The sequence below is a fragment of the Girardinichthys multiradiatus genome, chromosome 2 (genome assembly GCF_021462225.1).
Source record: "Girardinichthys multiradiatus isolate DD_20200921_A chromosome 2, DD_fGirMul_XY1, whole genome shotgun sequence".
Lineage (NCBI taxonomy): Eukaryota > Metazoa > Chordata > Actinopteri > Cyprinodontiformes > Goodeidae > Girardinichthys > Girardinichthys multiradiatus.
In genome coordinates, this window is record NC_061795.1 from 46,790,623 (window position 1) to 47,032,250 (window position 241,628).

The 241,628-nt window shown below is 39.8% G+C and overlaps 2 protein-coding genes and 1 long non-coding RNA gene across 3 annotated transcripts; all 3 read right to left on the minus strand.

Annotated features, from left to right (window-relative positions):
* Positions 1–30,492: 30,492 nt before the first annotated feature.
* On the minus strand, positions 30,493–163,602 carry gnao1a (guanine nucleotide binding protein (G protein), alpha activating activity polypeptide O, a). The gene is made up of 8 exons (XM_047351824.1): positions 162,913–163,602; positions 162,229–162,271; positions 132,541–132,682; positions 69,118–69,278; positions 52,646–52,774; positions 50,419–50,548; positions 40,507–40,660; positions 30,493–37,439 (listed from the first exon to the last, which is right to left on the minus strand). The coding sequence occupies exons 1-8, from the start codon at positions 163,028–163,030 to the stop codon at positions 37,252–37,254; spliced, it is 1,065 nt and encodes a 354-aa protein (XP_047207780.1). The 5' UTR covers positions 163,031–163,602; the 3' UTR covers positions 30,493–37,251.
* Positions 163,603–191,640: 28,038 nt separating this feature from the next.
* On the minus strand, positions 191,641–224,684 carry hsf4 (heat shock transcription factor 4). Its single transcript, XM_047384143.1, has 13 exons — positions 224,111–224,684; positions 219,882–219,990; positions 219,672–219,799; positions 215,217–215,341; positions 212,957–213,032; positions 211,849–211,916; positions 207,687–207,786; positions 205,759–205,871; positions 205,402–205,632; positions 205,209–205,326; positions 203,337–203,402; positions 196,848–196,942; positions 191,641–194,732 (listed from the first exon to the last, which is right to left on the minus strand). Exons 1-12 carry the CDS (start codon positions 224,234–224,236, stop codon positions 196,883–196,885), a joined length of 1,320 nt encoding a protein of 439 aa, XP_047240099.1. The 5' UTR covers positions 224,237–224,684; the 3' UTR covers positions 191,641–194,732; positions 196,848–196,882.
* Positions 224,685–236,409: 11,725 nt separating this feature from the next.
* LOC124879762 lies at positions 236,410–236,864 on the minus strand. Its single transcript, XR_007041115.1, has 3 exons — positions 236,852–236,864; positions 236,673–236,723; positions 236,410–236,589 (listed from the first exon to the last, which is right to left on the minus strand). It is a non-coding gene; the product is annotated as an uncharacterized LOC124879762 (long non-coding RNA).
* Positions 236,865–241,628: the final 4,764 nt, after the last annotated feature.

A 241,628-nucleotide genomic window follows, 5' to 3' on the forward strand; every position in this document is an offset into this window, starting at 1 on the left:
ATGACCTGCACACTGCGTGTTCACTGTGGCTCAACTTAACCATCTGCTTACATCAGTGACTGAGAATCAGCCTTAACATCCATGCTTGCTCGCTGTGATCGTCTTCACACAAACACACACTTACACCGATGGATGTACAGTACGGTGGCATGCAGACGCTTCTGCATGCATGTGTGCGTGTTTATTCCTGGGCAGACGATGGGATCCCGTGGCTTAAGGACAAATTTGGAACGGCACAGGGTCCAGTATAGAGTTATAGAGTTACGGTCAGCCAGTCTGTCTGTCTTTCTGTCTGTGTGTCTGTTTGTCTGTCTGCAGGGGAGACGGCTACAGGGTCTACAGAGGACTGCTGCTGAAGGCAGAAAATAACAAACATTGTGCCACAAGTAGCTGTGGTGAACAATTCCATCTGTTTGTACTTTGGACATCAGTGGACGAGTTAAGCTCTTATTTAGAATCTGAATAAAGAATGTGGAAATAAATGAAAGAACAATCTGTTTTGGTGCCCCCTAGTGGAATAAAACAGAAAATGTTGGTTTTCACTCTTCCTTAAAACGATTTGCTGCTCCAGACATTGAGGTGTTAAAAACAGACTCAAAATGTACCTTTCAAGAGCCCTTTTAGATCTTCTATCCTTTTGTGCTTTTGATGACTTTGCTTGTTTTGTCAACATATATATATATATATATATTTTATCTTTGTCATGGCTTGTATTGCAGCACTTTGAGATCACCCCAACTATATCTTATTCAACTTGCCTTCTTTTGAGCTGTACCATTTTTAACACCAAAGTCCAAGAAACAGTTTTTAACAACACTCATGGATGTAACATGTTGATTTAATTAATGACAAAAATATTTCAAATGAAAAACTTCCACAATAAAATCCCTCTACGATTTTATTGCATAAAAGTTCTGGGAGTGATGTGGGAATACAGTTTTAGTTGCGACAGTTCACATTGTTTTCAGATTGTTGTGAAGAGTGATGATATGTATTTTAAGTATTGTGACAACATTTGCTGATTTAAAACATTTACCTTTTGTCCGAAAACAATTGTTACTGTACATTTAACCTAGATGAACGACTGACTTCCTTTGAGTGCATCTATATGTAATCGGTATAGATGAAGCTGTGAAACAATCTAGCTGAACTCACCTTGATCTGCAATCTAAAGGGGCCATATCATGTAAAATCCACTATTTTAGCTTTTAAATACATTTTGTCGTGTACTTGGAGTCTGTAGGAGTGCAGAAAGGTTGAATTTAGTCTCTCCAGGTGTTGCAGAGATATCTTTATATTCAGTTTGGGTCATATTTTTCAGTCCATTCAGTTTTTCTAACATCTGATAGGTGTTTCCAACTGTTACGTCACAGTATTTGCTGGTAAATACAGGTAAATACGGTCATGGACTTTCCGCTGATCAATTTCGCGTATTCACCATATTTATTTCTAGCGGTGATTTTGTAGTCCAAGCTCAAGTATGACGTTACAAGAAGATAAGTTTGATTTGGTTGTTGGGTGTATTAACATACACAATTTATTACACTGTCCCCCTGAACCTCATCAAAGTGCCCGGTTAAATTATATTTTTCAGGGAAATGTTCCCACATCAATGGAGAAATTCCTCATCGCCTGCTTGAAACACTTCAAGGACGAGTTCTTCAGCAACCTCGGCCAGTATCAAGAAGGATTTGCTGAAAGACTTCATCTGATTAAGGGGTCAGTACCTCCTGTCTTTGGAAACGACGACACAGCAAAGTGGTAAGCTGCAAATAACGCTAAAATTACAACAAACTTTACTTTTGACTTAAATTTATTGCGTTGATATGATGTCTTGGCCATTGTTCTGATAGCAGTAGCATCTGATAGCAGTAGCGCTATGTGCAGTTTTTAGCTCCTTGAGGACAGAACCATCCTGCATGTTTGAACATTATTATTACAAAAACAGTTGATTTTGATGTTCTTGTCTTGTTTCTGCGGCGCTAAATAATTGTTATCAAACTACAAAAATGGCCGAACGGGTTAAAGTTCAGCGCTCTTTGACCTGGAGGGAGGCGGGATGGAAAGCGCCTCAACAGCGTTTAAAGAGACAGGATAAAAAAAGTTGCTCTCAGACGCACCTCAGAACAGGTCAAAGAGGAGCTACAAGAAAAAGGAGTTCAGACCAAAGCATTGCAGGTCCACTTTATATAGACCACAACTGGATGATGAAAAGGAAGGATTTTAAAGCATGAGACGTTCCCTTTAACATAATTATAATGAAGGTGATTTTTTTTCCCCCCGATTTTGAGTCGCCCCCTGGAGGCCACGGCACCATTAGCATTTGCCTATATTCTCTAATGGGTCAGCCAGCTCTGATCAACAGTTACCTCCATAGAAAAGCATGAAGCCATCATCTATTTGCACCCAAACAGCCTCAAATGCAGGAAACTGCTGCTGAGAATACTACAACTCAAAGAATAGTTTTCTGGAGGTTCAGCTACAGAGGAGAAGGCTTCAGGATGTCCAAGAAGATCCAGCAAGTTGCCAGGCTTACTCCTTTTAAAGTAGTTGCCATTGTGTCATGTTGCCACCAGTGCAGAGCTTGTTCATTGGTGGGCGTGACTGTATGTACAGCTGTATGTACGTCAAAGGGACTGTTTTGGCAAGAAGACCAGACAAGAAGCCAATTCCATCCAAGAAAACCAATAACAAAGAAGGAATAAGAAAAGAAGAGAGTGGGAATGTGTCTTACGTGATGGCAACAGTAAAGCATCTTGATTCAATCAATGTGTGGGGTTGATTCACACCCAGGGGAGTTAAGGGGGGTTCCAGATTTTTGTGGAGTTGGAAGATCTTGAACCTGACTTCCATCAAGCTTAAGATTCCTTGGGGTCATTAGCTAAAATGCAGTACAATCATTTGATTCGCTTTAAACTAAAACACTAATTTCCATCACAAAATAGTCCTTATTTCAAGTAAAGCTTTTGATCTTGATATCAGTGTTTTTCACTATATCGCTTAGAATAAAGGATGCAGTTCAAAATGTCAACCAGCAGAGCTGTGTGGAGGGAGAGCTGCAGATTGCATCACCATCCCATGTTAGAGTGGAGTCGGGGATCCTGCCAGGAGGCCAAGCCAGTTGCCATAGATACTAGAGACTGTCAGTGCAGGAAACAAACATTGCCAGACTAAAATCTATCTATCTATCTATCTATCTATCTATCTATCTATCTATCTATCTATCTATCTATCTATCTATCTATCTATCTATCTATCTATCTATCTATCTATCTATCTATCTATCTATCTATCTATCTATCTATCTATCTATCTATCTATCTATCTATCTATCTATCTATCTATCTATCTATCTATCTAACGTCTAGTTATGCAGTGACTCCATCCCACCACTAGGTGGCTCACCCGTTCCACTTCCAAAGAGCAAATCTTCAGAAGGTCTCTCAGTCTCTGTAACACCTGAATCTCACCATAGACATACTGTCATTGTGGGCAACAAGTACAGCTATAGTGTTATAATCCTTTGACTCACCCACAAAATATTCCGGGCTTTAAGCAAAACTGAGCTTCTGAACTTCCTCTTCTGATATCCTGTCAGTTTGCATATGGTGCTTGAAATCTTTAAACAGAAAGAGTTGCCCTCTTTAATATTAAAAACATTTCTCCATCTAAGACAATTTTATAGTCATTAAAACCTTTTTCTCCCACTGATGGTTTCATAGATGTTTCATCAATGGATGCGCACATGCATGATGGTGCAGTGCAGTGCCATCTCTGCATGAAGGTTCAGGGTTTGAGCCTTCTGCTCTATTGATCCAGTTGCCTCATCTACAATCATCTCATTTGTTTTGCAAAACATTTTAAGTATGACAGTAAAGCTGTGGGTCAAAGAAGGGCGGGATGTCTGTTTGTCGAGTTCGTTTCTGAATTGAACCAACTGAAGAATGTGTTCAAGTCATTGGATCTGTCCAGACTTCCATCTATCTGATCTTCTTTCCTTCTGTCTGAAGCCAGTGATGAGGTTGCACTTCAGCTTCTACCCTTATGTCTCATTGCTGTCTTTAATCTCTACATCTTAAATTGCTTTTGTATACTTCTCAGTAATGTAGTCTTTTGCAGCCTCTATCAGGTTTTATGCCAGGATTGCCCTATATCTAGCTCCATTCATCTTTCCGTCAACTCCCCATCTGTGGTCAAGAAAAACATCCCTACAGTATGTTGCTGCCACTACAATGTTTAATGGTGTGTTCAGGGCGATGTGCAGTATTAGTATTCCTCACACAGCATTTTGCATGTAAGCCATAAACTACAGTTCAGACTAATAAAAAATTGCATTTTACACAATTGCTGGTGAAATAAATAATAAAATGTATCACATTCCATTAAGTTATTTTTCTATAGAAGTGGAGGATTGTTTTATTCTAAACTACAGGTTATAAAACTGCAATGTATTGTATAGAAATGCATGAAATTGAATAAAGGTTTAGCTTTATTCATGAGAATTTTACAAAAAAAAAGAAAACCCTGTGAGACCCTGTAAGCCTAGAAAACCAATTTTTTAGCAAAGCAGCATTTAAAAAGTGCCCTATTTTTCTTTGTGAAGCATATGTTCCACTTCAAACAGAAACATTAAACATAAAAAGCATTCTGGGCTTTTGTTGTTTTTTACCCACTTTTTACCCAATTTACCCACTTTTCAGAGCTGAGTACAAGCCTCGTGAGCTGACATGTTGCCTAGCTGGTGGGGATCATGTTCGCTGGCACATAGTGGGTCAGATGGGCAGTCAGGTGATGTGCACTAGGTGGAGGCTTGCTGAGAACAACTTCTAGGGTGGAATATAAATTCAAGAGTCTCGCATAGAAACCACAAGCTGGAACTGAGGGTGATGGTGAAGGAGGAGTTTGCGTGTTGAACCGTGGAGGCAGACAGATGCTCAGTGATAGGTGATGACATCCAGGTGTGCACTCTCAGTGGCAGGAGGAGGGAAAAATTATGATTAGTATGACACTTTTGTCACAGGATAGTCTGGACATCTGGGTTTGTGCCAACAGCCTCATCATAATTTAGAATCACTGTTTGGTTCTCAGACATTTTAATTTTTACCCACTGTGTCCGCTCTGCATACTAATTCTTGCACTGATGTATATGCAAAGAAAGTCACCTGCTATCAATCTGACATGATCCTGCTGGCTTCTGAATCCCACCTGAAGGTCAGACCTGAAGAGGAAAAACAGTTGGTTTAATTCAGGAAAACAGTGAGTTTGTGTCCTGAAAGGCTGAAGCTTGTGACACATTCATAACATAAAAATGTATGACAATATTAACTTACTAATAACTGAAAATCACAACCATTTTTACATCATAGACATATGAAACAACCATGACTGTTTCATATTTACTTCAGAAAGTTGTGTTTTTGGTTGTATTGCTCAATAACGGATCATTTTCTTTTGATTTCCTACATTTTGCTCTTGATAAATTTGCAATAATAATCTGTAACTTCTCAAACACAAATGTCCTCGTGTAAATATAGTATCTCACAAAAGTGTGTACACCCCTCACATTTTGGTAAATATTTTTTCGTTTCTTTTCATGGAACAACACTGAAAAAAAGACACTTTGATACAGTGTAAAGTACTCATTGTACAGCTTGTAAAACGTGTAAATTTGCTGTCTCATCAAAACAACTCAACAAACAGCCATTATTATCTAAACCGCTGGGAACAAAAATGAGTACACCCCTAAGCGAAAATGCCCGTTACAGTATTGGATGCATAGAAGTGATTCTGGATTATTTTTTACTCAAAGCCATATATCTTCATGTGCCGTAAAAAAGCAAGAATGATACACAGTGTGGTTTATTAAATGTCCAAAATAACAGTACAGACATCTTTCCTTTACACAAGCAAGCCGTCTTCATGGACTTCATTTCAGTCCGAATTCCAGACTTTTCATGCGTTATGACCACAATATTAAAAGTGTATGTTAATGCAAAATACTTTATTGTGAATTTAACTATAATAAAACACAAGCAGAAGATGAGTGAGGAGTAAACATGAGTAAATAAACCAGGTGCTATTTTATGATGCAGTTAATATACTAAATATCAATGAATCTGCCAAAAATTACCAACGTATTGTATAAAACGTTTTTACAAAACTGTTTCTATAAATGTGAAATGTCTGTAAGGCTGATCTGACAAGGGTGTACCTTGCCTCTCACCCAATGATTGCTGAAGATACGCTCTATGGATGGAGGGAAGGATGGATAATGGATGGATGACAAGCTGCTTCTGTTTTCAGGCTTTTAGTAACCTTGAACATAATTAGTTTACCTAAAAAGTTGTTTGTGCTTCAACTCTGTTTACATTTATTAAGTCAGTTTAAAGATTTTTTCACTAATAACAACATATGAAAGGGTCTAAAAAAAGACACAGTTACTCGTGCAAAAACGACACCAACAAATACTTTAACTTTAAAAGCGTTGGAAACAATGTCCACAACAGCTGAAAACACATATTTTTCAATTAGTAGTTGTATGCTATGCATCTTCACTCAGAGTCGCTGCTTCTTAAGTCCGAACTGTGTTCTAGGTCTTTTTGTAGATTAACGTTGGTGGTGGGTCGTGCTCATGAAATCACCAGCCCTCTGGCTAAACATCTCAAGGTGAATAACAATTACTTATTCTGCTTGATCTCAGGACACCCCCCACCCTTCAAAAAGATGTACCCTCCTTCTTTTTGCTTCTTCACTTCCTAACAGTTCTCTTTAAACTTTCATTCAAACCCACATAACATTTCTGCTGAGGAGCCTTTCTTGCAGGACTCAAGCAGAAGCTTGTCGGTTTCTTGTATAATTTATGATGATGTATTTCTTTATGATGTGCTATTTTAAATTTGAGGGAGAAAAACTCCAGCGCAAAGTCTTCATGCTTCAAAAGAAGTTATAGTATGACATTTTTAAAATAATAAATGGTATATTTATATCTGATTGACCAAATTTCCTTTTTCAGTACTAAAGGGGAAACAACAATATAACCTCCAAAACAGGAATGGTTTTGCAAGGGGAGGCAGACATTTTTCCCTACTTGCTTTTTTTAAACTGCTTTTCAGTATTTTTGCATTTGACCAGGGTCAGTGTCACTACTGGTAGAATTAGGCGATACCTGGACCACCATGTGCCATCACCACATTGGACTGCTCTCCAACCCCACCAGGATGGCAGATCAATATGTATCGTTGCCCGAAGGTTTGCTGCGTCTTCCAGCACAGTCTCAAGAGCATGAAGTCCATGGTGAAGGCCGTCTGAGGTCCTTAACCCATTAGCAGGACTGGTATCTGTTCTTTGGTGTAAGGAAAGGGTCTGGAGAAGCTGTGGTGAATATAAAGCTGCTTGCAAAATTGTTCGTCTCGATTGCTTTGGTGTTGGGTCATTGTTGGTCTGGGGAGGCATATCTATGGATGGATGCAGAGACCTGTACAGGATAAACAATGGCATCCTGACTGGGATTAGATATCTGGAAGAAATCTTTGGACCCATTGTTAGACCCTTCACCGGTGCAGTGGGCCTATATATTATATCCAGAATTCATAATTCTGGATATAATATTACTCAAATTTAACAACATAAAAACTAAAGTTAAATCTCTGAATTGAAGCAAATAAAAAGAAAGAAAAGAATTTCACTGAAAACCTGGAAATGTGGTTCACTTGTTAAAGGTGAGAAGCTGTCCAAGTAAATATACCTAGAAGTGTCCAAATGGGGTTGTTAATGTTGGTTAGCCAAGCTCACATTCAGTTGTCTTTATTAAGGCTCAATTTAAACGGGTCATATGGGCTGAAGGTATTATGATTTCATCATGTTTTTTTATGGGCTGTAAAGGGACAATCTGTATGTGTAACATAAGTAAATCAAAAAGCAGAAGTACTGAGCAGTATATCAACTGCTCAGTACTGCTTCATTTGAAATTATTGGGGTAAGTTTCAGCTAGGTGCTGGTATGATCAAATGCACTGATGAAGTGATCTTCAGCAAGTTTCCTCTTCTCCAAAAGTAGCAGTTCTGTCAATGTGCTGCTTTAGAGCATGCAGATGTATGTTAACATGTCAGGGCGGAAGGACTTTAATGACCTGAGAGAAGCAGCTGCAGCTCTGCAACTCCAGAAAGGGTTAGAAAGCCATTTCCAAACTGCTTTCCATCATTCTACACAACTAAAGATTATTTCCAATTAGAAAAATATTTAAGACAACTGTTAATCTCTCCAGTGGACTTATCAGCAAATGTACCCAAAGCATGCCGTCCTCAGAAAAATACACAAAAACCCCTCAGAGCAACACCTCTGACTCCACGGGCATCAGCTAACTTGTTCAATATTAACATTAAAAACCAGACAGTCCGAAAATAGACTTTATGACTTGTGGTTAAGACTTTAGGGCAAAAACCTCTTTTACCTACAAACACATGGCAGAATGATGTGCAGAAATACATTTCTGCAAAGAAATGAAGCAACGTTTGTTAACAAAGATTCTTCTGAATGAAGCACAAGCCTGTCTCTAGGACAAATGAGACCAAACTTGAGATGCTTGGCTATAATTCATGGAATCATGTTTGGAGACAAAAACAGTAAATCAGCACAAATACTTTATACCAAGCATGGTGGTGGAGGGCTGATGATTGGGGCTTGTTTTGCAGTCACAAGAATGGGTACATTTCAGTCCTTTCTTCAAACATAGGGTTCTCTGTGCAGTTAAGAACACTAAGATCAAAAAAGAAAATATTACATATTTCATGGAGTCAGTAAATACAAATTTTCCTTTAAGACATTTTTATGACAAACATCACTATGATGATAGAAGTAAGTTCTTGGAGGTGCTGATTAAACATCAGAAAAGTCCTGGTTAACATCTAATATACAGGCAAACAGAACTAACTCAACATGTCTTAATCCGCTTTGTTCTTGTAAGGCCCATCAAATGCTGTTTCTCTTTGTGAGTTTTGTTGTCAGCAACGACCTGGAAAGTCTTTCAGAACACGAGAGAAAAGCTTGACATGTCCAGAGTGAATGGATTAATAAATCATCTCAAAGTACGCTGAATTAAATCCCACACTGAGTCCATTTCCTTTTAAACTCCGCCCGTCTTTACTGGTTATAATGACTTTAGGGTTACCATGAACATTTTACTTTGTAGCCTTTGCTATCAAATCTCTACTGATCTAAACAAACTAATAACAAGGTGTTATACAGCTGTCAGTGGGGATTGTTTTGGCTGCAATCAACACATAAAAAAAGAAAGCGGTTCATGTCTAAAACTAAATTCTAAACCTAAGAAAAAAAAAAATAAGATTCAGCAGTTCTCCTCAAATTAGACTGTTAGCTGATACATGACTGCTTCTTTCCTCTTTTCACTTGATTTGAAAAAGTTTCCCTCCAGCATTTATAAACACCTCACAGGCAGAAAGGAGCTGAAGTAACCCCTCAGCTAAGATTTAGGTTTCTTTAGCCCCAGATGTGTTTATGGAGCTGACAGTCTGCTCATCCCCACCATGTTAAATCAGAAAATCAATTGCTGCTTCTCTCCTCTGCTGCAGAGTTTATAACTGCAACATCCTGTTGTAGTTTCATTGGCATCCTCGTCCCGTTCATCCTTTTCTTTTTCTGGGTGAAATCCCTCTGAATGAAGCATATCTTGTAATGTGAAGACTAAAGCAACACTGAGAAACTAACTTTATGAAAAAACCAATGCACTTTGGATGTGGCCTTCAGCTGGGTCATGCTGGGAATATCAGAAAGTTTCCATTTAAATAGAAAAGGTAAGAGAATCAAAACAGCCAACAAGTTGACTAATAAGCACTTAAAGCTGTTGAGTCACATGGTTAAAGCAGAGTCTAAATCTCTGGGCTGAATCATTTTAATGTGTATGAAAACTGAATATGAACTGTGGCGCCATGTGGTAATCGGCAGAGCAGGCACCCCATGTTAGGTGGTTATCAGTCCGCGGTTCAACTAGCAACCTCAGAACCTTTTTGTGCATGTCTTCTCTCTTCTCTTTCTGCTACTTTTCTGTCTTCAACACTGTAAATAAAAGGACACTAGGGCGGCCAATTGCTATAGTTCACAGGAAGTGCAAGCATAATCATATTAAACAGTACATTTATAAAAAAAGGAAAACAGTAAATAAACTCACTAAATGTCAGTGATCAACATTATTATTTGAATACTTTTATCTTAATTTGTTAACCATTCTGTTACTGACACAATTACTGATCTAAAATTTTGTATCACCTATAAATCTAAGAATGTGATCTTCTCAATACAACGTCCATTTAATTTATTTTATTTAGGAGAAACATCTCGCCCTCTTAAAGACAAAATGAATGAAGTAGGGAGATTTAACAGAAATGATTCAACCTATCGTGTTACAGGTCACTTTAGAAAATGTACAAATCCAATAATTTATTTTAAAAAATTGTATTCCTCCTGAGTGGCAGCCTGTCCTGATGTATTCTGCCTCTGACCTACTGAATGCTGGAGAGAGGCACCAGCCCTGGACCCCGTAAAGATATGTGGGTATAAAAAATGGATGTTTTAACTTCGTGTAGTAGTTAGCTGTGCTGCAGTGCTAATACTAGAATTTAGGTAAATGAAATGTGGAGAGTCACTTTAAGGGTTAGAGGTCAACTTGTTCCTTTACCAGTTTGCACTTCATCACTTCCACCGAACAAGCTTCATACCCAGGGACTTTAAATCATTGCTTTTCAGTTAGCTTCTCTTGGTAGTAGTATTTTCACAAATTATGGAGATGTTACAAACAATGCTCAAACCTTACATATAAGTTAATTAATTATTATTTACTGAGGATATTTAGTAACACCCTTTTTCCATTTATTTTGGGTCTGATCTTTTTTTAGGGCAATTGGCTCTTTGATTATTACCCCTGATCAAACCAGAATAAAGTTAAACAATCTCCTTCTGGAAGATATAATTTATTGGACTCACATAACACTCCCTTACAGTAGACCATTAGTAGAATACAGGGAACTACTTTTAATCGTTGGTTGTTAAAGTGAGTAAAAACTGATGTTTGGTTTTATGAAACATTCTGTGGCAGATGGCTTTGTTGTAACCAAAAAAGGTTTGATAGAAAAAGAACAAAACTGCAAAGTGGCAAAATGAACACCACCCCTCTTTTACTCCACTGTTTTATTTTTTTCTGTTCTCATCTCATCTGATGGAAAAAGTGCAAAATTCTTTGCTGTGGCTGGAGTAAGGCCACTTCTGAGTTGGGCTGCAAAATCCTACAGTGCCATAGGTCTCACACTAATGAATTTTCTACACTAAATCCATATATCATTGCTCTGAAATGTGCATTTATATGTACATATAAATAGCTAGAATGTTCCCATCCATTTATTTAGGGTAACTACTGACTTTTTTCATGAAGCAATGAGAAAAACAAAATCAAAATAAAACTCGTCATAAAAAAAAAACAAGACAATGCAGAAATCTCAAGTGGATGTGAGAAGAGCTGAAATGTAGATTCTGTTCTGAGGTTGAGCCTCAGTTTATTGCTCTCAACTCCTCTCTGTCATTAAGCCTGAACTCAGCAAACCAGCCTGATCCTTGCAGCAACAGCCACTGCAGTGAGCATGAAAGCATTCACACTCTGCCTCAAAACTGCACTTACATTGACTCTTTCATCTACTGTGACAAGCATGCTTTGTGTTATGCTTCATGTCAGGAGAAGACCTGCAGTACTGCATGTTCAGGACTTCATCTCCTGTTACTTATCTGAGGAAATCTAGCCATGGTATGGCACCATTTGTGTATTCATGTTGCAGAATTACAGATGTATCATTATATTAGAGCATTGTGTTCCCAACATGCAATAAATCCCAATGCAAAAGGGTAAGTGTACCTAGCAGAACATTCCTGTAAATGCACCAACAGAGAAGTAAGGGAATCCAATTTCCTGTTGACAGTAAGTGTGTGGAGAACAAGAAGCACTTTGGGAATTTGCATGTAGAAGGCTAGGAGATGTAAGGATAAAATTACAAATTCTCTTCCAGTAAACTGAGTGTTAGACGTGTCAGATGTTCCTAAGTTAGTGACAACCACAAAGCAAGTAATAATTCACCTATTAATCCCCAAACTAGTCAGTGTTTAAGTAATGAGATATTACAATTGACCGGAAAAATGTCATCCCTCAACGTATGAAACTACTGTACTGATGAAAATGATGAACCATAGGCAGAGTCCACAGACCAAACCAAATCCCTCTTTAGCAAAATATGCCAAGCTGGGACTTAGATGCCTTCTATGTTTTCTGAAAGGATAAAGACAGGGGGGTTAAAGTCAACCTACACTGTTACACTTCTGAGCCTCCAGAAGTGTAACAGAAGTTCATTCACATTGTTTCTTACCAATAAATCTAAAATGTAGGGCTGTGGGAAAGCTGAATTAAAACTGCAGAGGCCCCCCATCCCTCCCACTAATCACAACTAGAATATTGTTCACGATGCCAGATTTACCCCACATTATTATCAACTACCTTTCTCAGCCAGCGGAAACAACATTAAGACACAACACGTTATGGTTCAACTCAAAGCCTTATGTAAATAAATGCTGCTTCGCCTCACCTCCATCAGTGGACATTCGGATTCTTCCATAAATCACTGACAAGTTAAGTGCTGGTAGGGGTGGGCAGGTTATTATGGTTTTCATAACTGCACCTGAACAATTATATAATTCTTTTAGGAAAAAAAAAAAATCATTATGTCCAGATGCTCCTTATTGTTTATCTTTGGCTCGTCTAAAACTTAAGCTCCAAGTTTCTTTCTTAAACTATTTACAGAGGCTAATGTACATTTTGTGTCGAACCAATGTTCTTGTCAAGACTTTCTTCTTCCCGAGCTTTTATGCAGAGTTTTTGGGCTGTTTTAACTCCAAGTCAAATCGTACACTAGACTATGTGTGTTGAAATATCTCCAAATGAGTAAATTAGTATTTTCTATTATCAAATTTCTTATGGGATCATTGAAAGCTGATGAGATGTAGAACAGATTCATAGGATTGTGCACTTTCTGCAAGCAGCATTGTTACAGGTGTTGCATCCATCGCTAAAGCTACAGAGAATCTTGTGATCATAGCAGCCTAAGCTGTTCCTTGGCAGATATTCAGCAGCAACAATTAACAGGAGTTTTAAAGAGACAGCATTGTATGTACATCCTGTTAGCTGAATCAGAGGCTCCATTCATAGAATCCCTCATAAGAACCAACAACGGTAGTCTGGAACAGTAAAAACTTCCAGTTTCTACCTTTAGCTGAAACTGTCCTGAAATGATCCATATTTTTTTGTTTTATTTTTGGGTAAAAGCTGATTAGGAAAAAAGCTGTAAACTAGTGGTTCGCTGTGTGAATCAGATGTGGGCATTAAATGAAGTGACCCTTGACTCAAGCCACATGACTCTGTCAGCCAGAACTTTTCTTGAATCACTGTTGATGTTGATAGGCTGTTCAGACACAATGATGCATTCACTGACTGAATGTGGCTATGGAATTATTACTTTACCTTTTGTTTCATTCTCCCATCTTTTTTCACACAACATCATAAATACGTAGGGCCCGGGCCCCATGTGGGAGTCGGAACCGGGCCCCATGCCCAGAATGCACATCGGATAACCCGGTCTTGTCTACTCTCCCAACTCACCTGAGGTTTCCAGCTGCATGTTCCCTCACGACAATTCCAGCCATAATAGCAAGGTACATCCACAGATCATGAGGCTGGTTAGATGCCTCTTGAGATAATTTTCACAAACAGGTGAGTGCTTCCACACCTCAAAATCTAACACATCCTGTGCATGTCTCAAACAAATATAATTATTACATCCGATGGCCTGTCTGCTTTCAGAGTCTCCTGTGTATAAAGTCGTGGGTGGTGGATAAAGTAACAAAAATGTCTGAACACAAAGCATTTGACTACTTGCTGACCACATGTGCTGAACACTTGCGAAGTGGTTGTTTGCTCGACTCCGGCATGAGATTTTCTCTGGGATTCTGTAAATTGAGATCACCATGACCTGTTGTCTACAAGTAAGATACTGACTGCTCAGAAGAGATGGGTTGCTCTACAGTAACCCATTACCATTTCTTTGTGGGCAACACAAACCTGGATATTTCTCTCAATTTCTCCAAATAGTAATTATTAAGACCCTGGTGATGCGGGAACCTAAAAAGCCAACAACAACAATTTGTACAGTGATACTACTTTTAATGAAAAAAACAACTAAAACTAGCAATAAAGATGTTTGAATATTATATACAACCATGATAAACCAGGTTTTCTATATGTCATAAAGCAACAACACCAGACCTGTTGTTGGTCTCCTTGGATTCTAACCTCTGCTGTCTATAAGTGTGAATAACAGATTATTTTTCTGGAATACTCAGTCGTACTTATAGGAAACTGGTCATGTAATATGATAGGCTAAGGTAATGATGTCAAATTAAATGGAAGAGATGAACATTTATTTGATTTAAACAAAATACAGTTTTAAATGCACCGCAGGGTTAAAGTAATTGATCATTATGTGACAGCAAGTAAAAGGTTGCTCAGATACCCTCTGTCCCATCCCCAGTCCTTCAACAGAAAGCTTGCTGCCTTGCTGTGAATGTAGATACAATATTTAACATTATTAAATTTAATAGTAGCAGCCAAGCTGCTTGAACCATAATGTACAAAAAGAAAAGAAACGGTAAAAATGTCAGACTTGTAAAAAAATTGAAGCCTGGTTTAAAAATGTCTTTTCAAACTTTGTCTAGTTCTAAGAGGATAATCACATTTCCTTCTAACATTTATAAACACTGGGGAGACTTCTAATAATGAAACGAAGGGCAGAGGAACATTGAATTACAGTAACCCTGTTGCCAGCAGTACTGTCAATCTTGACATTTATTGCCCTTCATCTGACACAGAAATTAAATCAACACTGTTGCTGGAGCTTGGTGGTGCTGGACGCTTCCTCTGCAGAGACAAAGCCACATTCCCCTGATTTACTGCAGTGCTTCCTGGGTAAAACATTTGTTTTACTCACTTGCAGCTTGGGATTGGAGACAAATTTAAATGCTGTGTTACCCGAGTTAACCGTTAGAGACAAATGTTAAAAGTTACAATCTTTGCTGTGCAGCTTTTATTCACAAATCCTGAGGTAACGAGTCAAACATTTAACTTTATCCACAACGCAGACCAAGTATGTTTTAAAACTGACTCATGCTTATCCTGCGATATTAAGCTACGTTAAATTACATCAATCTTTATAAACCAAACCAAAACCAATTTATCAAAGGTTGTCTGAAGGATGATATTTTTTTACCTGTCCACTGAGCAACTTCTACTTCACATTTAAAGAACCAGGGTATTTATTATTTATTCAGATTGAACCCAAATATTTTTCAACTCCTCTACAGAAGATAAAAGAAAAATTGAGATCTAATTATGAATAAAAGAATTTACTCGTACTCGTCATCTTCCGCTTTATCCGGGACTGGGTTGCGGGGGCAGCAGACTCAACAGAGACGCCCAGACGCCCCCTCCCCAGACACCTCTTCCAGCTCCTCCGGATGGAGCCCAAGGCGTTCCCAGGCCAGCCGAGAGACATAGTCCCTCCAGCGTGTCCTGGGTTGTCCCCTGGGCCTCCTCCCGGTGGGACGTGCCTGGAACACCTCCCGAGGAAGGTGTCCAGGAGGCATCCGTTATAGATGCCAGAGCCACCTCAACTGGCTCCTCTCGATGTGGAAGAGCAGCGGCTCTACTCCGAGCTCCCCCCGGATGGCCGAGCTCCTCACCCTATCTCTAAGGGAGTGCCCGGCCACCCTACGAAGGAAGCTCATTTCAGCCGCTTGTATCCGGGATCTTGTTCTTTCGGTCATGACCCAAAGTTCATGGCCATAAGTGAGGGTAGGAACATAGACCAACCGGTAAATCGAGAGCTTCGCTTTTCGGCTCAGCTCTCTCTTCACCACAACGGACCGGCACAGCGCCCCCATTACTGTGGCAGCCACACCGATTCGTCTGTCGATCACCCGCTCCATTCTTCCCTAACTCATGAACAAGACCCCGAGATACTTAAACTCCTCCACTTGAGGCAGGAACTCCCCTCCAACCTGAAGAGGACAAGCCACCCTTTTCCGGACGAGAACCATGGCCTCGGACTTGAAGGAGCTGATCTTCATCCCAGCCGCTTCACACTCGGCTGCGAGCTGCCCCAGTGCATGCTGTAGGTCTTGGCTAGAGGGGGCCAGCAGGACCACGTCATCTGCAAAAAGAAGAGACGAAATCCTCTGGTCCCCAAACCAAACCCCCTCCGGCCCTTGGCTGCGCCTAGAAATCCTGTCCATAAAAGTTATGAACAGGACCGGTGACAAAGGGCAGCCCTGCCGGAGTCCAACATGCACCGGGAACAGGTCCGACTTAGTGCCGGCAATGTGAACCAAACTCCTGCCCCGCTTGTACAGGGACCGGATGGCTCCTATTAAAGGGCCCCCAATTCCATACTCCTGGAGCACCCCCCACAGGGCATCACGAGGGACACAGTCGAATGCTTTCTCCAGGTCCACAAAACACATGTGGACCGGTTGGGCAAACTCCCATGAACCCTCGAGTACCCTGTAGAGGGTATAGAGCTGGTCCAGTGTTCCACGGCCGGGACGAAAACCACACTGCTCCTCCTGAAGCCGAGGTTCAACTATCGGCCGGACTCTCCTCTCCAATACCCTGGCGTAGGCCTTACCAGGGAGGCTGAGGAGTGTGATCCCCTGTAGTGTCAACCATGACAGCCCCACAACATCCAAAGACTTGAGGTACTCAGGGCGGATCTCATCCACCCCCAAAGCCCTGACACCGCGGAGCTTTTTAACCACCTCGGTGACTTCCGCCTGGGTGATGAAAGAGTCCAACCCCGAATCCCCAGCCTCTGTTTCCACCACGGAATGCGTGATGGTAGGATTGAGGAGGTCCTCGAAGTACTCCTTCCACCGCCCGATAATGTCCCCAGTCGAGGTCAGCAGCTCCCCACCCCCACTGTAAACAGTGTTGGTGAAGCACTGCTTCCCCCTCCTGAGGCGCCGGATGGTTTGCCAGAATCGCTTTGGGGCAACCGGTAGTCCTTCTCCATGACCTCACCGAACTCCTCCCAGGTCCAAGTTTTTGCCTCTGCCACCGCCCGGGTCGCGGCACGCTTGGCCCCACAGTACCCATCAGCCGCCTCGGGAGTCCCACAAGCCAACCACAGCCGATAGGACTCCTTCTTCAGCTTGACAGCATCCCTTACTGCTGGTGTCCACCACCGGGTTCAGGGATTGCCGCCGCGACAGGCACCGCAGACCTTACGGCCGCAGCTACGGGCGGCAGCATCGACAATAGATGCGGAGAACATGGTCCATTCGGACTCTATGTCTCCAACATCCCTCGGAATCTGGTCAAAGCTCTCCCGGAGGTGAGAGTTGAATACATCCCTGGCCGAGGGCTCCGCCAGACATTCGCAGCAGACCCTCACTATGCGCTTGGGCCTGCCAAGTCTGTCCGGCTTTCTCCTCCCCCAACGGATCCAACTCACCACCAGGTGGTGATCAGTGGACAGCTCAGCCCCTCTCTTTACCCGAGTGTCCAAAACATGCGGCCGGAGGTCTGATGATACGATAACAAAGTGGATCATCGACCTCCTGCCTAGGGTGTCCTGGTGCCAAGTGCACTGATGGACACCCTTATGTTTAAACATGGTGTTCATTATGGACAATCTGTGACTAGCACAGAAGTCCAATAACAAAGCACCACTCGGGTTCAGATCGGGGAGGCCATTCCTCCCGATCAATCCTCTCCAGGTGTCCCTGTCGTTTCCCACGTGGGCGTTGAAGTCCCCCAGCAGAATAATGGAGTCCCCTGGAGGGGCACTATCCAGCACCCCCGACAGGGACACCAAGAAGGCCGGGTACTCCGCACTACCGCTCGGCCCGTAGGCCGAAACGACAGTCAGACCCCTGTCCCCAACCCGAAGGCGCAGGGATGCGACCTCCGTGGGATGGACAATCCGTGACTAGCACAGAAGTCCAATAACAAAACACCACTCGGATTCAGATCGGGGAGGCCATTCCTCCCGATCACGCCTCTCCAGGTGTCACTGTCCAAGTGTAATTAAAATAATTTAATTAGTTCATATTTAGTAATGAGTAACTGAGCAAAGAAGCACAAAAGCAATTAATGAGCACACATTAAGCTACAAACGACCACTGAAGGGAAATAAAACCTTTCAATGAATCAATTACAGCCTAATTCTGATTAAAACTCTCTAACTTTAAACTAAAAACGGTGGAAAAAATAAATTGGAGATGAAACAAAGATTTGGAACTACACTTGATTCGTTTCCTGTCAGAACCAGAAATATCAGAATAGTACCTAAAGAGTGCCCAACTTTGGTCTCACACGAGCAGTTGGCTCAGCTCCAGTTATTGCTAATGCTAACAATGACCTGTAGCCTGGAGTCCATTTGAGACCCCGACTGCAATTTACAATGTAACAAAGCAAAAACATAAGAGACAGACAGCTTGTGTTATTCTTATGGTAATTATTATTATTGAAATAAGGTGGTTTTCCTTTTTATCTGTTTTAAATTTGATAAATCAAAAATGAAACTAACATCCCGTGTTTAGTCATTTTTGTTACATTAACGTTATTTGCAAATGACCATTTCTGATCTTGGATTCGAGTTGTATTTTTGAAATCCAACCATTTGTTCTGACCCCATTTAATTTTTTTTAAAGTTTTGAAAAACCAGCCAGTAATTTTTTTTGCACTGCAACTCTCCTCTCATTCAGTTCTCTGTGGTTTCAAGCAGCTCACACCGGCCACAGTCACTGGCGGGGATTGTTTTTGCCATCTACTGGGGCGTGTTTATTCACATTTAATGGGGCGATGGTGGCAACAGTGGTAGGGGTTCGTCCTGTAACTGGTGGGTTGCCGGTTTGAACCCCCCCCCCCCCTTCTGTCTGTGGCAGTTGTTGTGTCCTTGGACAAAACACTTCACCTGCCTTGCCTGCTGATGGTGGTCAAAGGGCTCGGTGGCTCCGATTGTATGGCAGCCTCACCTCTGTCAGTCTGCCCCAGGTCAGCTGTGGCTACAATGTAGCTCAACCGCTGTCAGTGGGTGGATGACTGACTGACTGTAGTGTAAAGCATTTTGGGGTCTCTGGGGACTTGATAAAGCACTATATAGGTGCAGGCCATTTACCATTTAATGAATAACAACTTAAAGTGTTACTAGAGTTTCAATACAGAGTTTAGTAAGTAACACTGGACATCAAAAAAGCTCCAACACTAAAATTTGTTTTGGGGAGTAACTGATTAAATCAAATTGACTACATAGGTCTAAAATAGTTAAAATTCTTAAACTTATGCTTTGAGGTAAAAGATGGACAAGTTCCCCCTGCGTATCTTCAGCTGTAGGAGTGAGGACTTAAAATAAATTATAGGAGCTCATCAGTCCTGTACCCTGAAGGTTTACAGTCTGTGCCAACAATAATCCTGTAGATTGGGTATCATGCCTGGAACAAATCAAACATTTCATTCCCAATCGGGGAAGATATCTCATCTACACTAATCTCAGAGGTGTTATTACACTTTTGGTGGCACACTTTTACCCCAGCATTTATGGCAACCGTCAATATGATATTCTGTTTGATTAAATGCAGCTGCAGTCAGATGTTTCCATCTACTCCTTATGGGCATGAATGTCACCTTAATTTTGGGCTTTTAATGATTTATTTAAACCTTTTTCCAGAGAGAAATGCGTTCTGTAATATTAAATTGCAAATATTTTTAGGAACAAGATGTGGGTGCATAGTTTGAATTTATTATTGATTTTCTCTGATCCACTCAGGCTCATAATTATGCATAAAGTCTCAAAAATGTGAATGCTATGTCTAAATATTTCATAGCTTTTTGTTTCTCTTTGGGAGCATAAAGAGGATTAGTCTGACAGAAGCCATTTCACAGAATAAGAACAATAGGGAAGAAAAATAACAGATAAAAAATAACAGATTTACAAAATATAGCAAAAACTCTTCTAATATACGGAGCAATTTCTAGACAGCTTCAGATTCTAAGACCATCAGGCCAAAGAAATGTACAGAAGTAAAAGTTATTCAGATTTGTCACCACTTTGCCAAAGTCTTGAGAAAGATGTAGACCATCCCGCTCTAACTGAAGAATGCTGGAACATCGGCGTGAAGCCACGGTTACACCTTCGCTCAGCAACTGCATCGACAGAATCCAAACACAATGAACGTCTCTTTGGCTTTGATACCTTTGGCATAGTTGAGACAACGCAGATTTTTTTTATTTCAAACAGTAGATGTTGCTGCAGATATAATCTGTCTGTATTCAACAACTGACAGCAGAAGAAGAACAAATAGATGTACTGCTTTTCTAATACAACACTAACTACAGCTGTTGGCCTCATAATTGTTCCTTTTTAGCCATCTAGCCAGTCTAAGAAACATTTTTAATGTTTATTCACTGTTAATGCATTAAAAAAACACGTGCATGTGTGTTCTATCGTGAGGCAGTGTGGACGAGTTTAAACCAATTTAATGTGACCACAGCAACTGAGAGGATGCAAAACAAGAGGAAAGCCCTTGTTGCAAAGTCTGGTCCAATTTTATGGTCAAAAGAGAAAGACTGAATTATTTCAGAAGTCTTTGTGAGGCTTCCAAACCTAAGAACACTGTACCAGCTGTCAAGCATGTTGGGGGTAGCATCATATAATGGGGTAGTGTTTTTTGTTAATGGTAAAGTAGAACTTGTGTCTCAATAAAACAAGCAGTATAATTTAATTAATTTAATAATTTAGTTTAATAATAATAAGAATTAACAGCTAGATGGTAAGAACTTGGACAGAGTTGGGTGTTCCAACAGAACATTGATCCAAAACACACATCCAATCAGGTTGTGGAATGGATAAAGCTCGCTAACATTAAGCGTCTGGAACATGATTCCCAAAGCCCCAACTTCAACCTTACAGCAGATATAAGGTCCAAGCTTAAAATGCTGGGCGTGCAGAAGGAAACCAAACAATTTAACTGAAAAACAATCCTGTCAAGAACAGTGTTCAAGTATCCAGTCAGAAATTTGGCAACAGAGATGGTTGATCTTTAAAAAAAGCCTCACACTGACTTAGCCAAATTTACTGCTTGGCATTGTGTCCAAACAGCTGCAAATTTGTCCCATCTGACCACAACACTTTCAAGAATTTATCTTGACCATGTGGGCATCGGTGCAGCAGTGGGTCCTTTCCTGGTTGGTCCCATCTCAACCCATGGCGATGTAAGACTGTCTACTGTGGAAAATGGTACCTGTTGGAACTTTGCTGGTTTCCTGAACAACCTAACATATTTTGTTCGTTCGCAGCTCAGGTCAGATGGTTGAAACATGGACACAATCAGATGTTCAAACAGGAAAAATGCCGACAAAATCACCTCAGCACTTATTACGGAATGGAGAAAGCAGTGCAACATTAAACTTCTGCAATGGTCTTTGCGAAGCTAGGACCACAGCCCTGGTTGAAGGGTCAAAAATCGGGTCAAAGACAGGAAACTAACTCATATAACGGAAGTCTACCCATTGTGTCAAGAAGAAGAATGTTAAAATATCCATCCAGAACGATATTGATTTTTTTTCCCCTTTTTGTGAAAATTTTTAAAAACTGAAAAAAAGAACAAAGGAAAACAAAAAAAATATAAATTTTGTTTTTTTAAATGATTGTTGTTGCACCTTCTTTAATTATCTATACGGAAAAAAGAAAAGTTAAAACTAATCATTAAAGGCCAAATATGAACATATCAGTCATTGTGTATGAGTGGATGGAAGCGTTTGATCACAACTTCACAAGCTTGAGTCTGAAACAAATACTGATTAGTACAAACAATTTCTTACTGCTGAAAGTCAGAAAATGAGAGACAAAGTCTATTTTTTTCTGTAGTCATGAAAACAGTGGCTTTTTAATGTAAACACTACATTCGATTGGTTTTTCCAGCACGGACATCCCACATGAAATAACAACCATTCACTAAAGAAGAGTAGAGGGAGAGAAAGAGAGAAAAAAGCTTCACAGAAAGAAAGCATTCACTGGGTAAAGAACAGAACAGAGGTAAGAAAACAAAATCATGAAGATAACAGGAACAGAATGCCAAAAAAACAGCTTCATCGCATCAGTATACATAGTTTTCTTTTTTTTTTTAAACTAGAAATCAAGAGGAAAGAGGTTTCTATAGATAGATTGATGGAGGGGAAACATAGATCAGGTATGAATAAATAAATTTCCAAATCTACTCATTGTGTCTGTGTGAGTGTGAGCAAGTGTGTATGTGTGAGGTGAGAACTGTGCTTTTCATTATAGACCTGGAAGGTGTGCACTAAACTGAAAAGAGATAAAGAAGGAGCATGACTTTATACAGCGGTGATGGGTTAACATGCGGCATCCCTAACTAGCGGATGCAGCCAGAAACGTGCTCTCCCCCCCAAAAAAGAGTGTTTTTATTTTTTCCCCCCAAGAAATAATAAAAAATAGATATTGTTATAATATTATATTTATCGTTCTGAGTCAGGCTAAAGTGAGGAGACGGTTCTAATGCAGGGAAACAGGCAGAACGATAAAAGGAGGCGGGGCCGGGGCCGGGGCGGGGAACAGCTCAGAGCGTTACAACACCGGGTTTTTTCTGGTTCCTCGTCAACTCGCCATCCAACCAGAACCCTCTGCAAAACATTGGTTCATGTAAAAGGGAAAGAAGAGGGAAAGAAACGTTCTGTAGCTACAAATCACGAGAAAGATGATCTTTGATATCATCATAATGTTTGTTGGTATTGTGGTGAAGGCGGTGTTTTCTGGTTTCTGTTGGTTTTGTGTCAAACGTGTAGATATTTGCCCTTTATGTCGCTGGAGGAATCCTAAAGTCGACACTTCAAAGCTTCATGTGTGAGCTGTTCCTGCTCGGAAACTTTGACTCACATTTTTAATCTACCATATTATTCTTATAATCCCACCCCATTCAGAAACCAATCAGCTTTCCCCTTCAGTTGCTGCTCTCACATAATTTTTTTTTTGTTTTTCCATTTAATGTTTTGCACTTTTTATGAAGCATTTTTTTTCTCCATCATAAAGCAGCTTTATATTATAAGTTTCAACAATTAACAGTTTTTTCTATACAAAGCGGAGTATGTCATGCTATCTGTGGTGGAAATGGAGGAGAACAGCATGAAGCAGGGGGTGTGAGGGTCAGCAGAGCAAAGAGGGTGCCTTTTGACCCTGAAATCCCGACGCCTGGGCACCATGCAAGAGTCGGCAGCGAGGACAGATGGATGGGTGGAGGTGTGACATGTGGAAGGAGAAAGGACGGCAGGTGACTGGTAAATAAATAAATTAATAAATTAATTTGTTTTCTTAAATGGAGAAAGTTATGAGGTTATCATGGGGAGGAAGGTATAGTTTTAATGTATTCGCTATTAGAAGCGCAGCTATCAACAGCACAGTGTCTCTGTTACACGGCACTGACGTTTCAATCAGTTAGCACGTTTCCTATTGGCTCCTGAGCCCGGCTGTGGTCGGCGGCTGGCCAATGACAAAGGCCAGGTTATGAAAACAGGAAACCTGGATTCCTGTCGATGGAATCTGGGTCTTGAATGTGAAAATGTTAAAAGTTACTCAAAAACAAAACAGAGATTAACAGCCTAAAATATCTTCTCAAATGTAAACAGAAAAAAAAATAAAAAATTAACCCACCAGTTTTATCAGATGTTTTTTAAGGTTCTGAACCATCCTGTCAGGTGCGTTTTAGTGCTGTTCACATTTTCACATCCTATTGCAAATAAAAAAGGTGATTAATAATCCCTAAAATTACCTAGACTGAAAAGAATTACAGGTGTCAGGTGAGAAATGTGTGAGAAAAATGTGAGAAAAATCCGTGTACAGACTCAATAAATATACACAAAATCATCAAAGAAATAAAACAGCATCATCATTTTAAAGTAACAATACATAAAAAAGTATGCAAGAACAAAAGTACAGGCTTCGGTTTTGTTAACAACAAAAATACAGTCGACCACGTGAAAGAGCAGAAACAAAGGCTTTCCTCAACTTTGTTCAAGATGGTTTCAAGGCTGCAGGGTTTTGGGTTTTTTTCTACTAAAACTAATTTTGTTTGCTTGGCAACAGACCCAAAAAACATCAGGGGAGAATCAGAGCAGAGAGGACACAAGAACTAAAAACATTAGATAGATTTATATATATATATATATATTTATATGCATGTATGCCTATTTTTTTTAAATCATCCTCATTATTAATATGTACCTAGTTGGATTTTTTTGTTGTTGTTTTTCTTTAGAGAATCATCATCGCCATTATCATTTCCACAGCAGTGCCAAAGGAACAAGACAGAGGAAGAAGGAGGAGGAGGAGGAGAAGAGGAAGGATGGGAGAAAAGTGGGGTGTGGTGGTGGGGGATTTACAGGGTGTGTGGGTACGCTCAGTACAAGCCACACCCTCGGAGGTTGTTGGCAATGATGATATCGGTCACAGCGTCAAACACAACCTGGATGTTTCCTGTATCTGTGGCACAGGTCATGTGACAGTAGATTTCCTTATTTGGGGAGCGATTCTTGCTCTCGAACTGTGCTTGGATGTAAGCTGCTGCGTCCTCATAGGTGTTGGGTCCTGCACAGGTGGGAAAGAAAAATTCCATTTATATTTGATTCTACAGGATTTTAGATTTTAATCTGCTTGTTTTTGTAAAAACCGTTTTCAGTGCCGTTGCATGTCGGGGATTTAGTTAACTCATGGTAGAAGTGATCAGCAACAGCAAAAACTGCATCGACAACCTTCTAAAACTGATCTGAATTGTTTGGCAAGGTCTGAAACCGTTTCACATTTTGTCCTGTTACAATCACAAACTTTAAAGGATTTTATGTGATAGTTCAACACAAAGTTGCACATAATTGTGAAAAGGAAGGAAAACAATTCCGGTATCCACTGTTTTACAAATAAAAATCTAAAAAGTGTGGTATGCATTTGTCTTCAGCCCTCTTTACTCTGATACCACTAAACAACACCCAGTGAAAATAAATCAGAAGTCTCCTGATCACTCCACCTGTTTGTAATTTAATCTCAGTATAAATGCAGATGTCCTGTTTCTGGCCTCTAAGGTTTACTAGAGAACAAGCAGCATCATGGAGACCAAGGAACACAGCAGACAGGTCAGGCAGAACGTTGTGGAGAGGTTTAGCACAGGGCACAGGGTAGCATTAACTGCTACCAAGACAAAAAAGAGTTGAAGAAGAGTTTAAACAGAACTGAAACGGGTAAATATAAAAATATCATCTCCCAAACAGGTCCTTTTTCTGGGGTAACTTTCTATGGTAATTCACTTTCATCCGAGTAAATGCTATGGGAGTAAATAATGGCCTAAGAAGAAGCAAACAGATGTGAAGACTCGACACAGAATGCAAATATGATGCAGAGAAGTCATTAAAATGCCAGTTAGATTATAAGCTGATGTAGCAAACTACTAGAAGACTGTAGCACCATTCCTCCATCTGCTGAGTATCTGACAAGAATGCTGGGTTGCTGAGACTTTCAGGAAGGGGCAAAGTGCTCTAACGGAAGCTTGGCCTAACTATCACTTAAAATCAAATCAGATAACAGAAAATATATCCTGAAACATGTTTCGAATGATCCGAATGAGTCCTTCTCCAGCACAGACAGACAGACAGACAGACAGACAGACAGACAGACAGACAGACAGACAGACAGACAGACAGACAGACAGACAGACAGACAGACAGACAGACAGACTGACAGACAGGAGTCTTTAAACCAATGGTTACAGAGGGAGAACGTGACGCAGCAAAAAGAAAAGGTGGAACATGTCATAAGGACTCAGTGTGACGATCAGAGCAGTATAAGAGATGGGAACGAGAAGGATCGGCTCTGAGAGCAACGTCTATGTATCTGTGTGTGTGTGTGTGTGTGTGTGTGAAGAGGGCTTATCATAGCGCACCAGGCGTGGCTCCCTCCAGCTCTATTACTGACGGTCCTTATATCCATCACAGCTACATCTGGTTCTCACTTCCATGTCAAGAAGTCATTTTGCTTCCCTCTGCTGTTAACGCTGTTGTTTCTGCAGCATCTCACTGCCAATCCCAATTTTTCCTCCTCAGAGTGCTCGCTATCATTTCTGCCCTGTTCTTCTACAAATGCAGAAAGAAAATCTCTTCTGAAAATGAGGTTTTATGCTTTCCCAACATTTCGCTGCCCCTTTCTGCTGCAAATTAAATGTAATCACCCTAAGAATTAAAACAGCCCATTTCTCAGATGGTATATAACTCAGACACTAACTCCACCTGCAGAGGTCCCAACAGCTAATGCAATCAATCAGGCAGCTGTTAATCAGCATCAAGAACAGACCTGAGATTTTAAAATGACATTTAATTTCCAGGACCTTTCACTCAGCCAATACAGATCATTAATTCATGCTTTTATCAGGACAGTTCCTGCATCCCCACCAACTCTGTGACAGTTTGCATGAGTAATTTTAAGGTTAGTTTAAGCTTTTAAGTCAAGAGTTTGATGTCCAACATAAGGCTTACTTATAAGTAGCAACTTGAGGGAATGAGCTTGTTTGCTTCTTAGCCAAGAACTGTCAGGGAAAAATGATTTTCTGTCAGAACAGGAAATATTTGAACTGCTGAATCATAAAAGCAGAGGAGCAGGACAGCAATTTGAATTCTCTCCAAAGGTGATAAATTATGAGAACTGAACCTTTCTGAACCATCTTAGTCAGGATTGTTTTACAATAGTTTTCTTACTTTTATGGTACACCAAAAAAAAAAAAAACGATGATTTCTTAAGTGAGAATGATTAATGATTGAAAACTCTTAAATGTTGGTAACTTGGCCACAAATTATAACTGCAGTTGATATAAATGCTGCAGATACAAGGTGCATATTTCATTTTTACTAATATTCTTCAGCTAAATTTGAGAGATAGAAGGTTTATAATTAGCAGGTTTTTCTATTGTAGAATGGCAATGTTGGCCTAATTGCTGTATTCCCATTGAAAAATAGCAGGAATTAATTAGCATCCGTTTACATTTCATTTTCACCCCTTCTTTGCTAAACTGGAACGAGTCTTCCTTAGCAACAGTCCTGAGGTTAGTTACAATCAGAACACATTTGACCCCTGATGTTTCTCCTGAAAATTCTTATAATATGGAAAAATATGGAACTGGCTTGTCCAAGATTGAATAAGCATGAAAAAATCTAATTGAATATGGAAAAATGCTTGTACCTTAAGACTCATATCCATGTTCTATTATATATAAGAGGTGTATGGAAACAAAAAAACAGCTGTGATTTATTTCAATGAGATTAATTTTAGAATCAAGTGCCACCTATCTTAATGTTTCCAAAAACAAAACTATTTTTGGGGGGATAAGAAGGTGATTATGTTGCAGAAACAAAAAGCTCTTGTTCACCAACCCCATCAGGACATTTGAGGATAATTTGTGGAAGTGAAGCCTTAGTGTTTTCAGCTTGAACCTGCTGGCAGTATCGCCGTCATAATTTAGGCTTGAAAAAATCATTTTAATGCCACAAAAGTTCAAGCTTTGCTATCTCCATATCATGAGATAAATACATATCTCAACAAGGTCTCATTATTTCAAGCAATTTATGGGATAGTTAAGCTGCTGCCACAAGAAAAAAAAAAAAAAAAACACGTGAGATGTTTTCTCTAATGAGACTATGACAAATCCAAGTATGACATTTTATTTTCTCAAGATAAAGAGGCAAACCTCTCATCACAGCAAACAGTCAGTCAGTCAGTCATTTTCTACCGCTTATTCCATAGTGGGTCACGGGGGAGCTGGTGCCTATCTCCAGCAGTCTATGGGCGAGAGGCGGAGTACACCCTGGACAGTTCGCCAGTCCATCGCAGGGCAACACACAAACAACCATGCACACACTCATTCATACACCTAAGGTCAATTTAGAGAGACCAATTAACCTAACAGGCATGTCTTTGGACTGTGGGAGGAAGCCGGAGTACCCGGTGAGAACCCACGCATGCATGAGGAGAACATGCAAACTCCATGCAGAAAGACCCCAGGCTGGGAATTGAACCCAGGACCTTCTTGCTGCAAGGCAACAGTGCTACCAACTGCACCACCGTGCAGCCCACATTTAACATTTATATGTTAAAATGAGCTTGTTAATGCCATATTACAAGCTAATAAAATATTTTGAAAGAATGAACTCATGATCTCTTATCTGAGCACAAAATCTGGGTTATATATATATATATATATATATATATATATATATATATACACAGATCAGTGAGAAAGGGTTAGCCCCCTTACAGATCTCTTGATTTTGAAAAATGTTAAAATCAGACAAAGATAATCTGAGTAAATGCAAAAGGCAGGTTTCAAATAACAATTTTATTGATTAAGGTAATAAAAGCTATCTAAACCAACCTGTCCTGATGTGAAAACATTTTGCCCCTATCATAATAACTCGTGCCTCACTTGGCAGCAACGACTGCCATCAAGGCTTTGTGATAACTGGCAGTAAGGCTTTACATTAAATAGTTTTCATTCAGCCACATCCGAGGTTTTTCTAGCATCAACAATCTGTTGAAGGTCATGTTGCAGCATCCAAAGGTCATAAACTGACAGCTGAAAATTGTCATTCAGGATTTTCTGGAAAGCAGAATTCCTGGTGCTACAAGTCATCCAGGTCCTGAAGCAGTCCCAGACCATCACACTGCCACCACCATGTTTGACACGGAGGTATGATGTTCTTTTTCTGAAATGCTGTAGTTTTACACCAGATACACAGGACACACACCTTGGTCAATGTGAGATGGCTCCTGGTGTTTATTTTGGTCAGCAGTGATTCAGGCCTTGGAACTCTCCCATGACTGACCAAAATGTGCCCAGTCACTCCTACCGTTTACTCATGAACTCTGACCTTAACTAAGGGAAGTAAGGCCTGCAGTGTTTTCAGTGTTGTTCTGGGTACTTTTGTGACCCCCTGGATGAGTCATCAGTGACCTCTTAGAGATAATGGATAATGATTCTCACTGTTTTTCACTGAGGTCCCACAGTCTTACAAATGCCTTTGTAACCATTTATGGAGCAAAAAATGTCAGTGACTTTCTAGTCTGGTCTTGATTTTTTGTTTAGATTGGGGATGATGTGTTGCATTTTGAGATCTTTCAGTGTAGACAGGTTCCATTTAAATAATCAGCTAATTTTAAGTGTGGTAGTATTCATCCTGTGCGTGACTACTCACATTGAACTAAAAATGTGGTTCATTACAGTTAATTCATGGGTTAATAAGGGTAGGATCTTACTCTTCCATGTAGGGCTAGGTTACTTTTTCCCTAATAAATGTAATCATCACTTGAAAATCTATTTCTGAATTCATTATCTTATTCTAAAAATAATGTTTGTTTCAATATTTAATACATTTAAATGTGACAACTAAGCAAAGTAAAAATGTGCAAGTGGACAAATGCTTTTTCACAGCACTTCATATAAAGGCACAATAAGATATAGCTGGTTTAAAAGGAGAAAGAATTCTAAACTTCATCTTCATGACAATGAACAGAAAATATATATTAACTGTAAACAAAGCTTTCAGGTCCTGTTTGCTTGGAGTTCTTCATCTGCCACCTGCTGCTCATCATTTGAAATGTGTTTTTCAAATCTCTCACCTGTGTACTCTGGGAAACAGATGCTGAGCGCAGACTTCTTAATCTTCTCTGCAAACAGATCCTTCTTGTTGAGGAAGAGGATGATGGAGGTGTCGATGAAGAACTTGTTGTTGCAGATGGAGTCGAACAGCATCAAAGATTCGTGCATGCGATTCTGTGGAGGAGGAAGGAAAAGACCGGGCAAACAATGAGAGAAAGGAGTGGGAATAAAGAGATAAACAAAATGGGATTAGGTGTAATTAGGTGAACAGATGAAAAGAGGAAGAATAAACAGATTAAGAAAGAGAAGGATGAGAAAAATGGAGAAATTTTCATGTTAACAGCAAGTAAACAAAAGTGCAAAGATTTACACAATAACATATTTCCTGTTAAAAGTTCAGCGAAAGAGTGACCAGAGAACACAGAGGGAAACTTTTTTCTGCAGAATTAATGCTTCAACATTTTTCGCAATGTTTTTTGCATTCATTGGTCTCACACTCAAACAGTGTCCATTTTACTTGTTTACGGAAATCCTTTGCAATAAATAATTACGACGGAGGAAAAAAATCCAAAAAGAAGCAAGAGGAAGAGTAGAAGCAAAGAACAAAACCAACAATAATAAACTTCCTCTTTCTAATAAACTTTTCAATATTCTGGAAAAACATTTTAGGTGGACAAATAATCACACATGTGCGGTTGCTTACGTGGTGCTTTATTATCATTGTCTCATGTATAAATACAATGTTCAATAAATTATCAACACAGAGAAGAAGTCACAGCACTGTTTAGCACTTGCACACATACAGTATATACACATCCACATACAGTTTGTGCAGGTTTTGCAGTACCTGGACAGTGTTTACAGTGTTGATTGATTTAGACACAGAGTTAACTTGTGGTAACAGGAGGGTTGGATGCCAATTCAGTGTGAGCATGATGAGAAAAGGCACATTCGACGTACCAAGAGAGTTAAATGTGCCTCCTGGAGTAGCCTACTTCCCTGCAGCCGGGTGCTCTGCAGCTCCACGGCTTCTCTTCGCTTCCTGCAGCAGAGCGAGCTTCTACTCGGCTCAGCAAAGTTCTAATGACGGCAAAGTGGCAACTGAAAATCATGAGATTGCTCATAAGGGCATGCAAGCAAAATCAGAATGGAAGGTTGTCTCAATCCAACAATCAACAATTGACACTTTGTTTTAGTGCTTCATCTGGCAACCACTGTGGCATCTCAGCAGCTTGTTATGCCACTGTTGGTGGACAAAAACCGAAATATGGGACAAGGTTTACACAGAACAAATACAAAGATCCTTGCTTGTACAGCCTCAGACTACATTGCCCACAAACCCCTCTTTATCTGTAGCCTACACAGACCAGATATTTACAATCAAAGATCAAGCTAAAGTTTTTTGGCCATATTATTGGGTCTTGGCTGATAGACCCCAACACACCTGTCTATGCAGGCTCATTATTCTTCTGGCATCAGTCCTGTCTTCATCCTACAAACTCCTAATTGCTTTAGTGCTACAGTGAGACACTTCATTTTAAAGAAACAATTGAAAGTTCTGGGAGGTCAAGCTGAATGAACAACCCACACTGTCAAGCACCCTGGGCCCTTAAGAAATGTTGGCTCTTCTCTGTAAATTAAACACTTTCTATTATGTACAGATTAGCTAAACTCAAACCTTGCATTAATTTTAAAGATGTAAATTGAAGTTGTTTTTGGAGGAAAAACCAAGCTCTAAAAAGAAAACCTAAAAAAAAGGTTTTCACTAAAAGATTCTTAATTTGAAACAATGGGTTTTTGGTCTATTTCCACATGCAATGTAGCCTTTTGTAACAATAAGTGGCTTTATCTGTTATTGCTAAAGACAGCATAAGAAGTCTTTGTGTTTGTGTGTCAGTTCTTGACTTGTCCTTCAGGTTTGGTATTTCAAGTTAAAACTTCTGAAAGACAGAATTTTATTTTATTAAAAATAGGCATAATTACTGAACTTGGCTAAAGACACAAAATCAAAAAGGAAAACGTAAGAACTTTTGTGAATCCTGACAGGTCATATTCAACTTGCATTTAACTAAAACATACTGTCCGGGCTAAACTAGATATTGAAGTTCTTGTTCTCCTTGAAATTCAGCAATCAGTGACTACAGTCGAGTATGATATCTTTGGCAGAAAACCAGCAGCATTTTTAGAATGCCAGTGCACCAAATAAATATCTATATAGTGAAAAGAAAAACTAATGCTGCACTCCAATCCTACGTCTACCCCCATCACACTAATGCATATCTGGCTTTGATTTATTGGTATATGAAGCCGTGAGGCCATAGGAAAATAACACTACAACATTGCCTTCCTATGCATTCCTACACTGCAGCACACACAATTCAATCACCAGCTAAACCAGGACTATGCCACATGTATTTCAGCCATGCAACATGGGCATTGGAGCTCAAATACACCATGTATACCACAAATGTGTGCCATTGCTACAGAATCAACACAACTATGACTCAAGCGCAGCAACAATGACTCAGTAATAATAGTTAATAATCTCACGACACACTACCCAGATGCTTCACTCACCTTGGCATGCTTTATGTTTGAAACTAAAAGTGAAAAAAGAACGAAAATGACCACCAGAAGGTGTATTTCTGGTTAAAAAAAGTAATTGCTTTCTCACTAACCCTGCTTTCAAATTACAACAATGCTGAACCATGTATAGAACATAGCAACACCAGCGATCGTAACCCTCCTAAAGGTTTTACTCTCAGTAAAACGTGTTGTTTTTGAACAAGATCATTTAGTGTTTGAATACAGAAAATCTGTTACTAATAGTAGTAGTTAAACTAGTCACTGACCACAACATGTTGAAATTCCCTCTAAATTTCTGAACTGCATCTGAAACTAGTTTAATTTGGTTGTAACATAACTTACAGGTTTGGATTCTGGCAGTTGGAGTGCAGCATAAGAGCCACGTTTCCCTGTAATATAAGGTCAATATAGGATGTATTTTAAAAAAAGGATATCTGTATTTGGTGCCTTGTGACAGACCAGCAGTCTGGGTGTACCTGGCCTCTCATCTACTGACCGTCTGAGACAGATACTAGCCCTTCTATGACCCTGCATAGATTAAATATAAAAAGGATGTATGGACAGATGTTTGGCTCAGAGATTTACTTTCAGTTTCTCTATTTAAGCAGAAAAAAGCACTAAGAGAACCTAGCTGATAAAAGTTGGATGGAAACAACAAGGTTTGCATCAGACTGATTGTATAAAATGTTTATTAGTTAACATTATTGCAGCTTAGACCAAAGAGAGCACAATGATCCTTATTAGCCAAGCTTAGCTTTAAGTTTAAAAGCTAAATATTGCTTCTAAAGTTTAGTTTATATGGCAACAACTGTGCTTGTTAGCTTGTGTTGTTAGCTGCTTTTTAGCCATCTTTCATAACTTTCACAGCTATAACCAGACTCCAATTCCGAAATGAGCTTTAGAACATTCTGACACGTGTATCTTTATGAATTCTGCTTCAACGACATGTTGGTCCTGTGCTTGATGTCGTAATGTTTTAGACATTGGCTTTACATTGAGAGAGCGTCCCACTGAGTAGCAAAAAGAGCCCTGGCAATGATCATGAATGGTATAAACGGCTTAAATACATAGATATAATTCAGCCAATAATTCAACATTCAAGGCTCTCAAGGCACAATTTTTGAAGAAAACAAAAAGCAAATAAATTGCTGCAATTTATGAAGCCAATTAAAATCCAGGATGAGAAATGTCCATTAGTTTTCTAGATAAAAAGTGCTTTTTTACAATATTCTGCCAAAGTAGAGACCAGCCCTTTATCAGCTCTTATTTATGGTCATCCTCAAATACCTCAGGATAAAATTAACAACAGAAAGTCACTTCACTTAAAACATCTGCTTTAAATATTTAGCTGTGCTTTCAGCCTAACTGTGCTCACATTGTATATGCTATGGTGGGCTGAATTATAGATGTGAATACATAATTTCCTCTGTGGTTAAAATATCATGAACTGGTGAACTGTTGTTGTGGAAACTTGGTTCTTGTAGGTTCCTGCAGTAATCCCTCAATTTATCCAGGTTATAAGACCAACCATCCAAAGCTTTTAAATGCCTTTAGGCTTTGATTTGGGAATCAAAGGGATCAGCGGGAGCGATGCTAAGAGTTTACCACTCAGAGGAGCAGGGACAATAAAAGCTACACTAAAGTGACTTAACTGCATGACGTCTTGGTAACAGCAATAACACAATGTTCACAATACATTAGATATTCTAAGATATCTGCAAAGACATTTCAGTACTGCAAAACAATTAACTTAAACCAAAGATAAACAAAATGCTTTAAACTGCAGATCACAAACTGTTACCCTTTTACAGTAACTGATTTGGACGTACAAAACAACCCATTAGGTAATTATGGTTATGTGAATGTTATGAAAAAACTGAGGGGTAAACTATTAATACGGTTGAAGAACAGTTGAAAAATATCTCATTTTAAGCGCCGCCTAAAGCAAACTGAGGGGATAGAGCTCAAACAGTGTGTTGTCACTGTCTGCCCTGAGGCAAATAAAAATGTAGACTGCATTTATCATCATCAGTGTGAACTGGAGCTTACAGAACTCCATGTGCATAGAACATTTAGCGGGACATTTTTCTCCAACCGTCTACCGCTGGCTGCTCCTTTGTGCTAGAATGAGAGGCAGCATAAGCAGGTAGCAGCAACTGCAGCAACTGCAGCAGCAGCAGCAACCAAAACAGCAACGGCAGCAGCAGCTACACAAAAGATAACAATTCAAGCTGTCTTAAACGAAAAAAATAAAACATGCTGCAGCTGGACTGTTTAAACTGGAGAAAAAAAATAAAAACAGATAGCTGAATGAAAAATATTACTTGGGTACCTAAACAAAAACAAACAAAAAAACAACAAACTGTGTTCATAGACTGCCATCCTGTTTTCCAGACTTTTCTGGGTAATTTTAGTAAAATTAAAAGAAAATAACGTTTTTTAAGCAAAGTTTAATATGATAAGATTTTTAAATGAACAATACTAATACTGTAATAACTAACTACTTTTTAATACATTATGTATTTGTATTAGTAAGCAGTTTTTTTTATTTTGAGCCCATAGTGGCTCAAATGGCTACAAAAACAACCCATCTTCATAGAGAAGAAGAGATATCCTGCTTTAAAGTCTGAATTCAGCTTTCATTTGAAAAACATACAATTATCCCCCGATTCCCCAGGTCCAGACTACTTTCTGTAAGGTAAAAAAAAAAAACAATTACTAAATAGTAAATAGTTTTTCTATTTAATGTACAGAACCACCAAATAAAAAACATATCAAGAATAAAATTATTATTATCCATTCTACCAAGAGATGATCCTCAAAAATGATACATCCTTCAAAACTATTCAAACAGCAAATCATGATTCTTTCGCACAAACAGCAGATTTTCTGGTTGCCCAAACAACCACAATCCATCTGATGCTTTTAGCTGCAAATGATGGTAACATTTGGCAAAGGAAGGTGTTGTGACATTTAAAAAACCCAAGGGCCTTCAGTACATGTGTGTGCACTTGCTTGTGCTGGTGTGTGTGTGTTAGTTTAAAAGGGTAGACAGGTGCCTTGTGGGTAATTAATCCACAGATACTGACTCCACCACTGCACCCGTGAGCTGATGTTGTCTCTAACACAACACATACACAAATGCAGGCAAGTTTGCACGCTGACCTTTCCTGCTCTGTTACATGACACACACACACACACACTGGTAACTGTATGCAATATGCAAACACACAGACACAGAAAATCCACATGCAGACTCATGAGCAGCCTCGGGGAGCTCTCCGTCTCTAATTAGGAAATTTGGCAAACATGCGGAAAGACAAGCTGATGATGTCATCATACATTTTTAAAAGATGCACCCTCACTGTCTGAGTGTTGCAGGATGGAGTGGAGAACAATGTGTCATGTGCAATGAAATAAAATTTAACAAGGAGGGCTGAATGCAGTAAATCTGCTCAAATCAGACAGTTCAAACCGAGTCAACTTTCAAGATGATTCCGCTAAACCTTCCAAAACATAATCTTTTTAATAATTGTTTTCATTCAGACCCCACAATGCACCAACCCTTCAATCTGAAACCAAATCACAACCATCTACACTCTCCAGGATAAAATCTTTTAAAACTCACCTCTGGTCTTTTACAGTGGACAGTAGGAATATAACAGAGAGCAGCCACAGATAATGGCTGTGGTATTGGGGCTGGATGAAATCGATGCTTCCATCCAGCCACTACCTTAGAACTGTCTGGCTGAGTCAGCACAACAATTTGTAGCACTTTGTTTTAAGTGGTTTTATAATGGATCTGTGCACACTGCAACATGAATCCTGTGGAGAAGAGACCATGATGGGAACGTCCTCCCAGCACAGATCCTGTTTTCCTCTCTTTACATTATCATTTTTTTTATAAATTAAACAACACAAAAAGACATAAGATGATTATGCAATTAGGAATATTAGAGCTAAAAATATTTATTTTCAATCAGAAAAGCACCTTATGTCAACACAGTGAGATTTTTAATAATAATGCCTATTTTCTTCAATTATTGTTGGTTTTCAATTACCTTCCAAAGTACCATCTCTCATATCAGGCAAAAGTGCTTTAATCCTTATAAATATAGTGACTAATTTATATTCTATGTCCAAATAATACATCTGTTCTCCCCATGCAATTTAGATTTTCTGTAATTCATTGGCAGCTGTTTTATCCACCAATGACTTCACACTGAGTTAACAATGTGGAGAGTATTTAGATCCCAGTAACCATGGATGTTAAACTATATAGAGATATGATAGCTAAAGTAACAGAGTTCCAATTATAAGATGGAAAACCACAAAGATATTCCCAATGTTGTCTCCAGAGACCAGGCTAACTGCTGTTACAAAATAAGACCAGCTCTCAATCACTGTAGTAATGACATGCAAACTCTTAGTAGTGCAAATAATCTGTCTATCATAGGAGCTATGTTACACATACAGCTTCCATGTTGGATTTTGACCTCTGGATTGGTGAGGAACCTGGTAGAATGCAGCATTATCAGAAGCAATGTAAACTGCTTCTCCAGCAAGTTTGTTTCAAGGCCAGAAAGCCCTTCTCACTAGTCATCTGGGATCAGAAACAACACAGTATGCAAGGAAAGAGGTCAAGAACTAAACAAGGCAAAGATATAAGCAGAAGTTTCAACCAACCAAAGAGTTAAATCAAGCTGGACCAATGGTCTGCTCTGTAGTAAAGGAGGACATCATGAACACAGCTCAGGCACCACCATTTGACCAACTGTCACAGGATGACACCAACTGAATCGGTCCCACATGGCAACATAACAAGGTACCACAGAAATAAAAGCATCCGCCACTCCTTCAGCAGCATCAGTACAAGCCGCAGCCCCTCAGGTTGGTGGCTATGATGACGTCTGTGACAGAATCAAAGACAAACTGGATGTTGTTGGTGTCTGTGGCGCAGGTCACGTGCGAGTACACCTCCTTGCTGGGGGACTTATTCTTGCCTTCATACTGAGACTTGATGTAGGCGATTCCTTCTTCGTAATTGTCCGGACCTGCAGTTGGGACACACACACAGACACAGGACATTAACCTTTTAGATCTGTGGGCCGTCCCCCGTTTTTCCTCCATCAGCACTATTTTGTGATCTTTTCTGAAAACAGAACCTTTGGATCTCGAGCTCAGCAAACAATCTGCTGAGGTGTGCTGAGCTCACCGCCAGCCAGGCTTTAATAAATATGATGCATGCCCAACTTTCTGAGACAAACTGGAACTATGAGTTTGGTCCAATAAATGGAAAGTGATGGACAGTAATATGTCCTGTTATTGTTGCTGCAGTGTGCTGGTTTTTCTGTATTACTAATATAATCCAGTCAGCAGCTACAGTTTGACACTCTGACAGTTCTGACAACCTGAAGCTGAAAACGCTGGAACCATTATGTTTACAGTCAGTGTGATGATCAGTTTAACACCAGAGCCAAATCCACTGTGTATCCTTTCAGTTCCACTTCATAATTAGCTGTTAGTGTGAGTGCTGCCTTCTGCCAGCTCTTGGCTTGCTTTCCTTTGTTCTCATGCTTTTCAGATGAGTCTGATCTCAGTGACTGGAGTCCTTTTTGGTCCAAGCATCGCTAACGTCTCAGTGGCTCTCGGCCATTAGCAGCACTGTCTGTCTGCTTCAGCAGGAACTTGGTCGGAGTCCGGTTAGTGGGAAGATATGAAGAGGAAGGGAAGGGACAGCTTTAGAATTCCAATCCCTTCTTTCTCATAGTCTTGCTGCTTTTTGTCTTTCTGTACCCTTCTTTCCCACAGTCAGTTTTTTCCCCCAGATTTCCTCTCCCTGGACCCAGGAAAAACTGATTCCGTTTTTGGGTGCTAATTTTCCAACCTCTGTAACTCTCGTCCTTGGTTAGTTTCATACTTTGAGTTGATCTGTTTTGCCACTTAGTTATTCATTACTTTGGAGCTAACACCAGCCTTCAGCTCAGTTGTCTAAAATTGTGCAGAACTTTTACTCCCTTTTGGTCTAAATCAGCGACTGTAAATGCTCTAGATGTGCAGATCTTTGTTAGCTGTAGAAAAGTAACCTGCTGAACCTTTTATGGGTGACATGGCTGGATTAACTGCTGCATGAAAGTCTCAAGACTGTTATGCATTTGGGGTCTTTGTGCTTTTTGAGCCTTGATTAAGATTAAATGTAACACTATATTTGTGCTTGTAAAGCAGTAATGAAGACAGGTGAAGGAACCATATATTAGCATCTAGACAGCACTGAAAAATAAAGTGTGGACCAACTGTTAAAAATTTTAATCTTTTTGGGGGGTTGGTGCTGCGGTTCAGCATCCCTAAAGCCCACTTTTTCAAGTATCTGCAACTTTGACATATTTTGGGGGTTTGTTGGGTTGTTGGGGTTGGGTCCGCTACCTCGGTTCCCCAAAGCGCAGAGCCATTAGAAAAACATATGGGAAAAAGAGTTATGGGAAAGGACATGAAGTACCTCTGAAGTAGCTTATTCTATGTTGATTCAGACTCTTGGTAATGGGTCCATTGTAGCTCTAAAAAAGACATGAGAAGGGGATCTGAACTTGACACTTATTGAGGATTGGAACAGAATTTGTAGGTTCAGGTAGTTTCAAGGGATGTTAGAGTACGCCTTATTCAATTCAAAATTATGCATCGTTTTTACTGGACTCCTAGATTATCAAGATTAGGATTATCGTCCACTCCACACTGTTGCCAATGTAACTCTGAGGAAGGTACCTTAATTCTTGTTTTATGGTCATGTCACACAGTCCAACAATTCTGGACCAATGTTTTCGATAATCTATGTGAGATTACTGAATTTCAAATTTCATTTATTCCTAGATTGTTTGTTTCGAAAGTTCATTCAGTTCTGACAGGACAGGATTAGCATTTGAAAAAATGTCATAAACGACTGGGTAGACTGGATATATATGAAGCAAAATGGTGTAAATATTTGGCTTTATTAGAAGGTCACTAAAAGGTGTTGGGTGGTGAAAGACGCCTTGGTTTCAGTAAATTGTGTATAAATATATAACTGTGCTTCTTCTTATTTTTACATGCAGGTCATGTTTTTATTATTATTTTGATCGTGGTGTCTGTTAACAGAATATCTCTTTAATGCATTTACTTTTTTGTACTGACTGTTTCTTGAATTATTTTCCGCGTCTTTTTGTTTTTCTTGCATTATGTCTTCATTGAAATGGTTAGTGTTGCTATGGTAGTTACGAGAAAGAGCAAAGGGGGTAGATGTTGGTAACACAGATTAACCCAACAAATTAACCCAAAAATTAAAATAAAATCCACAAGGAAATTAAAGGTCCCATTTCTAGGATGGAGAGCCATCTAGTGGTTTAAAGTGCAAAATGTAGGTAATTTAACACTTATTAAAGTGTTATTATTTTCCTGGTAATGTACTCCACAAAAATTCACAGCCTACTGAGCAACGGGTGCAGTTGTGGCTTTAATTCTAACTAAGCTGGTGGTTTAGATCAGTAGAATATAAAACATGCAACACAACAAAAAACATCCATAACATTTTAAAACTGGGATGTTTGTTCTCTGCTTGCAGCCCCAGATCAGACACTTCTGCCTGCTGTGTTTTTGGATATATTTTCTTTTAGGTGTACTTTATTAATACATACGATACACATGGTAATACAATGAGATAAACTAGAGTAGTCAAGCAGTGATAGTGGAGCTGCGGTTGTTTCAGTTCTTTATATCTGAAAAAAGTTGCAGTCATCTTTGGACAGTTAGCGGATGATAGTTAACACTGATTTGGTTATAGGTCAGGGGAATTGTACCGTTTTCCTGAAGATTTTGAGGGATTGGCATCATCTTAGTAGAGGATTGTGGAAATTGTACTTCAAAATCTGCTCAGCAGCTCTATCATTGTACAATGAATAACCTACACAACATGCATGTTTATTTTGTCTGAGATCAGTTAAGAAGCTCAATGATTTTGGAAAGTATTAAGCTTTAAATACAAGCTTTAAGACTAGGATTATCTGCTTTTTCTATAGGTTAGAAAAGTGGGCGACCTCCTAATGTTCAAACTAGGACCCAACATAAAATGAACATTCACTGCAAAGGATGTACCAGTGTATTCAGGGAAGCAGATGATCAGCGGAGACTTGACGATTTTGTTTTCGAACAGGTCCTTCTTGTTGAGGAAGAGGATGATGGAGGTGTCCTTAAACCACTTGTTGTTACAAATCGAGTCAAAGAGCTTCAGAGACTCGTGCATGCGGTTCTACGAGAGAGAGATCAAAGGTCAAATAGGACAGAATAAAATAAGAAGACAGAAGAAACTCCAAACACCCAATGATAAGCAGCAGAACATTAGAACATAATAATAAGCTTACAAAGGTCACATAATCTGAACTGAAGGGGGAACTGTGATGAAAGTTAAACCAAAAAGCAGAACAGAAGTTTCGAGGACTTCCTCTCACAATCGCCGCCACAGTCTGTGCTCTGCATTTGTGTGTGTTTATATTTGTATCAGCATGCAACATACAGAAGTTATTAGTAACACTTACTGCCAGTGAGCTTAACAAAGCCATGCATATGTTGTGCTTGTGTGCTAGAGTCTGCTCTAACTGGATCTTGTTAAATTAAAAGATCACTTATTGAAAAAACCCTGTGAAGTTTTTGACCTTTAGAGGCGCTGCAGAGCCAGATTTTCTTATGCAACAACTGTTTGTTTAAAACTGACTACAGAAGATGAATCAGTCCAGTACTCCAGAACACAGAAATGTCATGAAGAGCTTTCAAACACAGGTTTTTGGAAATGTTTTGGGAGTAGAAATGGAAAGAAATTAATTCTTGGGACCAAATCCCTCCCATATTGAATAATTCAGCAGCAGCTGAGGCAAGTGGTGTGCTGGCACCATAGAAAACTAAACGAAAACAAACAAAGTGATAACGATTAATTAAAAAATAGTATTAATAATTAAAGACAGGTTACAATTATTCAATAACAAACCAGTATTTTACACAAAAACAGTGACATTTGCACCCACTCATCAAGTCATCACTTACTATAATTTCAAATTAGTTTGACGCTCCAATGATTTCTTTGAACCTTTGTTATTGGTTTGGATGGCATGAACAGATACATCTTCAATTTAATTTCAGGTTAAAGCGTTGAAAAAATTGGGAGTAATCTTATTTGTTCTTCATTATGTCCACTTTGGCAATGCACCTGTACCTCTGACAATGCAGTTCAATTAAATTCAATTCAATTCAGTGTATTCACATTGCGACGATTCACAACAAATGTGTCAAGCCATTCTACAGATAAATTCAGTTTATATCAAACTTATATACAGAAATATACTGCATATCCATTTCAATGCATCCAAACCCTTCTTCAGAACTTGGATTGCCCATGTGGGCACCTGCAAAGTTCATTTAAGCTTGAAGGTGTTGATTTTGGAGCAGAAGCTTCTTTGCTTCTATCATTACTGCAAAACTGGCTATACCATGGACAGCGATACTGGTGATCCACTGGTTTGCAGGTCAAGGCAGGTTGGAGCCTTGGTGATTCCTGGGTGTTACTGAAACATCCTAACTATTTTCTATCATCTGAGGATGGCATTTTGGTTCAGATGGTTCAAATTTGGACACATTAAGGAGATCTAATCTCAATGTTCCCAAACACAAATCGAAACTGGTTAAGATATGGATAAACCAGGATAACTTTATGCTTCTGTAATGGCCTTTTCCCAAAGCTTCAACCTAAACCTTTTTGATAGTTTGTGGAATATGCTTAAATGCTGGATCTAGGGCAGGAAACCAATCAACAGCCCCTTTTTCATTGCAGGGACTTAGAGCCAGCATCTGGGAGTTTGAAAGCCCTTTGCGCATTTCGACACAATGTTAGCCGAGTAATTTTATTTTCCTGGGTCCATACTTTCACAGATAAAAGGTCCTGGTCTAGGGTTAGGACTTTACAGATTATGCTGGGACTGTTAAAGGAGCGGGTTTCTGTGCAGTAAGATATCCTACAATGTATTGGCCAAAAGGAGCGCTAAATGACAAAGGTGAGTGTAGTAATGTATTACTTTCATACCATTAATCTGCCAAAAAAGTAGTTTTAAGATATTTTTAAACAAACTACACCAATTCTGGAAAAAAGGCTGGTGAAATATCCACCGAGAATGATGCCACAAGCTTCTTCATGGCTATAAAATGCTGTGGTTTCAACTTCATAAGAGGCATTTAACAAATATTAATGAGTCTGTAGGTGTAGTTTTGACCTTGTGTGGGTTACAGAAATTCCATAATAAATTAAAACAAACTTGTTTTTACAAATTATTGCAGTTTTATGTTGTATAGTCACCTCACACTGGAAAAGAATAATTCAGTAAATCAAAGTTCATAATAAAATGACAATGACGTCCATCATGAGTGGGTGAAAACATCTGACCAGAACTACTATACTATTAAATGTACTGATCACAACGATAAAACAACTCCACAGGGTCCTAATATAGCAATACATTGAAACATTAATAGCAGATGTAAATGCTGCTAAATTAATGTTGTGGCTGGTTTGGAGATAAAGTATGAAAACCTGTTTATTACATAAAACCAATATATGTCAGGATAATTTTTACTAGATTTTTTCTTTTACCAACTTTTCATGCTGAATTTATGTTTGCTATCTATTGTTGTCATTCTTGATTATTCTCATTGCATTAAAAGAAATCATGAGATAAGGAAACTAGCTGTTTCAGTGATTTTTCAATGTAATATTTAAATGTAAAGAACCTGATAAGGAAAACAGACAGATTCCTTCAAACAGTGAGCTGAAAGCAGTTTCTCTCTGGTTCTGATCCAACACACTGCCTCGCTCCTAAAGAGGGAATGTGGGATTCATCAACCAGTCAGATTAGTGAGAAATGACGAAGTTTCACATACGGAGAGAAGGAAGAAGAGTGGAGCTATAAAACAGAGGAAACAGCTAAGCTTCACAAACACAGAGAGGACCTGCTTTCAGCTGCTGAGGTGAGTGTGTAAACCTATTTGGAAGTTTTCATACCTGTCTGTGGGTGGAGCATCTGCAGAAGATCTGACAGCTGATTGGTTAGAGAGGACAGTCGGTGGCAACAGTGACAGGAGGAGTAGAAGGAGCCAGAGATGCTGCAGGGCGGAGCTTAAAGAAGGAACAGAAAACGCAAGGGACCCGCCCACCCACGTCCAGATGCACCCTACCCTCAACTCGATACACTAACACTAACACACATCCAGTGCTGCAAAGAAGGTGTTCACAGGGCAGGAAGACGGCGTACACAATGAGCAGTCACTTCAGAGAGCACGATGAAGAGGAGCAACGACCAAACACAGTACATGCGGATTTTAAGAAGAAAGAAGGGAGTAACAGAGAATAAGTAGTGCTGAGTGTGTTTGTTCTATCAGACAACACCTAGGAGTCAGACGCTTTTTTACCAGCAGAGCTATTGGAACCTCTCCCAGCAAACTTTCACAGAATGATTTGTTAGATGAATATGCTGTTCAGGACATTTTTAGCTTTTATGTCTCAGTCAAAAACTGATGTGAACATTTTTAAACACCTTATTTTCATTTAACTTGTAGCTATAATTTCTTAAGAACATTTGGGACTTTTGTTGTTCAGATGGACTTCATTGGTTCTGCTAAAACATGGACACAGAGATCTTTAGTATTTGCAGAAAGAAATTCTGGAGCTGGGTGTGCTTTTCAAATTTAAATCGTCCTTACCTATTTGGAAAACAGCAAACACTTCTGGGAAAAACTATTTGCCACCTTAGAGATTTCTTGCTTTTTTATAGCCCTTAAATGTTTCAGATCATCAAACTCATTTTGATATCAGACAAATATAACCCAATAAAAACAAAAAGCAGTTTCAATTAATGACTTCATTTATAATGATATTTTTATTAAAATCGAGGTGGCCCAATTTGAAAAAAATAATTGCTACCCTCGTTTAATCATGAATTAACTGTGATTAATCACCTTCATTGGACAACTGGCTCTTATTTCAATAGCCATGCTCTGACCTGTGGAGTTAAGAAATCCCTTTAAGAGAACCTGTATGTCAACATGAAGTAGGCTAAGGCAACACATCATGCCACAATCTAAACAAAAATTAAAGAACAAGTGAAAAATTCTTTAACATCTATCAGTCTAGAAATGGTTGCAGGCCATTTTTAAGGGTTAGAGACTCGTGGAGACCCCAGTGAGAGCCATTATGCACAGATGGAGAAAACAAGGAACAGTGGGGAACCTTCCCAGAAATGGCCACCCTAAAGAAATCCCTTCAAGAGAGTCAATGACTCATCCACGAGGTCACAAAATTAACCTAACAAAATATAAAGCTCTGCAGGTGTCACTTGGCTGAGCTAAGCTCACAGTTCATGATTCAACAATAAGAAAGAGACTGACCTAAAAAGAGATCGATGGTAGATTTCCAAGGCCAAAACCACTGCTAAGCAAAAAGAACACAAAGGCCCGTCTCACATTTGGTAAAAAAAAAGAACATCCTTATGATCTTAAAGACTTCTGGGAAAATGTTCTGTGAACTGATTGAACAAAATTAGACCTTTTTAAAAGGTGTGTGTCCCGTTACACCCAGGGGAAAACTAACACAACATTTCAGTAGAAAAAGGCATAATACTGACAGTTAAACATGGTGTTGGTGGTGTGATGGTATGGGCTGCTGTGCTTCTTCAGGACTTGGATGACTTGCTATGACTGATGGAACCATGAATTCTGCTGTCTACCATAAAAATCTGAAGGAAAACTTTGAGCCACCAGTTTGTGAACTTGAGCACAAATGCACTGGAGTTGTACAGAAGGACAATAATCCAAAGCAAACCAGTAAGTCCACCTCTGAATGGCCTACCCAAAGTCTGGACTCATATCTGCCCTTAAACAACAATACTATCTTCCAGTGTAGCTAGTTCAAAACAATTCTGCAAAGAACAGTGGGTCCAAAATCAGCAAAGTAAAAGACTAAGTCCCAGTTATCACTAACACTGGATGTCAATTGTTGCTGTCAAGCGAGGCACGAACAACTAATAGGTTTAACAGGGCAATTACATAGAGGAATTTATGGTTAGGGTAGCTTTCCTTGAATAAATGAAATCCTAATTTGAAACTAGCCTTTTGTATTCACCCTGGCTATCTTTGTTTGATGATCTGAAACTCTCCAGTGTGACAAAAAAAGGCAAAAAGAAAAGAAATACAAGGGGGCAAATACTTTTGCACATTGCAGCATATGACTAATGCACTCTGTTAATGTTTAGCTTGATTGTCAAATGAGAAGCTCTTCAGCTTGCAGCATTAGTTTGTTTTCCAACACTGTGGCACATATCTTGTTTCAGCTCCATTATTTACCTACAGGTCCTTTCTCAGGTGTTTTGACAAAATAAAACTATAGACACTTTGCCTAGAGTTCAGCGTGTTGGCATGAAAATGTTGCTTTTATGAATGTAATTACTGGATTATAAAGACAGGAGGCTGAGCAGTATAATAGGAGCACATTGCAGCTCCTTCTTCTACAGCAGGTTATAAATACTTCATGAGATGGTGTTAAAATGTAACATTGTAGTTAAAGATTTAAAGTCTTTCTGTGCTTTTGTTGGTATATGTACTGTGAAAGTCTTGAGATATCTCTTTCACAAAAAGGGTAATAGGGAGCACTCTCTTATTAAACTGACCTTTAAATCCGTTTTGGCAAAGAGAGCTACATAGCTATATAGCTAAAGCTTTAGATTATAGACTGAGACAAAGTAATGAATACATTTTGAAGTGGACGAAATACATTTCATGGTTTTCAACAATTGTTAAAAATAAAAATCTGAAAAGTGTGCATTTGCATTCAGCTGCTTTTACACTGATAAATAAAACATTGCAAATTATTGGTAAATAACGTCCAACTGTGTGCAATTTAATCTCAGTATAAAGCTGTTCTGTTATGGCTTCAAAGGTTTTTCAAGAGAACAAACAGCATCATGAAGACCAAGGAACACAGGAGACGAGGAGAAACTATAAAGCAGGGTTAGCTTCTAAACAAGTATCCCTTTGAACATCTCACAGAGCTCTGTTCTCTGAACTTGGAAAGAGGGTGGGACCAACTGCAGCCTACCAAGACGTGGACATCCACCTAAACTGACAGCTTGAGCAAGGAGAGCATAAATCAGAGAAGCAATGGCAACTCTGGAGGAGTTGCAGAAATCCACAGTTTATGTTGCAGAATCTGCTGACAGGACATCTGTTAGTCGAGCACTCCCCAAATCCAGCCTTAATGGAAGAATGTGGAGGAGAACATCACTGTTGAAAAAAAAAAGCCACGACAGTACAGGACACAGTAAATGTGTGTTCTGGTTGGCCCTCGTGTCAGATGAGACCAAACACTAACCTTTTGGCCTACATGCAATGTTGTGGAGTACGCCACACGCCACCCTGATCATGCTATCCCAGTGGTGAAATATTGTGGTGGCAGAATTAAGCTGTTTGATGCTTTTGTTCAGCAAAACCAGGGAAACAGGTCAGAGTTGATGGGGGGGATGGATAGAGCTAAATCCAGGACAATCCTGAAAGAAAAGCTATCGAGAGGCTGCAGAAGACTTGAGACTAGTGTGGAGGTTCACTTGCTAGAAGAACAATGACCTTAAACATACAGCCAGAGCTACAATAGAAGGGTTTTGATCAAAAATGGTACAAAGTCCAGCCAGAAATACAATTGAGAATCTGTGGCAAAACTTGAAAACTGATGTTCAAAGACGTTCTCCATCCAATCAGTCTCCAGACTAAGAAAGGTGGTGGACATACCCCAAAATACTTAAAGTTGCAATTTCAGTGAAAGGTGGTTCTCAGGGAAAATAAATACAAATGCAGGCTGAACTTTACACATTTTATTTGTAAGAAAGTTTTGCAGCTTACTGTAAATCTAATATCACCATCATTTTTTGGTTTTCTGTCCCATGGAAAGATGATTAAATCAGAGTTTGTCATTAAAAAGTAGCCAGGATCGGAATTGGATTTTCTTACTTTGGAAGAGAAACAATCCAATGCATCCTTCTCTTCCTGACCCTTAAAGCAGATTAGTATTATAAGACAAGTTGCTTTCCAATTAAAACCCTAGCAGAGCAGTGACTTTAAAGAGCTGCCGGATCACGAGATGTGTTGCTTTATCGGTCTCATTACTGGGAGGTCCTTAGCTTTTCTTCCCAATTGTGAAATATTTTTGCTGAACTGTAGGCTGTTGATAGTAAAACAGAGAGAATGTGGGAGCCAAGAGAAAAAACATTTGTCTTCTAATTTGAACTCCTACACCTTCACTTCCAGCTTGCTGAAGATAGAAATGGATAACGTTAAACTGACAACAGATCAGATCTGTAAAGTTTTTCAGTAAAAACCTTCCATTTTTGTCTCATTCAGCTGTGGGTGCTTCACTTTACAGACATCTAAAGATTACAGTTACGGTCGTATTAAATTAGTCAGTTCTCTAATTAGTTCCTCCATGACTGGTTGCCTCTTCATGTGTGGTTAAGAAATATTCCTGGGAATTCTACTTAATGCTGACTGCAGGCACTGATCCTCTCTGTTATGGCTGCAGAAAAGGAATAATTTGTTCTTTCTGTAAAAAGGTAGCTGTGTTAAAAAATGTCACTGTGACCTTCCTCTGTAAATGGGTCACAACATCAAAATAACCCAGACTAAATTAATGAATATTAACAGAAGCTGCTGGAAACATGTTTAACAGTTATTGTACTTTCCTCATCTGGTGGTGTTCTGATGGTCCAGGATGCTCCATCAGCACAAATAGAGCAGCTTTCAAACCCAATTTTCCTGATTCAGAATGCTTAGAGGAAAAGCTTCGGTTTAAATATATTAATGAACACAGAGCATTCAAATCAGATCATTTGTTTTGGTTTACATGGAGGGCTGGTCTTGGCAAATGAGGCAAAAAATTGTCTTCCAAGTTATCTTTTAATTTAATGAACATGCAGCTTCTGACTGGAAGGAATGTTCATTTTTTGAAGTGGTTCATCCAAAGTCTCGACTTGAATCTGTGGAGAAAGCTAAAGACTAGGGTGATGGCCAGGACGCCTTCTAAGCTCAAGGACTTTGAGCTCATTAAAAATGATAAATTGTGAAAATATCAGTGAAAACATGCAAAAAGCTGGTCAGCAATTATAAGAAAGATTTGAAGGCTTTTCTATAAATTATTGAGAAGGGGAAAATAATAGCTCTGGTCCATTGTCATTTTATCTTTTAGTTGTTGCCTGTGAGATTTTTCAATCAGAAATCAAATTTCAATCTGCCAGGGCTATGAATATTTTTTGTATTTGTTTTTATTTTCACATGATTTTGCATAATTTCAGACATTCCACATGGGTCAGCTGGTTGCCCACATGTCCCAGGGCAGCTAAGCTCTTCAAAAAGGACAACTAGAGATGGTTTCCTAATTGCTTAATTGACTTTATTAAATCAGGGTTGCATCTGGCATCAAATTAGACAGGTTGCATTAATAAAATATAAATCTGTGTTTGCATGATCTCAGCTACTTGAGTTATTTGTATGGGTGCGGGTATGAATACATTTGGCCTTAACCAGGTGTGTTTAGCTTTTATGAGAATTTTAATTTATTTGTTTCGTTTCTAAAATATCGTCACACATGCATTGCTTCAGATTGTACACATATACTTCACAGATTGCTCAATTTGTTTTTACTTTTTAATCAGATCTTAGAAAATATTTCAACTGTATTACTATTTTTTTTATAAATAGAATTCACAGAAAAGTAAAAGTATCTGGAAAATGTGGGTTGGGTTTAGGAATGAAGAATTCAGTTAGCTTGCCATGTCAGAGTGTGCAAGGATGGTTTACACTAAGACAACCAATCCTTTTTGTAGTGTTCTTCCCTGACTTATATGGGTATGAAAAGGGTCCCTCTGCTCCATGTACAAACTGCACTGTTTGAAAGGTTAGGAAAGCATTGCAGGGGTGGTTGATTTGAGATTTGGGAATTAGTGCAAAATGGGGCTAAAAACTGGCGAATGGCTGAATAAATCCTGAAACAAATAGAAAAACAATGTTTGGGGTTTGTATTAAGCACTATTTATTTTAAATGTGGACTTTGATGCTTTCTCATATTTGACTTGTTCTTCGTTTAAGATCATAAAAAGTAAATCATCAACAAGGCAAAAGAAATTTCAGTAAAATTGACTTTGTGATGAGATTGTTTGTTACAGGTCATTTTTAAAAGGATTCTCTGGAACATTGAGACATTTATCCCTGCCTGTCTGAAGCATTCTCACAGGCTGTCTGTTTACTTTCCGCTTACTCAATGCATTCTGCGTTTCAAACAAACATCCCTTCTACTTTCATACTTTCAGCAGGTTCTGGAATAACTGAAAAGCAGAGACACATTTATATATTTTGATACTCAATATGAGCGTCTGAATGATTTCTGTCAGTATTCAGATAAAATAATTATACAATTGAGATGTTAATGTTAAGAATTCTAATTTCAAAAATCCATAAAATGCTTTAACATTTATACAAAACATTTTTTGATCCTTAATATTGTTTTAGCATATAGTATAAAGGGTATTTATGAGAATTTCCTCACAAGCCTTTTTAGTTACCAATAATATTTACCTTTATTAGTTTTGTCACAGATAAATAGGAGGCCACATGCCACAAATGTAAAAAATGTCAGCTTGTCTGTTTTAGTAATACTATATGAAGTAATAATAATAATAATATAAGAAAGCTCTGACTTGTTAGGAGAATAGTGTTGAAACTGGTTCAGTCCTGTTGAACAACTACATTAGCGTGCTGTAAGTTCTAGTCAACCATGTTGTTCAAAGAGATTTATTTTACTAAAAAACACTCTTACAAGTGCGAAAGTAGCTTTCATTAAATCTCCATGAAATCTAATATCTCTAATCTACTGTTGGAGATTTTCTAAAGGCCAAGCAGTGAGTCTAACACACAGGCAGGTTGGGTCCTTACTGTGGTCTCGTCCTCATGCAGCACCTGGTCGTATCCGCTCAGAGCCACGCAAAAAATAATGGCCGTCACATCCTCAAAACAATGGATCCACTTCTTCCTCTCCGACCTCTGACCTCCCACATCGAACAGCCTGACAAACACAAGAGGCACACAAATACATCCAAATAAAAGGTTTTGTAGCAACACCTACTGTCCCATTTAAACATCTCAAACACAGTTTTCATCCTGGACACTATTTATACTCTGATTTCCTGTGCTGTTATATGCAGCCATCAGGTGTTAAACTGTTGCTATTTTAATGTGAGTGGAATGACAAACACCTGAAGAGACCGGTCTGGCAGCTCTGTTTGGTTTAAATCTGTCACGTGTACAGTACACACAAGGGTATAATTACACACACAGGCTCCAATATGTGCATACAGTGTCAATAATATGTGGTTAACTGTCCATCAGCAAGTTGCACCTTAACCATAAATTTTTGTAGCTTCTGGTACCATTCTGGCTGGATATTTCTCTGCTCTTCTTGGCAGAATGGTTGGGGTGCATTCAGATAGCTTCCTGGTACTGTCCACGCTTTAAGCAAGGTCCTTGTATTTGTCAACAACGTTGAAGTTGGAGATTAAGCTTCTGGAATGGCCCAAACCTGATTCTTGTTAAAGATTTCTGGACTATACTAAAAATGTGGGGGGCGACAGAGGCGGTCGTAGTAGGGGTTAGTCCTGTCCCTGGTGGGTTGCCGGATCAAAACCCCGCTCTGTCTATTGCAGTTGAAGTGTCCGTGGGCTGGACACATCACCCGCCTTTCCTGCTGATGGTGGTCAGAGGGCACGGTGGTGCCGATTGTATGGCAGGCCTGCTTCTGTCAGTCTGCCCCAGGGTGGCTTACCACCGTCAGTGTGTGAATGTGCGTATGAATGGGTGGATGACTGATTGTAGTGTAAAGCGCTTTGGGGTCCTCGGACTAGATAAAGCACTATACAATCTATACAATACATCTGCCATTTACCATTTAAAAAGCCGGGTCTGTACCAGGAAACCAGCCAATTTAAGTGAGCTCCCCCAATTCTGCCAAGAACAGTGGTCAAACATCCAGCCAGATTAATGCCAGAAGATGACTACAAGACACGGGTGGCCGAGGTGCAACTTCTAAGAGTTATTTAACCCTTATAGTACTGGTTGTGTATGTATATCTTTGAGCCTGGATATATAAATTTGACCCTATAGGGTTTAGAAAAAATTACCAATGAATTCAAAGTTGGGCACATAACCTCTGTTTAAAAAAAAAATATTGCTATGATTTCTTTAACCATTTCAGCCTGTAAAAAAGAACTAAATTATAGTGCAACTATAATCCATTTTGTTTATTTTCTAGTTTCTAGTTTTGCCTTTGCTTCTTACAACCCTTTCCAGATATGATCCATTTTTATAGTGCAGGGAGTTTAGCAGAGCATGATTACATATCCTGCAACGTTTGCCTGGAAAGACAAAAACCTAATTGAATTGCAGAGGAATACGGTCAGGCTGAAACTATTAAGTGTTTGAACCTGGAGGAAAATGTGTAAACAACAGATGGCAAACAGTTACATCATATCGCCTGAGCAGGAAAGAACCCCATTCTGACTCTGTTGTGTTTTTGTGGTGTTCAGAATGAGAGGCCTGAGTCCAGAGCGAAACGAAGCCAGCCGTGTGTGTGATGGGTATAATGGCAGGCAGGCTGATGGGTTCCACCCAGTACAGGAACAGAGAAGCCTCCCACACTCTGCATGACTGCCAATAATAGCAGACCAGCTGGAAATCTGCAGGATGTGCCTCTCAAAGACTTACAGAGAAAGGACATCAGCTAGGACAGAACCGTCCCAGTGAAAAGCATCAATCAGCAAACCGACCTACAATCAAGAAACATGGATGTGCATCCAATAAAATAAATGTTTAAAGGTTAACCCACTCTATGGGTATGACCTGCTTTATAAATGAGCATAAGTGCAGCAGATTTATGACAGAGAAAGTCTCATCCACTCCATTTCTTACCACACCGCCTCCCCTCTCAGTCATCGTTCCCTCTGCTCCGTGGTCTAATTGAATCCGACCTCATTAAAGAGCCAGAGAATCATAAATATAGATACTTGTTTAAACCTTTGGATTGAATTAATTACAGAGGAGTTCCTACCGTATGAGTGGAATAAGGAGCAGGTGGACAAACTCAAAGGTTTGTTGGGGTTATCCAAACCTGAAGTGAAGGTTTTTGAAGGTGAAGTGTGTCTCGACGATGCCCGTGGTCTTCACTCGGGTTCGGAGGATGTCCTGCTCTGTCGGCTGGTAGTCTGTCGCACCGATCCGATCTAGGCTGTCGAGGTAGCTGCACACAGACATACAGAGAGGAAATAAAATGTTAAACAGTAACAGGAAATTTGTCACACTGCTCAGCTGTTCGAGTCATGGTTGGATAAAAACTACACTGCACACAAACCTTCCCCGGCTTAGCCCCTGCATGTCAGAGCCAACATGTTAGACTTTCATGAGCACTGAGGCAGATTTAGCATTTGTTCTCATTCCTTTTAACATCTTCTTGTCTGATGTATGATGATGTCCAAACAATTTTTGTTTGAAAATAAAGAAACCTTTTCACCAGGTTTTACATAAATCTGAATATTGATATCCTCTGTGAACAACCCACTTCTTTTGATGTTTTTTTTTTACTTATTCGTAAAATTCATGTGTACCTAATATTTATTTTGTATTTTATCACATTTGTATAGCTTCAGCTTTTCCGCTCTGTTCTGACCTGATATTATATCTATGTTCTCTGCCAAGGTATTTAATATTTTTATTATTTCCACTTCAGTCAGACTTCTCTGTAATGTTTCTAGGTGTTCTTGATTATTATGTGTTCACACTTCCTGAAAACCTATCAATTTTCTCTTTTTAACAGATTTTTCAGTCCAGTCAAGGCCTGCATGATTATAGAAAAAAATAATATTCACAATTTCTTTAAATGTTTATTCACTTTCATTTATTTACAGGTTTGAAAAAACAAGAGATTAAGTGCACACAAAGTAAATTTTCTCTTGATATCCCTGTGTTAAATCTTCCCTTGAAAATTATTTTAAAACTTATTGAAAATTAACATATTTAATAAAATCCACTTTTAGAAATTAGGTAAATTCAGGTGTTTGCACATTTTTCCCACATTACCAGCTGGTGCAGATGCCGCTAAGCAGCAAGTTTTACACATCATTGTTTTTTAATCCATGTCTGTGTCCTCACAGTGACTCATCTGACTTTACCTTCCTTTTAACTAAACACTGCTGCTGTCGCCATGGGTACTGTTCTCATCTCCCCTTTGCCATTTCATACTCTGTCTATAGTTTTAATAACTGTACCATCTACTGCGCTTTAGACACTCCATTCTAATCAATAGTCAGTTACTATTTGTTAGTTTTGTGGTCATCTAGAGTTAAAATTTTAAATTGAACAATAAATTTGACAGCTCGAATCTGGACTTCAATTATTCTCAGATGATTGATTTTTTTCTTTGCTTGTTAATCTACCTAACTCTTATCTATGGCTCATAAATATGATCTCAGTGTTGTGTCAACAACTTGCCAAAGGACCAGTTTTATTAGATCTTTAGGCGCTTTGTTTGCAATTTGACTAACCGAAAATGTGATTTTAGAACCAACAAAGCCCTCCCTAAAGAGCTATTAGACAAAAACAAGCCACATGAGGATTATAAAGTAGAAAATGCATCTATGAGGTATTTTTCCTCTTGTAAGGATTATGTCAAAAACATAATATGGCACTGAACATTCAACCTTTATTTTGAGCACATTAATCCAGTAGGGAAGCATTCACACGTTAAGAAATGACTGTGGTTTTTGAAAGAGAAACAAGCAAACGCCATGACAGCTCCTCCACCATGCCTCTCAGTGGGCATCGGGTGCTTTCACACATATTCCATATGTTTATGTTTGTGATGGTGGTACAGAAAATGATTTTTCTTGCCATTCTTTCCAAACAACCAGCTGATATGTAGGTAGTACCAGCATGTCAATAATATATACAATAAATAATTAAAATCTCACTTGGTAGTTCCTATGCAGGAAAGGAGTGTTCTGCTGAGCAACAAAGCCACCATGATAATGATAAGTGCTGACAAAGTGGAAATAGTTAAACCTGTGGATTCTGCGAAGCTATAGAGAGAGGTGAAAGGTTATTTTTTCTTTTACCCGGATGATAGTTTTGGGATGTCTTACCTATACCTTTAAATCTGCCTACCTGTTTATAATCTCCCGTAAACATGGGAGAGTAACATCTGACCTCTTATCTTGTTTTTAAACATCTCAAAAATGTCATAACTGATGTTAGACTAACCTTTTAGTTTACTGTTGATGTTTCAAATTTCAATGTTGTAGTGGCATTGTCTTGGATTCCTGACTAGTGTAACAGTACCAGTTAACACTTTGCCAGCTGATCATTTAGGGTCTTTATTTCTGTTTTCTTTTACCCTCAGTTAAATGGATTGTCTATTAGCATCTGCTGGAAAGGAGAATTACAAATGAAGAATGAAATTGCTGATATCTTCCCCAAATCCCTGAGAAGCTTGTGGATCTCATGCAGTGGAGGACGGAGGGGCAGGGTTTGCTAATAAAACAGAGAAAATGATGCTGGGTGGCCTAACCTACTTTACATTACCTCCAGATGCCAGTGATGAATCTTATGGCTCAGGTTGTTCATAGGTAACATTACATAACAGTGACAAATCCCACCGACTACATTACTGTCACTACAACTGTAGATGATGTGCACTGAAACAAGCAGGGAAGATAGGCTCAGCGGTAAATTACAATGACTGATATTCCCAGAACTGCTTCAACATCAGTGTCTGTTTCTTGGAAAATAGAAGATATCCAATGAGAATTGGGGTTCATGTTTTTTGGTACGGGATAATCGCAGTACATGTTTTTACTTTTATTTACCTTTCCTGTACGTGTCAAATTACTGATGGACATCGGAACCAGATAATTTCCAAATTACATCCCAGCTAAGTTAGCACAGTGAGTGGCTGCCTGTTTGGAAGAAGGGAAGAAACAGGGGGAGGATGAGATGATTCTGGTTATGTAATGGAATATCCCTGGAAGTGCACCTTTATTTTTAATGTAGTGGTGTAAATTAAATGATCCTGAACAGTACAGTGCAGAGATGCATTCTGCCAGTTTTAAAAGTGCAGCTCTCTGAATGGGAACTGATCACTTTCAACCACTGTAGTAATCTATCCCTGCAAGCAGTGGTTTCAGGTCATATCATGCTCAAAAACAGGCTTGTACTGTATGTGCACTGCATTGTAGTTGGTTCTGATTTGAAAGCCTGTTTTCTGCTGGACTGTTTGGCCTCAGTTCCAGTCTCTGTTCTGTCTACCAGACTAACAGATCGCACCAGAAAGAGACAAACAGTATCACTTCTGTGTTTAGAATGTCTTTGCTGGCTCCCTTATGAATGTTGAACTGATTTTAAATGTAATATTAGATTATTTGGGTTTTAAGGCTTTGCACACACTTCTTATCCCATAGTGTAAATCTAGATCTCTTAGATTCACAAACTAGTTGAGTCAAGAATTTTCTAACTTTGCAGGGATAAACTCAAATCCCTGCAACACCATTCTACTGTCCAATGTTGTCCCCATCTATTGACACTTTTAGCCAAACCTAAAGTCATATATGTGACCCTAATTTTAATTTAACACCTTATGTGTAAACTTGTCATTTACATTTTATAGTAAAGTATTTCATTGCAAGAATATTTGTTCTCTTTTTCTGCTTTTACTTGATGTGATGTGTTTATGGAATTCAGCTTACTGGTTGTTTTTAAATAAATATGATTTGATCTGACCATGCAAGGCTTTCTCATCATCAGATAAAGACCGCCTTCAAGACTTCAAAACATCCATGAACAATTGCCCATGGCTGGATTGCAGCAACTTTGAAAGTCTTCTTCAGTGTGTAGACAATCATGATCTTTTTTGCACCTTAATGCTTTTCACTGATCACAGTAACCCCGCACACAAAGGCTCTAAAGCCTGAAGGTTTGCAATTAAACTGTATCCTGAAAAGTCACAACTTCCCTCAGTCTCCCAGCAACCAGCACAGCTGAATCTGGCTACAATTTGGAGGTGTGTGTGCGCTCCTCCCAAGCTGGGAGCTCTATTCCAGTGTGGAGCCCAGTGCAAACTGATTCCCATGTGTAAGTAGTCTGAATAGCATATTATTTATTGGTATGCAGAGTGTGGATTTGTCCATGTCGTTGCTTGGTGAGATCCTTAGACTGAATTCAGAGCAGTGATCTGACATGATGTGCATAGCAAATATGGTGCTTTTAACGGTGAACTTATGACAGTCTGTTGTTGACACGATGCGGTTGTGGTCCTAGTTTGCGGACAAACTGTTGTGACAGAAGACATCTCCATGACCCTGCAAAGACTATCAATAGCCTGGCAGATTTTTAACATCGTACTCTGGCCTTAAATTTGTATGAAGGCAGCCTGAGGCATTTATACAGGTCTTTCTCAAAATATTAGCATATTGTGATAAAGTTAATTATTTTCCATAATGTCATGATGAAAATTTAACATTAATATATTTTAGATTCATTGCACACTAACTGAAATATTTCACGTCTTTTATTGTCTTAATACGGATGATTTTGGCATACAGCTCATGAAAACCCAAAATTCCTATCTCACAAAATTAGCATATCATTAAAAGGGTCTCTAAACGAGCTATGAACCTAATCATCTGAATCAACGAGTTAACTCTAAACACCTACAAAAGATTCCTGAGGCCTTTAAAGCTCCCAGCCTGGTTCATCACTCAAAACCCCAATCATGGGTAAGACTGCCGACCTGACTGCTGTCCAGAAGGCCACTATTGACACCCTCAAGCAAGAGGGTAAGACACAGAAAGAAATTTCTGAACGAATAGGCTGTTCCCAGAGTGCTGTATCAAGGCACCTCAGTGGAAAGTCTGTGGGAAGGAAAAAGTGTGGCAGAAAACGCTGCACAACGAGAAGAGGTGACCGGACCCTGAGGAAGATTGTGGAGAAGGGCCGATTCCAGACCTTGGGGGACCTGCGGAAGCAGTGGACTGAGTCTGGAGTCAGAAACATCCAGAGCCACCGTGCACAGGCGTGTGCAGGAAATGGGCTACAGGTGCCACATTCCCCAGGTCAAGCCACTTTTGAACCAGAAACAGCGGCAGAAGCGCCTGACCTGGGCTACAGAGAAGCAGCACTGGACTGTTGCTCAGTGGTCCAAAGTACTTTTTTAGGATGAAAGCAAATTCTGCATGTCATTCGGAAATCAAGGTGCCAGAGTCTGGAGGAAGACTGGGGAGAAGGAGATGCCAAAATGCCAGAAGTCCAGTGTCAAGTACCCACAGTCAGTGATGGTCAGCTGCTGGTGTTGGTCCACTGTGTTTTATCAAGGGCAGGGTCAATGCAGCTAGCTATCAGGAGATTTTGGAGCACTTCATGCTTCCATCTGCTGAAAAGCTTTATGGAGATAAGATTTCAGTTTTTCAGCACGACCTGGCACCTGCTCACAGTGCCAAAACCACTGGTAAATGGTTTACTGACCATGGTTTCACTGTGCTCAATTGGCCTGCCAACTCTCCTGACCTGAACCCCATAGAGAATCTGTGGGATATTGTGAAGAGAACGTTGAGAGACTCAAGACCCAACACTCTGGATGAGCTACAGGCCGCTATCGAAGCATCCTGGGCCTCCATAAGACCTCAGCAGTGCCACAGGCTGATTGCCTCCATGCCACGCCGCATTGAAGCAGTCATTTCTGCAAAAGGATTCCCGACCAAGTATTGAGTGCATAACTGTACATGATTATTTGAAGGTTGACGTTTATTGTATTAAAAACACTTTTCTATTATTGGTCGGATGAAATATGCTAATTTTGTGAGATAGGAATTTTGGGTTTTCATGAGCTGTATGCCAAAATCATCCGTATTAAGACAATAAAAGACCTGAAATATTTCAGTTAGTGTGCAATGAATCTAAAATATATGAATGTTAAATTTTCATCATTACATTATGGAAAATAATGAACTTTATCACAATATGGTAATATTTTGAGAAGGACCTGTAATTCCTCCAGAAAAACTCACACCAAGGATTCTTGAGACTTAAATTGCTCAGTGCAGAAAAATGCTATGAAAATTATTTTTAACTAATAGTTTTTTCCACTTTCAGAAGATACATCTTTTACTCAGCCTCATGCCTAATCAGGACTAGACATTTTTAAAAAAATATCTCAAATATTGTTTAGATTTTTATTCTATTTTGTATTTAATAGCACTCCATATTTCATCTAGAAAAATACAAATAATGAATTATAAAGTGCAGAGTGTGTTCTCAACATGCAGATAGTGGTGGATGTATGAATATCTTTCTCTTGTAAAAAAGGAGCCGACTTTCAACATAAACACTCACTCATAAACACCAAATAATTTCCCAAGCTCACTCACAGCACACCTGTATGAAGCTACCATCTCATCCAGAGTGGTTTTATTGTGGCTCTATTTCTGTGCAATAATATAACAAAGCAGCTCTATGTGGGCTCTGCTGCCAAGTAGTGGTTAAATAATTAATTTAATGGAAAAAGGTACAAAAAATCAACATTAAACCCTGAAGCTCAGATTGAAAAGCTAGCAACAGGTCTGTTTACAAAATTAACTTTTGGAAAATTCACACCATTACAACTAACAAGCAAAAACTCTTAGTCCTAAAAGGTAAATAGTAGCTAAAACGACCCAGTTGGATCCCATGGTCCCTGGAGGGGAACTGCAAACCTTGCAGCCAATCAAACTTCAGGTTTTGTCCAATCACAACAAATCACTTCTCACAAGTAACCAAACATTATTGCTGCTCTCCATCAGCAGAGGTGAACCCCTTTTCAGGCTAAAGCACAGACAGAGAGAAAAGATGAACACGGTATGCACTCAAACATCCTGCCAACGTAATGGAGATAATGTTTTTTTATTTTTAGATGGGTGATGTTCTTTCAGAGCTAACATACGCTCAGTTAATTCAAAGAGAAACAGATAAATGCTCGAGGGAGAAGATATGTTGAGAGGAAGAAAAAGTAGACGAAATACACACACGAGCACACACAGCTTCACTGATGAGGACTATTGATTTCACAGAGAGAAATGTTGGTTAGATTGTGGTTTGGAAAGGAAGAAGATATGAGCTGGTCAGGAGGAGATGAAGAAAATGAGAAGAAGAAAGCACGTTTTACCTCCTGAGCCAAAACCAGGCACTAATCTGTAACCACAATGTGTTTTATGGAATGAAAATAAATGCAATCACGTACCACATCCTACCCATGCTTGTTTGCTTCAAGAGAGTGTAAGTAGACAGGATTAATGATGACTTGATGCTGAGACAGGTTTCAATTTCCAAAGTGAAAGAGCAATGATTAGATTACAAGGCAATCAAATAACCCACACATTCTTAGCATTAAGGCAACAAAAGGAAGAGGAGTTCAACTGAAGAGAATCAAAAATAAATTAAAGCTGCAAGTAGTGAAACTGGTCTTTTTGAGGCCATTCTGAGTATACCTGTAAACTCACAGTTCCCGTCCTGAGCTACAGCATTTAACACATCCTTTAGATTTATGGAAGGATGCTAAGAGATTTATGAATTCATGACTAACAGTTGTCCTGGCAGCAGATTCTCCCACCTGAGCTGTGTACCCCACAGCTCCTCCAGAGTCACCATGGACCTCTTGGCTGGTTCTCTGATTACTGCTCTCCTTGCCTACCCTGCAGTCTAGGTAGACGTCCATGTCTTGGTAGGTCTGCAGGTGGCCCATCCTCTCTCCATGTTCAGATAATGGATTGAACAGAGCTCTGTGAGATGTTCTAAGCTTGGGATATTGTTTTAGGACCTAACCCTGCTTTAAACTTCTCCACAACGTCCTTCCTGACTCTGCTTCCTGCTGTGTTCCTTGGTCTTCATAAGGTTTCTCCTCTAATGTTCTCTAACAAGCCTCTGAGGCCTTTACAGAATAGCTGCATTCATACTGAGATTACATTACACACAGGCAGAGTCTGTTCAGCAATCAGGTGACCCCTGGGTGCTACTGGTTGTACAGGAATTTACTTGAATTTACTAAATCTGAAAAAGATCAAAGTATCTATGTAATTTTACAAGGAATTATATGCCATGTGGAGCACCCCTGCAGTTTCAATAATAGATGTAATAAATGCTTCCTCTCACCTTCCACTGCAGTGACAAGAATAACTATAAGGCCTACCGGTATATTTCTGAGACCTCAGTTGCTTGATAATTTAGTTAGGAAGGTCAGTCAAAGTTTAGTAATTGTTTCGACTTATCCATTTGTCTTTCACGACCTTTTCTTCCACACAAGGCTGACCCCTCTCTGCTCCTTCAGCTTGCCGTTCATCCTGGAGCCACTTTTCACCAAGTTGAACTTGCATTAACACACGTCAACATTATTTTGTGTACAGAACTGTGGTTCGCCTGCAAGACTCTCTGACAGATAGCAAAGTAAATTACACTTACGCCAGTCTGGAGAATCTGATACGTTTTCTGCATGTGCATGTATCTGCAGAGCTTCTGCAGTAGTCTTTTCCCTCAGACTGATATTTCACTACATTGCACATTAAGTTGATTAACTCCAGACCCCTGAGTATGCTTGCCTCATTTCACTGGTGATGTGCAGAATTATAGAAGAGTGGTGGATTTAAAGACCAGAGAGACTGTTGTTTGTCCAAGATGAGAGGCGTTTTGATTAAAAAGCCAATACATTTTCATTTGGAACAACAAAGGTTCATTCTCTGTAAGCATTAAAAGTCCATATGACAACCTCTGACCTGGGGGAGTCTAATATGTATGCCATAGGAACAATTTTGACACTTTGTATTAAGGACTAATTGTATTTTCTGCATCCGCATAATCTCCCTTTGAAAGAAATTACACAAATCTTAATTTAATTTAAAAAACATTCATTGAATGGAAAAAAAGAATGTTCTTTCCAGATGTAACTGTTTTTATTAAAGTCACTAGTGAGACAGTTATTGGTACTCCACTGTCAATACTTCTACAACCTCTTTAAGCCAATCACTTCTTCTCGTCTAACACAGTTGAAGCATGCAGAGAAAGAGAGAGATCTTTGACCATTCCACTTTACACCGTCTCTTTTTGATGGAACAGTCCTTGGTCCTCTCTGATCTTCAGCTCACCCCAAAGATGTCCATAGCATTTTTGTCTGTGGACTTAGAAGGCCATGGAAGAAGGTTGACTTTGTGTCTGAACCAATTTCCTGTTTATTTGGTAATATGTTTTGCATATTGTGTTGGATTGCCCCTTGCTATGATCCTGTTTCTCATGGACAGGATGTCAAGGCGTAGATGTGAAGAAGAGGGTGTCTGGTTTGGGAACCTCAGGATCTCATCATTACTTATCTCAGGTGATGTGGTTCTGTGGGTTCTTCAGGTCATTAGCTCCAGCAGGCACTAGAGCAGTTCCCTGCTGAATGTGAAGCGGCGGGGATGACCCATGCCCAAATGGAGGAATTTAAGTCTTCCTCATGAGTGATGGTAGGATGGAACGAGGGATGAACATACAGATTGGGGGTTTGTCCACAGTACTTCGGCCATTTTTCTGGTCTGGGTTGTGAAGAGTTGAGCCAAAAAGCAAAGCTCTCGAATTACCGGTAAGTCTACATTCAAACCCTCAGCTATGGTCAAAGCATATGGATCATGACAAGATCCTGGATACAAGCAAAATAATTAATTTTCCTCTGGGGGGTGGCTGGGCTCAGCCTTAGAGATTGTATGAAGAGCTCCATCATCCCGGGGATCTCAAAGTAGAGACTCTGCCTCTCCGCATCAAAAGCAGTCAGTTGAGGTGATTTAGGCATCTGATCATCATCCTGGGTATCTTCCTTTGGAGGTTTTCTGGGCATTTTCCCCTTGGAGTACACCCCAGGGAAGACACAGAACTCAATGGAGGAACCATATATCCTGTCAGGCCTGGGAGCACCTTGGGATCCCCCAGAAAGAGCTGGAGGATCTCGCTGGAAAGACAGATGTCTGGGGGTCCATCCCTGACCTGTTGCCCCCGTGACTCACTCTCGGATAAGCAAGGACAATGGTTGAATGCGATGGATGTTTTGCATGAATATCCTGCTAAAAGTCCCAATAACAACCTATTTTCAGGTTGTTGGCTGGAGCCACCAGATTTGTATTTAAATTTTAATTGTTTAAAACTTTAATTAAAAAAACTTTAATTGTTGTTTTATATTTTATTTGCCAGATTTCTTTTTCTGACTTTCTGTTTTAATAATGTTATAAAAGTCGTCAAACAGATCATTAATTAGTTCAGGTGAGCTGATGCCAGTTAATAACAGAACCTTGCAGATCACCTACTTCAAAATTACATTTTGCATTGAGTGTACTGTTAAAACATTTTATATTCACTTTAAAAGTAATTCAGTCAGTCCTTTCATGTGTGGATTTTGTGAAGCAATGGTTTTATGAGGAAAAAGCAGATTAAATAACTTAAAACTTGTCTACAGTGCTATAGAAATATACACTGCTCAAAAAAATAAAGGGAACACTAAAACAACACATCCTAGATCTGAATGAATTAAATATTATCATTGAATACTTTGTTCTGTACAAAGTTGAATGTGCTGACAACAAAATCACACAAAAATCATCAATGGAAATCAAATTTATTAACCAATGGAGGCCTGGATTTGGAGCCACACACAAAATTAAAGTGGAAAAACACTACAGGCTGATCCAACTTTGATGTAATGTCCTTAAAACAAGTCAAAATGAGGCTCAGTATTGTGTGTGACCTCCACGTGTCTGTATGACCTCCCTACAATGCCTGGAGATGCTCCTGATGAGACGGTGGATGGTCTCCTGAGGGATCTCCTCCCAGACCTGGACTAAAGCATCTGCCAACTCCTGGACAGTCTGTGGTGCAACGTGACGTTGGTGGATGGAGCGAGACATGATGTCCTAGATGTGCTCAATCGGATTCAGGTCTCGGGAACGGGCGGGCCAGTCCATAGCTTCAATGTCTTCATCTTGCAGGAACTGCTGACACACTCCAGCCACATGAGGTCTAGCATTGTCCTGCATTAGGAGGAACCCAGGGCCAACCGCACCAGCATATGGTCTCACAAGGGGTCTGAGGATCTCAGTACCTAATGGCAGTCAGGCTACCTCTGGCGAGCACATGGAGGGCCATGTGGCCCTCCAAAGAAATGTCACCCCTTTATTATCAGAGGTCAATTTAATGCCATCCAGGTTAAGTGATTGACTAAGCAGTTTCCTTTTTTAAGACTCCGGTCCAAAGACGACAACTTCTGTCTTGTCTGAATTTAGAAGCAAAAGATTTAAAGTCATCCAAGTTTTTATGTCTTCAAGACATGCTTGTAGTCTATCTAACTGGTTGGGCTCATCAGGATTTATGGATAAGTAAACCTGAGTATCATCAGCGTAACAGTGAAAATTTATTCTATGCTGCCTGATAATTTTACCTATTGGAAGCATATATATAGTAAAGAGAATTGGTCCAAGTACTGAATCCTGTGGTACTCCACAATTAACCCTGGAGTTTAAAGATGATTTATCATTTACATGAACAAACTGGAATCTGTCAGACAGATAAGATTTAAACCAGCCTAGCGCTGTTTCTCTGATCCCTACAGCATATTCCAGTCTTTTTAAGAGAATATTATGGTCAACTGGATCAAATGCAGCACTGAGATTTAACAGAACCAGTACAGACACAAGTCCATTATCTGAGGCCATAAGAATATCATTAATGACTTTCAGCAGAGCTGTTTTAGTGCTATGATGAGCTCTGAAACCTGACTGAAACTCTTCAAACAGGTCATTGCTGTATAAATGTTCACACATTTGATTAGCAACTGTTTTCTCAAGAAGTTTAGATAAGAATGGAAGATTGGATGTAGGGTTAATGTAGGGTTGTAATTTTTCAAGTCATCTCGATCAAGAGAAGGTTTCTTAAGTAAAGGTTTAATTACAGCTAACTTAAAAGCTTGTGGTTCTGATCCATTTACTAAAGATAGATTAATCATATCTAAAATGGGGCTGGTAATCAGAGGGAACACTTCCTTAAATAATGTGGTTGGGATTGGGTCTAACATACAAGTTGAAGGTTTAGATGAAGCTAATATTTCTGATAACTCAATGTGGCTGATCAAAGTTAAATCATGATGTAACAAGGAGGCAAATATATTTTCACAAAGGACAAGCTTCCTCTTCTTTTAACAAATTAAATTACCATCTGAAAACTCTATTCTGCGTTTATTCAGATTATTTTTTTGTAAAACAAACAAAAAAAAAACATTTCATGAGTTGAAAGAACAAATCTGTGAGAATAAAAAAGTAATACTTTTTCAGGGCATTGTATGTGACAATTCTAACATAATTGTTTAAAAAAAGGTAATCACAGCTGACTGAATTCATTGCTGTTACTTGGTAACCAGTGTGGGGATGGTTAGATACCACCCTCTGGTGTGATATACTGACACAAATGTATTTATGACTTCTTAGGAAGCAGGAACAACACATTGCAACATTATGAAGCCAAGCAGCAGAATACAGAAGAACGGTTCCTGTTATTACTGAGCAGAGATAAGTAGAATGAGTACCTGACTAAAGCTAATTTCCATAAGAAGATATGGACACATAATGACGCTAAAAAAAACCTAAAAGTTCATTACACTGATTTACTGCTGCAATATAATCAACTTCAGAGGTACTGCATCCTTTCAGGTGGATCTTTTGTTGTGTTTAACACCAAAATGCAACAGAATGTACAGTCCAATTTAAAATCTGTTGCAAAAAACAGTTGCATGCGTTAATCTGGGTTTAAAACAGAAAACTGCGTGTTATTACCTTCATATGCACTCAATCTGTTTAATATTGACAACACACAGTGAAATAAACCAACTCACTGTTGCCACAGAATTAAAGTACCTGATGTCTAATTTCTTTGTTCCCTGTGTGGGTACGTGCATGTTATGCGATTGCAGTTCTAAATTATGGCCAGGTCGCAAAGGCAGGAATGCAAATCGCACACAGAGTGTACAGTATGTGCATTGTGGTAAATAGGTCAGAACACTCAGGGCCTATGCACACAAACAGAGAGAGATGGCTTCAGCCGGGAGTTACTTCTCACACAGCACAGCTTTCTGCTTTCTCCAGGGGAAGAACATGTGTATTACATGCATGTGTAGCATGCACAATGCACAAAGAACGCCGGTTTACTTCTCCAACAGTCATATGAGCAGAAAGCTTTGAGTCACAAACCAAAAGCCTGCATCACAAATGAACTTTGCTTTGCAGAAATATCATCAGATTTTGAGGTTTTGCCGTTAAGAAGCACAAACACACAGATCAACAGTTTGTGTGGTCTAATCATGTGATGTTTGTCCTATTGTGTCATTGGCTGGGCACTCTTTTGTACTGCACTGGCCACAACATAATAGGAAGTGTGCATCAATCTTTTATGTGACATTTAAAACAGACACACACACTGACAAATAAGCTGGGACTAAAAGGATCCTGTTCGAGTTCATCACATCCACTCTGCTTCGATTTAGACACTAATCTGACTTTTTCTTCACCTTTCATTGGCTTTTACCCAAATGCTGCTTACTCTCCTCTGTGCCATTATCTCTACTTAATACAACAATGTTACCAATTTCAAAGAGACATTTCTGCTCTTCATCTCTTCCCTGCTTGCATTCCTGGAAAAATTAATATGTATTTTTCTTTATGTTACACAACAACAAAAAGCCTTAAAAGTTCCTTTTAAGAATTTTACAATTTTCGTCAAAACTAACGAAACAACAAAGATAACTTTTTGATTTAATTTGGTTTACCTTTGTCACCTATGGTAGCTGTCATTCTGTTTCCCATCTTGCCATGTGGGCTGATGTACGTATAAATCACACGTCATGTGGGTCTAAATGTGAGGAAGTGAAGGGGACCTTGTGGAACATAAAGAGTCCTGAAACTTTTTTTAAGTATGTGGTTTTGATGTTGTCTTGTTCTGAATGGCGTAAATATGTAGTGGGATCAAGGGTGTAGAATCCACAGTGTTCCGCTGAATGCCCCCAAGTGGTCAGATAATTGTTAGCCAAATCAGAATAATGGGCAAGCTGTCATTTTCACTTTCAAACATCCTGATTGCTGACATAAGTGTATCTTTTACCAGTGCAGATGACGTAGCCAAGCATGAGATTGTGTAATATTATAATTGGGACATTCTTTTGATATCTGAGTTGCAGCTGCATCAGTTCTGCCGCACATGTCCAGTATACATTCACTTGAGACTAAAGTAACCAACAGACTTCTCCTGCTTAGATGAAAAATGTCTTTCTCAAACAGCACAATAAAGCTGTAACTAATAATGTGGGCAAAAGAAACAGCAAACTTTTCTGATTTTGGAGAAAGCAATTTAACAAAATTTATTCATAGTCTGAGTTATTAATGATTCAGTCACCGAAAGCCTTTCTCCTTTGACTTCTACACTGGTTGCTAAACTGAGCACCTGAGAGCCTTTTCTGGTTGGAGAGTTTTTTTATTAGAAAATACCATTTTGGTTTGACTAGTGTTTTTTAAACCAACATGTATTTGGTAACACAGCAAAAGCTTTTCTAAACTTTCCCAGCAGAAATAATTCACTCGCTGTAAAAGTCCCTGCTGTTACTTAGTTAATAGTCTGGTGTTGCTTTTACTGTACGAACTTACATGCATGTTTTGTGCATTTTTTAAAATTGCCCTACTCAGTGTCACATTTCTTTTAATCCGAGTATGCTATGATTAATAACTGTGCAGTATAATTTTTTATGTTCCAAATTATCCATTTTGTTTTAATACTTTTTACCTTTGTATGTATTTGCATGCTTCAATTTGCCTTTCACTTTGCAGCTAATACACGAAAATCCCCTCACTGTGGGACAATAAAGGATATTTCTATTCTACTTATATTTTCCCAGCCCAGGTGCTTGCGATATGTCTTTCAGCATTTGTAGCAGCACATTCATGTTGAGGCAGAAATGACAAATTCATGTTTCATTTATGGGAAAGGTAATCTTGAATGATTTCTGTTCTGAACTACATTATTTAAAAAACAAATCTGATATAATTAATAACTTGACCATCTAGGAGGGGGCAGAGGGTGTTATAGGAGGGGTGTGCAGCCCCTCCAATATAAAAACAGGGGAACACTGCCATTACAAAATAAAACCACAGGCTAATGACATGCTAAACAGCTCTATATATTTGTATGAACATTAAATTAATCACTATTAAAGCAGAAGGACCTCCGTTACAAGTGTTCTTTCAAGAACTATAAAGTCCAAAGTTTCAACTGAAGCGGGTGTCAAGCACAGTCATGTGGTCACAGATGAAGACAAAACAGGCACAGAGCTAGCATATGTTTTAAATAAACCCATCGAATAAATCTAGAAACGTGGATAATGAATGTCAGACAGCAAGAGGGCAGAAATAAGACAAATAAGTTGGTAAAACAAAGTCTAACTAGTCCAGGAGGTGTGATGAATTCACTGATCTGAGGCGTGCAACCAGGTGTTGAAAGAAAAGAAGATGTAACCTAAGAGAGATATGCTTCGTTCAGGTTATCTTCGTTGGCATATTTGAACTTTGAATTTTTGTGTATGGAAATCTGATGTGTTACTTAAACAGAATGTCCACAAACAATTCCTCTCCTCCATGAGCACCCACACAGATGATGAATCAGGTTCAGGGACGGTGATTGTCATATATTGATCATATGCTGTGAAAGCTGCAGTGTGACAGCATTTAAACGATTCGAAATAAGCAGCAGTGTGTATCTGTGTGTGTTTGACTGCATGGTTTTTAGTGTTAGGTGGCCACTAATGAGTCATGTATTGATCTGGAATTAGACAATCTGAACTTGGAGGAAATGTACACACTTATACAGATTCATATTATGCTAGCTTTGTAAAACTGTATATCTGTGCTTTTGCCACAAAGTAACAGTTAGTGACTAATAAAACACTCAGGTCAAAACTTTTTAAATTTGATCGTCTGTTAATATATTTTACTCCTGGCAGGATAAACTATGTATTTAGTTATTTTCTGTCCTTAGTTTTTTTATGCTACCACAAAGCAGTAAAATGTCTCATATAATCAGAAGGGTTTTTGTCCTTTTCTAGATTTCTAGACTCTTCCTCCTATTGGTGCCCATTAAATGATACTCTTCTGTGAGAAGTCACTGTAATTTATACAATTTGCCTTTATCCTTTGACTACTGTTTGATACTACATAATAAAACTGCATTAAAACTCAGTTGACTAACCATCTCAACAGTAATGGTGATGTTACTGTTTTAAGGCCCAAGGCAGGTATTACAGGCCAATAACTCTCAAGGACCACTTTAGTGTGACGATGGTTTAACCAATCAAAAATGATTATTTCAGGAAGAGGACACAATTAAGCAAGGAAAATGTCATCAAAAAAGTCGTCTAAATTACAGCAGAAACTCATACAAACAAACCTTGCACCAAAGCCCGAAGCTTCTGATGCCTGTTTTGTAGAACTACACAAAACCGATGTAAAAACATGGACGTACTACTGTGCTGAGTCGTTGAGCTGGTACTCTCGGGCACGGCTGAAGCACTCCTGGATGCCCGAGTCGGCCCACAGACGTATCATGGCGGCCAGCAGCTCTGCGGAGTATGGCTCCGTGTCCTCCATGCGACTAACGACGTCACACACCATCTTTGCGTCCGCCTGTGAGATGAACAAACAAGGAATCAAGAGGTTAGCATTCAAAAACCCCACATCAAACTATTCCTGAGGTACTAATTAAAATGCTGCAAGAGAAACAGACCACTGCAGGAAGCTTACCTGTTCACCAAGAGTAATAATAACTGATGTGTTAAATATAGCAGAGAACAAGGTCAAAGTTCAAATAGAGAAGAAGACATGACAAAACCCTAAAAACTGTGGAGGAACAGAAAACGTGCAGATACAGATCTAAAATACCCAACAGAGCAGCTCTCAGAGAGGCGTCACTTCAATTCTATTTTTAATCACACTTCATATTGTGGGTAAAACCTTCAAAATAAAGAAAAACAACCACTGGACATTCAGACAGAAGTGGCTGTTTAAAAGCTGCACACAGAAGATCCACAGGGCTGGAAATAGACGACCATTCTGGCATCTCATTCAGTCTGATGGAGGTTTGTTTTTAGGTTGTTGTCAGGCAGCTGCACGCTGGTTGTGCTTCGCTTCAGGGCCAGAGGCTCCTGATCAGCTCCAAGCTCCTTCCAGACAAAGACGCTCTGCTCTGCAGCAGCTCTAACCGAGTCACAGCCTCATAAACAGCTCATATGATCAAAAACACCCATCAACAGAGTGTTAATCTGCAACACTCACAAGCAACACATGTTTATGTCTTTATGATTTAGAAGTAAAACATCATAGAAAAGAAAAACATTGAAACACATTTAAAACCACCGATTATATCTTGTATTTGGATGGATGAGCAAAAAAAACATCCAAAAAAACCTCTTAAGATCTTCTCAGGACCTGAGAGAGTTAAGTCTGAAAGATTCAAACCACTTCACTTTGTTGTGTTTGGAGTAGGATCAGTGGCCTGCAAAGACCATTTTAGTAGGTCATTATACTTTAGGTTGCCTACAATTGAATTCTACAAGCCAATAATATGACAGGCCAGGTTTGGACCCGTGATGCAAACACTTTGGGACGGACTGTAGTGACCGAGGTGCTAACACATAGAAATTATGCAAAAGAATTAGAATTGTGGGTAAAATGTAGAGTAATAGAAATCAAAATCAGCATCACAGTTATTAGGCATAAAATCCCGGCAGCATGTTTTTCCAACATCTTGCAGCCCTTGTGGAGATGCACTGCAGACATCCATCTCGGGGGGTGGGGGAAGAGGCAGCACTATTCCCCCAAGATGAAGGTGCTCCTCCATTTCGGGGCTTCTCCACGTCTCGAGTGGATTGATTCGGGTTCGGGCATCTGATCAGAATGCCTTCCCTTTTGAGTTTTTTTTGGCCAGATCCCACTGGGTACAATCCCTTCTGGCCTGGGAGCGTAACTGTGGAGAGAAATGTCTGATTTTCCCTCGCAGACCTGTTACCCTCTCCACCTTTACTTAGATGAAAATAAGACATCCAATGACCAAATGGATCAACTAAAAAATGGGGAATAAAATGTATCAATCAAATTGGTTTTCTGTCACGTTTATGAGTTAGGAAACCTTTTGATTCCTGAATGAAAAACAAAAGCATTTTAAAAGCAGTCAAATTCCAAAAAATCCCAGATTGATTAGATTAAACACTGCTTACTTGGAAGGAAAATATGACTCAAGACTTTCACACAGTAGCATACTGTATAAGACTTCGTTCTGTTTATACTAAATCTTACTGAGCCCTGATGGACTGGCGACCTGTCCAGGGTGTACTCTCGCCCTCGCCCGTAGACCGCTGGAGATAGGCACCAGCTTCCCTGCGACTGACTATAGTAGAAAATGACTGACACCTGCTAAGATCATTCCAGCTGACAGAAATCCTGACATATCTTATTAGCACACAAAGCCCCCTCCGTAACAGAACCACTCATTGTTTACAAAAGCAATGTGATAGTTGCTCCAAAATACTCCCATGTAGTAACAAGTAATAAATGTCTTTTGACCTATTCTTATCCTCTCTCTGCTTCTTGGAAAATAAAAAGTTCAGATGAATCAGTTCTTCCCCAACGAAACTTACATATCTCAGCAATACAGGCTATCAGATATACACGGCTGCAGTTATCTGAGTCAACAAAGCTTAAGATTTACACCACAAAGTGAAAAACAAACAAAATGTACAACACAGCAGGATATACTGTGTACTATAAATGTGATATAGGAAACCCTGAGGCCTCAGCAGCAAAATAAAGAAATAACACAGTGACAAGACATAAATATTAATCAAGGATGCATTAAAATCCACATTAAACCCAATGACTGCTGTCACTAGAACAATACATCATTAAATTTTATATCAGAGACTCCAGCATGAAACCAGTGGAGCAGTATTGTGTGTCAGATTCAGAGCTGATGTTCATCGAAATGTAATTATAGCCAGACATTATAATTAGATTGTGCAGCACTCAGGCTGAAATTACACTACCTGTAGTCGTGGTCTATTTGAAGTTCGACATTCTACAAACTTTAACAGCAATCGGACTGAAATGATCAACTCAAGCACCGAGCAGATTTGAACACGGCCGCTCTGATGAATTTATGGATCAGAGCTGCTTGTTGTGGTCAGCTTAGCTTCAAACCAGACCTTAAAAATTGTTAAAAAAAAATAAAAAATTTGCTTGTTTGGCATGTTTTTCCCCCTCAGTTGCACCACTTCATTTGCTGCCACTAGATCCTTTATGAAAGTTTGCATCATCATAACACTTGCTCCAAGTGCTGAAACTCAATACCCAGTTGGCATAATTGAACAATTCATGTATTGCTGAAGCTGCTGCAGAGAAAACTAGTTAATGTAAGTGAAACTTTAAGACAGAGTGTTTTCAGGTTTGATCCAACTCTACTGGCCCAAAAAGAAGGTCAAGCACTTGAACATTGAGTGGAACCACCTTCAGCTTCAATTACAGCACAAATGCATTATTATGAGGTGCTTACAGTATGCAGTGTCTGATCTTTCATCGACTCCCAGCAAACTGGTGAGTGATGTCCTTTACAGAACATCCCTTAGATTCCCAGGGGGTTTATATTCTGGACCACACGTTAGCCAGTCCATTTCTAAAAACAACATGCCTTGCTCTTTGAACCAGGTTCTTGGCCCCTTCACAGGTCAGCAGCTCATGACTCAGCCAGCAATGGATTTCAACAAAGAAGTGATGACTTCATTCACCAAATGAAAAAACAAAATCGCTGACATCAACTTCTGGCATATCCCGAGCCTTGGAACTCCTCAGAATCAGCAGATTTTCTCACATGGTAAAATGGTAAATGGACTGAACTTATATAGCGCCTTTCCAGTCATACAGCCCACTCAAAGCGCTTTACACTAGAGCCACTTTCACCCAATTGCACTCACTATCGCTCACACATTCATACACCGATATGCAGATCGATAGGCAACTTGAGGTTAAGTGCCTTGCCCAGGTGCACATCGACATATGGCAGGAGGAAGCTGTAAACGAACCCACAACCTTCTGATTGCAAGACGACTACTCTTCCTACGAAGCCAAAAGTCGCCTCACATCATTTATTCATTTTAGATATTTTGATCTTAAGCTTGAAACCACACAGCTATGTACTATTTATTGTATGTTACCAGTTCTCTTGTTACTTGGTGTGCCAGTATGGAAATGATGCAGATCCATGCTTCAACAATTTTAACTTTAAAAAGCCTTGCATCTCACATTGTTCTTAAAGAAGCAATAAGCTACTTCCTGCATCAGTCTGTGCTGAATAACGGCCAGCTGAAACCTCAACAACAAAAGCAGCATTCTCGATTTAACCAAGTCAGAATCAGAAGACTCTGAATCAGCTTTATAGCCAAGTTTGTACAAACAAACAAGAACTCCAGTGAGGATTTATTTTTATTTATTTATTAAATTTGTTGGTACATATAATAGTGGACATAACAAATATCTTTTTAAATGTAGACATATACACAATTGACTTTACAAAAGTCATTGGTTTGTAGGATCCAACTAGAGCTGTCACTCATTTTTCTCCTTCTCCTTCTGTCGACTGACAGTTCCTGTGGATCACTCTTCATCTAAACTGCAAACACCTCACCTATCTGCTCCCTGCAGTCAGGGCCCTCTCATCCCTCATTAGTAGTCTCCATGGAGTCATCTCTTTGTCCCTCTCTCCTGACCTCCGTCTGCACTCGTCTCTCTGTATCTTTGCTCTGTCCTTCATCTCTCTTTCCATCTGAGCTAACGGCCATATTTGTTTTGTTCTCTGATGTTCCTCCCTCTGCATCATGTTACCCACCCTCCCTTATTCTTTTCAGAGTTTCTCTCATTCCTCTGGCCATTTTCTGACTTTTCTTGCCTGTTTCGCCGACCTGTGTTCTCTGTTTCTATTTTTGAACACCATCCACCTCACAATGACTATCCCATCTCCTCTCAATCAAATATGTCCCTTCAGTGCTCGTCCTTCCCATCTTCCCTGTCAGCTCCACTACTTTAGCCATCATGGCAGAGAGATGAGCTGAATCATCGTCTGTTGATGTGTCAAACCATTTTTAACTCTGACACCAGATGCTGCACAACAGTCTATTCTTTTAATGTCAGTTATTTACATTAAATGCCTAAAATGCTATATCTAATTGTGACTATAAACGTTTAAAGTAAGATGTTGTACAGCTCTCTAACATGCCCGGACAATGAATAGCCAAACACTGCAGCCCTCATCATCATCATCATCTATCCAACTTTGTCTGAAGCCCTTCTGCACTGTAGTGGGAGAATTTTATGCAATAGTCACTGATGTGTAACCAGTCATCTTTGCATCATGGTGATTATTAAGCAATTATCTTTCTAAAACACTAGACACACATTCACCTACCTGTTTAACGACAAGAACAAACACACAGACAGCAGCTCAAAGAACTGACAAAAGACAACTGAACTTTATAAATTATTCATACTTGGGAATGTTTTAAGCATTGCATGTGTGGAGTTTAGTAAACTACCTGTTTCTCTGGTGTGGAAAGTGGTGGACTGCAGTCTCAGCAGGCCAAATATGAATAATGTACAAATCTTTACATACAGACTAGAAAGATTCACAAATCAGATTTACAAAACTTACAAAATCAAACCCAGAAAGGTAATGAAAAAACAACAAAAGCAATAAAGAAAAAAAGAACAAAATCGGGACTAAGAAAGCAATAAGACACAAAAACCCTACAGTACCATTTCATTACTTATAAGCCAATATTAGCCAGGTGACAGGGATGTTGGTAACAGTACTTCTCAGATATCTTTTTGTAAAGCGAATCTACTCTCCAGCTCCATAGGAATATACAACAATCAGTCACTATGACCAGGGCAGCCTGGTTGCTGTGCAGCCACATACACAACACTGTGAATTCCATCATTTTATCAGAACCAGCATCAACTTCTTCACACTAAACTTCAGCAGCTCACCTGTCGGATCCTAAAACACGGGACACTACCTCAGATGGGCATCAATTATGACCCTGTTGCTGGTTAACCACTGACCACTACAGATTTGAAAAACTCCAAAAGGGCAACTAATTTGGAGATACTATGACCCAGTAATCTAGCCATTGTAATTTTCCCCTTATGTTTGCCCATTTTTCCTGCTTGCAACATATCAATTTCAAGAACTAAGTGTTCACTTGATGCTTATTATATCCTACCCACTAACAGGTTCCATAAAGAGGAGATAATCAGTGTTGTTCCATTCACGTGTAGGCGGTCATAATGTATTGCCTAGTTGTTGCATATGTTTTTGTTTGAACAGCTTTAAAAAATGATCTCTTGTTTAGACAATGTTTTATCAGCCTTACCGACTGAAGGTTCCGCCTCTGCACCTTTCAAATCTGGGCTTAGAGGACAGGCACACACTATACCATCAGATCCTGTTTCATTCAAAATGTCCACAGAATAATAAACACAGGACAGCTAGAATGTGACTCTGCCTCTTTCAGTGAAGTCATTTCTTTCCCAGAGAGACTGCAGTGGTGAAAATGTCCCTGAGCCACATTTAAACCACAGTTCGTGGTCTCCCCTTTGACCAGAGTGACGAAGTGATGTGCCAAATAGTCACACAATACCAGATATGGATTGAACGTTGTGTGCTTAAGGGGGTATGAATGAAGGATGACACCGGAAGAAACAAAGCATCAGCTGCCTGTGTGCACGTCCAGCTTTACTTTAAAGAACTGAGCAGGGGTCCATGGACACATTGAATATCTAGAGCCAAAGCCCAGGATACTGTCTGAACATATTAGAAAGGTATGGCTGTTTATTTTCCAATTAAGTCATGTACAAATTGCATTACTGAGAATAAATATCTTTTAACACGTTTTTTAATTTACAAGTTGAGTTGAGAATTAAAAGGCATGAAGGCACAACATGTAATTTCCTGTCCACACGACACATAAATTCAGAAAAACAAGCGTTTTTTGCTGTGTTTTCACCAGCCATTTAGATCCTAGCTAACGTTGTTGGTGAGAGAAATCTTTGTGAAATTATTTTCAATTTCTATTAAGCCTCTTCTGGAGACAAGATACTAAAGCCTATAATAAAGTGGAACCTCTAAATACAAACACATTTCCACCAAATCTGAATGTCTAGGATGTAGCCAGCAGGTGCTTGATCCAGATCGCGACCCAGTCCCCTGTCCGCCTGTTGTGACCCTGGCTTTGTTGGGTAAGTATACTGTGTGCTCAACATGCTGCGGTTGCATGTGTGCTCTTTCTCCTTTGTTGCTTTGCCTGCTTCTTCTGTTTCGGCTCTCATAGCAGACGACGGTAGGGATCCTCACTTCCATCAGGCATCAAAAAGGCGGGTGCAATATTAGAAAAAGTGCAATGTTTCCTTTCGCACCATCACCCAACGAAGCTGTCCCACACAGCATAACGCTGTACAGAAACAATGCTATAGAAATTATCCTAGCATTTTGAAAAACAGGCAGAACTAAGCATCAATCAACTGATTTTTTTAGGGCGGAAAAAAATTATCCGATAAATCGTGATTAATCGATTAGTGAACTAATGGTCAACTAATTTAGTAACTGAATAATTGTTAACTGGAGTATACATACTCTAAAACATATAATTTGCTAAAAGAACAACCCACTCAGAGCAGTAATTAGGCCAAAATTGTACCAAAAATATGTACATTTTTGCATATAAAATGAAAAACCTTCTTTGTCTGTAAATGATCTGTTCTCAAATGGTTTTAGCTTAATCTGGCTTAAATTATTTAATACATCTATTAAAAAAAGAAAAACATTGAGATTGAGAAGCTTTGGGTCATTTAACATTCATCCCCTACCCGTGTCTCAACACTCCCTCTCATGACCTGATCTACATGATAAACCTGAGCATAGCTGTGTGCCCACTGTGTCAGAGGCCTGTTTCAGCTGCGGTCAGGAGTCAGTTGCTGTCGTCCCCAAGGATAACATGAGTTTGTGCACAGATGAACTGTCAGAAACCTGACCCAATGATGTTCTTCTGACCCTGTTGTTTTAACAGAGACATGGTTTGTATCAGTTCCTGCCTTCCTCAGTTGGATTTTATTTAGGTTCTTCACACATCATGTTTTGGTTTATTAAATATAATACTGAACCAGCCAGCACTTTGGGTCAGTCATTTGGTTTTTACGTGGGCAAAGAAACTGTAAATATGGTTCGGCGTACGGTCGTAGTCAGCTTACTTTAGAGCACTAGGCTTGCAGGTACAGTTAAAACTAGATATTATGATTTACAGTGGAAAAGACAACCTTTCTTTCCCTCATTTTCTGGCAATAAATCAGAATCAGAATCAGAATCAAGAATCAAGAATAAATCAAACTGTTTAAGATCTTTTGGGATTACCAAAATTATTTCTACTTACTAAATGTCCAAATAATTACTGAGAGAATGTTTTAGAATTTTTTTTATACTTTTTTCCAATTATGAAGTTTACATACATACAGGTCCTTCTCAAAAAATTAGCATATTGTGATAAAGTTCATTATTTTCTATAATGTAATGATGAAAATTTAATATTCATATATTTTAGATTCATTGCACACTAACTGAAATATTTCAGGTCTTTTATTGTCTTAATACAGATGATTTTGGCATACAGCTCATGAAAACCCAAAATTCCTATCTCACAAAATTAGCATATTTCATCCAACCAATAAAAGAAAAGTGTTTTTAATACAAAAAACGTCAACCTTCAAATAATCATGTACAGTTATGCACTCAATACTTGGTCGGGAATCCTTTGGCAGAAATGACTGCTTCAATGCGGCGTGGCATGGAGGCAATCAGCCTGTGGCACTGCTGAGGTCTTATGGAGGCCCAGGATGCTTCGATAGCGGCCTTTAGCTCATCCAGAGTGTTGGGTCTTGAGTCTCTCAACGTTCTCTTCACAATATCCCACAGATTCTCTATGGGGTTCAGGTCAGGAGAGTTGGCAGGCCAATTGAGCACAGTGATACCATGGTCAGCAAACCATTTACCAGTGGTTTTGGCACTGTGAGCAGGTGCCAGGTCGTGCTGAAAAATGAAATCTTCATCTCCGTAAAGCTTTTCAGCAGATGGAAGCATGAAGTGCTCCAAAATCTCCTGATAGCTAGCTGCATTGACCCTGCCCTTGATAAAACACAGTGGACCAACACCAGCAGCTGACACGGCACCCCAGACCATCACTGACTGTGGGTACTTGACACTGGACTTCTGGCATTTTGGCATTTCCTTCTCCCCAGTCTTCCTCCAGACTCTGGCACCTTGATTTCTGAATGACATGCAGAATTTGCTTTCATCCGAAAAAAGTACTTTGGACCACTGAGCAACAGTCCAGTGCTGCTTCTCTGTAGCCCAGGTCTGGGGAATGCGGCACCTGTAGCCCATTTCCTGCACACGCTTGTGCACGGTGGCTCTGGATGTTTCTACTCCAGACTCAGTCCACTGCTTCCGCAGGTCCCCCAAGGTCTGGAATCGGCCCTTCTCCACAATCTTCCTCAGGGTCCGATCACCTCTTCTCGTTGTGCAGCGTTTTCTGTCACACCTTTTCCTTCCTACAGACTTCCCACTGAGGTGCCTTGATACAGCACTCTGGGAACAGCCTATTCGTTCAGAAATTTCTTTCTGTGTCTTACCCTCTTGCTTGAGGGTGTCAATAGTGGCCTTCTGGACAGCAGTCAGGTCGGCAGTCTTACCCATGATTGGGGTTTTGAGTGATGAACCAGGCTGGGAGTTTTAAAGGCCTCAGGAATCTTTTGCAGTGGTTAGAGTTAACTCGTTGATTCAGATGATTAGGTTCATAGCTCGTTTAGAGACCCTTTTAATGATATGCTAATTTTGTGAGATAGGAATTTTGGGTTTTCATGAGCTGTATGCCAAAATCATCCGTATTAAGACAATAAAAGACCTGAAATATTTCAGTTAGTGTGCAATGAATCTAAAATATATGAATGTTAAATTTTCATCATGACATTATGGAAAATAATGAACTTTATCACAATATGCTAATTTTTTGAGAAGGACCTGTATGAACACTAGAATTTAGGAAAGCCAAGATGATGATGCTTTGTAACTTTCTGATGAAGGCTAACTCACAACATCTGAGTTAAATAGAGGCACACCTGTGGGTGTATTTTAAAGAAGCACCTCAAACTCACTGCCTCCTTGTGTGACATCATAGGAAAATGAAATGAAATCAGACAAAATATCAGGACGTCTAGTTCATCCTTGGGTGCCGGGGGACCATACCGTGCACCCTGAGCACAGCCAGTTTCTGTCCTGACATCAGATTTCTATCCTCATTTTATTGACTGTTTTGTATGCAGTGTCCCTGTATGAATAGAACAATATTAATGTGTTTCTAACATGTCAGATTTTGCCTTGCCTGGTGTGTTTTACTGCATACTGTTTACATACACAATGCTGGCCTGACAGAGTACGCTGTAAAGGAAAGTTAAAAAAGACAAAACCAGGTCAATCAAGCCCAGTAAACTACACAAATAAATGTGTTTTACTGGGTTTGTTACTGATGTCATAGAATGCATCATCCAATCAGATGTTTCTGAAAATAAAGCATGACTGGAGCTGTCTGATCTGTGACTTATACCTCCTTTCTCTTTTCTTTTCTGACTCTTATGGCCGTGTTTTATCAGGTCATTGAGATCAAGAGACGTGCAGAAAAATCCTACACATTCGGTTTACCTTCCGCAATTTTTACATCCATTCTTCTCCCCACTTTATTCTTCCCTCCTCTGCTGTCTGCCGGCAGAGCGAAACACCCCACCCTTTTGCTTTGTCTCTCCCTCCCTTCTCTGCATCATGTGCTTCTTAGATGCAGTTGCCATGGTAATCGTCTTCCTTTCCCGGGATTGCGATCTAGCATGATTTTCCTCCTCTTTTCTCTCGTTCTTCCTATCCATTCTGCTGCACCCTCCTTCTCCTCCCTCACATCCATCCCTCTGTCTTTTCCCTCTCCTCAAGTCTTTCCTCCTCTTGCTTTGTGTTCCAGTCCTAGGATGAAATGAAGAACAGTAATTTTCCACACTATCTCTAGAATCTGTTCGACTTATATCAGACATGGAGATGTCAGAGAAGATGTTGAAGCATCTGAAAGTCGGTGCACGACCTCCTTCATCTGTCGTCTCCCACAATCTCCTCCATGAGCTCGTTCTCTCAGGCAGTTTCTGAATAATGAAAGAGATTAAATATTTCATCGGTGTTCAGCCCCCCTGCAGACTGCCCCAGCGGAGCTCTTACACACACACACACACCCACACCCCCACCCCCTACACACACACACACACACACGTCTATCAGCATGTGTGCCATAATTTACCCGAGCAGAGCTTCTGTTGCCACCCTTGCTGAGCTTCCTGCAGCCACACCCATTACAGACGATGGAGGCAGCAGACGTTGGGTATGTACAGTATGTGCTGTTAAAGAGTTAAAATCCACTCAGGGAGGGGAAGACAGTGAGTGGAGGAAAATCAATTTTGCTGTTCAGCTTCACTCTCACCAGAGAGGAGAGACTGTGCATGTAATTATAATCATGCACACAAAACGTGGAGAACAAGAAGGACGCATTCACAGGATGCAGATCAGTGTTGCAGGGGAGGTTTGCCCTGCTCGAGTCTCCATTACAGTTAATGATTCTGATTTCTGTTGGGCGTTACTACCCCGCACTAAACCGTTTAAATCTCTGCTGGAAGTTTTCCTCAGCTGCGTGGATCAGCCCCAAAAGTATCTTAATTGTGTTTCTTACATCCATCTTTTATTCATTTAGGAGAGTGGTTCGACAGATTTTTAGCTTCTGACGTACAATATAACAGAGGCACATTGCTTGACGGTTTAAGAATTGTGGCAATAACATGGTGTTGGCAGTCATTTTTATATTTAAATTTCATTTCTGGAGATAATCTCAGCACCCCCCCACTTAAGGCACCTTTTCAAGAAATCATTTTTTAACCCTTTGAGTTTCCACTACCTACCAGGATAAAAACAAGAAACTTACTCCAGAGAAACAGGCCTGGTAGGGAGGTTGTACTTTTCTATGTACCACAAACTATTGGTTGGAGTTTTAAAGAGGGAGACTGTTAAACATTTCCAATTACCTGAATTTTATGCTTTCATAAGATTTTAAGCTGTCTGTGGAGATGGAGGGAGAACATCCTCCAGTCAAAGTAATATTTTGGGTCTGACCATTTTCATTTTCCTGAGGAACTAGAACCTTTTTTTTTTTTTTTTAGAAAGATAACCCTTCCGGTTCTAGATCACAGTATGAGGGAAAGACTAGAGCACCCTATCACAGCATTTAACAGCTGTTAAATCTTTACAAAATGGCAGGTCCGGACGGTTTTCCATCCCAGTTTTACAAAACATTTTGGAAGCAGCTAGTTCCATATTTAATAGAAATTTTTACTGAATGTGGCTCCTATCGCCTTATGAGTTTGTTAAATGCAGATTTTACACTATTATCTAAACTTCTAGCTCTTTGCTTAGAGGTTATCCTACCACCAAATATTTCACCAGATCAGACTGGGTTTATTCTTAATAAACACTTCTTTTCTAATCTTAGAAAGGTGTTTAATGTGTTATATAACCCTGCCTCAAAAACTCTTCCTGAAGCCTTGATGCCAAAAAGGCTTACGATAGAGTAGAATGGGATTACCTGTTCTTTAGTTTGGAAAAATCTGTCTTGGGGACGCGCTTTGTTTCTTGGGTTAAGTTACTGTACATATCTCAAGCCTCCGTCAGAACAAATAACAAATCACTTCCTCTTTCTTTTTTCAAAACAGTAGTAAGCCTTATAGATTTTTCTGGAACAAACAAAATGCGGGCTGCACGGTGGCGCAGTTGGTAGCACTGTTTCCTTGCAGCAAGAAGGTCCTGGGTTGGATTCCCAGCCGGGGGTCTTTCTGCATGGAGTTTGCATGTTCTCCCTGTGCATGTTTGGGTTCTCACCGGGTACTCCAGCTTCCTCCCACAGTCCAAAGACATGCCTGTTAGGTAAATTGGTCTCTCTAAATTGCCCTTAGGTGTGTGAATGTGCATGGTTGTTTGTGTGTTGCCCTGCGATGGACTGGCGACCTGTCCAGGGTGAACCCTGCCTCTCGCCCATAGACTGCTGGAGATAGGCACCAGCTTCCCCGCGACCCACTATGGAATAAGCGGTAGAAAACGACTGACTGACAAACAAATAATCTAGACTGTGATATCAGATTTTACAACAACCTAAGGAGCTAGGGGGAATGGCTCTACCAAACATTTTATTCTATTACTAGGCAACAACATAACAAATTTAAACTTTTGGCTTCAATACAAAAATATTGCATGTCCATTGTGGCTGTTTGTCAAATCAAATTCTACTCATCTGGCGATTCTGAAATCCTCATTGTGTTCACCTCTTTCGTCCTCCACTTCTTATTCACTTTCTTATTGAAACATTTTTATTGTTGCCTCCCGTCTCAAAATGATCGTCCTCTTTGAGCTGCAAACTCTTTCTGTACTGGTTCCAATTTCAGCAAATCATGCCTTTCTTCCACCTTTATTAGACATTACTTTTTTCATGTGGGCTAAGCTGGGCCTAAAAACCTTTAAAGATCCGTGTACAGATTTAACATTTGCATCTTTTCAGCAGTTGGTAGAAAAGTTTTCTTTGCCTCAACCACAATTTTAGGTATCTCCAAATCTGTAATTTTGTCCCACCGTTGAGTTTAATTTTTCCTACCATCCCTTCCGCCTCAGATTTAGATATCTTTCTGGAGCCTCTCCTATCAGTGAAAGGTGCAATATCTGTTATTTATTCTAACATCGACAAAATTATCTCAAACTCTTCTCTAAATACACTTAAAACTCTTTGGGGGACTGATTTGGGACAAAAGATAGACTGTATTTGGGAGGGAATTCTACAGAGAGAATAGAAATGGTCATACGTTATGTTCTTAGAACACTTGACTATAATCCCAGAGGAAACAGGGAGATTCCACCAAAAAATTGGTACAGTCACGACTTTCCGTGGACTTTGTAGTGATTTTATATCCATTATTAGGTGTAATCTCTTTGACAAAATCATTGTTTGTAGTTTTACTGTTAAAAATCACAGAGTTTATTCATACATTAAAACAAAAACAAGTTATTTTTGACAATTCTGTTCCTATGCATTTTGAAGGCCTTAAGTGTCACTATGGAGCCTGAATAAACCACAGCAGCTCCTAAACTGAAAGGTTTCATTTGTGTACATCCCGTCTTTAGACAAGACAGACACGTCTGAGTGTGCATCAGAGTGTGTGTTCCCCCCACAAACTTAGATCAGACCCACTTCCACCGTACCAGACATACGCCATCACATCCCAGAAAAATTAACAAACCATTCACCTTCAGCTGTCATGACGCCGGCACCACTGCCTCACTGACTGACAGTGAAAAATGGTTTGCATACAAAGTGTATTGGTTCAGGACAACTGCCTGGAATAAATCCACTCCTTAAACACACACACACACACACACACACACACACACACACACGCACACACACACGCGCACACACACACACACACACACACACACACACACACACACACACACACACAGAGCAGCACCTTCATGTGTCTTTGTCAACAATCTGTCATGAAAACAGTCCAACAGCAGCCATTTCTCTCTTTCTAACCACCGTCTGCTCCATCTCATTCTGGCCTGATATTTTCCTATTAAAGATCTCGAGCTGTGCGATATTATATCACTTCCAGGTGCTTCATCTTTGGTTGGATTCTGCAGCTGAGCGAACCACTGTGTTTCTTCAGAGAGAGACACTATGGCTGGTGACCTATCACATCTAAAAAGTTGATCTCAGTCTTTGGCTTATATATTTTTAGAGGTGGTTTTGTTCTGTGGTTTTGGAAATGTGGCATTTTGCAAAGTGGTGCACACAAAATGCAACATAAATATATGCTAGCAGATAAAAAAAAATGAGCTCCAATACATGCGGACAATTTTCATGTTATTTTCACCAAAGGTTTCAGCAAATATCAGCAAAGTTCTAATGCAAGAGAGAGATAAATTTAGAGAAGTACAATTGATGAAGCATCCATCCATCCATCCATCCATCTTATAGTATAAATGATCTACTCTTCATCAGTTTCAAAAATATCTACATCTAACCTCAGGTGTGAAAAAACCAGATACATTCCACACTGTCCTTATCTACTCAACAATGACGAGGTGAAATTAAAACGTTTGTTTGCAACTAACTAACAAGTCAGATTACTTTCTAAATATAGTGAAACAAATTCATTCTAATACAACTGACTCATACAGTCAGATTCATTGTTCTGTATTTCTCTTCACCATATTAACTGTTATAAAGCAAAAAAACATTAAAGAAAGAACAAAACATAGCAGCTGGTAATAATCAAAATGATCTAAAAAGGCCCAGCATTATCCTCGAAAAATTGTCCAAAACCAATGACAACTTTAGTATTTTCAAACTTCATTAAAAGTACCAATTTGAACTGATGAGGGAAAATAATGACATCTAAATAAATATCAATGTTCGTCTGTATCGGACCACTCTTGGACACTGGCAAAGAAAAACTTTTTAATCCAAGTTGAATAAATAACTGAATATGACTGCACTGTTCAATGGTTAGGATTAATTGGAATGCATGTACCTGACTTTTGTGAAGTACCTTGAGACAACATGTGTTGTGAATTGGTGCTATATAAATAAACTGAATTGAATTGAAACTGAATTCAAATTAAAGAAGGACATGGTGCTCTTCTCCAGTACAGGCCTAAATTCATGTTGTACAAATACCATTTTATCCGTCTCCTTCTCTGTGTCCACAGTCCGATGACTCGAAGTCAGTAATGTTTGTCTTTGGCCCTGAATTAGATGCTACAAATATTTTTTACATTTAAATTAAAATAAAAGAAAGATAATGCCAGTGCATGCAAATGAATTCCACATACATCATATATAATTTGATCACCACATAGGCCAGGATGGCACAAATTTTCAGGAAACATCAAAATATTTTACTACATGAGTGCCACAGCTCTCATTCAGCATCAGATAATGTCTGGTTAATTTAGGTAACAATTATCTGACCACCTGGGAACACTCAGAGTATTAAAATTTGATTCTTAAATGGTCAGCTGATTCTGAAAAATAAAATCAGACTGTGACGTCATGGAAAAATAACACTTTGAAAATCACACATTTGATCCCAGTGTACGCACTATTCAGAAAGGCAGCGCACCGATGCTATGGATCCAGAAAAGCAGCGACTCTCCTCTGATTAAGCCAGTTCCTCATTCTTTCCTAAATGGTGAGTCCAAGCACCCAAAGAAGGAAGCTGTATTGGCCACTTGAATTTAGGATTTCATGCTTCATGTTTTTACACAAAGTTCATTACTACAGGGTTTGAACATAGATTGACAGCTTCACCTTTAGGCTCAGTTCACACTTTACCATGACAGACAGGTGTAGCATTTCCAGTGAGGCCAATGATGTCCCAATCTGAGAATATATCTCCATTCTGCTCTAGCTTAACTCAGCTCAGATATTCAAACTCCATCTATGGCAGTAACTCCTAACCCATTGTGACAATCCAAAGAATCATTCCTTGTATGATCCTTAAAATGTAACTTCAAAATAAACTTTCTTTCTTTATAAATGTACTAAATTGAGAAATCATTTTTCTTCAAGTTTTTTTGGTTTTCTTTTTTCATTAGTGTAACCCAGCATCCCTGTTTCTGCCATTTTCCTTCCTGATAACAGTATCAGGCTCTCATTCAATCTGCTCCTCTGTCACTCACTGTCACTTTCCTCTCCAACTTCCTCTATACTTAGATCCAGCTGTCACCTCGCTCTGAAAATCATATCTGTAGGTCCACATGAACCCGACACATCTGAGTTTTACTCAATGAGCAGTTTATGTGTTTATATGGTGGTCGATGGTAGCTGTTACACCTGTATAGTAGTTATTTTTAACTGTGTTGACAGACTAATAACACAATTGGGAGGTGTATTTATACATGGCTGACATCCATGCATTCGAATGCATGATTAGCTTTTAAATTTTAATGTTCATTACTTCAATGCATGAGATTACTTTAAAGGAACAATGTTTGCATTCAGCAGGCATTAAACAGTCACTGGGAAGTGCCTGCAGGTGATATTAAAGGACAGGATGTCATGAAAACGCCTGGTTTTCTCGGGAGTGCAGTTTGCTGACATTAACCAGACATCTCTGCTGTTTGATAACGTCCTTCTGGCTATTGTCATCAAATGGTGATCTCCACTGTCTGTACTGTAGAAGCTAAGTTGAGAAGTAGAACGTGAGAGCTTGAAGGCTTTATAAAGGTAGGCTGGTAAGCAGGGTGAGCAGCTGTGTTCAGATGTGGATATAGTTTTATAATGAACACAGTGTAGAAGCTAGTGCTAAGTCCTACAGATGTAGCTGCAAGTATACGACTTACCACCTCAGGCAACTGTAAAAGATCAGGAAGTGGATAAGGATACTGAAACCAGTTAGAAGGCAGAGTTGAACACTCACAGAAGCAGCTGTGAAGGCCTCCACACCTACAACTGCATCTGATGTGCTCCTTCTGCTATTGTCAATGTGAACAGAGAATGAAACAGAGCAATAATCCTGATGATGAAAAAGATGATCAACAGCACCAAGCAGTAACAGTGAGGATACATTCATGTCCAGTCTGCAGAATAAATGCTAATCCAGATCTATTTTGGTTTGCTTTCTGGCCACTTCCACGGCTGCGTTCTGTGACTACTGAGTACCAGCTTTTCTGATTTCCAGGACTCTGAGTACTGCTGTTCCTTTGAAGCCCAGTTGTGTTTGTAAAACACTGAAAGTACCACAGCTAAAGTGGTAGTTGTAGCAAAAATCCACAAAAAGGCTACAGCGGTCAGTATTCCACTAATGCTTTATTTATTGCCCCAAGGTGATGCTTCAAGCCACCAACTCCTCATCAGACACAGTCACTGAGTAGAGCACCATCTTACATAAAGGTACCAAGAACATCGAGTCCCATGAGAAAGATGTATAATGAGAAACAAACTTCAACAGTACATCAGATAATGATCACTATCTGTAAATAGTGCAGTTGGTTTTGGGTTGGTTTAAAAGTTTCCTGTCAGACAGAAAACCTTTTTTTTTTCCCCAGACAGATATACAGCAAAGCGCAAAATTAGTCATACCTCTGGAAGATTTAGACTTAAAACTGGTTTTAATGGACCAAGTGTGTTTCTGGTACAAAATCAAACAGACATCTCCCCAAAGATAGCAAAACAATGTAAAAGGAATGCCAGATCTGAAAAATAATAGTTATTTTCATATATAAAATGGCATGTAAAAAATTATTTTTACCCCTCCTGGTATTACAACTATCAAACCCTTTCTTGTTATTGCTGACCAACTCTTTACGTTGCCAATGTTAAAATGTTTCTTTGTTGATGAGCTCCAAGAGTTTGAGGTTTCAAGGTCTCCTTGCCACCACCTGCCTTGTAGCTCCCTCCTCTCTATCACTTCCATGTTGGGACTGTGGCTGGGCCACTGGGAAATTACTTTCAGTAAGAAAAAACATGTTTGTCATATCAATAAATGGCTTTAATTTAAATCTTATATGTAAGTCCAGCTTTCTGTGGATTTTAAAAAGGTGTCTCCCAAAGACTATGTCTTAGGCTCTGTTTCACTACATATACTGCTAGATAGACTTTCGTGCAGATTATCCCACACTTTTTTTTAGCTATTTTTATATTAGCTAGAATAATATTAGCTATATATTTAGCTAGTTATATAGCTGTTTGTGAGCTTCAAACTGCCTTTTCTGCTACTGTAGATATCACTGTGTCCCTTAAAGTTGGATCTTAGGAGGTTTTCACACCAGGTCGGTCCTGATCACATATGTTTGTCCATAAATCATAAATGTCAGAGACATCCATTCCTTTCCTTGGTTCGCCTTTTGGACAACATTTCTTTCAGGGTGCAAATGAGAATTTAGCTGTAGCAAGCTGTGCTCTGCTTCTCACCAGCACCACCACTATCACAACCACAGCAAGCAGTTGTAAATGCAGATGTTTTTAAGCTCTAACTACAGAAGCACTCTTTGGTGGTTAACTTTACTTAGACAACCACTTAGTTTGCAGAGTATGTGTGGTAAACTGTCAGCAGAACCACAGTCAGCTAACTCATACGTCAACTCCAACAACTCACGAAACAATTGCACCCAAACAGACCAACTAGAGTTCTTCTAATTTAAATAAATTACAGGAGCACAATGTTCAGTTCAATCATAGCAGACCAAGTTTAAAGACAAGAATTGTTGAATCACCATGAAAGCCAACTGAAGACGAGCTTTGGAAATGGAAATTCGGTTCACCAAGACAGACTACACATCTTAGCAAAATGACTGCAACAAAAACAACAAGACCACAAAAAAGGATTTAAAAAAACTAGAAAGATAGTTACTTCTCGGTCCAGAGAACCTCCTGAACCAAACCCGAGTCCATCCTTTGAAGCTGCTATCTCCCACAACAACAAACTAATCCAGGACTGAAAAATGTAATATACTGTTAATATATTTTTACATCTCTTTATTGTTTAACAGTATTGAAGTGGGGAGAAATAACAATCTGCCTTAATTTCGTAACCCTTGATGGCATTTTCTGTCTCCAAGAGATTCTATCATCAGGGACTGAAAAAATGTGAGTCAGCCAAACTATGCTGGAATTGACAGGAATTCCTCATTGTAAATTATTATGGACATTATTCCTGGGAGCACTTAGGGGGTTCTCTGACTACCTTGAAGGCCCTGATGGCTCACCACTAGCAATTAGTAAAAAGGTTAGAGGCAGTTTTTTATTATCTAAACAGTGCCAGACGTCTTCAGGAAGGTTTTGGCAAAAAATTGTTCCAGCTATGTTAATAGTTCTCAACTATGGTGAATATATTTTTATGTATGTTAATTTCTCTGCAAATCGTTTTTTAGATTGTTTTAAAATAAAGACAAACAATATTCACAAATTTATTGTACAGAGTGAATCACTGTTTACTTATATATATAAACTGGTTTCTTTGCCTTTATTAAAGGGGTCATATCGTGCTTTTAAATCCTTCCTTTTCCTATTTAAATCATTCAGATGTGGTCTGTATAAATTGGAACTTCAATGCTTTGGTTTGAATTTGTCGTTATTTTTGCTCCTCTGGCATTTATTTTACAAATCTTTTTAAGTTTCCTTTTGACCGTTTCGTTTTTCTGTGGTGTCTTTAAATGCAAATGAGGCACTTAATACCCCGCGCCTCTCCAGGCTGCCGAGCCTTCCACTCCACCCCGTTCAGCCTGTGCTGGTAAATGATGGCTCCTGCCTCATTGTTTTAGACCTCTGAATAAAACAAGATTCCATTACTTTACTTGCCCTCAATAAATATCAACAAACGTCTAAAAAACTAGAAGTATATACCAAATCATTGCACCAACAATGTGCTATGTTTACTAATGCATGAGAACAACAGCACTAAAACTAACAGTGAAGCTGTAAGCTACCAAATCCACAAACAACAGCGATGGTTGATTAACAGGCTTTTTCTGTGCTACAGTCATCTAAATCAGGTGTGTTAAAGCAGGGAAACGTCAGGACCTCGGGAGGACTGACTTGGGAGAACACCCCTGCCATAGTAGCATCAAGAACATCACGTAATGCATTTGGACCCTAACCCAAGGCAAAAAAAAAAAAAACAACTACAGATTGCAAAACTGTTTGTGTTCAAAACACACAATAAGATGATGTCCTTAAGGAGCTAAAAGCGAGCGCACAGCGCTAACATTAGCAGGAGGCACAAAGCTGTGCTATCAAAACAACACCCAGTAAGTTATATCAACACCTCAACAATCAAGCTTGCTGTCATTTTACCATTACCTGCAGCTAACCTCTTTGCTCTGTCCGTCGCTTCCATAGACAGAAGGAACTGATCCCTCAGACAGACAGTCTTTCGGCTAATCCTCCTTCATACTGGCTTAGGTTGCTGAAACACTCATCACAGAGTGCTTTAAATGCCTTTCAAATGTTTAAACTGGGTCTGTTCAGATATTTTCTGAAAATTACCTCTATTGTTGGAGAGAGAACTTGCAGGTATTTGGAATGAGACGAGCCAAATAAACTACATCTTCCAATGATGCTAACATGAGTCCTCACGCTGTACCAAACCAGTTATTATAATGTCTGAGAGCTCTTCTGTTAAGGACAAAAAGTAAAATGTGCTCAGGAATAACACTAACTATTCCAGTTACTTCCAAGAATTCAGGACAATGGATTGTGTTTGAAAAAATATGCAAATAACTAATGCCAGAATGACTAATTTTATGGCCCATTTATGTACAATCGAGGTATTTGGTCATAGTGTGAGTGCAGCTCATTAGTGAAACGTCACTGTACTGCTAACTGTAATTCTAGTAGAAATCTTCCCACTTATTAGAGCTATAGCTGAGATGGGAGGTTAAACATATTCTGTAAGCACCTCCACACATATTTCTGAGTATGATTGACTCGAACAAAGACACACTGTTAGAGGGCTACATCTGCCAGCAAGCCTTGGAGAACTTCAGGATTATGCTGACCAGGACAATGTTATATTTCTGCTACCACACACTGGTTACAATGTAGTGACAAATCTACATTTAACTCTACTTTTCTACTACACAAATTAAACTATTAGCAGACTGGCAAAGGTGAAAACATTATTATGACAATAAATTTCAAGTGAACCCATTATTTTATTATTTCCAAGTAAAACTGTATAACACCAGTGCAATAACAGTTCCTAAAATGAAGACTTTCAAATTTTACTGACTTTATGCTGGTAATACTGCCGAAGTACGTATGCAAAGTTATAATTTTAAAAGCCCTTACTTTATCTTTAAGACTTGTTTATTTTGTCATTCTGAACCGAGGGCTGTATGATGCCATAAGTCCTGGGTGTGAACTTGGGCCAGGTGCCTTACTGTATGGAGTATGCATTTTCTCTCTGTGCATACATGGGTTACTCTGGGGAGCCCAGCTTCTTCCCACAGTCTAAAAACATGAATGTCAGGTTAGCTCGGTTCAAACAAAAACAAGGAACACAGTTTGTGAACCATTGTTCTGTGATGTATGCCATAATTTTACATAAACGGCATAATTACTGAAGAAAAAATTTATAGTGTGCCCCTGCATTTGGACTGCCACATTGCTGTAGAATAACTGTGTGGTTTTTTCGTCTGTGCAGACAAAATGTTTGCATGATGTGCCATAAAACATTGGCAACTTCTCTTAAGGTTCTTCGTGTAGTAAGTCAGTTGAGAATCTCCAGGTGGGCCTGGGGTCACACTGACAGTTATTGTGGAAAAGTGAGTGTACATCTGCATGTACAAGCTTGGGCCTAAACGAAGGCAGTGCAGGTGCAAGAGTTAGTGAATCTGCATTAGCTTGCTGACCTGATTATTAGCAGTATATCAGTCACTGCTGAAGGAACATTTGTCATCATGATGCAACATATTCAGCACCACCAAATACAGTAATAGTTGGCACAAAGGAAACAAACTTAAAAAAACACAGCAAAATTATGGAGAGCTAATGCTAGCTTATACATACACAAGTGGCGGAAATTTGGTTTACTCTGTTACTTTTATTTACTTTTCACACAAAAGGTAATGAAAACATTTTATCAGTATCTTCAATGGGAAAACAGAAAGTTTTATGTGGCTGATGTAACTGGGTTTCCTGCTTAATCATTTATTGAAATATTAGCTGCTGTTGCTGTTAAAACTAATAAAGTAGGCAACAATGTACAATAAATGTGCTCATTTAATGCTTCTTATAAACTTTAATAATTGTATTTTCAGATGTACTAAAATAGGTTAGTAAATGACACTATTTACTATGCTGCACAATGCAGGCCAATATATTCAACATATTGTCTGTAAAGTATAGCACATATATGTTCAAGACTGGTAATCTAAAAGTTCCAGTGAGCCATCTGAATATATATCTGAATATAAATATTTTGAAAAGACGGTTTATGATCAAATGAAGGAAAAAAGAAAGAACTAAGTGGACTTTAAACATGGAGTTTAAATCTGTTAAGGGGAGTTTTGTCTTAAAGCACTTAAAAAAAGCTATCAAACAAACTAAGGATAAAGGCAAAAATCCAGAAAGTATTATAAGACTCTAGTAAATGTTTGATTGAAAATATCAAGAAAACTGATAATTACACCAGCTTTTAGTTCCAGTCTTACACAAGCAAACAACTGTGCACAAATCAAAGCTGCAGCGATCTGCATCCTTTTTTAAATAAAAATACTCAATTTCAACCTGCAAGTTAAACGGCAGGGAGTCATAAGATCACATCTGTGGTGGGGTTGACAGGACCAAAGAAGGAAAATCCACTTAAAGGTATGAAAATGAGATGGGAAAGAAAAATAATTGGGGGCCCTCCGTAAAATGATGAGGCCAAAATACAGCGTCCAATTGCACAGAAGACAGCTGGTCAGGTGACCGCCAGGCTGAGAGCTCTATAGAGGCGGCCACAAGCCCGGTTGCTATGGTAACTGGTTGGTATCCTAGAGACTGGCATAGGGGCTTATAGGAAAGTGAATGGTAAGACACCCAGAAGAGAGAAAGAGATGAAGCAACAGCCGCGTCCCATATTTCACAGCCAAGAAAATACACAAGCAATTCAAATCTTATAGCGGCATGTGATTCTGGGTTGCAGAAAAGTGCTGTCAAATTAGATTATCTTATTCTTACAGGAGACTGTCCCACTACATTTAGGTCTGATGCTTCATTGAACTAAAAATAATGGCAGTACACACACACACACACACACACACAGGGGCTCAATCACAACAAGGGACACAGGACGCTCAACAAGCCCTGCCTGGATATGCCTGGGTGGGTGCCAACTCATTCTGAGAACACGTACTGAATCTCATATCTGCTGATTCTGCCTTTGAAAAACAAACACAAAAAAAAAACATCACCTAGTTGACATTATCTTTGTTTATTTTTATTTATTCATTTGGTAATTTGGTTAAACACGATATTTTACCAGCTGAAGTCATATTTAGTGACATTTCAGAAAGCAGAGCAGTTATTTACTCTGGTGATGTAATTGTTGGTATCTGATGGGCTCAGATTGTAAATGTAGGTGTGTCACATTACTTCCACAGAATGAGGGATAATAGGCTTTAAAATGTAAGAAGGTTGAACAACAAAAATATCTGCATGTTTTTCAAAATTATGATGCAGCCTTGGTGACAGATTGAATTGACAGAGACTTGTTAATACAAGAAAACTGTAAGTTTTCTCCATCACCCTTGATGTAAAACGGCTACAAAGCCAACAAACGGAAACTATGTATTTGACAAAAAGGGTATTTATGTCCTCCTTAAGCAAAGGCATATCTGCCCTGTGTATCAGTGGCACATGAAGATCCGCAACTTTCTAAAGCATTGTATTTCTATGCTTCCGATATTGTTGCATATGTAATTTGATCTCAAGCTATACATGAAGCTGACACGAACACTTTGAAGACCCGTAAAATTCCATAGCATGACTGCTGCAACTCAGAGATGGCACTGACAAAATGCATGTAAATGTATGTAAATAAATAGCACTAATGACCTAATAAAAATTACTAAATCTAATGCTGCACTATGCAGGCGTTTTGTCTGCACCGAGGAAGATTCACTTGCCTCTACACGCTGAATTCTTGGAGTAGCTGCCATGGAAGTGGAGTTGGGCCTTTTTTCTGTTAATAAGCTAAAAGGAGTCAAACTGTGCATAAAGTGTATTGAAAATTTAGCCCAAGACAGCCAAGTGACCATTACCCCTTAACATTCACCCCAAAATGTCTCATTTAATAATCCGGCTTTGCCACACCTGACACAAACATGAGAGGTTTTACTCAGGAAGCTACCTAATGGAGAATGGAGACCTAATGCAGGGCCAATACAGAGAGACATACAACAAACAACCCTTCACACAACACATACTGTGCCTTGTGAAAGTACTCGGCCCCCTTGAACTGGTCAACCTCTTGCCACATTTCAGGCTTCAAACATAAAGATATAAAATTCTAATTTTTTGTGAAGAATCAACAACAAGTGGGACACAATCGTGAAGTGGAATGAAATTTATTGGATATGTCAAACTTTTTTAACAAATAAACTGAAAAGTGGGGCGTCCAATATTATTCGGCCCCCTTGCATTAATACTTTGTAGCGCCACCCTTTGCTGCAATTACAGCTGCAAGTCTCTTGGGGTTTGTCTCTATCAGTTTTGCACATCGAGAGACTGAAATTCTTGCCCATTCTTCCTTGCAAAACAGCTGGAGCTCAGCGAGGTTGGATGGAGAGCGTTTGTGAACAGCAGTCTTCAGCTCTTTCCACAGATTCTCGATTGGATTCAGGTCTGGACTTTGACTTGGCCATTCCAACACCTGGATAAATTTATTTGTGAACCATTCCATTGTAGATTTGGTTTTATGTTTTGGATCATTGTCTTGTTGGAAGATAAATCTCTGTCCCAGTCTCAGGTCTCTTGCAGACTCCAACAGGTTTTCTTCCAGAATGGTCCTGTATTTAGTCCCATCCATCTTCCCATCAATTTTGACCATTGTCCCTGGTGATGAAAAGCAGGCCCAAACCATGATGCAGCCACCACCATGTTTGACAATGGGGATGGTGTGTTCAGGGTGATGAGCTGTGTTGTTTTTACGCCAAACATATCGTTTTGCTTTGTGGCCAAACAGTTTGATTTTGGTTTCATCTGACCAGAGCACCTTCTTCCACATGTTTGGTGTGTCTCCCAGGTGGCTTGTGGCAAACTTTAAACGAGACTTTTTATGGATATCTTTGAGTAATGGCTTTCTTCTTGCCACTCTTCCATAAAGGCCAGATTTGTGCAGTGTACGACTGATTGTTGTCCTATGGACAGACTCTCCCACCTCAGCTGTAGATCTCTGCAGTTCATCCAGAGTGATCATGGGCCTCTTGGCTGCATCTCTGATCAGTCTTCTCCTTGTTCGAGATGAAAGTTTAGAGGGACGGCCGGGTCTTGGTAGATTTGCAGTGGTCTGATACTCCTTCCATTTCAATATGATTACTTGCACAGTGCTCCTTGGGATGTTTAAAGCTTGGGAAATCTTTTTGTATCCAAATCCGGCTTTAAACTTCTCCACAACAGTATCTCAGACCTGCCTGGTGTGTTCCTTGGTCTTCATGATGCTCTCTGCGCTTTAAACAGAACCCTGAGACTATCACAGAGCAGGTGCATTTATACGGAGACTTGATGACACACAGGTGGATTCTATTTATCATCATCAGTCATTTGAGACAACATTGGATCATTCAGAGATCCTCACTGAACTTCTGGAGTGAGTTTGCTGCACTGACAGTAAAGGAGCCGAATAATATTGCATGCCCCACTTTTCAGTTTTTTATTTGTTACAAACGTTTGACACATCCAATAAATTTCATTCCACTTCACGATTGTGTCCCACTTGTTGTTGATTCTTCACAAAAAACTAGAATTTTATATCTTTATGTTTGAAGCCTGAAATGTGGCAAAAAGTTGAAAAGTTCAAGGCGGCCGAGTACTTTCGCAAGGCACTGTATATAAGAGAAATTAAGAATCTCCAATGAGCCTATCATGCATGGTTAAGGACTGTGGGAGAAAAGTTGAGTACCTGGAGAAAACTCACATACACTGCAAGAACATGCAAACTCCAGCCAGTTCGGCCCCTTCCCGGCCGGTATCAGAACCCAGGAAATGCTGCCTTTAACACTCATCGTACCGCGATAAAGCTGTTTACTGCAGTGTGTATGTGTGTGCGTGAGTGCTTGTGTCATCACCCTGTGGGTTTGACTAACTGCAGCACAAGACTAGAAAGCTGCAGTGATGAACTTGCTGCTCGACTGAGTAGGCGCTTTAACAGCATACATCTTCCATCTTTTTTTTCCTTTCCATTTTCCTCCATCTCTTTCTCACCACTCTGCCCATTACTCAAGCAGCTCCTCCCTCCCTCCCCTGCGTCTCTCCCCCCTTCCTCTCTCTGTGTTTGAGGGGTGAAGAGTGTTGAAGTGAAGCAGCTATGGGCAGAGAGCAGCACCAGCACAGCCTCAGTCAGAAGGAACGTGAGTGCTGAGTGCTATTACTGTATGCCTGACAGCACACATACAGGCTGCACTATAGCTGTGAAATCAAAAAGTAAAACATGCAGACATAAGGTCCTGTTCACTTGTTCTATCTAGCAGCACTTCCTCTGTGTGTCAACCGCAACATCACAGCAACACCAGCTCAGGCTTTACAGCGGGATCTCCTGCTGGTCTATTTTAGTAGATTCTCATTCATACTTTGTGAATAAAACATAGCAGGTAAAAAAGAATAACCAGAATAACAGCAAAGGGGTTAAAATATACATTTAAAATGAAGTAAAAAATAAACTACAAAGCTGCTGACTAAAAAGTGTTTTATTGCTTAAAAACAAAATGGCAGGTTTAGTGGATCAGCAACATGAGAAATGAGTAAAATGACACATGGTTTAAACAGTAAGAGTGGTATTGGACCCTGTCAGGCATACTCAGAAAACAGTGATATCTGATTGGCAGAAACATCCCTTTCTGATCTTTATGAAGTAGCAATATTACAAAAAAACCTAAATGATGATGCCGATGCCCACACTCGTTTGCATATAGGTATGACTTTAGACTGGTTTGATTCATAAGAATTAAATAGTGATTCTTTATTACTTAGTAGAGTAAATTTTGGTGTTCCCAGTGCTGATTTTGTTCTTTTTATATTTGCTTTTCTTGAGCTAAAAAACAAATGTTATGGAGACTTGTTGACACCTATATTATTATCTTTCTTGCAGTTCTCTAACTTTGAGCTCTGGAAATGTTTTTATGTTCATCACCATCCTTCTCACTGTGAATGGTGGCATAATAAATTTGGGTTTGAGATACGAGAATCAGACTCCTCCTATACTCCCATAAAGATTTTCTGCTCTTTTTGAGGTTTGATATGACTATTGCAATGTTTTATTCAAAGTACTACCACATATAAAGAAGAAAATGTGCTGCATGTTGTTTGACAGATGCAGAAGATTTAAATCAAAAAGAAAATGAAGAAATAAGATTATTCCCACTTATGCGTAGTGCATTATTTATCTCTGCTTTATCTCCCCTTTAGCTGAAATGTATTAAACTCAAAATAAACTGCATTAAAACATATGCTGTTGGTTGATGTGTTAAAGGACCAGAAATACTTGGTGTTTGTAGTTCTGATGAATTAAATGAAAGAGTAAGAAATGGTCCAGTAATTTTGGCACAAGTGGTTTTGTTAAAAACTATTAGTCCTTCATTTGGGATTTTTTCCCCTTCTGAGTAAATGTACATTAAATGAATGTTTGATTTTTCAATTTTTTCAGTGTGGGATTATGCTGCTGCAATAAAAGATGAATTTATTTAGTCAGTCAGTCAGTAGTTTTCTACCGCTTATTCCATAGTGGGTCGCGGGGAAGCTGGTGCCTATCTCCAGCAGTCTATTGGCGAGAGGCGGGGTACACCCTGGACAGGTCGCCAATCCATCACAGGGCAACACACAAACAACAACACACACACACTCATTCATACACCTATGGGCAATTTAGAGTGACCAATTAACCTAACAGGCATGTCTTTGGACTGTGGGAGGAAGCTGGAGTACCCGGTGAGAACCCACGCATGCACGGGGAGAACATGCAAACTCCATGCAGAAAGACCCCCAGCCGGGACCTTCTTGCTGCAAGGCAACAGTGCTACCAACTGCGCCACCGTGCAGCCCAACAGTGAATTTATTTATGTTAATTTTATTTATTTTAATATTAAATCTAATCTATTTTAGGCTGTTTAAACGTTTTTAACTGTGGAGGGCTTTGTTAATTAGCAGAAAAGAACATATTGCCTTTCTCATCAACTGCTTAGGTTGTAGACCTCTGTTCAGGACATAAATATTTGAAGGACCACTAATTTTCTTCTTCTTCTTTCTTCTAAAACAGTTTCCTTTACATTCATAAAATCACTGCCTTTCATGATGATCCTGGTCTAAGCCTTTAACACGTGTAGGCTTGATGCTTTGTTCCAGAAATATCTAAAAGAATATTGCAGGTGCTACTGTTAGAGATCACATTACTTCGCTTCTGGCTTTTGATTATTCTTTTACTTTATCATATCAGACCACTTTCTGTAGGTATGCTCCTCTCTGGGATGAAAATCCTGTCTGGTTGCACCTAAAGGCCCAGAAGCTGTGGTTTCTGATAAAATTTGTCAGGCAGTATCATAACCTCAAGCAAAAGGTGAACCTACATATATTTTCTTTTGGACAGTAATAGAGCAAAACTCACATTATAGAAACATCTGTTTGATTATTCAGATGAAAACATTGTGCCATATTTTTGTTTAGAAAATAAATATTTTGTCCCGGTGTAACTTGTAGTATATTTGTGTGTATAGACAATTTCCTTGGATAAATGTTATTCTTTCTTCAGCATCTGGTTTAGACACAGAAGAGAAGGACGAGTTAAAGAAGGATGAAAGGAGGGTAGAAGAGAAGACAGAATTGGCGACCGTTAAAGGGAGACGTGAAGGAGAGGGAGCTGAAGAATACTTGCTTGATAAGAGGAGAGAGAGCCTCCAACAAGCCTCTCATTAAAAGTCCAAACACATCGGGGTCCATGTTATGTCATCACACACACAAACACGCACGCACACACACACACACACACACACACACACACACACACACACACTTGAGTCTTTTCTCTATGAGCTTATCAAAAGAAGCACTTGAGAGTCAAACACAGAAGTGGAGCAGTAGGGCGAGGAAGAATTAGGACATATCAAACGCCTCCTTGTTGGGTTTGGACCCTGAAGCTAAACTCACCCTAACGGTCATTATGGCGAAACGCGTGGAAATAACACTGTTGTGCTGATGGGCTGCACTCCAACAGCAAAGAAATGGGTGTGCATTAAGGACAACTCGTTTTGCAAGAATGGGTTCATGCTAATGAAAAACAAACCTCTATGGTTTATGTAGAGATTTCACAAACTGCGTTTTAAAGCAATTGTTATCACAATGGAATATTACTGATTTAAGGTTTGATCCGTGTAAATGTCTTTTTTAAACGTACCTAAATCTAAGGCTACGTTCACACTGCAGCTTGAAGTGATCCAAATCCGATTTCTTTGCCCGTATGCGACCTGTATCCAAACTTTTCATGACAGTCTGAACGACACAGATCCGATTTTTTCAAATGCAACCCAGGCCACATGGATATGTGGTCCTAAATCCGATACGTATCTGATCTTTTCAAATGCGACCTGTGTCTGTACGGCTAGGTCTGTACGTCATCGATACTCGACAAAAGTCACTATTCTGGGTCCTGCTATGCGGAAGCGGGAAGAAAAATATGCACACAAAGGTTGCCTTTGCCATTCGAAAATTATGAATGAAGTCTGTATAATTAAAGCTGCTCACATCACACGTTTCTCTGTACTGACGACGCTGCCACTGCCCCACAAAATGACATGGCCAAAAACCTGGCTTTCTTTCTTTTCGATTTTCTGAAAAATACTGTGTATTCGCTAAATACAGGCCAACATTTCCATCCATATTTACTTCCGCAAACTTTTAAGCACGCTCGCTACATGTGACGTCATTGTGTCGTCTACTGCGCATGCGGGACACTTGAGTTGTATGAATGTGTTCGCATAAGAGATCACTACAAGTCACACATATTTGGAAATGTGAACGACCACGCAAAAAAATCGGATTTCACCAAAAAATCGGAATTGAGCATTAAGACCTGCAGTGTGAACGTAGCCTTAGTGGTCTTATTAGCAATTACACATTGGAAAAACAGTTTTTTGTGTTGTTACAAATATAAAAGAGGAAAAATTAATCTGAAAAAGTATTTTAAGGAATGCTCTTTAAAAAATACATCCTCCACTGACAACAAAATGGTCGCAGTTAAAGTTTTCCTCACAGTTTTAAACAGACAGTTGTTCTGAGAGGCTATGAGGCTTGTAAAATCCAGGCAAATGTGTGGATAAATCGGTCGACGGGAAACGGAACCAGGTTAGATTTGGAAATAAGAAAATAACAGGAAGAAGTTGAGAAAAATGGCCTACAAATGTAAAATAAGGATAATAACGTGAATATTTCTTCCTCTCATGTATGTAACTCTTTCTGCCCAAACTCCACCTTGAAGGCACATACAGGGGAGACCCCATAAGATACATTATTAATGCACAGACAGATGCAGGCTTTTATGGAGTTAATAATTGAAGAAAGATTAATTAGTTGGGGGTGGGTGGGTGAGTGGGGGTCACAGGAGGAAAAAGAGAGCGACCAGGAGTGGGTTAAAGGCAGTCTCTTTATTTTTTTCTCTAACAAACTCAAAATGGAGGACTGGGCTCCCTGCCCTCCTTTCTGTCAGCTGCTTCATCAATTCTTCCCTTCCCATCCTTCTGTCCATCTCTCCCACTTCTCTCCCTTATCTTTATTTTCCACATCAGCACCGGTCATTCTCAACTCTCCCACTCCTTCCCTCTCATCTCTCAGGTGTCCTTGTTACCATAGCAACAACAGACCAAAGAATTAATCAGCTATCATTTGAGTGTGCTGTTTTCATACAGGTATGTCACACATACACCCACACACAAAGTCAGGGTGACATGACACCAATTTTGCAGCAGAGAAGGTTCCTCTCTGCTGCAACTTAGCTTCATATCCCAGAAATACACACACACACACACACACACACACACACACACACACACATCTTAGTGTTGTGGGTGATATTAAACTGCAAACAAGCAAGTGAAAACTTAAAACTTCGGTCTAACCATAAAGCCAACATTGCTGCTCATCCAGTGTTTGTGGAACTGGAAAAACTGGTGGAAATAAACTTCCTCGCTCACTGAACAGATGATGTGAAGCTGTCATGTTTAACTGACTTGTGTAGGTTCTGCAGTGTCGTTAGTGGCAGTATATGCTACTTTTGCCCTAAATAAAATACTTTTATTGTAACAAAATTAATGAGTGGTTGTTTATGTGATCAGTCTTTGTGGACAGCCAGAATCAGTGGGACGTTCAGACTCAGTTTATGACTTGAATATGGACCCGATTTGGCAACAATTTAGCTGCACTAACATTGCATCAAAATAAAAATGCAATAAAATAAGATGTATGTATATGATAAAATTAATCAAAGCAAAATACATTAAAATAAATTTTAATTAAATCAAATAACAAAACACAAAGTTTAATACAAACTAAAACTAAATAATGTAAAATTAAGTTAAATTAAACAAATGTATTTGTTACATTTTCTAATTGCAGAAAAATTAGCTTTCTGATTTTTTTACTGATTGGCAATTTACAATTACGGTAAGTAAATCTTTCTTTATTGCATCATAACTGGATTAAATCTGCTGCATCTAATGGCAAACTGTATAAATGGAACCTGTAACTTATGTAAAGTGCCTCAAGATGATATTTACTGTAACTGCAGCTATAAATGAATTAATTTAATAAAATGTAACAAATAAACAAGCCTTCTATTTCCTTACCTCACAACTCAACAAAATATGAAGACTGACCACTTAATTCATAAAACTAAGTAGTTTAATTTTATGCTTGGCATAAATTGTAAGACAGGCAGAATAAACTAATCATGGTGAGCTGCAGGAGAAAGATTAATAAATGTTGAGCAAGTCGGCCTTTCATTTAGACTGGCACAGAAGTTTGTGGCATTCACAGTTTCAATGTATTTTGTGTATTTCAGAAAGCTAAATACAACATGCATGCTAAAGAACACACAGGATATATTGAAAAGCAATGTATAGGTAATTAGAATATTCGAAAATGAACTTTGTCAGTTTACTGTAATTTACAGATAATCTGAACTGTGCGAGATTTTAGAAAGTCAGGTGTGCTCCATTTGATTTCTCTCTTGTTTTCATGCATCATTCATTCGCCTCACTGGATCCAGCCGGAGCATCAGGTGATAAAAGAATATCATACACTAACAGGTGAAACGTTCATTTTCTGAAAACTACACACAAAGTTTGCATCATCTTTAGGAAACAGTGCAACAAACAATGCCACTCAAAACAAAATATTTAGCATATTTACAGTCATATTCATTAAATTAGAATATGGGTTTAGATGAGGCTCGTTTGTCAGATTAAAAGCACCCTTTCAAAACAACAATCATTAAGCAGGTATTATACATATTCTTCATTCAGGCCATGTTTCTGTCATCAGTCTGTGTGGAAATAATCTCTGTGTTTTACTTAGTGAATTCAGTTACTGAAATTAATGAACTTTTCAATTATTTTCTAATGTATTAAATATGACAGTAAGTAATGAAAAGCAAGAGAAAAGCAGCGAAGACAAAAATGATGTTGTGCATCTGGATCCTGCAGATCTTAGGGTTGACAAAAATGCAGCTCTATCGACCAAATACAGGAAGACAGAAGGGTAAAGAGAGGGGGATAAAGACAGAAAGAAAGAGAAGAGACCCATGCTGATGCTATCTTCTAACCTTCAATTAGCAGCGGTAGTCAGCAGGGCATTGATTTCCCTCGAAATGCCAAAGTGGTGTGCAAACACTCCATACACACACACACACATACACACACACACACACACACACACACACACACACACACACACACACACACACACACAGAACTAGGTAATATCACCACGAGTTATTTCATAGTGATTGGTAATGAGTAAAACGATGATAATGAGTAAATGTTGATGAAGCATCTGTAATATCACAGGCCCCCACAGCTGTACTGATGGTGCATTAGAGACACAGTCTGTTTTATCCAGTCAGAAATTATTTTTAGTGACTCCAACCAACTTTACACAATTATAATACGAATTAAAGGAGGAAAAGATGGGGTTCGATCCACTTATTAAAGCTTGGACTAAACTAAAGTAGGCTAGGTATTTGTAAGGCGTTCTAGGTATTCAGAGAAGTTTATAGAGTTTTTAATTTCAATTATTATAAAATGAACTGAATATAACTAATGGGATGTGAAATAAACTCTCACTGGCCACTTTATTAGGAACCCCTTCTTTGCCTTCAGAACTAATTTAATTCTTTGTATCCCTGATATTGATATCAGGGATTTTGGTCCATTTTAACATGATAGCATCATACAGGTGCTGCAGATATGTCGATTCGTTGATGTTAACCTCCTGCTCCACCACAAGATGCTCTGTTGCATGGATATCTGGTGACTGTCGGGGCCATTGGAGGAGAATAAACTCACTGTCATGTTCAGGAAACCAGTTTGAGATGAGGGTTGTTACTTGGTGCATCATCCTGCTGGAAGCAGCCATCCGAATATGGTACACGGTGGTCATAAAGAGATGGACATGGTGTGCAACAATACTCAGGTAGGCTGTAGGGTTTAAATGATGCTCAACTGGCACTAAAGGTGTCAAGAAAATATTCCCCACACCATCATACAACTACCACAGCTTGACGCGTTGTTACATGGCAGAAAGGATCCAAGTTTTCAGATGGTTTATGCCAAACTCTTACCTGACCATCTGTATGCTGAAGCTGAAACTGAGACACAGACCTGGCAACATTTTTTGCTTAGTGATGTGTGGAAACTTGCACTGATTTGCACACTGTGCTGCTGATGTTACACAACTGATTGGTACCCAGTATACTTTTATCTTACTATTATTGCTATTAATAAAGTTTTCTGAGCTGTACTTCAACAGACGCCGGTATTCAAGGGGTACAAACAAGTAGTAAGAAAGCAAGTGCTTTAGTAAATATTCTAATTTATCAACATTTCTTTTTTGAATAGAATTGTTGAAAGTACCAGCTGATCAAAGCTAACCTTCATAAACTGCTGTTTAGTTGGCTGTTGCCCCAGTGTTTTTAGTCCTAGCATTCATGAACTGACATTAGCACTCTATCTTTAGAGGTTTACCAGCTTCGGAGGTTGTTCACCATTGTTAAATGGTAAATGGAGTGAACTTATATAGCGCTTTTCCAGTCATACAGACTGCTCAAAGCGCTTCACACTAGAGCCACATTCATCCAATTGCACTCACTAACGCTCACACATTCATACACCGATATGCAGATCGGTAGGCAACTTGAGGTTAAGTGCCTTGCCCAGGGGCACATCGACATATGGCAGAAGGTCACTCACAATTACATGGCAAATTGCAAGGAGAGCAACTGACAGGACCAAGACAGATACAATTTCTTTTAAAAATACCCAATTAGCACCAAAAGTATCCTCACTTTAGACTGCTGGCGCTAAGTAAAATATGTTCATGTTTTATTCTTTTAGAACCTTATGAAGAAACCAGCAGAGAAATAAAAATTGTATTAACCTTTACTGATAGTGAGGAACAGACCTACAGTTAGAGCTGTAATGTTGCAGCATCCCCATGTTTGTCATGTTGACCCTTGGATGTAGCATATATGCTCTCGTATGTTGAGCGTCGTCCTTGATGATAGTCGAGAACGTTCCTCTGCCTAGGAACAATTTTGTTTCATATGTGCTCTATGAAGTTTTATTATACCTTAAACTTTTCACATTTTGTCACATTACAGACATAAACCTCAATGATTTCTAGGACTCTATAGACCAACAGGGAGTAGTGCTAATTATGAAAAGGAAGAAAAATTATGTATGGTTTTTCGGAATGTTTTATAAGTACATTACAAATTTGAAAAGTGTGGCAGCATTTTTCATTAGTGCCCCCAGAACCAGCACTTCATAAAATCACCTTTACTGTTGTTACAGCAGCAAGAATTGTTTTATTATAAGTATGTTTCTATACAATAAGTATGTTTCAAACAGCTTTGCACATGTACATACTGAAACGTTTGCCCATTTTTGTTTTCAAAAAAGCTCAAGCTCAGTGAGATTGGATGGAGCATTTCCACAGATTCCTTTTTTTATTTAGGTCTGGATTTTGAACATTCTATTATAAGACATAAATGAAGGAAACATAAGAACCTTTCCATTGTAGCTCTGGTTGAGTATTTAGGGTCATTGTCCTGTTGGAAGGTGAAAATCCATCCTAGTTAGATATTTTTGCTGCCCTTACACAGTTTTTGTTGAGGATTGCCCTAACTTTAGCTTTATCATCCTATCAGCTCATGTTTGTATCATCACTGGCCCTGCTAAGAATAACATCTCCACAGAATGATGCTGCCACCACCCAGTTTCATAGCTATGGTATTTTCAGGGACACTTGTAACCTGTAACTCTATGCGTTAAATTAACGCTCAGCTTGGACTCCTGCTTTACTTGCACTGCCATACTTGCACAATGATCACCTGCACTGTTGTATTGCTCTTGCATCTTATACTGCTCTATACTTACTCTCACTCACTTAAAACTGTGCACATATATTTATATTATATTGTAGATATGTTTATACTGTTTAATTTGTATTGTATTGCACCGACTACGCCAAAACAAATTCCTTGTATGTCAAAAAACGTACTTGGCAATAAAGCTTTTCTGATTCTGATTCTGATGTGTAGAATTAGTTTCCACAGAAGGGCACTGCCTGTAGGCCTAAAAGTTTAAATTTAATCTAATCTTACCAGATCACCCTCTTTTACATGCTTGCTGAGTCTTGGACCAAACTGCAAACAGCGTTTGCATTTTTCTTTCACATTTGCTTTTTTATTGTCCCTCTTATATAAACGGTCGGATTTGTTGAGGGGAGGACTAAAATGTTTTTCTATAGATTGCCCCACTTTAGCTGTGAATCTCTGCAACTCCTCCAGAGTTACCATAGACCTCTTGGCTGCTTCTCTGACTAATGCTCTCCTTGTCCAGCCTGTCAGTTTAGGTGGACATTCATATCTTCGCAGGTCTGCAGATGGTCCATCCTCTCTCCACGTTCTGATAAACAGAGCTGTGTGAGATGTTCAGAGCTTGGGATGTTGTTGTAGAACCTAACCCTGCTTTAAACATCTCCATGGCTTTCTCCTTGACCTTTCTGCTGTGGTGCTTGGTCTTCATGATGCTGTTTGTTCTTTAGTGTTCTCTAACAAAGCTCTGAGGGCAGAAACAGAACAGCTTGATTTATTCTGAGAATAAATAGGTGGACTATGTTTACTAATTATCTGACCTCTGACACTGGATTTTATTTAGTGGCATAAGAGTAAAAGGGAATGAACAATCCCATCCCACACTTGAGATTCTTAAACATTTAAAAACCATGTCTCCTCCTATTTTCAGTTATGTTTTGTTTTGTGTCGGTCTATCTAAAAAGAACACTTCATGTGATGAAATGTTGAAAAAGTTCAAGGGGTATGAATGCTTTCGCAAAGCAGTTTACAGGTTAGTTTAAGCCTCCAAGTTGTTGCTGTCATTTTCGTGCTGTGACTATAGTTTTATGGATGTGCTAAATTAAATCTGACTATTATTGCATAAACAAGCTATAAATGTTTCATGTTGATAAAGACATATTTATGCAGTTTGGGACTGTAATGGTCTAAAACTACAACAGCTCTGGATTTTCTGAAACTCTTTGCCAGCCTGTTTCTCCTTAATGTTATTACATTCTAGACAGCATTATTTATAAGAATGAGGAAACTAAGCGCTGCAGAGCAACAGCCACTTCTCTAAAAGAATGCCCACAACTCATCTCCTCACAAAGCTGGAATCCTTCAGAAATAACCAATCAAAGATAGTTTTGATCATTAATCTTAATGGCCAGTTGCTCAGAAATCAGCTTTAGTTTTAATACCATTCTAACCTGGTTTTACTTTGAAAAGTTGCAACAGTCTAAACAGCCCATCTGATCATACGCACAAATATTACATTTAGTCTGATTTCAAAGATCATCGTATTCAGCTGATTCTTGGATTTAATCAAAAATGATGTACATGTGATGCAGCGGATACACAGCTGTTATGCAGTAACTGAATTGGACAAACACAAAAACAGCGCAGAAGGAAAGATAGAATGAGAGAAAGTAGAACTTCACAATAATTTCATTAACTTCTTTCCCTTCCAGGAAGGAAACACAAAAAGGTTCTCTGTTGCATAGAATGGAGTTTGTGCATCTATTAAATGCCGCTTGTGCTGGTATTTATCGCTCTGCTTGGACAGTTTTTGTGTTATTGCTTTTTTTCCAGCCTTCCTCTGTTTCTCTGGGTGATATTTGTTCTCACTCTCCATCTGTGCAGCTTCTTCTGCAGATGAACAAAAATGCACCTTTCAACAAACAGTAATAGCAGCGGTGACCATATTGCTGTTTGTGTGCATGACTGAGGGGCACACTGTGTGCAGCTTCCTGCACATGTAAACTCATCCATATTGTCAACATATGTTTTCATGTCCACTTGTACATAGTGTGTTTGACATTTTTGAAGACTTCTGCAGAAACAGAGTCATTCTCATGAAAACAACTTGATCATTGTAACAATTCTGACATCGTTCGGCATCATCTCATCTACCTTTAATCTAAGATGACCCAAAAGCTCTGAATCGACTGGACCGGCTGTCCTGAGTCTTGTGACTTTCAGGGATGATCAGCGAAGCACATCAACATAATCAAAATAATAACTCGGATAATGTGATGGAGATCCAGCAAGGATTTCATCCACAGATGATGTTTTTGTTTTGATAAGTCTTGTTGTTTACATCAGGAGGAGCTGCAGCAATGAGTGGATAATTCTGCCTGCGGTGACTCATTTTAAGTACATGAGTGTGTGAGAATTTCCAATTTAGATAATGAGTCAGCACTGATGGACACAAAAATAATAAGAGACATTTGTGTTTTTTGAAAAACTACAAAAAAATCCAAACTATGACTAATATTAGTAAATCTGCATGTTTCATTTGAAAGGTGTCCTACAGCGGACTGGGACTTTAACACAATAATTTTGAATAAATAATTACAGAAACAATAAACATGAATGATCACACTGAGGGTGGGGCCTTTTACAGATGTTATCATGTGATCCCATGGAGGGCGGGGCCTTTTACAGATGTGATCATGTGATCGAACTGCGGGCGGGGTCTTTTACAGATGTTATCAGGTGATCCCATTAAGGACGGGCCTGATACAGATGTTATCATGTGATCACACGGAAGGCGGGGCCTGATACATATGTGATCATGTGAACAGACTGAGGGCGGGGCCTTTTACAGATGTTATCATGTGATCCCATGGAGGGCGGGGCCTTTTACAGATGTTATCACATGATCCCATTGAGGGCGGGCCTGATACAGATGTTATCATGTGATCACACGGAGGGCGGGGCCTGATACAGATGTGATCATGTGATCACGCGGAGGGCGAGCCTGATACAGATGTGATCATGTGAACAGACTGAGGGCGGGGCCTTTTACAGATGTTATCATGTGATCCCACTGAGGGCAGGCCTGATACAGATGTGATCATGTGATCACACGGAGGGTGGGGCCTGATACAGATGTGATCATGTAATCACACGGAGGGTGGGGCCTGATACAGATGTGATCATGTAATCACACGGAGGGCGGGGCCTGATACAGATGTGATCATGTGATCACACTGAGGGTGGGGCCTGATACAGATGTGATCATGTAATCACATGGAGGGTGGGGCCTGATACAGATGTGATCATGTAATCACACGGAGGGCGGGGCCTGATACAGATGTGATCATGTGATCACACGGAGGGCGGGGCCTGATACAGATATGATCATGTGATCACACGGAGGGCGGGGCCTGATACAGATGTGATCATGTGATCACACGGAGGGCGGGGCCTGATACAGATGTGATCATGTGATCACACGGAGGGCGGGGCCTGATACAGATGTGATCATGTGATCACACGGAGGGCGGGGCCTGATACAGATGTGATCATGTGATCACACGGAGGGCGGGGCCTGATACAGATGTGATCATGTGATCACACGGAGGGCGGGGCCTGATACAGATGTGATCATGTGATCACACGGAGGGCGGGGCCTGATACAGATGTGATCATGTGATCTCACGGAGGGCGGGGCCTGATACAGATGTGATCATGTGATCCCACTGAGGGTGGGGCCTGATACAGATGTGATCATGTGATCACACGGAGGGTGGGGCCTGATACAGATGTGATCATGTGATCACACGGAGGGCGGGGCCTGATACAGATGTGATCATGTGATCCCACTGAGGGTGGGGCCTGATGCAGATGTGATCATGTGATCATACGGAGGGCGGAGGGCGGGGCCTGATACAGATGTGATCATGTGATCATACGGAGGGCGGAGGGCGGGGCCTGATACAGATGTGATCATGTGATCACACGGAGGGCGGGGCCTGATACAGATGTGATCATGTGATCCCACTGAGGGTGGGGCCTGATACAGATGTGATCATGTGATCACACGGAGGGCGGGGCCTGATACAGATGTGATCATAGGATCACACGGAGAGCGGGGCCTGATATAGATGTGATCATGTGATCCCACTGAGGGTGGGGCCTGATACAGATGTGATCATGTGATCACACGGAGGGTGGGGCCTGATACAGATGTGATCATGTGATCACACGGAGGGTGGGGCCTGATACAGATGTGATCATGTGATCACACGGAGGGCGGGGCCTGATACAGATGTGATCATGTGATCCCACTGAGGGTGGGCCTGATACAGATATACTTTCAATCAATCAGTTTTTACTTTATTTCTCAGTGCAAGCCAGTAGAAATCTGGGAAGGAAAACATCACAAAAATCCCAGATTCCTTATTCGATATGATAGTTAAACACAAGCAGAACCAAGTAGGGGAGGTCAGAACAGTAATATCTTCATCCATAAACGGTTCTGCCGTGCAAGGTGTGCGGGAGAATCTAAGAGTGACACAGAGATACGATGAACATTTCTACGTGGCAGCCTCCCCGTTCTGTAAAGTATAGTAATTTGGAGCATTTTTTCCAACATTGTTGCATGATTTTGAAGAGAATGACAGGTAAAGCTGCTGGTTTAATAGTAATAAAACATTATGAATGTAACTGCATCTGGATCTGTATGATTGACGGAAACACCATGAAAGCAAAGCCACAACAATAAAGTCGCCACTAATTCAAGACAGAAATTGCTGTAAATCGTCATAATCCAAATTGTATGTAAACTTATAGTTAGTTATCAAACAAAATCCAGTTGAATAAAAAACCTTGATCATTGTTTTAAATACTTGCTTTCTTAATCACATTTTGATCAAAATGTGACTAATTGGTGCGCCGCTGGTGGCGTAGGGGGTTAAGCGAACGACCCATGTATGGAGGCCTCAGTCCTCAACACAAGCTGTCGCGGGATCGAATCCTGGCCCGTTGACGCTTTCCACACTCCCTTTACCCCACTCATTGCACACCATTTCATGTCTACTAACTGTCAATAAATACTCTGGAAAATAATAAAGGCCACTAGAGCCAAAGAATAACTTAAAATGTAAATAATTGTGACTAGTTAATGATGGAGCCCATAATTAATAAGTTGAATTATCTCATTGCATTGGACCACTAAATACTGTTGTTTGTTTAGCTTCTGCTGTTCTCTGTTGTCGTTTATACACAATATTTGTCCAGTTATTTGCATTTATTTACATTTTTAACATTACTGTTAAAATACATATACCCTCTTGTATCTCCCCCTCTCTATCTTCTTTAATTAGCATTCAAGTCATTGTACATTTAATCTTTTAGTTTTATTTCGATTTTGTGGTGTTTTATATTGTTCTGATTTAATTGTTTTTCTTTTCTCCTTTTAAGGTTCTACGCCCATTTAATTTTCTTTTTGATATCCTGATGTCCTGAAGTAAATTTGTCATGACTTTCATTTACAGTGTTTTCAGGTTCTGCCTCATCAGAGCTGGTTCATTGAACAAGTAGAGCAACTGGTCCACCCAACAAGGTCTGATGTTAAACAGACAGGACTACATATCATTTCCTTTTTAATAAACATAATACTACATTTAGTCTCCTGTAATAGTTTTTTTTTTTAATCATTACAAAAACATGTGGTTCTTCAAACTTAAAGTACCTCCTGTTTTATTCATTCAGAAATTTGACATTAACAGGTACTAACCTTTTTAAATTGCAGCAATATTATAGTAAAATATGGAAATGCTGATATTGGTTATGATTAACCCACATTTTGCTCATCTGTCTTTGCCATTTTTATCATCAAGTTTTCCCCACCACTGTCTGTAAGTTTTAGCATGCTGGTCACTAGCATCTCTAATTAGGTGGGAGAATCAAGGGCAGTGAAAGTCAATCCAACTAGCCAGAATCAGAATCAGAAAAGCTTTATTGCCAAGTACGTTTTTGGACATACAAGGAATTTGTGTTGGCGTAGTCGGTGCAATACAATACAAATTAAACAGTATAAACATATCTACAATATAATATAAATATATGTGCACAGTTTTAAGTGAGTGAGAGTAAATGTAGAGCAGTATTGGGTGCGAGAGCAGTACAACAGTGCAGGTGATCAGTGTGCAATTATGGTAGTGCAAGTAAAGCAGGAGTCCAAACTGAGCGTTAATGTAACGCATAGAGTAGCAGGTTACAGGTGTCCTGTCAGCAAAAAAGGGGGGTGTTGGGGAAAGGGAGAATGTCAGGGTGGTTTCCGTGCTTTGTTAACAAGGCTGGTGGCAGATGGGAAAAAACTGTTCTTGTGGGGTGAGGTTTTGGTCCGGATGGACCGCAGCCTCCTGCCAGAGGGGAGAGTCTCAAAGAGTCTATGACCGGGGTGGGAGGGATCAGCCAGAATCTTCCCTGCCCGCTTCAGGGTCCTGGAGGTGTACAGTTCCTGGAGCGACAGTAGACTGCAGCCAATCACCTTCTCAGCAGACTGAATGACACGCTGCAGCCTGCCCTTATCCTTGGCTGTAGCAGCGGCGTACCAGATGGTGATGGAGGAGGTGAGGATGGACTCAATGATGGCTGTGTAGAAGTGCACCATCATAGTCTTTGGCAGGTTGAATTTCTTCAGCTGCCACAGGAAGAACATCCTCTGCTGGGCTTTCTTGATGAGGGAGCTGATGTTTGGCTCCCATTTGAGATCCTGGGAGATGATGGTTCCCAGGAAGCGGAAAGATTCCACAGTGTCAATTGTGGAGTCACAGAGGGTGATGGGGGCAGGTGGGGCTGGGTTCTGCCTGAAGTCCACAACCATCTCCACTGTCTTTAGAGTGTTGAGCTCAAGGTTGTTATGGCTGCACCAGCCCAACAGATGGTCCACCTCCCATCTGTACGCGGACTCGTCACCATCAGAGATGAGTCCGATCAGGGTGGTGTCGTCCGCAAAGATCAGAAGCTTGACAGACTGGTGACTGGAGGTGCAGCTGTTGGTGTACAGGGAGAAGAGCAGAGGAGAGAGAACACAGCCTTGGGGGGAACCGGTGCTGATGGTCAGGGAGTCAGAGACGTGCTTCCCCAGCCTCACGCACTGCTTCCTGTCAGACAGGAAGTCAGTGATCCACCTGCAGGTGGAGTCGGGCACACTCAGCTGGGAGAGCTTCTCCTGGAGTGGAGCTGGGACGATGGTGTTGAAGGCAGAGCTGAAATCCACAAACAGGATCCTGGTGTAGGTTCCTGTGGAGTCCAGGTGCCGGAGGATGAAGTGAAGGGCTAGGTTGACTGCATCATCTACAGACCTGTTGGCTCTGTAGGCAAACTGCAGGGGGTCCAGGAGGGGGTCGGTGATGTCTTTTAGGTGTGAGAGCACAAGGCGCTCAAAGGACTTCATCACCACAGAGGTCAGGGCGACGGGTCTGAAGTCATTAAGTCCTGTGGTCATTGGCTTCTTGGGAACAGGGACGATGGTGGAGGACTTGAAGCAGGCAGTGAGGTGTTAAAAATGTCTGTGAAGACTGGAGACAACTGATCAGCACAGTGCTTCAGGCTGGCTGGTGAGACAGAATCCAGTCCAGCAGCTTTCCCTGGGTTCTGTCTCCTGAAGAGTTTGTTGACGTCCCTCTCCTGGATGGAAAGAACCGTCCCCGGCGTGGGTAGGGGGCTGGTGGGGGGGAAGGCCCCTCTTGAGGTTGGGGAGGTGGTGGTGGTGAATTGTGGCTGCAGTTGTTGGGGGGTGTCGTGGGGGATGGTTGCAGGACTGTCCCTTTGTCTTTCAAAGCGGCAGTATAACTCGTTCAGGTCGTTGGTGAGGCGTCGGTCGTTGATGGAGTGGGGGTCTTTCGGCTTGTTGTTGGTGATCTGCCTAAGCCCTTTCCACACAGATGCAGAGTCGTTGGCTGAGAACTGGTTTTGGAGCTTCTCAGAGTACAGTCGTTTGGCCTCTTTCACTGCCTTGCCAAACTTGTACTTTGCCTCTCTGTATATGTCTTTGTCCCCACTCCTGAAGGCCTCTTCCTTATCCAGTCTTAACCTTCTGAGTTTGGCTGTGAACCAGGGTTTGTCATTGTTGTAACTCACCCTGGTGCATGATGGTACACAGCTGTCCTCACAGAAGCTGATGTAGGAAGTCACAACCTCTGTGTTCTCGTCCAGACTGTTGGTAGTGGTCCTGAACACATCCCAGTCTGTACAGCCTAAACACGCCTGGAGATTCTCCACAGCCTCACTGCTCCACTTCCTTGTCGTCCTCACAACAGGTTTTGCAGAGCTTTAGTTTCTGCCTGTATGCAGGAATCAGGTGGACCATGATGTGGTCGGATTGGCCCAGTGCAGCAGGTGGGACGGCGTGATAAGCGTCTCTGATGGTGGTGTAACAGTGTCAATGCAAGGCACTTTAAATATATTAACCTTCTAAAAATAGCATCCAAGCTGTCTTTTGCTATTGTGGATTTTTGTCACATTCTGATGACGAAAATTATTTGATGCATTGTGCAAATGTAGTTGAACATAAATGCATATTAATAATTCTATTGAGGTCAATACTACACCCTAATATTTATTTCCCAACAGCTCCTAGCTGTTTATAGATGTGCTGAAGTAAATGGTTTGAATAAAGAGGATAGTTTATGTGTAAATTAAGCTGAAGGATGAAACGGTGCATTATTGCAATTCACACCTACATCAATGTGGTGTTATAGGAAGACTAAATGGCTGGCATCAAATTACAGTCTAGAGACCTGCATCTTCCCTCAAACTCAGAAAACAGTGACAGTAACAACTGTGGTTTCTATTAAAGCCTTAAAAGACATTCACTGAGTCAATAGAAAAGACATTTAACAATGTTTCTCGCTAGCAATCTGATCAGTTATTATCCATCTGTATATATTACATATTTAGTGGTGAGAAGAGAACCTGCCGCGAACTTTCCAAACTGATCTCACAACATAAAAATACATGCTAACAATGTCTGAGAAATTCAATGGCTGAACCCTTTCATCCCTTCACATGTGATAAATGGATGCATACTGCACGTATGCGTCCATTTACACACACCAAAAACCAAAAAAACAATAACTCTGACCTGTCTTAGTGTGTGTGTGCGTGTAAAACTGAAAGTTCATGGAAATGTTTATGTAAGCCAGCAGGAAAATTACAGTAAGAGAAGAAAAAGAAATAGAAATGCAGGAAATGAAAGGGTTTTTTTCACTCTGCAATCATCCTGCACACACACTGTATGAGGGCTAAACATAACCCTCGACAACACTCCTCCAGACATATCTTAAACAGATATGTTCCCTCTGATCAGAAAAGAATGCTGCTGTCCAGCATGAGTTGAAAAACAGAATGAAGCTTTAAGAGGCCCAGTTCTTGATACAGCAGAGGCCACTCTGCTGCCACCGAGACACTTTAATCATCTTCATTTCTATTTTGAGGCCATTATAATCGAGTCTGAACAGCATGCAGTATTTACATAACAGAAACCAGTCCGATACACCTTCATTAAATGGTACTGAAACTATAAAGATAACATGGGTGTGACAGTAACTGTTCCAATACTGGATAATTTCTACAAGCCACTCATTTTACAGGCAGCTGGAGGAATTCCTTTCTTAGAGTTATGAGGAATATGTGGCATGGCATGGCTGCAGATGGGCATGGGGGGGGGGTGTTTGTTATGAAAATTCCCTATCAGTGGTTTGTCTTGGAAGCAAGCCCAGAGGAACACTACAGTTACCATTCACCGTTTATCAGAGCTCATCTGACAACCCACTGGCATGAGCTGCCGGAAAACTGATATGGTTAGTTTGGACGTTTTCTCCTAGGTACACATCGGGATGTGACAGAAGGAGAAGTAACTTACACCTCTAACCTTACAGAAGGGCCTCCGCCATGAAATCACACTTCATAAAGACCTTTATATGAACTAATAAATAAAACAGTGTTTAACTTTTAAAGCCTTTTTAAAAAAATGGCTGTATTGTTTAGTTGTAGAAATGGTTCTCTGAAATTTAGTTAGAACATTAAGACTTCTGCCAATGAAAAGTGATGTTCCTCAATAGCAGCTGAGAAAGTGCTTCATATATTAGTTGAGAAAATGAGAAAATGGAAGCATCTGAGTGATGTTTACGAATTGAAGTTGGTTATGGTTGAAGCATACTATCAGCAGCACCTCTGGTTAGGACCTTTCTGGTTATGACTTTCCCAAAGCGGTCCAAGGAAGGAAGTAAACAGCCAACAGGATCATTATCAGGCTGCTGCATGTGGAGCCCATTTGATGCAGGAGAAAGTCTTTTAATTTAACAACTACAGAGTGCTTTAAAGGCAATTTGTTATCATGAGATGTTAGATTTGGCATGCCATAGCACATGTGCACTCACTTATTTAGGTACTGAATATTTGTTCAACTGCCTGTTAGCACAAGTAACAAACCTGCCAATCACATGGCAGCAACTCTATGCATTCACCTAGAAGTGATGAAGACGAGTTGGTGCGGTTAAAATTGAACATCGTAAAAAGAAAGGGGATTTAAGGGACTTTGAACCTTTGATTGTTACCGGTATCAAATGTGATGAACTGAGTATTTCAGAAACTAAACATTTTTATGCACAGCCATCTTTCGGGTTAACAGAAAGTGAAAAAGAGAAAATTTAAAGTGAGTGGGAGTTGTGTGGACAAAAGTGATTTATTCCCCTCAGAGCTCAAAGGAGGAGAGGCAAACTGGTTCAAGATTATACAAACACAACAGTAGCTTAAATAAAAACAACCAATTTATGCAGAATACTAACTGAACTAATATCATTTGAAACCTTGGAGCAGGGGCTACAGCAGCAGAAGGCTACACCGCGGGCATTTCCTGTCAGCTTTGAAAGGGAGGCTAAGGCTACAATTTGAACAGGCAAATAAAAGATAAAACAGATTGGAAAGAACAGTGCCTTGACTAATTTCATCTGTGACATATAGATGATAGGATCAGGATTCGGTATCAAGAATGTGAAACCATACTACATCCATCCTGTATAATGGTGTGGAGGACATTTTATCTGCACATATTGGGCCCAATTGTCCCAGCTGAGTATTTTGGCTTACCATGGCCATTACTTTATGAAGACAGCATCTACTCATCTTCTGATGGCCATTTTCAGCAGATTAATGCATTATTTCATAAAGCCCAAATGATCTCAAGCTGGTTTCTGGAATAGGACAGGGAATTAACAGAAGTCCAGTGGCCTCTAGGGTGACCAGATCTCAATACAACAGGTCAACTTTGGGATGTGGTAGAACAACAGCTTCACATCATCACATCTGCAGCAACTCTGTGATGCTGTCATTACAATATGGACCAAAATCTCTGAGGAATATTTCACACATTGTTGACACCTCTATGCATAAGAATGAAAGTAGTTATGAAAGCAAATATGGGTCCTACCCATGACCCTGAGCAACTGAACTGGACCACGGAGCAGAGACGTTAACAAGTCATTTTGTCCAAGTCTTGAGTCTCTAATGACATTCGTTTTCTAATTTAGCCCACTCTACTCTGCATTACTGTGTGTCATGATTTATTATTGTGGATTATTTTGATATCATTAACCTCATGATTTAACAATCAGTATCTGTTTTTGAACATTTTATCACATGGGCTTAGCATATAACTCAGCAGCTCTGCATCAGGTATTTTAGCTGGTTTTTATTTTTAAATATTGTTTTTTATGGCGCTAGTGGCCTATATTTTTCATTTTTTTCTGCAATGGCATGGAGAGAGGGGGAAGACATGCTGCAAATGCCACCGGGCTGGAACCTGAACCCGGGACAGTCAAGTCAAGTACTAAGGCCTCCGTACATGTGCTGTGTGCTCTACTGCTGCGCCACGAGCCAAACCCATTTTAGCGGTTCATAATGGTATCTGTCCATGCCCCTTGATCCCCACGGTGGGTAGCAAATGCATTTAATGTTTCAGATACAAGGAAGGTTTTTGTGAGTCATCCTCGATGCCTCATCAGCTGCATCAGATTTTTCTGATCAACGCATTTTTTTTACTGGAGATAGACACTGAAATATCCAGCTGTGCTGCTCTCCTTGCATCTTCTGACAGTGCTGCAGCTGTCTCTGCTTTGTACTACATCACTCTGTTGACACCTCTGAGTTGATTGTCAGGCGTAAAGAACACAAAGATCCCAGATTCAAGTCTCCGGCCTGAATTCCCATCTCTTTTACAAGGAAACAGTGGAAGGTTGCCCAGTCTGAAATATGTCATATTTCCTTTTATAATGTAAATGGTTGTTCCAAATGTGCTGTTTAACTCTGACAGATTTGGAACCAGGATGCAAAATGGGAGAACAACAAGCTAGATGGAGCAGTGTGATGGGTTGGTCAATGGTTTGATGGGAAATCTTATTCCCTGGCTATTATTTGAGGAAGATGAGTTTGAGGTAACAACAGGGCGTCTAAAGTCTCAAGATCAACCAATTAAGCATTTAGCAGATGCAATGGTCTAGCAAATCTACTTCAGAAAGGTTCTAACACGTGTCTTTCTTAACTTTGTGGTTTGGTCCACCTTGGTACCAGACACAAACCTTCAGAGGTGTAGCTGTGGGTCAACATGGTTCTGATGGAACCATACTAGGTTATTTGATCACCATGGCTAAATGATATACCAATGAAACCTTGTTGTTGTAGCTTCACTCATTGTAGGCTTGATATGATGAAAATCCTGGATGTATCTTACATGAATGCGACCATTTTTAGCCTGCCCTAATTATCCCAAACAGCAGCCGGCTGACAGATTGAATTCCAAACAATAGTGCAGGAATATCAGTCCTTTCTGAATGCTACAAATAGGTTATATTTGTATTCCAGTGGTATCAGTAAAACCTTGGGTGCAGACCTTACTAATTATTAGCAGGCTGCTCCAAGGCAGCAACAGATAAACTTAATCCTGCAGCTTCGGTCATATTTTACTATTTTTTACATGAATGTCTGCATGGAATGGAGCTTAATGTAACACAAACGGTTCAAGGCTTGGATTATGTATCGCTGCACCTTACGTGTGTGTGCATCTGCAAACAGCGTCATAATAAGAAAAAAGCAGAAGGCAATGACATTGTGCTGTTCTGCAGAAAAAAGGAAATGTGACAACGTTAATTCAGACTCTCTTATCAACCTGATCCTTTTCCTACAAACACCCACAGGGATGTAGCGGCATAACGAGGTGTCAAGCAAAGTAACCCCAGAAGACCATCTCCTTGGTCTTTTCTTCTTTCCATCCCTTATTTCATCATTTTCCACCTCAGGGAGAATAATTCGTGTTTCTGTCCTCTCCACTGCTCCCTCTACCTTCTCTTGGGAGACTGAAGTCTGTGTTCTCTCTCTGCCTCTGAGCACCTGAGAAGAAAGTCCCGGAGGTATGCATGGACCCTTCAAAAAAAAGTTCCTCGCTTAGAGACATAAATGCCAGTAGACTTCGTGACTGATTGCATGCCTGTTTGAGACCCGCTGGAATTAAACCAGCTTTTTCACAATGAGGAATGTTTTCTTAAACTTTCATTTGGTTCTTTTGTTTCTGGGTTCTAGAGATGAGGAAAATACATAAAACTGACCACAAAAACCAAAGATGTATGCAAAAAGTCTTTGAGTCACTCCTCTATGTCTTCACCCTTGCCAATTTCAAGGGTGTTTCAAAGCAGTGGCTAAAATAGGGTGCCCTGATTTCAAAAATATTTTATATCAATTACAGTTATCCCTCGTTTTATGGACACTTTGTCTTTCTTTATGATTACATAGTTTAGCAACCACTATCAATAAACTTCAGCATCTTGGCCACTAAGAAAATGTAAACCAGGTGTGGCCACTGAGGGCCACTGAGGGAAGTTAGAGTCTGTGGGACAGGCCAAAATGTGTTGGAAATATGCAGAGCATAAATGCATGACACTTGAATAATTATTTCCTACCATATAGTGCATCCAAGCAGTCCGGATATTGCGATGATGATTTCGATCAGATATATTGTATATTTTATCGCAGCTCTAGATTAAAATATTCCATTGCAAACTTGGATACCCCTTCTTATGCCTATTTCTCACTGAGATGCCATTTTAATGCAGCCTCCTTCCACTTCAAACCCATAAACAAACCAGAGTGTACAACAGATGTACTAAACCTTCAAGTATCAAATTGGCAGTTATGTATTTTGATGAATGAAGGTTTAATAATCATGAAAAATGCCCAAATGTTACAGATAACATGTATGATCTGTATATTATTTTCTGTGGGTTTTTAGCGACTGTGGTTTTCATTGATGTTTGAGCCTGTTGGCTCTTGTAATATAAGAGATAATGACCCCTTATCCACACAAAATAACGGAGTTACCACCTGCTAATGGATTGGTTTATTGGAGTTGCATAACAATTGCCGACAATAGAGAACAAGCACTTTACATACAAACTACAAAAAAGTACAGATATATGCAATTGGGTGAATATTTCTTTGTTGTAATAATGCTTCATGGCAAAAAATCTTATAAAGTTGGAGGGCCTATTTATTTCCCTTTTTGGGAATTTGTAAGTAAAATGCATTTGTGGGTTGAGTAGTAGAGTTGTCTGTTTGGTTGTGCCCAATAAAAAATTGAGATTGGATGGTTCAAATTTGAAGGAACAAGACATTGGAAATATAACAAATCACTCATTTAACAAACAGGGTCCTCCAAAGTGTGTGGGAGAAGGGTACAAAACCACAACAGTATGTTGGTCACCAGTATATATCACAAATTAGCCAATGTGATTGTATTGGTCACTCTGACCCTAAAAGCACCCCCATCCCAAAAGTGTTCAAAATCATAGACCAAAAAGCACCTGAAAAATCTCTGTTTTAAGAGTTTAACAAAGCTACCTGAAACCACTACATCATCTGACAAAGACAACCTGGAGACCCTCTCAACCTTTGGTGTGAATGCACACAACCACTGTGCTTATATGCGTTTAAACCCTTTATTTTGGAATAATCTGTGGTTAATCACATTTTTTCTAGTCTTCTTCAGTGGACATTTATTCTTTGTACCGTCATGAAAGCTAAATGTTGTATTTTGAAAAGGGCAAAAACTGCTGCTTTCCAAATGGAACAGGGTGCCTTGAGCCCCGCAGGGAAATGGATTACTAAGTGAGATGCTACAAAGATATGTTGTCCATAATAGGTACGAAACATACAAACAAATATAGCACAGTGATTGTTGATTCTGTGTCGTCATCATGCTGTTCTTTAATAGCTTTATTAACGATATTTGTACCCATAAATCAGTTGTAGCTTAAGTCTCTGTCGCTGGCATTTTGTGGGTTGGGAGCTAAGAAAAACCACTGGCATGAATAAAAAAATGTCACAAAACAAGAAATGCCAAGAAATTTACAATCTGCTCTTGTTGTGACCAAAGATTTTGAGGAAAAAAAAAAACAACTTTAATTGCCCTTTTCCCCACAGGGTATCTGATTCTGAGTCTGACTGTACTGGACCGTGCTGCAAATGGACAGAACTGAAAGAAACTGTATTGAACTCACTGAACTGTGAATTGAATAACATGACTGTAATTAAACTGGACCAGTTTGTTTCTTGGGATTACTTTTGTTAGAACCATCTAAATAAACACTGTTGAAGTGTTTTTAAATATAAGACTCACACTCTATGATTAGAGACGGTTACTGGGATGATTCAACGTAAGCCTGAGAAGTTCCTTGTGCACAACTGGTCAACATCTGATTTATCCTGACTTAACTTCCAAAATGCTTGTATGCTTGCCAGATTTATATTGATAAAACACTATTTTTCTTTGCAGTCTTATTTTGCCACATAATATATTTTGGGATGCAAGTATCAATATTCCCTTACATTTACCGAGATTTACTAATTAATTGCATTACCAAGGATGTTTATTCAATTACATTTTCTTCTGTCTTTGCATGTGTTTCTTGTGAGATTTGTTTTCATTACTCAGAAATTTGTTTTTTGCAAAACGGCATCAGTGGTTGTCAGGCATGAGGAATTATGGTTCTGTTCATAGCGGTGCAGTGTTGTGGGTCGGAGTGGCGAGACTGGTCCATGTGCCTGTCATATTATGCTGGCAACTCCAGTCTGGTAAACGCATCGAGAAGCTAGTGAGGGAGTCAGGCTCTAAGTAACACATGTGTGTGTGTGTGTGTGTGTGTGTGTGAGAGAGACGCTTCAAGCGGTTTTTAGAACTAGAGAACCCAGGGTGTGAGAGTGTGTTTTCTTCCCTTACGCCTTCCCTTAAGGCTCTACTCTGAGCCCTCCTGATGTTATGCAGTTTGACAGGCTTTACTGTTTAAAATGCACTGCTGGTTCACAGTCGCACACACACATAGGGGAAGCAGAAAGACAAAGTACAAAAATGGAGGGCTGCAGAAGACTATATTTATAAACACTGTGTGGATCTCAGACTGACTCTGACCTCCGTTTCAGATGCAGAAATAATCCTGTCGCCACGCCAAAACAAATTCCTTGTATGTCCAAAAACGTACTTGGCAATAAAGCTTTTCTGATTCTGATTCTGATTATCTCACAATTTTAGACTCTTTCACTCAAATGAACAACTTAATGACTAATTCAGTTATACTGTCATATATATACACACACACGTTATGTCAGAATTTATTTAGTCCCCAGTGTGAAGAAAGTGTTTCCTAAATATTTTAATGAAACTTTAAATTTAAATCTCAAAATATTGTGTCAACTAGTAAATGAAGAAAATACAGTATTATGATCTGTTTACTATTTCATTTGTATTGTTCTTATTTTTAAAGGTAACTAATAATTTAGCTGCCTGACAGGGCTGTTCCTGCTATTGTTGCCTTGCAGCAACAAGGTTCTGGGTTGGGGATCCCTGCTGGGGTTTGTTGCTTTGGACCAGCTACCTTCCTCAGTCCAAAAACATGCATGTAAAGTTATTTGCAACATTTAAATTGCCAGTAAATGTTTATCTACTGAAATTATGTATTTTAGATTTTTAGTTCTCAAATTGAGCTCCTCAAGTTTTTTTAGTAGCCTAATGTTAGTTTCTTGGGGTTTCTAAAAATGTGATGTGATAAGAATTCAACTGAAGAACAAAGTGTAATAGGTGATATTATGGGAAGAAACTTGTGGCATCAGAAACTGAATCTGTATTTGTGTAATTTGAAATTAAATGCATTGGTTTGAAAATGAATTTTACTAAACTGAAACTGAATTTAATGGTTTAAAACTGAATTCATTTGCTATTAAAATGTATTTCATTGTATTAAAAATTCAGTTTGACTACTTTCACTTTCAGGTCTATAGTTCAATTTCAGTTCCAAAATTTAGGCATTGTCCCAATACCCACACTACACCCTACGCCCCTCTATGAAGTGTGTACTTTGTACAAGTGCATGTAAGGGTTGAAGTGCGCAGGTTACAAGCTGCAAAATTGGAGAATTGGGACAGTAGGGGTTACGTCATCGACTTGCACCTGTGCACCGTAACTGCAACATCAAAAAGGGCGAGAACCAGCGCTGTTTTCACATCTTGCTGCTAAAAAAACTATTTAAAACTGCAACAAGCAATTGTTTTGAGGAACAAAGTTTAAATCAGTTTATTTGCAAAGCATAATAATAATAATAATTATTATAATAAATAAACCAAAGATTAATATTAGATTTCATCTGACTGAATTATATCTGTTTAACTTCCACCCATAGAGGAAACCCAGCGAGATTTTGAAAACAATGTGCCGGGAGTCAGCTGCTCTCTCTGGGTTTAGCGCAACTCAACCACCCGGTCAGCTGACAGCTGGTGAGGCAAGCGGCTGCTGGGGCAACGGACAAACACATCGGCGCATATGTGTAATTAAGCGATATCCTGATAAACTGATCAGATATTTTAGGTTTACACAACTACATTCTGGTCTAAAAACATTGTAAAAGTTCAGTTGTTTCACAGAATGCCCAATATATCCGATTTTATTCACATATTTTCTCTCTCCTCCAGCCTTTGCTACTTCTGTTTGAACAATCTACTTCGACCCTCAATGAATCATGGGATAGGGTGGGACACGGAGGATACACCAGACCTATCCTTCAAATCTAGGGATAGGAAGGAGGCATTTGTTGGAACCTTGGAGATTGGACAGCAGTCGTCGCCTCATCCAGGATGTAATCGGCCTACAAATGCGTCCTTCAAAAGAATCCAGTCCTGAATTTGGACCCAGCAATAGTGAATGACATCCTTGAATCAGTAAATCTGTGTTTGATTAATCTGTGGCTTCAAGGACCTGGATGTGTGACACAAAAAACTGAATTTTGGAACTGAAATTGAATTATAGAACTGAAAGTGAAAGTAATCAAACTGAATTTTCAATACAAAGCAAAGCAATTTTCAAAGCAAACAAATTCAGTTTTAAACCATTACATTCAGTGTCAGTTTATTGAAATTAATTTCCAAAGCAATGCATTTAATTTCAAATTACACAAATACAAATTCAGTCTGAGCAATTCAAATTTAGTTTCTGATGCCACAAATTTCTTCCCATATGATATTCAGTAACCTAAATCCAGAGGTCAAACTTCAATGTTTTCAGCTTGCTAACAACAATAAAGCTAAACTGTGAGATTGTCAAAATTCACCTGAGAAAAACTCAAAGTTCTTAAATTTGATTTAGTTGATTTTATTGTCTCAAATTTCCCTGCAAAGTTGTGACCTTCTGCAAGGAGCAACATGATTCACACACATTCACACCTGCAGGCAATCCAGATCACCAGACTGAAGGAGATCAGTATGAACATGCCGGCGACTCGCAGGGAAGTAGGATTCACACCAAAAGGACAGAGTGAGCCAATTAAGCTGAGAAGAGGTGATCATAAATGGGGAACAGCGGACCCTGAAGTGAGAAGCCTTCATCAGAGAGATATTTCAGTACAAATAGGAAAATAAGCATTTTTTTTAGACCCTGAGCAACAATGAGGGAACAAAGATGACACTGATGAAACCAGCATCCCTGATCTCAGGTGTGGGATCCTTTCCATTTCTGTGCTCTGACATCTTCTTTTGACGATGCTGACACTTTCTCTCTGTTCTTGCTCTCTAGTTTACCATTTTTTATCTCTGAACGCATTCAGAACAGTTACCCTAAACCCCATGATTTATGTATGTTTCAGCTGGGCAGCCGCAGTAGATCACACCTCTATGATCACTCAGGGGATTCAAACTGAGGTTGTTCATTCTAACCTGTTAAGTTCTTCTGTCTACGGATCCATTACAATTAAAGTACTAAAGATGAATGTTGGAATTCGGAGGAAATAACTTTAAGCTGCACCAACCTGCCAAAGGACTATACACTAAATGACAGTTCAGACAAAGGTAAGCCAGAAAAAGACAAAACTAAAAGTCAAAGGCGAAAAAAGACAAGAAACATGATAAAGGAGGAAAGAAAAGATGACGAGATTATGCTGAAAATGAAGGTGTGAAGTAGGGGGCAGCATCAAAGAGAGCACAAGACTTCAAACACCAACACACACTCCAAAAACACACAAACAACCTTCAAATAGCAGATTGTAAGTGTGTGTGTGCATAGTAGGCTCAGCCAACATGGTGACCTTCTTAACCTGGTGGGAAGGGATATATGACACACACACACACACACACACACACACACACACACACACACACACACACACACACACACACACCAGGTGTAGTGACCTATGACCTAAAAGGTCTTTTTGACAGCCACCTTACAGCTCATTTCAACCCCAGCTTCTATTTAACATTAGGCGTCAGTTTAAGTTGACTCCCGGAATATTGTTGTGGAAAATGTGTCAAACAAAATTTTCAAGTCATTTTAAACCAAAGCATTTAAAATTGTGAATTCAAAATTTTCAATTCTTCGGTATTCAGTGAATTTGTTTTTGTTGTTACATCTGGAACAGATTTAAACAGCATTAACAGGGATAAATCAACAAATGGTTACTTATCCAAGAATATGTGACAACAGAAAGCAGGCCAACCGGTTGGTGCCTGTTGTTGTGGAAACGGGTCCTTATTCTCAGGATTCATAAATGTGTGTCTGAATAAGTTTTTTGTGCTACACCCTTATTCTGATAATAAAAGCCAGTCTGTTCTTAAAAGTACAACATCCTGCACATGAGCACCACGGCACCTCAATGAGGTTAAGTTATGTGCTCTGTCCCCAATCGTGGTTCCTAAATACTCATCTACAGCCACAGCATCTCTAGTTAAACTGAAATAACAAAACTGAAAAGAGGGTGAAAATACATCTCAGATTTCTATACTAGTTCTGATCTTATCTCCAACAGCCATCGCAGGGACTGACAATGACATTGAGGACAGACAACCATGCCCACACACACACACACACACACACACACACACACACACCTAAAGGCAATTAGAGTAACCCATGCAGAAAGACCCAAGGCTGGGATTTGAACCCAAGACCATCTTGCTACAAGGCAAAAGTACCAGCACCTGCTCCACCATGCAGCTACCTACTGATGGAAACAACCATTCCTCTAGCTGTGAACCAGACATTTGAGCACGAGTAAAGGCCTTTTGGTCAAAGGACAGACCAGAACATGACATTATAAACATTTGGCTCAAATGGTATATGAAGAAAGCTCTTCACATCATTGGGAAATGTATTCATAAACAACTAAAATCCAAATAAACATATCAGGTTACTTCAATAATGTCCTTAGAGATATCTTGAGGCCCGAGTGAAAAGTGCTCAAAGCTTCATAGTGGCAGCAGTGTCTATTTCGAGCCTGCTGTCATTGTGTGAGCCTGCACCGTGCGTGTGTGTGTGTGTGTGTGTCACAACGCCCTTGGACACAAGCTTGCGGAATGTGTTGAGAGCGAGGCAAAACACCAGGTTGCCACAGCAACCAGCGAAGGCCACAGGACCAGATGGGGTGGGTAGGTGTGGTGTTAACAGAAGACAAGGTGAGAGCGGGACCAAAGGTAGGAGTTGGTGCTGTCCTGATAAACTGTCGGGCCGAAGGATTTAGCAGGAAAAAACTGATGTGAGGCGTTATTATATTAATGTAAGTAAAGGTGTGTTTACATACACACACACCCGCACACTCCTGATGCTTTATGGGAGTCAGTCGGATGTCTGGTTACTTAGCGGGGAAGTGAGGTGTATTCTGTAGTTTAAACAAAGCTCACTGTGTCACTCTGTCTGTCCAATGTCCACTGCCTCTTTAACAGCTTCTACTTTCAGATTATCTGCCTTCAACCTCTTATGCATTTTACAATAATATGGTTTCATATAGCTGCAACATACTGCTGCATTTCTCTGCTTTAGACCTTTGTCTTATTTTCCATCGTCTCTTTTTGGTCATCAGTCAGTCACATAACCCTTCTTGCTTTTAATATTTGCACATCAAGTAGTGTTGACAATCAGGTGCAAGAAAGCATGCAAGTTTCTTTTTTTAGAGCAATTTAACACATTTCTATCTCCATGCACAGGGATCCTGAAACAAAGCTCTTTGCTGTGCAACAGGGAGACCCCCAAACCAAGCACCCTCCATCCCTGGTTCAACCAGCTGCTGACCAAAGGCTACTCTTCAGCTGCAAGTCTCCTCCTGTCGTCAGCACTCTGAAAACATTATCTAACACCTTGTAAAGACCACCCAGAAAGAAAATAGTTTCATTTCTAAAGAACTGCACAAGGTCACTAAGATCAAATCTTTGCAGTGTTTGAAAATTAACCAATGAGTAATAAATAGAAAATGTTTTTTCTCTTCTATAAAAAAACAATACTTGCCCCAGCATCAATTTTATAAAGGTTAGTTGAAAACATGTGCATTGACTGATCATCCACATATTACCTTGACGATTTAGGTTTTTCCCAACAAAGCCCACCTAAGATGTCGAGGCCTGGGGCCTCAAGTAAGAACCGTGCGTATGCACAAAAACTTTGCAGCGCAAGTTAGGGGCACTTTCATTCTCACTGAAAAAGAAAACGGTGTCTGATCAGCAGATTGATTCCTAACAAGTCAGATATGATGAGTACTAAGGTGGACAAGCTAGAGACAATCACACACGTCCATAAATAGCTGCATAAAGTTGCGCATAATTGTGGAATGATGGCAGCTTTGGCTCAGCTGTAGAACATCGCGAATGGAAGAAGGCAGAAGATTTTCAGAGATTGTACTGACCTGCTGGCACATGATGATGCATGGCCAATTAGATGGTTTAGACTGCCCAGGGCAATTATTTTGTAACTCTGCATGGAGCTGGCGCTGGAGCTGAGGGAAAGCAGGAGGGACCGAATGTCGCCGGTATCAGTTCAAGTTCTCGCTACCCTGCGGTCCTTTCAACTAGAGCTTTTCAGAAGGAGCTGACTGACATGTCGGGTATTTAACAGTCATCCCTGAGCCGGGCCATGCCGGCCATATGGGACGACCATATGGGCCATATGGGACGGCCTCATCCGTATGTTGCTCATATATACATATATGAGCTTAAAACAACCACCCCCCTACCTTCAGATCCTCTACTTGAACAACTTGAACTCAACCCACTCAAGACTGTGGAAATTGTGGTGGACTTTCAGAGAACACTACCCCCATACACCCCCCTCACCATCCTCAACAACACCGTGTTGGCTGTGGACCACTTCAGGTTCCATCTCTGAGGACCTGAGATGGTCTTCACACATAGACACTGTTTGAAAGAAGGCCCAGCAGAGACTGTACTTCCTGAGGCAACTCAAGAAGTTCAACCTTCCACAGGAGCTGCTGGTCATCTTCTCCGCTGCCATCATTCAGTCTGTCCTGTCTTCATCCATCTCAGTGTGGTTTGGCTCATCCACAAAACAGGACAGGTCCAGACTGCAACGAATAATCAGGACTGCAGAGATAATAATCAGGGCTGACCTTCCCTCCATATGTGTAATCCATGCAATAATTATTAAAACAGTTGAAGCAGTAGGGAGTGAAACAAGCATGTTCTCATATTCTGGAGCTGAGAGACTGGAGAGGTCTGTGTGGAGCCACATTTTATCTGCCACATATTATCTGTCTTATCTTTTGCAAAAATATAAACAAGTATAGCCAAAGAAATGATGTATGATGATTTTATATTCTTTCACATGTATTGAATAAAATTAGTAGTCTTTGATTAACAAGTTAAAAGATGTATGATTGAAATGTTTTTAAGAACTGAGAATTAGAGGAAAAACATTAAGGTTTGACATTCTCAATCAGCTATATATGAAAGAGATATAGTCCCATCTGGGGTGCCACCTTTCGTTGTCCGATGAGCTAACCCCTCCCTCCTACTTCCCCATGTCTAAAGGGATTACTCAATCCAGCTCTCCATCCAATGGGTCCGGTCTTCCCTAAACCTGAAAGTTCTGTTTAAGCTGGTGTCGGGAAATGACTCGCCTAGCCTCTGACAGCCTTCATCCAAAAGTCTCGCCCTTCTTCAACTGGAGGTCTAGATGACTGAGTAGCCTCTCACAGTCATCCACACTTTCAACAACACTTTTGTTCACGGCTGCTCATTCCCTAATATTACAATATTTCTTTCATATATAGCTGATTGAGAATGTCAAACCTTAATGTTTTTCCTCTAATTCTCAGTTCTTAAAAACATTTCAATCATACATCTTTTAACTTGTTAATCAAAGACTACTAATTTTATTCAATACATGTGAAAGAATATAAAATCATCATACATCATTTCTTTGGATATACTTGTTTATATTTTTGCAAAAGATAAGACAGATAATATGTGGCAGATAATATGTGGCTCCACACAGGCCTCTCCAGTCTCTCAGCTCCAGAATATGAGAACATGCTTGTTTCACTCCCTACTGCTTCAACTGTGTGTTTTAATAATTATTGCATGGATTACACATAAGGATATAAGGATATTTATTGTAACTCTTATGGAGTTAACTGTGAGCAGTTACTAGATGTTGCATGGATTACATGGAAATATCTCACCTTATTTTGACAATATGTATTTAAGGACATAAAGATATATGCAGAATATATCTTATAACGCAAAAAACAAAAACAACCCAGAAAGCAAAGTGTACCGGAGTCAAATTCCTTGTTTGTTGTATGTACAAACTTGGCAATAAAACTGATTCTGATTCTAATAGTCTTCGCCATTCAACAGATACTCAACCAAACTGGGGCCAAATAAAAACACATAATCATCAGCAGCTGACTATTCTTTTGCTCATATTTACATTCCATCAAATGAGCCAGCGTAACAAGAAAATCAAAGTAACTGTCTTCCCTAGTCAGAGGTCAAGTCTTATAACCATTTAGAGTAAGTCTCAATATAACAGTTTACAATCCAATATTTTCAAATGTCAGGATTTAACAACATAATGCAGGCCCACTCACACACTCACACACACACATCAGCAACACTCCATTAGGGTTAAAGCTGATGCCATCGCCGCTAGCTGGAAATGCCAATGTGCTCTAAACATCCCAACACACATGGATACATTACCTTGATCAATAGCCGTATTGTTATTTCATCTCTCCACAGTGAACATCAATAGCTTGGCTGTGATTAAAAAAATTCTGTGCCTCTTAAAGAGGCTTAAGCCAAAAAAACACCTATTGTTCATTGTGTGATATTAGGCTGGAGAAAAAGAACCCAAATGCGGAACCAAGTATAATAATAAAGTGCAGTCATCAGCTTTACTGATGTAGGCTGATTGTGGAACAGGACCTCAGATAGGCACTGATCTGGCAGGGAACAGAAAGGAACTGAGGAACCTACTTTCAGGGTAATCAGCAGACAAAAGAAGGGTGCTATCAAGAACCTAAAGACAGATAAGGAGGCAGAATGGGATGCAAAAACAAAGAGCAATGGTGTACAAGGACACATAATTGTTTCTGATGGTTTTGAAATGTTTTTACCTAATTTTAGTGCAGTGAATGTGGTCCACAGCAGGTTTTATGGAGCAGTTCAAAATAATTCATACCTCTGGCAGATTTAGATTTAAACTAAGCTTTTGATTTCACCAACTTGTTTCTTTTGACTAAAAGCATTAACATTATGGAGCAGTCCAGTCTGAGTCCCAACTTGAATCTAATAGATAATCTGTGGAAGGAGCTACAGATAAGGGTGATGGCAAGGAGGCCTTCCATCCTCAAAGACCAAAGATTAACCATGAAATTATGAGTGGAAACATGAAAAAAAGATGGTCGGAAATTATAAGAAGGGTTGGATTGCTTTAATGCCAATGAAGATTTTTCAATTATTCAGTTACTGATAAAATTATAAATCATTTTAACATGCCATTTCTTATTAAATGTGCAATATACCGATTGAATATAATCTGTTTACAGTTGATACTGATTTTACATTATTTGATTGTCTTTTGACAGTTGGCTGTCTGATCTTCTTTTCTTCAACTTTGACACCAATCATGGTTAATATGTCCTCCGCATGGTATCTGTCTATGTTATATGTTATATGAAATTTAAGGTTAGGAACGGTTTTTTTTTGTCACTTGTTAGTCGAATGCTATCAGCACGTCTGAAGATGTGATAAACTGGAAACACCCTTTCAGGGTGGTCACGGGTACATAATTGTTGTGGTTTCTTTGGGATGTGACAGAAATCTTCCTTATTTTATAATATTTTTGATAACATTTCTATGCAGAGAAACTGGACGTTTTATGGTGTTGCACATTTTGTCTCAAGATGAAGTTAAGAAGCAGGTTAAGGTTTTCTCAGGAATGAAATAGAGCTTCTAGTGCAGGAGGTTTTTGGTCACACCGCTCCTCCTCATATCTTTACTTCACGTTTTAAAACAATACCGCATGAAGCAAATGGCTTCAGAGACATTACAAACAAAAAAATATAAGCATCCTTGTATAGCAGAATATTCCAAAATAATCATCAAAAAAGAGGTAAGAATACTGCGTTGTTGCATCCGTTTGAAGCCCAAATCAAAGGTGAAGGATAAATTTGACTAACAGCACAGCATAATATCAGCTAAACCATACATATGCAAAGTCTCCCACAAAGATGCGTCTTTCACATCTAAAAAGGGATCAAACTCAAAGCTTATTTTTTTTTATAAGGTTTTAGAGGTGACCCTCCCTACACCTTTCAAGAACTCATGTGTGGGCTAGCCCAACCTAATTCTTAAAATACATGGAATGCACACAAACATTAATTATGGTGTACAATATGTTGACAACTCTAAACTTATTATTTAAAAGAATTTTAGCACCAAAGTTGCAGCAAAACACAGATAAGATGTTGGCTGTGGCGCTCCATCAAGGTTGGTCCCTGTTAATTAACCTCACACAGTTGCTCTAAATCCAGAGAGAACTGGTGTTATTCTTTGGATTAGACACATAATCCCCAATTAGCGTATTATATATTGAACTTGCCTGCTGTGGGGACTTAGAAAACGCAGAAACAGGACCGATGTATACTGACATTATGAATTTTTGTATGACAGAGTTCGCTGGCAGCCTTTTAATTCAGCCTTTATATATAAGGACATGAACTGTATCTCTATATCCAAACTGTATTTGCTGGTATACGAACATGGGAAAGAAAAACAATATGATCACCCTTAAAAAAGAATTAACAAAATGTTGCTGCTGTGGATTAAAAGACGAAGCTGCAAATATCACACATCTTGAAAGAAAAGCATACATAGTAAGGATAGCCATAAGCAGTGAGGACTGAATTGCATTTGCAAGATGTGAAGCATTAACATGACCTTGTTAAACAACTTGAATCATGTGCTCTTTGTTGTCTGATTGATCATTAATCTCACCATGTTGAACAAAGCTCCATCTCTGCAGTTTTATGGAGGTTTAACATTAACAAACCCCTCCAGCACTAGTTGATGGCTGAGTTCTCAACCAGGTATTCCATGAATATAGTTATTACATACAGGGGTGAGTTAATATGTGTATTAATTATAGCATTCTCCAACGCTGACCATGACCGATTTGAGGTAATTACAGTATAACCATTATATCTGCAGAGATGTAATAAGAGGTCAAAGACAAGTGGGTAAAGATGAGTGTGGTGTTCTGATACACGAGCTGGATTCAAGGTGGCTGAAAGACGGTAAGTGTGTAATGTAGACAGTTTGCTGTGTTGGGAACCGGAGGCTAAACTCATTGGGTCATATTGATCCTAAATTAGCTTCTGAGTTTGGGACTCAAGGCTCTTCCATCTGCGAGAGGTTCTGTCTGTGAAGCGCTTTAGTTTACACTTCAGATCCCGTCATCAAGTTTTCAAAGTCATGCATATATTTTGCAGTGTGTGCGTATGAGGAAGTATTTTTGAAGCATTTATCTGACCTTGCGCTCCTTGTCTCCGTACTCCAGACCCAGTGTATCCATTGCACGAACGATAGCAGCCAGAGATTGGATGGTGTTGCTGTAAACGACAGGCTTGTACTGCTTTACGTCATCACCAGAGAAACCGTCCTCATGAATGATCCTGGAGAGAGACACACAAGAGTTAGTCAGTCTTTTTTTTTCATTTTAGGAAAGGTTTTTTTACAGGCTAGGGCAAGAGGGATATAAAAGAAACACAGCTGATTGGTGGAAGACTATAACAAAAATTAAAAAAAAACAGAGACACTAGGACATAAGCGAGGGTTTATTACCAGTGGGCTTAGCTGACATTTAGACACACTGTGCATCCTGCTGTTTCAAATGCCATGATGTGTTTCACTGCAGTGAACACACAGGCAGCCCGGCTGACACACGCTTAGCCAGGCGGACAGACAATCAGACAAAGTCAAACACAGCGAGCAATGATTAGGAGATGGGCAGCAGAGAACAAAACATGGGACACCAGGAAATGTCCCCCTGATGTAAAGAGACAGAAGCATGTTGGCCGAACGCTGTGAGCCAATTAGGACAGACAGCGTCCCTACACATGAAAGAGGAAACAGACTCCTGCACTGCAATCATCAAACTTAGATGCATTTCTTCAGTCAGCCAGACCCATCTCTCCAGAACTGACACTGGGTCGGTCTTCATGTGGACCGCATGAATGATCCTTCTCAATCTTTATGTATCACTACGGAGTTTTTATTATACCACAGACATTCTGTAGAAATCAGCAGGTGGGTTAACAAACTACAAATCAACGTAAATTAACCAATCATTAATCATTACCCAAACAGGATAACCAATGTGCCATGTTGGTAAATGATCTGTCCTTGCATGTCAGACTGGTCTCTTTTTGAGTTTAAGAATCTTCATAAAACACATTTATTTACTGAAGCATTTTGCAGACCCTGAGAGGTTGACTCTATTTAACAATATTTTACTTGTCTGGAAAGTCCTTTAGTCCACTTGTTTGGTCCGAACCAAAAGCGGAATTTATTTTTACATTTTTTTTGTTGCGGTTGCTTTCAAATTTCACTTTGTACAAGTGAACTTTACTGTAAACAAAGCCACGAGAAAAACTATCATAGAAGTAATGCTTGTTGCATTTCTCTTTTGCATATTTGTACAGTTATTACAGCTGCAAAATCATTTGAGTGTCAAGAGCAGCTCATTCAAAGCAGGTTTCGCATCGTTCTACATCTAATTTTGGAACGATGTCGGCAAATGTGTGTTGCAAGCTGCAGGAGACGATGTGCTCTCCGTGCCCTGACCCACAGCATGCCGGCAGCAGAGTTGCTAAGCAAAAGATGGCGGATCAGGTATGATTTCAGTAGAACATTCACTATTCACAACATTCACTACGGCGGCTCGTTAAATCCAAAATGCCTATTCTTACAACCACCATTCTTGTTCACATCAGCAGTGAAGTGTACCCTCTGTTCATTTTCAAATGAACTCTGAACAGCTTCCTGACCCCTTCTTGAAAAAAAGCCCAGTTCCCACAGAATGATTGCGCCACCACCATTTTTCACTGCTAAAATGATATTTTCAAGATGATGAGCAATCACCACCATCTACAATGTTCTGCATGTATTCCAAAAGATTCAGATTTTCTCATCTGACCAGAGCACCTTTTTACACACTTTTACTGTAACCACTCACATGGCTGGTGGTAAACTGCAAATTAAACTGCTTATGGATTTCTTCAATTGCTTTCTTCTTACCATTTTACTATCACGGTCATCAAAGCACATGACTGATAACTGTACTGCCAACAAAATCTCCCACTTCACGGTCTTCATCATCAAGAAAAGAAACAAAAAAAAAACATCCCAAAAATCACCACCGCTTCTCTGAGAGGAAAGGTTGGCTGTCTAATTTTACCTTTTACATGATTAAAGTAGGAAAAGGAAATACATTCTTTACCTGTAAATGATCATCAGCCTAAAGATAATCCACAGAGTTCAACAGTTTATTCTACATTTTCTTCAACATTATAGCAGCAAGCAACATTATTAAAATTTACTTTGGTTTTCTAATCAGGCTATAAAAAGGGTTACCTCTGTAGATGCATCATGCACACAAAAAAAACATGCATTCGGCAAACTCAACATTAATCTGGAGCCATGTAGTGTGCAGTGCTGTGGACAGCAGTGTCCGAGTGCCGTCCTATGGCAGCATAATGTTTCAGATCAATCAGGCAGCCTGCCTGTCAGAACATACCTCCCTTCCACTTACATCGTACCCTAGTCTTAAGCCACCAGGTGGAAGCACTATATATATATATATATATATGCTCAAAGAAATAAAGGTAACACTTAAACAACACAATATAACTTCAAGTAAATCAAACTTCTGTGAAATCAAACTGTCCACTTAGGAAGCAACACTGATTGACAATCAATTTCACATGATGTTGTTCAAATGGAAAAGACAACAGGGGGAAATCTTTGGTGATTAGCAAGACACTCAATAAAGGAGTGGTTCTGCAGGTGGGGACCACAGACCACTTCTCAGTACCTATGCTTTCTGGCTGATGTTTTGGTCACTTTTGAATGTTGGTGGTGCTTTCACACTCGTGGTAGCATGAGACGGATTCTACAACTCACACAAGTGGCTCAGGTAGTGCAGCTCATCCAGGATGGCACATCAATGTGAGCTGTGGCAAGAAGGTTTGCTGTGTCTGTCAGCGTAGTGTCCAGAGCCTAGAGGTGCTACCAGGAGACAGGCCAGTACACCAGGAGACATGGAGGAGGCCATAGGAGGACAACAACCCAGCAGCAGGACCGCTACCCTAACGGTTAGGGTTAACCCTACCCCCTAACCCTATCCTAACCCTAACCCTATACCGTGCAGGATGCTTGGTATTTGCCAGAGAACACCAGGATTGGCAAATTCGCCACTGGCGCCCTGTGCTCTTCACAGATGAAAGCAGGTTCACACTGAGCACATGTGACAGACGTGACAGAGTCTGGAGACACCGTGGAGAGAGATCTGCTGCCTGCAACATCCTTCAGCATGACGGGTTTAGCAGTGGGTTAGTAATAGTGCGGGGTGGCATTTCTTTGGAGGGCAGCATGACCCTCAATGTGCTCGCTAGAGGTAGCCTGACTGCCATTAGGTACCGAGATGAGATCCTCAGACCCCTTGTGAGACCATATGCTGGTGCTGTTGGCCCTGGGTTCCTCCTAATGCAGGACAACGCTAGACCTCATGTGGCTGGAGTGTGTCAGCAGTTCCTGCAAGATGAAGACATTGAAGCTATGGACTGACCCACCCGTTCCCCAGACCTGAATCCGATTGAGCACATCTGGGACATCATGTCTCGCTCCATCAGACTGTCCAGGAATTGGCGGATGCTTTAGTCCAGGTCTGGAAGGAGATCCCTCAGGAGACCATCCGCCGTCTCATCAGGAGCATGTCCAGACGTTGTAGGGAGGTCATACAGACACGTGGAGGTCACACACAATACTGAGCCTCATTTTGACTTGTTTTAAGGACATTACATCAAAGTTGGATCAGCCTCTAGTGTGTTTTTCCACTTTAATTTTGTGTGTGACTCCAAATCCAGGCCTCCATTGGTTAATAAATTTGATTTCCATTGATGATTTTTGTGGGATTTTGTTGTCAGCACATTCAACTTTGTACAGAACAAAGTATTCAATGAGATTATTTCATTCATTCAGATCTAGGATGTGTTATTTGAGTGTTCATCAGCTACTTTAACCAACTAAATAAAATGTCAAGCCTCAGTGTGCACATGCATTAATATAATGTACCATGATAACAGCTTTTTTCCAACTTTCTAGGTGCTCCTACTTGATTTTTTGTCTTCTCAATCATGTCTCCACCAGCAACTTAATCTGAAATATTGCCTTTCACCTTCCCTTTCACCAGGGAGGTGAAACAAGGACAAACTCCTAATTAGATGCCGCAGTCTAAGAGGTAATGACATATAGAGCTGAAAATGCCAAGAGAGACGCTGATTTGTTTCAAAAGCCACAAATGAAAAAGAAGCAAAAGAAATTAAAAATAAAAACAAACATTCTAAAGTAGATAATATTTAAGACCGTGTACAAAGTAATTGTAAATTTCAGGGATGACGAATAATACAAAGACCTAAACATGTAACAGCAAAAGCCTCATACTCAACTCTCCTTAATTATCAAGCACAGTAGTGGAGGACTACTGATTTAGGCTGATTTTGCAGACAGCCTCTAGCCACCTTGCAGTCACTGACTCATTATAAATTCCTCTGTATGCCAAAGAATTGTCTAGTCAAATGCAAAGCCAACTGAGAGCTCAGGCTCGGCCCAAGCTGGTTCAGTAGCAGGACAATGATCCCAAACACAGCAGCAAATCCACAACAGAATGACAGAAATAATCAAGGTGCTGCAATGGTCCACTCAATCTCCATACTTGGAGGGACCGTAAAAGAGCTATGCAGAAATGAAAGTCTGCAAGTCTCAAAGAAACAAAGCAACACTGGAAAGTAGAGTGGGTCAAAGAAACAATGACTCGTTTAAAATATCCTGACACAAAAAGCTTAGTAACAAAAAAAGGAAACATTTTACAGTGACAGCACAATCAAGGGAATTTTTTCAATGCAAAGTTGAACTGCACTGACCACAAATTAAACAGTTAATCAGGTGACAATGATTAGCTAAGAGAGCAAGAAAGCACAGCCACACAAGGTGAAAAGATAGCTGGACAATGATTTAATATTTATGAAGGTCTGACTGACTTGCTTAATGTGAGCAAGTGTGTGTGTGTGCGTGCATGTGTGTGTTGTCAATCTGGCATGCTGAGGTGAGCTTTCATGCACAAGGACATTTTCTCATTATCCACTCGCAGTGCCCTTCTGGCAGCAGACTGGGGTGTGTGTGTGTGTGTGTGTGTGTGTGTGTGTGTGTGTGTGTGTGTGTGTGTGTGTGTGTGCGCGTGTGTGTGTTTGTGATTTCACGTGGCTTTGGCACAATCTGCACAGTGACCTGAAACATAGTTTAGTTTCATACTGAGCCAGACAGATGGATGGAGAGACAGACATATGGATAATTTACCCACTACTTTATTCCATGATATCATTATGATATCCCGCTTCGGAGGATGGAATAGCAGGTGTCTGGTTTAAAGAAAACTGGCTGTCAGTGATTGATAATCACATTTAACAAATATCATGCAGTATTTTACTTTTTCATGCAACATTGAAATTAACCTGTACCTGTGACTACAAACTTAAATTAATGATTCTTCAGCTACTGCATCTCCCAAATGTACCAATTAATTGCATTCATCCAATGTTTTATCACAGTAAATTCAGAGAAAACGCTGTCATTCCTAAACCTAGAGGTGGCCATCTTGGTTTTTTGGAACCAAAATTCACCATGTTTGGAAAAAATTAACAAATAGAAAACATATCTTGTTTTTGGGGATTTCATTAATAACTGAAGTGTATTCAGAAGGATCACAATCACACAACTCAAAAAGAGTCAATTACAGTGATGTAAAAACACATAAATCACAGGAAAAGGTTAATGGAAAATGTTCTTTGTTTTGACAGAAAATCTTTTGGACCCACTGGTTTCTAAAGTGAGGGTCAGGATCTTACTTTGGCTCATAAGACTCTTAGAATCTGAAGCTGATGTTGTGAATTCATAGCCTGAGAATAATTTCCTCAAGGTAAACAGAACTTTTGTTCTGTGATATGGACTTTTAATGCAGAACTACTTCCTCTCAAATAGCCACAACTTGAAATGTCTGCTTTAAATGAAGCTTAGCAAGGAGGATCAACATCCCCTTCCTATTGCTTCTCTTCCTGGGATATACCCTGGCTCCAGATGCTTCCATGGTTCAGTGCCTTTCAAGAAGCCATTGTAGTCCCTTAAAAGGTTCTAACTAACAAATGGCTTCCTGCAGCAGAGCACCCAACTCTTAGAAATATTTTCTACATTATAAAAACATCTGACTTTTTATTGAAATGAAGGAAAAGTAAACTCGAGGAAAATGTGATTTAATTAACATGTTTTAAACACAGATTCCAAACTGATTTTCAATCCTCTAAAAATTGGCTGGGTTGCTCCATGGGCTTTTGTGTGGAGTAAAGATCCTACAGGTTTGTTGTTTTTCAGGAAAGTCCAAAGTTCTAAAACTGTTTCTGTTTCACTGCAGAATCAGCTGATAAGAGAAACCACGTGTCTCGTTACCTCACGTGGTGTACTGAAGCCCACTGAAACAGAATCGGCTATTGGGCTTGAGTCTTGGACGGTTTTATCAGGGAAGTTAATGCTTCAGAATAGCACAGTTTTGAAAAGGATCCCTGGGCAACGAGCCACGAAATGTTGGCCCCCAACCAGACACTAAAGCTGTGAGGAGCTTGAGAAAGTAATTCAGAAAAGTTTTTTTTTTCTTAAGATTTTTCTTGTGGCCCTAGTGGCCTTTATTTTTCCAGTATTTTTTGACAGTAGATAGACAGGAAGTGGGAATGAAGAGGGAGGGGAAGACATGCGGCAAATGTCGGCAGGTTCAGGACTCGAACCCTGGACCGCCACGTCGAGGACTAAGGCCTCTGTATATGGTTCGCACGCTTAACCCCCTACACCACCAGCGCATTCGGAAAGGTTTTTGATGAGAGACTGCTCGAGGCAAACATTTTTCCTCTCAGGGGTTCCGATGAAGCAAAAGGTGTGGCACGTAAAACTCCTCAATAGTAGCAGCTTGATCATTGGTGGATCTTTCAAAGAAAAAACAACAAATGTATGAGAAAATATAAATAATCCACCATTTTTAATGATAAAACATTCATGTGAGGGACTAAGTATTAAAATGATAAATTAGTTATTGAAGATAAACATGTTTTAGCACCATCATATCTATCAACAGGGCTGAACAACGGTTTTTGAGTGTTTCAATAATCCTTAAAGTATCGAGATTTTTCAGACTTCTAAATGAATCACAGGAATCCGATCATAACGCAGTGCAAACATTACCACAAGGTGGCAGTAATGCACCAAGTTATTTAACATTAGAACAACATTTGAAGAGTAACACAAAAAAACTATCAAAAAGCTTAAATAGATCCTGCATCTGTTTCTGGGTCATCTGTATTCCCATGTCTTTACTATGGCAACCTAAGTTGCCATTTTGTTCTTTCCTATTTCCTACTCTCGTTTCATACACATGTAAATAAACCACCAGTTTAGTTCTCCTTAACTATGGAGATAATAAGCAAAAAAAGTATTATGTTAAATTTAGCTGTACATTATTTTTTCAAAATAAAAAGTATTACACCCTGGTTCCACTTGTTGCCGTTCTGTCCTGTGCACAGTCCAGTTGACCCTTATGAAGTACGACAGATGCTGACTCCTGATCAAACTAAAATTACCCTGAGCCACCTCCTGCTGACAGATATTTATTAGAGTCACAGAAATTCATTACCTCTCAGTAGACTGTGGAAAGGATAGAAATTGACTGTACCGAAATATGGAGGCAAGCTAATCATTTCTGTAAGGAACAAGGAAACATCAACAAACCCAAAGCTACATACAACACAAAGGGCATGAAGAACAAAGCATCAAGCTCTCTGCTCTGCGTCTCTCATTATCCTCCACACACTCGTATTTTTATCTTCACACCTACTCATGTGAACACACAAATACACAGCTCACACACCTCCCTGCGCAATTAGGTCTTTATCTCAGCCCCTGCTAGCTAGACACTGTTTGTCTTGACAAAACCACACACAAACACACACACAGAGAGTGGCACAAAACCCTGTGATTTGCTTCTTTATCTCTAAGCTGTGCTTTCGCTCACTCTGCGCTGTATGTCGACAGCTCTTGGTCATGACAAAGTGCACGCTGACCGACTGCTGTCAACGCTGCTGGGATAGAGTTACTTACGCAACAACCGGTGTTTGTTGAGGGAAACATTAAAGCAGGTGAAAAGAGTGAAATAAAGAGTTAGGGTAAAATGTACCATGTGATAACAGACATAAAAAAGCATGAAATAAGATGGAGATGATCAGAAAGAAGGGATTTATTAATAGCCGAGGGCATCAGTGGTGCAGCTCCCACCTCCACACTGACTATCCCACACAAACAGCAGAAGAAGCATCAGCTGCTGTAATTTGGCTCCATTCTCGTCTTCACACCTTGAGGTCAAGCAGCAACATCCTGCACACACACACACACACACTCACGTCTTCAGCTCTGGATCTTTCAGCTCAAAAGAAGTGCAATATGCTACCTCATGTGCAATACTGGAACAACCTGTAAATATTCTTGTATATATATTTTTTTCCACCTGCACAGTCCTTTTTTTTAATAACTTTTTTATAACTTTTTATAACTTTATAACTGTTAAACTTTTTAATATTTGTTTTCTTTAATTTGCACTACTTGCCTGCACTGTTTTGTTTTGTTCTGAAAATTTCGTTGCACCCATGTGGAGCAATGACAAATAAAGAATTCTGATTTTGACGTCTGATGTCTGACTGACTTCCTGAGCCCTGCATCAGCAGGTTTCCAAGAATGGCAAATCAATGCAGATTTAGAAGACACGTATTAGATGTTAATTCTCTGCATGTTTGTTTTGGTTTGTAACAGGAAAACTCCAGTGATGACATCACACCTGTTCAAGCCTTCCTAAACTGGCTTCCTGTCCATTTCAAGTTCCAGGTTCAAATGTCACCTAGAGTCCTAATGCAGCCATCCATAGGCATCTGATGATGTTGGGGTGGAAATGGGTAAGTAGTCAGTAAAATGGGCTTGAATTTAATTGTGAAGTGGGAAAAAATTTTGCACAGTTTGGAAAGTTTTTTTTACAAGTAAAAAACTGCCAAGTATGATGTGCATTTGTAGCCACTGCCCCCGAGTCAATGCCTTGTTGAACCACCTTTTGCTGCTTCCCTTTTCCTTTGTATCGAACTGCGAGAAAGACTTATGGTTTCTTTCAACGATAGTTGTCTTTTTGCCTCTAACAGTTGTCCTGTCGACAGAATCTCTAACCTAAGCTGTGGATCTCTGGACCTCCTCCTTAGTTACTAGACTTTTCAGCTGCTTCTCTGATTAATGCCCTTCTTACACACCCTGTCAGTTTAGGGGGACGTTCATGTCTTGGTATGTCTGCAGTTGGTCCATCCTCTCTCCGTGTTAAGATGATGGGATTGAACAGTGCTTTGTGAGATGTTCAAAGCTTGGGATATTGTTATACAACCTAACCCTGATTTGACTTATCCACAACTTTCTCCCTGACCTGTCTGGGAAGAGAAGGTTGCATTGAATTAAATAAGCTATGTTGTGGTAAAGGTTGCTGCTAACAAATGCATGCCATACTTTGAAAATCATGTATACATTTCCTTCCACTTCACAGTTATACACTATTACCAACAATCCTGCTGTTAGTCTAAGGTAAGACAATTAGAGTTGAAGGTTATTCTCTCTCTTCATAATGTGACCACTCTTGTCCAAACCTCCTAACATCCCATCTTTCAGATGACGTTGGAGTGGCTAGGAGCTAGTTGCTCATTGGGAACATCTGGGCCAAATGTTCCCAATCCATGTAAACCTGGCTGTTTTCTCTCTTGCCCAAGACACCAGGCAGCTTGGAGATTCTGGCTTTACTTTTGGTTTGGCTCAGTTTGGTATCCAACCGTCCTAATTGGTGTGCAATTGCAGAGGAGGCTAATGCCTAAATCTGGTCAATGGATATCCCCCGAACAATTCACCAGTCCACCACAGGACAACACAGGGACATACAGGACAGACAACCATGCAGACACACACTCAAACCTAAAGGCAATTTAGAGAGACCAATTGACCTATCATGAATGGTTTTGAACTGTGGGAGGAAGCCAGAGCACCTGGAGAGAACCCACACATGAATGAATGACAGAACATGTTGAACATGCAGAAGGACCCCGGCCAACATTCAAATGGGCCGTTCGTGCTGCAAGTCAACAGTGTTAACAGTTGTGCCACTGTGCTTTTGGCATGTCTTCACACCAAACAACACTTGCACCTTTACTCTTTCATCCTTACAACCACCCTACACCAGATATTTACTCATGATCACGTGTTTCTATTTTGGTGTTAAACATTAGTTAACCTTTAAGGCAAGACTACAAACATCCTGATAACTCATTAAGGTGACTGTTTGGTCCTGGAGTACCTGATGTAGAAATAATAAATGACCGAACTGACTTTAGATGGCGGGGTAGAATATGCATGCATATGTGAGCCTGCACAGCTCTTATTATTATTGTAAGTGAGGAGCTTAAACGGTTGGAAACACCTGCTGTGGTGCAAATATACTCGATTAATGCGATCTTTGATCAAGTACTTAATTACTAAAATATGTGATTGCTACAGCTCTAGATTTAACAGTAGGATGAAGAGGCAAAGCAGTTGAGCTAGAGGACACTTCAGTGGACTGACACTTCTATCCCAACTAAGCTGTGGCTGGGAACTGAGGCTGACTGAAAAAACACAAAGGTAAAAGACAAATTCAATATTACTCTTTTCGTTTGTTAACAAAAACTAAAACATAATTTCATTATGACTGTATTAACTGGTCTCATTGCAGAGAATGATGACGTCAGAAATAGGGATGTTGTTGCACCGTGTATAGTTATGCATCAGTATGCTAGGCCCGTTTAAAACAGCGAAACAGTAAAACAAATAAAACTGTGAAACATTTCTTTTTAAACAGTTAATGTAAAAATGTTATTTTAATTTCAGCTTTTACACTCAGCCGCAGTTTATCCATTTTTATCTGAATCAACAGTTATACTCAGATATGTTACACACTGGTGGAAAATGTCACTTTTTCTTGGTTCAGGTCATTGGTCTGAACCTACAGATGTTTCATTTAAAGTCTCTTCTTTGCCCTAGTATTCAATAAGAATGGCGAAGCTGTCATCTTATTTTCCACAGAGTTAAATGCTACACCAAATCTGTTCATTCATCTTGTTAAAATGTGATCCACTCACAGCTTAATTGAGTTTCTGACCCTTTCTGTTCTGTTTTACGAACCTACTGGGCCTTACTCGACTATAAATGTCCATTCCAACTGTTTGAGCTATTTATCGTTCTCTAAAGGTTGCAGGGGACAATAAATGATTCCATTATAAAGAAAGCGACATCATGTCGTACCATACTAAGATTCTGATCCAACAGAAGATACACAAACATATAAATGTCTGTACAACTGTATGAATGTAAAGAATAACTCAGTATGTATATGGTTCAGTTCAGAAACAAGTTCAGCATCCTCCTCTCCTGCTCACAGCCAAACAGACATTCCACCCTCCTTTGACCCACAGAACCCACAGCTGTCCAATAATACCTCAAATTTTTTATCTTCCACCTCAGCCCTAGACCCTTCTGCTTCTACAAGTTTGCCTTCAACCATATAAGAAGATGCTGATGCTTCCTTTGCCTCCCCCTTCCACCTGTGTGCCTCAAGAAGTCAGGTGAAGATGCAACTGGAGAGACTGAATTGGAATAAGGCTGCAGGTCCAGATCATGTCAGCCCTAGAGTCCTGAGGACCTGTGCAGAGCAGCTCTGTGGGATTCTGCAGCACCTCTTTAACCTTAGCCTGGCCCAGAAGAAGGTTCCGGTGTTGTGGAAGACCTCCTGTCTTGTTCCGGTACCAAAAAAAACTCACCCATCAGTCCTCAATGACTATAGACCTGTTGTCCTGACATCTCACATCATGAAAGTCCTAGAGAGACTCCTGTTGGCCCACCTGAGTAAGCAAACAGTAAACCATCAGGACCCCCTTCAGTTTGCTTATCGCTGTGGAGTTGGAGTTGAAGATGCAATCATACACCTGCTTCAACAAACCCACTGTCATCTGGACAAAGCCAGCTGCACTGTGAGGATCATGTTCTTTGATTTCTCCAGTGCATTTAATACAATCCAACCTGATTTGCTTTGTCAGAAACCCCAGAAGACTCAGGTGGAGGCCTCAACAATCTCCTGGATCAAAGACTACCTGACAAACAGATCACAGTTTGTGAGACTGAAGGGTTGTGAGTCTAACCAGGTAGTCAGCAGCACAGGAGCACCACAGGGGACTGTACTCTCACCATTCCTCTTCACTCTGTACACCTCAGACTTCCAGTACAAGACAGACTCCTGTCATCTGCAGAAATACTCGGATGATTCTGCAGTTGTGGGGTGGATCAGAGATGGACAAGAAGCTGAGTACAGGAAGGTGGTGGATCTCTTTGTGGCATGTTGTGGAAACAATCATCTCATTTTGAACGTGAATAAAACAAAGGAGATGATTGTAGATTTTAAGATAAACAGGAATAAGTCCAACACTATTTCTATCATGGAAGAAGAAGTGGAGGTGGTGGAGGAGTATAAATACCTTGGAGTTCACCTGGACAACAGACTAGAGTGGAGATGCAACTGTGAAGCCATCTACAAGAAGGGACAGAGCAGATTGTACTTCTTGAGGAAGCTTAGGTCCTTTGGTTTTTGCAGCAAGATGCTGCATATCTTCTATAAGTCTGTTGTGGAGAATCTGATCTCTTCTACCATCATCTGCTGGGGAAGCAGCATCAGAGCCAGGGACTTAAAAAAGCTCAACAAGCTGATAAAAAAGGCTGGCTCTGTTCTGGGGACTCCTCTGGAACCTCTGGAGATCATTGTGGAAAGACGGATTCTTCATAAAATGAAGAACATTATGGAGAACCCTGAGCATCCTCTTCATGAGACTGTCCTACAGCAACAGAGTGTCTTCAGTCAGGCATCTTCAGATCTGCTGTAAGACGGAGCGCTACAGGAGATCCTTCCTGCCCACAGCCATCAGCATCTACAACGGCTCTTTGAAGAAACCTTCATAATGAGCTACAGCAACCTTTAATTTCCCTTTGGGATTAATAAAGTATTTTTGAATTGAATTGAATGTAGAACCTTGCCCTGCTCACCTCTTTCACATGCTTTAATCTATATATGGCTCCTGCATGTTGTATGCAGCATGCCTAACATTTCTCTTGCACAGAGGTCTGTTATATCTTCTCTATCTGCACAGGGAAGAGTCCTCCTGGCTCCAGCTTTGGTCATCTGCTGATGAAGAGCCTCTCTGCCAGGGGACACAATCTGCTTCACACTGGTTCGGCAGGGTTGTTAGAAGCTGCACATGCTTGCATGTAAAACCAGGCAGACAGCAGAGCTGAATAATTACAGCTCGGGATTATATCTAGGGAGACCTCATTAAATCTGTCTGCCATCATCTCTCTGTTTCACTGTCACCTGGTATCTCTATCTTCCTCTCTCCTCTGCCAACTTGCCTTTCATCCCTTCTTCATGCATCCTCTTCTTCCTCTCTGAGAAGATTTCAACACTGCACTCTCTCTCTCTGTCAGCGTCTATTCCTGTTGTCTTTCATCCTTTTCAACTCCTCCATCCTAATTATTTCTGCTTTTTTAACTCTTCTGCTCTGCCCCACTTCATTACCCAGCCTTGATCAAGTAGGGTGAGGTATGTGACGATCTAAGTTTGTAAAGGTTTAGAAAATGTTGACGAGCTGCCAAAGCAGAGAAACGTGTCATATTCTGTAAGGTACATTCTATGCATTGCAGTCCTATGCTCTTGCCCAGACACATTCATTTTATTTCATTCATTTTCCTTAAAAGAAAAAATGTAGCTGAGACTAGTTGGTCTTCATGATCACCTCAGTATTATAGTTAGCTAAAACTAAAATACCGTATTTTCCGCACTATAAGGCGCACCGGATTATAAGGCGCACCTTCAATGAATGGCCTATTTTAGAACTGTTTTCATATATATGGCGCACCGGATTATAAGGCGCATAGAATAGAAGCTACTGCAGTCAAACGTTTGACTGGGGTTGCGTTATGCATCCACTAGATGGAGCTGTGCTAAAGAGAATGTCAACAAAACAGTCAAATAAGTCAGTCAGTCAAACTTTATTAATACACTACAAACCAGCGTTCTGATAACTCCATTCACTCTCATGGTAAGATCTCCTCTACATAGAATTCTATTGAATAGAGCCAACCGCACGTTAGGAATGCATTGGAGTCTATGAAGTTGAAGTCAAACGTTTGTTAAAACGTGAAAGGGAACTTTTCCCTGATTCAGTAAACACGTAAAAGAAACAGTTTGATGCACTAAATCAAACGTTAGTACATTCACAATATGGTAGCGTTAACTGTTGAATTCTCTCGCTGCTGCTCTATTCCCATGTTCGACTGCGTAGCTGACAGCCTTGAGTTTGAACTCAGCATCGTAAGCGTGTCTCTTGAAAGTGGTGTTGGACTAGGAGTAAGCACAGTACAGGTGTTTACCGCTATTACTTTGGCGACACCCCTGACTACGGTAGCCGTAATGCTGCAAGCGGTGCGGCTTTGTAGTTTACCAGTCGTACTGAAACATTTTGACAGAGCGACGTGTACAACCAGTATGGATCAACCAATTAACCAATTGATCCATATATAAGGCGCTCCGGATTACAAGGCGCACTGTAATTTTTTGAGAAAATTAATGGTTTTTAAGTGCGCCTTATAGTGCGGAAAATACGGTACTGTTAAAACTTTACTTAGTGGTGGTGCTTATAGAAAAATCTAACTTTTTTTGATTGTCCTTTAAAAGCATCTTGGATGCAGACAGACTGAAAGCAAAGCAAGGACATTCAAACCACCAGATTAGACAAGTAGCTGTACTTTGGACTTTATAACTGAGCAAGCAAGACTTTTTGAAGATGTTCTGTCCTCACCATCTACTCAGGGAACCTACAGGAGCAGTCATGTTCTCCGGTTACTAATAGCTTCTAAGCTGCATTTCATTGATCAAACTCTGCTAATATATCCAGTAACAACGTAAGTCTCTACATGTCATGCATTCCAGCACTAAAGTAACATATTAACAAAAAGAGTCTGTAAAGCTGTCTGTTTCATGAGGTATACTCATATTACTCATGTATTACTGCAATTTATTACAGAGCAATAACAAAGTATTACAGATTACAGATTTTATTCTGGTTTAAATGTCTTAATTTATCTAATTTGTTTTAATATAGTTTTTCCATAAAGCTCAAGTACAGTGAGGCTGGCACAACCGCAGTTGTCAGGTTTAGAGGTTGTCAGGTTAGTTTGATATTAAATTTAGTTTGATCATCTAAAACATTTAAGTCTGACCCAAAAAACAGAAGTGATTAAAATGTAAAGGAGGGCACATTATTTTTCACCACACAGTTTGTGGCTTTTAAAGTTGGAACTGCAGAGAAACGTCAGACTTTCAATGCTAGAAATTCAAGTTGTAACTTGAATTACAAGTTACAACTTGTAATTCAGCAGTACCCACGCATGCACAGGAAGAACATGCAAACCCTGCACAGAATGCCTCGGCTGGGATTCAACCCCAGGACCTTCTCACTGTGAGGGAACAGTGCTAATAACTGTTCCACCATTTAGTGTGGCAGTGTTAACAAAGTTACATTGAAAACAGGCATTAAACATTATTAGTAGCCAGTATGTGTTGATGAGTGCATGTAACCTTATTTTGCAAGCTCTTGTTTTGCTTTCAGTTGCCTTTTGATGAAGAATTCTTCTAAACCCAAACTGTACCCTAAAAAACCAAGATATCAGCAACTTTATCAGCTTCTTTTTCTGTTTCTATTCCAAGGCAACTAAAATATGAAACTGTGACTAAAAGGAGGCTGTGCTTATAATGCGTTGATTCAAATTAACGACCAATGAGAATTAGTTTTGTTCAAATCAAATCCTGACTTTATTCGCACAGCGTGACCTGAGAAAATCTGTCAAACACAAAGACTATGTCTGTGCTGATATTAGGACTATATTTGCATGTATAATAAAAATGATTAGAAGTGACAGCCTTTCTAATACATCATAAAACTGAAACTATGCTGGAGTCTGCACACTGATTGCAGTGAAGGCAAAGTGTCTCTGCATAGAGAAAGAGATCTCATTGTAGCAAATGCAACATGTTTCAGGCTATCTGCCAGCTGCACTCTGCATAGTTTGGTTTTACCTCAAATATTCAATTTTAACAAGTTCATTAACATCCCAATAATAGTTGTTTGCATCATATGCTCCTCAAAGACCCTATTATTTTTGCAGTCCTGCAAACAAACAAATGTCCTGCAGTTTCTGCTGGCAGAGCACTAGAAAGAAACACACTGGTAAATATGTCAGCCAAAAAACTCTAAAGGGACTAAAAGAAGAAAACATTTTGGAGATTTTACTGAATGATTACCAAACTGTGAGGCTGACATAAAAGGAACACTTCTGCATTTCCAATAGTCAGTACAGTTACAGGAAGTCGTTGCTCCAGGAAATGTTGATAAGATCAGCATTACAGCCAGCATCATGTGCTTTGTTGGAGGAGGTTTGAATCATTCAAAGATAGGCTACCCAGATGGAAAATGATTGGAGTAATTAGACAGAGGGACGGAGGTGGATAGAACGAATCAGGGACACAGCTTTAATCAGATCACTTCAGATTTAATATTAAATGGAATTATCCATTATTATTCATTTTCTGTCTTTTCATGATTCAATATTAATGAATTACTTGGAAGGAAATGAGAACCCAGTTTTTGATGAAAATAAAGAAATTCCATGGATCACAACAGAATCTATTTGAAACATCAGTCTGGTAAAATCTGTGGAAATTACTCTCCATTGTTCATTTGGATTCTTAGAGGTGTCATTCCTCTAATCTGGAAAAATTTCTCTTTTTAACACCCTGGATTTCTAAAGCTACTCTGTCTAACCTTGGTTACTGCCAAGGTTGTCATATTCCACAACCAGAATAAATGTGCACGCCACAGAAAATCCGTTTTTGCTTTAACAGACCCATGCATATAAAAACCCACGCAATCAGCTATTTTAGGTGAAGTCTTCATACTTGACTATAGTTTACCTGAAGAATCAGTTACAGGAACAATAGGGTTACAGGCAGTGGCTGGAGCATCTATCAGTCAGAATAATGAGTGAAGGTCTCCAGACACAGAGGAGATAGACTGACTGAACATCAGTATGAACACCTGACAGAGTTTGCAACACATCACATTTCTGGTGTGGCTGTGGTTGTCTACCATGCAGTTGTCAGGCATGTGGGGAATACAGATGTCTCTGTGGCCCAGGGGTGAAACTAATGGCAATATGAATGCACCATGCAGTGTTAGATGCACAATAAATGATCCACTGTGCATGATGAATCTCAATAAGTGTTTTGGCTGACTGTTGGGTCCTTTAGCATCTGCTAGATGACATAATTGCTCCACTATTCAAGATCTTCCATACCTTTGCAAACCAAATCATTACATATTTATCACTTGTCTGGATGTTTATTAATCTACTGCACCTTTAGAGGATAATCACAGCCACTGAACCTTTCACATATCACAGTACTGGCAAAAACTTTAATGAATGTCATTAGGATTTTCAGGGATATGCCAAACCAAAGTACAGCACAATTGTAAAGTGGAGTGAAATTTCTACATGGTTTTGCAAACTTTTAACAGATAGAAATCTAAAAAGTGTGGCATGCATTTGTTTTTTAGCCACCCTGGGTCAGTACGGTGTAAAACCTTTTTTCACTGCAGTTACAACTGCAAGTCTTCTGCAGTATATCTCCACGAGCTTTACAGATCTAGACATACACTTTTGCTCATTCACAGGTGGACTTCCAAAGGCTCAATGGATTTTATTCAGTGGCTATAGGGTGAAGGAGGCTAAATATAAATGCACGCCACACTTCTCATATTACAATTAGTAAAATTTTCTTATAAAACAATGTATCCTTTCTCTTTCTCCCGAACAATTGTGCTCTACGTTGTGATGGTTAATCATATAAATTCCCACCAAAACACATTGAAGTTTGTGGTTGTAATGGGACAAAAGGTGTATGTCTAAATAGGACCATCCTTTCAAGGCATTTAAGTTTTTTCAGTGAGGTTAAATTTAAAAGACTAAACTTCAAATTTTCTATTTGTATGTGTACTGAGGCAAAGGTTTAAAAAGGCGTAGACAAGTAAATAAATTGGCCAACAATTCTCAGAAGATTAAATTGTTGCTAGCTATAACTTATTATAACAGGACTGGACATGATGTCGTCAGAATTTATGATGTTAAAAACATGCAGCAACTGTGATAAACTTCCCATAAAAAGAACAAACGATGGGGTGTGGCTTGGTGTAGTGGTACAGCAGCCGCCCCATCTACAGAGGCCATCAGTCCTTGATGCAGCCGGCCGGAATTCAAACCCTGACCTTGAGACATGTGCTGCATGTCTTCCCCCTTTCTCTGACAACATCCTGTTTAATTAAAATGTTTAAAAACATACAAACAAACAAACAAAATCCAGTCTCCATTATGCCATCTGAACATTTGCAATCCAAAGTACTTTTAAAATGGCCCTAATGCACAATTTTCCTGGAACCTCTGTCCTGACTTAGGTGTGATCCAGACCTCCCTTCCTCCAGCTACAAACCAAGCCACAGTCACCATCAGCTGACTCCAGATCAGCTGAGTAGGGTCAGAATGAAAGGATTCCTTTGTCGTTCCGCTATACGAACAGACATCAAATCTGCCAAATAGGTCTAACACTAACACACCAACACAGAAGAACAGAGGAAAGAAGGAACACACACTCTCCTTAAAGTGTGCAAAGGCGCACATACACAGCAACCTACCACACGTTGGTGTAACAAAGGAGCTTTGTGTTTCATAAAAGCCCTGATTAGAACATAGACCACACACACAGTCATAGTGCTGAGCAGATCTCACACAAACAGAGACAGTTCACAGTGAAAACAGAGTATAGAGGGACAGAAGAAAGAACATTCACGCAGTTCAGGTCTTAGTAAGAGGTTTTTCAGGAGTCTCTGTTGTAAATTAGAAATAGACAAGAATGACACAGAGGACAGTGATCTACTTTGACAAAGAAGTGTATTTTTCCAGTATGGGGGACATCATTTGCAAATTTTCAATGGAATCAACGAGTTTTACAAAAAGTAATTTTCAGTATTGATGACCACGGACATATTTGCTTAATACATTCAAATCTTGCTGGTCAGACCAGCACCTCTTTGTGTCTTTTCGCAATTACAATCCTGATTGAAAAAAAACAAACATGTGGGGGTCCTCATGGCTCCAGTCTTGGGCACTTTTTATGCTATACAAAACCCCTACCCCTCAAGTCTGATTATAGTGTATTAGAACCTCTCTTCAGATACCTACACTGATATCACAAAGCTTTATGTTTCTGTTTCATCACATTTTCACAGTACCTTATAATCAATGATGAAGTGTGAAATGTCAAAGGTAACTTCTTTTGGTCCCAGATACGTCAACAAGTTCAGAGATCAGCAACCACATAAAGTCAAATAAAATCTTAAAGTCTTAAAAATGCTGCCAGAATGGATGCAATGGTGGCACAGGGGTAGCACGCGTGACCCATGTTCAAAGGCCTTTGTCCTCAACGCATCCTGTTGCGGGTTCGAGTCCCAGCCTGGTGACTTTTAATGCATGTCTTCCCCCTCTCTCTAAACCCCATTTAGATGTGTCCGTACACCAACACATCCAACATCTCCTTAGCTTCCTCCGAAGTTCAGAAGGAGACCCATAACAACCCACCCATTTAAATCAGGTACTTTGACTAATAGGTGGAAATGCCTTGTTGCTGAAAACGCTATATAAATAAACTTGACTTGACTTGTATTTGTCTCAGTAAAAATATGAGAATTGGATACAAAGATTTAATGCACATGTTGAACATGCTAAATGTAGGCTAAACATTTAAAATAATCAGCTATCACCATGCCTCACATTTATATTACAGCTATCCAAGGTAGCCAATCAGGTCAGTGCAATGTTGAGCACACCCACAGATACCTGTAGCCAATGAACAACAAGCATTAGGTTGATGGACTGATTCAGATGAGCAGATTGAATTATTGCCTCACACAACCACTCTCTCTGTTTACTGATTCATCTCTGAAAAAGGAGGCTAATAATTACTGCAGAGAACAGAGTCCAGGAGCAGAGCGACCTTTGCCCCCCCAGTCCATAACAACCCTTCTCTCAGCTCTCTGGCACTTCCTCCATCTTGCTTAATAATTGAGAACATGTTATTTCACCCACTGGCCTTTCTTAGCTTAGAACGCCTCCGGTTGCTCCTTTTTCCCCTTCAGCAGCCTCTTCCACCTCACTTCACCAGCCTCTGAAAGAAAAAAATTCAATTTTCCTGTCCGCTACGTTGAGCTGTCCTCTTTCTTTTTGCAGTTGTATCACTCCTCTGTCTTCATCCTTACATCTACCACTATGTCAAACTTGGAGGAGAAAATAATTACTGGGGATATTCTGACTTTGCTATTTTAATCCAGTTCTGTGCTTTGAACATTTATTTTCTGTCGTTAAATTCTCTCTTTCTGTCTCCTTCCAGCTATATCCACCCCTTTGCCACTCAGTATGAAACATAACCACCTTTTCTCCTCCATGTTCCCTCTCCTTCCCTCTGTTCATTCTCCTGTTCTGAGGCTTAAACCTAATTATCTCCTGCGGTAGGGAGAGAAGCCGCACACGCACGGTGGGAACAGCCTGTGGGAAGCGATGCAGCCGTGAGGGATGGACAGCCTTTGTTCTCCCTTCGGCCAGTCGCCTCCGATTACGTCAGTGAGGCCCAAACTCACACTGAGCGAGAAAGCCGTAGACAGAAAAAAAGCAAAACAGAGGATAGGGGCTTAATTTGACATCTTTACTTGGGTCATAATGCAAGACTGGGCAAAGGTTTGTGGTCTTCACTGCTGAGGAAGTCTAATTAAAATAATTAGATGGAAATATGTCAAGGCTGGTTCAATTTATTATCAGGTGAGTTTATTAAGTGGCACAACCAGCTGCCTTTAATCAGTCCGGAGAAGTCTCGTGCCTCTTCTGAAATACTTTCATACTCTGCAAGTAACAACAGTTTAACAAATTCCACATCAGATGTCCTTCAAGAGCTCTGATCAAACTGAAATATACCCTGAAATATAACAGCACAGTCAAACCTCAGTTTGTGCACAAACAGGTTCAACTGAGCTTGTTTATGAGTTTGGTTAACTGTTTTTGAGAACTTTGTACAATCCTTTTTTCCAATGATGATCTCAAACTGAGGTCTTACTGCATGAATTTCTGTGATCTCTCTAGCGCAAACATTCACCATTTTTATGCGGAACAGTTCCAGCAGTTACCTTCAAAAGCAAACGTTTGGCGACTGCTGTGTCCAAGTGTAAGTTTCCACATACATTTCAAGCATAACAGCCTAAATATCTCTTTATGGACCCAATATTCATAATTTTCCCCTAACTTTACTTTTAACACTAACTGAAGGCTCGTTGTGTCATTGTTTCGATAAGCTTCTGCAATGTCACAAGATTTATTTCCACCCAGTGTTGCATTAATTTTTCACCAAGATCTTTCATTGATGATGGTAGAGTCTGACCGCTGCACAAAGCCTCCTCCAGCACATCCCAAAGATTCTCAATGGGGTTGAGGTCTGGACTCTGTGGTGGCCAATCCATGTGTGAGAATAATGTCTCATGGTCCCTGAACCACTCTTTCACAATTGGAGCCCGATGAATCCTAGCATTTTTATCTTGGAATATGCCAGTGACATCAGGGAAGAAAAAATCCATTGATGGAATAACCTGGTCATTCAGTATATTCAGGTAGTCAACTGACCTCATTCTTTGAGGATCACTTCACCTGCCTCTCTTCTTACCCTGATGCGCCCATCACTCTGGAACAAGGTAAAGCTGGACTCATCAGACCATATGACCTTCTTCCATTGCTCCAGAGTCCAATCTTTATGCTCCCTAGCTAATTAAAGCCACTTTTCCAGTTAGCCTCAATGATTAGTGGTTTTCTTAAGGGTACACAGCTGTTCAGTCCCAGTCCCTTGAGTTCCTTCACATTGTGCGTGTAGAAATGCTCTTACTTTCACTATTAAACAAAGCCCGGAGTTCTACTGATGTTTTTCTTTGATTTGATTTCACCAAACGTGAAGTGGTCACCAATCACGATCATTCAGGATTTTTTTCCGGCTACATTTCTTCTTTGAAAACGATGGATCCCCACTGTCCTTGCAGTTTTTAATAATGCGTTGGACAGTTCTTAACCCAATTTTGGTAGTTTCTGCAATCTCCTTAGATGTTTTCTCTGCTTGATGCATGCCAATGATTTGACCCTTCTGAAACAGACTGAAATCTTTTCCACGACCACAGGATGTGTCTTTCAACATGGTTGTTTAAGAAATGAGAAGCAACTCATTGCACCAGTTGGGGTTAAGTGTATTAAGGATTAAATTGGATGAATGTTGTCTGAATTCAGAGTTGGGAATCAAACCCAGGACGGCTGCGTGGAGGACTATAATCTCTGTATAAGGAGCGCCTCTTCTACTAATACACCATGCAAAGCCCCCTAATAAGTCAGGTTTAAAGCCAATATTCTAACAAATAATACACAAGATAACTAGTTGATCTGAAGTATCAGTTTAATAAGTATAGTGATGTCACGTTTGGTGATGTCACTTTGCAGCACACTTCTCTGTCAGTAGCCACACTAGCCGTGGGTACTGTGTGTGAAGGATGCAGGCTTTGACATCAAATTAAGTGTAAAATTTATGCTAAGGTGACATTCCAGTGTTAACCAAAGGAGACATAGACAACACAAAAAGATCACTCATTTTTACAAATTGTTTTGCAGAGTTTATCACCGGCATTCACTCCTTTTTAGCTGTGTGGGTATCTATCACCGAGGTTCTTCCATGTAATGGTGAGAAATGACATCCCTCCTTAAAATGTTACTGTTTGCTGTCCCATGACCAACCTATGCCCAGGAGGTGTTCCAGAATGCCACTGAAGTTGAAACAAGACCAACAATCGTACATAAAAGTAATCAATGAGTTTAAATTATTTACATTTTAGTTCCTTCTTGTTTCATGTTCTTGTGCATAAATATACACTGTGTAACCAATGATGAATCTCCATGACAACAACAGATTGCTACATTTGCATAGACAACATTAAAGCATGGAGCCACCCTGCCATGTTTCAAAGGTTCAGGGTGGTGGTGTTGATGTAACGGTGTCGGAGATATTCTGTAGGCACCTTTGTACCAAGTGTGCATAAACACCACAGGCTGAGTACTGTTGCCAACACTATCCATCCCATAGGGTACTCATCTTCTAATGGCTACCTCCAACACAATACTGCACCATTTCACAAATCAGCCGTCATCTCAAACATTTGCCTTGAAGATAACAATTTGTTCAATATCCTACAATGCCCTCCACAGTCAGATCTCAGTCCAATAGAGTATCTGTGTATTGTGGTGATACAGGAGATACACATGATGTATGTACAGCAGACAAATCTGCAACAATCGTATGGTGTAATCATGTTCACAGACCAAAATCTCTGAGGAATGTTTCTGGCACCTTGTAGAATATTCTCATGACATTGAAGCAGTTCTGAAGCCACAAAGGGGGTCTTACCCAGTATTAGCGATGTGTACCTAATAAAGTGGCCGGTAAGTGTATGTAACATTTATGAAGCAATACAAATCTATTGGGTTTGCAACCTCAGTGGACATAAACTATATTGTCATTTCCTACTATCAGCTAAAATTAAGGTAAATGATTGACAGAGTTCTGTTGTTAGGACAACTTCAGATTTTTCAGTGAACAAATACTGGTGCATATTTGGTGAAAATGTTCCCAACAATCCAAGCATTTAGATGTCATTATCTGGAGAGAAGACAACCCATACTGCAGCGATTCCAAGACTATAAACGGTGTTTATGGTATGACATCCTCTGTTTATATTGCTTTATGCGGGCGGAAGTCTGTTAATGATTGAAAGAGGAGTTGCCTTAGGAATATAATGAACATTAAAAAGAGGTCAGCGGTGACTCTTATGTCTACCTACAGCCCTGGAGAAACCAAAGGGGAATAATCCAGAAGACAACGGACTGTACAAAGCTGGTCCTGGTGACTAAATGAGTTAATGCCTTCTCATCCTCCGTCAAATGACTGCACTTCTACCTCTCATGGCATATGATTTAAAACTTTGCAGTCTAACAAATAAATATTTTATGTTTTAAGCAGCCAACATCCAATGAAATTCAATGAATTTAGTCTAATTTATGGGTAGTACTCTTTATAAGGGCTTGGTAAGGACATTACTTTATCTAACCCAGTTCTGTTTTTTTATGCATTTCTCTTTAGCTCCTACAACTTTTGCAACCACCCATTTTCTTTAGAAATTGAGGAAAAACAAACCGTTTCATGACCAAAAGGCTGTGATATGGTTGCATGAAACATATCATGGCATTTTATGGCCATCTATTCAGCTTCAAATCTCAGTGTGTATTCAGTCTTATTTATTTGTGATGTCACTCACCAAATCAGCTGCACATTTCAGAAATGTTGCCATTTCATCCAGCTGTTATATAAACATGACCGCCTTTATCATCTCCTCTTTATAATCACATGATTGTTGCCACTATATTTGCTAATTAAATGCTTCGTTGTCAATTTCTTACAGACAATATTTTTTTCCCTTCCAAGAACTCCAAAAAGCATTCTCCTATTTCTAAGATCTCCAACTCTTATATGTTCAAAGGTCCAGATTCAGACTACAAACAAAATCTGTAATCACCAACACCAGAAACACTAAACTAGTTTTCTATTAGATGAGTTTTACAGTCAGCACCGGTTTGAAACTAGGCCTGGCCCAGTCACTGGTACCGAATTATACCAAGCCAAAACCACAAAACAACTTATTTCTAAGGTTTAAAATCCTTAAAATGAGATGCCAAGATAGGTTGCTCTGCTGGTCTGCTGGCTGAGCTTCAGGTGCTCACTGACTTTAAGTGTAAAAATATAAACTTCACAAGAAATAAAATTAAATAAAAGACAAATGGAAAGTATGTAAAGCTATTTTTTATTATCTAAAGAAAAAGAAAAAAAGTTTTTAATGGTGTCTCTCAGGGGTCAGTATTAGAACCACCTCTCTTTGTTCTTTAGGCTAATAATGTTGACACATGCTGATGACTCAGTTATGTACCGTTTAGTATCTACACCCAGTCTGGCTCTCACTCAGACACAGTTGGCTTTTAATCCTGTACAATCACACTTTTGCTACTTGTTTTAAACTCAGAAAAAACTAAACTCATGCAAAAATTCAATTTCACTTATGCATGAATGAACCTGTATAAATCATTGTAGCTTTAATAATCATTATGATGTATAGATTAGGCAGTGGTAATACTATTTGTTACATTTCTGCTTCTAAAAGAAAGCAGTCGAGGAAAACCTCCCTACATTTCTAGAGTTCTGCTGGAGCACTGTCTGAGTCACTCTTCAATGAGATGATAATGAGTTATTGTGACTCTGACGGTATCACCTCATTAAGCGAGAAGCTGTGTTGCAAGTTGTACAGAGTCAACATCAGACCACAGCTAAAAGCACATTTAAAGAATCTATTACCTAAAAACAAAATGAACTCAGTTAAAACCAACAGCATCTGTGATCGACACAATTCTTGTACAGAGTGGAAATGGACGGCTCACATCCCCTCACTGGGATCAGACACACAGCTGTGACACACCATTAAATCTAATCCACTGGCGTGAGTGGCTTCTTCACATACAGAGACACCCACTGCCAAGGTGCTGGGAATAACACCATAATTCCCACCGGAAATGTTAAGGACATCCCTTTCAAACATCTATGACTAAATATTTGAGGGAAAAATGTCTATTAGTTAGGTAACAAAATTATTTATACTTATTGTCCTCCACAAGCATCCAAAGCAACACAGTAATTTTAACACTCAGGAACTTCTTTCTGTGTAGATTTAGGGAAGCCACTGGGAACACTCATCATTCAATCAGCACCAGTGATGCTGAGATGACCACTAGCAGCTGTGAAACAGGTTCATCTAGGGCCACCAAGTCATGAATAGAGAAATGTGTCACATTATGACCACAGCCAAAGCCCATTAAGGGCTAAAACATTCCACGTCATCACACAGCATCTGAAAAATTACGCAGCATAGGAGGGTGAAGGAAAACCGTCTGTCACGACTGAATTACCGATCACAAAGGGTGGAAGGGTGGCCCAGCATGTCACTGATGCAGCAGAGCCATGTGCATCTGGCTTTCACGAGAAACTCCAGTAAATCCTGTTGGTTTATTATGGGATTACTGCACTGATACAGTAACTACAAAAATACTGGGAAAGGGAAAGCATGCCAAGGATCCAGAAAGATCTCCACTAAGTAGCACAGGTAAGTCCCTACAGAAATATCATTAAGTACATCATCATGATACCATAGGAGATATAATTACCAGGCAGCTTTAATTAAGACACTCAAACAGGTGAAGGTTCAGTCTCTGCAGAAGTAAATCAGAAGCACTGGGTTGGTTTTAAATCAGAACTTACCCCTGATCAGTGAGGACAGCTTAACACCTCAAGATGAGAGGAAAAATCCAGTTATTACAGACTCTCTAAGTCCGACCACACCTAAGCTGTTTTTTTTTTTTGTTGCATGGTTCTACATGGCTTCCAAACGTCCAAACTTTTCCTGACTCAGATTGGATCTGGATTTCTGCTGATTACTTTAACAACTCTCTGCACATCTGAATACAAAGCATTTCTGCTTACAAACTCACAGGGTACTTTGGTTTTATTATCTGTATACTCCACAAACCATCAAACAACACAGCTGTGGGTGGCTTCTGATCTAGCTGTGTAATAAAGGGCGTTTTCACAGTTTTGCACCTTTTTAGGCATCTGAACAAAATAAAATAAGCTCTATTTTAAAGTCTGTAGTCTCGAGGCATCATGATGATAGAGAGAAAAGAAAGACGGAAGGGAAATGTGGGTTAGCTGCAATCAATATCCTTATCGCTATATTCAGCAATATCCCAACGTCATGTTTTCATCTTATTGCCTAACCCTAGCAGTCAAGAAGTCAATTATCCCTTTTTGTGATTTTTAATTGTGTGCGCATTTATCCATAATACAAATCAAGACACAGATAGCTCAAATGTTAAACTCAAGTTGTAAAACCAGCATAAATTGTGTAATTTAAACAGAAATCAGTGTAAAAAGTACTTAATTTTTAGAAATTCTCGTGTATATTATAAAGAAAAGATAACAAGGCATGAAGTCTGGAAAAAAGTCTGAAACTGTTTTAATGAAAAGAAAAAAAATGAAAAAGACTGTAAACTGTTACTGGAACCAAACATTTTTCTGATATTTTTTTCCCCTGCTTCGTCAAAATAGTGGTCCCTCATGTCATTCCCCAAAGGCCGATGTCCTGCATATTTTACATTTTCCCCTGGTTTGGCCCACCAGCATCAAATGAATGGGTCATTACCAGGCCTCTGCAGAACTTTATAACATGCTGAGGAGGTAACAGTCATCAAAATTAGCTGTGCTGGTCTAAAACATGCAGGACATTGGCCTTTGAGGGCTGGAGTTGGACACCACCAGCAGTATGGAAAACAATGTTGTTTTCTGAAGTGGTTTGTTAAAGATAATTGGGTCCGGAGCAACGGGTCTGGAAAAGCTGACAGATTTCACTACATCTAGAAAAGAGTTCATAAACCTCGTCCATATAACTGGGGGTATTAGCAGCCTTCCTGCCTGTGGAACAAAGCTACCTACCAGTCAGATCAACTAACCGTTCAATCACAAGCAGGCATGATTTTATCATCTGTACTAGAGATGAACACATCAGTCCACCAGTGTTCAGAATGAGCCAGTTTTTGATTGATCTACTCTTATTGGGGACCTGAAGGTCAAATTCTGAAGAATATTTTTCTATGAATGAATCAACCAAGAGTAAGTACTGTGATGCAGTGTTTTTTAATAAAGAAAATCCTGATCAAACATTGAACCGGCTGCATTATCACTTTGCTAAACATGGAGGAAAGCTGGACACTTTCTTCTAAACAGCAGATAATGAAAAACTGCAGCTCTGTCAAAGTTCTCAAGGTGTTTAACATGTGGCAGGAAGGTTAGAAACTGCTCCTTTGCACTGCAAAATCAATGAACAAGCAACATTCAGAAGATGACGTGGGGAAATTACAGGACCTCAGAAAAGGAGACTTGGATTCAGGACTTCGTCAGGAGAGGTTTTTTTCCTGAACACTCCTTAAACCTTAAACCTTTTTACATTTTGCCACATTACAACCACAAACTTTAATGTATTTTAATGGAGTAAATATGTTGTGTATTAATATTCACCCTTCCCTCTTTACTCTGATATCTTAATGTAATCCTTAAGTGCATCAAACTACCTTCAAAAGCCCATTAAGTAGTAAACATTACTGTGTAATTTTATCTCAACATAAATGAAACTGTTCTTTTTCTGGCCTCAGAGGTTTGTTAAAAACATTACAGAACAAACAGAACCATGAAGATCAAGGAACACAGCAGACAAGTCAGAGAGAGGGTTGTGGTTTAAAAGCAACAGCCAAGAGGCCACTGGTAACCTTACAGAAGCTGCAAAGATCCACAGTTCAGGTGGGAGAATCTGTTGTCATGTCAAATATAACATAGAAAATAAAATAGAGCTCCAAACATCTGACCATTGTTAAAGAATTTAATACCATTGTTGTAAAGAAGTCACATTTAAAATTGTCCGCTAGTACCAAAGGGGCACATCATCTGCATAGTGAGACATGAGGGTGGAAGGATCATGCTGTGGGAATGCTTTTTCAAGCAGAGACAGGGATATTGGTTGAAGTTGAGGGGAATATGGATGGAGTTACAGTAAATACAAGACAATCATGCAGAAGACTTGAGACTGAGGTGGAGGTTCATCTTCTAGTAGAACAACCCCAGGCATACAACCAGTTCCACAATGGAATAATTTAGATTAAAGCATATTCATGTCAGTCTAGTCAAAGTCCAGACCTAAGACCTTGACTCAAGGGGGCTGAATACAAATGCACACAACACTATCATTGTCCCACAACTTTACAATTACAATTGTGCTGGTTTTTAGGTCCCAACAAAATCTGTGGTTGTAAAATAACAAAATGTGGTAAAGTTCATGTAGTATGAATACTTTTGAAAACTACTGTGTCAGATTCTGAAGAAAGTGGGCTTTTACCAAATAGGGGCCAAATGATTCACCCACCAAGATGAAAGAGACAGGAAAAGGAAGGAGGCATTGCAGTGCGGTTCTATGAAACAAAAGCAGTTGAAATTGCAAAACTGAGCTTTTGCAGTAGTTTGGTCTCCCAAGCACTGAAGGTTCAGCACAGCAGTGACAACACCTTGTGGTCTACATTAACTGAGCTCTTCCTCACTGAGCTGTTCTAGGATTTATTGATCAAACCAACTGAATTTCTACATATCCACACCCATCCGTGTGCCTCTTCCCACTCAGAGCAGTGTAAGTTTCAGTGACAATGTTCTGTGGAGTCAAAACAATTGACCTGCAGGCCATGAAGCTGCAGATGCAGATTCACTGAAGACTTGTACTGTGCATTTATAGATTAAAAACCATAGAAGGAGACAAAGAGGAAATGGAAGGATGAGGGGAACCTTTACAGAGTTATTGGACCATGATTATGGAGGACTTACTTCATCTGTTTGACGATGGTGCTTTTCCCTGACTCTCCGGCCCCTGAGGGAGAAAGACAGAGGAAATCAGTGTAAACAGGGTGTGTGTGTGTGTGTGTGTGTGTGAGATCGACACAGGGGAGGAAGAGGAGGGAGTGGGAGGAACAGAGAAAGAAATGGGAGCTACAGCCATTTCAAACATGAAGCTGAGCAGCAGGGGGTGAAGATTAAAAGGATGGAGAAAGTGGCTACACCTTTCAATTCGTTTTATCTCTCCACCCTCCATCTTGTGAGCTTGACAGATTAAATCCTTTAAGGTTAAGTTCCCTAAAAGAAATAATGATCTGAGCCAACACTGCTGCTGCTGGAAGCTGCCATTTTTCCCATTTGCAGTTCCCACTTCTGTTGGTTCTGTGAACATTTTACCACCTGCCACACCTTTCTGATTATTTAACTATGCACATCCATTAGAATGGGATTAGAGAATGTAGGGTGTATTTTAGAAAATGACAATTTAATACGCCCACCGTTTCTATTTCTCGTCGTGTTTTATTTATCTTACTGGGGCGTCGTGTTTCTGATGTAATTTTAGCCCATTTTCCAGCAAAGCTCGCCCAGTCCTCCACACCATCACTGCCTATCAGCAGCGCCACACCTTCCACAGCACCGGCTGCTTCATTTCTCGGCCTTGCGGCTGGGTCTTACCGAGCAGCAGCAGTTTGACATCTTTGGCCGCAGTCATTCCGTCCTCCTTCAGGTTCTTCTCGATGGCTTTGCTCCGGTCCAGAGCCGCCCTCTCCTCTGCGCTCAGGGTACATCCCATGGTTAGAGAACACAGCTTGATGGCGTTACAGGTACCAGGATTCACGCAACGAAAACGCAACAGATCAGCGGATTTATATCAGAGGCTGAAAACAATCTGATTGCAGATCCTTAAATCGTGTGAATGTATTTCCACCTTTTCTGAGCTCTGCCTTCGACCCCTCTGTTTCTCTCTGGGCAGCTCCTTCTCTCACAAACCGGGCGCAGACGCTCCGTTAAAGCATTAAATCAGCGATCCTCTCGGGTTGATCCACAGCGCAGAAAGCAGAAGAAAGCAGCACGGTGGGGCCACCGCAGCTTGCTTCGTGTCCGTTCTCCTTGCGTCTACTGACAGTGAATCTTCCCTTCGGATCTCGTCTCGTCGGCACTGGTTTGGTTGCTTACTGGGCGGCGGTGAGCTGCGCTCGCATCGTTTGGTTCCTCCTGCGGTTGGCGCACAGCAGACCGTTTACTCCGTTCGGCTGCTCCGGGGCGCGCTGCGGGGACTCGTTCTGTACCTCTGCTGCCTCCCGGTAGCTCCGGTAAGGGCTCGATCTCCTCCGTTAGTTCACTCGTTTACTTGAAGCTTGTTGACGTCATGGCAGTAACAGTTAGTGTCCAACCGGTCCCAGTGGCGCAGCCTGGTGGTGCAAAGTTATACTGGTGCATCACAATAAATTAGAATATCATTTCAAATGTTCAAGTATTTTAATGATTTGGTTTCAAAACGAAAATAATGCATTTCCCTGTTTGTTTGTGTGTGTGTGTCTTTATTTGTTTAGGGAAAGTGATAAGATTATAGCAAATCCAAACCCAATATTCAGTTTGTCTAAAAATTTGAATAAGACATAACATGAATGAAATATTATTTTCGTGCAGAATGCTTGTTTTTAACTTTCATGGGGAATACTGCTGACATATTTGGCCAGCAGACAGGAGAATTAGCCACAAAAGGTCACTCCTGGCTGTTCAGAGTGCCGTGTCCAACCATATTAATGGGAAGTTTAGTGGAAGGTAAAAACCTAGTAGAAAAATATGCAAAAGAGACTATGGTAACTGCAGCCTCGAACAAAGCGAAATTGAAGCCAAGCCCATCTAGGAATTTAAGGCAGATACACAAGGCGTGGAACTGTGATTGTTCTCGTTTTGTTTGAAAGTAAATTTTTGCATTTCATTTGAAAATCAAGGTCCACAAGTCTGGAGGAAAGTGGAGAGGCACAGAATCCAAGTGATTAAAGTTCAGTGGTAAGTTTCCACGATCAGTGATGATTTGGGAAGCCATGTCATTTGCTATTCATTGTGTTTTATCAAGTCCATAGTTAGCACAGCTGTCTACCAGGAACTTTAGACCATTTCATTCTTTCCTCTGCTGACAAGCTTTATGGAGATGCTGATTTCATTTTCCACCAGTACTTGGTACCTGTCCACTCTGCTAAAAGTGCCAATACCTGCTTTAATCACCATGGTAACACCAGCAAACTGTCTTGACCTAAACCCAGTGGAAAACCTCCAGGTGAATCTCAGTTATTTAGAATTTCTTTGAAAGTTGATTTATTTCAGTAATTCAATAAATAGAATAGAGCTCATGTTCTATTGATTTATTCAACACCAAGTGAAATCTGTTTCCATCAACTTTAATTACGGCTTATGAACTCAGGAAAACCCAAAAATCAATTTCTCAGAAAATCAAAGTATAACATCAGACTGATAGAAAAACAAATGACAACCTCCACTGGGAGTGTAAACCACCAAAGGTCATTTCTAAAGAAATTGGCTGTTCACACCCTATTGTGCCCAAGCAATATAATGGAAAGTGAGTGGAAGGAAAAAGTGTGGTAGAAGAATATGCGCAAGCAAGAACTGTGATTTGTAACCCTGAATGTCCACCTGGAAATGTTTCACCACTTTATGGTTCTTTTTGCTGACAAGCTTTATGTAGATACTGATTTTACTTCCCAGTGGGATTTTGCACTTGCACACACTGTCAAAAGTACCTGCTTTAATGAGCATGCTATCGCTGTGTTTGATTGCAGAGGATGTTTTTCTAGGAAGTGCCCTAGGCAAGCCCCTTCAACTACCTCACCCAAATCAATGAAATGCACACCTACTCCAAGGACACAGCTCATTCTGCAAAACAACTACAAAACACAGATATAGTTAAAACATACAGCAAATGTTTTAACTATATAACAAATTGTTTAAAGCATCAGCAATCAACAGGGTCCAGCTTAACTATATTGTCCAGCATATTGTACTTTTGACACTCTTAGGTGTAGAATAACAGCAATTTAAACTAGCTGTCATAGTGTTTACTGCCGACCTGACCCACATGCAGAGACACCCAGAGACATCGTACACTTCTTATGATTAGGTTTATTATTTTACTAGCCCAGGAGGAGGAGAAACGGGACATCGGGGCTGGAAACCTACTGGCTGCGGGGAAAAAAATCTGGTTAGAAACTGGACCTCAGACAATGATGTGCGGCTTACAGGTGAGAGCGGGGCGGTCCGCCAGGGAGGGGCGCAGAGCCTGGAGTGTGTGTGGACACAGCCTGCCTAAGTCCACAGCGGCTGGAATGGTGGTGCCGAGCGGATGGCGCTGGGAGGGTGGACAGGGTTCGCTCAGCAGGATGGTCTCTCTGGAGGGTTTGCCAGCTGGTACGATCCAGGATTCAGGGGAGTGTTCCGACAGAGTCTCAGTGGTTCTGGTTAGATCAAGTCCGGTCGAGGAGTCAGCACCTGAAGGTTGCAGGACAAGGAGAAATTAGTGCAAGGGTACCCACAAAAAACAAGTCTTTTCTCTCAGGTAACACCAAATAATCAGAATGGCCAGGAAGCTGTACCGCAAGGGCAAAACGGTCAGGCAACGAAGTGCTGGCAACCCCTCCTCTTTACAGCTACACCTGTCCCTCTCCAGCTCCTCCAGGCAGCTTCACCTGGTGGTGAAGAAAAGTTAGCAGCAGGTAGATCACACCTCCAGATCCTGACACTAGCTGTTATACTACCATCCTATGATCTTGTCTAATAGTTACTAAAAAGTCTGCTGGAGGTCTCAGTTACATTCCCATGAGAAGCAAGTCTAATTTCCCATCAGGGTTACCACATAAAATCTTGATACAGTAGAAATTGCTGCAGCTGAGAAGAGCCCAGATATGTTGTAACAGAAAACCTATCATTGTTACAGATCAGCTAAAAACAATATCAGGCACATTCACAAACCAGGCTAGAAAATCTCAGAAATCAACACAAATGTTCCCAGCTAAAGAAATTCAAGAACAGATGAGAAACACAGTCATTTACATCTGTCAAGCTGGAAAGGGTTACAAAGCCCTTTCTTAGGTTTTGGGAGTCCAGGGAACATTATCCACAAATGTAGAAAACCTGGAACAGAGGAGAAACTTCCCAAGAGTGGCAGACCTACCAAAATTACTCCAAGAGCTTATTGACAACTTATCCAGGAAGTCACAAAAGAACCCAGAACCACATCTGAAGTGCTGCTGGCCTTACTTGCCTCAGTTAAAGTCAGAGTTCATGATTCAACAATAAGAAAGACAGAGCAAAAATGGCCTCCATGGGAGACAAGTCAGAAGTGATAATTACCTAAAAACATCTTGATGATCCTGAAATCTTCTGAGGAAATATTCAGTGGACTGATGAGACAAGAGTGAAACTTTTTGGATGGTGTGTGTCTCATTAAATTTGGGATAAAACTAATGCAGCATTTGAGCAAAAAGATCACACTGACGGTCAAACATGGAGGAGGTAATGGGATGGTTTGGGACTTCGTTGCTTCTTGAGGGTTTTGACAACCTCCTGTAATTGATAGGGCCATAAATTCAACAGAATATTGAATTATGCAGCAGGACAATGGTCCAAAGAATGCCAGGAAGTCCACTGCTGCCCAAAAGAAAGAAAATAGCACTTTTGGAGTGGCCTTGTCTATTTCCAGATGTAAAATCAGATTGAGTTGCTATGGCATGACCATAAATGGAACGAATTAAAACAATTGTGTAAAGGGTGGGCCAGTATTCCTTCCCCCACAGTGATGTAAAAGACTTCCAGGAATCAAGAGTGGAACAACCAGTTATTAGGTTAGGGGAGCAATTACATTTTTTTACATAGGACCAGGTTGTTTTGGATAGCTTTTTTCCATACCTTTTTGTAGTACAGCTGTATATGCTGCTTCAACACTGGTTGTCATTTGTTTCTTAACATATATATGATCTCTCACATACAGCTACAGCCTTAAAATAGCTTTTGCAGTTGCTGACAATTTGTAATTCTGGAAACCTTTGCCTAAGTAATAACCTAATGTTAGCACTCTCTATTCTGATATGACTTATTGATAATTCAGGCAGAACATATTTAGTATAATTCCAGTCCATTATACAGAAAACTTTTCTATTTTCAACAAAATATTCTGGGAACGTTACTTTATCAAATCCATTTCTAAGAATGCTTTTTAATCCCTTCCACATACCTTTAATACTGTTTTTAGTATAATTTACTATAATATTTCTTTTTAAAAATTCTAATGATATTAATAGGTTTACTTTTATATATTTTGCACTTGCTTTTTTTTTCTTTTGTTCTCTCTTTTATAAATTCTCTATGAAGGGTATTCTTACAGACGAAGTTGCTCTCTTGCTTTAAAAACCTATTTTTGAAATCAAAATGAACCTCTAGTGTTCCAGATGCATGCAGAGGTTTGTGCAGATATCTGAGCACAGCTGGCAGAGCAGGTCAGATGACACAGACAGGAAGCCGCCGTAGCATCTCTAACACTTTGCATGTTGTAATAAAATGTTAGAACTTCGATTTTAATATTTAACACCAGATTAAATCAACTCAGCGATGTACACAAACTACAACACAGTTTTGCAAGTAATGCACAAAAAAGTTATTTTAAAAACTGGCCTCAGACAACATGGAAATAATATTAGAGGGAGTTAAGTTTTAAAATTTTAAAATGCTGTGAGTAGGACTCCTAGCTGACACCTGGGACTAGGAGCCCTGCAACAATAAAATAAAATAAAATAAAAATAAGTAAAGTAGACAACATTTATTTGTACAATTTAATCCATTTTTTACATAAACCAATGTTCTTTTTATCTTTTAGTGAACCAGTATGATAAATAAATTATTTATTATTATCTATTTATTATTTATTTTACTATCTGAAATATTCTCCATTTACAGGTCCTTTTCAAAATATTAGCATATTGTGATAAAGTTCATTATTTTCCATAATGTCATGATGAAAATTTAACATTCATATATTTTAGATTCATTGCACACTAACTGAAATATTTCAGGTCTTTTATTGTCTTAATACGGATGATTTTGGCATACAGCTCATGAAAACCCAAAATTTCTATCTCACAAAATTAGCATATTTCATCCGACCAATAAAAGAAAAGTGTTTTTAATACAAAAAACATCAACCTTCAAATAATCATGTACAGTTATGCACTCAATACTTGGTCGGGAATCCTTTGGCAGAAATGACTGCTTCAATGCGGCGTGGCATGGAGGCAATCAGCCTGTGGCACTGCTGAGGTCTTATGGAGGCCCAGGATGCTTCGATAGCGGCCTTTAGCTCATCCAGAGTGTTGGGTCTTGAGTCTCTCAACGTTCTCTTCACAATATCCCACAGATTCTCTATGGGGTTCAGGTAAGGAGAGTTGGCAGGCCAATTGAGCACAGTGATACCATGGTCAGTAAACCATTTACCAGTGGTTTTGGCACTGTGAGCAGGTGCCAGGTCGTGCTGAAAAATGAAATCTTCATCTCCATAAAGCTTTTCAGCAGATGGAAGCATGAAGTGCTCCAAAATCTCCTGATAGCTAGCTGCATTGACCCTGCCCTTGATAAAACACAGTGGACCAACACCAGCAGCTGACACGGCACCCCAGACCATCACTGACTGTGGGTACTTGACACTGGACTTCTGGCATTTTGGCATTTCCTTCTCCCCAGTCTTCCTCCAGACTCTGGCACCTTGATTTCCGAATGACATGCAGAATTTGCTTTCATCCGAAAAAAGTACTTTGGACCACTGAGCAACAGTCCAGTGCTGCTTCTCTGTAGCCCAGGTCAGGCGCTTCTGCCGCTGTTTCTTGTTCAAAAGTGACTTGACCTGGGGAATGCGGCACCTGTAGCCCATTTCCTGCACACGCCTGTGCACGGTGGCTCTGGATGTTTCTACTCCAGACTCAGTCCACTGCTTCCGCAGGTCCCCCAAGGTCTGGAATCGGCCCTTCTCCACAATCTTCCTCAGGGTCCGGTCACCTCTTCTCGTTGTGCAGCGTTTTCTGCCACACTTTTTCCTTCCCACAGACTTCCCACTGAGGTGCCTTGATACAGCACTCTGGGAACAGCCTATTCGTTCAGAAATTTCTTTCTGTGTCTTACCCTCTTGCTTGAGGGTGTCAATAGTGGCCTTCTGGACAGCAGTCAGGTCGGCAGTCTTACCCATGATTGGGGTTTTGAGTAATGAACCAGGCTGGGAGTTTTAAAGGCCTCAGGAATCTTTTGCAGGTGTTTAGAGTTAACTCGTTGATTCAGATGATTAGGTTCATAGCTCGTTTAGAGACCCTTTTAATGATATGCTAATTCTGTGAGATAGGAATTTTGGGTTTTCATGAGCTGTATGGCAAAATCATCCGTATTAAGACAATAAAAGACCTGAAATATTTCAGTTAGTGTGCAATGAATCTAAAATATATGAATGTTAAATTTTCATCATTACATTATGGAAAATAATGAACTTTATCACAATATGCTAATTTTTTGAGAAGGACCTGTATATAGAAACAACTAGCAACAAGTGATCTTTGATCCAGTTAGATGTTTATACAGATTTGTAAAGCGATTTGCTTTGAGGAACTATTTGTTTTCTCTTGATCAATTTTTCCCCTGCAGCATCTGTGGCTGAAACAAGGAGAACTGTGGTCTGAAATAAAAAATATTTGCAATTTACTTTGATCTGTTGACATTGATAGGCTTATTTGTGTTGGTATGTAACTGAAGCAATCTGCTTTGTGAACAAAGTGCAGAGATGAAGCAATAGAGTGCATAAAAGATGTGCAAAAACATTTAGCAACATGGACAGCTTCCAGACTCATTTTGTCCACAGTAGAATGAGACCAATTTTCCATTAGTCTTGATTTTTTTCTTCTGATAATCTTACAGAAATGTTGGCCTTTCACTGTTTTCTGATGCTCCAGGTTGCTTTGATACTGCAGACATTTAAATACAACCGTTTGCTTTCTGATGAGCTTGCAGTCCTCAGTCCACTCAGCAACATGGTTTGGATCTTCTGCTTTGTTGATAAATTATTACTATAGATTTCAGATTTTGAAGATCTGTCTCGATTGATTCTTGATTAATTAAGAGTTGAGGTCTGCGTGCAAGTTTCGCATCACCACAATAAAAACGTCCTTCCCCTTGGTTTTCATGATTTCGCTTCCTACTTTGTTTGTGAAAGCTACAGACTGAAGAGTGTGAATTACATCCTGACATCTTCAGTTAGCCCTCTTCCTACACTCTGTGTTTCATGGCCACAATGCCTCTGAGCTTTTCCTCTGAAAAGAACAAGTGGGTGTTTGATAAACATCTACTTTTACTAGAAATGATCCACTGCTTTTTGCTTTGTTTTTGTGAGGGTGGAAGAAATTATTTCTTTTTGCTAAAGTCTGACATAATCCTGTTGATTGTGAATTCTTATTATGATTATTTGGAATGTTCTATTTAGGGTGATAAGATATGCATTACAATCTTCATTCTCTATCAGATGAGTCTTTCATTCCAGAAAGAGAAAAAAACTGGTTTCCACTTACAGAAACGTGCCTTAAGGTTTGATCAGATCTACCCTGATAGAGACAGCCTCTGTTAGTGGCCGAGGCCTGGTTTCTCACTTAAATAAAACCTAAACTAATGTTAGCTGCATTGATGGTCAGTGTCTAGAATCACCAGAGCTTTAAATAAAATCAAACCAGTCTCTCAGAGCGTTTCACAATATTGTGAAAAAGTCTATAAAGTTATGGAACTGAATGTAAACATTTTCCATGTCTGTAATATGGATTTTTTCAATAGGCCAATATGGAAATATGGAGGCTGCACGTTGGCACAGTTAGCACTGTTGCCTTGCAGCAAGAAGGTCCAGGGTTTGAATCCTGGTATAGGGCTTTTCTGCAAGGAGTTTGCATGTTAGGTTGATTGGGTTCTGTAAATTGCCTTAAGGTATGAATGTGTTATCTGTCTAGTATGGTTGCATGGTTATCTGTCTAGTTTGCGTAGGTGTTGCCTTGTGATGGACTGGCGGCCTCTCGAGGGTGGACACGCCTCTCTCTAGAATTCAAATACATCCCACTTATAAATGTTTACACATCTAATTTGTCCACCATGTTAAAATTTCTGCACTTTCTGCATCTTTACAATTAATTTACTGTTGTGCAGTCTACACCATCTATTCTATCTATACACTTTTAACATCCATTAACTTTTGCAATAGGGATTTTCATGTAGACGTTTTAAAACTGATTTATATTCAAACACCGTTTTCAAATCCTCATCCATACTGTTCCATTCACGCCACACACCGTCATGCACATGCTCCTTGTGTGTGCTTTATGTCTTCTACAATTCACCTTTCCTTCTAACTTGTAACCCTCCTTCCTTTTGGAAAATATTTTCTGGTAACTTATTATTTCTGGTTCTGTAGATTATTTGACCAGTTTTGAATTTGACAAGATCCAAAAACTTTATTTTAACTTTAAAAATGAATTTGTGTGCTATAAATATCCCACTTTATGAATTACCCTGACTGCTCTTTTTTGTAATGTGCAAAGTGGCTGTAAAGTGCTGCTGGCCTTACTTGCCTCAGTTAAAGTCAGAGTTCATGATTCAACAATAAGAAAGACAGAGCAAAAATGGCCTCCATGGGAGACAAGTCAGAAGTGATAATTACCTAAAAACATCTTGATGATCCTGAAATCTTCTGAGGAAATATTCAGTGGACTGATGAGACAAGAGTGAAACCTTTTTGGATGGTGTGTGTCTCATTAAATTTGGGATAAAACTAATGCAGCATTTGAGCAAAAAGATCACACTGACGGTCAAACATGGAGGAGGTAATGGGATGGTTTGGGACTTCTTTGCTTCTTGAGGATTTTGACAACCTCCTGTAATTGATAGGGCCATAAATTCAACAGAATATTGAATTATGCAGCAGGACAATGGTCCAAAGAATGCCAGGAAGTCCACTGCTGCCCAAAAGAAAGAAAATAGCACTTTTGGAGTGGCCTTGTCTATTTCCAGATGTAAAATCAGATTGAGTTGCTATGGCATGACCATAAATGGAACGAATTAAAACAATTGTGTAAAGGGTGGGCCAGTATTCCTTCCCCCACAGTGATGTAAAAGACTTCCAGGAATCAAGAGTGGAACAACCAGTTATTAGATTAGGGGAGCAATTACATTTTTTTACATAGGATTTGCTTTGAGGAAATATCCCACTTTATGAATTACCCTGACTGCTCTTTTTTGTAATGTGCAAAGTGGCTGTAAAGTGCTTTTATATTTACTGTATTGCCAATACTGCAATACTCTTTGCTATTTTTGCTTTTAAATGTTTACTGTGAGGCTTCCAGCAGATTTTATGATCCAGCATGACACCCAGACATTTGTATTCATGTACCCATCGATACAGGCATTATTCAGTATTACTTGTATTTGATCTATTATTTTTTGTTTATAATCTTTGTTTTACCTTTTCTGTTACTAAATTTGTTGACAATTTAATGATATTGACCTACTATTTTAAATTACAAATTCTCATGTTCTGGTCTCTAATATCTGCTGAAAATTCTCCCCAGAACAAAAAATCCTGACATCATCTGCAAATAATATAAATGATAGTATTTTGAGAATTTATATAGGTATATATATTATACATGTATTTATGCATAGTGTGAACAGTTTGCAACCTAAAACCAGCCCTTGAGGAACACCACAATTTATGTCCATGTAAGCTGATTTATTTTCACCTATTGGTACAAATTGTTCTGTTACTTATTACCCAGTTCAGTCTAGCCCCTCTGATACCATAATGTTCCATTTTGTGAATAATATCTTATGATCAATGGTATCAAATGCTTTCTTTAAGTCTATAAATATTCCCGCCACATATATTTTATTGTCTATAGTGTTTGATATCTCTTTCACCATTTCCAATAATGCTAAAGATGTAGATCTTTGTTTTCTGAAATCATATGAACAGTCAGGAAGAAGTTTGTGTTTCTCAATTAAAACATCTAATCTGTCTGTTAAGAATATTTTTCAGAATCTTGGAGAACTGATTTGAGAAAGAAACAGGCCAGTAATTAGCTAAATGATGTCTGTCACCTGCTTTATACATGGGTATAACTTCAGCTGTTTTCATTTAATTAGGAAACAAATAACCAAAAAGACAAGTTACAAATGTGTGCAAGTGTTTTTTTTTTCAATTTCTTCAATGTGTCATACCTGCTTGTGTTTTTGTTATATTACCTGGTCTAGTCCTTTGTTTTCTGTCTCACTGCACCCCATCCCACACCTGTTCTGTGTTTTCCCCTGATAGTCTGGTCACGTTTGTCATTGGTTCCCCCTGCTGTTCAGTTATGTATTTAAGCCCGTTTATTTCCGTTGTTCCCCGCTGGTTCCTTATGTATATGAGATTATGTCTGATCTTGTGTGTTTGCTACCCTGTCTGATCCTGCCAGGAGTAATAAAGTGTCGTCTTACCTGCAAACTTCGAGCTTCTGGAGTTCTTCCCCGCATATTGGTCCAACAAGAAACCTCCTTATGACACAATGACTTTTTTACAATCATCACATCAATATTATTTCAATCAACTGCTTTATTTTTACATTTTAGATCAGTTTTTAGAATTTCGTTTTCTTCTGTGTCTAGGAAAAATCGAGCTGGGATTTCTATCCTCCTGATTTGTCCTTGGATAAGATTTTAAAGCAGCTATTTTTTCGGACAACATTTTAGCCCACCTTTACAAAATATTGAACTCATTTACAACTTCATCCATATCTTTTATAATTTTCCAATGTTCAACAAAATATTCCGGGTACGATGCTTTATCAAATCCATTTAAAATGCTTTTTAATACCTTCCACATACTTTAATACCGTTTTTAGTCATAAGTATTTTTTTTCTTTTGTTCTCTTTTATAATTTCTCTATAAGCGGCATTCTTCCTCTTTGCAGGCGTTTTTATACTTTTAGAAATCCATGAACTATCTCTTTGCTTTTGAGCAATGTATCGTTTTATAGGACGATTCTTATTGTGAAAATCTTACAAACATCCATAGAAACTTGTCATACACATTGTTGGTGTCCTCCTCCTCACAAACCACATCCCGGTTCTGTTTTAGTAAGTCCTTTCAAAATATGCATATGTATATATATACTGTTAGGTTTCCCCATAAAAATATTCAATAGCGGGTGTAAGGAGCCACAGACATACAAAGCCCCCCCCAGACCACGGGAACCCTGGGAGGACCGCTGGCGGGACTAAAAATGGCAGAGGACAGCCCCAGCAAACCACCCGACAGCCACTTACAGTGCAGAAATCCTAGGAAACCCTGCTGGCAGGCGTCTACGGCAGGCCCCACCATGCAACCACTGGGAGTGAGCCAGCACACATCAAAGTACCCAGCTCCGGACACCGAGAACCACCAATACACCAGCAGGCAGAGACACCAGCCACCGGCAGGGAGTGTGGCAGGGAGGGAATGATCCAGGAAATTGATTGATTTATTATATTTAACGTCATAGACAATAAAAATGGGCGAGTGATCATTTGTGTTGTACATACATACATTGTTTTCCACATTATTTGTCAACATATTATTTATTAATGTAGCTGAATATGAAGTACGTCAACTGGGTCTGGTTATTTTTGGATACAAGCCCACGCTGTACATAGTATTAATAAACTCTTCTATTGATTCATGATTTTAGGAATTTAACAAATTAATGTTCAACAACCCAGTAATTATGGTGTCGTTTTGTCTTGTGTGTTGCTCCAGCTCATCAACACTGTTCTCCAGTGACACAACAATCTTGTCCTGTTCTATGTTCTGTAACCTCAAGGCTTTAACTTCCTTCACCAAGATCAATTTTTTTATTTTGTTGTCGTTTAACAACAGACACTTTTTCAGTCAGCAAGTCAAGAGAATTTTTTGTTATCTGCTGTAGCTAGGTTAGACGTTTTTGGTGGCACTAAATGAACTCCCATGGAATAGCAAATGAAAAATTGCAAAATAACTTTATTATATATATAAAATAATAACTTATTTTAAATTCCTTAAAGTAGCCACCCTTTGCTGTGCTAAAAATACTGACCTTTGGTCGTCTCTCAGTGAACCTCTGGGAAGTTCTTTCAAGACTCATGGAGAGAACGCCAAGAGAGCAAAGCAGTAATCAGAGCAAAGGGTGGCTATTTGGAAGAATCTAAAGTATAAAAACGTTTAGTTATTTCACACTTTTTGTTTACTATATAATTCCATGTGTGTTCATACCTTTGGTGAATCTACAATGTAAATAGTCATAAAAATTAAGAGACCCATTAAGTGAGAAAGTGTATCTAATACTTTTGACCGGTAGTGTAAATAGCTTGATTATTGACACATAGGTGTTAGCAGGGTTGATTGAATGTTACTGCAGTCATAGCAGTGCAGGTTTTTTGGGGTTGGGGTTATATCAGCCATATTTATAGGGTGAAGGTCTACCTCCACTCTTGACATATTGTAGATGTCACTGGTTCCAGCCATTGAGGGGTGGCATAACGACATTAAAGCTTCTGACGAGGTCATGCAGCATGTGTTTCTTTATAGTGAGACAGTCACTCATGCTAATCAAAGAACCAGGTGTATGTTCATGAACTTCAGTTTTTAATTGCTTGCATATCCTGTAAATGGAAACGGACACACCCCGTGATTGGCACAGTGTAAACACTCTAGGGAAAGTATTGTTGTACACCACAGGTTCCTGATAATGCTGAAGTCTGATTCACAATATAGAATTTCGCACAAAATTTAAGCTCTATTTGTACTTTTTTTTTTAAAGTCTAGACTCCATTTGATCTTCTCTAATTCAAAATAATAATAGTAAAGTCAGAACTCTACTGGATAATTCTACACTGGACAGATATTCCTTACAACAGTTTGAGATTTATAAAACCTTTATTATATTTTGTTAATACTTTTAGCTTTCGGGGAATTTTTTTAGTCGATGGTCAAAAGTTTCTGAATGAATTGGTTTTGGACAAGAAGGGTAACAAAAAAGCCACTTCTGTCAGCAACGCCTCATCTTTTCTAGCAATGTTGAATCACATTTTTCTTTTGTGTTGACAAGTTTAAAGAATAGTTCTTTAAAAAATATTTTTTGTTCCATTGTTTCTAAGTTTCATAAAAAATAAATCACCATCTCCATCACCTAATGGGGGTGGGACATTGTTGTGGATACCGGGGGGTGTGTGGGTTTGGGGCATCTGGGGTGTATCTGGGTTGGGATTGCTGGGGGTCTGGTGCTGGGGGCTGTGGTCCCTACTAGAATGGGGCTTTGGTGGCTCTCGGGGGTGACATCTTGTGGCTGCATGTGATGCTTTTGGGGCGGTGGACATAGGTTATTGGCCTGGTGGCCGTGCTGCACCTGGGTAGGTCTGGGGTGGGCTTGGGGTTCCTGGGGTATGTCGCCCCCGGGCTGGGGTCCTAACGGGTGTGTTGCAGAGGTTTAGGGCTGGTGCACGTGTTGGCGCCTGGCCTTGGCCTGGTGGCCTTTGGTGGGCTTAGGAGCCTCCTAAACTGGCGGGGGAGGTACCATCTCTTTACAGGTGCTGTCTCCTTCAAGGAGTGCATTCTGCTGGTGGGGCAGAGGATCTGTGCGAGGGGTGGGGCGAGGTCAACCTGGGTGTCTAATGTCTTATGTGTTCTGGGAGTTGTTTAAATGTTGGGGTGGGTGAAGGTTTTCCTTGGGTGCGAATAGGCATCGTTTGGATCTGATTGGTTCCGGTTCAGATTCTGGTTTCTCGCCTTGGTTCCGGTTCCTAACGGTTATCGGTTCCAATTCTGCCTGAGCTGAGCTGCTTGGTGTTTCTCCCTGAGCTGTCATTGCAGTCGCAGTGATGTGGTGTGTTTGTGTGGTTGCAGGAGCATGGTGGGGGCTGGTAGCCCCTTGTGCATGCCACCAGCCAGGGACCTCTTGCCAGGTCAGTTTGTCTCGTCTTGGTGTCCCGTCTTAGCACGCTGTGTGGTGGAGGGCAGGCTGCGGCAGGGGTGCTTGGTTATATAAAACAAAGTACAAAGTATCTCTCACATTGTCATTAAGTCCTTACTGGAGATAAGAGCTACCTTTTTTCCTATAAGTGCTAAAACTGTGCACATATATTTATATTTAATTGTAGATATGTTTATACTGTTTAAATTTGTATTGTATTGCACTGACTACGCCAAAAACGTACTTGGCAATAAAGCTTTTCTGATTCTGATTCTGATTCTGAACTTTTGTAACCCAGTGCTACTTTATTCTGACATTCCCCACTTCTGACGCATGGTCCAACCATGCCTTGATTTCCATTTCCATTGAAATTAAGGCATGTACAAACCTGGTAGGTAGGCGGAGCCAGGCAGAACTAACCTCTGATAGGCTGTCTATGGGCGGGCCGTGGGCAGTCCCACAGTTAATCATAGTGTACCTTAAACTGTAGAGCTGTTATCATGCACCTACCTCAGAAAGCAGTTTCTTAACTCCTGAAAACTCAAGGTTTTAATCAATCAGGGGTTAGAAAACATTATTCTAAACATGAATTATTGTGTCATGCAATACATGAACAAACATCCATTCAATTCAACAAAAACATCACAGACAGAGACAAAAATGGCCAAAATTTCATCTTTGATCAAATTGTAAATATCAAATTTACAGAGTGACTTACTGAAGCTTCAGGAAGAAAAAGGCATTTTAGAAATTTCTTTTCAACATGTGTTTTCTCAGTTATTTCTCTATTGCTTTAATAGATCAGTTTTGTTTTGATAATCGTTAGCATCGTGTTTAAAATGAGTGCACGTAATTCAAAGAGATCTCAAATGATTTAGAAGCACAGCAACAGTCTTATCTTATCTACATGAATCCAAATTTACTGATGCTGGAACTCTTTGTTAATTCTTTGTGCTGTAACTCAATAAAAGCAATTATAATTCTGTGAGTCACTGTTATAATTCTCTTTTCGTAAGGTTTAATTTAATCACAGCTCTATTCAAGAATTTCTCTGCTCAGGTTAAAAACAGAAAAGTATTTTAAACCGGAGTTGACATTTTATGGTATACCCAAACACCGAAATAAAACAAAAACGGCAGTGTTAAACTTAAACAGAAATTAAGCTAAAGAAGTTTGACTCCAAACTAGATTTTGTTCCCCCATAGCGCTATAAAAGGAGATCCAACATAACTTTCTCATGATTTTCTCAAAATCAGGCTATTTACGTTTTAAGAGTTGGGAAGAAAATAATTCCAGGACCTCTCTTTTACAATTCAAATGCTGACAAATGTTCCAATATTTTATTCCTCAGTAATTCGCAATTATCTTGTGTACCTTTGTACACCTACATATGCTTTTAACCTTTAAACCATAACAAATTTTACATTTATTTGAACAACTTCAAACTCATCCAAGTTGTAGCCAATCATTGGCTTAAATCTGTTATGTAATAGGTCTACCCTAAGTGTCATAACTTTATTGATGTATTGCAATATTTCTCATGGACCCACAATCTATGGCTCATTGGCCTCAGGAGTCCAGGAACCACAGATTGAGGACCACTTGTTTGAACCAGCGTTCTGAAGAGATTGAAATATTGAAGTAAGTATCTTTAGGCTTACAAGTATTATCTCTAGCATTGAAAATAATCAGTTTTAGGGGTGGCAATTACTAGTTCACATCTCTTAATTAATCATATTTGTTCTTAACCCTGAGTAAGGAGACTGAACTTGTGCGGGAAGTTGAGAGATATCGACTAGAAATATATTTACCCCGGTGGCAGAGAGGATTGCATCCCTGCACCTTCAGGTTAGGGACAGGTCCTTGACTGTCGTTTCCGCCTACAGGCCAAGTGGTAGTGCAGAGAACTGGGCCTTCTTGGCATCTCTGTCAGGGGTGCTGCATAGTGCCCCTCCCGGGGACTCCATTATTTTGCTGGGGGACTTCAACACCCACGTGGGAAACGACCGTGACACCTGGAGAGGCGTGATCGGCCCCGATCTGAATCCGAGTGGTGTTTCATTATTGGAGTTCTGTGCTAGTCACGGATTTTGAATAATGAACACCATGTTTGAGCATAAGGGTTTTCATCAGTGCCCTTGGCACCACGACACCTTAGGCAGGAGGTCGATGATCGACTTTATTGTGTTCCAACTATAGGGGGATCACACTCCTCAGCCTCCCTGGTAAGACCTATGCAAGGGTATTGGAGAGGTGAGTCCGTCCGATAGTTGAACCTCGGCTTCAGGAGGAGCAGTGTGGTTTTCGTCCCGGCTGTGGAACACTGGACCAGCTCTACACCCTCTCCAGGGTACTCGAGGGTTCATGGGAGTTTGCCAAACCAGTCTACATGTGTTTTGTGGACCTGGAGAAGGCATTCGACTGTATCCCTCGTGGTGACCTGCAGTAATGGGGTCGCTGTCCGTTGTGGGGAAGAGAGAGCTGAGCCAAAAAGCGAAGCTCTCGATTTACCGGTCGGTCTACGTTCCTACCATCACCTAAGGCCATGAACTTCGGGTCATGACCGAAAGAACGAGATCCCGGATACAAACGGCTGAAATGAGCTTCCTCACTCCCTTAGAGCTCTCGAAGTACTGCAGCTGCTCCTCCACATTGAGAGGAGCCAGTTGAGGTAGCTCGGGCTCGGGCTCCTCCGGATCTCCCTCTGGGAGGAGGTCCAGGGGATGGCCCAGGACACACTGGAGGGACTATGTCTTTCGGCTGGCCTGGGAACGCAATGGACTCCCTCCGGAGGAGCTGGAGGAGGTGTCTGGGGAGAGGGACGTCTGGGTGTCTCTACTGAGTCTGCTGCCCCTGCAACCCGGTCCTGGATGAAGCGGAAGACGACAAGTACAAGTACATATTCGCTCTTAACCCCATTCATAAGAAGCTTCAGACAACATTAAAATAGAAAACACAGATTTGTTTTAGATTAGAGGGAAAGCATGCTTCAAAAAAATGGTACTGTGGTGAGAAATAATTACACAGCTCTGGAAGAACTGCAAAGTCTTTTAGAGAACTTTAGAATTGTATTTTTGTGGTACCACAAGATTTTAGATTTTTTTATACCTTCAGAAACAAACATGTTTCAGTTTCAGTTTTATTTATATAGCGCCAATTCATAGCACATGTCGTCTCAAGGCACTTCACAAAGAGTTTGGAATGGTGCGGGGTTGTTGGGGAGGTTAGATTAAACTACCATGTGTTAGAGTTTGGCGATTTTACATTGAGCTATGTCTAGGGGTACTAAGTAAAATAATAAACTGATAAAGTTCATCCATCTAGAGCCCACTGGTGGCCATTGTTATACCAAAAACCACAAGTATCGGGGGTACCTCTCTATGTCAGACTGATTATAATCATTGGAAAAGAGAAGGGGTCATACAGGTAGCAGAAATGGAGGGTGTGTTTGCACCTCAACCATAACTGAGCCAGTTTAGGCTCAGTTATGGCTCAGTTGTGGTGATCGCAGGTTGTGTTTGCAGTTGTGCAACGTGTATTCCAGCTCTCATCCTCAGGTGTATTGATTGTGCGATTGGTTCCAGTGATACCAGAGGTTTGAGATGACCAGAATATCAAATGGATGTGGTGCCAGAGCAAACACTGATGTTGTCCACTGAATATTTAAGCACAAGTGATGATGTGGAACCAAACCAAAGTGCTGGAGAAATTATAATACTGTGCTAGGAGGAGGAGGACCAGACAACTGCAATAGATAATTGAACAGGGTTTACGATTCAGGGCCTACAATATACTGATACACATCGTGCTGCTCATTCCGCTGTGCTTCTAGCTTTTTATTATTTTTCTTGTTTTAAATTTTTCAACAGGGCATTATTATCTATTTGCAATGTTTTAATCATTTAAATTTCAGACACACATCAGCATAGGTCTGTTCTATGAGAAACAGAGGGGGTCCGCACACTGAGGGCTGCAGGCAGTTGCCAGAGAGACGGTACTCCGTTTGGGGGGACGGAGTTACGCGACGGCCGGAAGGAACTGCCTCCCATATTCTAGCATAGGTCCATATTATTAGGTCCTTATTCTAGAATTGCGCCGCTCAAGGTGGCAGCAGGTTGGAGTAGCTCTGTTACTTTTGATTCTGATTTATTCTTTTTTGGGAACTATTCCTCTTGTGGTGGATACAGTTGATTGTTTTTGGACTACTGTCCACTCCGGTGTCGGATGCTGTGCAGCTTGGAGGATTTTTCTTGATACTTTCTATTTTTGGACATTTGTTATGATGCATTGCTAAAACAATGGAGATTATTGTAGATTTTAAGAGAAACAGGAATAAGTCAAACACTATTTCTATCATGGGAGAAGAAGTGGAGGTGGTGGAGGAGTATAAATACCTAGGTGTTAACCTGGACAACAGACTAGAGTGGAGATGCAACTGTGAAGCCATCTACAAGAAGGGACAGAGCAGACTGTACTTCTTGAGGAAGCTTAGGTCCTTTGGTGTTTGCAGCAAGATGCTGCATATCTTCTATAAGTCTGTTGAGGAAAATGTGATCTCTTCTACCATCATCTCCTGGGGAAGCAGCATCAGAGCCAGGGACTTAAAAAAGCTCAACAAGCTGATAAAAAAGGCTGGCTCTGTTCTGGGGACTCCTCTGGAACCTCTGGAGATCATTGTGGAAAGACGGATTCTTCATAAAATGAAGAACATTATGGAGAACTTTGAGCATCCTCTTCATGAGACTGTCCTACAACAACAGAGTGTCTTCAGTCAGAGGCTTCTTCAGATCTGCTGTAAGACGGAGCGCTACAGGAGATCCTTCCTGCCCACAGCCATCAGCATCTACAACGGCTCTTTGAAGAAACCTACATAATATGAGCTACAACATCATTTAATTTCCCTTTGGGATTAATAAAGTATTTTTGAATTTGAATTGAATTGAATATGCACTAGACGCATTGATTGATGTGAGGTGGGTTTTTTTCCACCTCAACAGGGGGATTGTTATAGATTTCAGTCTGCTTAGAAACACATCCATAAATTTAATCCTTTGGCTTTTCATCTGATGAAATAATCATTCTGACTGATGCATAACCTTGAGGGGACTTAACGCTTTTTTTATGAGTCAATCTTTTTGTAAATTAATATCTCATTTATCTGACTGGAACAATATTCCAGGACTTTCCTCTAAAGATTAAAAGTGTATGTTTACTGGCTAAGAAATACATCAGTTTCTGTGAGAAATGTATGTGCAGACCAAGACCTTTCACACATACAACAATAAACCATGGCTTTCTTCACATCTGAGAAAGCTGCAATGGACCAAAGAAGAAGTTTTCAGCAGTGGGGACCGGGCCCTGTATCGGCAGGCAAGGAAAGAACTGAGCAAGGAGATCAGGGCATCTCATCTAACGTCCAAGCAGTAGTTTGAAGGAGTTTGAAGACTGTTATTAGCTACAGCAGCACGTCCTCCAGGCTGTGATTGCCCTTAGACTGGCTGACGACCTCAACAGTTTCTTCTGCAGGTTTGAAAACCAGCCATTCGCATCTCACTCCCACACAAAAGGACTACCTGCATCCCCACACCAACAACTCTACATCCCCCTTCCCTCTGACCCCCCTGCCTGCACTAAAGGTCAACGTGGGAGATGTAAATAGGGTATTTCAAAATCAGAAAAGGAAGAAAGCTCCAAGATCTGATGGTATTTCCCCCTTCTGCCTGAAAGCCTGTGCTGACCAGCTGGCCCGCATCTTTATTCAGATCTTTAACAAGTCTCTGGAGCTGTTTGACGTTCCCTCGTGCTTCAAATGCTCCACCATCATCCCAGTCTCCAAGAAATGCACCACCATGGCACCACCATGGGGCGACCACAGTCCTGTCGCCCTGGCGTTTGTGGAAATTAAATCCTTAGAGTGACTGGTGTTGAAGCATCTGAAGAATATCACATGCCCCCTGCAGTTTGATTACTGGGCAAACAGGTCACCAGGTGATCCAGTCAACTTGGGTCTACACTTCATCCTGCATCACCTCAACCACCAAGGGACGTTCGCCAGGATCCTGTTTGTGGACTTTAGCTCAGCCTTCAACACAATCGACCCAGACATCCTACACCAGAAGCTCACCCAGCTCAAATGTCCTGCCTCCACCTGTCAGTCCTGAAGGACTGGCAGCAGCAGGTTAGGCTGGTGACCAATTTCCCGCCCACAAGACCCATCGGCATCAGCGCCCCCGGGGTGTGTTCTCTCCCAACTCCTCTTCTCTGCACACAAATGACTGCATCTCAGTGGACCCGTTTGTGAAAGTGTTGAAGTTTTCAGATGACACTACTGTCATTGGTCTGATCTAGGACAGTGACGGGTCCTACACAGGTGGTGGATTAACTGGTCCACTGGTGCCATCAGAACCATTTGAAGCTTAACCCATTCAAAACAGTGGGCTTTGGAGAACTCCCCCCACACTGCCTCCCCTCACCATCCTCAGCAATACTGTGTCTGCTGTGGATCACTTCTGGTTCCTAGGAACCACCCTTTCTCGGGACCTGAGGTGGTCCTCACACATTGATACTGTAAATGTAATGCTGTGCATCAAATTTCCTTCAAAACAAAGATTGGTTGTGCTCTGATGTTTGTTAAGAGCTTTGCTTTTGATTACTGTCTGATGAGCATACAGCTGAACTGTTAAGGTTCATAGTGTTCTTATTACCTCAAGAACTAAAACCTGAAAAAGGACTGTGTGAACCTTTCCACCTCTATCTGTACATAAAGTGCTTCCATGTTGGAAAAGCTGTTTTCTGCCAGTAAACAATCAGCCAAGCTCCAAAGCTCTGACTAATTTGGGGGCAGCGAACTGTGTGGGCCTCCAAACACAAACAGAACACCTACTCCTGCTTTCTGAGTGCTGCCTGGACATACAGGCAACCTATGAGGATATTACCAACATTTCTCTAAATGTCACTGAAGTAGGCTTTCAGCTCTGATGTTTTTTATCTGCTGTACAAATAAATATAATTTCCAGCTACTTCTAAAAATAGTAGGAAATTAGAGTTTTTAGAGTTAATTCTCAAGTCGAGTCACAAGTCAAGACTAACGAACCCAAACCAAGTTCTGTGGTTTAAATTTCAAGTCATTAATAAATCATGACCTCAAAAACTAGACACACACAAAAATACTCAAAAGGAGTTTTTTTTATATGTCACAAAGCATCTAGTCCAATACTTTCTTTAAATGTCTTTTTTCTTAAGGCTTTCAGTCCTGCAGTGGACTGGCAACTTGTTTAGGGTGTACCACTCCTTTTGCTTGTTGGCAGCTGGGATATGTTCCTTAACCGAGCTGCCTTATGAGACCCTAAATATGATGTAGCAGGAAAAAATGGATGAAAGCAATTCTAAAACAACTCTTAAATGCATAATTTACATGGCAGTGTCATAATTCCAGACACCATTGAGTAATTAGAAAAACTGGAAAATTCATTCCCAGTGTTTCTTTTCAGTCATTAATTTTTCATGAAACTTATAATCATCAGAACAAAATATATATTTTTAAAGAACTATTCTTTAAACCTGTCAACACAAAATAAAAATGTGGTTCAGCAGTGCTAGAAAGCATGATGCATTTCTGAGAAGCCATGTGAATTTAACATGAACAAGTGATATATAGCTCGCTAACTATATTGGAATTTTATTAAATAAAATGATGAATTTTATGAATAAAGTCAGTCAGTCATTTTCTACTGCTCCTTCCATAGTGGATCACGGGAAAGCTGCTCCCTATCTCCAGCAGTCTATGGGCGAGAGGAGGGTTACACTCTGGACAGGTTACTAGTCTATCACAGGGCAACAGAGACACATACAGCCATGCACACACACTCATTCACGCATAAGGGCAATTTAGAGAAACCAATTAACCTAATAGTCATGTTTTTGGATTGTGGAAGGAAGCTGGAGTACCCGAAGAGAACCCACGCATGCGCGGGGAGAATAGCAAACTCTATGCAGAAAGAACCGCAGGAGTACAAAGTTGAACCACAAATCAATGTCTGTATTTAGACTTAAACACATTAGTAATTCACTGACTGTCTGCTCTGTGTAGGATGAAAATAATGGAAATAAAATCTGCAATCTCAGTTAACTATAGTGAACAACTGTGTGAAAATCTGTAAAAAGATCATATACAGAACAATTGAAACTGAAGTTATATAAAAAAAAGGCATAAACTCTGCTTATTAACCGATATGTGCACAAAGAAAAAAATGAAAGAAAAAGATGTTCACTGTTTTTTATTGGAAACCTTGTAGTTTCCAATTTTAATCAGAGACATATAACCTATTAACTTGGTTTTGATTTGTCAGGCCAACTTCACCCAATGTGTTGTTGGAGTTATCCCTAAACTCCTGCATGCTTGTTTGTTTGGTAAAGCTAAGACCTCCTATACTGTTATCAATAAAAAACAAAGTAATAAAAGAAACACGGAGACTGCAGTCTTTAGATGCCTGTACAGGGAGAAGATCGTCCGAATCCTTCTGAAACTTCCAAAACTTCTGATTACTTCCCCAAGAACAGCAGTCTTTATTCAAAAGCCAGGCGTATACTTGTACATGAAAAAACATGCATTTTAATCGACTGTCGGATTTCATATCTGGAGCTGTCTGACACCCATTCAGCTGCTTTTTCAGCACTTCCTGTTTTTTCCACTTTTGACCCTTATCTTCAGAGATATGCAGAAGTATACATACAGATATAACTTCTGTTACTGGGCAGATGATATCTAAGTCCAACACACACAGAGAAGCCTGTTTTGCAGACCTCTAAGTTACACAATACATTTTATTTCACACATTATTAAACATACTTGAGCATAGCAATACAGATCCTTTAAGCATAGCATGAATATTTTCCAACAGTGTTCATATAATCCATATCATGAAACAATTGTGATTAAGCACATTTTGTGGAGAGCTGAGTTCAGTTTTACTTGCCACACAAAGCCAGAGTATTGCTACACTGCCACAGTTACTGCAAGTGTACATCAACGACTCAACCAGGAGGTCATTAAAGGACCCAGAACCACATCTAAAGCTCTCCAGGCCTCACTTGCCTCAATTCACGTCAGAGGTCATGACAACAATCAGAAAAAGACCAGGCAAAAATGGAACCCATGGATCATACACCCATGTTACATTAGGCTTGCTTTAAGTAGAAGAATATAAATTAAAATTCATTAAAAAAAATTCACAATAATTTAAATTATCATTATGGCGGTGGACAGTGATTCCCTGCTGTTTTGTCATTTTTTTCTGACAAATGGAACAGTTTATGGTTTCAGCATTGTATCCCTGTTGTCCATGTCTCTCTACTCACATTCTGGAATTTTTGCCATTGTTGACAAGTCAAATCAACACATCAAAATGGGGCCTAGAAATACACATGATAAGTCACATGACCGTCAACCTCTGTATCTATGTTGTTGGAAAATATTTAAAATACTTAATAGGGTCTGCATTGCTAAGCTCAAGTTAAGTTTAATAATGTGTGAAATAAAATGCATTGTGTAACTTAGTGGCTTGCTCAAAACAGGCGTGTGTGTGTGTCTCTGACTTGGCTGTGGTCTGCCCGGCACCAGTGAAGATATTTCTGTACAAGTCTGAAAATAACAGCCAAAAGTAGAATAACAGGAATGTTGTGAGGGTCTGAACAGACAGCTGAATGCCAGGTGTAAGAGTTCAACTGACACTTAGCTAAAAATATGTGTTTTTTCTTTGTAATTGTACATGCCTTGTTTTTGAATAAAAACCCTGTCTTTGGGGAGGAAAAGTCAGAAGTGTTCTGGTGACTTAGTTGGAACACCTCTCCTCCAGCCGGGGCAAAAGAAACAGTGCAGACTCTGTGTTAATTAGCTCTACCAAAACAAACGAGCACGCAGGAGTTTCTAGGGAACAGCTCCAACAACTTGGTGACTCCCGACGTGATTTGGGAAAAACGAGGACTTTCGGCTAAATCAGAACTTCACCAAAAGACTCTGACACTTCTTACAAGTGCTGGATAGTGCCCCTCCTGGGGACTCCATTATTCTGCTGGGGGACTTCAACGCCCACGTGGGAAACAACACTGACACCTGGAGAGGCGTGATTGGGAGGAATGGCCTCCCCGATCAGTATAAGTGTATATATATATATATATATATATATATCAAGGTCAAAAGTTTTAGATACACGTTCCCACTTAATGGGTTTCTGTTTTTTGATGACTATTTACATTGTAGATTCTCAGCAAAGGCAGCAAAACTGCAAATGAACACACATGGAATTATATAGTAAACAAAAAGTGTGTAATAACTAGGTAATTAATGCAAAACATTTTTATACTCCAGATTCTTCAAAATAGCCGCCCTTTGCTTTGATTACTGCTTTGTTGTCTTGGTGTTCTCTCCACGAGCTTCATGAGGTGGTCATCTGAAATGGTTTTCCAAGGAGTCTTGAAAGATCTTCCCAGAGGTTCATTGAGAGATGGCTAAAGGTTAATAGTTCAGTCATCACAGCAAAGATGATGATTACTTTAAGGAATCTAAAATATAAAACATATCTAAAGTTATTTTACAATTTTTTGTTTGCTACAAAATTTCCATATGTGTTCATTTACAGTTTTGATGCGTTCAGTGAGAATCTACGAACAACGGAAATAGTCATAAAGACAAACATTAAATGAGAAAAGGGTTCTAAAACTTTTGACCGATAGTGTGTGTGTATATATATATATATAGATATATATATATATCTATATATATATATATATATATATAGATATATAAACCTAACAGTCAGAAGACAAAACTGTTAGGTTTATTGGCCACTCTAAATTGCCGTTGGGAGTTAGTGCATGGTTTTTCCTGTGTGTCACTGTAATTTGTCAAATTTGTCTCTGACAAGTAAACAGAAAGGTTTGGTAGTCTGTGAGGAGTCCTTTTTTTTGTTGCATTCTTTCGAAAGTCAAAACCAATAAATTTTTCATGTAGCAAAATATGAACCATAACTGCTCCAGTGTGCAAGTCATCTTACATCAGTGGATTAATTTTGGCAGCACTCTGCGTAGATCCTCACAACTCCACCCTGGCTATAAAAAGATATTTTGATTAAATATGCAGCAAACCTACAAAACCTCTGCCTAGGTTATCCACAATTTAGCTATAACAACAATCAAATCAGCCTGGTAAAATACAGGGCATGATCAATTCAATGTAAGGGTTTTTTTTCTGCATAAGAGGACAAGCTAAAAAAACCCCACATAAAACGGCTTAAAGATCTTTCAAAATTCACAAGTTAAACCTCACTGCCTCTGAAACATGCATAACTTCAACATTTACAAAATCTTTTTTAATTGCTCCAGACCTCCCTGTCATACCTGTACACGTCTTCTCTCATGCTATGTTATAGTTCTTGTGAAAAACTCTGTGTCTTTTTGTTTGGCCATTCTGTCTGTGATCAATTTTGCAGGAATGATGTTTTCATCTCCTTTCCTTCTACATCTCTGAGCACTGTCTGCGTTGTGAGTCTGTGTTGCATGCATTTGAAATGCTTTACTCCTGAGTTCCTGTTAGTTATAAATAAGACATCTTGATTTGTTGTAGTCTGGTCCTGCTTTTACCTGCAGAGACTAAGTGATCTCTGCAGAGTAGCGACTGATGTTTGTGGAAATAGGACAAGATAATTACTTGTGAGTGCATATTTTTATAGTTTATTTAGTTAGTGAAATACTTTCTGAATAAAAATGTTTTCGCATTGAAGACATTTTCAATGCAAAGCCCTGTTTAGATACTAATGTTGCATTTCTGTGGTTCTGGTTCATGAGTATGGAGGAGTTTAATGCGAAAGCGTTGCTCCAAGCAGCGTGATGAAAACAGAAGTACTCAGGGACAACACAAGCTATTTCAAATAGCACTCCCCCTAAATAATGTAGCAGTCTGGAGGAAAAGGGTGTGGTGGGAGGTAGGGAGGAGAAAAAGAAGTGTTGGAGAGATAAACAATACGAGTTCGAAGAGTATGTGAGAGAAGAAAATGACTAACAAAAAGTAACAATTATAACTATAAATATTTATATAATATTAAAATGTCTAAAGCAGAAGGCCTTTTTAATTTGAGAAGAATATTGGTAAGGAGTTCATTTGTGAGTGAAATATGAGAAAAGCAATATTTTCTCTGACATCACTGGTAAGAAATTTTGACTTTACACCCAACAACTCTCTCAGGTTGATGGCTGCTTAAAAGGCTGAAAATCTCATTAGGATGATTCACAAATGGAACATCTGCAACATGATAACTGGAGAAGAGTGCAGCTCAAACACAATAGGAGAGAGAACCAGAAAACCAGAGATGATGTATCATCTCTGGTTGATGGATCATAAATCTATAAATATGTATTTAAACATTCTGCCTTCTATATATCTGCCAGTCTTTGTGAAATCTCTGTCCTTGGCCACTCAAACCATCCCACTACTACACTAACTTTTTTTGCAATGAAGAATCTGTTAAGGATGCAATGACATACATATGTTTCCAGTTTGGGGCTGTACTTGGTTATGTGGTCACAGATAAATATTATAGGAGATATTAACCAAATGCCAAATGCTAGGATACAGGTGTTCCTTTTGAACCTTTACCACTTCCTAGGGTGGAAGTGGTGGGTCATGTTAAAGATGATGTCCTGGTATGTCTCCCATGGGATTATGTATTTCTTTCTGTATTACCACAATTTATAAAGGTGCAAATTGACCTACAGTTGCATAATATGTAAAAATTGTCTAGAATAATGAAACATCTTTTTATTAATTTGGAATTTGAACTCTGCTCTGTTCTCTCAAACCCCCAGTCGGTCGTGGCAGATGGCCGCTCACACTGAGCCTAGTTCTGGTTCTGCTGGAGGTTTCTTCCTGTTAAAAGGGAGTTTTTCCTCTCCACTGTCGCTACATGCATGCTCAGTATGAGGGATTGCTGCAAAGTCAACGCCAGTGACTGTCCACTGTCTCTACATGCTCATCCGGGAGGAGTGAATGCTGCAAGTCACTGACTGGATGTAATCTCCTGGGTTTCCTTAGATAGAAAAACTTTTTATCCAATTTGAATAATAAACTGAATCTGACTGAACTGTTCAATGATTAGGATTAATTGGAATGTATGAACCTGACTTTTGTGAAGTGCCTTAAGACAACATGTGTTGTGAATTGGCTCTATATAAATAAACTGAATTTAATTGAATTTACTTCATACATAAAAAGACACAAAACACAACTGAAAACATTTACCAATGTGGAAATACCGATCAAATATTAAACACTCCCAACACCTTTGGCCTCATGTACAAAGACATTTAAACAACCCAATAAATGTGAAAGTGAATCTAGATGAGGAAATACCAGACTCTTCCCTTGACACACCCCATTTACATATGCTAATAAGGCCTGCATGTGTGATTCAAAAATCAAGTTTACATGTGGAAAGAAAAATAACTTGACTGAGAGATCCTCCAAAATCAGGCATATGAAAACACTAAAAAAACAATTACATTATAACGACTAAGAAAATTTTTATTTGCAAAGTCAGACATCTACTAATTTTATACAGTGCTTATATGGATCACACACATTATTATAATAAATTAATAGAGAAGTGCACAGAGGAAGGAGTGAGGCTGGCGCATTTTAAACTTTAATTTTGTTGCTTTACATAACTAAAGTAAACACAGACACAGTTAGGGACTCGAGTAGCAAATCAATAAACAATAAATGCAAATCAGTAGCTCTTCTTTCTACGTTTTCCTTCAGCAGGATTTTTCTTATAATAATTAGCTGCTGCAGTGAGCTGTTTTGATTTTGTCTGTGTCTGTGCCAAATGAGCGAGGTTGTTCAACTGTAGCTGCAGTCTGATTGTATATTAGTATTATAACTTCTCCTAACAATTACATCTGTAGCATAGGTCTAAAGTGGCTTTTTAGGCCCAAAATGACATCATGTGTAGCTGTAAGAATACCACTCAAACTAGTTAGATGGACTTTGAGTGACATGGCAGCTACATAAATATAATTCAGCTAAATCCTTATGAATGAAACACAGAGTCATTATTTTTAATAACGGTGAGTTTATTGCTTTGAGTTGTTTCTTTGTTTAGTCCTGTGTTCTGTTCCCAGTATATCCTACTTAGTTTAGTATTCATCTTTTTACTTGGTTTAGTGTTTCCTTGCATTATAGTTTAGCTACCCTGTGTTAGTGTCCTTCTCAGACTACCTACTTACCTTCTACCTTAGCTGTTCCATATTGTCTCATAATGTTTTTACAAATGGCAAATGCTCAAATACAAAACAAGTAAATAAGCACATGTTTTTTTTTAATAACTTTTATTTAAGTTGACCACTTAAATTGTTCATACACAGGTGGAATACATGTTCGGTATGTGTAACAATACACTTTAGTCTTTGCCAAAAAAAAAGAAAAAAAAATCCCCAAAATGCTTCATATTTTGAGCAAGCTGTGGCCCACTTTCAAAAGCATCTAAGTACTGAGATCATCCCTTTTTTCATTGACAGTGCATGCTTGCTTTCTATTATCTTTCGCTAACGCAGCAAGTGATGCAAATTTGTATGTAGATTTATTCATGACCGTTCACAGTGCAGAGGTGCTTTTGGGATGCCAGGCTTTGTTAACAGCAGATGTCTTTTCAGTCACTGAACAAAAATACTTCCTTATCTGTCTGTAATCCCGACAAGCATAAATGCCATTTGAACACAAATCCATTCTGTGCCAGTGCAAATGATTAAAATTTAAAACAGAATAAATCAGGAACACAACAGCAACTGAATGTACAATTCATCACCCCTTGAAAAAGCCATTTACACTCATATGATGAGGAACAAAAAAACTGCTAAGTCTAAGGATATCTTACAACTGCAAGTTTTAGTGCAATTCCACTTACTTTACACCACAGGTCACTTTTTCTTTCATTTACTCCAAATCATTCACAGAGAAGGAGGCTCAAACACATTTTTTTTACCGTGCAAGTCCCATTTGAAATGTTTTAGTGAGCTCAATAAAATATTTAGAAAGAAAAAGCAAAATCTCATTTCAGGTTTGGTCTCGGTAAGCTGCTACTTTTGGGTTCATTGAGCTTTTCACTTCCCTCAAAACAAGTTTCTGCTGTAATTGTGCCAACATGTTGTACAGGCATTTAAGTCTCATTGACAAAGATTCTTTGTGCAACAGCGGAAACTCGAAGGAAAACAGCAATGCAACGCTAAAAGCTAATGCTTATTTGTGCCTTCTTAGAATCCATGGTTGCAGAGAGTTTTTTAAGTCGTGTTCAGGGCACAACCGGCTGATTCTGCATGACTTGTTTTGGACGAAAAGGTTATGGGACTGCCACTTCCACTGCAAAATGCCGCAGTAGCCTGTGGCCAAGCCACAGGCTGCAGGGTGCTACTGGGTGCAGGCTTGTAGCTCATCTCACTTCACCATCATGTAACGAATGTTTAAAGCTTCTGTCCAGTTCAGCATGAATAGCAGTGCTTTTAGACTCACAGGCTAATTTTTTCCTTCAGCAGTGCATCTCACTGTGGTCTGCCCAAGTCCACAACTCACATCTACATGTTCATTACCTACATTCCAATGGTCATCTGTGCATTGCAGTATTCTCACAGTTCTGTACAATATTGCACAATTCAACCTATCTGCGGCTACTTTCTCCTAATCACATTATCACAAATATTTGTTGCCTGCAACCAATGCTCAGCATGAACTTTTACACAAAAAAGGGAAAAACTGTAGTAAATGTTCTCAATCTTATTATGTACAGTTTTTGAAGCTGGTATGCAAGTTTCTATTACAGATTAAATTTCAAGAAACAATCCCATTATACATGTAGCAATAGAAACTCCAACAACATTTTTTTTAAATTATGTAATATATGATCTCTCAGTTTAAAAACACTTGGATCTGGTTTTGTTCCATGTGTGCTCTCATAAACATCTCAACTAATTTTGTATCCATATACAGGTCTAGCGACTCTCAAGGAGCTCTACAAAGTGCCTGAATTTTACAAACAGAAAATTAAAGGCCTAATATCAATGTTCCAACCCATCTGAAGATGTTGATTGTGCTAAAAGCAGAACTGACTATGCTTTTGTCAAATAATAAGCCTTTTTTTTCATTGTTTCACAAGTAAAAACAGAAAAATATAACTATATGGGTACACGTTAGATCAGTGCAAGGACATATTAAATACGTAGGTTAAACTCCCAGTGTGATACACATTAGTCCATCCATGCATCCATGGTCTGCTACTTATACGAGATTGGTTTCTGGTTCGAGTGACGGTAGGGTGGAGTGGGAGATGGACATTCATATTTGGGATTCGTCTGCAGTAAAATGGGAGTTGCTTCAGTCTGTTGTGATGAAGAGCCGAGACAAAAAGTAAAGCTCTTGATTTACTGTTCTGTCTACGTTCCGACCCTCACCTATATGCCTTAAGATATAGATCATTACAGAAAGAATGAGATCCTGGATACAAACAGTTGAAATGAATTTCCTTCGTAGGGTGGCCGGACTCAGCCTTAAAAATAGGGTGAAGAGCTCTGTCATCTAGGGGGAGGTCAAAGTAGAGCCGCTGCTTCTCTGCATCGAAAGGAGTCATTTTACGTAGTTCAGACATCTGCTGAGCATTCCTATTGAGCACCACTTTCTAGAGGTTTTCTGGGCAAATGCCACTAGGAGGAGAGGTCGGGGGAGACCCAGAGCTCACTGAAGGGACTATGTATTCCATCCGGCTTGGGATCCCCCAGAATAAGTGGGTGTCGCCAGGGGAGATGGATATCTGGGTGTCTCTCCTGGACCTGTTTCTCCTGAAGCCCAATCTTGAATGGGTTACAGTGGGCTTTACATTTACATTTTTGCTTTAAGTATCAAAAGTCTTATACACTTATTGTAGCACTGGAGTGAATCACTGCAGGGATTTTGGAGGAAGAGTTGAGGGGCCTCTACACAGTCTCAGAAAATGCGTTTGTGAAATATGCTACATTAACCTCAATGATTACCTTTCTTATGTTAAATAATAGAAAACATTTTTACATTTCTGCAATAGATTATTTATAGGAGAAAAAATTACATCTACAGGCTACAACTCACACAAAGACTAAAGTGCAGAAGCCAAGAATGTGCAGTCTGCATCCATCTGGCTTTAAATGAGAATTGAATTATGTCGCAACAACATTATTTTGTTTCCTTAACTGCAAATGTGGACATCAAAACCATGGCAGCCAGCTAACCAGGGAGTAGTTAAAAAAATCCACTGTCCCCTTTCTTTCAGATGACCTTCTGTGCACAGAACAGAAATAAAGCAGCATGTAGGAAACAGCCTGGCAGGGCTTTGAGTTCAAACTCTTCAGGAGTAGAACAGAGTAGAAAACAGCAGCTTCTGTGGCCTGAGGAGAGAAACAAGAAGAGATGTCTGAGTGTAGCTTTAGGCATTTACCTCTGGAAGGATTTACCTCAGGCTGAGAAGAGTTAACCTCTGGCTGAAGCTAAACAAGTGACATATAGGTTCTGATTCCTAAAAACACAATAATTTCCTAATAAAGACAAAGCAAATATTGTTAAAGACAAGATTAATTACATTTTGATTATATTTTTCTATTACTGTCCCAATAAATTCTGGCAGATCTCAGTAATAGCAGATTTTACTTCTAGCTATATGAGGGTAGACAATGCTGTTACCCAACGCTCAATCATGGGACCACTTACATTTATTTTATTTATTAACACTCTTTACATCAGCATTGCTAATATCCACTTTTATGCAGATGACATAGTGAATTCCAGCAATGTGTGTTTATTTACAGTATCCTGGCTCTCTATTGCAACGTATTTTTAAACCTGTCCAGCTCACCCATTGTTATCTGAAGGCCACTGAAAGAACACTCATGTTTCATAATTGATAAATGAAGTTCTGCAGTGTTGAAAACTTCTTAGTAAGTATGGAAGTAAAATAGCCTCATTAGAATCAGACATTTTTTAGACACTGAATTTATAACACTGAATTTTTATCCTGCGCAATTATGCATGTGAATTTTTTTTTATGCACTTAAAATTTGCCAGCAAAAATTCCCCTGCAAGAATTCGCCTGAAAAAATTCACCTGTTCCATCTCAAACAGTACATAATTGTACTGGATAAAAATTCAGTGTTATAAATTCAATGTCTAAAAAATGTCTGATTCTAATGAGACTATTTTACTTCCATAAGTAAGCACCTCAGAAATATCTCAGGAAGTAATTTAAACACTTTTCCAGGATAGCCCTTCATCCATCTTTCCATCAACTCTGTCCAGCTTCCCTGACTCCCTTGGTTCCTTTTGTCCAGACCACCTTTTTCCCCATGTTTTCTCTGTCCCCTGGTTGCCCTGTGTTAAGTTACAAATTTGTATTGCCGCCTTCTAACAATGGCTTTCTTCTTGCCACTCTTCCATAAAGATCCGATGTATTCATTTAGCTTCATGGAATAGCTCTCCCATTGGCAGATTCTCCCATCTGAGCTGTGGATCTCTGCATTTCATCCTGAAATTCTAGGGCCTCTGGCTGCTTATTTAATCGGTGCTCTACTTGCCTGGCCTGTCAGTTTAGGTGGACATCCTTGTCTTGGTAGGTCTGCAGTTGGTCTATCCTCTTTCCATGTTCAGATTATGTCTGAACAGAGCTCTATGATAGGGCTGCACGGTGGTGCAGTTGGTAGCACTGTTGCCTTGCAGCAAGAAGGTCCTGGGTTCAATTCCTAGCCTGGGGTCTTTCTGCATGGAGTTTGCATGTTCTCCCCATGCATGCGTGGGTTCTCACCAGGTACTCTGGCTTCCTCCCACAGTCCAAAGACATGCCTGTTAGGTTAATTGGTAACTCTAAATTGCCCTTAGGTGTATGAATGAGTGTGGTTGTATGTGTGTTGCCCTGCGATGAACTGGCGACCTGTCCAGGGTGTACCCCACCTCTCGCCCATAGACTGCTGGAGATAGGCACCAGCTTCCCCGTGATCCACTATGGAATAAGCGGTAGAAAATGACTGACTGACAGAGCTCTATGATATATGCAAACCTTGGGATATTTTTTTAGAACCTAACCTTGCTTTAAACTTCCCCACAACTTTCTTCCTGAGCTGTCTGCTGTGTTTTCTGGTTTTCAGGATGCCGTTTGTTCTCTAATGTTCCGAACAAACCTAGGGCCAGAAACAGAACGGCTGGATTTACACTGAGATTAAATTAAACACAGGTGAATATAATAATTAGATGACTTTTACAGGCTGCACTGGATTTTATTTAGGGGTAACAGAGCAGAGGGGACTAAATACAAATGCATGAGCTATTGTTCGGGTGTTTATTTGCAAAAAAAGTTTTGAAAACAACGTATCTACTGTTTTCTCTTGATCTTTCATAGAAAATCTAGTTAAACACATTCATCTTTGTGGTTGTAATGTGACATGTGAAACATTTTAAGGGGTAAGATTATTTTTGCGATTGTTACAGGCTTTAATTATTAGGTCGTAAACAGTTACCTTTCAATTAAAATGTGGCAGGTGGTGGTTCAGAATCACTGATCCTCACAGCTAGCCGCATGAAAAGCCTCTGCTTCCTGATTCTGAAACATGTACTGTGGAAAAACATATTTTAGCATGTGCATATAGCCAAAGGCCTTCTACACAAAAATACAGGCATCACAAGTTATCATTTAAAATCTGACATTGAAACTATTATACATATATATATATATATACAGGTCCTTCTCAAAATATTAGCATATTGTGATAAAGTTCATTATTTTCTATAATGTAATGATGAAAATTTAACATTCATATATTTTAGATTCATTGCACACTAACTGAAATATTTCAGGTCTTTTATTGTCTTAATACGGATGATTTTGGCATACAGCTCATGAAAACCCAAAATTCCTATCTCACAAAATTAGCATATTTCATCCGACCAATAAAAGAAAAGTGTTTTTAATACAAAAAACGTCAACCTTCAAATAATCATGTACAGTTATGCACTCAATACTTGGTCGGGAATCGTTTTGCAGAAATGACTGCTTCAATGCAGCGTGGCATGGAGGCAATCAGCCTGTGGCACTGCTGAGGTCTTATGGAGGCCCAGGATGCTTCGATAGCGGCCTTTAGCTCATCCAGAGTGTTGGGTCTTGAGTCTCTCAACGTTCTCTTCACAATATCCCACAGATTCTCTATGGGGTTCAGGTCAGGAGAGTTGGCAGGCCAATTGAGCACAGTGATACCATGGTCAGTAAACCATTTACCAGTGGTTTTGGCACTGTGAGCAGGTGCCAGGTCGTGCTGAAAAATGAAATCTTCATCTCCATAAATCTTTTCAGCAGATGGAAGCATGAAGTGCTCCAAAATCTCCTGATAGCTAGCTGCATTGACCCTGCCCTTGATAAAACACAGTGGACCAACACCAGCAGCTGACACGGCACCCCAGACCATCACTGACTGTGGGTACTTGACACTGGACTTCTGGCATTTTGGCATTTCCTTCTCCCCAGTCTTCCTCCAGACTCTGGCACCTTGATTTCCGAATGACATGCAGAATTTGCTTTAATCCGAAAAAAGTACTTTGGACCACTGAGCAACAGTCCAGTGCTGCTTTTCTGTAGCCCAGGTCAGGCGCTTCTGCCGCTGTTTCTGGTTCAAAAGTGGCTTGACCAGGGAAATGCGGCACCTGTAGCCCATTTCCTGCACACGTCTGTGCACGATGGCTCTGGATGTTTCTACTCCAAACTCAGTCCACTGCTTCCGCAGGTCCCCCAAGGTCTGGAATCGGCCCTTCTCCACAATCTTCCTCAGGGTCCGGTCACCTCTTCTCGTTGTGCAGCGTTTTCTGCCACACTTTTTCCTTCCCACAGACTTCCCACTGAGGTGCCTTGATACAGCACTCTGGGAACAGCCTATTCGTTCAGAAATATCTTTCTGTGTCTTACCCTCTTGCTTGAGGGTGTCAATAGTGGCCTTCTGGACAGCAGTCAGGTTGGCAGTCTTACCCATGATTGGGGTTTCGAGTGATGAACCAGGCTGGGAGTTTTAAAGGCCTCAGGAATCTTTTGCAGGTGTTTAGAGTTAACTCGTTGATTCAGATGATTAGGTTCATAGTTCGTTTAGAGACCCTTTTAATGATATGCTAATTTTGTGAGATAGGAATTTTGGGTTTTCATGAGCTGTATGCCAAAATCATCCGTATTAAGACAATGAAAGACCTGAAATATTTCAGTTAGTGTGCAATGAATCTAAAATATATGAATGTTAAATTTTCATCATGACATTATGGAAAATAATGAACTTTATCACAATATGCTAATATTTTGAGAAGGACCTGTAGTGTGACACAATCGTGAAATGAAATTTATTGGATGTGTCAAACTTGTTTAACAAATAAAAAACTGAAAAGTGGGGAGTTCAATATTATTCGGCCCCCTTGCGTTAATACTTTGTAGCTCCACCCTTTGCTGTAATTACAGCTGCAAGTCACTTGGGGTTTGTCTCTATCAGTTTTGCACATCAAGAGACTGAAATTCTTGCCCATTCTTCCTTGCAAAACAGCTCAACCTCAGTGAGGTTGGATGGAGAGCATTCATGAACAGCAGTCTTCAGCTCTTTCCACAGATTCTCGATTTGATTCAGGTCTGGACTTTGACTTGGCCATTCCAACACCTGGATACGTTTATTTGTGAACCATTCCATTGTAGATTTGGCTTTATGTTTTGGATCATTGTCTTGTTGGAAGATAAATCTCCGTCCCAGTCTCAGGTCTCTTGCAGACTCCAACAGGTTTTCTTCCAGAATGGTCCTGTATTTGGCCCCATCCATCTTCCCATCAATTTTGACCATCTTCTCTGTCCCTGCTGACGAAAAGCAGGCCCAAACCATGATGCTGCCACCACCATGTTTGACAGTGGGGATGGTGTGTTCACGGTGATGAGCTGTGTTGCTTTTATGCCAAACATATTGTTTTGCATTGTGACCAAACAGTTCGATTTTGGTTTCATCTGACCAGAGCACCTTCTTCCACATGTTTGGTGTGTCTCCCAGGTGGCTTGTGGCAAACTTTAAACGAGACTTTTTATGGATATCTTTGAGAAATGGCTTTCTTCTTGCCACTCTTCCATAAAGGCCAGATTTTTGCAGTGTACGTCTGATTGTTGTCCTATGGACAGACTCTCCCACCTCAGCTGTAGATCTCTGCAGTTCATCCAGAGTGATCATGGGCCTCTTGGCTGCACCTCTGATCAGTCTTCTCCTTGTTCGTGATGAAAGTTTAGAGGGACGGCCGGGTCTTGATAGATTTGCAGTGGTCTGATACTCCTTCCATTTCAATATGATTGCTTGCACAGTGCTCCTTGGGATGTTTAAAGCTTGGGAAATCTTTTTGTATCCAAATCCGGCTTTAAACTTCTCCACAACAGTATCTCGGACCTGCCTGGTGTGTTCCTTGGTCTTCATGATGCTCTCTGCGCTTTGAACAGAGCCCTGAGACTATCACAGAGCAGGTGCATTTATACGGAGACTTGATTACACACAGGTGGAGTCTATTTATCATCATCAGTCTGGCAAGAGGCTGACCAGTTCAAGGGGGCCGAGTACTTTCGCAAGGCACTGTACACATATATATATATATATATATATATATATATATATATATATATATATATATATATATATATATATATATATATACATACAAGGGTTGGACAATTAAACTGAAACACCTGTCATTTTAGTGTGGGAGGTTTCATGGCTAAATTGGACCAGCCTGATAGCCAGTCTTCATTGATTGCACATTGCACCAGTAAGAGCAGAGTGTGAAGGTTTAATTACCAGGGTAAGAGCACAGGAGTTCCACAGGGTCAATATACACGGCCGGGCTGCTATAGCCAAACCTTTGGTCACTCATGCCAATGCCAAACGTCGGTTTCAATGGTGCAAGGAGCGTAAATATTGGGCTGTGGACAATGTGAACATGTATTGTTCTCTGATGAGTCCACCTTTACTGTTTTCCCCACATCCAGGAGAGTTACGGTGTGGAGAAGCCCCAAAGAAGCGTACCACCCAGACTGTTGCATGCCCAGAGTGAAGCATGGGGGTGGATTAGTGATGGTTTGGGCTGCCATATATGGCATTCCCTTGGTCCAATACTTGTGCTAGATGGGCGCGTCACTGCCAAGGACTACCGAACCATTCTTGAGGACCATGTGCATCCAATGGTTCAAACATTGTATCCTGAAGGCGGTGCCGTGTATCAGGATGACAATGCACCAATACACACAGCACGACTGGTGAAAGATTGGTTTGATGAACATGAAAGTGAAGTTGAACATCTCCCATGGCCTGCACAGTCACCAGATCTAAATATTATTGAGCCACTTTGGGGTGTTTTGGAGGAGCGAGTCAGGAAACGTTTTCCTCCACCTGTATCACGTATTGACCTGGCCACTATCCTGCAAGAAGAATGGCTTAAAATCCCTCTGACCACTGTGCAGGACTTGTATATGTCATTCCCAAGACAAATTGATGCTGTATTGGCTGCAAAAGGAGGCCCTACTCCATACTAATAAATTATTGTGGTCTAAAACCAGGTCTTTCAGTTTCATTGTCCAACCCCCGTATATTCCTGTTGGTGTGAGCTAAATCCAGCTTAATTCAACCTCCATGCTGTTTGGACTTACATTACCGTCCTGAAAATGGGCCAACATAAATAAAACAATGAATGGTAATTTACTTAAACATTAAGGACACAGGGAGCTTGCAGACCAACTAAGTGGTAAAAATTTCCAGGCTCTTTTTTTTACTGAGAATCATTACTGGCTTTCATCTCCACAAAGAAAACCTCTCCAAATGGAGAAGAAGAAAGAATCAGCTTTTTTTGAGATCAAATGTTGAATGAAATGAAAAGCCATCTTTTTACTGGAAGAAAATGGCTCAGGAAAATGGGTGATAACGACTTTCTAAGGTTTCCAAGAGCTGTTGTTGTTTCAGTCGAACTGCTAAGGGGCTGTTGAAAATAATGGGGCAGAGAAAAATTATATCTTTCTCTATCCTACCACTAGTTATATAAGACATACAGGTACAATTTTGTGCAAAAGTCTTGAGTCATTCATTTCTTTAAAATGTGCTGGGATTTAGGAAGACTTTCTGGAAAGAAATTGCAATGGCTTTGACTGTCCTAGTATATATATATATATATATATATATATATATATATATATATATATATACAGTGCCTTGCGAACGTATTCGGGCCCCTTGAACTTTTCAACCTCTTGCCACATTTCAGGCTTCAAACATAAAGATATAAAATTCAAATTTTTTGTGAAGAATCAACAACAAGTGGGACACGATCGTGAAGTAGAATGAAATTTATTGGATGTGTCAAACTTGTTTAACAAATAAAAAACTGAAAAGTGGGGCGTGCAATATTATTCGACCCCCTTGCGTTAATACTTTGTAGCGCCACCCTTTGCTGCAATTACAGCTCCAAGTCACTTGGGGTATGTCTCTATCAGTTTTGCACATCGAGAGACTGAAATTCTTGCCCATTCTTCCTTGCAAAACAGCTGGATCTCAGTGAGGTTGGATGGAGAGCGTTCGTGAACAGCCGAATAATATTGCACGCCCCACTTTTCAGTTTTTTATTTGTTAAAAACGTTTGACACATCCAATAAATTTTATTCCACTTCACGATTGTGTCCCACTTGTTGATTCTTCACAAAAAATTTGAATTTTATATCTTTATGTTTGAAGCCTGAAATGTGGCAAGAGGTTGAAAAGTTCAACAGGGCCGAAAACCTTCGCAAGGCACCGTATATATATATATATATATATATATATATATACTGTATGGATGGATGGCTAGATAGATAGATAATCACAAGTTTATCCATACGTTTGCCATAAAGAATTTATAAGCAGTAGATTTGATCATAAATGCAGTTTGTTTACACCATCTGTGATGGTTAGTTGTTCCTTTCACAACCCAATAAAAGATGGCTTAGCCTCAGAGCTTCAGCATCCTGTCTGTTCAGTTGAAGCTGCTGAGAAAAATTGTTATTGAAAAGTTATTGATTACTTGGTGAGCTCAGGCTTTAAGTGTCTTTTCTTTCTGAAGCTCAAAATAAAGCTATCTTTTAAAAGGCCTCTTGTGTGATAGTGCTAAATGTTATATGAGGATCATACTGTTTAATATAATCGTCTTCCTAACTGATGCTTTCACTATTTCAAAAGCTTATGAGACAATTAAATGTTTAAAAGATAAATGATTGAGTTTAATGATTTTACTGCCTCTCTCCATCTATTACAGTATTGATGAATCTGTGTATTCAGAGTTTAGGTGTGATTTTTACACTCCTACAATCCCTCAGGTTCTCTTAATGCTTGAAGAACATAGCTGGTACCTGCTCATATAACTACATGAAAAGTTACAGATTTCTCTTCAGTCTGGTCACAAAGTTAAGATTCTCTGCATTTATAGTATAGATTTTATGGAGCCCTCCTTCAACCATAAGGCATGATTAGAAAGACATTTTATTCTAATCTCATTTTTCTGTGGCAACTTTCAAGAATCTGTTACTCTCCTGAAAAGCAGGATGTGGTGTAAAATAAAGAATAAAATTCACTTTAAACAAAACAAACTAGAGCTTCTGCCAACAAAAGTTGTATAAGTTGAAAGTCATGGTAAATGCCAAAAGTAAGATTTTATTTTAATTCTTTTTCATTTTCCACACCTGTTTTACTTTCCCCTCATGTATCTGGAAAAGGCTTAATAATTGTTTCTATAGCTTTACAAAACCGACATATAATTGTACTTTTTTATTAATTGAAATATTTTTTTACATTGTGAATGATGGTTTGTTCTTGACACACAATGCCATCATTAGATTTGTGGCTTTTTACTGTTTTCTGTTTTTCAGTTAATTCACAACACATTATTCAGTTTGGTTTGGGTTTGCTCTACAGCAACAAAGACAACACATTTTGACTTACAGATTTGAGGTTGGACTCCATCTCAGGGAAATTCCACTCAGTCAGAGGCAGGCTTAAACTGAAAGGCTACAGAAACACATGAAGAAGAAAGACTTAGTGATTCATATCTTTATTGTGGAAAATTAACGAGCAGATGTGTCTGAATGTACAACCATGGTAACATTTAGACCGACTTCCAGTTTTAGTTTCATTGTAAATGAGTTTAACACCAATAAAACAAACTAAACCTCCTTAAAAACTAGATGTTAAATGAAAATAATTAATTAATTAAATATATTACCTAGTTGATCCCAATCAATGTGACCACTTCTATAAAAGCAGTCTTTACAGTTTACTGCTGTATAACGTACATATCGATGCTAAAACAATACTATCGTGAAATCAGATCAGCAAATACCTTTAAACAGCAACTATTACTGCCCATCAATATTGGAAGGGTTCTAATGCCTATTTCAAACTATTTGTAGTCAATAATTCTACTGAGTGACAGTTTTTCAGAAACTGAAAAAGAAATGTAAGGAGTGGACATCTAAGCAAATTCACCCCAGATTCACACTGTGAAGAAAAATGAGAAAAGGAGTTCCATCTCAAACAGTACAAACCTCAATAAGCATGTTCAATGTTAAAGTTTGTGAAAGAACATCCAGAAAAAGATTCAACAAGTAAGGCTTATTTGGAAAGCCTGAACAAAACATTTTTCTTTGAACAGATGGGACCAGGGTAGATATGTGTGGCATGACACCCACCATGTTTGGAGAAAGTCCAATACAGCATTAAAGCCCAACACCAACTGTCAAGCATGGTATTAGAGGGCTAATTATTTGGGCTTGTTTTGATTCCAACAAAACTGGGCAGATTGCGCCCAATGAGTTTACCATGTACACCTCTGTGTACCAAAGTATTCTAGAGTCCATTGTGAGGCCATCTGTCAGACAGCTGAAATTTGGCCCAAACTAGGTCATCAGCAGAACAATGTTCCCGAATACAGCAGCAAATCCAGGAGGGGCTCGGAGTAGAGCCCCTGCTCCTCCACATCGAGAGGAGCCAGTTGAGGTGGCTCGGGCATCTATATCGGATGCCTCCTGGACGCCTTCCTCTGGAGGTGTTCCAGGCACCTCCCACCGGGAGGAGGCCCAGGGGATGGCCCAGGACACGCTGGAGGGACTATGTCTCTCGGCTGGCCTGGGAACGCCTTGGGCTCCCCCCGGAGGAGCTGGAGGAGGTGTCTGGGGAGAGGGACGTCTGGGTGTCTCTGCTGAGTCTGCTGCCCCCGCGACTTGGTCCCGGATAAGCGGAAGACGACGAGTACGGGTACGACAGCAAATCTACAACAGAATGACTGAAGAAATAGAATTAAGGTGCCGCAATGGTGCAGTCAAAGTCCAGACCTTAACCAGACTGAAATGCTGTGGTGGGAATTTAAAGCTGCTGCCACACTGTTTTGCAGCTTACCATGTATGCTGGCGTTTTGAGAAACACATCTAATATGGGCCAGAAAATGAAGGAGAATTTCTGAAACATCAAGTCATCTCACCTCTTTAAAGTATGTGAGTCACTTCTGGTGTTCAGAATAGTGTGTGTATACAGGGTGTGGAATTCACAGTGTTCTGCTGTGTCACAACCAGATACGTTACTTCATATTGCTTTCTTGTTTAAATTTATTTTGTATATTACAGGATCGTCTGATATGAAGATAACATTACAATTCACTGTGAGTGCTTTCAAGCAGCAAGCATTCAGCATCACATGGTGAGTGGATTTTCATTACCATAGAAAGATTGTCTTCATCATGCTGTATGAGAATTGGTGATGTTAATATTGGCTCATATTTGAGTTGTGTCTGTTCTGTGGTACTGCTACACATCTACTTACATCCATTACAGTGCCAGCTCCAGTTTCCAGAGCACTCTGCTGGTGGCTCCTGAGCAGCAGCTGCTGTAGCTCCTCCAGGCTCATGTCTACGTTCTCCACTGACTCTGAAAGCTCAGCTCTGCACACAGACGTAGTAGTAATTAACACACAAAAGCATCAACTTCTGTCAGGATGTTCACCTGGGTTTACGTACCTGTCGAGGGCAGGTCTCCTGCTTCTCCTCTCTATCACTGAAGCTGCTGAACCCCTCCCCTCCAGGACAGACTGCACCATGGCGACAGGGAGGACTGGAGGCTCAGAGGTGCAGACCTCACAGGTGGAGGTCATTGCCACGGCTTCTTCTCCACCAATGCCACCCCCTTTTCCCCCACCGCGCACTCCTGGGCTCACAGGCTCTTCTTTAATGAGCATCATGCACTTCTCCCTGCGCACGGAGACAGAGACAATTTACCGACGCTAAGCTAGAACCTGTTTTTAACCTTTTGAGACCTTGAAGTGATTAGGAGATAGAGGAGGTTTTGTTAAATCAGTGTGTAAGGTTCTGACTCACCTGCTCTCAACAGACTGCATCTGAATGGCCTTGCTGGTCTGTGACATGTCAGTAACATCTGATATGATTGGTCCTCCTGTCAGATCATCAGTAGACACAGCATCGCTTGATGGCTGAGAAGAGAAAGGATACAACAAAAAACAAAGTGGCATGTGTGTGTAAAACATTTTAAAGTTGCAAATTCTGCAGCTGTTCCTTCTTCTCTTTCCACTCTTCTTTAAAAACGAATCAGATATATTTAACTGTCTGTGCGCAGTGAAAAACAGCTCAATTATACTCACTGGCCATTTTATTAGGTACACCTGTCCAGCTGCTCGTTAACGCAAATTTCTAATTAGCCAATCACATGGCAGCAACTCACTGCATTTAGACATGTAGACATGGTCAAGATGATCTGCTGCAGTTCAAACCGAGCATCAGAATGGGGTAGAAAGGTGATTTAAGTGACTTTGAACGTAGCATGGTTGTTGGTGCCAGACGGGCTGGTCTGAGTATTTCAGAAACTGCTGATCTACTGGGATTTTCACGCACTACCATCTCTAGGGTTTACAGAGAATGATCCGAAAAAGAGAAAATATCCAGTGAGCGGCAGTTCTGTGGGCGCAAATGCCTTGTCGATGCCAGAGGTCAGAGGACAATGGCCAGACTGGTTTGAGCTGATAGAAAGGCAACAGTAACTCAAATAACCACTCGTTACAACCAAGGCATGCAGAGGACCATCTCTGAAAACACAACACGTCGAACCTTGAGGCAGATGGGCTACAGCAGCAGAAGACCACACCGGGGGCCTCTTCTGTCAGCTAAGAACAGGAAACTGAGGCTACAATTCACACAGGCTCATCAAAATTGGACAACAGAAGATGGAAAAACGCTGGCTGGTCTGATGAGTCTTGATTTCTGCTGCAACATTCGGATGGTAGGGTCAGAATTTGTCGTCAGCAACATGAAAGCATGGATCCATCCTGCCTTATATCAACGGTTCAGGCTGGTAGTGGTGGTGTAATGGTGTGGAGGATATTTTCTTGGCACACTTTGGGCCCCTGAGCATCATGTCAATGCCACAGCCTACCTGAGTATTGTTGCTGACCATGTCCATCCCTTTATGACCACAGTGTATCCATTTTCTGATGGTTACTTCCAGCGGATAACACACCATGTCATAAAGCACGAATCATCTCAGACTGGTTTCTTGAACATGACAACGAGTTCACTGGACTCAAATGGCCTCCAGTCACCAAATCTCAATCCAATAGAGCACCTTTGGGATGGTGGTGGAACGGGAGATTCGCATCCTGGATGTGCAGCCGACAAATCTGCAGCATCTGTGTGATGCTATCATGTCAATATGGACCAAACTCTGAGGAATGTTTCCAGTACCTTGTTTAATCTATGCCATGAAGGATTAAGGCAGTTCTGAAGACAAAAGGGGGTCCCGGTACTAGCAAGGTGTACCTAATAAAGTGGCCGATGAGTGTATGTTGCCCATGAAATCGATCATTGCGCATTGCTTCCCTCTAGTGTTCAGACTGCTCAAAGAGGTTTCTCATCAGATTGATTTATTTTCTTTGCAGCTGAACAAATACATATGATTTAAGACATTTTGGGTCAAATTTGCATGAATAACTCAGAGGCTGCCATAAATAAATAACCTTCCCTGCACGCATGGCTAGTCAGAAACCCCTGGCTGTAACTTGGAAGCTGCAGCTGAGGTTCAGTGCATGTGGCTGCTGGCAACATTTCTGCTGAACATGAAAGATCTTTAGCTCAGAGATTGAGTAATTATAGATCCCAGCAAAATATGTCATTTAGAAAGTCGACAGAGCATTAACAACTTTACATATATATATTCTAACAAATCTAATAATGCTAATTGACTTTTGGGTCATATTTCTTTGTTATATTTTACTGTAAACTGCTGATTTACTCACTGAGTGGATGTAGTAGGATTCATGCGGAGGCTCTATGTGATGACTATGACTGAACTTGGGGGGAGGAGGGCTGGGAGAGCTGTCATCCAACATCAGAGGCCTGATGGGAACAAAAGCTTTCAGTCAGGGGTGCTAAAAGCTTAAATCTCACCTGAAAGAGGAATTAAAAACTGTTCACAGGTGTGTTAAAGGGAATTATAGTTTAATGTTCTCCTTTGTTGGTGAAGTATTTTTTGTAATGGGTAAAACCATACAGTTGGCTTCATGTTTTCTGACATCAAAAACAGACAAAGCTTCAGTTCAGTTCAGTTCAATACAATACAATTCATTTCAATTCAATTCTCCTTTGTTAATCCTCTAATTTTGGGGTGACTTTTTCTGCTGAAGGAAAGATTCAGTTTCAGTTTTAGATTTTTTCCCCCAGTTTAGTTGTTGTGATACCAAAAAGGCCATGAAGAAAGGATTTGTCACTGTCAGGATCTGCCATTTTGGGTTTTTTGTTAGTTAGGTGTTTTTCTGTTCCTTCTGATTAGTAGTTTACTTCTGTTAAGTTATAACTGTCTAGATTCTGGTGTTCATGTGTTTCCCTTTAGATCTACAGTGCTCAAAAAAATATAGGGAACACTTAAACAACACAATATAACTCCAAGTAAATCAAACTTCAGTGAAATCAAACTGTCCACTTATGAAGCAACACTGATTGACAATCAGTTTCACATCTGTTGTTCAAATGGAAAAGACAACAGGAGGAAATCTTTGGCGATTAGCAAGACTCACTCAATAAAGGAGTGGTTCTGCAGGTGGGGACCACAGACCACTTCTCAGTACCGATGCTTTCTGGCTGATGTTTTGGTCACTTTTGAATGTTGGTGGTGCTTTCACACTCGTGGTAGCATGAGACGGACACTACAACCCACACAAGTGGCTCAGGTAGTGCAGCTCATCCAGGATGGCACATCAATGTGAGCTGTGGCAAGAAGGTTTGCTGTGTCTGTCAGCGTAGTGTCCAGAGCCTGGAGACGCTACCAGGAGACAGGCCAGTACACCAGGAGACGTGGAGGAGGCCGTAGGAGGACAACAACCCAGCAGCAGGACCACTACCTCCGCCTTTGTGCAAGGAGGAACAGGAGCAGCACTGCCAGACCCCTGCAGAATGACCTCCAGCAGGCCACAAATGTGCATGTGTCTGCACAAACGGTTAGAAACCGACTCCATGAGGATGGTATGAGGGACTGACGTCCACAAATGGGGATTGTGCTCACAGCCCAACACCATGCAGGACGCTTGGTATTTGCCAGAGAACACCAGGATTGGCAAATTCGCCACTGGCGCCCTGTGGTCTTCACAGATGAAAGCAGGTTCACACTGAGCACATGTGACAGACATGACAGAGTCTGGAGACACCGTGGAGAACAATCTGCTGCCTGCAACATCCTCCAGCATGACCGGTTTGGCAGTGGGTCAGTAATGGTGTGGGGTGGCATTCCTTTGGAGGGCCGCATGGCCCTCAATGTGCTCGCTAGAGGTAGCCTGACTGCCATTAGGTACCGAGATGAAATCCTCAGACCCCTTGTGAGACCATAAGCTGGTGTGGTTGGTCCTGGTTCCTCCTAATGCAGGACAATGCTAGACCTCATGTAGCTGGAGTGTGTCAGCAGTTCCTGCAAGATGAAGACATTGAAGCTATGGACTGGCCCGCCCGTTCCCCAGACCTGAATCTGATTGAGCACATCTGGGACATCATGTCTCGCTCCATCCACCAACGTCCCGTTGCACCACAGACTGTCCAGGAGTTGGTGGATGCTTTAGTCCAGGTCTGGGAGGAGATCCCTCAGGAGAATATCCACCATCTCATCAGGAGCATGTCCAGACGTTGTAGGGAGGTCATACAGGCACGTGGAGGTCACACACAATACTGAGCCTCATTTTGACTTGTTTTAAGGACATTACATCAAAGTTGGATCAGCCTGTAGTGAGTTTTTCCACATTAATTTTGTTTGTGGCTCCAAATCCAGGCCTCCATTGGTTAATAAATTTGATTTCCATTGATGATTTTTGTGTGATTTTGTTGTCAGCACATTCAACTTTGTACAGAACAAAGTATTCAATGAGAATATTTCATTCATTCAGATCTAGGATGTTATTTGACTGTTCCCTTTATTTTTTTTGAGTAGTGTAGTTTGTTCCCCATGTTTGTTATTTAGTATAGTTTTCTTTTGGTTAGTCCCTTGTGTTTATGTTCTCTGTCTGGTCTCATTAGTTGCAGTCTGTCACTTAGTGTTCTGTGTTTGTTTACTTTTCCCAGTTAGGTTTTTCCTCATGTGGTCAGATTAGTCTGGTTAGTTGTTACTCTCCAGATTATTATAGTTTATGTTTGGTTATAGTAGCTCTGTTATCCTGAGTTTTGTTATTTAGTCTTGTTTCCCCTACTAATTAGTTGTTGACAGTCACATTTAAGATTTTTTTCTATTTTTGCTTTTTTTGTCAAACTAAAATGTTTCAGCTCATCAACAAAATGTTTTTTCAAGACAAATGTAGCCTGAGACTATACAAAGTTCAGTTATCATGATGATTTCATTTATTATGGGAAATATGTGACATTATATTGATAGATAGAACCTGTCTGAAAACCTGAACTAGTTTAGAATATTACAAAAAGCCACTCTAGGTGCTGCTCCAAAGAAATTCAAGAACACATTAGAAACAGAGTTATGGATGTCTATCAGTCTTTAAAGGGATATAAAGCTATTCTATGGCTCTGAGGACTCCTGAGAACCACAGTGAAAGCCAGTATACACAACTTACTGCAAGACTGCATCGGGACTCACCCATGAAGTCACAGAAGGACCCAGAACAACATCTAACAAACTAACAAGGCATTTGTTACACATTCTCATAGTCAAGCATGGTGGTGGTGTGATGGTCTGGGGCTGTTTTTCTGCTTCAGAACCTGGACATCTTACTGTAACTGATGGGAGCCATACATATCTGGCCATCAGTTTGAGACTTTAAGCTCAAGTGCACTTGAGTTATTCAGCAGGACAATGATCCAAAACATAGAATGAAATCCACATCTAAATGGTAAAAAAGGCAGTAGCCTAGTCAAAGTCCAGATGTAAATCTGGCTGAGATACTGTGGCATGAATTCAAGCAGAACAGTCATGCTGGCAAAACTCTACAATGTGGTTAAATTAAAACAGTTTTGCAAAGAAGAGTGTGCCAGAATCTAATGAAAATTACTTTTGTAAGGGATCATAAAAGCTTTGTTGCAGTTGTGACATTTTACCAACAAGTTGAAAACTGAAATAAACAATCACGAAACACAGATAACTATTGGACTAAATCTAGAGGAACTAAATCTCAAAATAAGTTCTGATTCAAACAAATCAAGCTCAGTTTTTGAAATGTTCCACGTTTATGAATGTTTTTGCAAGAACCCTCATCCAGAAGTGGTAAACTATCAACAGAGAGGCCTTTTAGTTGTGACAACAGTGCTGTCCACTAATGCAATTATGTCACCATAAGAACATTTTGAGAACATGGTAATCTTATTTTTCAGATTTTACTTCAGTTTTTCTGATCATTTAGATAAGCCTCTCCAGATGGTTCATTGTAGGAACCAAGGAGAAAAGCTCAGTCAGTTGCCAAAACGCAGCTTCTGGATTTCAGAAAGATGAAAGAACAAAAGCTTTGTGTAGGTATCTACCAAAACTTTCCTGGGACTGTGAGGGTGTATCGTGACTAATCCAGGAGGTCAAAAAAGAACAAAGAACAACACCTGGATTTCAGAGAGATGAGAGAAAGAAAACCTGTGTAGGTATGAAGTACTGCAGACCAGGAAGTCACATGTTTTTTTGTCACTTTTGTATTTGAGCATGCCTCTCCTTTCTCATCCTGGCCTTGTTCACTCTCAGCTACAGAGCTGAACCAGCATTTTACCCACATTGACGGACTGTAACAGGGTCATGCACTGTGCGCTGCCTTCACTGTGAGGGAAGCACCTGACTGACTGATTCAGCACTTGTCTCCATTCACAGTATGTGTTGAGTTAGATCGTTTAGTTTGTCAGCTGAGGCAGCCCTTCCCTCTGCCCCACAGCAGCCCTGTTTGTCCCATTTTTGTTGACCGTTGCTGTGTGTGTGTGTGTGTGTGTGGCACTCACAGTTTTCTCTTCAGGCCCACAGCACTGGGTGTGCTTGACTGCATCTGGCTGAACAGGAACTGAATCAGCTGGCGAAGAGAGAGAAAGCACAGCATGAATCAGCATCATTGGTTGGTCTCACAGCCAGAGAAACAGCAAATATGGTTTGAGTCAATGTGGGATCCAAAATTAGGGAAAGAGAGACAACCTCATCATTTCTACCAGGTGGTTTGCTTTGTATTAGAAAATATAACAAGGTCCTCTGCAAATGTGTGCAGAAAGAATCCAGACAAACGGACAGCTTGATGTGGTTTTGAGCCAATGACATAATGCATTTTACAAATCAATTATTTATCCAGCCTGGTGTGACACAACTGATATGCTAAAATGACAATAAATTGGTCTGGAATAAGTTAAAGCTCGAATTTGGATTTTATTTTTAATTTCATTTTTAAAATTAGTAATATAAATATGTAAATTTGTGCTTACATAATGCTTCTTTGAACCTTTAGACATATTTTTTGGGATTAAAACTTTGTCCACTGAACCCCTAATGTCCCCCTGGGTGGTTTATTGTGTGGTTTGTATGTGGATCTGTTTATGTGTGAATTATAGCCACATGTTGGGACGGCCTCTCCTGCTTTGCAGCTACTGCCTGCATCAGTGTTACTGATTTAAACAGAAAAATAATTAATCTAAGAGAGTAAGAGGTGTTGTTAGCATGTTAATCTGTTAAACATAAAGTCTGTTCATAATAAGAGAGAAAACAGTAAAAACCAGCCCAATTAAACATTAATCTCATGCTTGCATGACAGTAGGTACAGTCTAAAACATGGTGTAAAAACTGTATATATAAACTATGCATAAATACATTTTGAATTTACTCTACTAATAAATCCTGTTCAGCTGCTGAATGAGTGTAAGTGGGGACAAAACGTGTGAGCTAGTGGTTGTGCTCATCTAACTGAAACTGTATGACTGATTTAGTTTGAATGTTCGAGAGTTTTCAGATTAAAACGGGTTTTTCAAACCATGGAATAAGATTTCATGACTGTACTATGTGTTGGTTTAGTTTAGTTTCTGTTTGAATCACTTGTAAATTTGGTTTGTTTTCAGACGTGAAACTAACCTTGTTCATCACCTTCTGTTGCTGCGTGTGGTTCTGTCTCAATGACACCACCTCTCTCCAAAGAACCTCATTCTGCCTGCATGCAGGAGCACAAACAAAAGCCTCTTTAGAAGGTTAAAAATCTTATATACAGTTTAGGTATAATTGTTTGCACCAGGGCTGCACAACTAACTGAATCACAATCAACTGCATCAGTGGTTGCAGAATCAATATGATCAACATCAATATAGAAAATCCAAATGTTTAAGTGATCGGTACATCATGATTAGAGAGAAGAAAGAGAAAATGTTACATAGTCAAGGCAAAGATAGTAAAGGTATCGTTTCCTTATGCTGTCTGCTCTACTTTGTGCTGCTTGGTTTGTGGATGGAGAGAAAGAAAACTCATCAAACACAAGATCAATATTATATTACTCAGTTCATGTCACTAAGAGAGTCACATTTTATTTATGTTTTTATAGAAGTGGAAATGGCTCTAATAAACAGTTTTTCTCCCATATTAAACAGTCAGCCAGGCTTGATCATGATTAGGAAATTTTAGATGTTTTCTGCAGACGGACCAGTGCCACTGCCACAGTAACAAAGCAATGCCAGTCCGATGCAATGAGCTTCCTCGACAGGGAGGCTGGGCACTCCCTTATAGATAGGATGAGGACCTCAGCCATCTGGAATGAGCTCGGAGTAGAGCTGCTGCTCCTCTACATCGAGAGGAGTCAGTTGAGATGGCTCTGGCATCTGTATCAGATGAATCTGTATCCTGGACTCCTCCCCCTGGGTGGGGTTCCAGGCACGTCCCACTGGGAGAAGGCTCAGGGGATGACTCTGAACACTTTGGGGATGTCTTGGGCTCCCCCTCAGATAGATTTTAACCCCCCCTGCACCACAGTGTTTTTTTCATCCTGTCTTTCTTCCAGGTTTTGAGTTTTATTCAATTGACTTTCTCTGTTAGTACACACCTTACCTTATTTTCTCTGTTCTTGTAGTGCGTTTCCTGCATGTCTTTCATGGGAAATTAGTTTTACTCTTCCTATTGCACATTTTTTTGCTTCCAGGTCTTCCTCTGGATGCTAAAGAATGAATATTTTTACCCACAGCATAGATTCTGCTTTTAATAATACGGTTGAAACCAACTCTGTATAACATTTCTCTATTTTCTACTTGGGCCTTGAACACTAAGTAGTGATGGGGCATAATATTAACCATTCTTGTGTCCTTGTAACTCCAAATCATAGTTTGGATTTTGTTGTGATTTGCAGATTGTATCAACTGCTATAACTGGGACAGTATAAAAAATATATATCTCTAGAAAATAATCTGTCAGGTTTATATGCACACACTGTCTATTCGTCTCGTAGAACAACATATAGGTCTTTCGTTTGAAATCTACTCTTGCTATGAAAAAGCAGACACCATGTTTTTTAGAATGTGGCTAAAAGGTAGAAACTAATGAGTACGACCATAGTTCCAGCTCATTCCATAGTTTTATAAAACAGAAACAACAGCAAAATTAACTTTTGTTGTCATCATTATCTGGATGTTTTATAAATCAGGATTTTAAAGAAAAAGACACAAACATGCTGCTGGGACATGTGTGCTGTCCTTTCTGAGTTTGTCATTAGTTGTGTGTGTGTGTGTGTGTGTGTGTGTGTGTGTGTGTGTGTGTGTGTGTGTGTCAGTCAGGTGATGAGGTGAACATTCTCTCCTCACATCACCAAACAATACCGAGCACAAAGCTGCTTCTTCACACAATGGACCCAGAGCAGCTATTTTGAGCAACAATGGCCATTGATCCACTGAGTGATTTGTTCCAACATAACAAGAACAATAACTGACAGCTCAGAAGCTGCTCTGACATGACTCTATAATAGGACTCTATTCTGTGAAACTTTGTACCAAAACTAAAACAGTTCGAGTCTCTGGATCAGCAGTATGTCTGGAGGAGGGAAATTAAGCATACGCTGGAAAAAATGTCTACCATGTCTACAGTCAAGCATGTTGGTGGCTCAGTGATGCTCAGTGTCTGGCTATCAATCATGTTTGCAGCAGGTCTGAACAGCAAAAGAGGGCTCTGCTAAGAACTGTACATGCTTGAATGAAGGGGTTGAATACTGAAGAGAAAGCATTGGCCATTAAAAGTTGCAATTTGTGTTTAATTTGGAGAAAAAAAAACGTAATGTTAGTTGTGTTGGGCTGTGTATATTGTTCTTGTTTGATTAGTTTTTCACAGATGCAACTCATTTTAAAAAACAGTCATAACTCACTGCTTCATGTCCTGGATCTGACACTCCATGTTATCCTGCTGTGTTCTTAGAAGCTGAACTTCATACAATAGCTTACTGAGGTCCTCCTGACGAACTTTGGTCTCCTCGCTTTTCACGATGGACACCTGGACGCACAGAAACAGGAATTTGATTTGACACGATACCAGTAAAACCACAAAGAGCTCAAAAATCTAATTTTACATTTTATTTGAAACGATTTTCGTGTTGCCCGAAAGAAAAAACTATTTGTTGAACTCATATTTTATATTCAGGCATCATATTTGGTTTACAAACAAAACTTTAAATTTTTTTATTTTCTGTGTATATTGATGTTAATAACAATGTTACAGATAAATTCTTATAAACATTTTTATAAAAGTGTCCAGGTTATTGTACCTGATGAGAAACAAATATTACCAGCTTTTCTCTTTATGTTACTTTAAGGATTGACTTTCGCTTATAGTGTGTGAGTTTATTTGCTCATGTACAGGGGTTGGACAATGAAACTGAAACACCTGGTTTTAGACCACAATAATTTATTACTTTTCAGTTTTTTATTTGTTAAACAAGTTTGACACATCCAATAAATTTCATTCCACTTCACGATCGTGTCCCACTTGTTGTTGATTCTTCACAAAAAATTCGAATTTTATATCTTTATGTCTGAAGCCTGAAATGTGGCAAGAGGTTGAAAGGTTCAAGGGGCCCGAATACTTTCGCAAGGCACTGTATATATATATATATATATGCACATTTTAAAGAAATGAATGACTCAAGACTTTTGCACAAAATTGTACCTGTATGTCTTATATAACTAGTGGTAGGATAGAGAAAGATATAATTTTTCTCTGCCCCATTATTTTCAATAGCCCCTTAGCAGTTCGACTGAAACAACAACAGCTCTTGGAAACCTTAGAAAGTCGTTATCACCCATTTTCCTGAGCCATTTTCTTCCAGTAAAAAGATGGCTTTTCATTTCATTCAACATTTGATCTCAAAAAAAGCTGATTCTTTCTTCTTCTCCATTTGGAGAGGTTTTCTTTGTGGAGATGAAAGCCAGTAATGATTCTCAGTAAAAAAAGAGCCTGGAAATTTGTACCACTTAGTTGGTCTGCAAGCTCCCTGTGTCCTTAATGTTTAAGTAAATTACCATTCCTTGTTTTATTTATGTTGGCCCATTTTCAGGATGGTAATGTAAGTCCAAACAGCATGGAGGTTGGATTAAGCTGGATTTAGCTCACACCAACAGGAATATACGGGGGTTGGACAATGAAACTGAAACACCTGGTTTTAGACCACAATAATTTATTAGTATGGTGTAGGGCCTCCTTTTGCGGCCAATACAGCATCAATTCATCTTGGGAATGACATATACAAGTCCTACACAGTGGTCAGAGGGATTTTAAGCCATTCTTCTTGCAGGATAGTGGCCAGGTCAATACGTGATACAGGTGGAGGAAAACGTTTCCTGACTCGCTCCACCAAAACACCCCAAAGTGGCTCAATAATATTTAGATCTGGTGACTGTGCAGGCCATGGGAGATGTTCAACTTCACTTCATGTTCATCAAACCAATCTTTCACCAGTCTTGCTGTGTGTATTGGTGCATTGTCATCCTGATACACGGCACCGCCTTCAGGACACAATGTTTGAACCATTGGAGGCACATGGTCCTCAAGAATAGTTCGGTAGTCCTTGGCAGTGACGCGCCCATCTAGCACAAGTATTGGGCCAAGGGAATGCCATGATATGGCAGCCCAAACCATCACTGATCCACCCCCATGCTTCCCTCTGTTCATGCAACAGTCTGGGTGGTACGCTTCTTTGGGGCTTCTCCACACCGTAACTCTCCCGGATGTGGGGAAAACAGTAAAGGAGGACTCATCAGAGAACAATACATGTTTCACATTGTCCACAACCCGAGATTTGTGCTCCTTGCACCATTGAAACCGACGTTTGGCATTGGCATGAGTGACCAAAGGTTTGGCTATAGCAGCCCGGCCGTGTATATTGACCCTGTGGAGCTCCTAATGGACAGTTCTGGTGGAAACAGGAGAGTTGAGGTGCACATTTAATTCTGCCGTGATTTGGGCAGCCGTGGTTTTATGTTTTTTGGATACAATCCGGGTTAGCACCCAAACATCCCTTTCAGACAGCTTCTTCTTGCGTCCTCAGTTAATCCTGTGGATGTGGTTCATCCTTCTTGGTGGTATGCTGACATTACCCTGGATACCGTGGCTCTTGATACATCACAAAGACTTGCTGTCTTGGTCACAGATGCGCCAGCAAGACGTGCACCAACAATTTGTCCTCTTTTGAACTCTGGTATGTCACCCATAATGTTGTGTGCATTTCAATATTTTGAGCTAAACTGTGCTCTTACCCTGGTAATTGAACCTTCACACTCTGCTCTTACTGGTGCAATGTGCAATCAATGAAGACTGGCTACCAGGCTGGTCCCATTTAGCCATGAAACCTCCCACACTAAAATGACAGGTGTTTCACTTTCATTGTCTAACCCCTGTATATTTGACTGTATTCTGCAGCTCTATACAAGGTAATGTTATTTTATAAGAAGAGTTAAATTTCTTTATTAAACATGTGAAGCAAGTGATACAGTGGGTGAAACAATTTTTCCCGTCAACATTTTTCACTGTAAATATATTTCTAATGAAACTTGTGACTTGTTTTTCACACCAAATGTCAGTAGCAACATCAGTAATGCACACGTACAAAGACAATCTAAAAAAAAAATTTATGTAAATGAAATTATGCGTAGTAAAGACACAATGAATAATTCCTGAACACATTGAGAAAAGAAGGTGCAAATAAAAACTATGAAAGTGACTGAAATTTGTCATATTCATATAACAATTCTGTTTCCTCTCAATGCAAATTACAATCAGCTGGTTTAGTTCTAAATCATGGCTTTTAGAAGGTTTCTGGTTGGCAAGGTCAACAACAATGTCATAATGGGTAAAAATAAAATTCTCCTGAAACCTTCACAGCTTTATTATTTCTGAGCAGACTGATGGCATCAGTTGCAGACATATTTCTAAGCTTCTGAATCTTCCAGTGAACACCACCGGGACCATAGGCTGAATGTGAAACAGACATTATTTCACCATAAACCAGCCATGACCAGATGCTCTATGCGTAGAGCTGCCGTGACCTCTATGCATGCTCACTATGCAACACCACGCCACTAAAGAAACTCGTTCAAAGTTTACTACAGAACATTTGGACAAACCAATGAAATATTGGGGGAATATAGTTTGGTCAGATGAGACCCAATTGAACTCTTGGATGTAATTTTACAAGGCATGTTTACAAGAAAAATGGCACATCACCAAGATGCACCATCCTAATTGTGAAGCTTGGAGGTGGGATCATCATGGTGTAGGACTTTCTTTTTAAGTGTATGGTACTGACAGACTTCCCATAACTGAAACAAGGATGAATGGTGAGATGTGCAGAGTCGTTTTTGTTAAGAATCTCAAGATGAAACAAGAGTGGCTTTTTCTGCAAGATAATGATCCTAAACACAGAGCCAAGGAGACTCTCAGCAGATTTCAGAGAAAGAAGATAAAGCTGGAAGAATGACACAGTCAGTCAGCTGACCTGAAGCCAATAGAAAACATATGGAACCAACAGAAGACCAGATGGTATAGAAGAGGGCCCCAAAATGTTCAAGATTTGGAGGTATTTTGTGTGAAAGAAGATATCTTGAAGTTGTCATTATCAGCAAAGGCTTTTCTAAAGAGTACAGAATACATTTAAAATGGTGTGTTCAATTCTGGTTTCCTGTGTCATTTTACTTTATTGGTGCTAACTTAATTTATGGGCGAATTTGTGTTAATTTCATTGTATGTCTGGATTGCTTGGGTTGTTACCAACATCTGTGTCAGTCGGCCCAGTAGAAAAATATTTACAGAGAAAACATTTAACGTGTTCCGGCTGTTTAAAAGTAATGTTAAATGGTCATTTTTCCATCTTTGATAATATTCTGTAGAAAATTGTTTCCCTTTAATTCTCCAATAAAAAGTCTCTTGTTTCAGAGCATCTATCAAAATGAATGTGTGATTTATTTGTGTGTGTGTGTGTGTGTGTGTGTGTGTTCCTGTCTTGGCATCACAGTGAGAACCATTTCCCCGATTTCACCATCAAATTGAGGACTGTTTGTACCAAAGTGAGGACATTTTGCTGGTCCTCACGACCTATTTTGCTAACGGTTAGGTTTAGGACTAAGGTGTGAATTGAGTTTGGGTTAAGGTTAGGGTTAGGTATGCACTGGTAATGGTTAGGTTTAGGGTTATTGTCAGGGTTAGGGCATTGAAAGGGTTGAAAATGACTGAAAATCAATGGAAGTCAATGGGAGTCAACACATGGTCCTCACTACATATAGCAAAACAAGAGAGTGTGTGTGTTTGTGTGTGTGTGAGCAGGCATACACACCTTCCTCTTGATGTGCTCCAGCATATGTTCGTGTCCCTGCAGGAAGTAAAGATGCTGGAACTCTGTATCATCTCTTTCAGGCTTCACCAGGCCGCTTTGCTCAATGTTCACCACTTTACGGAAACCATCTGAGACAACAGCAGCAGAGTGGAGAGGTAAATACACTGATGACATAATATGAAAAAGAGAACACAAAAAGGCTATACTCACACATGTTAAGCTGCCGAACAAAGCTCGCCATGTTGTTGTGTTTAAAGTATTTTGGTAGAACCTCTTTGGCAAAGCGTCCCTGATCAAACACATGGAAACTCGTTCCAGTCTATAAGAGAGGGAGAAGGTTGTGAGGTTCAAATTGTTTGTTAAATCATTTAACTCATTTCCAGCAGTAAGAAATAAAGTACTAAATTAATCTACCAAAATCCCATTTTAACTTATTACACTTTATGTTTCAGAACAGTCACATTCTCACATAAAACCTTTGAAAACTGTGGCCCATTGTGATTTAAAACACCAAATATTTGGATACACCAAGTTAGGTTTAGCAAGACAATCAACTGACAGTTAGCCGCTATGGAGATTTTTCACAGGCCCCTGGATCAAACCACCATGTTAAAATATAGTTTATCCTTATATACTTGTCTGTGTTCTGAAATAAGTGTTTCAGTTATTCATTATTTATTTATTACTTTCATTGATATAAAAATAAGTCAATAGAATGAAACAACAGATTTGGTGAAGAAAACTGCATATTTGTAAGCAACAGAATGTCACATAACTCATAAATTTTCTATTTCAGAAATACATACATCAGCATCAACCCAGCTTGTCTGCATCAGCTAATCAAAAGCTATATTGTTGCTTATTGTTTAAATTAGCCAGGGGTCTGGAACCTGCAGCACCAAAGCCACCAGTGGCTCTTCGGATCTTCCAAAATGGCTGTTAATAACTTTGCCTAAAAAGATTAAGAACCGGCTAATGTTTCGATTTTGGAAATAACAAATGCAGGTTTTCAGCAGTTTTTCTCGTTTTTTCATGGAAAAACCATGTTGAATTTCCACAATAGAATGATACTAAAGGTAGTTGGAGTATTCTGATTCCTAATTTAATTTACTGTGAATATAAATGAACGTTAACAAGTAAATATGCAACACTGTAGCCATGGCTAAATTCTATCTTTAGTCCCTTGACCAAAAGAAATGCCAGTCAAATAATAAGTTTTCAATCTGTTTTTATTGTCATTAGAGTGTAAACTACATGCTTCTTTACTTCATTTTTTCAAAAATATCAACATCCTACAGAATTAAGTGGTGGTTCTTTGCAAAAACTTCCTGTAGTATATTTTTATCGAAACTTGATAAAGGTTTGTGGTTCTAAACAAGTTTAATTAACTAGAGTTAGGGAAAAAATGGCTCTTTGAATTGTAAAAGTTGCTGACCCCTGAAACAAGCAGATATAGATCAAATTTCATCTTAACCCCCTTTTACACTATTGTCATGAAATGGCCTCAAACTGTGTCTTCTTTTAATCCAGCCAAGGTATACTAAATGCTTCACATAGTTGAGCCTGGAAATTGTTTTAAATTACTTTTATGACCAATTTTGCCTAATGTCACTAATTTGCATCATACCTAAATGTATTTCTATTGTAAGGACTAGAGTCAAATGAACAATCTCTACTGAATTTAAAAAACCTCTGGTCAGCAAAAATACTAACCATTTTGTTTCATTTAATTCGAATCCAACTAATTTAGTCAGGGTATAAAAAGGAAAGTTGTGCGAGCATTTCCACAGTAATGATCTGTTTGAAGAGTTTCAGTCAGGTTTCAGAGCTCATCATATCACTGAAACAGCACTGGGGAAAGTCACTAATGATATTCTCATGGCCTCAGTTAAATTAGGCAATCAGGGGAACAGGACTAGGTTTGTTTAAATCTTATTTGTCTGATAGATTCCAGTTTGTCCGTGTAAATGATAAATCTTCTTCACATTCCAAGGTTACATTCCAGGGTGGAGTACCACAGGGTTAAGTGCTTGGGCCAATTCTCCTAACTAAATATATGTCTTCATTTGGTCCAGTTATCAGTAAGAAAGTGAAGAACCTTGCTGTTACCTTAACTAGAAAATGTCATGTAAATCCCATATTAAGCAGATTTCTGGGACTATCCTTCTACCATCTCCGGAATGTTACCATAATTAGTATTATTCTGTCCCAGCATGATGAGAAACTTGTTCAGGTATTTGTTACTGCAAGGCATGACTACCATTTTTATTAGGAAGTCCAAAAATTCTGTTAAAAGCCTTCAGCTTATTAAAAACATTGCAGCGACAATCTCAGACTGCTTGTTTCCTGGTGGTTTCTAGAGTTTCTAAAAGTAGAATGGGATCTTTTAGTTATCAGGCTCCTCTCCTCTGGAACCATCTCCCAGTTTTAGTCTGTGAGGCAGACACCCTGTCTACTTTAAGACTAGGCTTAGAACTTTCCTTTTTGATAAAGCTTATAATTAATGGCTCATGCTATCCTTAACTACCTCTATAGTTGTGCTACTATATGCTTAGCTTGCTCGAAGACATACTGAGCACCTTTTCCTTACTCTGCTACTTTCTCCTACTACTGTACATTTTCTGCAGCTATTGTTCCATTAACTTTATGTTGTCTCTCTGTTTTGTGTCATCATAGAATATATCTCTGGCCTGGTGTTCTGTTTTAATGACACCTTCCTGGAAGGAACCTTTGGCTTAGCTATTGCTGCAAGTAAACTCACATTCTCTTTCCATAGATGAGACACTGGACTCTCTCTCTGTGTTTAACCTTGTCTCTCTCCTAGTCAAAGCACTGGAGGAGCTCTAGCTGCGGCTAACTGCAGCTACATTCTCAATAAAGAAGAGGAAATGGTGCAAAGTCAGTAACTCAGTGCAATTAGCTGGAAATTATTAGATAGGCAATCTTTATTTTGTTGTGAAGTGGTAATATTTAAATAAAATGAACTGCTTCGAATTTGTTTTTTTTTCTTTAAGACACTTAAAATCCAATGTGGCTGCATTTAATAATGGACATTTAATACCTACAATTGAGTAACATCCTGGAGGTAGAGAATGGTGAATTAAACATAGCTGCTAAGGCCTAATTACAGCACCACCTATTGGTTAAATAGGCTAAAAAGGAAAATTTCAGCACATAAAATAATTTGGCCAATGTGTCGCTAAAAAACTTAATTAACTGCTGCTTTTTAGTTGTGTTTCTCTAGGAGATGGAGCCACTAAAGGAGCTACTATTGCAACTAACTCTTTCCTTTGCTAATGCTTGTTAACCCCCAGTCAGAACAATCGTAAATCAGGATAAAAACCTAAAGTTTATTTTCTCTCTATTGAAATTCAAGATACATTATTTTTAATTTAAATTTTTTTGGTTACTTTTAAAAAAAGTTGGCTCCTATTTTATGATGTTTTGATTATGTCTACAAACAACTCACAACCCTTGAATAAGAATAACAATCTTTTGTTATTTTGCCCCTTTCGTTTCCTCAAATAGGAGTCATCCTGTTTTTAGTTTTATGAATTTCCAACATTCCATATTTGTAAGGACAGGACTGCCGGCAGTCCAGCTCAGCTGTGGTACTCCTGTTTCTCAGCCATGTCTTTGGAATGTGTGCACAATGTAGGTTTTCGTTGTCTTGATGAAAATTACATGGATGTTTCTGGAAAAGATGTAGTCTTGAAGGCAGCTTATGTTGCTCTAAACTCAGGGTCATTGGTTTGTATTCTATTCTTTTCTTTCAAATGTACTTTTACAAAAAAGAGAGGCAAAATTTTGATAGGTACATTAAATGATGTATGTATGCAAAAGAACATAATCCCTTCCCATATTTGATTTTTTTAACTTCCATTAAATTTTTCAACTGATTCAAGTCCTACATCCATCCCATTCCACGTTGGTTTGAAACATTTTAGAGATTTAAAAGTTCAAGTGGGCTGATGTTAACTAATATCTTGGATTTGTACATTTGACTGTGAAACAAACCTTAAAAATATGTTATACTTACTTGTTCGAATGTCTAAACATACCAGATCTTTAGAACATAAACATATTTGAAGGTCTGACTGATTCTAAACATATTTGCACAATTACTTTATAATTACATTAGTGAAGCTGTGTGCAATTTCTGTTTAGTTTAAAATACCTGCTTGAGGTCATTTTAGCACCTGTTATTGTGGTAGGTTGGAGATGAATGCAACATGTGAACTGATCTGCTGAATAATAATAATATTAACCCAATCCCTAACCCTACTCATCCCAGTTCCCAGTTCCAGTCAGACTAAAAGGAACCATCCTGAGTAGCTTTTCTACTACATTATCTACCTTCCTTTGACTGTTTATGCATGTGATTTCTAAGCATTTATCAGCCAGTAATATAGGTTTAATTGTTTTTAGGTGGGACTTACAGTGCTCCAGCAGATGAGGTGGTTGGTATCTGGATTTTCCACCAGCGTCCACAGTTTAGTGAGGAAAGCCGGCACGTTGCTAGCAAAGCTGCCGTCCACACCTGCGATACCTGGAGACTCCTGCATGTTCACCCCTTGTCTTCTTCACAGCAAGGAAACCAATCGTATGGAAAAGTGTTTATATGTGAAAGTGTAGCTTCCTAGATTAGTCCATGTTAGAGAATGATCGTCACTGATAATCCCAGGTTTGTCTCTTTGATTCCATCTCAGTTGGTAGACTTTCTCTGTTTGTGCTCACAGATGTTTCTTCTTGTCTTTTTAGCAGATTATTGTCTTTCACCGTGCTTCCCTTGTCATCATCCAACTGAATGTGGTCACAGAAGGTCTGTGTCAGCACACACAGAATGTAAGCCAATCCACCCGCGGCCTCCCAATGACAATCCAAAGAGTCCAACAATACACTGATCACACAAAAAGGTTCAATAATACACAGTGAAAGGGTTGCTGGGTAACCTGAACACCACTGGGCTCAGTGTTACTGTGTTCCACACAGAAAGGATATGTCTATGCATCCTGTGTTACACCTGAGTGACCATAACTGTTAGGATTCATGATGGGAATTAGCTGAAAATGATCAACCCTGATTTAGATTCATGCTTTTTATTCTGACTCATTTAATCCCAAATTTGCCTTAATAGTGACATAAACATTCAAATTTTAATTAATGTTCCTTTTTACTTCTGATAGAAAATTCTGTTCGAAAGTTATTTAAATTAATTTACAACTTCATTAGAGAATATTAAAATGTAAAGAGATACACATCCTTTATTTATTCAAATGGCAGCTTAATCGGGTTCTAGGACTTTCACATCTCTCCTCCAAAACCTTCAAATACTTCCAATAATATATAAAATATGACAGATTGATTTTTTGATAATATCCAGAACAGAGATAGTATTGTTACTGAGACCAGGAATTACTTTTGGGACAGTTATAATTCGATCTCCGCAAGCTTCGGTCATCTGAATCGTTCTATCAGGTGTAGGTTATAAGTACATTATTCCTACTGATTGCTATTATGCTCCTTTTGGCACCTGTTGTTGATTCTGTTTCATAAAAAAACAAACGTGATCTTATAGTTGGTGTGTTGGAACTTCTGTTGCTTTTTTGTAAAGCTGTTGAAAACTCTCTCACTTGCAACAATGGCATTGTTTTAGCAATCCTTATTCAATGCAGGTAAAAACTACCTGAAGTTGTAAAGATGGTAAAACAGGTGATTGACTGTATCTAGAAATATGTGGGATGATAAACTCAGTGATAATGGAACAATAATAAGTATTATATAAAAAAGATGGAAATTATATGCAATAATTATACAACCATGATCAATAATCATATAGGACTAATGCATGTTACTTTAAATCTGCTTGTTATAGCTGTAAGGTTGACCATCAAATGTTTTCATTCGAGAGATGACATCTGAATTTATTCTGCAGGTGAAGAGGACTGACTTTCTATTGGTGGTTTTACATCTATTACCATTATGACCACTAGATGGTGCCATCGTATTTTAGACGTAGTCAAGGATTCTTTGAAATTTAAATACAATCCCATTCAAACGCTATGATTAAATGAAACATGTATATTTTAACACATTTGCTTAGAATTCCTTTAACTTAAAAAATCAGTAATGATGGTGGTGAGAGAATTTAAGTGCACCCTTCCATCAAACATTTTGACAGGTGGGCGGGACTTCCGGTGAGGGCGGGACTTCCGGTGGGGGGCATATGGGCGCCATGTGGTTGCCATGTGGGCAGGGGGGGTGTGTCCAAGGGGCGTAACAGTGGATGTTGATTGGTTGTCGTCATTAGGGGCGATACCTTAAATGAGTCAATTAAAACACAGGGGTGTGTTTAAGGGTGTTACGGGGAAGGCCTTAAATGAGCCAATTAAAACACACAGGGGTGTGTTTAAGGGTGTTATTAATAATCTGTATGTTTTTTTCAGGCGTTAATACATCTAAAAAACAAAACAACAAAAAAAAAGACATGCATCCTTTTATATTTTTAAAGGTATAATCAACTTAATGTTGACCTATCACATGAAATCCTAATAAAGGAACTGTGTAACCTGACAGAATTGTAAGTTAATTTTTGCTTTACAGCAGGACCTATTTGTTGAATATATGAGCCAGTCTAAATCCGTTCAAAATAGAAAAGACCTAAAAAAGTAAATAAAAAAAAATTGTGCTTCACTACATCGATGGAACGAGAAAAACCTTCAGCTTCTGCGTCAACATACTGGAAAAGCAGCTGAAAATAGGTAAGACGAATATCAGATTAACAGAAAAAAAAAAAGAACATCAGTATACTGTTTCCAAGTTACAAATTGACTAGCAATGATGTGTTTGTTTTTGAATCATGAGAGACTCCATTTTAGGAAAAAGGAATGATAATTTAAGTTACCTGTAGCTTTTCTAAAAAACATTTTTACTTTTTCATCTTAGAGTTACAGGGGGTTACAACTGTTAGGGGCAATGTCAGGAAAGGGGCAGTTACGTCTGTTTCTTAGATAACATATCACCTTTGAACTCAAGAAGGGTTTTGGTCTTAAAAACATAGTCTTTGCAGTTGAGATAACACTGTCATGTTCTGGTATAAAATACTGTGTGTAAATGTTGGGGGCTCTGTTTCACTGGCTAACCTCAGTGTCAGGGTCTTCAAATGCTGAATGTCTTTGAACCATAACACTTGTTACATTGAAAAATACCAGTACTGACAAGAAAAAATGTCGGTAAATATTTCAGGAAACCCGGAAATTGTGGCTTCTTCTTCTGATAATTCACAAAAGCACAATGACATCTTAAAACGTAAGTAAGTAAGTAAGTATCATTAAATGCATGTGAATGTTCTCAATTTTTTGTTTATATATATTGTTTATATATATATATATATATATATATATATATATATATTTTTTTTGTTTCTTTGTCATAGAACCCACCGCTGATGACCTTGATGATTTCATCTTGACACAATCAGATTATGGTAAGTAAATGTTAAATGCAATAATATATATATATATATATATATATATTATAGTTAACCCTTGACAATGTTTCAATTTATAGATTTGATGAGAGAGGTAAACCCGAATGATCAAGTTGGAGGATTTAGCGGCTGGAATAGACACTCTAAATTGAGACGGCGAATTATCTCCAAACAAGAAAAACTCGCAACTACATCTGAACTTTCTTCTAACACAGAAATTACGACAGATTCTTTGAATACTCCTCCGCCAATTATCATCATTTCCCCTGAAGACACACCGGATAAGTTACCGGCACCTCCAGAAAGTAAGTCCTAAGAACTAACTGTTTTTCTTTGAGAGTGAATGTATTTTATTTATGTGTTATTAGAGACTTTTGTTTTAAACCTCAGATAAAACTGTTTACAGATTCGACTGAGAGCTCTGTGGAAGACATAGTTGTCGAGCAGGAGCAAGGTAAGGAAATAAAAATTAAATAAAAACAATATATATATATATATATATATATGTATTTTAAGCATAGTTCAATAAAAATGTCATATAAACCTGTTTACAGATACATCCAAAGATGCCACATTAAATCCGCCCACCAGAAGGTCGCTTTTCAAAGATCAAGACAGCTTTCAGCAGAACGGCACAGTTTCAGTCCAACAAGAAGTGAAATCTGCAGGTTTTACCGCAAAGAATCGGAGTAAGATTAAAAAAAAAACTTGTGTATTTTAAAAACTATTTTTTCGTTTTATTTATGAACGCTGTGCTGCGCAGCGTAAGATAACTTTTTATTGTCTTCTGTTTTTACAGAATATTTAACCCCGGCCAAAAGACAGCGACTCTTTGCGCTACAAAGCAGAGCAACGCTAGTGAGTGGATTAATGAACGGTACGTTTTAATTCATACATACATACTGAATTAATTTTAATTCCCCTTTTTTTTTTTTTTTTTTTTTTTTTTTTTTTTTTTTTTTTCAGCTTTAATGTGATTATTTCAATATATATATATATATATATATCTATTATCTTTTTATTTATTTTTTTTCTTTATCTTTTCCAGAGGCGACGTTGATGGTGGAACAGATTTCATCGAGACCTGGACAGCGCAGGAAGACAGTCTCTACAGTCTCACGGGATCTTCGTAATAAGGCCTCTTCGTTAACGCTTCTGGCTGCATGTCAGATTCTGTTAAAGAAGCATTTTGGTGACATCAAGGTGATTTTAAACTGAACTGATCACTGTGTTTTTTTATTATTTTTTTTTTTTCTGTAGGTTAGTTTTTTTTATTTTCGTTTCTTATGTTCATAGAAAATGGATAACCGAATCAGACTTGCCCTGGATGAAATAAGAAATTTAGTTAATGAACTTAACGAAATTCCCGTTAATGCAGAAGAAAATAGCACACCGTCTCCACACAGCATTGAGCAAAATGATCATAACCCCTCTACGACACACTCCGCAGATCGGCACGGGGGTCATTTTAATACGGACGTAGCAGTTATTTCTGATCAAGTAATCAGACTTGCCCTGGATGAAATAAGAAATTTAGTTAATGAACTTAACGAAATCCCCGTTAATGCATCTCCTGCTAACAGTGAAAATTTAATAAATGAACATCAGCACGGTGACGTTTTAAACGTAATCAATCAGGCTCTTTCCGATTTGAACAGCGAACCGTCTCCACACAGCAGCATTGAGGAAAATGATCCACCTGCACACGCCGCAGATCGGCACTGTGACGTTTTAAACGTAATCAATCAGGCTCTTTCCGATTTGAACAGCGAACCGTCTCCACACAGCAGCAGCAGCATTGAGGAAAATGATCATACCCCCTCTACGTCACACTCCGCAGATCATCACGGGGGTAATTTTAATACGGGAGTAGCGGTTAGTTCTAATCAAATAGAGCGAGATCCTCCAGCTGTGGTTGAACGTGAACATTTTAATAACCATGAAATAAGGAGACCTTTTACCATACCGCCGCCCTGTCCAAGTGACGTTCCAGATTTAGCAGCATTCTATACAGACATCATGCGTATTATAATTGAATTAGCCGACGCTGCGAGATCGTTAACCAGACGTAACGACGTTGTGCAGCTGGAATTAGTGGGTGAAAATCTCAATCGTCACATCACATTTACTGTTACAGATGATGGAAATATGATCCTGCCTGCTTTCGAAAACTTCCTCGACGATTTAGTACAATCGAATGCAAATATACCTGTAGATAATAACATGGAATTTGTTCTTCAGGTTGTTAATGACCCAGCAGGAGGTTCTAAGCGTAAAGCTGCAGGAACGTTAGACTGTGAACTGTTTAATAAGAAAATGCGTCATTTGTATATTATAAACAATACCGGTAATCAGTTATGTTTTGCAATCAGCCTCGCACACGTCTCTGACCCTGAGCTCACTGATCACCGTGCTGTAGAACTGGGGAGGAGATGGCACCATCAGGCAGGCCTCGATGAGCAAACAGCAGTTACTTTTAGTGATATTGGTAAATTTGAAACCATTCTGAAGAGAAAAATTGTAGTGTTTCACAGAACCACGGGCTCTACTGCTCTGTGTAAATTTGAGACCAGTTTCCCCGATCGTTCAAACCCTCTGTTTTTGCTGTTATTTCAAGGTCATTACTATGGGATAAAAAATCTCAAAGGTTTTATGGGGTGCAGATATATTTGTAATTACTGTTACGCCAGCTATCAGAATGCCAATACACACCATTGTGAAGGTTATTGTCCAGTGTGTCGAACATATAAATGTATGCAAGAGATTAGCAATCCTGTAAGCTGTGCAGGCTGTCAAAGAATCTGTCGTAATTCTTCATGTTTCAGCAGACACAGGGAACCGCGCATCAGAAATAGTGCTGAAAGGCCTATGAGTGACTGTGAATTGGTAAAACTGTGTAAAGTATGCAAACGGATATACGTTATTCCAATCAGTAAACCGAATAAACCACACGTGTGTAATGTAAAATGCAGTATTTGCGGTGAAAATGTACCCCCCAGCCTAGACATTACATGCGATGATCATAAGTGTTACATTCTGCCTTGCAGTGCAATTAATCAGCTTGATGATAAACTGATTTTTTATGATTTCGAATGCTTCGTCAATGACAGCGGCGTGCATACCCCCTTTCTGGTCTGTGCTAAAACGTTGAAAGGTGATGAATGGTACGCTTATGGACTGAATTGCACCCAAAAATTTCTCCTGCATTTCAGGAGGCCAATGTACAAAGGTTACACCTTAATAGCGCACAATGCGCGGGGGTACGATGGTTACCTGATTCTCACAGCAATGCTGCAGTTAGGCATTAAACCACATATCGTCATGGTAGGGAGTAAAGTTCTCTGTTTAACCGACCCTGATTACAGGTTAAAATACATTGATAGCCTGTCCTTCATGTGCATGAAGCTTAGTGCCATGCCGAAAGCGTTAGGCTTTACCGATCAAAGCAAGGGTTTTTTCCCCCACCTATTTTCCTCTGAACAACATCTCCAGTATGTAGGGGCTTTTCCTCCTCCATCCTGCTACGCTGTAGAACGCATGAGTCTTCAAGAACAACAGGTGTTTAGCAGCTGGTACACAGAAGCGAGCAAAGAGGTCTTTGACTTTAAGAAAGAAGCTATTCGTTATTGTAAAAATGACGTTGAAATTCTTTTTCAAGGATGCTTAAAATTCAGAGACGAGTTCTTTAAGGAGACAAGTGTGGATCCGTTTAAAAGTATCACAATAGCATCAGCCTGCATGAAGGTTTTTGTAACCAATTTCCTTCCTCCTCAAACCTTAGCCATTCCATCACCTCTGGACTACAGACGTAGCAGTAAAACGTTCTCCAGCGCGTCCATTCAATGGCTCGGCTGGATTGCAGACAGCAGAGCCATATTTATCGAGCATGCATTAAATAGGGGTGAAAAGAAAATCGGGCCATATTCAGTGGATGGGTATGCAGAGATTAACGGTGTCAAAGTTGCGTTTGAATTTTATGGCTGTTTTTTCCACAGCTGTAAAAAGTGTTACATGCCTCATGACAAGTGTCCGTTGAGAGGGGTCGCATTTGAACAGTTTTACGCAGCCACTGTTGAGAGAAGCAAGGTGTTACAAACTGTGTACGGTCTTCGTCTCGAAGTCATATGGGAGCATGAGTGGATTGAAATGAAAAAATCAGACCCAGGGGTGATCAGCTTTCTTGAGAAAGTTAAAGCACCCGAACCGTTATCCCCCCGGGATGCGCTGTATGGTGGACGCACCTGTCCTATGAAGTTGAGGTACACAGCGGAACCGGATGAAACTGTACACTATGTGGATTACACATCTCTGTACCCTTATGTAAACGCCAACTGCGTTTTTCCCCTCGGACACCCCACCATCATTTACAAAGATTTTGATGACCCCAGCAGCTACTTCGGTATAATCAAAGCTGTGGTCTACCCACCACGTAACCTGTTGTTCCCTGTTTTACCTTACAGAACATCCCAAGGTAAACTTGTGTTCACTCTCTGCCGCTCATGCGCTGAATTAAATTACCAGTCAGGTCCCTGCATGCATAATGATCAAGAAAGAGCTCTGACCGGAGTTTGGGTCACTGTAGAATTCTGTAAAGCGTTGGAGTGTGGTTATCGTCTTGCTAAAATCACAGAGGTGTGGCATTTTGAAAAGAGAAGTGATACAATCTTTAAAGGTTACATTCATTGCTTTTTAAAGGGTAAGCAGGAGGCTTCAGGCTATCCATCTGATGCAGTTTGTAGTCGCTTATATACTTTGACTTACTCTCCTGATCCACTGCATCAGATGGATAGCCTGAAGCCTCCTGCTTACCCTTTAAAAAGCAATGAATGTAACCTTTAAAGATTGTATCACTTCTCTTTTCAAAATGCCACACCTCTGTGATTTTAGCAAGACGATAACCACACTCCAACGCTTTACAGAATTCTACAGTGACCCAAACTCCGGTCAGAGCTCTTTCTTGATCATTATGCATGCAGGGACCTGACTGGTAATTTAATTCAGCGCATGAGCGGCAGAGAGTGAACACAAGTTTACCTTGGGATGTTCTGTAAGGTAAAACAGGGAACAACAGGTTACGTGGTGGGTAGACCACAGCTTTGATTATACCGAAGTAGCTGCTGGGGTCATCAAAATCTTTGTAAATGATGGTGGGGTGTCCGAGGGGAAAAACGCAGTTGGCGTTTACATAAGGGTACAGAGATGTGTAATCCACATAGTGTACAGTTTCATCCGGTTCCGCTGTGTACCTCAACTTCATAGGACAGGTGCGTCCACCATACAGAGCATCCCGGGGTGATAACGGTTCGGGTGCTTTAACTTTCTCAAGAAAGCTGATCACCCCTGGGTCTGATTTTTTCATTTCAATCCACTCATGCTCCCATATGACTTCGAGACGAAGGCCGTACACAGTTTGTAACACCTTGCTTCTCTCAACAGTGGCTGCGTAAAACTGTTCAAATGCGACCCCTCTCAACGGACACTTGTCATGAGGCATGTAACACTTTTTACAGCCGTGGAAAAAACAGCCATAAAATTCAAACGCAACTTTGACACCGTTAATCTCTGCATACCCATCCACTGAATATGGCCCGATTTTCTTTTCACCCCTATTTAATGCATGCTCGATAAATATGGCTCTGCTGTCTGCAATCCAGCCGAGCCATTGAATGGACGCGCTGGAGAACGTTTTACTGCTACGTCTGTAGTCCAGAGGTGATGGAATGGCTAAGGTTTGAGGAGGAAGGAAATTGGTTACAAAAACCTTCATGCAGGCTGATGCTATTGTGATACTTTTAAACGGATCCACACTTGTCTCCTTAAAGAACTCGTCTCTGAATTTTAAGCATCCTTGAAAAAGAATTTCAACGTCATTTTTACAATAACGAATAGCTTCTTTCTTAAAGTCAAAGACCTCTTTGCTCGCTTCTGTGTACCAGCTGCTAAACACCTGTTGTTCTTGAAGACTCATGCGTTCTACAGCGTAGCAGGATGGAGGAGGAAAAGCCCCTACATACTGGAGATGTTGTTCAGAGGAAAATAGGTGGGGGAAAAAACCCTTGCTTTGATCGGTAAAGCCTAACGCTTTCGGCATGGCACTAAGCTTCATGCACATGAAGGACAGGCTATCAATGTATTTTAACCTGTAATCAGGGTCGGTTAAACAGAGAACTTTACTCCCTACCATGACGATATGTGGTTTAATGCCTAACTGCAGCATTGCTGTGAGAATCAGGTAACCATCGTACCCCCGCGCATTGTGCGCTATTAAGGTGTAACCTTTGTACATTGGCCTCCTGAAATGCAGGAGAAATTTTTGGGTGCAATTCAGTCCATAAGCGTACCATTCATCACCTTTCAACGTTTTAGCACAGACCAGAAAGGGGGTATGCACGCCGCTGTCATTGACGAAGCATTCGAAATCATAAAAAATCAGTTTATCATCAAGCTGATTAATTGCACTGCAAGGCAGAATGTAACACTTATGATCATCGCATGTAATGTCTAGGCTGGTGGGTACATTTTCACCGCAAATACTGCATTTTACATTACACACGTGTGGTTTATTCGGTTTACTGATTGGAATAACGTATATCCGTTTGCATACTTTACACAGTTTTACCAATTCACAGTCACTCATAGGCCTTTCAGCACTATTTCTGATGCGCGGTTCCCTGTGTCTGCTGAAACATGAAGAATTACGACAGATTCTTTGACAGCCTGCACAGCTTACAGGATTGCTAATCTCTTGCATACATTTATATGTTCGACACACTGGACAATAACCTTCACAATGGTGTGTATTGGCATTCTGATAGCTGGCGTAACAGTAATTACAAATATATCTGCACCCCATAAAACCTTTGAGATTTTTTATCCCATAGTAATGACCTTGAAATAACAGCAAAAACAGAGGGTTTGAACGATCGGGGAAACTGGTCTCAAATTTACACAGAGCAGTAGAGCCCGTGGTTCTGTGAAACACTACAATTTTCTCTTCAGAATGGTTTCAAATTTACCAATATCACTAAAAGTAACTGCTGTTTGCTCATCGAGGCCTGCCTGATGGTGCCATCTCCTCCCCAGTTCTACAGCACGGTGATCAGTGAGCTCAGGGTCAGAGACGTGTGCGAGGCTGATTGCAAAACATAACTGATTACCGGTATTGTTTATAATATACAAATGACGCATTTTCTTATTAAACAGTTCACAGTCTAACGTTCCTGCAGCTTTACGCTTAGAACCTCCTGCTGGGTCATTAACAACCTGAAGAACAAATTCCATGTTATTATCTACAGGTATATTTGCATTCGATTGTACTAAATCGTCGAGGAAGTTTTCGAAAGCAGGCAGGATCATATTTCCATCATCTGTAACAGTAAATGTGATGTGACGATTGAGATTTTCACCCACTAATTCCAGCTGCACAACGTCGTTACGTCTGGTTAACGATCTCGCAGCGTCGGCTAATTCAATTATAATACGCATGATGTCTGTATAGAATGCTGCTAAATCTGGAACGTCACTTGGACAGGGCGGCGGTATGGTAAAAGGTCTCCTTATTTCATGGTTATTAAAATGTTCACGTTCAACCACAGCTGGAGGATCTCGCTCTATTTGATTAGAACTAACCGCTACTCCCGTATTAAAATTACCCCCGTGATGATCTGCGGAGTGTGACGTAGAGGGGGTATGATCATTTTCCTCAATGCTGCTGCTGCTGTGTGGAGACGGTTCGCTGTTCAAATCGGAAAGAGCCTGATTGATTACGTTTAAAACGTCACAGTGCCGATCTGCGGCGTGTGCAGGTGGATCATTTTCCTCAATGCTGCTGTGTGGAGACGGTTCGCTGTTCAAATCGGAAAGAGCCTGATTGATTACGTTTAAAACGTCACCGTGCTGATGTTCATTTATTAAATTTTCACTGTTAGCAGGAGATGCATTAACGGGGATTTCGTTAAGTTCATTAACTAAATTTCTTATTTCATCCAGGGCAAGTCTGATTACTTGATCAGAAATAACTGCTACGTCCGTATTAAAATGACCCCCGTGCCGATCTGCGGAGTGTGTCGTAGAGGGGTTATGATCATTTTGCTCAATGCTGTGTGGAGACGGTGTGCTATTTTCTTCTGCATTAACGGGAATTTCGTTAAGTTCATTAACTAAATTTCTTATTTCATCCAGGGCAAGTCTGATTCGGTTATCCATTTTCTATGAACATAAGAAACGAAAATAAAAAAAACTAACCTACAGAAAAAAAAAAAATAATAAAAAAACACAGTGATCAGTTCAGTTTAAAATCACCTTGATGTCACCAAAATGCTTCTTTAACAGAATCTGACATGCAGCCAGAAGCGTTAACGAAGAGGCCTTATTACGAAGATCCCGTGAGACTGTAGAGACTGTCTTCCTGCGCTGTCCAGGTCTCGATGAAATCTGTTCCACCATCAACGTCGCCTCTGGAAAAGATAAAGAAAAAAAATAAATAAAAAGATAATAGATATATATATATATATATATATATTGAAATAATCACATTAAAGCTGAAAAAAAAAAAAAAAAAAAAAAAAAAAAAAAAAAAAAAAAGGGGAATTAAAATTAATTCAGTATGTATGTATGAATTAAAACGTACCGTTCATTAATCCACTCACTAGCGTTGCTCTGCTTTGTAGCGCAAAGAGTCGCTGTCTTTTGGCCGGGGTTAAATATTCTGTAAAAACAGAAGACAATAAAAAGTTATCTTACGCTGCGCAGCACAGCGTTCATAAATAAAACGAAAAAATAGTTTTTAAAATACACAAGTTTTTTTTTAATCTTACTCCGATTCTTTGCGGTAAAACCTGCAGATTTCACTTCTTGTTGGACTGAAACTGTGCCGTTCTGCTGAAAGCTGTCTTGATCTTTGAAAAGCGACCTTCTGGTGGGCGGATTTAATGTGGCATCTTTGGATGTATCTGTAAACAGGTTTATATGACATTTTTATTGAACTATGCTTAAAATACATATATATATATATATATATATATATATTGTTTTTATTTAATTTTTATTTCCTTACCTTGCTCCTGCTCGACAACTATGTCTTCCACAGAGCTCTCAGTCGAATCTGTAAACAGTTTTATCTGAGGTTTAAAACAAAAGTCTCTAATAACACATAAATAAAATACATTCACTCTCAAAGAAAAACAGTTAGTTCTTAGGACTTACTTTCTGGAGGTGCCGGTAACTTATCCGGTGTGTCTTCAGGGGAAATGATGATAATTGGCGGAGGAGTATTCAAAGAATCTGTCGTAATTTCTGTGTTAGAAGAAAGTTCAGATGTAGTTGCGAGTTTTTCTTGTTTGGAGATAATTCGCCTTCTCAATTTAGAGTGTCTATTCCAGCCGCTAAATCCTCCAACTTGATCATTCGGGTTTACCTCTCTCATCAAATCTATAAATTGAAACATTGTCAAGGGTTAACTATAATATATATATATATATATATATATATTATTGCATTTAACATTTACTTACCATAATCTGATTGTGTCAAGATGAAATCATCAAGGTCATCAGCGGTGGGTTCTATGACAAAGAAACAAAAAAAAATATATATATATATATATATATATATATATATATATAAACAATATATATAAACAAAAAATTGAGAACATTCACATGCATTTAATGATACTTACTTACTTACTTACGTTTTAAGATGTCATTGTGCTTTTGTGAATTATCAGAAGAAGAAGCCACAATTTCCGGGTTTCCTGAAATATTTACCGACATTTTTTCTTGTCAGTACTGGTATTTTTCAATGTAACAAGTGTTATGGTTCAAAGACATTCAGCATTTGAAGACCCTGACACTGAGGTTAGCCAGTGAAACAGAGCCCCCAACATTTACACACAGTATTTTATACCAGAACATGACAGTGTTATCTCAACTGCAAAGACTATGTTTTTAAGACCAAAACCCTTCTTGAGTTCAAAGGTGATATGTTATCTAAGAAACAGACGTAACTGCCCCTTTCCTGACATTGCCCCTAACAGTTGTAACCCCCTGTAACTCTAAGATGAAAAAGTAAAAATGTTTTTTAGAAAAGCTACAGGTAACTTAAATTATCATTCCTTTTTCCTAAAATGGAGTCTCTCATTATTCAAAACAAACACATCATTGCTAGTCAATTTGTAACTTGGAAACAGTATACTGATGTTCTTTTTTTTTTTCTGTTAATCTGATATTCGTCTTACCTATTTTCAGCTGCTTTTCCAGTATGTTGACGCAGAAGCTGAAGGTTTTTCTCGTTCCATCGATGTAGTGAAGCACAATTTTTTTTATTTACTTTTTTAGGTCTTTTCTATTTTGAACGGATTTAGACTGGCTCATATATTCAACAAATAGGTCCTGCTGTAAAGCAAAAATTAACTTACAATTCTGTCAGGTTACACAGTTCCTTTATTAGGATTTCATGTGATAGGTCAACATTAAGTTGATTATACCTTTAAAAATATAAAAGGATGCATGTCTTTTTTTTTGTTGTTTTGTTTTTTAGATGTATTAACGCCTGAAAAAAACATACAGATTATTAATAACACCCTTAAACACACCCCTGTGTGTTTTAATTGGCTCATTTAAGGCCTTCCCCGTAACACCCTTAAACACACCCCTGTGTTTTAATTGACTCATTTAAGGTATCGCCCCTAATGACGACAACCAATCAACATCCACTGTTACGCCCCTTGGACACACCCCCCCTGCCCACATGGCAACCACATGGCGCCCATATGCCCCCCACCGGAAGTCCCGCCCTCACCGGAAGTCCCGCCCACCTGTCAAAATGTTTGATGGAAGGGTGCACTTAAATTCTCTGTGGTGTTTCATTAAATTGGGGAAACTACAGTATATGCTTGCTACAAAAACAATTAAAGCTGCAAGCAGCATTGAAGGCCCTCGCACCTCATCGCAACTCAGCCTGTGCAGTTACCGCGGGAGCCTGGCATCGCCGACCGCATGCCACCGTTGATGATGCCGTTCAATTCCAAATGTCGCCTTTAGGTGGCGCTAAGTATTCAAAATTTGGGGGAAATCCAACCTTCCAGATGGAAGTTGCACTCACTTGTTTATTAGTGGGTGGGGCTGAAATGATGTCATGAACTGACTGCATAAACATGTCCAGCATTGATCCCTGATGATGTATACTACAATTCAGGTGGATCCGATGATGTATGAGGAAGATATAACCCTTGAAGTGTCCTAGAGGGCGCTATTGATCCAAATTACAATGTAATCCAATAGAGGTGTTTGGGGGTTGACAAAGACGAACCATATTAAGTTTGGAGTGAATTGGACCTTCCATATGGAAGCTACACTCATTGGTTTATTTGTGGGCGGGGCTAAAGTGATGTCATCAATTGACTGTGGCAACATGTCCATCATTAACTCATGATCATGCATACTACATTTCAAGTGGATTCGATGATGTATGAGGGAGATATAACCCTTGAAGTGTCCTAGGGGGCGCTATTGATACAAATTACAATGTAATCCAATAGAGCTGTTTGGGGGTTGACAAAGATGAACCATATTCATTTTGGAGTGAATCGGACACTGCATGTGTAATTTAGAGCACTAAGAGTATACTGAGTGATTTTCAAGTCTCTGATGGTGCGTTCACACCAAACGCGATTTCTGCGACTTTTTCGCCTCATTTGTGTGCTTTTGCCCGCTTCACATTCCGCGTGAACTCCGCGTTGGCATTCGGCAACAAGCGGCAACGCTTCGCCGTGTCATCAAATAGGAGGAGCTTCCATCTGCTGCTTGCAGGTTTCAACTGAACATGCTGGACATGGATTTCACGGGTCATCAATTTTACCTGTGGAGAGCCGAAAAACGCAGCCGACATCAATGTCCGTGGGTTCACCAGATTCTTCAGGGATGGGAACAGTTCGGAGATAACCACCACCTACTCCAGGAGCTGCGTCTGGATGACGGTCGATTTCAGCGGTATTTCCGTCTATCCAGGACCAAGTTCGAAGATCTGCTGCCCCGCGTTGGGAGAGGAATCGGCCTCCGGGACGCGGACTACCGGCGACCGCAGTGAAGCCAGCCCGAAGCCGGACACTCAAGCTCCGCGGAGCCAGCGGCATCCAGCCCACGGCCGATCCGAGTCAGGCACCCAGATTTCGGCTAGCTGCTCTCTGTTGCTCCCTCTTCTGACGCCCGGTGGTTCACTAGGGACCGTCAATAAGTTTCCGAACCAAACAATCGTGGAAAATCTGAGTGCCTGAATCGGATCAACCGTGAGCTAGATGCCGCTAACTCTGCGGAGCTTGAACATCCAACTTCAAACTAACTTCACCGCGGTTTACCGGCGCTGTATCCCCGCTGCTGAACGCCTGTCCATCTGTCTTCGGTGAGTAAATAAATCTCAGCTCAGTAAAAAAAACAGCCGATTTTTAATGTCCACATCTCCTAAATATAAGATATTTGTGCCTAAACATAACCAGACATAACTCTTCAACTGGATCCAAGAGTGTCATATGATCATCGATCATATGCAGTAAGATAAGTACAAATGAATCACTATCTGTGTATCCAGTAGATTCATTCATGACGGGAATTAAGGTACAAGCCTGGCTTCACTTTCTCTCTGAGGCCTGCTGAGGCCATCAGTTTGATTCTTAGGTGTATAAAGAAATGTATCAACATGCCTTAAATGTGAGGCTATGTTGAGCTGTTTTTTTTTATTAGGTTTTTAATGAAAACCTGAAATTGTTTTTCCAGAATTTTTATATATAACAAAACCTAGGAAAGATTCTAGGCTTCTGTGACCCAGAGGTTTGGTTTGCTTATGCCTTGGGGTCACTCTAAATGCAATCATAGGAGATCTTTTCAATTTTCAAAAGAATCTGCATAAAAACTCATCTCTTTACCTACTGCAATAAAAAATTATGTTGTAGTTATCATTTTGGGCAGCAGAGGGCAGCAGAGGCCTTAGTCAAACAAAGAGACCCAGTAGAAAAAATGCAGGATGTTGGTTTAGATAGGACCAAACTGAATAGGTCACCGGCTCGACTTGTTATGAAAAAGCAACTCAGCTCTTGGTGCTAACTGATCTGGTTGATTGTTTCTATGTATGAAGAGGGAGAGAAACCATCAATTTAATTCAGTTCAATTCAGTTTAATTATATAGTGCCAATTAACAATACATGTTGTCTCGAGGCACTATACAAGGTCAATTCAATTGAATCATACAGATTCCAAGCCAAGTACCAACATTCGTATCAGGCTTGATATGTCAGATGTTACAGCTTTTGACATTTACTCGTACTCGTCTTCTTCCCCTTCATCCGGGACCAGGTCGCGGGAGCAGCAGACTCAGTAGAGACACCCAGACTTCCCTCTCCCTGACACCTCCTCCAGCTTCTACAGGGGGAGCCCAGGGTGTTCCGAGGCCACCCAAAACCCGTCCCCTGGGCCTCCTCCCGGTGGGACATGCCTGGAACACCTTCCGAGAAAGGGGTCCAGGAGGCATCCAGTATAGATGCCCAAGTCACCTCAACTGGCTCCTCTCGATGTGGAGAAGCAGTGGCTCTACTCCGAGCTCCTCCCAGATCGCCGACCTCCTCACCCTATCTCTAAGGGAGTGCCCGGCCACACTGCGGAGGAAGCTAATTTCAGCCGCTTGTATCCGGGATCTCGTTCTTTTGGTCATGACCCACATTTCATGGCCATAGGTGAGGGTAGGAACGTAGACATTTAAGAGTTTTGACATTTAAGTAGTCCTAATTCATTGGTTGTTGAGAATTGGTATATGCATGGCAATCAACACAGTCTTTTACTTCCCTTCTGCAAATTAATGTTTTCCTTCTAAAGACATCTTTTTAAAACTTGCTGGATGGTGTTCACAAAAGGGCCTGGGTTGACCCAACAACGGATAACAAGAATGTTTATTTTTATTAAATAAAAAGCAGTCCTGCCCCAGTAAATCAATCAAATTTAAATCTAGACTTTGAATAGGCCACTGCAGTTCAGAGGTGGATAATCTGGTCTGCGTCAGACTCTGATGTTTAAGCCAAGTTGCCTTGAGTTTAAGGTCATAAGCTGGTTGATCCGACATTCACCTTCAGGATTTTCTGTGTGCAAACACAGTTCATGATTCCATCAATTACAGCAAGTCATCCAGGTACTACAGCAGCAACAATGACAATCACACTACCACATTGTTTGACTGTTTGTAGGCTGTATTTTATTTGAAATGCTGTGTTAGTTTTATACCAGATTGAATGCATGCCTTCTAAAAGGTTCCACTGTTTTTGCAACAATCCATTGAATATTTTCCAGGAATCTTGGGGATGAGATGTTTTTTGGCAACTGTGAGACAGGCCTATGTGTATCTTTAGTCAGCAATGACTTTGGCTGTGAAGCTCACCTTGGGATATCATTTTTGCATAGTTTTAATTGTTGGATCATGATTAATAA

Bases quoted from the DNA above. Each gene is read 5' to 3' on its own strand.
- gnao1a (XM_047351824.1), bottom strand. From the start codon at position 163,030: ATGGGATGTACCCTGAGCGCAGAGGAGAGGGCGGCTCTGGACCGGAGC. The intron at 69,279-132,540 runs GTCAGATAAATG...TTCATCTCACAG, and splicing joins ACGGAGACAAGGAGCGCAAG to GCGGACGCAAAGATGGTGTG. The intron at 52,775-69,117 runs GTACGTCCATGT...GTCTGTGTGCAG, and splicing joins CTCAACGACTCAGCACAGTA to CTACCTCGACAGCCTAGATC.
- hsf4 (XM_047384143.1), bottom strand. From the start codon at position 224,236: ATGCAGGAGTCTCCAGGTATCGCAGGTGTGGACGGCAGCTTTGCTAGC. The intron at 219,800-219,881 runs GTGAGTATAGCC...CTGTTGTCTCAG, and splicing joins TGTTCGGCAGCTTAACATGT to ATGGTTTCCGTAAAGTGGTG. The intron at 205,633-205,758 runs GTGAGTCAGAAC...CTCCGTGCGCAG, and splicing joins ATGCAGTCTGTTGAGAGCAG to GGAGAAGTGCATGATGCTCA.